This window comes from Macrosteles quadrilineatus, unplaced genomic scaffold (assembly GCF_028750875.1).
Source record: "Macrosteles quadrilineatus isolate MER2022 unplaced genomic scaffold, UCM_ALF_1.0 Scaffold_4__1_contigs__length_99947679, whole genome shotgun sequence".
NCBI lineage: Eukaryota > Metazoa > Arthropoda > Insecta > Hemiptera > Cicadellidae > Macrosteles > Macrosteles quadrilineatus.
This window is the reverse complement of record NW_026542597.1, coordinates 33901886-34145678: the sequence shown is the minus strand read 5'-3', so window position 1 is coordinate 34145678 and position 243793 is coordinate 33901886. Positions and strand designations below refer to the sequence as shown.

Genomic DNA, 243793 nt, shown 5'->3' with positions numbered 1-243793 from the left:
TGTATCAAAATCTTCACCTTGTTATAAGCCTTGTTCTCTTAATTTTCTGGGTACCGGTACTGTGTAACTTCCTTTAGTCTTTGGTTGAAATGCCAGAGTGACAAATAGTAGTTTAAATATTGTTTATCTATATTTATAAAAGAGGAAGTTTGTATGTATATATAGGGCGATTGATAAGTGTGCCAGCCGTTTTATTCGATAACTATAAGAGATATCAAACAAATTTAAAAGGAAAGTGCCTTGGATTTTTTTTGTTAAAAAAATTGTAGTCAAGTCGAAAAAATTATTTTAGCCGCCATTTTTCCAATATGGCCGCCAACTTTGATTTTTCTTATGGAACACCCTGTATTTTATGATGTATTCCGGTAGAAAATGTAATTTTAAGACGATTTTATTCTTGTAATTTTTTTCATAAACCTAACAGTTTCAAAGATAATAATGGTTTTAAGTTGTGAAATATCATATAGTTTTCGAATAAAACATCTGTCATGCTTGCTTAGACCTTTATCAAAACTCTTTCTCATACCGAAACTTCAAAACTTAAACCATTATTATCTTTGAAACGCTTAGGTTTATGAAAAAATCACTAGAATAAAATTGTCTTAAAATTACATTTTTTACCGGAATACATCATAAAATACAGGGTGTCCCGTAAGAAAATCAAAGTTGGTGGCCATATTGGAAAAATGGCGGCTAAAATATTTTTTTCGACTAGACTACAATTTTTTAAATAAAAAATCCAAGGCACTTTCCATTTAACTTTTTTTGACATCTCTTATAGTTTTAGAATAAAACGGCTGGCACACTTATATCAATGACAGTAATGAATCTTTCAGGCATTATTAAGCATTATTCAAGGATGGTTTCTGTGAAGTTTGGTGCAGATCCGTCATAAGGGCTCCGCCCTAGTGGCTCTGGAGTTTCCTATATTAACCATATGAGTACTTATATTTAAATGGAATTAAAGAATCTTAACAGCTGGTTCATCTAGACAATTTGATTCTGTGATGTTCAATAGCATTAAAAAGTTAATAGGTTTACCAACAGGTTGCAGCACTATTATTTTTAATTTATGACAACAGATAATTTGCAACCCAAAGGTGAGTGAGCGTAGCGAACGAACTTCATCCTGGAGGCGAGTTAGTGTAGCGAACGAGCTAAACCTGAAGGCAAGTGAGCGCAGCAAACGAGTCCCAGCCTATAGCAAACGAACTTCAACCAGGACGTGATTGAGCGATGCGTCGAGCTCATCTTGAAAATGAGCGAGCATTTGACATAAAACCACATTAGGACAGGACGACGTCTGTCGGGCCAGCTAGTAATGGTTAAAATAATATTATAGTTGGTGAAATAACTGTAAATTAGTATGTACATCAGAATGTACCCACTCGATCTATACCGGCAAAACACACCTTAAGTTTGTCTTCAGCCAGTGTGTGGTGAATCTATAAGGAGTACGTATAATCATTTGTCTACAAAGAATGAGTAGACAGGTTATGGTGAGTGCCTCTTAAACCCAGAGTGCATTGAAATATAATAATAATAATAATAATAATAATAAGTTATAAGTTATAATAAACTTGTGCACTCCAATGGATACATATAATGGAGTTAATATTGGTTCCTAATTAACTAACAACCCTCCCAAATACCTGCCCGAAGCCCGGTACAAATTTAAAATTAGAAATTCAAAAGAAAAACCATTACAAAACTACCCTAGACGAGAAATTTTGTTAAAATGCCCTCCTTGACCTGTTAGGACAAGTGATTATTCTCTAAAGGTTGACATAATGTTTTACCATCCACATAATGCCAATTAAGTCAACCTGACGCTAACTGGCCGGGGTCAAACGTTGAAACCCTAATTTGTGTACTACATAATATGTAAAAGGAAATTATTAAATAAAAACTGCGCACAGAAAATATGTATATATTTAATAAACCTATAAATAATTCCTTAGTGTATCTGACAAGTTTACAAAATCACACTATAAAAATACTGAGAAAAGAAGTTCCTTGGTCACATAGACGTGAAATTATGTAACTTAGTAAATTCATATAAACTAAGCAATATATTTATATAAATAAACAGTTATATATTTAAGGTATATAATCCTCATATACATTATGCTTTTGATAATTCTTCCATAACTATATTGTTTTCAGTAACATATAATTAACTTATCTGTACAAAACAAAAATTATAATACATATAAACAGCTTAATAAAATAAAACTATAAAGCCAGAAAACTGCAACAATAACAATGTCTAAAAGAAAAAAGTCTACTTGTAAAAATCAAACTAAGCTCATTTGAAAATATCTACAAGAAAAAACAATACACTACAATAAATTGACTCAAAAGAGAAAATTTACAAAGGTACATAAGAAAAATATACACTGTTAAGACGACTTAAGGGAAATACGTAGGCCTAGGCAATAAAAATATACTCTTTTTTAAAGGACCTAAAAATTACCTTAAAATGTTTTCAATTAAATTTAACATACAAATTTATCAGCCTTAATTCTTATTATTTGGCAAACATAAATTAACTACCTAACATACCATAACCTGGCACATAATAAAATAAAATATTAAATTCATGGAGTTTACAATTATCCTTAAAATTTATCCAAAAATATACCAACAAGAACTAGTGTTGTTGGCCTTTACTATAGATTAGTAGCCTTCTTTTTACGAAATAATGAGGATAAGACGTTCTGTCGCTTGTCTTTACGAGGGCCGGCTGACTGTTGTTCGTTTTCACTAGAACTCTCGCTCGGACGCCTCGAATCTGTGTTGGTAACGAACGTCGCAGGCGGAGGTGCAACGTAAGGTGGCAATGTGGACGATCTGTTTACGTTCATGTTGATGTTGGGCTAAAAAAAACCATCAGATTTCTGTTAGAATACATCATTTGACAAAAAAAAAATATAATATATTTTGGAATAATTTGCAAAGGGCAGACCAATGCAAATCTCCCTTTTTAGTTTGACTTGAGCTAAGAGTTAATCAGCACAGGTTTTTTGTTTTGAATAAACAACATTGTAAAAATATAATTTAATTAGGCCTACCTGGTTATTATTTGGTTGTCCAGCTCCAATATTTCCATAAACTGAAACAAATTCATAACCTTTATGAGGAAAAACAGATAAGAACAAAGAACTATAACAATTGGATATTTTATAATTTTATTACTAGCAATGTAAGTAACCCTATAAAACATTATCAAGCCTTTGAAATGGGACTTTTGTGGCGAGTAGTGATCAATACTTATTATCACAATGCGAATAATAACTCTAAATAGTTAAGTTTTAGTTGTTAAGTCTTCATAGCATATTCAGAACTTAGTTAAAAGTTAGCTGTTTGAACAAAATTGTTTGTAATAAAAATTATACATTAGTGCTCCGGGTGAGCGAAACGGGAATATTTTGTTTAATTAGAACAGGCAAAGAATGTTTTTCAACGGAAAAGTAATGTCTGGGACAAATAAAACCATAAGGTGTCGATGATTGGTAATAGCATTGACTATTGAGTGAAGCTGTGAAGTTGGTAATTACTGATGAGGTTAGCTGAATGAAAATGAGCTATTTTTGTATACAAAGCAATATTTTTCAGCCATGTTAATTTTTATTCTAAAACTGGCTACGACTTTTAACATAGGAATAAAATGTCTAGTTCTATCCATGGTCCAGAATTGTGCCAACGAAGATCTACACTCTACAATCAGTGGTCAAGTTGAGTTACTCACTGGTGCCGTGCCGATAGCTAGAGTCTGCAGGCCAGGGGTTCCTCTGGGGCTGGATAGGAACTCCTCGTAGAGGCGGCGCAGACGTTGGCAGTGGCGGCGGCATCTCTGCAAAACAAACTTTCAGTTAACAAAACTTGCTGCCATTCCATTGACAGCTCCGCAGTGTACTTCAATATACTGAAAGATGCCAACTAAACTCCAATCATGTACAGACAAGCCACTGTGAAAATCTTGAATTGTGCTTGTCTTTTCAGGTGTAAGAAATTATCGTGGAAAAGAGTAATTAATAATTTGTAGCTTGCATGATTAAATGCACCCACTCAGTATTTACCTTGTTGAGGGTGAGAGTTGTGATACCATTCAGAGTCTCCGTTGTGTTGATTGTGAGAATTACTGAGTCGAGAATTACTTTGAGGATGGTATGACTGCGGCCTCGGGGCGAGTTCTACATCTGTAACAGACGAGAACATAAATATATCATCAACTTAATACTACATAATACTTTTTATTTACAGTAAAGTCAATGCTACGGTCATCAACACGTATGTTAGAAGAAAATTACTGTAAAAACGAATCCAACAAAGATTCTAACGTTATTCGAATATTTCGGATTTATAAAAACTAACCTGGCCGTTGCCGCAGTGTGGGTAGTGGCTGAGAGGGCACAGACTCGGTGGAAGAAGTCCTGACAGGTATGGGTGGGGGAGCCGTGCGAGGCGGCACCACCGGTACTGGCACACGGGTGGCTGAGCTGCGCCGGCGCGCCACCTCTGGCGTCGACCCTCGGCTAGAGTCTGAGCTGACGTCCGCCGGCGCAGACAACGGCAACTGGTGGTCTTGGCCTGGCGAACCCTGCAACACAAATACAACTATGTATCAAGATGTCATTTCTAATATGTACAGCCATTTCTTAATATTGCTATGATGGATATAACTGCTCGAAATTGAGGCTCACAAAAAATGTATCATACATTTTACTTATGATTTGATCCTCTAAACCCTTTAACAATCCATTTCTCCAATCACTAAGTCACCACATGAATGTTAGATAGGGAATTGCATCCACTGAGACTATTTAGGTGCACATGGGAATCATTTATGTAACGTTTTTTTTTTTTTAATAGCGTCTTGGACTAGTAAACCAGACATCAATGGTCTGAGACCGTTTTGCCGTATGCACCTACTTAACATGTATAACGTAACAGTACTTATTTTTTTGAGGACACCCTGACCTTTACTATACCCCAGTAGTTAATGATGATAGGCAGTTAATGGTTTTAAAATAACAAAAAAAGTCAGAAAGAGGTGTATTAAATAGGTAAAAAAAGGTGTTATTACAGAATTACGAATCTGCATTTCTTTGGTATCCATTACACAATCAAATTAAATCACTAATTTAAATAATTAAATCGGTTCTTCCCCAAATCAACAGGCACCCCTACTACATTCTGTTGTACCTTGTGAGTCTCGTCGTAGCTGAGCAGCTGTAGGCTGGGAGGCAATTTGGCGTGGAAGCTGACTTTGTTGACCCAATCCTCCATCTCCGCCTCACTGGACGCAGCAAACAAGAACTCCGATCCGTCAGTGCAGCACAGTCTGGAACATAGTCAGGTAAGTTACTTTGTAAACAATTTTTATAAACATTCTCGAGTAAGCAGCTGTTGTACTTGAATACTTTAGCCATATTGGTGTTTTAAATTCTGTCTAGTAGGTTAGCTTAAATCTATGTTAGTTGATTTTTTCAACAACTTACAAAATACATTGTGCGTGTTACCACTATTATTTCCAACAAACACTTAATCAAAATAACTTCATTTACCATTAGCCAAAAGCGGCCATTAGGAATTAAATTAATCACACCTCTCATTTAATCGTCTGGTAAAGCTTTGGCTACCTCAATGAGGTGTATTGATATTCATTGAGATAAGTTACATATAATTAATTTTTATACCGATTACTTGAATAAGATTTAATACCTGAAGACATGTTTTCTCTTGACATAATCGTCAGCCTTTTCACACTTGGCTTTGAAGATGATGACAGGAGACGTGGCTGCCTTGCTGGATACAAAGTCATCCTTGTCCTTGAAGAAGCACAACAGCTGACCACAGAGTACTGTAATGCAAACACAGAGATTGATGAAACAGCTAATTTTATCAACTACCATAACAATCATTGAGATTGGGATGCCACCTAGGGGCATATTTCAACACAAATATGACTGAAGGATGAGTGTAGAATGGTGTGAGATGATCTGTGTAGCTTTGTTACTGACTAAGATCAGCTGTGTAAATTAGTCAGAATCATTTATTTAAAGCCCATCAATCAGGGACAGCTGGGTCCAGTTTCAAACCATTAAAAATATTATTTTCTGTTAGACGAGCACTATAAACACTCTGCTACTCAACCAGTCTATGTGGAGGCATCTTTACTAGCAATGGACTTGAAGTATGACAATGGAGAAATTTTCAACATACTTTCTCGTCACCCCGTATAATAGTTGGTCACTTTCGATGTAAGCTTAACATTTTATTTTACATAAGCTAAGCTTATGTAAAATAAAATGTTTGTTTTATAAGCTTTAATTTAGGGCCAGAGAACCAAAATGACAAGCAAATCTTAACAAACGTTTGTTTCCACTTCAACCCAATTTTTCCATAACTTGACAAAACTAATACATCACATGTAATTAGAGTAGCCAAACTTAGTGTTTGGTCCATGACATTGTCAATAACCAGTTACAAATTACAAAAACGGTCATTGTTCACTGATGAAAATATTCATTTTAAAACTGCAAATTGGAATACAAGTTATGAATTGGTTTATGCTTTGATGGAAACAGGATTTGCAATACAATAATACAATAATAATAGCAATACAATAATGTGTTGTAATGTTAAAGGACTAATTATTTCTAAAGCTGTACTTATTTTGACAAATCAGTGTCAGTTTAATCAATACTTTCCTTTTTAATTATTGTAGAAGGGCCTACTTTCAAACAAAAAATCACAGCTAGAAAATTTTTATCTAAATCAAGGATTAAAAAGAGTTTTAAACGATCATCAAGTCCTAAATTGCAAAATAGCACCCAAGAATCAGAAGAAATCCACAAAAGTGACTCACCGGTATAGAACGACTTCCATGATCGCACGGCCGCCTTCTTGCCTCCACTCTGCAGTTCGTGTTTGCGTTCCAGAACGCCCTGTATCTCCACCGGAGGCAAAGCTTCCATCTGCTCCAAGCCCCCCTTCTGCAGCTTGCGGAAACTCTGAGTCCGTCTTCTCGTCGTGAAGCTCGGAGTTCTCTTGGGCTTCTTCATATCCACCTTCATGCTTTCAGCTCGTTTAACATCTGCACGATGAAAATAACAAGATAATTGCAAAAAGTTCAAACTATTGCAAAAATCTAAAATGTTTTTATGTATTGTCTCAAGAACATGAATTGAGAACACATTTTTGTCAATGACCTTTTTTTGGAAATTCAAGTGCAAAGTCATGTTTATTAGTAAAATATGTTCATAACAAATGAAAATTGGCTTAAAATTAAAACGTATTGGTAATTTTAGTATTCAAAATATCTGTTATAGTTAAAAAAGGATTCTAGGAGTCACTAACAGACTTAAGACTTCTAAAAGTTACCACACAAGATGTTACAGGGATTGTTTAAAAATACTTACTCAATCAGGTTACAGACTACTCAGATAGTCTGTGTGATGTACAAAGAAAAGATTTATCTTGTTATATGTTTGAATGTATACATTATTTTGTTACATTAATGAATGGAAATTAATCTACAGCTAGTGAAATGTACAGTGAGTTTACTTAGATTTCAATAACAAAAAACAAAAACAAATATTCCAAATATTTCCTCGTTTGTAAGATACCAATTTTTCTAGAGGAGAAATATAGAAGTAAAACTTTACCAACAATTTATTTTAAGACTTTGCACAATTAATGTTACAGTTATTGTGTACAGTTACTGAACAAAGTTATTGCATACAAAATGACATTTACCTTTTCTGCCCAGACGATCACCCAACAAGGATGAGATGCTGCTTGACTTCTGCAGATTGGAGACAGTATCGTTATCCTGGGAGAACCTGAACACAATTGGGACGGATCAGTTTACGTTGGTATCAGGAATATAGTAGGGCATAAAAATATGGGACAAAATATAAAGGTCAAATACACTTCATAAGAAGTGTAAAGGTTTAAATTTTGTTCAAATTGCTTATACAGTGTGTTAAATAAATGTAAATGTAAGTAAACAGTCAAACTCCGGGAAATGGTTCTAGGGGTAAAAGCTAAGAGAAAATCAAAATGAAACCATTCCAAAACTCCCTTTGTTAACTAGATAACGGCAATTTTGTAATTTTACTTGAACAACTTATTTTTGGATTGTACCTACGGATCTCTCTGAAACCTGGTATGCATGTTAAGGGTGCGTTCTACCTCAGCTCGGGCTTCAGTAACTATGTTGCGCCATTGAACAGCGCCGTGAGAAGCGCTTGCAGACATTCACGGCAACTGCCTTTGTAAACTACCCATACATACTAGTAAAAAACCATGAGTGGGCTTTTACAGAACAAAGAACAATCTATGCGACCCTGGTTTTAGAATTTTACAGTAATAATTCTGCAATGAGTTAAAGCAGTTTAAAGTTGCTGTTATATGACTACATTCAAAGATTTTCAGGCTTGGTACGATATTAAACATATTGAAACCACAACGATCTAGATAGTTTAATCATCTTCAAAATGCCACCCTAACTTTGATCTACGTTAAGTATAGCCTTCAGAAACACTGTTGCTCCAGACCCTTGCGTTTACACAAAATGGCAAGGATAGAGCGCACCCTTAAGGTAGAATAGACCCGTTCTAGAAAAAAAGTTATCTTGGACCAATTTAAAACTTTAAAATGGAGACAGTTTTTTTTCATTTAAATTGCGAAAAATGGCTGATTTTATGAAAATAATGTCAGGAACACTTTTATTTAGCATTTAAAATTTTCCACCAAACGACACCAAGTTCAAAAAGATCCATCAAAAATTGCAGAAATATCCAAATATCACAATTGAATTTTTAGTTGTAAAATGAGATAGAACGAGGCTAAAATAGTCAGATAGCTCTTCATTTTGAGGAATATGATTGAATATGATGTTATGTGATTATTGGAAAATAAATAATAAATAAATAAATATTATATCATTATATTATAAAAAAAAAAAAAAAAAAAAAATAGCAGGTATTTTGAAATTTTGAATTGGACCAAGATAACTTTTTTCTAGGGTCTCTTCTACCTTAACATACATACCAAGTGACAATAGGAGGAGGATGGGGAAGGAATCTTTCGATCAAAATTGTTAAGCAAGACAAAAATTCAAACTACAAACTATGTATATGACACTATTGTAGGCATATTTCTTAAAGAAATGTCAATAAAGAAATTGATTGATTGAAGTTTCATACAAAAAGCATGAGGATAGCAGGCTTACCTGAATGGGAAAGAGTCCAAACTGGCACAAGAGACACAACACTTTAAATTATACAAACAAAATTATAACATTTCACTGTCACTTAACATTTTCAACTAAGGAAGAGATAGTTTTTTAACTAAGAAAGAAAGGCTTTCTTGTGCCAATTTGTAAGACTCTTCCACATTTAAGTAATAATGCTATCCTTACAAAAAATACTGAAAACCTAGGCTCTTGAGCTCTATTTAACAACCTCAATAAAAAGCGTGTTTTTTATGTGAAACAACTATATAATGATTCTAGACGTAGCAAAGCCTTGTATACCTGAGCGCCTCCATGTCGGCCACAGCTGATCGAGAGCGTGCCAGCCCGTAGGAGCCCTGCGGCAGCGGCCTGTCCAACGGCACTGGGGGCTCCAACCGTTGGGGCTCATAGCTATCATGCATCAAAACTACTTAGTCAACATGCACCATGCAACTAGACACTACTGAACCGTGCTTCAAGTACAATATTGGCCAATTCATGCAAGTAAAGCAATGCAATGCAAGTAAAGCTGGTGATCTGTATTTCTCATCATATGTAAGAGTTTTATTTGGCTCGTATTCAAAAGGATTCAATCTGCCCTGAATTTGCTTGAACCTTGGTTAGACAGGATCAAAGTGAGTGCAAAAAATGTTATATTATTACAGTTAGAGCTCAGGTAGACTTGAAACCGTTTGTAATAATAATTACAATAGATGAAATAAGGCTTTAAAACTTGATAAATTTAGAAAACAAAATAGTTATGATAAAAAAACTTTGTACAAAGCTGACCCACTGAATATTAGGTTACATTTATAGATCAATATCACACTGTTGAATTCAACATTTTGGGAAAACAAGAGATGTTCATTGTGCCTAAAATAACCTGTAAAACCACTTTATCGTTAACTGTCATCACATGTTCTCGCATTTGTGCAATGATACGTGTTTTGTTAGTTCATGTTGGTTTATGAATTTAATTCTGTGAAAACACAAATCATGCTTTAACATTCCACATTTGCCTACTGCTAATCAAGACTACTGCAACATAAACATTTGGTTGTTGTTACAATGAAAATTTAAATGTGCTAAACGGTCCTGATTTCATTGATGTGATGATTGACATTTAATTTACTCAAGGTAATTAAAAAAAAAAATTTAAAAATGCTATTACAATTTTAATTCATCATATAATATCCTTTAATGGAATAATTGGCACAATTAATTAATGTAGAAAAGATAAGAATTTTGACACAAATATTTAGCGATATACGATATACACTGATCACATTAAATTTTTTATAAAAGAATCAAGATTAATTCATCTTTTTATTCTAAAGAACTAAAAAGCTGAGAACAACCCAATGCATCCGCACAAGTGCAAACTATGCCTACTGTTGCCAGCCATTTATCTTAGTTCAGTGGAGGAACTAGCTTCTAAAAAAATATTGTCAAATAAATAAAAAAAGACCAAATGCAAAAGTGCAGTCTCGCTACTGCAGGGGACAAGTACACATAATTTGTACGGCTCCCGGATCTCTGCGGAAAAAATGATTGAATGAATAAAAAAAGGAAAAGTTAATAAATAGTAGAATAATTTATATGAAACAAAATTATACATATTTTTTGTTACTCCATTGTGCAAAAAGAATTAGTAGAGCTAGAAAAAACAAATTCTAATATTTCAGTAAATCTTATAAATATTTTACTACATAGAAAAAGTTATGCGTATCAACAATCTACCACAGGAATATATGATCATGCATAGTTTAAAAGCCATAAAGGATTTTAAAACTCAACCAATCTGAAAGACAGGTTAGAACGATAGACAGAATCAGCTGTCTTTTACATTACTTTAGGAAGCAGAACCAAGCAGGTTACTACGCCAGAGCAAAGACTGATTACAAAGGTGTTACAAAATTAAGTTACCTTGAGTCAGCCAGTTCGGAGCCTCCGTTGTGTTCTGGGACTGGCCTAACTTGCGTTCCTGTCCTGCGTTCACCTTCCTTCCTCCGCTCCTGTACAAATAATTATATTTTACGCCACACTACAACTTCCCACTCAAGGATTTAGTCCAGAAATCAGCTGTTTCCACCACCTTAATCAGATGGGGTTTCATTACGTACTACTGCACTGTAATGAGCTTTTACCAGACACCAGCCAATTATATTTGACAATGAGTGAAAAAAAGAAAAAAAAATCACAAACCTTAGAGATTATGAGTAAGGTAGTCTTGATAGCATTATTTAGCATTAATGAGAGTGTTTGATTTAGAAATGGTTTGGTTTTGTTACTAGCATTAGATACAGTAAATTGCTCCTTTAATTAGGGCCGTTTACTAAAATAAACCAAGTTGGAGTTAAAAGGAAGATGTCTTCAGATCCAACAGTGCTTGGAAAATTTATAGTTGGGATTAATTTGAATCGTTTTTACTGCCTATGCTTTTTTCCAATGAAGAGTTTTCCAAATAAGATTACAGTTTTCTTCATTTTGCCTTGTTTAGAACTTAGAGTTTCTCAGCCTTATCAAAGTGATGATTTAATTTCTCAAAGAAAAAACGGACTTTTCAAAATAAATTTAAACCAGCTCATGCTTATTACTTATATGCATTGTTTACACCAGATCCTTGAGACAAGTTAATGCATGTCATTTTCACAACTTACATCAGTTATCCTTTGGACCTCCTTCCTCTTCCGAGCCTCCAGTCTCTCCCTCTCGAGTCTCTCTCTCTCCGCTTGTCTCTCAGCCATCTCAGCCTCCCGCTGCTTTTGAAACGCCTTCTCCAGCTGCCAGGACAGAATCACAGTTTACAAAACCACAGTTGATAGTAGCAAAACAATTATTGAGGACATACTTGCAAAGCGAAAGTTTTGGGAAAAAATGTAGTCGAAAAAGAAAAGCTAAGGTTTAACCACAACATAAATAATATATTTGTTTTGGGACAAGTTTAAATTGTGAAGAATTTCTCACACTTCTTGTAGAATCTCTCTTTGTAGTGCAATTGCCAAAATTAACACAATTTGCGTTAATTATTTGTACAACTTTGATAAGTCTCAAAATTATTTTGTTACAATATCATTATTAGCTGAAGGAATAGTAATTTTAAGAGCTACTAAGTAAAACCAGGTGGGATTAAGCACAGAAAACATACTACTATAACCCAGAATGCCAACCGCATGGTAAAAAGCATTAAGTGTTTTGAGAGAGCTTTGCCTGTCAATCGTAGGCAGCGCCACCAGCGTTGCCATGCACTCAGCATAGCAATGCTGGTGGCGCTGCCTACGATTGACAGGCAAAGCTCTCTCAAAACACTTAATGCTTTTTACCATGCGGTTGGCATTCTGGGTTATAGTAGTACGTTTTCTGTGGATTAAGTTAGCAACAAAGAAAATGAAAGAGAGGTAGAAGACAGCTAAAGAGAAGTAGAAATGAAATCAACATCAAGATGGTTTGAACATGTAAGAAGAGAGCGAAAAAATTAAATTCCAAGGAAAATGAAGTTCATAGAGATAGAGAACAAAAATAACCAACAAGAAGTTGGAGAGACATAGTGAAGGTACGGTGGGATATGGCTAAGTTAATGACAGGAGAAGATGGAGAGGCTTACTTGATCCAGACCCGGGAATACGCAGAACAGAAGAGAACCTCATTATAAGACAAAAACCCACAACAGCAAAGTTCCAAGAAAGGTGAGGTTTCTTGCATATTTCAGTAACTTTCAATCTATCTGCTCCAAGTCTATTGACTTACCAGTGTAATCCTCCTAAGTGCCTGGAACTTATCTTCTTGAGCCTGGATGGTCTTCTCAAAGTCCTCGTGTTTCCTCAGTAGATCCTCGACCTGAGGGATGGATTCTCCCAGTTTGCCGTCGTGAAGGATCGGCTCCCGAGACACGATCCAGTTCTCCAAAAGGTCTGCTTCTCGTTTGAACATCTACAAGAAACGTGTTTTAATTAATCTTGTAAGGTGACATATTCCTAGATGTAATTTAATATATGTGATGTTGATGTAATAACTATCCAAAATTTACTGCAAATGAACATTTAAAAATGGGAGCAAATCTGTAGACTTTTAACAAAATTACTTTTTTACCTGAGTGTCCAAGTTCTGTTCGTAGATGACTTTCCGTTTTTCCCACGTGTCATCTAATACATTTTTCCTCTGCTCCAAAACTCTTATTTTCTCCCGAATCTCATTGCTGAGGAAGTGATCCTGGAAAAGAAAATATTTTTTTAGATGAGATTATTTTTACACACACAACACAAGAGGGTAAGAATGGTTACGGTCAGTTAACATAATTTATAAAAGTAGTTTTATTTGCTAACTGTACAAAGTATATGATTTTACAATGTATAAATGCTGTCAATGCGTTTAAACTGTAACAAAACATCAGAATTCGTAACAAACAATTACAGTACTAAAACACAGTAATGATTTAACCTGACTTACCAGGGTTTTATTTGTTGACTTTAGTTCGATCACAATTATTACAATTATTATCGACTTACAATTATTAAAAGTACAAGTTGTAGTATCATAAACCATCTATTGGCAGTGTTCTCATCTTCTGATAAGAAGATGAGAACACTGCCAATATTATAAACACACCTCAAACCCGTAGAAATCAAGAATTTACCACCAATATTTTTACTTATTTATGCTAAAAATCATAATGCTGGATTTAAATATCAGTAAAAAGAGTTTAGAGTTGAGAGACTTAATTACACATAAAAAGGCCTTTTCCACTAATAATTTACATTAAGATACAGTCACAACATAAAGCCTTACCTCATCAACATCCTGTATCTATTCATGTTCAGACATGCAAAGCAAAATAAATGCGAAATCGGTATTTTAGTTTAAATGTTACAAAGACAAAATTTGTTTATTGAATTAACTATATTAAAATTGTAGCCTGTTCAAAAATTTGTAAGTTCAGCATCATGTAGCTTACAAACGAGTAGGTTTGGAGAGGGAACACAAAGAATAAATAGGTCTTGAAATGTTATGTACTTTCTAAAAACCATTAGCATAAATCCAGAATAACTTTTTAACTACTGAACTGAATGACATATTCTATTTAGTTCCTGATTCAGGATTAAATAATGAGTCATTCTGTGTATAATCGTTATGGTAACTAAAAAAAACAAGATTTTTAGGACACTTTTTATTCAAAATATAAAAAAGCTAAAAAAAAATTAAAAAATTAAGCGTAAACATAAATATTTTTAGTAAATGTAATGCTATAGGGGTTTTTATACACACAATCCCTTATTACTTTATAAAGAAGGTCTGGTGAAAATTTGAATACTATAAGTATAGTACTAATGGAGTTATTCTAACTTTTGTACAATAATAACCTAAAAAACACGGTATTGGGATAATCGCAGGTGATGTAACAGGTGATTGGCAGAACTAAAATCCCCATGACAACACTAGTTTATTATTTTATATTTAGGGATGGACGAGATTGGATTTTTAGTTCGAGACGAGACGAGACGAGATTTTTTATTTCTCATAAAATTTCGAGACGAGATCGAGACGGGATTTCTCTTCTCATACACAACGGGAAATGCACGTTCAAAATGTTTACCTGATTTTGTAACATTGTTAGATGACTGTTTAAATACAAAAATAATGATAATAGGCAAGAATATTTACAATCTTTTATTAAAAAAACATCAGCATAAAATTTTTTTATTAATCACGCCTAACTTATTAAAAATGCCTACGATTAGGAAACATAGTGATATCAGTTAGGATAGAGTTCAACTTATCCTAAAATAAAATAAATCATAAAATAAAAGCAATATTAATTTTTATAAAATAGTTACTTGTTTTGACTTTTTATAGTAATAAAACATTCTTCACACTGCTTACACTTTACAAAACTTCTCAAATGTTATTAAAGTAATATTATTAAAATAATTAAAGTAATATTTACATTTAAAGAATTAATTAAATAAGAACGCCTTCAGAAAGGAAACGCAACTACAACACGCTCCTGTATTGCGGGTATTGCATTGACTTTCTGCAGGCGTTTTAAATTTTTTTATTTTTTATTCCCGTCTTGGTAAAAATCTCGGCCAAAAAGAAATCTCGTTTCGTGTAACGAGATTTAAAATTTCCCGAAATTTCGAGACTTGACCATCCCTATTTATATTATATATAAAAATACCAAAGTACTTATTTTGTTTTAAATAAATGTACCCTACTTTAAACCTTCATAATACATAATTATGATACAAAATAAAAAATGTAAATATCAGGAACAAAAAAAATAAATAGTCCAAAATTTTGTCAAATTACTGGTTGCGGCGTTTTATATTTTATTTATTTTATACTAGGAGTTGTCAGATTGGAAACATTTTTTAGGTAAATGTTCACAACTAAATAACCTATCTAAAATGCAACTTTTGGAAAATGTAAAATAAATAAAAAATATGGCCCAGAGATAGTGGCGTATCCCCTTAAGAAAAACTTAAATCATGATAACTTTGATTAGGTTAACAATAAGGAGTGAGCCTAGCACAGGAGACCTACCTGGTTGATGAGTTGTCGCCCAGTTGCGTAGAACGCGGTGAAGGCGTCACTGCGACTGTCGATCTCGGCGCGCGACTCCTGGTGTCTAGAGATCAGTGCCTCTGCACCGGCCACATCTTGTGCGAGATCCGGCGCAGTCACCTTGGCGATCATCTCGTTTATCCACGCTCTGTAAGGTCAGCAAATTCATTGTAACTATAAATTAACTCAAGTTATCTTATAAATTAAAGCAATATTAAGTCATTGTTACGAGTGTCCCCCATACCGTTTAGTATGGCAGTTTTCCTTGTTTGTGTGTATTTTGTATGTTCTTAAACTGATTCTACCAGATTTTACAGCAGACATAAGTATTGTTAAATTAATGCTAGACTCTGAAGTTTATGTGATTTATTTTGTTTTTAACTGGTCACACTACTTGATAGTGAGCCCAGTTTTAAATTTGTAGATGAACTATAATTTTTGTCTTCTATCAACCTGACAAGTGAATTCAATAGGGTCGAAAAGGACCTATAGGTAGCCTATTCTTTTACAGTAAACAGTAACCTAATCACATAACGTGATTCATACTTGGCAGAAGTGCCGTTTTTCCCTCACAGCGGTCTCGGTTACTGTGACAAGTCTAATTACCACATAGGATATGGGAAGCAGTAGAATACGTCTGAAGTGTAAAGTTTGAACTAGTCTCTTTGTGATAACTGGAGCTTATTGAAGACCTTAATTTACCGACAACCCTTGTATTTTCTTTCCAATGATTGAAGGGACTCTTTCATTTCCTAACAAAACAGAACCTGTAGCAACTACATCTTGTCTCATCATTCATTTAAACTTTCACAGCTTTACACTCACATGAGTTCTCTGTACTGGTCAAAGTACGTCTGCAGCTGCTCGGCCTGGCGCAGTTTGTCTCGTCGCTGCTCCGCCTTCTCCAACAGCTGTGTCCAAGCATCCAATGTCTCCTCGTGCTTCACCTCGATGTGATCCCTTGCATCAGGGAACAGTCCGGCCAACCGTCCCGCCTCTTCCACTACAGACTCCACCTGTATAGGCGTGAAGAGTAAGAATTTCAGTTGGAACTTTTACTTGACGAAAGAAGAAAACTATTGGCTTATTTCAAAAATTACATTTTAGTGACTTTGAAAAAGAAATTTTGAATACTGTCAGCTGTTGTATACAGTTTCACATAGTCATTAAGATATCATTCAACTGGTACTTAAGCTGGGTCTCAGAGTAGTTGATATGCTCACCTGACTATCCAAAGGTTGCATGTTTGTTTCTTAGAGTCGGTTTATAGAAGTTGTTTTACAACACACCAAAGAACAAAATGCAGTTTTTATCAATTAATTTGTCCATGAAATGCATTAATCCTATCCATTTCTATTCATTACCGTTCAACAATTTTCCATTATTATGCTGTTATAGTCAGTTTTAAATGTTCCTAAAAAAGTTTAAACTAAAATAAAATCATGGCTGAAGAATACAAATGTTCATCAGTGAATAACCTACATAACACATCTCAGCCATATTTATTTTTTAATTTAATTGGTTTAAAATTAAGTTAAATATACTTAGGATCTATCAATAAATAATTCAACTAGGTACATTGCTTGCTACCAGGTGATATATCAGCTATATCAGATATGATCATTTTTCCACACATTTTTGGTACCTATCCTGCGTGAAAGAATTGTCACATCTCACCTGTTCCTTAACAGCCGCCAAGTCAGTCTGGAAGCCGTCGTGTTTGCGCACCAACGCCTGGATAGTCTCCAGGTCCTGGCCGTAGCCCTCGGCAGATATTGAAGCATCCTTCTCCTGTATCCATGTGATGGTCTCGTCAGCTGTTCTGTCAAACACATGCACCTGCTTGGCGCCTGCTAGAGCCTGGAAAACAACATTTTTAACTTAGTATCTAGTAGCCCCATATTTCCATACATATGTTTACATATTTGACATAATAAGATCTTATCTTATCTGATCTTATCTTTACCTAGGGTTCAAATTTATCATCAACAAAATACTAACCAGTTTAATTGCAAGTGCAACATTGTCAAAGCTTGCAACACGTCATAACATGAAAACAAATAAATACATAAAACATACACAAAACATGAAACTAACAATGATAGCACTATCATGACTATCTTGTTAGTTTCTAGGTACATTCGTATGTTTTAGTATTTCTTATTTTTTTTAATTCAATCTGTGCTTGTTTTACAACATATTCTTATTCCGTGTTTTATCAATAGATGACAAAGCAAAGATTTAAGTTTTTACACTTAGAATTGAGCCGTAAGTTGATTTTCCGAGCTTAAAGGTATAAAACCAAGAGTTTACCTCCTGTCGAGCGTTGGCCAGCTCCTTGAGGTCCTCCCACAGCTGTTTGGTCTCGGCCAGCTTCAGTTGTATCAGCTGGGATTGTGGACTGCCCTCAGACACTAGAGTATGGCCAGACTGTATACAAGACAACACTCGTCCCTCGTTACCACTCAGACTACTCAGGAATGTGTCAAAGGCCTGCAAAATAGTTCATTGCTTAGATTGTTTACATCATTATTACAGTTTTGACTACAGTAGACCCTAAAGCAACCCTAGATCAACTGCTGCTCCGATTAATTCACTAGGTGTGGCGTAATCAAAAATAGAGATCAGTTTCTAGGAGTTCAGGGACTTCCATTTCCTTCCTTACTGCATAAATAACATAGAATTGTCTCCATGCTGGTCTAGTTTTGTAACGAATCACATTGGAAAATTACACAAGAAAATGAAAAGCAGGAAAATCACTGAGTATATCAAGTCAATTTTTGAGTGATGCAAATTATTAATCATGGAAATAATTGGGTTTCAGATAAATATGAGTGTGGTGTATGTCTCTCTATAGAGCAAATGTCTCTATATTTACCCATTAAGCCACAGCTTAGACTTGTCAACTGATCTCAATTTACTCAGTCATACAAGTCTCAGAGTGTTGACACTTGCCCAATAGAGATGTTTCATACCTGTATAAGAAGTTCCACATGTTCTACATCTCGGCCGTAGTCCTCGCTAGCCGCGACAGCCGTCTGGTCTCCAATCCACTCCGCCACCTCCTCAGCCTCTCGTACGAAGCGGAACACTTTGAGTGACTCCTTCAGTCGAGTCTCTCGCACCTTGGCTAGTGACTGCAGTGAATTCAGCTCTGTTTCTATCTGCGTCTGAAAACATACATTCATTTAATGTTTGACAAAAGAACTTACATATTTGGTCCTAATCAGTTCTAAATTCATGCAGAGCCCTAAACATTGAACCCTATGTTCAGAGGTGCCCATCCCCCCCAAACCCAGAGGCGCAATCCCCCCCCCCCAATTTATGCTGTCGTCTATTTAAACCTACCCTCCCCCACCAATTTATCTGACAATTTCCCCATTACCTCATAGAACGAGCATTTCAAGTATTTAGTAAACTTGGAGGTACAAAAAACAAACTTGCTGATAAGCAAAATTAAATGTTTAATAGGAAACGTCATTTAACAATACATCATTATATCTAACTTATGGTTGAATTAGCTTTTCAGAATTTGTATTGTCAGCCAACGTCTGACAACGTTTGTTGTAAACAACGTCTTCAAAACATTCAACAATATACTCGGTGAGTTACTCTACTCCAACACAGTGTACTGTAACTGTACAATATATTAGGTGGCGTTAATTTTTACAGGGCTTAAGAATTCAATTCAATCCGCATTTGAGTGCATTAATAATATTTTGGAAAAAGTATCTTGTTTCAAAATTATAGACAGAGTCTTGAAATAAAACTGACTTGTTGCTCGCCACTCCCAGGCTGCCTTCTACAAAAATCGCCGGGCAAAATACCCACAATACCAATACCTTATAATAATTGCCACCAGTACAAAAGGTTTTTGTGACGAAGTAATCTTATAATACATGTTGATAGCCCCAGGATTGTCTTTTATGAATAATAATGGTAGAAACGCATCTTGTCAGACAATCCGTTTGTACACAAAACACAAAGCGATCAGATAGGCCTATCAATTCACACGTGTATATTGCCGCGGGCAGGACTGGAAGTAAACTGAATCTGGTTATGACAGAAAGATTTGGTCACTGGATTGTCGTCTGTGTTATCAAAAGCTGATATTGGACTAATTGTAGTGACGGAGGAGAGTGTTGAAAATATAATGGGATTCGTAATTGAGTTTTCCATTCAAAATTATTGAAAATAATAACCAATTTATTTGATGGATATAAAGTGATGGTCTCAAAATTCTACAGTACTGCACGAAAGGAAATTTATTAAATACTTTGAGGAGTTTGAAATACATACATACATAAAACTGGAGACAGCACAAAATTTTTGAGCGAAAACACTCAATTAATTATGAATCTTACTAATATTATAAATGTGAAAGTTTGTGTGTTTGTTTGTTTGTTTGAAGTTCAATCACACATTAACTACTGGACGGATTGGGCTGAAATTTGGCATGATGATAGTTCACATTCCCGATTAACATGTAGGCATATTGTTATCTCAAAAATCCTTTCGGGCTCCGCCCCAGTGGCTCTGTAGTTCCCCATGTTAACCTTATGAGTATTCATATTTAAAGGGAATTAAAGAATTTAGTCAGCTGTTGCACTAAAAAAGTTGGTTCTATGATATGCAAAAGCATTAAAAAGTTATAAGATTTACCAATAGGGTGCAACACTATATTTTTTTGCATTTATGAAAACAGCTAATTTGAACTAAGCAGCAACAAAACATTGTGATACGCAATGAGAACTAACTGTCGAAGTAGGATTGTTTACAGTTATGTTTTTGTTTTTAATTGCATGAGTAATTTGTGATATTTTGAGAATTTTTAGTAATTTATTTTTCTCTATTGTTTAGGTGAAGTGGTAGAACTATGACTATGGTAGATGTGTAATACCTTTGACTATTGTAATACTATAGAATACTGTAAATTTAAAGAAATAAATGTTATCAAACTATGTCCTCCCTCATTGCAAACGCAAAGCTTGAGTATAACTGCAATAAGCATTTTATACTTATATGCCTACCCCGTACGAAGGACGGGTACTCTGCTAGTCCATTATATTTTCAACACTCTTCTCAGTCACTACAATAGTCCAATATCAGCTGTTGAAAACGCAGACGACAATCCAGAGACCACGTCGGTCCGTCATAACATGAACCTGAGATTCAGTTTACTTCCAGTCCTGCCGACGGCAATGTACACGCGTGAATTGATAGGCCTATCTGTAATAGTTTCGTGTGTTGTGTTAAATGTTTGTAACGTATTCTGACGACACCTCCAGAAGGGGATCTTTTGTAAATCCTGACGATGTTGGAGTTAAAGAACCACCAAAACATATGTAGCAAGTAAAATTTGACACTGGCATGTTAAGGATTGTATGACGAAGTGCGTATTTACCATTTTTAGAAGCAATCTTAATTACGAACGGCAAAATGTTGTTGGTGTTGATAGTGAGCTACTTAGACACATTTTTTCGGGCTGCTTATACAAAATTATACATTCATTATGACAGCTAGCAAAAAAACTCCCCCCCCCCCAAAATCCCCTCAAAAATAGTCCCCCCCAAAAATTCCTGTGGCGCAAACGCGCCACAGTACCCCCCCTCTGGGCACCCCTGCCTATGTTTATGAAGGAATTGTAGAATTTCTTCAGTTTATAACACAGTTTTAGCACAATATCTTATACAGGGTGTTTTTTTTTAAACTTGCATCTTTATTTTTGTAAAAACCGCAATAGATAGAAATATTCAGTTTGCGGGAATCTATTGACGTAGGGGGCACAATTCTTTTGAATTCAATGTTACATTCACATTCCCCCCCCCCTTTCCCCAACTTATTTTTTTTAAATAGCAAGGTACCCCTTGTGACATATCAAATGAAAGAGCATGAAAAAAGAAAATGTTTGATGAAAAAAAATTGAAAATCGGTTCATAAACATGTGAGAAATTCCCCCCCTCCCCACCCGGAACTTAATTTTTTTTTTTTATAGCAAGGTACCCCTTGTGACATATCAAATGAAAGAGCATGAAAAAAGAAAATGTTTGGTGAAAGAAAATTGAAAATCGGCTCATGAATTTGTGAGATAATCCCCCCCCCTTTTCCCCTACCCATAACTTTTTTTTAAATAGCAAGGTACCTCCCTTGTGACATATCAAATAAAAAATAAATTTCACCAAAAATTTTCTTTTTTCAAGCTCTTTCATTTGATATGTCACAAGGGGTACATATAAAGGGGTTTTGCGATAAAAAAAAATTATGTTCCGGGGAGGGGGGAGGGATATATGTCGCAAATTTATGAACCGATTTTCATTTTTTTTCATCAAACATTTTCTTTTTTCATGGTCTTTTATTTAATATGTCAGAAGGGGTACCTTGCTGTTTAAAAAAAATAAGTTGGGGGAAGGGGGAGAAACGGGGGGGAATGTGAATGTAACGTTGAATTAAAAAAAAATGGGCCCCCTACGTCAATAGTTGATTCCCGCAAACTGCATATTTCTATCTATTGCGGTTTTTACACAAATAAAGATGCAAGTTTTTAAAAAAACACCCTGTATACTAAAAAACTTTTGTAAAACTACTTTAGCTAGCCTGACCATACTACTGGACCGAATTACACACGGTTGGTACCAAATGATAGATATTTTCCTGTAGATGTGCAGAATCCCTTTATAAATTAAAATAGACTAAAAAAAGAACAAAAAGTGAATTTTAAATTTTTTTTAATTAACATGGATGCCATGTTGGTGACGAAATAACAACAAAATATAAACAGAAAATCAAAACAAATTAAAGAAATTCCAATCACATGTTTTATTTACAGCGTGGGTTTAGAATAGAGAATTTTGCACAATACATACTTTTTAGTTTTCGACCACAGGGCAAGCTCTTGTATTTATCTAATATAAAAAATAAGCCCTTGAACATATTTCATTCATAATACTTGCCTTCTGGATTGGAAATCAAACTGACATAGAATAAATATAAATTAGGAGAGATAATAAATAGAGGGATAGGATTATCCTTTTACTTTTTTGGTTACTTATGTGGGTATTTTATTTCTTATCAGGTAACATCCAAACAAGAAGGATCATAATTCTTATAAGGTATTCTCACATCTGATTTGTGGGAATAAATTTGTGAGAATTTTTGTTCTTGATTTTAGTCATCAATCAAGAACAAAAAGAACTGCAACTACAGGTTTGCATTAACAAGTACCTCAAACTAATGAAAAGAGTCAAACTAAATATTAATTATTAATTAAATTAAATATACCTGTTTCTCTCCGATTTTTTGACTGTCAAAGTGACCTCTATCCACCAGACCATGACTTAGCTTCGCCAGACGTCCGACGTTGGTCTGGAATGTGCTCAGCTCTCGCTCTATCCCCTCCAACTTCTTCAGTAGTGACTGGACCGAGTCTTCATCTTTACCAAAGTCCGAGGACGTCAACAACGGCCTCTTCTCCCTCAGCCACGTCTCTGCTTCACTCGCTTCAGCGTAAAACTGTAAAGTGTCAGCCAATTAAAATACAGTTCCAGTAATTTTTCTAACCAGTAATACTATGTGTACTTTACTTGTGGTTGGCCTGGATACAAGAAATAATTTGATATATACAATATATTTAATTGAGGGAGAAATATGTAAGATTTCTATTTTTATATCCAATTTAAGTTGGCCAAACAGTGGAGTATTGTAAAGTCAAGCATGTAGGGCTCTCAGATAACCTAACCTTCAAGAAAAAAGGACTTTTAATTTGAATTTCAACTGATGACTTACCTAGACACTGATAACAAATTCTTTTTTTTTCAACGCCAGTGGCATTTCACGTGAGAGTTACGAGATAAATGTTTAGTGGATGTGCCGGGGATTGAACCCGTCCCTCCCGCACCGAAGTCCGAGACGCTAACCACTAGGCTAGCAACACAACCAATTCTTTCTATCGTATACAATTTTGTGGAGAGAGTACACTGCTTTAGAAAACTGCACATTGGAAAAACTTATATTGAATACATAAATGATCAGTACATATATTATTTCATATCGTCAGTAATTATACTAATTATTTCCCACAATCAGTTTACAGGTCTTATGCCTACATTTTGAAGTACTGGGGATCAGACAGTATTTCTAGTTCAACTTATTCTCAACCAACCTTCTGTGACAGTCCTACACTAGAACAAAACGTCTACATTATAGACTTTTAATTTCTCTGGCAAGCTTACTTAACTTGTGACCCTAACTAAAGACAAGACTGTGTTTACCATCTGGGATTCCACGGCATCCAACAGTCGTAGCCGCCTCACACTCGCCAGATCTCGAATGTGCACCAGTCGCTCTTGCAGTTCGTTGATGCTAGCCTCGATGCGAGGAGAGGCAAAATGTCCACTGCGCACCATTTGCTGGGCTCTGCTGGCCAACGCTGCTACGACAGGCTCTCTTGAGGCTATTTCTGCTTCCAACACCTGAGCAGAAGGGTTAAGATGAGTTGACAAAAGTTGTGTTACCAATAATAGATTGGAGATCCTTTATTCAATAGGAAAAATAACGTTGACAATAAAAATCTATAAGGCTCAGGGGAGATTGTTCTTAAGGAATACAAAGATTTTTAAAGGTTGCATATTTATATACATATCTGATGCTTATCATATGTAAGTAAGTATAGGTTTGAAATTAACTTCAGCTGTAAGGAAAGGTCAAAACCATTTTGCTAGTCCAATTAAATGTGTAAAATGGTTCTGGAAATCGAAAAAAGCCACCAACTTGATGTTTCTTCTGCAGACTCTGTACAGCGTTGAGACTGTTGCCGAGGTCCGTGGAGGCAGCCAGAGGCTCCTTCTCAGCCAGCCATGCCAGCTCGTCGTCTGCATCTCGTAGGAACTGATGCAGCAACAGAGCATCCTCCAGGTTGTCTCTGCGAATCTGCATTGGTTCCTGCAGCGACTGGTACCTGTAATAGATACAGAGTTGTCAAACTAGTCCTTCCAATGTGACACACAAAGGGTTTAGGTTTTCAGTATTGTTGTGTTAGCATGGGAAGCGAATGTGAAATAGTTCATCCTGGCACAAGAATCCAAAAGATTTAAAACTGTGCAAAATGATTAGAATATTTCACTGAGCTAAGAACATGTTTAAACAAGGAAGTTTTGAGTTAGAAAGGAATATGTCTTCTATTTTTATGTATGATGACATGTTTCTTCTTTTTGCCTGGTTAAAATATTTAGGTTGTATTTTTCCACCACGGGTTAAGTGTAAGAAAGAGACCTAGGGCCTAACTTGAACTGTATAAACATAATATAATGCTTAATTTGATTCATTTAATTATTAAAATTTAAATTTTCCGAATTTGTTAACGTGTGATGATGACATATCAAAAGACATTGCTAACTCTCGTCACCGGAAGGAGTAGTATGTCCTGTGGAATTAGTAATTGAGGCAGTTTTAGACAAAGTTAGGGAAGGGTTCAAAATGCTTCCTCGCTCTTGAGGTATCAACCATAAACTATCAACGCTCAACTAAGGGTGTGCGATGCAGCATATTCTTTTCGATTCGATGCATCGATGCGATTCAAAGAATTTCGATTCGAATCGATGCGATTCGATTCGATGCAGCACGGCATAATTTTCTTCAAAAATTAAATACAACATGTGTTTCTGTAATGGATCCTTTACCTTAAAAAAGTTAAAGTAAAAAATGTACTAAATAAAATTATGAACAAGAGGATAGTTGCTGACCTAACCTCATTAATGGACACTGCTAATTTTATGGTTTGCCTAAGGAAATTCACCCTTCACTAACAATTAGAATAAGCCTATATCAATAAAGCAATCGTTAAGTTTATTATTATTGACCTGTATTAAATAAAATAGAGTTTATTTTATGATGTACAGGTAGTATTGTTACTTAGTTTTCACATTTATATTTGTTGGCTTTCAATACTTTTGGTTCATTCTTAAATCAGCATGAACCAAAAAAGTTGATAATCAGTAATTACTACTACAATCGGATCTTAGGCTGGATCCGGTTTTAATGGATCCGATTTTATTTATACTAGGGATGGTCGAGATTGGATTTTTAGTTCGAGACGAGACGAGACGAGATTTTTTATTTCTCATAAAATTTCGAGACGGGATTTCCCTTCTCATACACAACGGGAAATACACGTTCAAAAATTTTACCTGATTTTGTAACATTGTTAGATGACTGTTTAAATAAAAAAATAATGATAATAGGCAAGAATATTTACAATCTTTTATTAAAAAACATCAGAATAACATTTTTTTATTAATCACGCCTAAGTTATTAAAAATGCCTACGATTAGGAAACATAGTGATATCAGTTAGGATAGAGTTAAACTTATCCTAAAATAAAATAATTCATAAAATAAAAGCAATATTAATTTTTATAAAATAGTTGGTACTTGTTTTGACTTTTTATAGTAATAAAACATTCCTCACGCTGCTTACACAACAAAACTTCTCAAATGTTATTAAAGTAATATTATTAAAATAATTAAAGCAATATTTACATTTAAAGAATTAATTCAATAAGAACGCCTTCGCAAAGGAAACGCAACTACAACACGCTCCTGTATTGCGGGTATTGCATTGACTTTCTGCAGGCGTTTTTAATTTTTTTTATTCTCGTCTTGATAAAAATCTCGGCCAAAAAGAAATCTCATCTCGTGTAACGAGATTTAAAATTTCCCGAAATTTCGAGACTTGACCATCCCTAATTTATACAATTAACACTAAATGGGCGAGTATTCGAGATTTTGAGTTCGAGTAGAGTACGGCCTTGAAACTCAATTGTAAGATCAATATTTGTTGAAATGTAACTTGTGTTAGAATAAAATGATGGATAATTTGTATTACTGTAGATTCTACAGTCATACAAACAAATATAGAAATAAGCAAGAGGTAGTTGTCTTGTCCTAACCTATTGTTATAGCTGTCACGACAGAATAGGTCAACTCAAAGCAGTCGCCGGCGACTGACTGGCAATGGTATACTGACTTGACACAGAATAGAATGACATGATCGGTAGTGATTTTGTTTTAGAGTAGGCCTAGTGTTTCACAATAGAAAATTTCACTACTGAACTGTTACCTAAGCAATAAATTTATGTTTATAAAAGTCAGAATAGAAACACTATAAAGGCAAAACAATAGAAGGGAGGCAGGCGTTGTGCAATGACCTCGAAATGAGCTGAATAGTAACATTGAGTAGGGGGTTGGAAGGGGGGGAAGGGAAGGGTGAGACCTTTGAGCTATATTTAGACTAGACTTTCACCACTTCCCAAATGGCTGGGTATGGGGATTACAATACAGTAGCAGGTTTTTTCCTTGCCTGGTTTGACTTTTGTCTTTTTGTGTAGGAGATTTGAATAATCAAAAATATAATTTGAATTGACCACAATTATTTAGCATTGATAATACAATTTGCAAGGGACCAGGAGGAAATAGAACAAAACACTAAAATTAATAGAATAACACACAAAGTAAACAAGAAATTAAATACAGAACATCCAAAACCAGTTTCCTCCCCCTCTTCTCTCTCAGTCTCACCACCACCCCTCCCCCCCTGAGCCGGGAGGCCCAGCACTTTGTCCTTGAAACACCCTAGCCTCTGAAACAATAAACCCTTACACCTGCGTTGCTGTTTTGACAACAGGGTTATGAATGTGTTCACTATTTTTCATTTTCCAGAATTAACTATCAATTATTATTATTTGCAAGTTACAAATAGGAAACTACATGACATTATGGTATTCAATTACCCATGTATTATCAAAAATGTATAATTCATTACTTATTTTGATAATAAAAAGCATTCATTACAGCACGCAGCACTTATTGATATATATATATATATATAATCATCAAAGTATCTGTTACTTTATACAAAATAAAATAGGTACAAAATTGTGTGGCCAGTCAAACTTTATAAACAAACATTTTATTCTATAAAATACAGATGGTATATAGGGGTTGGTTTAAAGGAAATAAAATACAAAACAGATTAATTATTTTGATAAACGATAGAAAGGTTATGGGATTGATTGAACTAAAATAACCACAGGGAATCTTAATTAGAAAAGTCGTCAACCACAATCTGTTCAGTACATCGCTAGAGAGAGAGGGGGAGAGAGAGAGATAGCAGATAAGGGCGTTTGATAGGGAATATGAAAAAGTAAACAAACAAGGAACAACGACGCGACAATACTCGTTTATAGCCTTATTGTCTCGACCACTACATTTGCACACGTGACCACTTTTTGTTTCTTCCTTATCTTTCATCCGTCCCAAAATGGAATTCCTGAAATAGTTTGTTGGTATAATCTTCCTTCACACACAAGGCGCAGAGCTCAGTGCGTACTGTAGGTTGCCACGGCAACCGTGTGTCGTCATTAGCGACTTAGCCAATCACGCACGCGCACTGCGTTGTAGATTACGATACGAATAACCCTCTGACTTCGATGTTGTAATTGAATCGAATTTTTCTAATGATGCGTAATGCAGGGATGAAACTGAACATCTAGACAAGTTTAGGTTATTGATTTTGTTCTAAAAATAAAAATAATACATTTAAAGGTCTGACTTATTGATACAGACATTTTTTAGTATAATTTCGTGTTGAGGACACTCGCACGCCGGTTGTCTGAGACTGAATTCTGACCGTCTGACATCTTGAAATGTAGATTGTATTGTGTTGTGCAATATCATCTGCCTGCAGAGAGAACAGCTGAAAATAACCTTTAGCTGTTTTGAACTAAATAGTGTACTAAGTTGGTTACTAAAGTTGTTAGCGTGATTACTAAACCAATAGATATCAAATAAATAAATGTTAAATAAAATATCTATCCATCCCTGTCGGCTGTCGGTATCGGCGAAATCGGGCGAAATCGATGTTTGGCAATCGATTCTTGATACCGATATTCCTAGTATCGGCAATGTCCGAGTATCGGTGGTAGCGATAATTGACACTTCCCTATCTAAAACTCATTTTAGAGTCCTAAATTAGTTTTAAATATGCATCGGGACGTAATCGTTGCATCGGGAGTTAACCGCTGCATCGGTCTTTTTCGATGCATCGAGGCCAAATCGATGCATCGTGATTTCGATGCATGCTGAATTGAATCGCGATTCGATGCATCGAATCGAATCGAAATTTCGATTCATTTTCGATGCATCGCACACCCCTACGCTCAACCAATAAACTCTATGGATAAATAGAGAAAACTTCTACAAGTGACAGACCTCTTGACAACAGCGTGGGCGCGGTCCTGTATCTCCTCCTTCATAAAGTGGTTGGACCGCTGGAACGCTGCCGCAGTGTCTTGCAGCTGCGTGCACTGCTCGCCATGGCTAGTCACGTCATGTTCCAGCAGCGAGTGTCGCTTCAGCAGGTTCATGGTGCTCGCCAGGTCCTTGCCATGGTCCTCCGACTGCAGCTGACTCTCCACCTCATCTGTCCAACTCTCCAATTCCTCCAGTGTCCGTGTGAACAGCAGCGCCTTCGGACAACACACAAATGAACTACAGATCTCGGTGATGCAACGTTTGTACAAATTTTAGAATATCTTTTTCAATTTGAATATTATTGGGGGAATGACTTGCACAGTTGTATGTAAAAAAACATTGGCTTAGGAGGCCCAAGTTCAAATTTCACAAATCATTCTTGGCAGATTGCTGAGTGAATCGGTGATTTGAAGCCGATTTTGCTGTAGGTCCACCGATGTAAAAAATATGAGTAAGAATTGTCTCTGTATTGGAGTTATTCGTATAATAACAACAGTATGGATGGAAAAGCAGGGTTGTAAAAGACTCCCTGGACGGCCAAAAAGAAATGGAATGATTAAAAATCCAAAAATATGAACATTTGGAGAGCTGATAACATAAAAAAACGTAGGCTTGGAAAAAGTATAGGAAGTTAGTTTATTAGGTCAAATATTCTCTTGGGTATGTTTGGGCATGGGGGTATGAGTAAGTCAGTTAATTCGTGTCAATTAGAACTACCATCAGACTACCATCTTCAGGACTGTATATTGTGGGCATTGTGGCTAAATAAGCAATTGAATAAATATTACTTAAGCGGCTTTTACGTTTGAATAACCACATAAGAAACAAGTAGAACACTCCTAATCAGGGATTCGATTTAAAAGTACCATGAACCTTAAACAGAAAATATTTTGAAGGTTCAAACAGTTAAAAAACCTCGCTGTCATCATTCTGATTTCTTATACTACTTATTTACTAATTTCTTTTGTAAAAGGTTGTGTACTATAGCAAGCTGATTAACGTAAATGGACCTAGAGTTCACCCCTTCCCGTCAAGCAATGTTACCTGTGGCAGGATTACAGGGATGGTGGAATATGAAAGAAACAAAAGTTTCTGTTCCCGCTAGTTCCATCCCTTACATTCTTCATCACCAGCATTTCTACCAACTTCACTAAATCTACACAGAGACATACCTGGTAGGCGTCATTCAGCCTCTCCCTCTTGAGCAAGCTAGCCTCCTGCAGGGCTCTCCACTCCGCCTCCAGGTCGTCTAGCCTCGCTTGTATCTCCAGCCCTGCAAAGTGTCCAGCACCAATCAGAGCCTCTCCTTCGCTGGTCACCGCCCCCACCCGTCCTCTGTTGGCGGCCAACTCTGACTCGAACGCGGCGTGCTTCTGCATCTTACTCTGCAGATTTGTTGGATCTCTGTAGTTCTCGTCGTTAGCTATCTGCTGTTTTTGAAGCAACCACGCCTCGACCTGGAAATAAAATACATGTTTCAAAATCCTTATTCACATTTGTACACGTTGCCACAAATAGTGTGAGTTAAAACATAAAATATCAATCTATTAAAAAAAAAAAAAAAACGGAAAAAATGGAGTTGTATATTAAGCACCAGTTACAGAAAACACAATATGATAATCTTTTGAAAAAAAAAGAAAAAACACATTCAGCAATGCCGAACTCCAAAAGTTTAAAGTCAGGGCTTTACAGTACCAAATTACTTACTGCTACTTACTAGTTAAAGTTTTAATGGTACCAAATTATAAGGCAGTAAACCTTAAAAACATACAATCCAAGATAAAAATTAGGTGTTTTATGAGGACGACTGTAGCAGCCCAGCGGATTTGTGTGTAAGAAACGTTTCCGACAGCCACAAGAAACTGACCTCATACATGTTGCGCAGGAACTGATGCAGTTGGCGAGACTGGTGTAGTTTGTTGCGACGAGCGGCTGCAGATTCCTTCAGTCTGTCTCGGCGTGCAGTCACAGCCTAAACAAGACAAACATTTAGACCGGTTGAAAACTACCAGTAAATTCCCCCCTAGTCCAGTCTCGGTTTGTTCGGCATCTGGATAGTTTGGCTAGCCTCAAAAATATGTCATAATCCTGTTTTTTTTTTTTTTTTATCAAGCACTAGTTCCCAAAAGAAATACAATATTGCTGCCTTTACTTTGATAATATATAGTTTAATAAACTCTTAGATTTACAGACATATTTTCAAAAGATATTTTTTAGGTAGAAGAATTAATTAACAAACATAATTTTTTTTCTATAATACCTGCAGAAAGTGCATTGCTGTAAAATGTAATTTTAATTTATAAAGTAGTTGAATAGCAGCAATCCGCACAGAGTACGGTTGCGTAGTCATGCAAGGATCTTGTCCCAAGCCAGACTAGAGGGGATCTACTTTAACTCAAACTGGGACTACTATTTTCGTTTGTCCATTTTTTTATTAATTTTTTTTTATTGATGACATTTTATTAGTTATCAACATGGTTGGTTGTCCAGTATTTACCTGTAGCCTTTGGGTGATGGCAGCACTGTCATAGTGGTGAGCCGCTAGCAACTCCGTCCCAAACTTCTCCAACTCTTCTATCTTGCCCATCTGCGCCAGGACCGTCTTCTCAAAGGCTTCGTGCTTTCTAAGCAGGACCTCCACTCCGGACAACGACTCCTGGAAATTTGTAATGTGTTTTGAACATTCTAGTTGGGTTTATAAATATGCATTTGATAATTGGGTTACATTTCACTAGTGAAATTAGACAAAATGGGTTTGACTTCACAAAACGCCTAGTTAGAATTTTTTGTTATAATTATTGCAAATATGCCTACACTCTAACCAAATAATTCTTAACCTAACACATAGTATGGATTTTAGACTTTCCTGAATGGTCAGAGATATATCCTGATCATTCACTTTAAGCCCAGAAACGATTTGTCATTGAGCTACAAGTTAATTATGCCATCTATCAAAAGATTGATGTTAGATGGTAACAGGAAGAGGGTTTGGACTGTTCCTTGCAAAACATAAAAAAATATTACATTTTTGTACAAGACACATATTAAAAATAATATATAAAATAAACCTTAACTATTTAGGTCAGGAAATTCTTAATTCAACCACTACCCAAAACTAAACTATCTTTAGTTTTTCAATATTTTTTCACATCATTACCACTCTGCGTAGTGGTCACATTGTTGACACAAAAAGCATGGAAACATTTAAGCATGAGGCACCAAACAGGGGGGGTACAAAAACCCATATGACGAGCAAAAATAGCCCAAGGTAATCACTTAATCAGCCAATCAATGTTACAGCATCAGATAGCTCTGTGTACCAGTCTCACAATTATTTCAGTTGCAAAGTCACTATTTAGGTATTAACACACACCAGACATCAGTGAAGGTTTTTTACATTAATAATGTATATTTTGTCCAGAGTGTCTGGTCTTCCAAGCACTCCTCTCATTTTAGGTTGCTACGTTTAAATAGTCATCCAGCAGCAGAAGCATCTGATGTAAAATTTATCCGAGTGCTGTGCAAGATACCGCTGCCACATACAAACCAGCAGATTAAGACAACCTAAATACAGGCATCGAAGTAGGCCTATTAAGACACTCACCCCAAGGTCGTCATTGTTGAGGAATGCCTCCTTGGCTGCGAGCCAGCTGTCCGCCTGGTCAGCCTGCTCTCGGAACTGCTGTAGTTGTAGAGCTTGAGTCAGCCGACTGCGCCTCTCGTCCCAAGCACCAGCCAGGCGACGCCGCAGCTCCTCCAGGCGCCCCAGCTCTTCCTCAGGTGCAGGTGTCAGGCGAAGACCAGCCTCCTTCAGCGCCTTGAATGTCTCTTGTCGTCCGTCAATCTCCGCCTGGTCAAACATCAAATTGAGGATTACAAGTTTGTTTGCTATGCATATCCCAATTGAAGATAAATATTGGATAAACAGAAAATCTTTAGTAAATTTGAGAGGAAGAATGTAGTTTTTGAAAGAGTAAAGTAGAAGCTTTACTTAAGGAGAGCAACTCTGTGTCAACCTGCTACTGTATCTGTAGATCACCGGACTTCGGTCGCCAAGGTCCTAGGTTCAAAATAAGCTAGTCATAAGCTAGCATTATAACTAATACTCTGTGTAGTAGCTGCAATATTTTAATTTTTTTTTTTACCAGGCTTTAGTCAGGGATTGTTTTTTTAATTCCTCCTGGCTAGACCGAGATGTCGCAACATTATAACAGTTTAGAACAGATCCATATTGGAAGAGTTTTAACCCAGGACCTTGAGGACCGAAGTCCGGTGCTCTACCATTAGACCATCTCGCTCCCCAAGAAGGAACTTAAGAAAAAAAGTATTTTTTTAGTTCACAATTGACGTTCATATATTTGAGGAATATGCATACAATTATTTTGATATCAGAGATAATCACACAAACATTCTTACTATTTTATAAAACCAAACAAATATTTGTGTTTTATAAACCTACTGATATATTACTAAGAAAATTATGAAAGTAATTCACACACAATTTGGCATATAGCAGGTACAGAAATATTTAACAGGTATTCATTTTAATGGAGTAATAGTAATATATTGCTTATTTGTTCTGCACCAAACGTATCTACTAATTACAGTCCATCCTAAACGTAGAATCATGTCACCAGTAAAAATGTCAATACTGCTGAACATACACTTATCTGCAACTGCTCGCAACAAACCAACCTTGCGCTCATTATGCAGCTCAAGCAGAGCCTCAGCTTCGGCCACGTTGTTGGGTAACTCAGACGAGGTCATCTTCTTGATGGTGTCAGCCACCCACAGATCAAGCTCCTTCAGGTCGGCCAAGAACTTGTGTCGAGTGAAGGCCGAGGTCAGCTGATCGCGTCGTCTGCTGCACAGTGTCTGCAGCTGCCTCCAGCTGTCCTGCAGCTCTGACAGCTTGCTGCGGATTGGTGTTGACATGTCCGGATACTTCTGCACCAACCGGCGACACTCCACCTCGTGTTCCTGGGTAATATCATTAAATTAATTTGAGTGTTTCTTTACTAACGTTATTTTGTTATTTTCATTTCCCACTGTAATTTTGGTAAAGCTATTTAGTGTTGTGTCAATTACAACTGTTTACTATTGCTGCAAAGAAAATGAGTAGCCACAGCTTGAGTAGGGCTAACAATTGAAGTACAAACTTAATAGAAGAAGCAAATGTGGATGTAGCAAAAAATAGGCAACAGTAGAGGCAAATTAGTCAGGCTCAAAGTTCCTTAGGTGTTAAAATTATTACAATTGTATCTTTTCTCTCCTTAGTGAAATTATCCAATTTCAGAACGTTTCAAATGCAGGATATATCTAATAGGACAAAAACTAATATTCTTTATTATAAATTACCTTAACAAAGAATGTCCTTGGGTAGGATCAACTGCATTGAGGGAATCAAAGAAAAAAAACTATCTGAGTCAAAATAACAGACATCATAAAATTATTTTTCGGTATCTCCACTTCAACTGCAGCCAATAGCTTGAGATATTTGACATGTTTACCTTGATCTTGCCTTCGATGGCAGTCATGTCGCGTTCGATGCCATCCTGTTTGCGCAGCAGGTGTTGGCAGGCCTGTAGGTCGCGGCCGGTGTCCTCCGTCGCCATGGCCACCGCCTTCTCTCCCACTCGCTGACTTGTGTCGTCGACGTCACGATTGAAGGCGTGGATCTCCAGTGCACCTGCAAGGTGTTCCCTGTACTCACCCAATGCTCCTTGCAACCCTCGCCACCTTGGGAAAACAAATTAAACTGGTTAACATTGCCTTTTTAAATGTGGATATTCAATTCTATTTCTATTGTATTTATTTTTTTACTTCACAGTCTTATCTTTATCACTCTTTTTACAAGTATATTACCCAAATGACTTAGGACTTGTTCAAATTCACAAACAGTAACAAGGTACGTAATGAGTATAAAACGATTGTGCCATACTTGTTGTTGAAGTGCTCTCTCCGTTGTTGCACAGACGCTGTGTCGCTGCGGCCCTGTCTGATCAGCTTGTCCGCCAGACTGTTGATGGCTCTTATCCTCGAGTCGTCCACTCGCATGTCGCTGTCCACGTCGTCCAGTTTACGCTGCAGTGCCAAACAATGCTCGTAGTCTCTGCCCATGTCTCCCGCTTGTACCATCATCTCCTGCAAAGTTAAGTTGGTTAGTTTCTTTTTAGGTTGAAACATTTTAGGTTTAAGTATGGAAAATATTAAGGAAATCAAATGGGGGACATTTTAGGACATAAGATTAAGATTAACATTTAACAAACTTTTCAACTAATATTATGTTATACTATAGGTACACAGCATTAATCTACAAGCAAATTTTCTATTTTTTCCAATATTTAACATTCATTTTAAATATTCAATAGGACCTTTACAAATTATTTACAAAACAAAATTGTAGAGAATGTACATCAATTAGGCAAGGTTGAAACAAGTTTCTTATGGAAGCAGACCAAACGGTTAACCCTTGTCGACAATTTGTTTGTTCAACAACTGACCTTGTCCCTGATCCAAGCCTCTATCTTGTCCACCTGGTTGTTGAACTCCAGTATATCTTGAGCCTCCTCCAGTCCCCGGCCTCTGTTGTTGCTCTCCTGTAGCAGAGAGCGCCAAGAACTCAACAGTTGCTCCAGCTGCTGTCGGATCTCACGCGACGCCTTGTGTTTTTTGCTCAGTAACATCTCACCTGCAAACATTACACCGTCACAAACAAAGGCCACAAAAACAGTGAATCATAAGAACTTGTGCAAATAAGTCATTAATGGAGGAAAAAATACCTAGAGGGATGCCTTGTGGCATCACATAAATACAATTTATTGGCAATTAGCGGGATTTTTTACCCAGGACCTCAGGCTCTGAAGCCCTGACGACTACTCACCGTTGTCTTTGATTGCAGTGATCCGCGGCTGGTTAGCTGCCAGCTCTGCTTGGAACGCTTGATGTTTCTGCAGTTTCTTTATCTTGTCTTCAAGACTGCTCACTTCACCTTTGTTGACCTCAACCTCAAGTTTCTTCTGTTTCTCACCAATCCACGATTCAGCCTAAAACAGGGGATGTTTACACATACACTATGCACACAAAGTATTTTATACACTAGTAACAGACGAACGAGTGCCGCTAAAGCGTGAATGCAACACTAGAACTCACAGGTAAGATTGAACGCATTACTTGACTAAGTCACCTAAGTACTTTAACACTCAGCACCAATGACCTATACAAAACATGTCTACCCAATGGGTTAAAGTCGATTATTTAAAATAACCCTGCAAAAAACCTATTTCAAATCAATCAATAAATAAATTACCTCGCCAACATCCCTGACAAACTGCGCGTACAAAAGCGCATCATCCAGCCGTTGTCTGCGTAGCGCGCAGAGGTCTTTGACCCGGTGGCGCCGGGCCACCACTTCCGCCATGCGCCGGGAGATGAGGTCGCTCTCAAAGTGCTGCTGAGCCAGGAGCTTGTCTCCGTGCTCCTGCAACGCCACCACCTTCTCCTCTTGAGTGGCCAGGAGCTTCTCAAATGCATCGTGCTTCTTGACGTAAGCCGACACCTCATCCACCGTCTCTCCTGCAAGTGATTTTATTAAGTAATATTTGTCAACCGGTGTCACAAGGATGATTCCATTTAAATAACTAATTTGGCTAACATTTATTAATTTGTAAATATTTTCTTTACAAAGGTTCTTTTTACATGCAGACCAGAAACTGTTTTTAGTATACATTTAAGATTAACTTAATACCTGGTTGACCAAGAATCCAGTCTATACAAAGGAGGAATTAATAAGGAAACTCATAAAGACTATTTCTACTGAGAAACTTAAATCAGAAATCAAAATTGTAAATTATGTGAACTTTGAGAACACTAATATTGTCAGTTAATTAGAGATGGTCAAGTCTCGAAATTTCGACAAATTTTTGGGAAATTTTAAATATCGTTATACGAGACAAGATTGGATTTTTAGTTCGAGACGAGACGAGATTTTTTATTTGTCATAAAATTTCCAGACGAGATCGAGACGGGATTTCCCTTCTCATACACAACGGGAAATGCACGTTCGACATTATTACCTGATTCTGTAACATTGTTAGATGACTGTTTAAAAACAAAAATAATAATAACAGAAAGAATAATTAAAATCCTTTATCATCAGCATAAAAAAATGTATATTTACTACACCTATCTTATTACGATTAAGAAACATGGTGATATCAGTTGGGGTAGAGTTAAACTTATCCTAAAATAAAATAAATCATAATATAAAAGCAATATTAGTTTATAAAATAGTTACTTGTTTTGGCTTTGTTTATGGTAGTAAAACATGCCTCACACTGCTTACACAACAAAACTTCTCAAATGATAAAATAATTAAAGTAATATTTACATATAAAGAATTAATTAAATAAGAACGCCTTTGAAAAGGAAAGGCAACTACAACGCGCTCTTGTATTACGGGTATTGCATTGACTTTCTGCTGGCGTTTTTTATTTTCTTTTTTTTGTTTTTTTTATTCTTGTTTTGAAAAAATCTCGATCAAAAAGAAATCTCGTCTCGTATCACAATATTTAAAATTTCCCAAAAATTTGTCGAAATTTCGAGACTTGACCATCTCTAATTAACTGACAATATTAGTGTTCTCAAAGTTCACATAATTTTAATTTACAATTTTGATTTCTGATTTAAGTTTCTCAGTAGAACAAGTTTATACAACCCACTACTTTCAAAAAATTTTATCTATACGTAAAAATCCAAACTTTCCAATCCATGTAGTATAATATCAATCAATTCCACTAAAAATTTTAAAAATCTAAGCTTTCAAGAAACACTAAGATTATTTTACAGTTCTAATCAGACTAATACCGTTTACTGTTTTTGTATAAAATATCACAAAAGTGCTTTCAAAAAACAATCAAATCAACATCTTTGTCTATACACCATCCTCTCAAAACTACAAGTACAATATCAAGATTGTCAAAGTCCCTTAAATAGGTTTACATGTTGTATAGAACATTTAGAAACTACCCTGCCTATACTAACCAAAGTCTATGCCAGACAAGGCCGCCTCCTGAGTGCCGCACAGGGTGTCGATTTGCTTGGCGTCTCTCAGGAAGAAGTGCAGATCAATCAGCTGATCAAGATGTACCTTCTTGTGCTGCCAGGCGCTGTGTAGACGCTGCCGCTCCTCCAACAGCTGACTGAACTTCTCTTGGATCTCCTACAAAATGTTACTGGTTAAACATTTCACACCAGTAGCAAACAGATTGTGGCCCGTCTGACCATTCATGACTTCGCAGCTAAGAATGATGTAAGGGAAAGCATTCAAACTGCAGTAAGGGGCAGGAAGATTTCTAAGTCGTTGCCCGAAGACAGCGAATCTACAGTATGTGACTATGCGAATCTATCCATGCAGTTTACAACACATTAAGCTTGACATTTCACCTCTAATAGTGAAATAAGAATGAAATCATCTTTCAGAATAAATTGAAAGTAGCAAAACTTGACACAAGCGGCTATATCTGACCTGTGAGGCATAGTGGTCGGCCTGAACCATGGTCTCTCCCAGCTCCATAACCTGTCGGAAACTCTCCTCCCTCGCCTCTATCTCCGCCTTGACTGCCTCGTGTTCTGCCTTGAGAGTCTGGGCGGAGGCTGCGTCTCGCACCTTCTCCTCTGTCAACATAGCTGCACGCAGACCACTCGCCCAGTTCATCAGGTCCCTCACCTAAACAGATAAGACAATATAGTCTTCAAACACATAAATAGAATGAAGCCGGTTTGATCCTGTCTGAGAAAAGTAAGATGCTTCTTGCCGGTTTAAATCTAGACCCAAACTATTTCATGTTATATTTCCCAGGATTGAAAATCAACACAATTTACTTTACAATAAGACTCGTCAATTGTAAAATCTGAAGCCTCTTTATTAGGATTTCATATTCATGCTGACTACGGTAGGTAACTTATGTTTTTTCTCTTATTTTAAGAATGCTTTACTTTAAGCACCATAGGATACCATAGGAAAGCAGTGGTGTATAAATATGTTGTTTTTATAATTAATAAATGTTTCTTAATCCCTTTTATTGCAATCAAAGTGTTTGAAATATCAATAGTTGTCAGTCTGGTGTATACTAAAAACAATTGCTCGTTTGTAAGCTGTTTGTTAATCAAAACGGCACACGGAAGATTTCTCAGGTGCCGTTTGACGTCACTAACTGCTGACGTCACATTGAGGGAACACCATTACCGCAACGATACGGATTTGAGCCATCGGCCTCGGTGGTGTAGTGGTTAGCGTGTCGGGCTGATAATCCGAATATACCGGGTTCGAATCCCGCTAGTAGCACTAAATTTTTCAGCGAGTTTGGTTGGTTTGGTTAGGTCATGACAGTTTAATTTTATAATTAAAAAATTATAAAATTGAATTTTAGGCATTTATAATTTTATTTTATAAACAAAACTATTTTTTAGATTAGTAAACCTTCATTAGATTTTTTCATTATCAGCACGTTTGGTTAGTTTGGTTAGGTTATGACAGTTTAATTGTTTTTTCAGACGCAGCAGTTAGTGACGTCAAACGGCACCTGAGAAATCTTCCGTGTGCCCCACCGGTTTGTTAATGATGTCAAAACTGAAAACAAAACCTGAAAGGAATATTTAGGGTGTGAAAATTAGATAAAGAATGAGAATTTTTTTATTAATTAGCTTACATAATGTTGCAGTGTGACAAAAAAATATAGTTCATCACATGAGTAAAAATAGTCTTTCCATTCCACTAATTGTCCAACAGAAACAAAGCCGATGTCATTGAGCTAGAGCTCATGCTGAAAAGAGTCACTTCACCCTAGTAATAAAATATAGGCTACTACAATTTTTAATAAAGAGTTTTTATCTACCTGAGCAAGGAAGCGATGAAGGTCACAGCTGGCTTGCAGCATCTCCCGGCGCGCTGCCGATCTCTCCTGTAGCGCCGACCAGCTGGATACGACTACCGCCTGCTGCTGGGCAATGTGGCTGGCGTTGGTGCCTGGGTACTGCGCCTGTAGTCTCACAGCATCCTCTACAAGCACCTGCGACCACCAACATATCACTTGATTATACAAATCCATTGATTTAAAATTGTGGTTGTAAGGATATTGGGCAAAACTGGATGAGTAATACCTTTTACTAATGGGTAAAATTACGGACGTAGACTTGAACACTTGCTGATGTAAATTCCTGATTTCTGACACACTTAAAAACCTTTTTATCAGACCAAACTAAAAGGATAACTTATTGTAAACTATAGCAAATCACATCAGAGGATCACAGAAACAAAAACAAGAAAATCTAACTTTGTCAGTAGCGCTTGTGTGAATGGATTATTCAAATATATTCTATTTGAATGAAACAATTTGCTAGGCTTGCCTCCATAGGTGAAATGTCTACTTCAGCATCCAAAGTCCAAAGTTATATCAATTAATTTATTCATTATACATCTGTTGTTTTAAATTTTAAAGATTGTTGGAATCGGAGCCCATCCTGAAGAGGAAGGAATCTGTTCTGGTACAACGACACAAGCCTTCACAATAAATATTTTACTATCATAAACAGTTTTGAACCCTAAAAAAGTATGACTTTTCTCAGGATCGAACCGGTGACCTCGAGTACTATAACCACTGAGCTGTATAATGGTGTTAAAATAAATCCTAATACTGTGCACTCTCTACCCCAACGGTTTATTGCTTTCCCCTCCGCTGTTTCCTCACCACCCTTAACGTTGATAATGGGACAGTTGCCACTAGTTCTCCACTCTCTTCATGCCAACGCCTACCCTTATTTTGTATAGTAGGGTGAGTGCACCAGTGAATGACCACCCCCCAGTGAATGACCGTTTTGTATAAAAAACCTCATATCAGGCTTTCTGTATTTCCTAGTCCATTACAAACGTGTTTAAAAGTAACTTTTGGGCCTTATTAAAATTCACTCTGTGACTGATTCAAAAAGAAAGTGTCAATCATCCTTTTGTAACATAAACAAAATTAGATGTTTCAAGCAGTTCGTTTCTAAGCTTTCCACTATGGCGTCTCGCACAAACATGGTTGGTTGAAATTTGTCACGGCTCCTTAATTATTGATTGGAACTGTAATTTATTACATGTAATTCACAGTTAACATGTTAAGGTACAATTCTGTACTCATTTTAAGATAAAAATCCAAACCAATTGTATATTTAAACTGCCGGTCAATTACTGGTTCACAAATTAGGGTATAACCAGTGAATGACCGTTTCGGTTAATTGACCAATTTGGGTTTATTTTCTTTATTGATATTGATGACAATGTTTTCTGATCGAGTAAGCCATCGCTAAGAAACAAAAATTTTTGTTAGAAATTATGTGGATACGCTATAACCAAAGTTTGAATGCGAGTTAAATCTTACGATCATTTCCTAGATAAAAAGTGATCTTTCACTAGAACCTATATTTTAATGACCCTGATATCGTTATTTTTCACTACAGGGTTTTCAGCTTCCATGCGAAAATCTCGAACGGGGGTTATTCGGTGAAAAGGAGGAGGTTTAATACAATTTTAAAATTGTTATGTAATATGCGGTCATTCACTGGTGCGATGATTTATGTGCAAAAAATTGTATTTTAGATACTTTTTTTAACATAATACATTAAGTAGTATCATCGGGAAGTACAGGGAAATATGGGAAATATATTTAAACGATTTTGTACAATGTAGCTTAGTAGTATATTTTCCCATGTCGTTTACAAGTAGAAAGTCAACCTTAAACGGTCATTCACTGGTGCACTCACCCTACAAGTTGTCAGTTGACTACTCTCAATGGAACTCAATACATTCTGATTTGTTTCTATAAGTTAGGATATTGTTTTCGCTCGTAAAATCAAGCAACAATATGGCCACCAAAACCAATCTGAAATAAAACTTTAATTCTTGGTTAAAAAATAACAGAGGTATGACCACTCTCTAAATTTACTGAATAGATGTGTTTACAGTACAGTTAAGTACGGTAATCAAAAACTTTTCCATTATTTAGACTTTAATTTTTAAGCTTACCAAATTGAAAATGTGTACAGGTCTCTTGAACTTAGAATCAATCAAGTTCACTGTATTAGTTTGTGGTATATTTTATATTTGGGTTTGGTTAATTCAAATTGTTCTTCATCCTGATTCCATAAAATCAATACTCGGTCCTTGATACAAATCAAACGATGTATCGTGATTAGGTTGGTGGAAACTACCATTTAGAGATAACAAACGATCTATCCCTTCTACGATACAGTGATGCACATTATTTTCTTGAAATTAGGTATACTTAAAAAAAACACAATTAAAGTTGAATTTTAATCACACTAATTGTTATTGCTGCATTTTATTACACAGACATAATATTTTAATAATATTATGTATACAATAATCATCCACAATTACATCCTTTAATTGAAAACATCAGGTTCATAACAACTCAATTTTAAAACTGCAATAAGTAAGGGGAAAGAAATCTCTAGATTCATAAAAAAGGTTTGTTGAACCAAACAGTTTAAAATTTAGAGTGGATAAACTGACCTCTATTTTTGCCTAAGCAGAGGGAGTTAGCCTGAGTAGTGGTGGATTCAGAGTGGGTTAAGGGTCTACTGTACATTGAAAACAACTTTATACACACAAGAGATAGAACCTGATTTCAATAATAATTGTACAAATTCTACACATTGTCTTTACTCCCTAGTATTTGAAGTACTTTGTTCAGACCCTGCTGTTGCTCTTGAAGTAATATTTTCAGGTTCCTCACCTCTTCTACCAGCTGATCTCTATTGATGTCTTCGGCACAGTTGTGGCAGTTTTTACGGTTCTTGCACAGGGCAATTTTGTACGCAGCCATCATGATTCGCTTCGGTAACCTTTCATCCAAAGGGTTAAAGGGGTCAAAGGAAATTTCATTTTCTGATTCAGGATAGTATGAACTACGAAACCATTCCTTCAATAAATCAATTTTCAAAATCGTCAAAACATATCTTTTAGATGACGATTTGACAAACCAGTACATCTCCTTAGCATGAATCAACTCTGTTATTCTAATTAGTTTCGAGATCCTAGCGGTTTTTCTGAGTTCCTGTATATCGCTGACTGCAATACCCAATAGCAAGTTCATAAGCACTATAGTCACTAAGAGAGCGAACATCGCGAAAATCAAGTGAGAACTTATATCGAGGAGACTATCTTTTCCGTCGTTGGAGACCATATCCAAAGCTGGTCCGGTGTTCCCTGTCATCATTGCAAGAACATTTATAAAACTTGTCCAAGGGTTGTTGAATTTCGGAGACTCGGGGAATATCGCACTGAAACTGAAAGTGAACCCAATAAGGAGGAAGATAAAGACACGACAACACACAATGACCTTACTCAATACATAGGAGAACATCTCTATGTAAAGTCCATGGTGAGGTTCTTGTTTGACTAATAACATCAAATTTATCCAAGCACATAACACACCAAAAGCACCCACATGCCTTTGCCATGGGTATTCAAAAGTATATCTAAAAGAGATTACAAATGCACTGAATACTCCAAACACTTCTGGTACTTGTGACCAATTAAAAAAATACTGTTTGATAGACTGATGTCTGTTGTTGACAATTACTGATAGAAGTTCAATTATAGTCAACACTTTGAGAAAATTTACTCCTAAGGAGAACTGAGCATCTTGCTCAGTTATCTCATCCATTATAATCAAGTTATTGAAGCAACCTTTTAGATCAAATTTGCTTATGTTTTGAGAAACACTGTAACAGTCATTAACTACATCATAAAGATAAAATGTAAATGAAATGGCAAAAATAAAACTAAAAGTGGATCTCGTGCTATAAATATGTTCCAATTTTTTCAATTTTAACAACAAAAATGCATTACATAGAGGATGTTCGAGCAAGTGTTGTTGTTCTTCGTCAATTAATGTTTTCAAGAGTCTGCACTCACCCTTAGATGAATTTTGAAGAAAGTAATCAAAGTTTAAACACACTTTGACTTCCCAGTTCGAATCTTCTTCCTGCATGGAAATGCAACTGTCCAATTTTGTTTTAATAGTCGCCAAACAAGCTGGGGTTCGCCTGCTTATGATCGCGAGAGCTGTTGGTCCATCATTGGCTCGACTACTTAGATCAGCACCTTCCATGATCAAGAGATCGACACATTGAGACAACTTGTTCATCGCGGCTACATGAAGAACTGAAAACCCATGGTCATCTCTCGCATTAACATCAGCTCCTGACGCAAGTAATGTTTCTAAGGATTTGAGTGCCAACAAATCATCTTCACACACAGCTGCATGCAGAGGTGTTTTACTGTCAGAATCTTTAGCGTTCACATCCGCTCCGGCTCTCAATAATGTTTTGATACATTCAACACGGTGATATTTGGCTGCAAGATGCAGTGATGTTTGTCCCTTTAAGTTACGTTTAGCGACATCAGCTCCTTTATTGATCATTGATGAAACACAAGCAATGTGTCCTTCTTCACTAGCTAAGTGCAATGCAGAGTTTCTCTCCTTAGTACCCAGGTTAACATCGATCCTGCATTCCAATAAAACATTAAGGCATTGCTCCTGTCCACGTTGAGCTGCGATATGCAAAGGTGACATGCCTGCGACATCCAAGCTGTTGACATTCACATTCTGACGAACTAGAAGCAACAGACATTCAACAGCATTCCTCTTGACAGCTAAATGAAGCAGATTGTCCTCAACCTTTGCACCATTCTCCATCAGAAGTTCAATTATTTCAAAGGAATTTCCAATCACAGCACAATGTAAAGGGGTCAAGAACTTATATTTAAAGTTAACGTTGCAGTTCTTCATTATCAACCATCTAGTGCATTCCACAGCACCGTTAAAAGCGCTTAAATGGAGACTGGAAACTCCCGTCCCAGGTAGGGTGCAAGTCACATCCACACCTTGTTTTTCGAGAATCTCCATCAAATCTAATCTTTTCAGAAATGCACACCATAAGAAAATTATACTTCTCTCGTGTTTCACTTTTTTTAATGCAAATGACTGCACTCCTCTATCATCCAAATGTCCGTTTTCAATGTCCAAGAGAATCCTTGAGTCTCCTGACACCTTCTCCATACTATCCAAGATGTTTTGTCGGAAATTCCAATCTACTTGTGTACCTTCGTGATGAGTTTGTTCCTCCTGCAAGAGCTCCATCTCCTTATGTTCTCTGGTAGCAGGAGTTGACAGGGATTGCTCTATAGTTGATTCTTTCAGAGCTTCTGTCTTGATATCTTGTGACTCTTGTGAGGATTCAATGTCACTGACCACTGACATTGCATGTGGCTGATTGCTGACAGTGTGGTCTTCACAGTCTCACAGCACTGATTATCAAGTGTTTCTCGTGATGGTACTCAGTTGTACGTCACACTCACACTGATGCCAAACTTTGTGCTATCCCAAATTCCAGCATTCACTGACTAAACTTTCTACTACCTCCAACTGTCTTAGCATCAAAGTGTATTGAACAATGTATATTGTGCTTGTAAGATGTGAAGACTCATAGCAATAATAAAGAAATAAATAGGTAATAGTTATTTCATACTTCAACTAATTGCATTACTTAGCAAAATATTTATAATTTTTAATGATCTTTGGATTAGATAATCATTAGCTTAATTACTTCACTCTAATCTAACTAAAAATTAATTATTCAGAGTCGTAAAGCTTTTCAATCATTTTAAAATATATAATTCATGGTTTCAAATTGCTTACACAACTTACTCAACAATGCATATGAAGCATTAAATAATAAAACATAAGGTAATGAAGCATTAAATAAAATAAATATTGATAACTACTTTGTATTGAATCTTTTTAGTTTGACGAGTTGAATAGTTAAATACATTTGAGGGTTAAGCCAAGTTTCATGCAACCTAAGTGATTTTTTATGCCTAATTGTTTGAATTCAAACAGGTTCATAATGGTCATATCTCATATCAGTTTGACTTGGTTGACAATTTTGAGTATTCAACATAAACAATTGGCTCAGCACACTCTGTTGATGGCTCAACTCAACAACGTCAATATTTATTTCAAAAACTGGTGAAAACTTTAACAGTGGGATTGAATGTATAGTTATATAATAGTCACAGCAGTAATGTATAGGGACGGTTACCGAAAAGCTCAAAATACTATTTGACATTTGTAGTAACAAGACCAGGGTTTGGACCGTTCCCTTTTAAAGTGTAAAAAATGTGATTGGCATAGAAAACACACATAATACACAAAATTTTTTAAAAAACATAAAAAATAGTAAAATAAAGTAGATATAATAAAAAGTTTAAACAGTAAAAAACTTAAACATACCTGAAGTTGGGCCTCCAACGCAACCAGATCATTCTCAAAGCCTTCATGTTTGCGTATGAGCGCTAGGACGGAGTTGAGGTCGCGTCCAAGGTCGTCGGAGATGGCTGCGTCTTTGTCATGTATGCGGCTCAGTGCCTCGGCAACGTCTCGGTGGAACCTGTGTATCTCGCCAGCAGCCGCCAGACGCTGCTCTCTGTTGTCTAGCACTAGCAGTAGTTGCTGCCACGACTCCCTGTATCCGTCAGTATGGATTAATGTTTGGTAAGTAAAAGGTTTTTTTCGCCACTCTACACTGTTTCTACTTACTTTCCTATCATAGAATTAGTCTTGAAAAACACGGTGTTTGCTGCCAGCTTGGTTAAATTACATTTCATTGTAGTACTGGTTATGGATTTTACCAACTGATAATAAATATTTTTTAACTATTGAACAACTCATATATATTTCATAAACATAAAACAACGTAACCAAAATTACCCTTCTTCTCTCTAGGGAGATCCGCTAAAATCACAAAATAAGTTTGATATTAAATAGTCTAATGTTCTAATGTCAGTATTGAGTTACAAAAAAAAAAAAAAAAAAAAAAAAAAAAAAGAACACAACCTCTCACAGAAGTGATTGTCAAGTTCTTAAGATGGCGGGGACATTTAACAGATTTTGTCAATTAAAAAAAATATTGTTAGGTTAGAGTAGTATGGAAAAAATAGCTCATGTCTCGTTTCTTCCGTTCTTGTACGGTAATCCTGAAACTTATGGGAACAACCACACTTATTCGGGAAAAACATATTTCCCGGATTAGTAAAGTAATATACTGTTTTTTACTGTTTTTTAAGACCAATGCAGTGTGAAAATGAAAAACCAAACTCTCTGTGACTCCTGAGGTTCACCCATAGTATGGAAAAGTAGTTTAGGAATTAAACACAAGACTTTTACAAAACAACATTAAAGTCCATCCGTAGTACTTCAACAGACTTTTCATAAGCGTTTTTTTCTTTAGTTTACAGAGCTATAGGAACTGCTTTAGTTTTCAAAAGCATCTTTTATGTCAAATCAACTGCTGAGTTGTCCTTTCAGTTTTAATAAATAAGAAATTTTGCATACTTGGACGGAAACAGAAATTGACATCAGTAAACTTTGCCAGTAGCTCAACCCAACTATGTAAATTCCTGTTCCAAAAGTAGCTACAGTTTTAAAACGAGTGATCTCTACCTCTAAAATTAGTCAAAAGTGATGCATCGAGATACACCATTACAGGGGATGGTCCTTAATGCAAACACACACCAGGTGTCCGTCCATAAGCAGATTAAAATATTGCTACCCTGCTTATTATGGGTTAACAAACACTGTGTCTGTCGACTTAGACACGTCCATCTGTCTGCAAACAGACGCTACAAAATCGCTTGGTGAGGGATTCATTGCAGACGTCAGTGTCTAGACTTTCTCCCTCTCCTACCGGTAGTGCACACTCCTCAAGCCCTGTAGCCCCGAAACCCGTCGAAACACACAATGCTGCAGTAACGTAAGCCCTCATTTGTAACAGTGGGACTCACCTGCTGACGAACAGACGCCCGGTGTGTGTTGGCTTATAGTCAATAATTGTACTATGTAAGCGTGTTTTATAAGTCTCACCTGACAGTTTGGTGCCTTATCTGCACCTCCGTAACCGCGTCAAAGTCAGCTGTCTCGCTACCACACCACAACCATAAGCAACTGGCTACACACTCCTCAACTCATGCAACATTTTTGCTACAATTGTTAGCAACATGTTTGCAACATTTGATTGCAATTGAATATTTGTTGTTCTGTTGCAAACTTCAACAATTAATGGTTAAACAGAGTAACTATCAAAAATAGCAATTATTTTCCTTGTTTACAGTTCATTTTTGGTCATGTATTTGTATTGTTTAAAGGATTGTTGCTGACACTTCCCATAACTTTTTTTAGGACACTAGGCCCTATTTTATTCACATTACCTATTTCAGATTAGACCTAGGGGTAGCGGTATTATCACTTGGATATAAACCCATTGGTGATTTGACAGGATTTGAACCCAGGATCTGAGAAACACAAGTCCTGAGCTCTCCCACTAGACCAGCTCACTCCCCACCCAACCACTATTAGAACTTTGAACTCCTGAAACATTTTAAGATTTTTTCCCTTTTTTATTTTTTTTTTTCTATTTAATTCGACTTCTTTAAAGATTTATTATTTCCAGTACAGTACTACAGTGGAACCTCAAATTAATTGTCAATCTGCGTTATTTGTCCCCTTAAAAATGTGTTTTCCGCTATTTTTACTGTATAAGTTTAGAATAATGGCATACATAATTTTTTAAGGAGCGTTAATTATACACAATGATACCTACACCTACAATATTATCCATTCGCCAAAATAATGTGTCATAAAGAGAAGACTTTTCTACCTAACCTAACCTAACCTTGTTTATGAAGGCTATGTTTAATGACCTTTTTCAATCGAATTTGTCCCTTATTAAGTTTATCAAGTATGAATAAAACAATAACTGATTGTTGCCTTGCACTATCAACAGCCCAACTTTGACTAGATTGGATGAGAATCAAATTGCAAGAACCAACAGACATTATCGTGATGATGTATAAATAGGTACTCTGTTGAACCAATCTTAGTCACCAAATAAATATGTATAAAACAGATAGTTTAGGTTGCATAGATCTAAACATGCCGGTAAAAAAAATTTAAAGAAATTCCATTAATTTTGTCTGATGAGAAATAAATTTCAAAATTTAAAGTTCAGACTGTAATTACAGTTCAAATAGTTAAGTAAAATTATATGTATATTTTTCGATTGTAATAAGTTGGTGATTTAAAAAATAAAAGATAAAAACTTATTATTGTCTGAAAAGTTGAGGAATGTGAAGCCATTATCAGCATGCCAAACTCTGTCAAAAGCATGCAAACATATGAGGTTCAATCCTTTAAACACTTGGTAAAATAAGCTAAATTTAGTTATTTCAGAATTAGCGAAAACAAAACAACATTATTATGTAACACAGTTGAACGAAACATAAGCAAACAAAAAGCTTTAGCATTTGGATTTTCATGGATTTGATTGGAAATGAATCAAGACTCAAAACCCTGATTGGCTAAAAAAAAGTGTCAATAGTTTTGGTTGGAAGGGTAGCTGGTCAAAACTATGAAAATTAATCACAATGAGCAAAATAGATTAAACTAATTAATCTGAATTGCGATTGGACTAAAATTTGTAGCAGCGTTTTACATTTAACCAATTAAAATCTGTTCAATTAGGACAAAAAGTTCCTAAACTTATCAATTCAAATTCAACATAAACAAACATATCGAGAATAATATTTATAAGTGGAAATGATAATTTGCATTATTACTTTATTATTTATTACTTGGTATTTTTATGTTCAATAATGTTGCCTTTCTAGACTAAATTATATAGTACATGCACTATATACAAATGAAATACTAAATAATGTAGCTAACAGGTCATGCCAAACTAAAAAACCTCAACCGTCAAGTTTTAAAATGCATATAAACAAATGTACTGTAGACTCCCTCTTATCCGGACAACAACCGGACATCGGTTTAACCGGACTAGATCGGCAGGAAGTGGGCGGTACTGAAACCACTGTTCTCGTGGAAAAGATTTGAGACCAGTAATCACATGTCTAAATACAATGCTCTACTAAATTTAAGTCAAATACTGTATAAACCGTTTTAACGAGTTTTTGGAGACGTCGGTTTAACCAGAAACCCCGTTTTCCGGACTGGCCTCGGTCCCGAGGAGTCCGGATAAGAGGGAGCCTACTGTACATTTGGAATAATTTACATAATGAAATACATGTTTGCACTTTAAACTTTTTCTGATATTCCAACAGTTTTATACGGTTGATTAAATGTTGAGAGCGTTGTAAAATGTAAAAATGTACAGAAAATGAGGGAGTGAAAAGTATTTTACTTTTTAAACTAGGAGGTTTATGACTTTCATCATTGATGAGACTGGGAGGTTATTTTTAGTTCCTGCTAAAATTTTATATATTTTGGGTAAAATTGAGTTTTTTCTTGTTAAACTTTTGACCTTATTCTCTTTGCAAGGTTCCCTTGCATAATTAATACAATCTGGGGGAAAATAATAACGATAATGATTTCCCAAAAATTCCATACCAAAGTGTTTGGATATTGTAATTTTGTGTTCTGCGCTTTTAATAAATTTAGCATAATTCTCAAGCAAAAGAGCACAAAGCATTTACAAACAAGTCTTTAAACAACTCCATCGCACAAGTGAATCAAAAGGAACAACAAAATAAGGACCTTTGATATAACAACACATCAATATTCTTTTTTGACTTAGCATCTCTACATTTTTCAACTTTTTACCTTGAAATCTGTTATAATTTAAACTTGCTCGATGTTAGATAACTGTTTAATGAGTAAAAAAAAAAATGTTTAACAAACTTAAAAAAAATTGATATACTGCAGCAATGACATTTTAAGCACATTTATACGTGTGTCTATTATAGGCCTCCAACCTCAAAAAAATTTAATTCCAAAACAAATTTAAAAAACACTATTTTGTCAGACAGTAATCAACCAAAGATTTTACAAAACATAGTCGGGCCTACCTCAGTTGGTCCTGGCGTTTCTCAATGTCCGCTGTGTACGGACTGTCGTTTGAGATGAGTTTCTTGGCCAAGTCTTCACATTGGTTGAATCTTTCGGCTCCGGCTTCCACTCTGTGTTTCAAGTCGTCAAACTTGTTTTGCAATATCTGGAAACAATTTTTGAAAAAGCATTACGGTCAGAAGACTCTTTGCTAGCTTGTAATTGCATAACTTACACCTGATTACATAAATTATATAGGCAATGAATATGTTTTTAAAGTGAGGTAAATTTGATAAAAGTTGTGAGGATAGCAGGCTTATCTGAATGGGAACGAGTCCAAACTGGTACAGGATACAAAAAATTTTGTGAATCCTGTACCAGTTTGGACTCGTTCCCATTCAGGTAAGCCTGCTTCCTCACAACAAATCCTTAAAACCTAGGCGCTTAATTGTGCTCTATGTTACATCATTGAAGAAAAAAAACTGTTATTGTTATAACTTTTTTTACAATGTGCTGTACCAATTACAAATTTATTTCGCAAACATCAATTTTTCAAATTGAACCTAACAGAAAAGAAATTTTACTACAAACAATAGCATCTTTTATCACATCAATCAACAAAGTTAAAGTATTAGAAACTTAGAGAGAAAATCAAATTGTGACAGCACATTCAGTTAGTGGCTCATTCATTTATGTTGATTTGCTACAGCTAGATGCTACAGCTGATCCGTACAGATGGGATGTCTACTTCAGTATAAAAGCCAATGTTATTAGCTCCCAAACTTTTATCTGGTAAACTAACTGAATTCTATCCCATTAAAAAATCCTAATTGTCCACTTAGTTTTCTGTACATCAGTAATTTATCACTAAACTCACCAGCAAATGCTCAAAGTCCTGGCCATAGTCCTCGCTAGCCGCTGCAGTCATCTGTTCTCGTATCCAGGTCTCCAGCTCGGCGCTCTCACTGAGGTACTCGTGTCGACACATACTCTCCACCAGATGTTGCTGTCTAGCGCTCGCCAACTTCTGCAGTGTCCGCATCTGCTGTGCGATGGCCGTCTGTTTGCTAGCGATAGCCTTGGCGTCCGGGTGTTTGGCGTTGATCATCACGTTGGCCGCTGTACCCATCTCCGTCACAATACCGGAATAGGTGTCCAACTCCAGCTCAAGCGCCTATAGATAGTGGTTTTATGGGTTACGATTTGTAAAAGTTGAAATCAACACTGATAGCTTGGATAGTTGATTTTAAATTATTCTGTTTTAAGTTTCATTATTTTTTTAATTAGTTTGACATAAAAGATTTTACTTAAGATTTTTTCCTTAAACTAGTAAAATACTTGACAGCAATATTGTTGAAGCACATTGCAGCATGGATAACAAAGAAAATTTAGACTAAACATTATACAGTAAATCTTTGACTGATTATTAACATATGTGGTGGAAAAGTAACTTATGTGTGTTTACTTAAACATCTACAATCACCAGATCAAATAATTCTTTGCACTCAATTTTGGACCAGTAGCCAATTGTTGTTAGGCAATAAAATTAATAGGGTAGTCCACTAACTGTTTTTATCATTTTACTACATGGTCTTGATAAAAATCTATGATTAAGAAGCGTGACTTAAACTAGAAATCAGTGACTTTTCATTGACTTCTATCGGCCCCTAAGTGACTTTTCAGTGACCTCTATATAGCCGGGTTTTCCTAGGCGCGGAAGCGGAGAGCGGAGAGAGGAACGCGGAGAGCAGACTCCACTTGTCTTAGGTAATTTAAATTTAATGTTACTGTTTTCCTAGAGCGGAGCGGAATGCCATGTTAATTTCTTTTCCGCTCTCCGCGTTCCCCTCTCCGCTCTCCGCTTCTGCGCCTAGGAAAACCCAGCTTAACCGGTAGACTCCTCATTAATCAACACTTTTAAATATCAAGCTCAACACTATTGCTTTAATACTTTCCAAATATACAAAACAAGAATGGAGAACAAACAAAAATACAAATATTGATAACAATCCCACTACCAGTTCTAACCTTGTGTTTGGTGAGCAGTTTGGACGCAGCGTCGCGGTCCCTGCCATAGTCTGTTGAGGACAAAACATCGTTGCGCTCTGACAGCCAACTCTCCACTTCACTGGCCTCGAAGAAGAACTGCTGAGCCTTCAGTGACAGCTCTAGCTTCTTGCTTCTCTCGTACGCCTTCTGCTTGAGGTCCTGCCAGGCATCCTGCAGACCAACACATAGCGACTCCACCTGAAAATGGGCATTCGGCTTGGTTACAAATACAACAGGTAACATTCTTACTTTATTAAGTTTGAATCCATAGTTATTAAAGAAAGGCAAAAGCTATGATCACGACAACATCCAAAACCTCTTGTGGTTATGTAAACATCAAATGTTTTGCGATGGTGGCAAAATCTTGCACATCTTCTGCGGTCTTGAAGACATCATTATTGTCTTTAGAAGTCATGGAAACGCCACAATAGTCTTCCATGATCGCGGCATAATGTAAAGTATATCACACGTTCGTGTAGATAGCCGTTTTCTGTGATAGCCACCAAATTTTGAATATCTTCCGCGGTCGTACGGACATGACTATCGTATATTGCAGTCATAGAAATTATGTGTCAAATATTACTCCTCAGGAGATAACGAGTCATTGAAACTGTAGCTTTAGTAATATTGTAGCTTGACCCAAGATGAATTGTAGAAACACATCCAAAGATGACTTTCAGGCTAAAGGAAATAAAGAAAAGGATGTCCTACAACTGTGTGATTTCATAAGAGCTTATGGTTGATGGACTAATTTGAGGGGTGCTATAAAAGCACAAGATAGCCAAACAGCAAAAAAAAAAAAACACCTTATGACAATTAACGCACCTGTTTAGTCTCCGGATGGCTCTGATGTACAAGCGCCTCTCCAGAGGCGAGTGTTCTGTCAATCATCGGCTGATGACCCTGTATCTCCGCCTCCAATTTCTTGTGTTTCTTGTACAGTGACTGCGCCTGGTACAGGTTCTGACCCAGAGTCTCGGACGATGCCAGCGGCAGGTGTTCCCTGATCCAACTGAGCTCCGCCTCCAGCTCAAACCCAAACTTGTGGAACCGCAGTGACTCTTCCAAAGCCTCTCTTCGCTTGCGGGCCGGACCTTGCAGGGAGCCGAACCTGAGAGGAAATATTTTGAATGTTGTAAGTTCATTTAACAACTAATCATCTACAATAAAGATATCTTGAAAACACCCATTACAATGATTTTACCAGAAATTTTTAACTACAGTTAACATAAAAAAAACATCTTACCATCCGGTTTGAAAACCCTAAGAAACTAAAATTGTTTCATTATTTGGCATCAATTCTTTAAAAAGTTCAATTTCAATTCACCACCATGAACCATGATACAACTATGGTAACCCCTCATTAAACCAGATTAAATGGGGAACAAAGACATTCGGTCAATGGTCCTTGCGGAAGTTACCAAGTTTCTTTGTTCATCGCAACTGATAAGGTGTTAACCTTATTTGTTTCTGTGTCCACCAATAAACCACCAAAGACCACAAAATTACGGTTTTGTGTCGATATGATGAGAGAAATTCGTAATGAATAAGGAATTATTAAATCCGTAAAAATCCTCTGGGGCACAAAAGTTTAACAATTTATGATTTTAAATTTCTACATTTTCATGAACTTTATTGGGACTTATTGCTTACCTTTCCTGGCACTCCTTGCTGGCCTTCAAGATATTGTCTGCGTCAAAGTGGCCCTCATGGACCATCTCCTGGCCCAGGGCTACCAAGTCTCCAATTCTCTCTTCCCACTGGATTATTTCTGTTTCGATCACCTAAGTATTGGGAGGTCAGTTAGTATTGTTACGAGAGAAAAGTATTATGTGTTTACTATTGAAAAAATACAAAAGATAATCAATGAAGAGCGGAATTTAAGTAAACATGTTGTAAGATGGTGATTCCATAATATCACCATGTGGAATCAACAGTAGGCTACCTGGTGTTCCTTAAGAAGCTTCTTGACATTGCGCAAGTCCGAGCCCACCTGACGGGACTCCAGATTAGAGCCGAGCTCCTCAAGCTTGGTCCGAGCGTCGTCCATAGTGCGGTTGTAGCTGTCAACAGAGAATGTCATGTTTCAATGTCAATCATATTACAAAGGCAAGAAGTTGATTTCAGGGTTGAAACTACTTGCGGATAAATCACAATTTACAACATTTTTGACTACCGCAGCCTAATTTACATCTAGTTTGTTTATCTGATTCCTAAAAATTCAGATGATAATACATCACAACCTTACACACCCTAGACATAGTTCTTCTCTCTTCTGCCATTGAAATTCTTCTTAATACTCTGGGGTAAAATTATACAACAGCCAGCCTAACACCATGAAATGCTTAATAGGTTTTTAGATCCAGAGCTACAATCAAATAAATATTCAGCTGGCTTTTAAATTAGTGCTGTAAAAATGTTCAAACACATATTCTTTTGTTATTGTTGTTGACGTATAATTCATGTACGCCTATTGCGTGTACGATACTAATAAGGTTTTTTCATGGATTGATTTATTTCTGCGTACCTGTGCTGAGCTGCAGCCTGACGCAGACGTCGTCCCTTGTCTAGAGAGAGTGACACCAGCGTCTCCCAGCGTCGGTTCAACTGAGTCAGCATAGTCGACACTTCTGGTGCTCGGTAGTTCTTGTCTGACACTAGAGCCTGGCCCGTCTAAACAGTACAGAGGGAGGTTAATATGATAGAGCGATAGAAGATGCAGTTTAACTTATGTTTAATGATTTAATACCTAATGACCAATTGTTACCCAAGAAATAAACTAATTTACATTATAAGGACAGTTTCCAAACTGTGCGGTTAAATTAAACAGCTTATAATATTTGGAGATTTTGTAGGACATTCAAAACAAGAAAGAACCATCTTAAAACATAACCATGCAATAAAAGTAATTTTAAGAAATTGAATATTATAATTACAATTCTTAACCACATTTCCAACTCTTACCCCAATGAAAATTATATGTTTGGCAAATACAAATTTAAAACAGACAAAATAGTCACTTTAGGTATATTACCTTGTTGACAGCCCTTAACTGCCCCTCGTTAGCCCGAAGTTCTCTCTCGAAGGCCTCGTGTTTTTGCAGTTTCCGCTCAATGTTTGTCAGATCTCGGTAACTCTCGTCTCCGGCTGTCTTCATCTTGTCGTTGAGCCAAGTGTCGAGGTCGTCCACATCAGCAGCAAACTCTTGGAAGGTTTTGGCAGCAAGCAGCGCAGCGCGACGTTCTGCCGCCAATGCCTTCAAAGCCTGTCTGCGAGATAGTACTTGGTGTCTACGTTCGTCAATGCTGAAAACATAATGATTTTTTAGGAAAATTGTGGAAACTATGTGGCTCTTTTGTTTACAATCTGTTATATCGTTCAATATGATTTGCATTGAATAAGGAATTACAATAAAATATTATTATTAATAAATATTATCATTATTATTACAATATTTTTATTGGGGTATTATTTAATACCTTAGAAAAAATACCTACAATCCGAAGATTAAACGATGGAACGTCCTCCTATAGTTGCCCTTTTAAATGTGTGTTAGCTTAACAGAAAGTGTTACATAAAGAAAGAAATGATTTACCTTTTTAGAAAACGAGCAAAGGTTTGCAGCCCCCACAATTATCTTCATGATTGAGTTCACACACAAAAAGTGAAAAAAAACACACTACAAAGCCTCAATTTCACAACAAAAGAACCAGTTTTAGTTTAGGATTAATGGGAACTTTTTTTGTTTGTAAAAATCGATTTACCTATTTCATTAAAATCATGTATAGGCCTACTATGCCATGGATGTGCACTCAAATAGAATTAGGAATTAATTGTAATTTACAACCAAATCAAGATCGAAGTAGACAAAAATTTGGTTTTGGTTATTTTGGTTTAAAATATTATTTATTTTACTTATGATTTCAAGAAGATATACATTTTTTGGAGATTACTGTTTTGAGTTATCAAACTCTACTAATAACCCTGTTTAAATATTCTAAATTGTCATACTTACTACTTTTTGTCGTAGTGATCAGCAGCTATCAACTTGTTAGCCATCTCATTGAACGCCTTTATCCGGTCGTCCTGAACGCTCAGAGTGTTCTCAAAGTCTTCATGTCGCTTTAGCAATGCTTCCACGTCATCCAAGGTTCCCTAATGAATAAAAGAGGTCAAATATTAAACATATTTACATGGTTAACTCTACATTTCTTCTCAAATCATTTGCTGTGGTAAGAGTTCATAGTTAATTAATCATGGCTAATGACAATAACAGTTCTGCCCTTGTATTCCAATGCTAAAAAAAAATATTATTTTTTTCATCACAAATGTTGTTGGAATCTCACCTGACATTATTAGATTAGATCAACAGTTTTATCAATTAATTTTCATCTAACAACACAGAAACATTCTTTTGAAATTATTATCATTAAATTTTTTTCATTACTTTAACTGAACTAAAATTACAAATTTAGTACAAGTTTCAATTAAAACTGAACAAGCATGTTAACAACATTTTTTAATTCTGAGTTTTCATAAAGGGTGTCCAGTGTCCCATCTAAATAAAATCCGAGGATAATTCCAGGTTTTCCAAGTTTTTAAGTTCAAAATTAGGCAAACCTGGCCGCTTAAACTCAACATTAACTTACTTATTTATACCAACTAGAAAATTATATGTCGTGTTTAGCCGAACATTAACATCTGTCTTCATTAATTTTAAAGTTAAGTGAGAAAACATTAGGATGCATGCAGTGATGAATTTCATTACAAAACCGAGAGTGGAAATCACGCTATTTTATAGAATAAAACCATCATTAAAATGTTGATTGGTGCTATAAAAATTGCTATAATTTTTGTACAACAGGCTTGTCCGAAAGGAAAAGTGTTCATCTAAGCACAGATATGCTTCTTAAGCCAGCTGGCCCACATAGGTAGGCCTGCTATCCTAACAAGTCCTTAATAGTTTACAAAAAGTAGACCTTTCTGCTTGGCTTAATTATGTAAAGGTTGGTATCGGCCTATGACATATATCAGTAAACTTTTTTCATAGTTTATAAATTGTTAAAATATTTTTATCACTGTTACTTTTTTCATTGTTTATTAATAATTGTTAAAATCTGACTAGGTACTTTAAATACTATGCTTGCTTTGTTATTTGTTTTGACATTCTATATTTCATGCTATAGTTTAAGATTGGTTGAATAAAAAAACCTGTGAAACAACAAAAATTACAATAGTTGTTGCACACAAGCCTTAAGACTTTTGTAGCTAAATTGTATAAGTAAAATAAATAAATAAATAAAATAAAACAAAAATTGACAGTTGAAACATTTATCTCTAAGGTTGTTGAACACATGCTGACAGTAAATATATGTTTCCATAGAAACTATTTATTTAATTCATTCACTTACACAGAAAATGATTGCAAGATAAATTTTTTCCTCCTGTCAAAATTATTTTGAGGAAGAATACCGATACAAGAAAGGTAATTATATTTGCTCCGTTCCAGAGGATAAAAAGTAGAGAGAGAGCAGTTCTGGAAGTTGTAACATCAGTGAAAACTTGGTAGAATTCTTCCGTTCTTCTGAAGAACTTAGTAGCAACAAAGTATCAACTCCTGGGGAAAATGTGAGTAGAAGTACACGTAGACCTGGTGTTGTATTGCTTTAGTGAAACAAAAAGGATCCACATAGTTGAAAGGATTGTTAAGACTAAGCGCCAAAGTTAGGATTTGCCATGAAAAAATGTTCAACAAACATGATAAAATGTAGGAGATTAATTAATTCAACCATGGACGAGGAGATTGAATTCTGAGAAACTTCAAGTGGAAGAAACTGAAGAGTTCTGTAACATCAATGTACGCCGATGAAGACAAGTGGGAACAGAATTCAAGGACAATTCCTGAAGAAGAGGAAACAACAAACAATATAAATTAGTAAATTAGAACTAACTTATTAGTATTAAGTATCTTTTGTACCTAGTTTTAGTATTTTATGTATCTTGTATGTATTGTAATAAAGTATCCGTGCGCTTTCCTACTTCAGCGTATACGGAGCGTCCCCTGGGTGGCGGATAGGGGGAAGGTCGGTGGATCTGCTTGTCAGTCCTCCCGGCTAGGTCCGATGGACCCGCTGACCAGAAGTAGGGTCCTCCATTCATATTGGGGGTTGAGGCGATGGGCTAACCACCCTCCCTTGTAAAACAAACCTGGTTACGTTTCGCCTACGGAATAGGACTAGATGGATCACATTGGACAACGATCTAAGCTGTGTCATAAGGACTTGAGATTTGGAAAATTTTTTAGCTGGAATGTTCGCTCTCTGGCGGTACCAGGTGCTAAGGGCATCCTTAGCAGGGAACTGGAAAAGTACAAAATGGATGTTGTAGCCCTGCAGGAAATTAGGTGGCCATTTAATGGAATCATTAACGCTGGAAATTTCATGTTATACTATAGTGGTAGAGATTATGACATACATCAAGCAGGAGTGGGATTTGTTACCAATAAAAAGATTGTAGATACTCTATATTGAATTGAATTGAATTGAATATAGTAAAATTTGAGACTGTGGTTGAAAGACTGTGTTGCTGAAGATTAAAATGAAAATTTTAAAAAACTATCTGTGATAAAAATTTATGCTCCAAAGAAGGTTAAGAGTTATGACGAGAAAGATGATTTTTATGATCACAGTTAGTGAGTTAAACTCATAACTATGATTTAAAGATTATGCCAACGGATAGAATATTGAAGGACTATTGTGGAAAAGAGATTGTGCATGGTAACAGTAATGATAATGGAACTAGGCCCCATTGCCTGGCATGTGCCACAAATTTTACAGTTGCAAGCTCCTCATTCCCCATGAAAAACATACATGAAGAAACATTGGTATTACGAGACGGTAAGACTAGAAATAAAATTGATCACATTTTGATTTATAAAAGACTCGGAAGCAGTATTGCATACGTTAAATACTTAAGTGGAGGTGAAGTATATTGAAGTACAGAAAAATGTGCAGCCAAATATTCATGAACCAACACTACAATAAAACTACAAGATTCGATTAAACTATACCATACAAATGAAAAATAACAATCAAAACACATGCATCTTTTAATTGGATACTAGCGCTAAGAAATAACCAAAAATTTCAGAACACACCAACTTTCAGGATCTTCTAAACATTCAAAATCCAGTGATTTCCTGGACATTTAAAATTCTAGGATTTCTAGGACGCTGTCCAGACTCACCCCGAGGTCTGTGAACTCCAAGAATGCTTCGTGACTGGAGGTGGTTGTGTCTATGTGGTCAGCCTCCTTGTTGAACTGTTGCAAGTCGAGACACTGTCTCAGCCAGTCGCCCTTCTGGTCGTAGCCTCGCCGCGTGGCTGCGTACTCAGTGTCCAACCAGCCTAGCCTCTCCTTTACCTCGGTCAACGCAGGATTACGCGTCAACAGCTGCTGACCCAACGAGCTCACCTCTACCAACCTGATCAGGAAAAGCAAAACTGTTACTGTTAATGTTGCAAATATTAACTTTTGGAAGTTGGTAACTGTTAAGTTTGCATGTCCTATTTCGTTCAATCCACCAGATCAAGTATATTAAGGGTTGATAATCATAGCATATACTAAAAACATTGGGAATGGTGTGATTAACAACTATGAGGTAGAGTAGACTCCGCTAGTCCAGCTTGGTTCTCTAAAATTGCGGTAATAGATTATATTTACGTGCAACAAGTTTCCCATAACAAGAATCAACTTATTCTATTATTTTATAGTTAAAATGCACTTACTCATCGTGGTGCGCTCGTATGTCGTCTCCTAGATCTTGATGGTTCTTCAGTAAGAGTTCCGCTGTTGCCACGTCTCTGGCATTTTCTTCAGCATTGAGGGCTTCCTTTACTGTCGAGATCCAGTTTAACTGTTGAAAATAATGAAAGATAATATACAGTACTAGATAATAGATACCAGATAATATACTGTACAGGCATGCTAATGAATCTGTTGGTAAACTACATCACAAATTTGTAATATTTACAAAAGTCTGCCTATCAGTTGTGCCAACAAAATACTGTACAAAGAAATGCTACTCACCAAATTCTTGGAACTGTTCATGAAGATTTGCTGTCCAACAGCATTCTCCAACCGTGATCTCCTCTCCACAGCTTTGTCCTAAACAAAAAATAATTTCATTGTTAACAGGTTCTCAATAAACAATTTTAAGAAAGTATTTTTGTCACCAAGAAATATTCTTAGATTTTTGTAGGTACTAAATCTGAAAAAATACTCTAAGATTGTTGTAGAAGTGAAATGAAATTACCTTGACTTGCTCCCACATTTCCTGTACCTCCTTTTGTCGGACCTTCACGTTTGGTTTTTCATTCGGATACGATGACATTACTCTGAAAATATTGAATGATTATGTCAGTAAAGTTAGCAATTTGAGTTATTACAAAAACGTATCTTATTGAAATAACTGTAATGTTTTTGATCTTATCCATAATATTTATAAAAAACATTATTTTAATTAGGGGCCAGTAACACACTAGAATCAACATAACACAAATCATCATCCAAACTAACGGAGTGTGATTAGACATGACTCACAGTCTACGAGCACCAAGTGTTTGCATATTAGTATTAGCTGACCGAAAACGTTTGTAAATTTATTTATTTTCCAATAATCACATAACATCATATTCAGACAGGTGATTTGTCATTACAATATTTTATAGTCTCTATTATACTTAAATTGTTACTAAAATACATTTCATATGCTGAGCCTTAACATCTACACAGCTTCCATATATTCCTCCAATGAGAAGAAAATGATTTGTGTCCATATCTTTGTGTATGTATTTTTTATAACTTTTCACAACACCAATTATGAAGAGGATTATTAAGGCCTGCCATTCAATTTAAGAACGGACCTTAGGGTTTCTCAAATATTCAATTTACAAAATAAAACAATCAAAAATCATTTACTACAGAACTTACGAGTTGGCTAGTAGGTTGACCCGGTTGACCTTCTCCTGTACCGGGGCCAGCTCTCTCTCTAGTTGTTGATGTCTGCGTTGCAATGCCTGCACAGTCTTGAGGTCGGGACCCACCTCGGCCGAGTCTAGCTGTGTCATCTTCTCCAACATCCAGTCTCTCGCCTCGTCACACGTGCGGTGGAACAGCTCCACACTAAACAAACAATTGCATTTAAGAAACCATGTTAAAGTTTGTGTGTTTGTGGAAACTGAATTCAACCTGCAACTTCTTTTTTGACACAGAAAAAATGTAATTGTTACTAATTTAGCGTAGGAGGGACTATTTAGTTTGTTTCTTTATACCACTTGGATTGGGGCAATTTTTTTTTATTTTGGTGAAATTTAATTTCCCTTGCCCAAAAAATAGAAAATGGTAAGAGATTGCAGAAAGTGAGCATACACTGTTTGGCAATTATACAATTGACTATTGGATACTGAAGTAGACATCCCATCTAATTAAAGTATTAAGTATTAAAGTATTGGACCAAGTGTAGTCTATTTTTATTCATAACAATTTTTAATGAACCACTCACAAGGTTTTTCAGCCTCTAAAATTCTATTACGTATTTCATCCCTAAGTTTGTCTTACTGTGATACTTGATGTGACATTACAGGTGCTATAAATTACATTAAGCTGTCATTTCAGTTAGCTCTATTGGTAGCTAAATTCAATTAATTTAATTTTTAAAACTGGGTACAACATTAACGAGGGGACGGAAAGTCTAGTTCTATCCATGGATAGGGCTACTCCCCAAGTGGCAGCTTCAATTCCACTAAATTAATAGCGGTGTATGATATAACTCAATTTGAGTCAATGCCTGGCAAGTTACTAAACTATTATCTTGGTTAAAACAATCACTATTACGGCATACATCAAAGCTCTTCTAGACTGACCTTGAAGCACCCTCCAGACTCTTCTCCTTCTGCGCCTTGAGCCAGTTCAGATGGTTCCACATCTGATGTATCTGCTTCTGTCTGGCCTTGACCTTGTCTAGCTGACTGTGACCTTGTCTGACAAACTCCTCCACGGCTGCGTCCAAAGCCTCAACACGCTTCCCGCTGGCCGACAGGTCAGTCAGGAATTTCTGTAAAACGGAAAATTATTAGCTCTGGGTAAAAAGGAAGCATTGGAAATTTGGTGGAAATGAATTTGCTTAGGAGGTGTTGCAGGAAGAAAAAGTTGGGCCATGGATAAAATAAAGATACAAGTGGGGAGGTAGATGAATAAAAGGGAACCTTGATGCAATTGGTGCTTAGGGATAGAGTGGAGGGTACGGATATTAATGGCCTGCAAAAACTAGGGGTCAGAGAGCGACAAAATCTGCAAAAAGTAAATCAAGTAAAAGCGGTATGGTGTAAAGTAGCACATCTTATACCTAAAGGAATTGGGATATTGACTTAATGTAATATTGTATACTCAAATCATCAAAGTTAAGAACTGACTTTTGGCGTGAATCCCTTCTCTGAATATGTTTTTCATTGTGATGTACCAATAAAAGGAACAGCAAGTTTATTTTATGTCTGTTTTCAAACTTCCGCACTTATTACAATATTTTACACAAAAATTCTTAGTTAGACCTGTCTCACCTCGTATTTCCTCTTAGCTGTTTCCACGCTATCAGCTCTGTCTTCTGTGCGAAGCATTTTTTCCTTGTCTTTGATCCATTTTTCAAAGTCGTCACACTCCCGGTAGAAACCAAAGAGTCGAATAGAGTCCTCAAGAAGTGCTCTTCGTTTCTGCAAAGTGAAAAAGGATTAAAAGAAGCCACTGCATTAAAAATTTGGTATCTAAAAATTGTTTTTCCTACTAGATGAGTGGGACAAATCTCAGGTTTGAGGTAAAAAGTAAATGTAAACGAGTGTTCATGTGACTAACTCACCTCTGCAAGATCCAGAAGATTACTATAAGTGTTGTTTATTTTCTTCAGACGTTTCTCGACGTTCTGGTTATCATCATCAACAGACTTGTTTTTGGCGGGTTTCCCTGAAATTAGAATAGCTGTAAAATAACTATTTTTCAAAGCATAACAAAAATCACTTAGTCACTTTCATTTAGTGCACAGGCTTCATTGATATTTTAAGCTGAAAATGAATAATGAATAAATAAACTGGAGTGGAATCAACTATATACGTATATCAAGTACAGTAGAACTTCAATCAACTTTCACACTTTAACCATCACTCTCTGTAACTCGTCACTCCGCTACAGTACTTAATGTGTCACAATTGACGCCGTTATGAACATTGAACAAGTAAAACATATAAAATAACAGTTCTGTATTGCTCTTCTGTGTAAGTAATTTAAATATAAATATGTATTATTCACTTGTACAGGGTTTAATTTTCTTCAAAACCTTTTAAATCTACTTACTGTACAGGTTTATAATGGGATTTGATTTATGTTATCTGTCTATTCGCTTAACTGTCATGCTCCTGGTCCTGAGGGTGACGTCACAGAAAACATACTACTAAAACCCAGAATGCCAACTGCATGGTAAAAAGTGTTAAGTACTTTGAGAGAGCTTTGCCTGTCGGTTCGTAGGCAGCACCACCAGCGTTGCTATGCACTCAGCATAGCAACGCTGTTGGCGCTGCCTACGAATTGGCATTCTGGGTTATAGTTAGGGATGGACGGGTCCCGAAATTTCGGGAATTTTTCGGGAAAAAAATATTCCCGATTATCGGGACGGGATTACATTTGACTCGGGAATTTTTCGGAACGGGATTTGGTCCGATCCTCGGCGATTTTTCCGCTTCGCGAGTGCCGATAACGCCGTTATTGTGAGCGATAGGTCCGCGAACGCAGGAGACGAAGTCATACCGACGATCGCGCCGTGACCGCGGAGTCCTACCGACGATCGCGCCGTGACCGCGAGTCATACCGACGATCGCGCCGTGACCGCGAGTCATGACGACGATCGCGCCGTGACCGCGGAGTCATACCGACGATCGCGCCGTGACCGCGAGTCATACCGACGATCGCGCCGTGACCGCGAGTCATGACGACGATCGCGCCGTGACCGCGGAGTCATGCTAACGATCGAGCCGTGATCGCGAGTCATACCGACGATCGCGCCGTGACCACCAGTCATACCGACGATAACCCCGTGACCGCAGAGTCATGCTGACGATCAAGCCGTGATCGCGAGTCATACCGACGATAACCCCGTGACCGCGGAGTCATACCGACGATTGCGCCGTGACCGCGAGTCATACCGACGATCGCGCCGTGACCGCGAGTTATGACGACGATCGCGCCGTGACCGTGAGTCATACCGACGATAACCCCGTGACCGCGGAGTCATACCGACGATTGCGCCGTGACCGCGAGTCATACCGGCGATCGCGCCGTGACCGCGAGTCATACCGACGATCGCGCCGTGACCGCGAGTTATGACGACGATCGCGCCGTGACCGAGGAGTCATGCTGACCATCGAGCCGTGTTCGCGAGTCATACCGATTATCATGCCGTGACCGCGGAGTCATACCGACGATAACCCCGTGACCACGGAGTCATACTGACTATAACCCCGTTACCGAGGAGTCATACCGACGATAACCCCGTGACCGCAGAGTCATACCGACGATCGCGCCGTGACCGCAAGTCATGACGACGATCGCGCCGTGACCGTGAGTCATGACGATGATCGCGCCGTGACCTTGAGTCATACAGACGATCACCCCGTGACCCGCGAGTCACAAGTTACTATAGGTACCTGTAAATTGTTACCAATTTTTTGGCTTTTATAGATCAGTGCCACAAATGGTAAAAATTGATTTCGTACGTCTTTTTTGGTAACTGCAATACAGTACTTTCTTTTTATGCACAGAAAAAAATCCCGTCCCGTCCCGTCCCGAAAATTGGGAAGGAAATAAAAATCCCGTCCCGTCCCGTCCCGAACTAAAAATTCAATCCCGTCCATCCCTAGTTATAGTAGTATGTTTTCTGTGGTGACGGTTAATAGAGGTTCTACTGTAATAAGATAAGGGGTTTCTTTAGCAAGAACCATTAAATTTTATTAAAAAATCAAGGACAGCTTACCCTCTATCTATCAATTTCATTCTGCAAACATCCATTAGTAACTGTCATAAAACAACTTACTCTAGCTGTTCGTCTATTACCTGTTGTCTTTGTCTGGATGGTCTTCTTCACAGGCACCATCTGTTTGACCATCTTCGTCTTCTGCACCCTCTGCACTCCTCGCACTTTCTCTGCCTTTCTCACGGGGATCTGCATCACCTTGGGCTCTACCTCCCTCACGTAGTTGGCTGGCACGAACCCGTCCTGACCATTGCTCTTGCGCACACTCCACCAATCAGGGTTGGTCTTGCTCAGCAGGAACATCACCTGTAAGCACAGTTGTAATTTTAGTCGTCAGGAAGCTGAAATGGTAGAGCACATGCTTCAGGTCCAGGGTTCAAATATAGCCAATAACCAATGGCTTTAAGCTATGTGACAATACCCCATCCTTTAAGGTTTTGTGGTAGGGCCTACCGTATGTGAAGTTGGGATGTAAAGAAAATTTAGAAATCACCGTTTGGTGAGTGAATAGTTACGCCATTTGTTAACCTAAAAGAACTTGTTTTGTGAACAAGTGACGGTGTGACAAGAGATTTACACAGGAAAAAATCATAGTCTATGACTATTAAGAACACTGGGTTTGAAAATTACGATAAAATAAATTGTCTAAATGTAATGTACAAGTTAATGGATTCAACATATAGATTTTCAACCTGATGGATTGGAAACTATACTCTGTTAAAAAAAATTAGGCGGTTTTAGGGCAAGAAATCTATCCCCTCCACTTGATACCACCTTTAAACGATAGCTCAAAAGCTGAGATGTGCCAAAACATCAGCTGTACATTAAGCAAAAATATGTGATGGGGAAACTTACTCTCAAACCGCCTACATTTTGGGAACAGAGTATAGTTAAATTGATTAGTTAAAAGATTTGATTAGTATTAAGCCAAACTTGAAAGACAACCTATAGCATATTTTATGTCCCATCAACTATCCCCATAACAAAAACTCAGTGTGATTTACCACAGTGAGTTGCTTATTTAAATATTTATTAAACTGTAAATTATGACCCTAAACCCCGAGATTCCTCTGTCCTTACCTCTCCTTTGGCCATCACCATCCCCTGGCCACTGAAGGGGTACAGACTCTTAACCTGGGGAATGGCCTTCTCCTCCATGACCGTCCGATACTCCACCCTCTCCACTGGCTCCTCCTCCCACACCTCCTGAGGCACCAGTCTCGCCTCCTTCACCCACTCTTCTCTCGTCTCAAACTCTTCCACCGTCTCCGGCTCTTGTTGCAGCTGCAAGTAGCGGGTAATTAAGTTTTCAGTGTTTGAAATACAATACAAAATGCTCAAACAATATACAACCGTACATCAGTACTATTGTAGCAAGACTGTGGTAAAAATAACTAAAGACTTCAAATTTTGTACTCTTTAAGGAGGTTCTAGTTCACTAACAAGTTATGGAGGTTCAAATATTGCTTGTGAAGGAACTCTCAAGAAATTATTTAATCTGAACAAAAAAAATTGAGATGTTGTTGTTTGATTTGTTTTAAGATATGATCTATGCAAATTTCAGTAAAATTTATAATTTATAGCTTGCCTTTTCTGGAGGGAGAGATCACCAATACATATACAGTTCCCATCCCTTACGAGATCTATCTTTTATTCAACTTGGATTTTTTAAGATGGTTACACGCTAGATTGGGAAAGAGTCCAAACTGGACACAGAACTTTACACTATAAACCCAACATTATATTTCACTGTTACTGACAGAATTTCCAACTAAGGAGAAAAAGAGTTTTTAAATCTTCCTAAAAATCAGGCCCTTGTGCTCTATTACATCCTTTTAGTCTACTTGATTTTGATTAGTTGACATCTCAGAATGAACTTTGTAACCACTCGCCATCAAAACAAGTTTTATTTTAATGATTGAAGCTTTGCCTGGAAAAGGTCGAAAAGACACACTGTGATGAGCTATATTTCTTATACTGCACCAAATTCTGAAATATACCCTGTAACACGATGGGTGACGACTGACGAACACAAAAAGGTGTGTGACAAAATTATAATATTGGTTAATCAGGACTTTTCTCTTCAGCAAAATTTGCGAACTAATTGTAAAGTAGAATGTACAGCTGATGTCTTTGACTCCAGTTACCTTGAGTGTGGATATCCCCGCAGTGACCAGCTGTTCGGCCTGTGTGTTGAGGCTCTGAATGTCTCCACTGTAGGCCTTCAGTTCGCCTTGCAGGTCTCTGTGCCGCTGCAGTAGTGACTGGGCGCTCGGCTCATCCTCACCACAGTCGCCCGAAGTCACCAGCGCCAGCCGCTCGTTCAGCCACGACTCCGCCTCGTTAGCGTCAGCGTAGAACTGGATAACAAAATAGTAAAGTTTTTAGGTTTGATATTTTTGACTATCAAAAATAGATTGATTACCATTTAAAACCAAGAGTAATTTTAAGTTTAGATGTTATTGGCCTTGGTAAGGTAGGATTTTGCTCCCCACTACTTGCCTGAGTTGAAAAAAAGGATTTGTGACACTACCTAGTTAGAAGGGATTGTGGCAGGCTTTTAACTTCTCAGATTTTCCTCCCATTGTAGGTAATGCTATGTCGTGAAAAGTCCAGCTCACATAAGGTTCTTGGGTTGCCAGAATGATCAATTCAGTAGCTTGCTGTTTCTTAATTATTGTCTTAGTGAGTAATTGCAATTTCTTCTTTACTAATATGTGATATTACGTAAGTTTTTAAGCTGTGGTAAATTATTTAAATAAATGATCCCTTGTAGAACACCTTGAGTATTGCTTCATAAACCCAACTTTTAGCAAACATCATCGACAGTTATAAAGTTTTACGCACCTGAAAGGCTTCAGCGGCCTCGTCCAGCTGTTTCTTGCGAGTGGCAGCAAGCTCGCTGAGGGTCCGCCAGTGCTCCTGCAGGCTGTGTATCCGAGCCTGGATGTCGTCTGACTTGGGATGTTTCTCAGCCACGAGACTGTCGCCCGACTCGCACAACTTGTCACACTTTGGTTTACGCATCTTCATTTCGTCCATCAAAACCTATATGGATACAACAACTTGTAGACAATCATGATAAAATTAATTGTAAATATACTTACATTTCATTATTACCATCGCTTATTACACATTCAACATTCAAAACTAAGGTATGATAATAATTATCTTATGTATGAGGTTCTACAGATCAGTTCTTTCTCTTTAGCTGAAAGAACTATTCTTTTCCTAGAAAGGTGAGCTTAGAGTTTGAAGTGGACTAAAGCTATGTGAAATTGAATTTGGCTAAGTTTCAACCCGGTCCGATACTACAATAGCCAAGGCTAGAAACCTGCTCCACTAAGCCAGCTTGAAGTAGATAGTGTGAAAAAACTTGTATGGATACTATTTCTCTAAAAGAAAAGAAGTAGTTAATTCTATGACTAGGAGTGGTTTAACTGTACTGTATATTTGCTTGGTGAAGTTTTTTTTTAGTATAATAATGTTTATTGTCTTTAAACTCAAATCTCTCAAACCAACAATTTTACTTGACAATTACACAAGAAATATAGCATTTGGTACCTCAAAAGAAGAACCGACATTACATATAAATTGTCCATTTCCAATCTGCATATTTAAAAATGTTACTATAGATTTTAACCCTGTCAATCCTTGTGTCAATAACCTAGTAATTACCTCTATCATTGGTAAATAACCAGTGAATATGATGGAGAATCATCAAATAAGCAAAATGTCTCTTGAGGACAATTGGAATGCTGGAGGAATGAATCAGACCTCAGCTGTTGAGAAGACCTATTATAACTAACCTTATGTTTCTGCTGTAGGCTGACTACGGCACGCAGATCCTTGGCAGACACACCCGCCTTGCAGATCCTCTGCTTCTCCACCAGCCACCCCTCCTCATCCTCATGGTCCTGGACAAACTGGAAACACTTCCTGGCGTCCTCCAGCCTTGTGCGTCTCTCTTTGCTGCTCTCCACCAGACTACAACAACCACTTCTGTTACTACTGAACAGTGGACAACAAGTTGAGGGTTTGTCGTTACATTTTCATAATGAGTTTACCAGTATTCTCCATTATCAAAGAACAGAAGTAGCCACTATTAGACTTATTAATTAAGATCCGAAAATACATTCACAGGACCTAAACTTAATGATTTTGCATGGACCTTACACGTTTAGTGAAGACAGACATTGGCAGTTCCATAGAGTGGCTATATGGGTTAAAGCCCCACCCCCCATTGGACTCTGAAAATAAAGATTTAAACATACATTTCATCATAAAAACGTAATGGAGGTCTTTCAACACAGGTCTTCTAGACATTGAAAATGGCTTTAAAAAGGTTACCAACTTTAAAAGGTCAACTGCTTTAAAAATAGCAAATTTTCTGAGAAAACCCCCGTAAGCCCCTTTGTTGACAAGGTCCTAGAACCGCCACTGAAAACAAAATATATTCAGAAAAAAATAACAATTAGGCCTTCGGCCTTCTAACTCTGTAAAAGCAAAGTTAATTGACCAGGATTGGTAGAAGCCATTTAGGTTTAGTCTTTGTGATAGGCAACTAATAGAAGCACAGCTATCTAGCCTTCCTTTTGGATCAGTCTGTACAGCTACTTTGCTTTTTAGATTTTAACACCATGATGGAAAACCACAGGAATTATTTCAAGCAATAACATACTTGGAGTACGCAGTGTTGAGCTGGTCCAGTCGGCCCTGCAGTAGAGGTGCCTCTCTGTGACCAGCCGTCACGTACTGCTGCCCTTGTCTGCCCAGACGACGCACAGTCTCTCCCATCGCCACTGTCACCTGCATCTCTACAAGACTGTGCTTCTGCAGCAACTCCTCCACACCCATCAGGTGACCTCCAACGTCTCCGGACTGGAAGTTGACCTGCAACAGAGTACATGTGAGGGTTGAAATGACTCATGTTTCTTGGATGAAATGGTATTGGAAACAAGAAATTAGAATAGTGAAGTGTCTCATCAAATAGTTGAAAATGGAGGGAATGAGTTATAGTAGAGACATATGAACAACTATTTCTTCTGATTTTTTGCATGGTGAAAAATGTTATTCATTGTATGTTTCATTGCTTGTCTTGGTAGACAAATTGTGAGTTCAAATATGTAGGTTGATAGTTTGAAAGGAAACAACTCCTTTAAATTTATTCATGAAACAGATCATGAGTATAAGGTCCAACTCTGGTTGCGATTAAAAAAATATATAATTAAAATAAAATTTATAGTATGAGTTGACGTTGACAGTTCCGTAGTTTTGATCAACTTGTCTAGTAAAAATGCACACTTACTAGCCTTGATAGTGTTAATTAAAATATACTGTATTAGTTATGATTCACAGCACGACTCGCTCAGTTTGAACGACTTGATTACGTACCTCCAGATCCTTTATGGTGGTCATGACAGTGTCTATCTCCCTCAGCATGGACATCAGAGTACACAACATGTTGAGGTTCAGTCTGTGTTTGTCCAACAGCTTCAGCAAATCCTGCCACCTCTGCATCACCTCCTTCTCCTTAGCCTGCACTCGCTCACACCCGTGATACCTCTCTCTGACCAGCTCCTCACACATGTTGGTCAGGTCGTGGAATCGTTCTTCCTGTAAAACATCAACACGGACATAGGCTTAGATGGAATGATAAACCCTTAGAATTACTAAACAAATCTTATTAAGGAATAATGGCTGAGACACAACTAAGTATGTATTTAAATTAAAATATATTGTATTTAGAACTCTGCCGATCAACTTTACAGAATGTTGTCAGGATAAGTAACACACTTCTTGTCTATTTCCTACATGCATTTACATTGCCACAGACAGAACTGATAGCAGACCTACTACGGACCAATGTACTTATTTTAAATTGAAAACCACAAAACTTGTAAAACGTATAAACATAGTAAGATGTTTGGAGATGTGAGAAGTAGATGAGAAGATATAATTCCTAGGAAAGATGAAGTTGATGGTCATAGCCAGAACAAGACAGATAAGAAGACCTATAATGGGTGTGGGGTTCGATTCCCGGCACATCCAAAACACATGGGCTTAGACCGTTTTCCTTAAAAGCTCTATTTCAGTACACACATTGTCTCTTGTCTGAAAAAAATGAGGAAGATAGATTAGGAACAGAAGGATGTGGAAAAGAGGAAAATACCTATGGATAGAATAGAATGGAAAAGCCTAGACAATGCCTGACCCAGGAATAACCGGAACATGAGAGAATGTGTATGTGATAAAACATAATTTAAAAAAGACGTATATCTCACCCTGGCGATGATATCCGCACTGATAGCCTCGTGTTTCTTCACTGTTGCGTCCACCTGAGCCAAACTGCTGCCATACCTCGGGTCCGACAAAACCTGTATCATCTCCTTCAGGTAGCCTTCTCGTAACACACTCTGTTAAACAACAAAAGATTAAACACAGTTCAAATTGTATACCTGAAACATGACATAAATTTATAGTGGGCAACCTTTAGAAATATATTTTTTCATACAAAAAAATTTTTTTAGGATTTACAAACTTTTAAGTAGCATATATAAAAATTCTCATATATTTTTTAAAAAACATCCAGTTTTAACCTGAGAAAAGTCAGAAGCTTCTCAGAACGAGTCTTATCCAAACATAAATATTAATATCAGACTAAGAAAATCAGGTGTGTACGCTGAAAGAAACTAATTCAAGTAGCCATATGAAAGCAATTAATAAAAATAAAGATACAAGTAATCAACTTTCTCAATCATAGTCTAATTCAAACAGACCTTTCTTTCAAACTTGTAGTTGAGTTGCTCAAGGCGTTCCTGTCGTAGCAGTTCTTGACGTAGAGCCACCTCGCGTCTGTGTTCCGCTCGCTCCAGCTCCTGCCACACCCTCTCCAGGTCATGGATCAGCTGACCGTCCTGAGGTATGAACGCTGGCTGGTTCAGCGACTTGAGCTGTGTGTTGATGTGAAAGTACAACGCTTCTATCTCACTGCGCTCTTTGTATCTGAGAAACATAGATGTGGTTAGGTACAAGAGATGATGAGAAGGAGTAATAAAAAATAAAAAAAGAATCGCAAGGAGTCAGGTTCAGAGTTTGTGGCAGCAATAGATGTGTGAATTCCAAAAGACTTTTTTTCGCTATATGACAACCAAAAGCTGTTGTTTTTCTTTGGCCAGCAAACAGATTTACTTATGACCACATAAATTGACCTAAAAACGTAATTGACTTTTATATATATCAGCAGCATAGTTTTAATTTTTGGGATACAAGCATGAACCATTCTGTAATAACTAAACTAAGGGATTTATTAGTTTGACATATTTATTCCTGACTATGGTATTCAAAATATTTTTAATCAGATCAATGTTGATGAATAAATAGCCAGTTTTAGTAGGCCTACTGTTTTAAATATTTCCAACCAATAGCAGGTTTCAAATTTTGTTAGGTTTAATAACAACCAAATGTATAAATACACAAAAATATGAACAAATAATACTAAGATTATACTCACTTGGGCGGTTTTTCTATGGTACGGTATTCTTTAAATTTTAGGAGCTCTTTTTGGATCCCTTCCAAAGAGTTAGGAAAGTTTCTGTTCTCCAGCTCCAGTATCTTAGCTCGTATCCAGTCCAACAGTCGCGTTGTTAGTCTGTCGTAATGAACTTTCATCTTGTCTGCATCCATCATCTGTCCAACAATCTGAAAACAAATTAACCAGCTTAATGAAACGGTTGTTTAGAAAAAATCTAAATTCCATTTTTGACTAAACCTATCAAAATATTTGATTTGCTGATTACTGATTAAATGGTCTATTGATCAAACGTGAATGCAGCTTACGCATATTTTGAGCCGAGTGAGATTGAAACAGCATTGACGGGTTGGCGAGTTTCATTGCATGATTTTGACCTTGTCTTTGAACCCTCAAGGGGGCTTGTAGCTAAACGCGTAAAGATTTTGTAAAAAAAACCTACTAAATTTGTGTCACCAATGGTGATGCGAATTAGTGAGTCTGGTTAAGTTGCGTAGGTTTTCTCCACTTGCACTCTATCTAGATTAAATTTTTTTTCTTACAAACTCATTTACATATATTGCATTCGAATAGCAATTTTTTCATTGTAGAAGGTAAAGGATCATTGACCCTTAAAACTTAAAGGACGGTACGTTGGCCATTGTTAAAAAACCACAAAACCTTGACTTACGTATGTAGGCTCAACACAAGAAGAACTAAAGTGTACTTTATGTATGTAAGCTTAGAACTACTACGCTAGGCTGTTTTATGGATACTGTAGTATACAGTCAGGTCTGATAAATTATAGATTCTTTTGAAGCATTGTTTCCAAACAGGAACAATCACAACAACAATGCATCGCACACCGCTACTCAAACTCAACCCTACTGTGGTTACAACAAAAACTGACTTAGTGATAAGTTTTTAATGTAATAATTTTATATAATAAACAGCCACCTCCACAAGATTAACAGGTGGATCATTGTGTTTTACATCAAACCATTTCAAGACTCACATTGGCTATCCTCCGACCACTCTTCATCTCATTCTTCATCCGGGCGAAGGTGTGATAATACGAGGCGACGTACGTGATGATGGACTTCTCGTCAGGTCTACTAGTGTCGACATCTGTTGGTGTGAACAACAAATTAATACTTCTTATATGAAATTAGGACCTCATGGTCCTTTCCTACATTTGACTTCCAAAGAAAAAGAGCAATAGTTCTAGAACAAAAAAATTACCAAACATGTATATGGTAACTGTGGCGGTTCCAAGAGGGTGCTACAGAGGCTTAAGCCTGCCCCCCCCCCCCCCATTGGACTATGAAAAATGTAAAATGTACTATAAAAATGTAACAAAGGTTTTTGGATACAGTTCTAGAAATTGAAAACTACTATACTGTAATGAGTTTTACCGGACACCAATCAACTGATTATACTGTATTTGACTAGTGATTTTTAGTCCTATAGTTGGTGGTAATATATAAGGATTTGTACAGATTTAGTAGTATGGTGTAAATTATCGTACGTCACTCGTCCAAAATGTGTTTACCGGGACTCGTATGGTAATCCCGTACCCGACTTCGACTCGCACGGGAACGACCACACTCGTCCGGCAAACACTTATTTTCAGGACTAGTAACGTAATATACTATTGTTACTTGATAGGTAAGAGATTAGGTTTGGCATCTACTGGGTATATACTGCTGAAAGCTATCGGTAAATAAACAGATTTTAACCTGTAGGCCTCTACGACACAAGTCCTGCGCTCAACTTCTTCAATAGAGACATTTTATCAGCACTATTGATCATTCATAATGTAAAATTTGTATTATTGTTGTATTCCACAAAAATATTTCAAATATCTGACAAAAACTCTGTTTACTGTGTTAAAAAAATTGGATGTACAGTATATGGTATCGGAAATAAGGGTAAATTGTATTGGACAAAACTAAGTTAAAATGGTTTACATAATTTTTCTTACACTATTATATATCTTTTTTTCAAAACATTTTTTCTGGCCAAATATTTGATGATACACACTAAATGAACAAATTGTACACAAATAATTTATTTTTGTAAAAAAATTCAACCGACTTCAAACGCTCTAAAAAGAATGAAATAATTTCAATAAAGTAAACATTTGTATTAGGCAAGCTCACGTATTTTAAGTCGGCGCGGCTCTATGATGATTTTTGATACAAAATTGAAAGAGGGTGTCCATATTGCAGGTGACTATCTATAACTATAGGTGTTAATCTGCATGTCTTTTTCATAGTTATGCGTTAAGTGTTATTTAATCACCGTAATCAGAGATATCTTTTAAAAGATTATAACGCATTTAAATGTTTGTAACTTGGAAAAGTAACGTTTTAATACTAAACTAGCTTCTTTTCCCTATCATAATATCAAACTAAATTATTTTCCTATTCATATAGAACATTTGTGTGTGTTATTTTCATAATGCATTTATTCTGACGTAAACATAAAATACAAGAAAATATGTTCTTTAATATATAAACAAAACAGTTCAGTATGTTTTTTTATATATTTATGTTTAATAATAATACGAAAATATATAATATAATACAAAAATTAATAGGCTACAATTTATTGATTTTCAAAATACACACACAATATTTCATTTCAATCATATTTGCAGTTTGAGCCGCACCGACTTGAAATACGTGAGCTTGCCTAATACAAATGTTTACTTTATTGAAATTATTTCATTCTTTTTAGAGCGTTTGAAGTCGGTTGAATTTTTTTACAAAAATAAATTATTTCAGAATTTTTAGTGACTGTATAATTTTTTATATATTAATTACTTGAGGATTTGTCATAGACTCAGTCCTTGCTCTGCACACTGAAGCCACTAACCGAAAGAGATGACGCGGTTAAACTTCTAGGTTTCCTGGTTGGATCCCAAACTAAGCTGGAGCTCACATATTGATAGGGTATGCGCACGGCTATCTAGGGTTATTTGCCTCCTAAGGAAACTTCGGAACATCATCCCGAAGCAATTCTTGATAACTGTGTACCATGCTCTGTTTCATGGCCATCTTATGTACAGCTTGGTACTTTGGGGTCATTCACCATTAGCACAGGACATATTATTGCTCCAGAAAAAAGCTGTAAGAATCATAATGTCAGCCGACTACAACGAACATTGTAGGCCCCTTTTTAAAGATCTGGGCATTCTTACAGTCTTCAGGCAATATGTATTGAACATCCTAATACTCCTGAAAGAGAATGTCCATCTGTTTGACCGAAGAGAAGTTCACCACCGCTATGACACCCGGCAAGCACTACACCTTGACATGCCGCGTTGTCGTCTCACCCGCACCCTTAAGAGCTATCCCCGCTATGCCATACGGTTTTTTAATACCTTGCCGGTTAAGGTGCGGGATATGGAAATCACCTCTTTCAAAGCTGCCATCAGAAATAGCTTAGTAGATAGGCCACTGTACTTGCTGGAGGAGCTGAGTAAAGAACCCCTAAAAGTTATATAAAAGCCCTTCATTAAAAATGGGGAACACGTTTTATTTACCGCCACAGCCTGTTTAAGTTTTATTGTTTATATGTATGTAAATAGTAGTGTTTATTCTTAAATGTATATAATAACGCAGTCTATCTGACATTGTCGGTCAACGACGCAGCACACAAGTATCAAGTAAGTATCAAGTAAGTATCATAAGCAAAACTGTTTGACACAATCAAAAGTTCCACAGAACGATCATTATTTTAAAACTGCTTGAGTCACCTGTTCAGGTTACATAATCAATGGGTAAGAAAATAAACATTTTTAGATATTCCTTAAGAAAGAAAGAGTTGTCCATTACATTAGGCCTAATGAAAAACTAATTGTCTTTTCTAGATACATTGAAATGTCAGACATCATCGTTTCCTGCAATCGGTGTACTTCTTCATTATAAAAAGAAATACAGTAACGTCTCAAGCCTTTTGGAACAATATGAAAGTTATTCCTCAGCTACCAGCACTAAAAAATCTTTCAAAAGTGGAAAGTTGGTCGTTAACACGTATAGTACCTTTGGAAAATATTATATGAAAGATTGGTTAAGCTAAAAGTGGTGTAAGTCATGTAGGGGGTTTTGTTTGCTCAAGATATAGCCTAGTCGAAATTGCAAATCATCTTCCTCTAGGACTTTCCGAAGCAGGCATAATAGTATTGATATGTTATAGTAACTGGGTAGAGAATATTAATAAACATTCCACATCTGCAAATGAAATATGTATATGAAAGATTGGTTCAGCTAAAAGTGGTGCAAGCCATGTAGGCGGTTTTGTTTGATCAAGATATAGCCTAGTCGAAATTGTAAATCATCTTCCTCTAGGACTTTCCGAAGCAGGCATAATAGTATTGATATGATATAGTAACTGGGTAGAGAATATCAATAAACATTCCACATCTGCAAATGTATGTTTAGTAATTAAAATATTTAACACTTTTAAGACAATTGACGATTATGCACTGTCACACTTATTAGGTCGTGTAAGGAATAATTGCATTTAATTTATATATTTAGACCTGTTTTACGAATGCTTTGGGTTTTACAATACACCTTTACCTATTTGCCAATATCATACAGCTATTCACTGAAACATATATGTTTTTGTAAGTCAGAATATTCAATACTAAAAACAGAATTACTGTATACACAAATCAGGTCAAACGTTAAAATACATTTTTTATAGTAACCAAAACAAAATGCATTTTTCTCAATGTAATTCATTTAGGCTCCATGACAATAAATAGTTTATTGATCAATATGAAGCAACTGTTTCATGAAGAATTGTCTGTAGCTTCATTTAAATGGTTTAACTAACAGCTGTAGGAATGTTATTATTATTTATTGCCTTCTCTGCACAAATGTAAACAATCTGCACAAATGTAAACAAAATAAATGTTGAATATTTAAGGTTTTCAGAATTTTTCACCGAAACAAATATTATACTTAAACATAATATATAAGGTACCAAATAGAAACTCTCCTGGTTATTTTGGTGGTGGAACCACAGTGATCGGTAAAAGAATCACAGAGAAATTGGTGAACATACATAGAAAAAAAAAAACATCGCCACAAACAAATTGAGAACCTCCTCCTTTTGTTGGTAGTGGGGAAGTCGGTTAAAAATGAAACCCAAAGCGATATATTTCTCAAAATATTTCTTTTACAGGATTAGTTGTCCTGGGGAACTATGAAACCAAAGGAAAAATTCAGTGTGAGTCATTTTCTTATCACATTGATAACAAGTTTAAAACTCATTAAACTCAACGTTTGTCTCTCTAGGTATAGCCCATTGGGTAAAATATAGAAAAATAGAACTATTTTGTATTTAAATATGCACTGTATAGTATTTAGTTAAATTTTACATTTTATTTTCAATTTTTTCTGATTAATATGTATTAAAAATGGTTTAACATGTAATAGAATGCATATGCATAGGCTATAAGTGTATTTTTTTGTGTAATAAGTTTATAGTATTTCAAATTTCTAGTTTTAATTTAAAAGTAAAAAAATATAGAATTGCAACCGATATACATTGACCTTTATATGATTGTTTACTTTCACTATGAAATAAGTAGTGCTGTAACTTCAGTTCACAACTGTAGAAAGAAAATGGTTCTCGTGTTAATGACTCTTTTACAAATGTTTTTCATAATCTTTCTTGCATATTTTTTTTTAATAAACAGGGACAAAAGATACAGAACAAACTTTTTCAATTCTTTTTTCTAACCCAATGCAAAACTTGGGTGTAAAATATGACAAAGGAATCTTACCTTCGGCATCCAACAGCCGAGGGATGCCCAGTTCGTCGTTGGCGATGTCGAAGGCGTTGTTGAGATTGTCGATATGTCGGGTCGGCTGCAGCTCTTTGAAGTCGATCAGGTCTGGTCTGTGAGCGTGAATGAGAGCGTTGAATCCCAACCCGCTTCTCCAAGACGCTGCAAGTAATAGAAGGGCCTTTTAGAAAATGTATAAAATGATAAAATACTACAAAAACAGTATTTACATTTCTAAAAAAACTTAACTCAGCTAAAAACAAAACAAGCGCAAAAAATCCTAGGACGCAAAAACCAAGGCTAGGCTATATGATTAACGAATTTTTTTCTCAATTACTTTTAAAATATTGTTAAATTAGATCTAGTTTTGAGCGTGCCAACCAGGCAGACAACTGAGAGGTCATTGCCGTAGCGTTAGTGCGTAGGCATGTGTCCTGTATTCACGATATAGTGTATTCCCAATTTGAAAATAAAGTGCTTTATGATGTCATATATTATATATAAAAAGGAAAGATATAACTTACAAGTGAAGTCTTGAATAGCCACATTAGGATATCCAGTGGTCTTCCTTTGACACCAAAGCAGCAAAGCATCTTTGGCTGATTTCTTTTCACTGCTCTCATCTTCTTCATCCTAAAAAGAATATTAAACCAGTTATTTATATTTAATAATTTTAAGTTTATTACTTCTGAATAGCAGAATAATATGCATTTATTCTGCATCCAGAGAATTCTTTGAATACTTTATAGATAATGAAAAGCTTGCATTTCATGATATAATTTTCAAGTGACTGATGCTTTGCTAGAGGACATTAAACAACTTCATTAAAAATTGACAATTTACAATTTTTTCAATTATATTCCTCCCGATAATAATTAATAACTATATAATGCTTTCCTAAACAAATTCGTCCAACTATCAATATAACAAATACAAAATAAAGCCATAAACATATAATCAGAAAGACAGAAATTATTCTATGGACCGCTTCAATATTTTTAGTTTGTACAGAACCCAGGTTTATTACAGGAACCATTCAGGAGTATTTAGCTACATTCAAATTTTTGTTGCATTCATATGCTATCAAAAAACACATTATTTGTTTCAGCTAGTTAAGAAATTGGATTAATCAACTAAATATAACTAAAAAATTAATATTGATGTCACTAACTACACAGGGTGAGGTTCATAAGGTCCAAATTTCACAAAGTCCAATGGTTAAAATATTAATAAACAGAGCGTTTCACAAGGTCCAACGGTTAAAATATTAATAAACAGAGCGTTTCACAAGGTCCAAATTTCACAAAGTCCAACGTTAAAATATCAAATGAACAGAGCGTTTCACAAGGTCCAAATTTCATAAGGTCCAAAACTATGACATTCAAATAATCACCGTTTCACAATGTCCAAATTTCACATAGTCCAATGTTAAAATATCAAATAAACATAGCGTTTCACAAGGTCCAAATTTCACAAGGTCCAAATTTCACAAGGTCCAACGGTACAGTCTCGGCCAGAAGTCGCTGCAGAGGTTGCCGTGGTTCGGTATGTAGGCACTACACTACCTAGTGTTGTTGCCACGCGTCACAAAACATCATTGTGGGTCCGTAGATACGTTGTAAAGTAGTGGTATTCACCCCTTCTGCAGCAAACCTGCAGACTAATCGATTTTCCATTTCTCTTATTTGATTTACACAAGAATATCTCCTTAAAATGATCACATTTATTCCCTATTTAAATAGCATTAGTTTAACAAGTACCGTACATAGGTTTGCTGCAACAGGGAGTAATCAGTAATCAGTAATCAGTAGTTGAGCGCCGGCGGACGGTGCCTGCTATCTGACCGGTGCCTGCTATCTGACCGTGGCAACCACTGTAGAGACTTCTGGTCCAGACTGTACCGTTGGACCTTGTGAAATTTGGACCTTGTGAAACGCTCTGTTTATTTGATATTTTAACGTTGGACTTTGTGAAATTTGGACACTGTGAAATAGTGATTATTTGAATGTTATAGTTTTGGACTTTATGAAATTTGGACCTTGTGAAACGCTCTGTTTATTTGATTTTTAGCATTGGACTTTGTGAAATTTGGACATTGTGAAACGGTGATTATTTGAATGTTATAGTTTTGGACTTTATGAAATTTGGACCTTGTGAAACGCTCTGTTTATTTAATATTTTAACCGTTGGACTTTGTGAAATTTGGACTTTTTAAGAAACGCTCCCACTACACAGCCCTACTACACATACTAACTAATGAACAAAAATATACATACGTACTACACATACACAAACATACTATTGCGCTGAATACATACCACATCTATCTCAATCTCTTGAATCTGGAACCTCAAGATGATGGTCCAGATCAAACCCAATATGAGACGAGGGTTGCCATCTACGATGTCCTGGGCACCGATACTCTCCAACCTCACCTGCGCGAAACAAACCATTAAACAACTGTTTTACATACACAACACAGAATAGCAAACAGCCGTTTAAAAAAACACACACAACACAATAGAAAAGCACATCAAACAGCTGTTTAACATACACAACACAGAATGTCAAACAGCTGTTCAAACAGCTGTTTTAAACAGCACATACTCAACACAATATAAAAGGACAATAAATGGCTGATTAACATACACAACAGAGATTGTCAAACAGCTGTTTCAAAGAACACATACACAACACAATAGACTATTAGACAGATGGACATAAAAATTTGATTTTGTGTTGTTCGTCCCGAACATGATGGCATGAATTTAAAAAAAGTTAAAATACTTGATACTGCAGGATGAATAGTGGAGTAGAAGATCACAATGCAGTACCAGGTATTTCAATCTTTTTACAATTCAGGAAATAATAGTACTTAAGGTCAAACAAGCAATTAGAAAATTAAGGTCAGCGGACAAAGACAGAAATTAGCGAGTTTCTGGAAGAAAAAATTTAATTGATGTCCGAATAATTGACGAAGTGTTGGGCTGAGAAGAGATGAACAGATGACGGAGCTAACTTGCCTAGAGGGCTAACAAAATTATGACTGTAATAAAACAATAATTATATGCTTCCCATAGTAAAATCTGAACCTTGTTTATTTGATGAGTGATTCATGTTGATGAAGTTGAGCCCTAGTTTACACATTTTTCTCTTCTTTTACAATTAATTTGATGATTTTTGCTTCACTGTTTGGTTATAAAACCAGAGGAAACGCTTTTATTTACAACTCAATCGTTTTCTTTGGAAAACTGGTTTTGATATAACAAGAAACAAAAAGAAAACTTGCTGCCCAATGTAAACCAGACAATAGAGAACATCTCCTTCTTGGTTGTGTTTCTAAATTCTATCCATCAAATCATCTTCCTTTGTTCCCATTCTAAATATGATGAACTTTCTGTGACCTTTGAGAAGATGATTTGATTGACCAAAGAGTTACACAGGGTTATATCTGATAAAAACAAGTGTTACAGAGTTCCAGCTGATCAAAAAGTGTTAAGAGTTTTGGTAGATCAGCTGATCGAGCAGATGGTAAACTAATAAACATGTGAAGCCTGAGAGAAAGGATGGGGAAAGCATTGAGGTGGGAATGGAATACAAAAGCAGGGAAACCTGGAGGCTTTCTCAAGCTCATTCGCTTTCATTGCCTTCCTGAGTTCACATTCTCAGAATAGCAAACTGTTGCGACAGTCGACAGTAGGTAACAGTAAATGTGGAAAATGCCTTCAGCAACCACTCTTGCTTTCTCATCTAAAACTGAAGTGGTTAGGAAGATACATTGACTTTGGATAGTGCAAGTAGACTTTGTAAAATCTTTAACCTTTTTTGAGGTGTGGTGCACGTACAGTAACATTTTAGGGGGATTATGCCTAGTGGCATTTTTTAAGTTTTTTGTAAGGAATGGTCCAAACACTGGTCTTGTAAAATTTAAGTAAATTTCAGATACTGGAGTGTGTTGATCTAGACTAAATGTTTTTAGATGCTGTTTCACACATTACTTCAAGCAAGTCATAGAGTGTTGCAGTATTATTACATAAATAAAATCCATTGGTGATTAGCAAGATTTGAACCCAAGACCTTGGGCACCGAAGCCCTGCTATCTACCACTACACCAGCTTGCTTCCCTGAGTTGTTATGCTATAGGAGAGCGTTAGTTGATAAGTACAGTAGATTGTTTACTTAATGTAGTGGTTATCATATAAAATTCATATACAATTTTTGACAACTAAAAATAGGGGTAGTCCAATACAATATCAATTTTGAAACATCAACTCTCAATTGTTTAGGTGAACATTTTTAAATTTTTAAGTAGGGTAACAATTTCTGAATTACAAGTAGAAATGTATTAATTTGTAATACAAATAAATTGTCCAGGGATTTCATAGAAATCATTACCAAAACTTGAATGAGACAGGATTAAGGTTAAAACAGCACCCCTGAAAAAATATCAGAGATGATGTTATGCTAAGGACTTTTTAACTCTTTTGGGCTTATCTTCCCCAATAATAGGCCACACCTTTTCCAGAGTGTATTCAAAAAATATCATAACAACTGCAAGTGACATGGCCAAAGTGTCCTTCAGATTTCAGTGACAGATAAAACAGTCACTACCTGTGGCCTTCTATTGTGTGCACGGTGTACACCATTATGAAACTTCCCAGGGAAAATTAAGTGCATAAAAACAAGGCAACAGCGACAGACTTTAATGCACCAGGAACATTATTTGTGGAGTTGAAAAGGATGGAAACCAAAAACAAAATGGGTAATTTCGTGTTATACCGACCACACCTGAATTATAACCCCCTTAGGTTAGGATAAACTAATTAAAATCATATTTGGAAGTCGATTTATCGATTTGGTCGTTATAATACGTAAGTACCCCAAAATGAAACCTATATATAAACTTGAGTAGGCCTAAATAAAATACCCCACAGATATAAAACAATCAACACAATTTTATCCCTGGAACGGGAAAATATCCCGAATACGGGATATGATTGCTTGATTGCTACAGCTAGCACTGGTGTAACAGTACCGCTCAGGTCAACGAACCAAACACCTTCATTCAATTTATTCCACACACTTTCTACTCGGCGCGCCACTGCACTGACCCTCAAACGCGAACGTGTTCCCGCGAAAATCGCCGCCCGGCGCGCCGTGGCGGGAGAAACCCACTAGGGCAAACCTCGCTCCCCGAAGCTCAGTCAGTGATTTCTGCTTGAAGGATTTTAGTGCTACATGAATCGGACTTACTTTAGTCGTGGACTATAAACCTGGGCTATAAAGCTGGGTGGTATTTGTCGGTGTAGATCAATGTATAGATTTATTTTATAAGGTTTCATCACTTCAATCACACGAAATCCTAAAATTGCAGGGATTATCAATTTACTTCAATAATGTCCACTAAATCACTTTACTAAAACAGCGACGTATTTTGAGTACGTATTTTAAAGCCGTGTGATTTAGATTATACATGTAACTTTGCTACTAATCGATAAAGATCTGCCGATTCTTTAAACTAGGACGATTCGTTGAATATTTATGGTACACAAACTGTGTATGTAATGTCTAGGTTAAGTGCGTCAAGAAGGAATGTTTAGTTTCTTAACTTCTATGTAAAAGCATCGACAATAATGTTTGTCTATGGTAAAAGCTAAAATACGTGACACCGAGACCTCCGTGGGAATCAGGACTCCCAGAGGAACTTCAGTGACTGAAGTAGGAAAAGTTGTTGTACGTAGTCATTTTAAATTGGAAAGTGCCTTTTATTAGGATTATAGGTTAAACCAGGCCGTAATGCTCGCCAAGCATGACGTCACGATAGAAGACGGCTATGACGTATGAGTACTTATTTATTTATTTTGCAATGAAAAATTAAAACAAGCAGCTGATCACAAACGGTATAATTACGTCATTGCCGTCTTCTATCGTGACGTCATGCTGAACAAGCATTACGGCCTGTTTTTTAGTGTGGCCATAAACTCGGGTTGGACCTACAACACTCAAAACGTAAAAACGTAATAGTGTAACAGCTGATTTAGAACTATTTACAGTATTGCCAACTTGACTGGGACGGGTGGCGTCGTCCTGTAATCCAGCTACTAGGAGGTCACGAATTGTGGATATTTATAGGCATGCACTGTAGGTGCGGTACTCCCTGGTGTGGATTAACGTCCGCACGAGTGAGTACTACGACCATCCGCAGTACTATCCTGATCATTAGACCAATTCGTATATACAAAGGAAAGATTCCACTATAAACTGTAGGTCCCTTAGTTGCCATTACCTGTATGGGCTATTAATTAACAGCTGTGTCTAAGGAATGTCGGCCTTAGTCACTAACAAGACTACAAGATCGCGCCACTCATCCTACACTCATCTCCATTCATACTTGGCTTAAAATACCTACTATGTAGGATGGTCGCCATTTCATTGAACAGTATTAACTTATTTTCACTTTACACCGCATCTAGGGAATTTCACTATTTTAGAAAATCTTCAATGCGTATAAAAACAAGCACGACAAAATGGAAAAGTGTACCACCAATTTGCGTGTTATTGGTAAAATATTGGCATTTTTTTTAAGGGAACTTGAGGAAAAATTGTTTTCAACTGGTTTAGGCTTGCCTCATTATCACTGCGTGACATTAGCAGCCGCTTATAACACGCTGATAACACATTTCGTCACACACAACTCAAGGACAACAGTGATAACAGTGTGCATGGCTTGGTAAACGAAATGTACTTCTCGGCTTACCTATGGGTAGAAAAGTAAACGCAAGTAAAATCAAGCTTTGGATACTGAGAGCACGAAACTTGATGGCTTGGATACTCCATCTTAACCTTATTTTATTTTTCACCACTGACTTTAAAGCTATACGACAATACGCGTCTGAAACTTTGAGAGGTTACTCTTTTAAGCGTAACAATATTACAATTTTGAAACAAGAATTAAACGCCACAACAATGTTTTTTTAAACTTCGAAATCACCTAACTAACGGGCAATATATTGTCAACCCAGTGTGAGGGGCCGAAAATCCAAATAAAATGGTCATCGAGAGAAATAACACCAAGCAGTCACTCACAACTAGTTTGACCATAACTAAATATTTATCTTGAGAGAAAACATAATAAAACCAATGAATGGGGGCTTCAAGTTAGTAATGGGAAAAACGAATAGGGACCTAAGCTAAGCATGGACAAGCAATTTTAGTAAATCACGTCATCTTGACAAACTGGCACGGCACAGTGACGGAAGTTCCGTTTCCTTTTCGGGTTCGATCCTGGACGTGGGATGTGGGTCAGGCCGTATAGTTACGCCTCTTTCACACGACGCGGCGCGCGCCGTGCGGCGCCCGCCGGATCCGGCGTAGGGCTATGGGAGCATATGAGTCCTTTCACACTATGTCCGGCGCGCGCCGCGCGGCGAATTCGCCGCACGGCGCGCGAGTTACCGCCGGATGCACCTTGAGCCGGACGACAGCGCCGCGCGGCGTCCACGCCGGACAACTCGGTGAAGGTGCATTGGTTCTTATGGGAGCTTTCACACGGTGCGGCGCGCGCCGCACGGCCCAACCCCTACGCTGCCTCATTTTAGGCAAACTACCTGACCAAGAGGGTGCAACAGTTAATTAAGAAATTATATATCGTTGTATCGGAAAATTATATATTTAAAGTTATTACAAAACATACATTTTTATGTTAATCCCATGCAAATCGACCAACTTAAAGTATTAAAACAAAAATTTTCTTTTAATAACTAGAGGAGAATATTTAGTATTAAATTAATAATTTAGTAATTTATACGTAATGAAACATTTTTTTAACTTCTAGAATACAATATTTTCAGATATGACGAATACTTATATATAATACGTGAAGGTGATTTCTACGAAATACTACTCCTCCGTTAATAATGAACCGATTTTTACAAACGATGTGTCAAAATTAAGTATTTGTTGTGTACACGCCCCCTTTCACCAATTCCTGTAGTAAAAGTCCTCGGGCTTTGCCCCTCAGGCTATCAAAATCCCAATGTATATTTTATGAAGACAAGATTTTGTTTAGTTAAACGGACGAATAATTTGTATTAATTACAGCTGTTCATAGTACACACATGATACACACAAGAGTTTTCGTTTTCAGTTTCGATAGATGGAGTGGAGTGAGCGTTCGTTTTCAGAGTGAGTTCGTTTCCAGTTTCGATAACTGGAGTGGAGTGATTGGTTACATTATCTTTGAGTTGACTCTCACACGTCAACGGAAATAGTGACAGTTATTCGTAAAAAAACTCCTTTAATATTTTGCAATTGCTCAAATTCGAGCAACAGGTGCACTAGTTTATTATATTTAAAATTATCCTATTCATTTAATTTGAACTTTTAAGTGGAGTATTAATTTAAAAGCCATAACTGAACAGAAAATAATAAATATTTAGGAGTGCCGTACGGCGCGCGCCGCACGAAACCGTACTAGTGTGAAGACACACGCTTGTCCGGCGCAGCGCCGCGCGGCGGACGCCGTACGGCGCGCGCCGCTTCGTGTGAAAGAGGCGTGGTAATGAAGCAGCAGTGGGCCACGACGAGCTTCACCACGACTCTACTACAGGTACCGTGGGCGTGGCGCTTCAATGGTCAACGGCAATGCTACAGGTCGCTGAAGCAAGACTCCGAAAAGCATTATTTTCGGAGGCACTGCACCGAAAGAAAGGTCATATACCTAGAAACGCATTTCTGGAATGTAGGTACTACTCCGAAAGAAAGATGCACGATTTGGCATAACCTAGAAATGTCTCTGAGGGAGTATTGCACTGCAATATATGCAAAGCACTACTCGAAAATGTGTTCCAATGCGGTATGATTTTCTGAGAAATTCCTGGAACTTTGTTTGGAAAAAAGTCTTAAAAAGACTGAATGGAAGAGGCGAACTAAGGGCCCATCCACGTCAACCATATCTTTTGAGAATGAAAAATCGTTAGACTCATGAGGACCAATATGATGACATTTCTAGAAAGTAAAATGAAATTTAAATTCCTACAATACAGCATAATCAATCAATACGAAACAAATTTACTACGAATAAAACCACGTACCGGTAACGATGATTCGCTAAAAATATAAAGAGCAGAAAATTTAACGCCTAGACGAGAATATAAAATGTCTGAAAAGTAAATTCAATAAGAGGTTTACGATTTCAAAAAGTGTAAAGATATAAAGGTTAAAATTAGGAAAACAACATTCAAAAGCAGAAAAGAATAAAATCCTAACACGCTCACTTCAATTTTCAACTGAAATTCACTAAAAATAGTACCTGAATCCACTCAGGAAAACGTCGTTTACGGCCAAACACTAACCTGAACATGCAAAGCAGGAGTGTTGCGGGTGGGAAAGGAATGCGACTTACCTTGGTGTGCAGGAAGGCCAAACTCTTATTGACGTTCTCCACCTTATGAACCCGCATCTTGCCGTTGTTGGGCTTGCCAAGCTTCTCGCCACTGATGATCTCCAACAGCTTGAGGAGCTTTCGCCCATCGGCCAGGTCCGTGAACAAGTCCTCCACCTCCATCCTTGGCTACAACAACACAAACATGAGTATATCTTGTAGCATCATTTGGAGATCTTTAGAAGCTTGAGTAGCTTTCGTCCAGTGGCCAGGTCCGTGAACAAGTCCTCCACCTCCATCCTGAGCTGCAATAACACACTCATGAGTATATCTTGTAGAGCTTCAATCATTTGGCGATCTTTAGAAGATTGAGCAGCTTTCGTCCATCGGCCAGGTCCGTGAACAAGTCCTCCACCTCCATCCTGGGCTGCAATAACACACTCATGAGTATATCTTGTAGAGCTTCAATCATTTGGCGATCTTTAGAAGCTTGAGTAGCTTTCGTCCAGTGGCCAGGTCCGTGAACAAGTCCTCCACCTCCATCCTGGGCTGCAATAACACACTCATGAGTATATCTTGTAGAGCTTCAATCATTTGGCGATCTTAAGAATAAGAATAAGAATAAGAATATCTTTATTGTCATTAAATACAAACAAAAGTACAATAGACAACGTCAAAATAAATACAAACTTTCTATGGATTAGGTCAATTGTGTTGAAAGAAAATAAGTTACAGCAGGAATTGAAAAGGGAAAAAACAATGAACTATATATTAGGTATTTGGTATTCTAAAAATTCTTTTACTGAAAAAAAACTTCTGTCAAGAAGCCAAACAGCCAATTTATTTTTAAATTTATTAAAGCTAAGCTCTTGAAACGATACAGGTAGCTTATTAAAGAGCTGTATTTGGAGGAATTTGTGGCTATTAGTTGATTTTGATAATCTTACTATCGGAATATCTAGGTGGTTACTTGTTCTAGTATTATAACTGTGAAATTCATTACGTTTTGGGAATGATGAAAGATTTTCTTTAACAAATAGCAAATTTTGAAAAATAAATATACACGGTAGAGTCATTATTCTGTGTTTGCTAAAAAAAGGTTTGCTGGTCGTTCTGCGTGGTATTTCAAAAATTATTCTCAGTGCTTTTTTCTGCCATGAGAAAACCTTTCTGGCTCCAGCGCTATTACCCCACAGAATGTTTCCATACAGAAGATGAGAGTGGAAGAAACTATAATAAGCAGTAATGAGCATACTATCCGAGACGCAACTCTTAAGTCTTCTCAACAAAAAGCAGACTCGGGAGATCTTAGACACAACATGCGTAGTGTGGCGTTGCCATGTAAGCTTTGCATCCAAATGTATGCCTAAAAGTTTCACTGTTGACGGGATATTTAAACCTTCAAAGTGTTTTAGCGAAAAGCAAATCCGCTCAGTTTTATCATGATTTAAGGTAAGAGAGTTTGCATTGAACCAATTAGACGATAAAGTAATTGCGTTGTTGACTGTGGCTTCAGACTCAGTAAAACTACAACTTGAGGAAAATAAAGTGGTATCATCGGCATATAAGAGTGATTGGCAAGATAAGTTACTAGGTAAGTCGTTAATCATTAAGAGAAACAGAATAGGCCCCAACACTGACCCTTGAGGGACTCCCGCTAGAATTTCCTCAAACTCAGATGAGTCCTGCCCAACAACCACTTGTTGGAATCTGCCACATAGATAAGTATTGAAGAAATTTAGCTCATTTTTTTGGACTCCATAAAATTTTAATTTATGCAAAATAATTTGGTGTGACGTACTATCGAAAGCTTTACTGAGATCCATTAAAGCTACGTTAAGATATTTGTTGTCTTCAAAAGATTTTAATACCTCAGAAATTAATTTGTCAACTGCCTGTATTGTTGAAAAACCAGGTCTGAAACCGAATTGAGCTGGGCTCAGAATTTCGTGCTTATCCAGATGACTGTAGAGTTGAGATTTCACATGATGTTCAATTATCTTTGAAAAGATTGGAATTATAGAAATTGGTCTAAAATTATCAATAACTGTTCTGTCTCCCTTTTTATGAATTGGGTGTGTTTTGGAAAATTTTAGGCTATGGGGAAATGTACCTGAAAAAATAGACAAGTTTATGAGATAGACTAATGGTTCTAAAATGAAAGGGATGATTTCCTTTACGACATTATTTGAAAAACCAAATATATCTTCGGATCGGGAGGTTTTTAATAATCTTACAATTGATAGCAATGACCGGTTATCTATTGGCTGAAGGTGGAACTCTTTGGTCACCGGCTTTACTTTTTGAAGAAAGTTGACAAAGTCACTATTGCAATTGGATGAATTAACTTTTTCGGCCACCCTTCTACCGATCTTAATGAAGTGATCATTAAACTCTTGAGCTGAAATTGGGGACTCAATCTTCTGTGCTTTGTTAATGTTGGATTCAAATTTTATGAGCCGCCAAGCGGCAGCGCATTTATTTGGCGCATTACTGACAAAACTGTCGTTGTATTTGATTTTAGCCTTAATGATAGCTGACCTGTATTGTTTCTTAAAATTAAGATAAAGTGCTTTCAACTTATCGTTTCTATACTTGGGTATTTTTAACAAGTCATTTAATAAAATTACAGTGTTTCTCTGTTCTTTCAGACTGCTATCAAACCACGGCTTTGAGACTCTTTGACTTCCCGGTACACATTTTTTTGTTATTCTAGGGCAATAAAAGTTATACAATAAAAGGAGTTTATCCAGAAATAATTTAAACGCTAGGTTGGCATCAGGAGTACAAAACAATTCATCCCATTCAGTATTGGCCAAAGAGCTAGCAAACAAATTGATCTGTTTTAGATTTCTATAGGAAATTACATCTAACTTGCATTTAAGGGGATTTTGTAATATTAATTCAAACCAAATAATTGAGTGATCGGAAATAGTATGGGGCCAAATTCCTTGTTTAAATTGAGATTTATGACAATTAGTGGCTATGTTATCCAGACAACTCAAGTTTCTGGTAGGCTCCCTATTTATACAGTACAAATTGAATGACTTAAGGATATTGAGAAACATATTACTGGTAACATTCTCTTTAAGTATATCAATGTTGAAGTCACCCCCCAAAATCAATCGATAATTAGTTTTTTTCTTACACACATAATCAAGTAAGGCATCTAGTAAACTTAAGAAGCTATTAACATCGGAACTCGGATTTCTGTACAATGATATAACTACCACCTTATAATCTATAAGCTCAATACAAACTGCTTCCATTAATCCTACTTGTGTTAGGTGAGATACATCGATTTTGTTACATTTGAGATGTTTGAGAATAAAAATCAATCAATCACTTGAAATAACCAATCAAATGTAAGGAGTAAAATCAATCAATCAATCATCATTTAGAAGATTGAGCAGCTTTCGTCCATCGGCCAGGTCCGTAAACAAGTCCTCCACCTCCATCCTGGGCTGCAACAACACAAACCTGAGTATATCTTCCTGTACAGGTTCATCATTTGGTGATCTTTAGAAGATTGAGCAGCTTTCGTCCATCGGCCAGGTCCGTAAACAAGTCCTCCACCTCCATCCTGGGCTGCAATAATACACTCATGAGTATATCTTGTAGAGCTTCAATCATTTGGCGATCTTTAGAAGATTGAGCAGCTTTCGTCCATCGGCCAGGTCCGTGAACAAGTCCTCCGCCTCCATCCTGGGCTGCAACAACACACTCATGAGTATATCTTGTAGAGCTTCAATCATTTGGTGATCTTTAGAAGCTTTTGAGCAGCTATCGTCCAACAGACTTGGATCTTTGCTTAGAACTATTCATAGGCCCGATGGTCAAAGACAGTTGGATCCTGTTTCCAGCAATCAAATAGCTTCTGACCATTCACAGGATCTTATCCGCCTTACAAGTACAAGTACATACCCGTCAACCTCTATTTTTGACTACGAAATCTTGACGACAACTATGGGCTCTTCTTATAAGTTAGAGCTTATCTTAACTGAAGAAATTTATATAAAATTAAAACGATTTCCTGAGTCATCGAATTCAAATTCCTTTTAGTTTTTGGACTAAAGTCCGTGAATGCTCATCATGTCCGCCCATGAGACCAAGCGTTTGATATTCAGTTCCAGGATACAGAATCAGCTTAACAAAATTCCCGAAGAAAGCACTTTTACTCTAACCAACAATAATTAACAAATCCTCTGACAAATCCTTCCCAAACACCTGCCTGAACACCTTTCCCATTGAAGAAAGACTTGGCAAGAATGTACTAACCACACGACCAGTATTGCACGACACATAATCGTATTAGATGGCACAGATGTGTCGGTCTGATAACAAAGTAAACACGTCACGGCCGAGTGCCTCCGCATGTTAATGAGTTGCGGATGGCAAATGGCGGATGGCGGATGCAACGCTGTGACCTAATTATCACGAGTCTGTGTTGGTGTGCACTGACCGCTGGAACTCTTCCGGTCTGATTCATACGCACAACGTCCACTGATTACCAGTCCTTTACCTCTGTGCGAATATTACACATGGCTGGCCGCGTGCCATCGCGTGCTCTTGGAGTATTGGATCATCATATGTTTCCAAATATGGATTCCGGGTCTTTTGCAGAAGACTTTAAGCACTTACACTTTCAGCATCTTTTGGATAGTCCAAAATGGGGCATAATTATTGAAATAGAACCTGGTCGAATAAGCTCACAGAACGCAGTTCATGAGATCAAAAAGATTCTATAGTTTTGTCCTAACGATTTCACTACTTTTAATTGACACTAGTGTACTCTGATGGCTAAACTAAACAATATTAATTTTGTAATACTGACTACAGCTTTTACAAGGAATGGATTGTCCCACAGATCAAATCCCACAGAACAATGAATGAAGTTAAATACTTGGGCATGACCCTTGATAGAAGTCTTACTTGGAAAACCCATATTTGGAACAAGAGACTTTCGTGAAATTTAAAATTTAGAAATCTTTCTTGGCTATTAAAATGGAAAAAATTTGGCTATTGGAAATTCAAAATTAACAACAGAAAATAAATTACTGTTATACAAAACTTTTCTCAAACCAGTGCGGACGTACGGCATTCATCTGTGGGGAACATCAAGCATTTCAAACATAAATATAATCCAAAGATTTCAAGCAAAAGTTTTAAGATTCATCCTGCAAGCCCCTTGGTATGTCAATAATAAAATTCTTCTTATGGACAGTAGAATCCCAATGATTGAAGAAGAAGTAACAAAATTGAGTGTGAAATAAAAAAAATTGAAAATCATCCTAATCGCATGGCTTTAAACCTATTGTACAATTAATGGTGCCGCTACATACAGGCTGAAGAGAACTTATATTTTAGACCTCAGCTCACGATTTGTTTAAATAATTTCATATTTTTTTCCTTCGATATTTTAAAGTTAGGTCTGTCGATGGATAGAGACTAACTAGTGTTTTTAATTAATTGTTCTCACATTTGATAAATGTTCAAAAAGCTGAAAAGATTGTAAATACAATTTTGATAAAAAATCTGTATGTGAAATCTCAGCTACATTTTGGCCCTGCGGTTTTTGCCTGATGGAATGACAGACGCCTCATCCTAAAAAAACGACGCATTTCTTGTCATGGCCAGCTGGTTAAGGACATTTCACACATGATAAACCTATGATATACTCTTCACAGCTTCGCCAAGCGCATCATTAACTTGTAGAACGTGAGAAAATGGGCACTAACCAACAATTATTGGGTGTACAATCATTGATCTAGGATCACAAAACCATCTTAGTACTGTAATTAAAATGAAAAAATAGATTTGCAACTTTCTTAAAAATAAAAAATAAACAATATCCTCTTGCATTTATTTCTGAAAATAAGATACATGCTCAATGTTGGTACAACCAAAGAGAAAGAAAGCCACAAGAGCTGAGGATGCCGGCTCGGAGTCAATGCCCTTTTTGAGCATTCTTGCCCCAGATCGAGTATAATCCGAAATATGCTCATCCGAACAGGTTTTATTCAAATTCGGTGACTAATAAGACCGCATGCCAAGACCCTCTCAGCCAAAACCATTTTGAATCTCGCTTCGTCCACGTACTAAAGCTTAGTCAAATACATCTCTTTACGTCTTAAAATCGTCTGCTTTCTGAGCACAAATAGACATAGCTGGTGAAAGGGATTTACAATCCAGTTACCACATTGGACCTAAACCTCTGGACTAGCTGGAGCCACAGATAAGTAATACTTATTGTGCTAGGGTTTGACAGTTGAACAACAGGTGCTAACAAGTGCTAGAAAACCCCTGAACCGTGTAATCACGCAAGTGGCATAGAGACATAAAAAAGTAACCATCAAGATCTTAAAAAGCATCATCATTCTCAAGCAATATTGCAGAAAACTTAAACTTGGTGTGAAACCATGAACATCTACAGGATCCAGAGCGATATGACATTTTTTACTTCTTCGCCTTAAAAGCGTTTGCGATTCATACAAAAATTACCCTTAGCATACACATTAGAAAAAGATTTCAAAACGAAAGGTAACATTTTGGTGATTTCACATAAGTTACATATATTTCAAATAAGCTAAAACAACCAACAAACACTCACAAAAGTTCAAATATATTTCCAAACTATACAAAATCAATTTTTTTTGTATCAAACTGTAGCATAACTAGAAGCTTTGACAATGAATACAATCCAGTATCCATTAGTCATGCTAGAAGTAAGCGAACAAATTATGTAATTTAATTTTACCGAAACTAGGAGTTTCGCACAAAAATTAAGTATGGGTGTAGAAACTACTAAACACCGAACCTTTGACTATCTAAGGGAATATGTTTTATCTATGCTATTAGTCAATGACCAAACGGAAACATTTGATATCGTTGAAGCTGCTACATGTCATTGTAGTATGCTGCAACATAGTGTTCAACAGCTGAGTTCACCAAACAATCAAAAGGCCGCCGCTACAAAATTGAGAAAACTCAATAGCTTTTAAAAGGTTCAAAACTGGACTAAACTATCCTTGGCAATTCAAACGGTTCTGACTAAAGAAACGGTTGGTCAGTATCATCCTCCTACACTTCTGAATTAACACCCAGCTTGACATAGGCTGCGGCTACGAGCACAAAATACGTCGCTGTCTTGTGAGGAGAATGGTGAACATTTCATTCAACGAGTGCATTTGCCTAAAATCTTCGACGAGGGTCATTTTACAGCCTGAGAATGGCGGTGCGAGTGCCAGCCAGATATCAGTGACCGGGGTGGTCAGGATGAGCCAAACTTGTTTGAGGAATGAAATAAAACTGTTATAACCTAACCTAACCAAACGTGCTGATAATGAACAAATCTCTGAAGGTTTACTAATCGAATTGATATTAGGGTAGCCCAGTTAAGAAACTGTACCCGGTTCCCGTTACACCATGCCCACTACACCCCCTTCTACTAGTACTCCCCTGAATCCCTCTTACGATCTGGGGAGTCAACTGGCACTTGGGCCTATCTGACGGTTTTGACAGTTTATCACCCCCACGGAAAAAAATAGGCTGGCACTATCGATGGCTGGCACTCGCTCCGTCTAATTCTCTCATTGCACAGTCGTGTTCTATACATCGAATATTATACTTCGATGGTTCTATATCCCCATCAGCATATGCAGCACATACTGCGGAGGGTGTGGCAAGGCGAGGAGAGGAAGGATGGTTGCCGGAAGGAGTTTCTCTAGAGGATAATTAATCTCCACGAGCCACTGCGCATGTCCTGACGTGCCATTGTCTCCTCAGGATCCAGGACGTGTTACCCGAGTCAACGTCCTTGGTGCAAATCATCCAGACATGAATCTGCACAACTTATACTTTCTCCTAAGTTCTAGAAAATTATCAACGGCTCAAGAAGATTGAAAACTAGAGAAGATAGAAAAGGTACCAGGTAGCATAAGTTTATGAAATACAACGCTAAACACCATTCTACAAATTAACACAGAAAATCGTCAGTTGCAAAGACTCACAAGGAAATACTCAGAAAGAATTGATGTTTCATATTTTGCTTTATACAGTGTAAGACATGTCAGTATTAGAAATGATTCTGTACTCACAACCAGTAATTTATGAAGTTTAGCTCGCTGGTTTATGTTCACCAACCATAAGGACAATACAATTACAAAAAATTGTTCCTTAAACATTTGCAACCAATTAACACCTGCGTGATATTTCAACGTGCGAAAGTAGAATTCCTCAGTTTTTATTCCATAAGAACGCGTGTAAGTGCGAGGGTCATTAATGTATGAACTAAAGAGCAGCTGATTCACATCGCCTTTCTCCTCATCGGATGCAGAACTAATTGGCAGAGATGGCGGGTATTGGCTTAGAACCATGCAGCCATGAAGTGCAGCGAAGGAACCGTTAATCATATTGTCTTAGCATTGATTATTTGTGGTCAATGTAGTTATTATTAGCTTTGCTGGTGATTCAAAACAGGGTACGACCACAGAAAATAAAGTAAGTTCTTCAAAGTTACGGTAGAAATATATTTATCAGACATTTATTTTTACAGAGCACATCAGCACAACGTAGTTTCTATAAATTAATAGCCTCCACAATAAATTAACACACTTAGTTTTTTTTTTTTTCTTCAGTTGTATGACGGAGAAAACGTTTATCATCTAGCTAACTAAATAAGGGGTAGGCCTAAATAAAAAAACGTATTGTGGTATTCTTGTTGTGGATACTAGCATAGCTAAAACACACTCCCTACTAGTCAATATTTACCTCTCAAAGGTCCATTTTAGAACTTTCAAGGCTTGTAGTAAAACTCATGAGTCAAAATAGCAAAACTATATTATTGCCTAGGCGAAATGTCACTATATCGATAAATCTTAATTTGATAGAGCAGTTTGAATTGAGCAGTGGTGAACCAAACAAACAGACCCTGGATTTGTATGGAGCATTTGGTATAGCGGAGAATGATCGCCGAAATGCTTTTAATGAAGGGAGCTCTCTCAAACTTAGAACATACTCCACCAGAGAGACCTAACCTTATACCTTTTCTGGATATGTGTGACTGCAGCGTAAGGTAATCTTAGACCGCCGTTCCACGGCATGGTTTGTTGATTGGCGGGTTTTGAACCCAGGGCCTCCAGAACCAAAGACTCTAACTACAGTACAATGTATTGTAGAGAAGACTGAAGATAGAACCACAGAGATGTCCTAAGGTGCGGCGTGGAGGCGAAGATGATGTCATCACTTCACAACTCACCTACTCAACTCGAGTGTTTTGGCTGATTGCTATAAATGTCGTGTTTTATGTGGCGTTTCAGTAGAAATATTAGTTTCATCCATTTCTCAAGCACTTATATGTGTTAATTGTGTGACTAGTGTTTCATCTTCATGTGAATTTTGAACTGAGTTATTTCGATTAATGTAATAGAATAATCAGAATTTTTCAGCCCATGTTAGTGTAATTATTTACTCTAATAGAGTTAAGAAGACAGTACAGCAGTGCTTAAAAATCGCCTTGCAGGCTACTGGAGCTGCATAAGTGTATAAACCTTAAAACAAACTAAAAGATTCATTGCCTGTACAAAATCTGTAACTTTTCATATGAATTCTTCACACCTTTACTTATAAGTTTTGTTTGTTAACCTTGTGTGAATGTATTTGCAACTAAATGCCCAAATAAGGAATTTTCTGAGAAAGGCTGTCGTAAAACAAACAACACATTGACATTCAAACGATTGAATTTCAGATATTTGTGTACAGTACGTGACAGTACTTAGAACATAGATAAAAAGTTTCATTTTTTTCATTGTACAATGACCTTTTGGAAAATAATCTTGGGAGATCTCTCCAAGCCAAGAAGGATTTTGTACGAAATTCCTCTCCAAGCGAGAGCCCTTCTTGTCTGGTATGAAGATTCCCTACCGCGAGCAGACCACTGTCAGCCCATCAGGGTAATGATAGGGTAGGCCTACAAGCGTCCTGAATATGATTTATTTCTTGTTCGGCCTCCTTCTGGGAAACTATACATACATCTAACCAACGTTGAAACGCAGTCTGGATAATAAGCTGGCTGCCCAAAGAACATTACAAATTACGGGATCAAAATGAATGTTCAACCTATACCAAAAGACGAGACAGCAAAGATTTCTTTTGCGAAAGTTGTAACGTCATCATTGTTTGATGAAAGTATTGTGGTTTTCGGTCGAGGAAAAGATAGGTTTGAAAAGATTTCTCGAGATTTTGGAAACATGTAGGAGTAATAGGTACATTTTATATGTTTAAACAAGCTTTGACTAAAAACACTATCGTAAAGTTTAAATTTCATTCCCATGTTAAATTTGGGTCCTGCTTTATAATGGTTAGAACTACATTAAATTAAGTGACACAGATTTTGCTGCTACTGTTACTGTTTCTCTCTTGCACAGAGAAGTTCCAAAACACCAACGTATTAAGCTCAAAACCGAAGGATCAATAAATGTAATCTATAGTGTATTTTATTTCACATACCATAGATTGAAAGCTAAAAGTGAAAATAGAACTTCAAAAGTGCAGCACTCTTAAAGAAATTGTTGTTCAACTGCGTTCAATGTGAGAAAAAAATTGGTTACAGCGGGTCCAAATAATAGAGTCAGTTTTCAAAATAAATGGTGCTAGATATTTAAATGGCACATACATTTATACGCCCCACAAGGTATTATCTTTGACTATGCATTCAGTGACTGGCTCACACAACAAATGTTCTTTTTTAAATTTAAAAAATGCCTACAGCTGGTCCATATAAATGGGATGTCTACTTCAGTATCCAATGATATAATCCAATGTTTATCTGTTGTTAGACAACAACACTATTTAAATAACTGTCCAATGATATTAGTTCCATTTATGGTTCATCAACCAAGAAGGTGGCATTTTGAAAAAGAACTTCAATCGCTTTGCAGTCTATGAGAGAGTTAATTCAAATACTTCTTGAGTATGAATATGGCTACAGTTGGTCCATGTAGATGTGCTACTTCAGTTTCCATTAGTGGTTGAGTTGGTTATAGTGCTCGCCTAGTAAACCGAAGTTCACCGGTTCGATCCTGAGAAGTGTCGTAGCTGGTCCTAAATGGCCCTAACGAAGGACACGACAGATCTTAGTCAATAAAAAAACAAAGAATGCATCTAACTCACTCCCAATTCATTTTCGGATTTAAATAGAACTTGAATGCGCACGCTAAACTCAATCAGCTTAACTCAGTAACAGCTGACTACCTCAGCAAATTCATACAGGTCGTTTCCTTCAATATCCAAAGTCAATTCAGGTAAAACACAATAAATCCACTCCACGTAGCGAATGTTGTGATGCATTTGTTGGGATTGTGCAACGTTCTAGTAGACCGCTTACACAGCTGTTGTTGGAATTGAAGTGTCAGCTGTGAATGATTAGATAGCTGTGTTGGCAGATGATAGATAACCTATCTCTCAACGGCAACCGGTAAACTCAGTTTTACTTGGTGAAAACTGTGTCACTAATCAATATTTGGCATCATTATTGGCTAAAAACACCATAAAATTCTTCTTCTAAAGATTCTTCAGGTACTACTTGATGGATTGCGATGGAATTTGAAGCATATGAATTCCTGAATCTCTTTAATACTATTATAACAACCGCTGATTTTGAATGCAGCGTTTATAGAATAAACTTATAATACCTGTTTTAGCTTCTTACCGAGTAAGATCAGTTGTTTCCGTAGCCAACAATTTGTTGTACAGATTTTACCAAGCTTAAGTCATGTTCCATATTTGTTGAATCGTTTAGTTCTCAGATCCGTTATTTTCTTTATAAGGCGAACGTTTAGCCCTAACTGTTGACATGCCGGTTACTTTCACAAGACAAACAAACTGCCGCAGCACATTCTTGCAAGCTTTGTGCAAAACCCGATGGCTAAGAGTTTTCCAACTTGTATGCACTTTACACTACTTGAGACTGTATGAAACAATTCCGAGACATTGACCTTAACATTTGGACATCTTCAACTGGATGTTTCCGGAATTAGTGCAGAGCCAATGACTCACCCAATTACCAGAGTTCTCACTCTTTGCTACTGAAATTTTCATCTCAGTATAAATATAACTGCTACAGCTTTTCAGAAACTTGGTAAAAAGCATTTTATTATGTTGTCGTACACTTCTAGATACTAAAAACAAACAAATATTAGATTTACGTAAATTACACAGCTTTTTACAGAATAAAATAAATGTAAAAGGCAGCAGCATTAACAGGACTGAAAGATTTATAACAGAAAAATAAATTGTGAAAGGGCTAATTATAGCTTAAATAGGTAAAAAATACACAGCTTCATTTATATCAAAGCAGAAAACCTGAGATATAAAGGCAATTTTGAACACATTGTAGACGCCAATGACACAAATTGTTGGTGTCAATTCATCAACTCAACATACTAAAAGAAATTGTAAAGGAACACTGTGAAAATATTAATTACATTGTTCATGTTAAATGATACAGTAAATAAAATTAAAACATTGAAGCCCAAAACCTGAACCTACGTATTGTAGACACACAGGATAGCAGTACCAAATGTTGGCGTCAATTCCATACAACTTCCTTTGTGAAATTACAAACAAAATATTGAGAAAACACTCATTATAGATTTTGTTTATAGCTCATCTCAACGATCAGGACACAACAATAAAAATATCACAGAACAAAAAAAGTGTAGGTGTCAATTTAGTTCAACCTGCTAGAAACCCAAGAACAAATCATTGCTAAACACTATAGCTAAACAAATTATTTGTTCATTCATCACATCACAAAATCTAAGGGCAACAGATGGCAAATCCAATTAAAACCAACTTCAAATCCACACAGCTTTTTACCTTTTGTAAAAACGAGTTCATCCATTTGGTAAAAGTCTTCTTCTGTATGTGAAGACGCTCTTCTTGGAGCGCCTTGATACGGCCCTGCTCAAACTTGAGGACATCTTCTCGCTGTGTCATGTCGTCGCTACTGGGTCCCGAGCCGCGCAGCTCATACTGTGTCTCTGTAACAAAATTTCATAAATTAGGTATCTAAAATGTTTCTTGGGTAAAATATGTTCCATTTAAGTTGCAACTTAAAGATCATAGTGACTAAGACCAAACGTACTCCATAACAGATGTTCGCACATTGTACAGTAATCAGCTGTTCTTGTCTCTTTGTTGGCAGAAGATTGTTTACAGAAAACGGTCGCTAAAGTCAGCTGGAGTGTGGTAAATTTACCAAACACTTTACAAGGCACTTTCTCCTCCTATACATAGTACATGGAGTAAGTATTGTTTTGATTGTTGTTGATGGTTTTCCCATAAAACCCCCAAAATAACGGGAAATCGGATTTTTACAAGAATGGTTTAAACGATTTTCATTAAACTTAAGTTTTTTATGGTCTTTTGAACTCCAAACCAAGATGGTAAATCCCCCAATGCTTAAAAACTGCAATTTAAAAGCTATTGCAATTTTGTTATTTTAGCCATGATAAATCATAGTTGCTCACCGATTCATAATAAGGGGTTTTGACAATGGGAGAAAGTATGTGTCAGATTGCTGATGCCGTTTATTTTCATAAGGCTTGAAATGAGGTTGATTACTGATTAGTCTGATTACTCTTATGAAGCTGCTACACAATAATATTACACAGGGCTCGAAAGGCACTGAACTATCACAACATTGGATCATGACTTTGGATATAGTTTTTTTGGAGCAGTGTAATTGAAAGTCAATTGCATGGGGTAAGCAATTTTAGTTTTTTATTAACTTCAAAGATTTGCTTCTTTAAATTGTGAAGAGTAACAAATTGTTTGCAAATTTTTCATTCACCTATAGACATAAGAATCCGAAGATCAACTACAATTAAAATCAACTGCACACGACACTATAAATAGCTTATGACCTCATCAGGGAGTGGCAGTAAAATAATAAGTCTTCAGCAACAACAGCATACAGTTAGCGATAACAGCCTGATACAACGTAGGTTATCAGTTATCACATAATGCGGGGTTCGTATCACAGGTCATATTAGTCATATACAAATTATATGAAATCTCATATTTAGAGGTACAACTTAAGGGGCAAACGATGACCTATCACGGTTATTAGAAAGTATGGGTAAACATTTTACTTTGAAACTTGCCGGCTATATGAAAGTCAAGATGGCAGAATAGTTTTTGTCCAGCACTGAATCCTAAAAAAATGTAAAATAGCTGTAAACCAGAACTGGACTTAGGTTTAGTTACAGATTCCCAGCTTTTTATTCTTCCCTAACCACTTTTATAGGTCTTTTCTTAATGATTTTGATTTCCAAGTTACAACACAGTTTAATAAAGTAGAGTGAGCTGTACGTTGAACTTTTACAGAAACGTTTGGGACTTTGTGGTTTCTTAGAAACCTCTAAAAATGGAAGACCAGATTTAGCAACCTTTATCTTGAGGTATATTGCCCGTAAGATTCCTTAGCGTTTAACCGGTAAGGCACTCAGACAAATTGGAACTATTTCAGTTGAAAAAAAATTCCGTATCTAGGTAAGTACCTAATAAATCGATGTATGCATGGGAAATATTTAAAACTCTCGCTGTAAAAGTTTACCCCTTATTTGAAACACCTGAACTCCACAGTCGTTGCCATGAATAATTTCGTTCTAAAATTCCACTTTCGTTTGGTGTTTTATTTAATTTTATTTGTGTATCAACGCTTTTAGTCTTTAAAAGTTTTAAAAGGGAACGGTCCAGTTAACGTAGAGATTTTTATTAGATCATTTGCTGATTAAGACTTTCATAGTAAATATTTAAGTGTGTGCTGCGATATTGGGTTGTTATGAAATTATTAATTGACACCAAATAACAAAAAATAGGATTTGGGTCCAATGATGACCTTGTTTTCTGTCATTGTTATATTTTGAATTCAATTTTCTCTGTACGCTTTGTTTAGGCTCCATACAGCATGAAATGAAAATTGCTTCATTCTAAGCTAGAAAACTACCGACCTGCAAGAGATGAACAAGTTCTCCATCCATGACAATTAAATAGTACGTTATTGGTGCGTATCCAATAACAATCTCTGATGTTGTATGAGCACAAAACAGCTAGTTGTATAGCTCATTGAGTTAATTGTGAAAGCCACATACATACAGACAATTAGCCAGATCAATTACAGTATAACTGACACCATTTTATGCTTGATCCTCATGAATTAAGTATGTTGTATTCTGCATAACCATAGATTCAGTTTAAGTAGGCCTACTCTGTAAAAAAGAAAACATTTGCAAACTACAAAATACATTATTTTAAAGAACCTCAGTTTATTTAACCGTGAATAAAAATAAAAAAATGGATTCGAAACCCTTGGGTGCCGATTTTAGCTTTAAAACACAAGAGCGTATATAAAATATGTGGGTAAAATATGTGTGTGTGTGTGTGTGTGTATATTATTAGATTTTTATAAAACTACAATAGTTATTTGTGATGTTCAATATCTCGCAATTGTTTCACAATACTTTATTTCGACATCTCCGTATCATTTGACAATTGTTAATTGTGTCAAGTACTATGGTACTCGAGGAATGGTAAATATATAATGTAGGTCAGATCACAATGACAGACATGTTTACTTATCAACGGGATGATCGCATTCAAAATAATACCTTTGTATTGTGTTTGTTCACCATAAGAACACGAGACACGGTTTAACTTAGTTGACGGGACTAAGTTCCTCATAAACAGTTTTTTTTGTGTGTTAATTAAATGACAGCAGGAAAGAAAAAAATAATTGCGGGGCTTTTCGATTTGCTTTGTAAAGAGTCCCAAATCAGGGAATATTTTATTCAGCTGTGAAACAAATTTTATTTAATCCTACTTTATGGAACACGGTTTGAGATATAAGGTATGGGACACGGTTTGAGGTATAAGGTATGGGACACGGTTTGAGGTTGTATAAGGTATGGGACACGGTTTGAGGTACAGGGTATGGGACACGGTTTAAGGTATAAGGTATGGGACACGGTTTGAGGTATAAGGTATGGGACACGGTTTGAGGTATAAGGTATGGGACACGGTTTGAGGTACAAGGTATCGGACACGGTTTGTGGTATAAGGTATGGGACACGGTTTGAGGTTTAAGGTATGGGACACGGTTTTAGGTATAAGGTATGGGACACGGTTTTATATTTAAGGTATGGGACACGGTTTTATATTTAAGGTATGGGACACGGTTTAATGTATAAGTTTACATTATACCATATTGTAATAATTTTTTGATATGTGTTTGACGTAGCTGTAATAATTGGATTTATTATGATAAGCGTAACTATTTACAGGCGTATGGTAGTTGAGGATCTGACCGTCGTGGTTAAATTAATTGTCTAAATTTGTAGTCAACGAGAACTATCACAGTCAGGATTATCAGAATAAAATAATGAACGGGATTTTATTTTTAAAGTCATGATTGTGAAGTTTTGATTGTTGGAGTAATGATTGTTATGTTGTGTGATATGTACGCGTGCAGCACGGGCCTGCCACGCGTGTTAATCATGAATTCATCCAGCTCATCGCTCTTCCTTTCCTTTTCAACACATCTGGTGTCTATTCTTTACTCGTTAAGCCATTTTTTACTAGATTGTGATGACACGGGCTGGGATTGATTTATTAAACCTTGTTGTAACTTCTGTTTACTTGTGCTCATACACTGGTTGGCGACATCCTTATTTGTTCAATTGCAAACTAAAAGTACACCGGTTCGATTCTGAAAAGTCAGTAGCCTTTTTATGGTTCGAAACTGGATACAGCTGTCCCTGATAATTATGCTTTAAATAAATGGTCCTGAATTATGAAACAGCTGATCTTAGTAAGTAACAAAGCTACACAGATCATCACACAAAATTCCACACTCATATATGGGCAACGCACTAGGTGGCGTCCCCATAATTTGTTGGAAACAATAAATGATGCTATTGCTTTTTCAACATCTTCGATCAGCTAAAGACAATTTTGTAAAGTATATTTCCGTCCAGTAGGGGGGCAATTTATGGTTAAACGTCGACTTCTTGTGCATTCACCAAACTACTATAGCTTATACAACGATCTACTTCTAAACTACACTTTCCTTCAGGTATTACAACCAAATAGTGAATCATCACAAATTTAAAATCTACCCTGAAAAAGAGATAAACATTATACTCTGCGCCAAAGCTGGTGGCGGCTGAGGGATTAGGACGGCCAGGTCGGTGAGCAGCTCCCAAGATGCATGGAGTAAAAGTCTTCATAAAAAAAGTCTGGAGCCTTTTACTTCATACATCTTGAGCAGCTCCGACCTATGTAGTCCTACCTGGCGGTCCTAATCCCTCAGCCGCCACCAGCTTTGGCGCGGAGTATAGTGTTATCGACATTTGCGCATTCAAACGTAAACAACATTAACCACAACAGACTACAGACTTCAGATGTCTATATACAACGAGAAACCTAGTCAACGATTAAACGCATAGTCATATTTCAACCGTCTTGATTTGATATTTCAAGCTGATTTGAAAAAGTTAACTCGCCCAACATTGATTCACAGTCATATCGTACTAAATTAAGTACACGGGCCAGAGCACCAACTGGTTCACACATTATAAGGAGAGTTAAAACCCCCTTGTTTACACACTTCACACAATATACGGTCTCAAGTGGTCGACAATCTTATGTTGACATCACAGTAGAGCGTTGTTTAGACTAACTCAACCAGCTGACATGGACACTCTAACAGCTGATCCGTCTACCAAACACAACCATTCCGATACGGCCATTTGGCATACAAGGCCAAAACACAATAGCGACTAACAATACATTCACATAACAAACGGCCAAATGGTTTCTACAAATGGTGTTTATGTGAAATGGTTACGCTGTTTCTTTCGTTGTAAACATTTTGGTTTGGTAAGTTGAGGATTTTGACTTCGTTGCTAGATTGGAAATCGTGTGAAAATGTTGGACAGCTGAAGAATGGTCAAATCGATTATATTTTTGCGTTTGAGTTACTATGGTCAGACCTATATGTAGTGTTTTGCTCGTCTTTGTGGAAATAACTAATGTGAATTAGTACGGTAGGCATTGTTCAATGCAATAATGACAAAAAAAGCTTATATAGAAATCAATCGAATCGTCTTGCCTATCATAGGCCTATGATATTGTAGTGTAAATTTTAATTGAATACTGTTCGTTTCAGCCACAACAACTAGCTATTTCAAACCGTGTACGTACTCCGTATGGACTTCTAATTGCTGTTAAAATTGATTCGTGCCAACTGGCAGGGATTGTACATTTCAACAGATGACGCAATTTTAAATTATCAGAGCCGATTTTTTTAAATAGAAATAAATGCAAATGCGTTACTTCTTGCCAACAAAGAGAACACACTTGACGAAATAACTGTCTCCTCATCCTGCCACAACTTGTGCCACACCCGACACGGTGTCCTACCATCTGTTGGAGGAGGAAGTCGGGGCGAGGGTGGTAAAAAATAATAGAGGAACTAACCGTAACTGTATCCTTGGGGTGGAGGAGTCCAAGTGCCCACCGCGTAGAACACATTGTTGACATACATCACAGACACTACCGGCGAACACAAAACGTGTATCTGAACACTAACCGGTGTAAAAAACGTGTATCTGAACACTAACCGGCGTACAAAACGTGTATCTGAACACTAACCGGAATACAACACGTGTATCTGACCACTAACCGGTGTACAAAACGTGTATCTGAACACCAACCGATGTACAAAACGTGTATCTGAACATTAACCGGCGAATACCAACGTTTATCTGAAGTATAACCAGTGTATAAATCGTGTATCTGAACACTAAACCGGCGAATACCAACGTGTATCTGAACACTAACCGGTGTACAAAACCTGTACCAAAATACTAACCGGCGAACACAATCGCGTATCTGAACACTAGCCGACGAACTATAACATGTGTCTGAGACCGCGAAGCTCACAAGACTGGTACAGAACTGACGAAATTAACCACCCCACGTGTGAGGTAAAAATAACCTCTGTCAAACCGAGACTACCTCACGCTATCTGTCTTTGTCTGGCACGCGAGTCATCTGCAAGAGGGAGTCTGTGATTCATTCACAAACCACGTGAAATGATAAGAGTTGTTCAGTTTGTGAGCAACATCATACGAAATGATAAGAGTCGTTCAGTTTGTAAGCAACATCATACGAAATTATAAGAGTCGTTCCGTTTGTGAGCAACATCATGTGAAATGATAATAGTTGTTCAGTTTGTGAGCATCATGATGTGAACTGATAGAGTTGTTCAGTTTGGGAGCAACATAATACGAAATGATAAAGAGTTGTTCAAACTTTAGTGAAAATCTAGTTAAGTCAGAGAAAATTCGGTTTTCTTCAACATTGAATTTACATACTAACATAGACTTCCCCCAGGTGGCTTAATTTATATTTAACTATAACATGGCTAAATGAGCCCTTATCTCATACAGTGTACATACCACAGTAGTTTACGCATCTACATACTGTAACCATTGATAAAGATATATCGTACACAATACTCACGTTTTACACCTTAGTCCACAGTGACGTGTTGTGTGTGACTGTTGAGTGTTATCAGTGGAGTTATCACAAGCAGAATTACAGTGAGAGAGCAGTAAACAACATAGCGAGATTGTGGCCTTGTGTTTGATTGGGCTTATGTGAGTGTTGTAGGAAGAAGTATCACGTCTTGATGCTACATAGTAGACCTACTGTCCTCAGAGGTCCTCGATTCGCGTTCTTGTGCTTTAACTCAGCCGACTTCAAAGTGTTTTGTTTTTTAAGTCACGTAAAAATGTAAACATAATCCTTTAATTTAGAATTAACTGTATTTTACAGGGACGCTCTCTGCTTTTGGCTCAACTATTGTAAGTGTGCTAGATTTAGTAGTTGAGTACGATCAGCTGATTCCTAAGTCAGGAGCATTTTCCAAAAGCCTATTAATCAAGAAACGATCTCTGTCTCAATCCAATTTCAAACCATCAAAAAGGGACTGATATTTTCAGAATTTTTCAGGCGAGCGTTAAACCACTATCCAATAGTATGAGAAGCAAACTTGCATTAACCGTGGTTACACGTCCACACACTTGGTCTTATGTGATCGTTGACACACTCGAAGCTGCGAAAGTACAACTATTAACAGAGCCACTGTTGTTGGCCAACAACAAAGCAACAATCAAAACAATAAACAGCTGACCCAATGCGTTATTAAAACATGGATTCACAATACGCTAAATGTGTGTTTTGATGACGCCATTGAGCTTGAAATAAACAAGAATTTTGCAAACTATAAAATTATTATCCAAGAATTTTAAAACCTTTACAACTATAAAATGTAGCACGCACAAAAAGCGCACACCGGTTTGTAGCATTGCTGCAATCTTTGCACTATTCAAATGGCAGACAATTTAAATGCAAAAAGTGACAGAAGAATGAGAAGTTAGCCACGCCTGTAACGGTTCTTAGTTGTTTGTATTGATGTTGACGGGATGTTGACCTTTACACAATAGAATGCACCTTGTAAACAATCGAGTTGTAAAGGGATATCTGTGAATCGAGGAGATGAAAACCCACTGTTTTGTCAAAGGTCTCTCTAAGAAGAGATTCCTAACCCATAGAGAAGTAATATAGATCTTAATTACATTAATTCTCTATGCCTAACCTAACTTTCCTTGCATGTGAAAGAATACTTAAATAAACGGTATCAGCATTCTGACACATACTTTCTCCCATAAGTTTGTCAAAAACCTTTATCATATGTAAGTGGTGAGAGTAAATATACGCAAATGGGATTTGTACAATTTTGTTCACAATTTAAAGGACTATAACATGCTAAATTTTTATCAAAATAGTTCGGGCCATTTTTGGGAAAATCCGATTTTTCTGTTATTTTATGGGGGTTTTATGGGGAAATGACATAATTTACAATAACTTTTGAACCGTAATTTTTACAGAAATGGGATTTGTACCATTTTGTTCAGAATATAAAGGACTATAACATACTAATTTTTTTTATCAAAATCGTTCGGGCCATTTTTGGGAAAATCATATTTTTCCGTTATTTTATGGGGTTTTATGGGAAAATCCCCATTAAAAATAAAAATTTCTAAAAAATTAAAAAAAAACTATCAAAACTGTAAAGACTATAACATACTATGTTAAATCAAAACCGGATTTTTTTCAAAAATCCTATTTTTCGTATTTTTATGGGGTTTTTTATGGGAAAATAACATATTTGACCATAACTTTTGAACCGTAATTTTTACAGATATGGGATTTGTACCATTTTATTCAGAATTTAAAGGGCTACAACATACTAAATTTTTACCAAAATCGTTCAGGCCATTTTCGAGAAAATCCGATTTTTCCGGTTTTTTATGGGTTTTTATGGGAAAATCCCCATTAAAAATCAAAATTTCAAAAAAATGAAAAAAACACCTGGAGATACCATGGATTAGAACCTACATACCAAATTTCATCGAAATCGGACCACAGGTGTGGTCTCTAGCTCTGTACACATCCAGACACACAGACACACACACACACACACACACACACACACACACACACACACACAGACATCACTTCGAAAACCACTTTTTTGGGTCCAGGGGGACCCAAAACGAATATATCCACTCAAAACTCAAACTCGAAAATTTTGACGAAAACAATACTTTCTCCATATACTATGGTATAGGGGGAGAAAGTAAAAAATGGAGGTCCCTGAAGAGCATGTAGTTATTCAGAAAGAATTTACATTAATTAATTAATTTGTCATTACTCCCTTTTCGAAGAAGGAGCACTCTCAATTACTTTTCCGTAAAGGTTTTTCTTGGTGCCGATTCCGAGATCAAAGTAACACGTCGATATTTTGTAACAGCTACGTATTTATAGAATATGAAATATACTATTATCTATAAAAATAGTACCTAAAAAAAACCAAATCCAACAAAGTATGGACGGATTTTAAAAGTACATTTTCAACGGATGATCTTTTACGTGAACAGTTTTCCTTATTCTTACAATGCACGTTCAGCATAATAAAAACTAAAGCGTTTAGGCACATAATGAGGTAGACAGCGTTAAGAACAACAATGTATTGTTGAGCATTTACCAATCAAATAGCGCATATCACATCTACTGCAAATAGCAGGTTGGTTGCAATACTATCCGTGGGATAACAGCTAATTTCCAAATGTTTGTTTACATGGATTTTAATATTAATATTTGCTTACACATATTTTAATACTATATATTTTTTATACTATTGCCTCTTCACAACATAATTCTGCCGAATTAGCTGACTCTTTTGTGTTATTGTCATGTATGACTTTTGACAAAAACTACCTGTCACACCCATATGAATCATGTACCGATACTTGAAATATTTGTCTTGACGAGAAATCTTGAGGCGAAATTATTATTATTTTTTATAAATTGACCTTATGATCGTATTTATTTTTCATTTTAAAATTGCCCATGTCCCTAATATAAAAAACAGCTGTGCTGATCTGTATGTTATTCTTTCAATTGGTTATTTCCATTTAGATCGCCTGTACTTATTTGTAATTGTATGCCATTATTTCAATGTGTGTCTTCATTTAAATCAGCTGAGCAAATTTGTATGTTATTCTTTAAATGCATTTCTCCATTTAAATCAGATGTATGTAATTGTATAAATTTATTTCTCAAATCAGATGTACTTATTTGTTTGTGATCTACTAAGTTTATTTCAGCTGAATTTAACCTTAATACTTTGAACACTAAAAGTTAGGAGTGACTTTGTGTTATTTTTTGTGAGATAACTGCCGCTACTACAAAGTTTTAAACACAATATGAGTTGGTTTAAAACGATCTTTCGAAAATATATGTTATGATTTTATAACGCAAAAATTTTGTTTTCGAAGGCCAAAGATAGGTGCTCAAACTGAATACATATATCAATTTATTACCTTGTAACTAAACTATATAACCGTTTCAGGCTTAAATTTGTCATTGAATTAATAGGTTTTCATAGCAAACGTGTAAATTGTTGAGCAATGACTCATCGATGGCGACAAGCAACAAGTGCAAAACAGCTGACATAACAGTAGGTAGGCTACACAGTTACCACTAAACAAGACACAGAATACGTGAAACGTGTAAAATCAGCAGATTCCAGTTCTTCTTGGAAGTCTTTCTCATCAGTTAGCGTTATTTTTCCATGCATTCGTTGACTTTTGGATTTTACCATTCGAATTCTCGTCCTGTTATAAACACGTAGCCACACATTTTTTATTTTGAAATTTCAGTAAAGCATAGCACTTTTAATCATTATTAGGCCAACTATGGGATTTTGAAGTGTGAACTAACTGGCATAGGTTCCAAAATTCTAGAAAGCTCATTAATAGTGTACGCGATTGTGAAAATATGAGTACAAGAGAAAATGAGTACAAGAATAACGGTGAATTTCATAAATTTTAAAAAGTTTATTCTACTTAACGCTTTAGCAGTTTCAAACCTTTAAGAGTGTCCCTATTTTAAATCATGAGGAGAGAGCTAATGACGTTAATGAGTTGTTGACTAATTATAGTATCTTTAATTAGCTTTATCCTATTGTTTGCAACAGCAAACTTATTTTGCTGTGTTTGTATCCCAAAATAGATAAAGTGGGAATTTGATAAGTCTGCATGGACTCGAATCTTATAAATTAGGTTGTAACATGTAGCATAAAATAACATATACCATAACTACTCTGAGGTTTAAGTATCAAAAATGTTTAGTTAACGATAACGTTCTTTTCCAAATATTTTACCACTTAAAAGTGTACATTTGAAGACAAAACACATACATTGTCATACACTCTAGTATCCAATCACGGGAATATTGTTTGTGAACATAATTATTTTTTTAAGATGTCTATGAGCACACAATACTTAAAACAATATTTTCAATCTTTCGGTCAAGAGTCTAAAATATCAGAATGTTAGGTTCATCATTCTAATCACCTGAAGACAACAATTTTACTGTTTTTGGAAAACGTAAAATCTTGTTTAATAGAGATTTCCAAAGAGATGCTACCTGAACATTTGAGATAGGCCTATATTCACACTTAATTCACATAAAAAGCGACAACAGCTCAGAGCACTAACATCTGAATGTCGAGAGTCAAATGATTGATTGGCAGGTTCTTTCCGTTCTGCAGATAACGATTATCTGGAAAACCTGCAATTTTATACAATAGGGTATTTTAAAGAAGCAATAAGGAAATACACAATTTGTAGTCTTGATACTATAAACAAACCTAAGAAAGCACAAACCATCATCATTTTTATCTGTGAGTCGAGTGTCAAACATCGATGTATAGATGGTGTCAAAAGTTAATGACTTTCAGGTTCTTTGCGTTCTAATTACTCGAAGACAATTATCTTGGAAATTCAATTTTACCCAACGAGGAACAAGACCAGAGTTTACAAGATTTGCAAGCACTCTCATAAGCAATACGAAGCACAAACTAACAATAATCTCTCTACAATCTGTCGAGTGTCAAAATGTCTGAATGATTGTCAGCTTCTTTATCATTCTAATAGCCTGAAGGACACTTGGAAAAAAATACGTTACGCAACTGACTAGAATGCGCTCATTCATTCGCTGGTAAATATAGTTCTTACCTCATTCAGGAAAACTTCCCGTGGTCCAACAATTATTTTATTTCCCATGAAAACACACGTATTGTTGTGTTATGCAAAGATAATATTCAAGAATATGGTCCCAGTGTTTATTATTTATAGAATCAGACCTAATTTCATTTAAAATGTGGCTTGTTTTAGGACGATGGACATAGTTGAATTAAGCTGCCAACAGTGTCCTGATGTCATTCGGTGAGGTCTAACAAATAATGTACAAACTTTTTATTCAAACCAAAATTACAACATATGTTACCATGTCGACTTGTAAACTATAACATTTTGATGTTACCAACTCTTCAGACAGCGTATCAAAGAAAAAATGTAATATATTGACAGTAGAACAGTGAGTGAGAATATTTTTACTGCATTCTAAGTGAATATAGAATTAGCTACAGCAGATCCAAAGAGGCTACTTGAGTATCAAAAGTGAATGTGAAACAGTGTTCGTAAAAAAAAGCTATTTTGCAGAATCATCGGTCCTATTGGTAATATATACCGATCCAAAGAGGTGAATAAGAAAGGACCATGTAGTCCTAATAATGTTTGCCTTAGTAAAACTGTATTTTCATTCATTCTTCACTCATTTATCCAAATTAGCAACATCTAGGTTGGGAAGCCTAGAGGAGCCTAGAGTCATGCTATAGTAACACACGCAAAGTGCAATCATTCACTACATGTCTTTAAATGATCGTAGCATGTACGCATGCATGATCGTCAACTACTCCATTAAAACAATCATGCATTTCATCCATGATTCTACATGATCCACTATCGCATACGCTTGCTAAGGATGAGGTTTACATTGGTCTTGTTAATTGCAACATGTTTCTTGCACAATGACTGATTAAGGCGGAATGTTGTGCCGTAAAGCTAGATAATGGAAGGAATTCTAGGTATGATTATGGGTTGGTTAGCACTGATATACCCAATATAAATAGCTAGCGTGCATTACTACAGCATGCATTGATACGTCATTTGTACAACACGCCAATATGATCACTCTTACGATAAGAAGCTCAACATTCTCCAGCACAAAGTTACGGCAAACCAAATATCTGATGAAGTGTATAATAAGACAGAACAATAAGTAATGTTTTAATTTTGGGAATGTTTAGTTGGTAATACGCAAAATCCTATCGTCAGAAAGAGTGCAAATTGGAACCCGGTGCAAAATACATTTCGAGTGAATAAATGTGACGGAATTAAAAGCACAAGACACCAATTTTTGTTGTTGGTCACCATATAAAACTGTGAAGGAAAACACTTATCTTCATGGTGGGAAATATAAGTTGATTTTATCATTGACCTGACTATTCTAAAACCAACCAACACGAACAAGATTTTCAAGTGTAATTTTCGACAACATTGGACATAGAACAAGCTAAATTGAGAAGCATTAAAAAATTACATACAATTTATGTATTTTTTCCTCATTGGAGAGTAAGCTAATATGAATTCTTGTGGACTTGAAAACTCCACCCCACAAGAATTCATTCATATGCCCATGAGCTAACCATCCCAGAACCCTGTCAGAAGTTTCTCGATGAATAGATTAGCCGATGGTTAGTGTTTTGTTGATTTGTCCACTTTTCCAGTTTTATCTAGGCTATATTTAAAAAATTAATGATTTAGGCTGGTACTCCAAGGTAGGGCCTACTTCAATTTTTTTTACAAATCCGTAAGCAGCTTCCAACCCCGTCACATGATGGAATTGGGTCACACCCCTAACCTGGCATAAATTGCATACCTGACCGATTATTTCTCACTGAGGTGAACAGATGTAAAAAATCACAGAACTGTTTTAACTCACCGAGGTTGTGGAAGCCATGCTCGTCGATGGCACTGTACCGGCGATAGTCTATGATGACAGGACGTCTGTACATCGCGGGGCCCGTCACTGCACTGCACTGCGCTATCAGCCGGTATCACAGGGGCCCGCGGGGGCCCAAGGCCGCGCACCTTGCATCACCTCCGCGCATGTCGGCAACCACCACACTCATGTGTCGTCTGCCTACCTGTGGGTACTGTGACGTGCCCTTCATGTTTCAACAGCTGTTTTTTTAAGACTTTATCGCTTTAAGACGCTTTACCGGTTTAATCAAATAGCTAGAGGTTGACTTCACTGTGGGTCTTATACGAGAACGGACTGCGCGTTTCGATGTCACATCATCTTCAGGTCGCCCAAAGCTTTTAAGGTTTGTTCGAATAACGAAGGCGGTCATGGATTGGTCTATGTGCAACCAATGAGGTCTGTACAGTAATTATTGGTCGCAGAACGCTTTAATTTATACTTTGAAATGGCGACCATACGGTACGAAAGTAAGTACCTATTTTCCTGACGCACTAGGGCACCAAATCTAAGCTGAAAATAAGTAATTGATGAGTGATAAATTTTGGCGCTTGAAGTCTTGACTGTACGTCCATACGGTCGTGACGCATCATACCCCATAAAGTTTTTATTGGTTGTTTACTCGTTTGAATGTGCCGTTACCATTTTAATGTTCGTGCTAGCGTGTCTATGTATTATATGTGAATCGACGACCTTATTATGAAGTGGTTGTCACCCTTTGACGACTGAAGATGACCTCTTGAAACTCGAAACTGGTTGCGCTAGGCCTATTACCAGCAATTTAGATTAAATCGAAACAGGTATTTACACCAAATTTTAAATCCAACGTAATCCGGGGGTGGCAACAACACTAGTGTGTTGTTATTGCAGACAAAACCCAACAATTGTCTAGAGAACATTCAACAACAACTGAGTCAAGCAATCAAGTGTTGACACCGCGGGTAACAACAAAACAAGTAGATGGGACTGTTAGTCATGATCGTGAAAGACAAGACGATAGTGTTATTATGTAAGTTGCTCCCCCGCGCCGGAGCTGGAGTATCGCTTCAAACTGGTTCCTACGAAATATGACGCAAAACAACTGAGAGCCCGAATGATGGAGAACACTGAACACTGAACAGGGTCGCACCATTGACCTCAGCATCGCCTTGTGGTCGAGTGGGGGTTTCTCGCTCAAGAAAAATAACTCGCTAAAATGATGTAGAACCGTCGGAGGTTGCATACTATACTTTTTTCATTTGATTGACAAGTTTAACTTTAACCTCATCCCGGGGACAAAGTTTAGGTGGATTTTTACCATGGAAGAAAAATGATATACTGTACATGTATTGTCTAGCTTTATTACTGACTGAGACAGCAGTTTCTTACCCATTACCATTTATTAAACCCTCAAAGGGCAGCTGGGTCTTCTTTCAAACCATCTAAATGACACCGTCAATCTCAGCTACTGTGTGCTTACCTTACAATCAAAAGGTCGCCGGTTCGATCCTGAGAAAAGACAGGAGCTTTTTATGGTTCGAAACTGGGTCCAGCTGTCTCTGATGATTGGGCTTTAAATAAACTAGCCTTTTATTTAAATAAATCCCCTAGTTTGACTTAATAAGTAGTACAGTATTAATAAAACTATTGATTGGTTAAGTTAAGCTGAAATAAACAAAACAGAATACAGTATTACAAACAAATAATCACACCTGATTTTAATACGGTAATAAATTGAAAGGATAGTAAACAAATAAGTACAGCTGAGGTATTTTTAACATTAGTCATCATATGGAAAGTCCCTAATAGAAATGGATTACGACCTTAAAGGGCAATTTGTGAAGTAATGGATTTTTTGCGTTTCTCGTCATGACGAACATTTTAAGTGTATATGTTTTATGTAGCTTTTAGTTTTCTAAAAAGTTCATGGGTACATTGGGATTTATATATGGATGATCCTGACCGTTGAAACAGTCAGTGTCTCAGTAACAAAGCTCAGATCATCTCACTCCATTCTAGCCACAACCTTCACTCATATTTTTGGTAAAAATACGCACCTAGGTGGCGTCTCAATCTCAACTGATAACGATAGGATTGAACCGGCGACCTAACAACATCTGACTATCAGGAGGTGAGCAGTATTCACATCGATATCGTGATAGACAAACACTCCACTTCTGTGCTATCAGGAAGATGAAAAGGTTCAGCCACTTAGATTAAACATCATAAATTCATAAACACAGTCTTGTATATTCACCATCTTTAAGGATCTGTTCAAGGCATTCTGAAGTAACCTATGTTCCTGAAAAGCTATCCCAGATTATTAAAGACCGATGGTCAATGAGAGCATACATTTTCGAACCATTCCAAGATAAACCACAAAACAAAGAGGAAATTGATTACGTATTTAAACACGGCACGGAAACAATATGGCTCCTTTCAGCAAGCTAGGGTTGGCAAATCTAGAATGGAAGTGTGATGGTACATAGGTCTCCGATCTGTTTGTTGATCACGTGGTATCATGTGTAGACAGATGAGCCTTCTCATAGATCAAAGATGTGTGAACTGTGTGTAAACAATCTCTCGTTTCCGTGTTGACCAATTCAACTAATTCCAACAATGAAATTCAGAAAAAAAGTACGTAAATTCAGTAATCAGCAAATTTGCATCTAGCCCTGATTTCTCATAACGACCAACTTTACACTTTTATAACCACCTTACGAACTTTTCGTGTTAAAGTTTAAGTTCCATTACTTCTCTTTGACACGATTTAAATAGAACGACTTTGTTCCCAAACGGTTCCACGGAATCCACATTAGAAGGGAAACTGTTGTTTTAATTGACGTTGTAAAAATAGATTGAACAAGGGGTGTTGAACGTGGTGTAAACATGCAGCAAAGCCGGGACGTTCCACCGGGGTTGAGTATTTGTAAAAGATTTACATTCAATGATATATTTGACAACTTTATGTTTTTACATGTTCTGTGTTTTTTTTTTATTCATTTGAAAGAAATTGAGTAAACGTGGATGGTAAATTTGTTGGATTTTCTCCATAACCATTAAGCATACAACGACGCTTCGATAAAAAAATATTTTTAAGCTTTACAAAAAATAGGTATAAAAGTAATTTTGGGTTTTGAGATTTAATAACTGTGAAATCCGAGTTTTACCCCACAAAACCCAGTTACGATCACACTGGTTCGCGAGCCTAATTTAATCCAAATCGGAAAATTGTAAGTTATTGAACAAAGAGCCACATACACCTAAACAAAATCTCAATCTCGATTAAAATCAGCTAAAGGCTAAAGCAAAAATTATACTAAAAAACTAAAGATTAAATAGCAAATCAGGGATTGTGTAGGATCAACCAACGACCTAAAACTTATACTGTATATACAGTTTTTTATAAGTTTTGTCATAGACTAACCAACACAAGTAGACTTCTCGTCCCTAGTAAATTTTGAAGCTCGTTTTTCGAGTTTTATTTATAGTTCATGTCCGGCGACACTGTTCGCTAGTGTTGACAAACTTTTGTTTCTATTATTGTAGGGTTAATGTCATGATTTGTGATTTACTGTTTGGTTGTATAGGGTTAGATCGCTTCAGCTGATCCATTGATCCATAAGGATGAGAAATATACCAAGCGAGTATGTTTAGTCTATGGTTTTTTCCTATGGTGGTATGTAGGTATTTACACAAACCGTAAGCGTAAAATGACTCCCCAGGGCCTATTTTTTTTTTATCCTCTGTACCTTTACTATCCTCTGTTCACACTAACGTTCTTCGCCCCACTGGCAATCCTGGGCGTGGTTCGACCTCATGGACGACGGCCAAGACAGGAGTCGCGAAGGAATTCCCAACCAAGCCATGTCCAATCTGGGGTTCGACAACCGACGCTATTGTCAATACCGCGATACATGGAGGTACCGTTTGTTCTCATGGCAGTCTGTCGCGCCTGCCTAGTGCTGAACTTGGTAATGCTACAGGTAATGTACAATGTACCAGCTGTGTTGCGTGTACAGTCCCTTGCAGACAGGACATGGCAGAGCACAAAAGGTTACAACCTTGTTTAGAAGCTGAAGAACCGACAAACTTGGTAATTTGTTGACATAATATTTGGATAGAATCGTTGGACTATGTCATTTAGAAGCTGAGGACCTGAATTTTCAATTATTGGTGGCTGCATTGAAGAGCTAACCTGAAAGTCAAATGTATACGTTTTGTAAAGTATTGCTCAAAGTTTCATTGTGTAATTTTAATTTATATAGTAAGCTACATATAAAGAGGCTTGACTAAAGTTGAAGAATACATTATGGTAAAACATGTCATTCGTGCATTCGTGAAGCATCAATATGAAGCAATTCATGTTATTGCTACACTAAGGTATGTTGTCATATTCTTTCATCTATTAACATAAAAAGTAGGGGTTGAAAGTAAGTAAGTTTACACTTTTAAATAAGTTTATACTTTTAAACTAAATCATAGAGCTCGTATTTTAAAACACATATCAGAATTACTTTAATAGCTCTCTAGGTCACATTTTCTTCCTGTTGCAAAGCACGGGTATAGCAGCTTGTTTATCATTAATTCATTTAAGGGTTAAAGCTCGCCCAGTTGCACATATTTCTTATCTTGCAAAAATTACAACTGTAGTGATTTTCAGACAGAATATTTTGGGAATATCGTTGGTTATGTTCGTCATTAGGTTCAAGAAAAAATCTTACATTATAAATGAATTTGGTGATTTTCAGACAGAATATTTTACAAGTATCTATCGTTGGACTTTGTCATTTTCAAGCTAAATATGCATTGGCAATGAACAAGAGTATAATACTAGACAACTGGCCATTTATCAGAACATAATAGACAATATGGGCGAGTAACAATCAGTTATCAGCTGATGAAGAGGTCAGAAGTCACAGCACAGTTGACCTCATGTCCGGCTATGAACTGGTCAACTTTGACAATGGCAATCCTTTATAAGGAATTCCTAAAACTGACCACACAAGACGATAGGCATACTAAAGAAACAGTTCACGACTTTGAACAAAAAATGAAATCACAAGTGTATTAAGAAAATTTCTAAAACATTTTTCCCATACTATGAAAATATTCTCTGCTTTTTTCCGTCTATTGAGCATTCTCAAACAACAAATTGATGGCGTGTTTCACTGGCGGAGTGCGTGAGCCCGGTCACGTGACTGTGTTTTGTTTTCAATCGTGAGATGAGGCAGAGGTAAGGGCAAGGTTCTGAACCTCGGCCAAGTTTCCCGCCTACAACACACTTCTCGCCAAGGTCAGACCCGCGGACCATTCAGATTAGACAATGGGGTCGTACTTTACATAACCTTATAAATAACCATTGACAAATAGACTTGAGCCCAGCTGTGCCTGAGAGTGTCCCAGGATGAAAATTGGCAAAGGTATCGCTCAAAAGAGTCGCTGGATGCGATCGTTATTATTTTCTGACTAAGGTCCCTAATTTCAAGCTACAACTAGTACAGCTCAATCTCAAAGGTGTTTATTCTTGTTTCCCATTCAAGCACAGCGATGCAACAAAAATGATAACGAATTCACTATTTGGCATCAATTAATTCTAGTTTTGAATCGAACCAGCGCTTATGTGAGCACTCAAGAGCCCTTTAGGCGAAACAATAACATGCAAAGATTGCTCTTCACAGATTATGCCAAATACTTAAGGACCCTTCGTGTGCATTTACTGTGTTAAAATTGAGAGCCATGATTCGAAGTTTTGAGTTACCTATTGACTATATGGAGTCCAGCAGTTTAAATTCTAAAACTCACCAGGACAGCCATTTTCGTAGTTTTTGTAATCTCACTTTAGCCCCAAAAAGTTAAAACTCTGTTATAGCTCCCAAAACTTTCGGACTCACATACAATACATCCAAGCATATGACGATGGATTCAGTGATACGGACTATCAAAGTGATGGGAGGCGCGTCCATGATCCAACCAAACCAAACACAGCGCTGACCTTTAGGCCCCGGCCACACGAGGCGAATTTAAGCCGCGCGGCTTATCTTCGCGCGAAGTTAAGCCGCGCGAAGTACCTTGCCACACGGGGCGGATGAACCGCTTCCTGTTGGGTTTTCCCAGTATCAGTACTCTATTAAAACATAGTTCACTCTTTTTAGTCATGGGTGAAACACTTATGTTAGTTTGTGCATTAAAAGCGTGTGGTGATCTGGAACGTTAACATAAATCATTGGGTCCATCCCTTCATAACGGAAAAACTATTTTTTGTGTTCCAAACCTTTTACGAGCACATGCGAAACCACAGTTCGGAGTTCATATGTATCAAACATTGTTTGAACACCACATAACCGGTAAAATTACACAAAACAAACTCAAAAACCACTGGAAACGTCCGAAGAATATCTCCAATAAGCGCGGCTGCCGCGCGGTCGAACCGTATCGTGTGGCCACTCTCATAAGACTACGTGTGTCATCCCCTCCAACGCGGCTTAACTTCGCGCGGTCGGGGGACGACATGTTGCGGCTCAACCGCACATGCGGCTAAACTTCGCCTCGTGTGGCCACTCTCATTTGATTCAATGTGTTGTCGAAGCCCTTAACTTCGCGCGGCTTAACTTCGCGCGGTTGAACCGCCTCGTGTGGCCGGGGCCTAGAGGCACATAGTACTGTGTACAGTAGTGGGCGAATAAAGGTGCAGGCTATTTATCATAGAACAATCGATTATCATTGCCTCGATGAGATTAATAAAATGGTAGAGAGAAGAATGCATACTGAACCACTATTAATGGAGTTGCATGCATGCTAAGTTTTATAAATGATGACAAAGGTGGTGATCTTGAATGGATAATATAACCTCTTAATTTCTGGAACAGAAGTTCCAGAAACTTCCATATTTACTCGACTACACCTCCAAATTAGTTATCGCATGATTTAGTGTAAATCTAAAAAAATTTCTAAAATGAAAGGGGTTGAAAAACAGCTTTTTTACATCGATTATCCTACACTCGTATTAAAAATAGTTATTTGTGTAACTGATGTGCACAACTTCGACGTCAAAGTAGAGTTTCTGCTTCAAAGCTTCCACTTCTTTACAAACTTTTCTTTGACATTCACTTAGTAATCCAAATTGAACTCACGATCGTCGAATGCGAAGGACGCCTTGTGCTTATAAGCTGTAAACAGTGCAACTTGACACCACGAATCATCATCAAAGTAGAGTTTCTACTTCAAAACTTCTCCTCTTCACAGACTTTTAGTTTCTTGACGTTTACTTAGTAATATCCAAACTGAGCTCACAATCGCTGAATTCGGACAGAACGCCCTTGGCGTAAGCACTCCGTGTTCGCGAAACTCACCGGATTCTTAACAAACGTTGAAGTTTCTTTGATGTTCACACAGTAATATGTGGTACCGGTACCAAATATCCAAACTGAGCTCACGAAATCGCCGAATTTGGACTTCAGGATGCCTTTGGCGTAAACAGTGTCCGCGTTCGCCAGAACAGGTAGAGGGAAGAGTTTTCTCCGTATGTAAATGCCGAACGTGAGTGCTCGGAGCCTGTGCCAAGGCCAGCGACGGAATGTCGGGTGACCTGCGGTAATTGGACCATCAGATGGAGTAGAAGGTGGAGTAGCAGTAGAGCGTCCTCCCGCGGTCTGTCTGGCAATCTACTCCATTCACCACAGCCACCGTGATCGCCGATCTGTAGCAATTGTACTGGCGTATCGAGCAAAAACTACTAATGCCTGTGGTATAACATATTCATGGGTACAGTAACTTTATAATTCAGCCTAGCACATAATGTTTAGGCAATCAAAGTTCCTCTTCTGTGATGAACCCCATATTTATTGTCTGTAATTAAACGATTGATGAGATAATTTTAATTTGTTTGACTGTTATTTCTGAATGAACGAGGTAGACTCATCAAAATGGCAAATGAAACAAATTAGACGACTTAAGATTACAAAATGACAACTTCGTAATCAAGTGATAACAATTAATTTGATTTAGCTGAGATATAATAAACATGACTTATGGATAGATTTGACTTATCACACCTTGGTAACAATAGCTATTTACCTTACAAGTGTAGTAATAGCGTTTTTACATCACGCAGGTGAATGTTGTGCAACTCGCGTAATTCACCTAAGTGAAGTCTTGCGTAACGTGTAACCATAGATAAAAGGAGTAGACAGGTGTTTATAACTTCACCTGAGTAGGGGTTGTCTATACTCCTTTTATCCATGGTGTGGTGTAACGTACAAGATTTTACCTGACCCGACAATATGCAAGGGGTTACTTACAATATTTTTCATTATCCATTTCACTCATCTTCTAACAGTAACGTTCTTCTACAAACAAAAGCTAGGTTAGGAAAATACTTTAAAGCATAACAATAACATTCAAGCGCACAGCTGATTTCTAGCGTTGAATGTCGTTGGCTCCATAGAGGTATATTTTTTTATCCTAAGCACTAAATGTTATTTAAATGGGTTTCATTACCTCACCGAGTGAGTTTTTTAACTTTACATCACTCGTGAAGTAAAGAAGTTGTATACATCACGCTTGGGATAGGGAAGTTTAACATGGCGGGTTAGGTAAAAACTCCTACTCGAACAGTTGCAAACTGAGATACGAATGACAAATCGATACAGAATGTTGTTATGCGCCAGTGTGAGTGTTGTAAGCTGTGATAATCTTGTTGGGGCCCGGCCTCTGTTGGGCTTCCCTAGTCCGGTACACTGTGCTGGAGACCGGGTTATGTCAATTCGGAGTTAATTTGTAAACAGAAACATCTTTCGATTGTTGTTAAAGTATAATGTGACTGGATAAGTTTGACAGAATCTTCGTGATTTGCAAAGGTTAATGTTAAACTATCTAATAAAATAAGCTAAACATGTTTGTTGGTTTTCATGGAGAAGGGATAACAAATTTTAAACGATTAGCACCTAATTTGTCATCGAACCTTAAAAACGGGTTTTGCTTCGCTTATTGAAAAATGCAATCATTGGGAATCTACAAAAGTAGAAAGTACGTTTATATCTACAAACTTCTTGCAGTATTCGCTGTGTACGAGGGTACCTTCCCCGAGTGTCCTCTTCAGTGACAGGCAATCAATAACATGGTCATGATTCATGAAATTAAGAAATTTGATACTACAATGTAGCCTTTAGTGAAGGTTAGATACAAACAAATCTTTCGCGTCTAATTTGGTATCAACTGTACCACTGTACCACAATAAACATAAGGGTGAAACTTGGGGCATTTCATTGTAAAATATTTATGACCCAAAATCCCTAGGATCAAATTCCACCATAACCTCAAAATCGACCTATTCTTCTGCACCAAAAACTAAACATTGCGGAGTTTATACCGCGCTGCCTGTGGCAGGAGCGGTCCAGGAATGCAGCCGAGCCCTGTGTTTTGTGGGGGGAGGTGAGGGGGGACGACCTTGTGCTCTCGCTGTAGTCAACGTTGAAACCAAGAGCTGTGGCCCGCCGCCTCACGCCACTACATACTATTGGCAACTATGTAGTTGTACCCGTTGTGTTGACTTTTCTATATAAAGGTAAACCCATAACTTCAGAGGACATGGTCCTAGAACAGCCCCGTCCAGTGGGGTTTCGGTTCCCTGGACTGACACATCACAACTCACAAAAATACAAAATCAACCTCCCATCAAAACAAACTTTGTCCACTTGTGTTTTAAATTCAAATTTAAGTGAGTATTAAGCTGCTAATTATTGTTTTACTTCAGTTTTGCTACTACGGTGTGTTATGTGAGATTGGAAAGGATGCTATCTAGCCTACGATAATTTGGCCATAGTTTCTATAGAACTTAACGTCTACGAAATAATCGGTAAATGGCATCAGCGCCTTCATGCAAAGGACCCCAGTCGCGTTTGCGCTCCTCGCATTCCTTTGACATTCTCTTAAGTTTGGAAACCTTTTTGTTGAATAGCTATGTTAGTGATAATAAACAGTGAATACTCTATTGTAAGATAAATAACCAATAACACCAAACAAACCCAACCCAAGGTACCGTAACTAATACAGTTGAGATTACGATTTTACTTACCCAATGAATAAAACAACTTAGGGCCTACAAAACCCCTACCCCACCCCCCCTTCTTGATGAGCAGAGTATATCTAGTGAATTACCAGTAGGCTAGCTTTTATTGTTCTAAAAAGTGAAGTGGTTATATTATCAATAGATAGCTTACATTGTTAACATTTGAATATTTAAAACAAGATTTTTCACGATTACAACGCATTGAACGTTTTAAGAAGTGTGTAGGGTACCGATTTTCTACAAAACACCCATCGACCTTAACAACAAATAATTCCGACATTGCCTTAATGTAGGAATAAGAGTAAGCCTATTGCATTTTGGGAATTTGATCAACTATTTACCTAACTAAAACTAACGCGGAAATGTATGAGAAATGTTTTAAAACCGAAAAACAATACGCTAAGTAGTCAAAGCAAATTACATGTCAATATCAGTATTTTCCCTTAATGAAAAGGATATATTGGAGAATATACACACAACGGTAATCCGATGAAGGAAGATTAGGTTTACTGATAACATAGAGGGAGGTGCAACAGTTCATCTTAATTAAAGAAACTGCATTTGTGATAAACAGCACGAGTTATTTTAATAATTTTAACATAACTTACATCTGCATTCACTTTTCAAAATGTAGTTTTTGTACACCAACACTTAAATGAAAATATTAAATTATCAACAGAGCATTTTTTTGTCGATCCCCGAATCTTTCTTCACATTCCACGTAGATCATCCCGCATATCAACATGTTTGCGTCAGCTGGTTTCTACACAAAACGGAAGTGTTGATAAACATGATTGTAAGGCGTGTCAAACGTTTCCGGAATCTACACGACTATCACAAGTCAATAACATGTCAAAGTGATTGACGAGAGTTGGACGGACGAGTTTGATGTTCTAGCCCCAATGGTTCTGGGGTTGATGACCCAAAGAAACTAGTTTCAAGAACTGTAAATCCAACCAGTTAACAATTTTGGGACGGATATGTTACCAGTAACAGTAACGTCTATAGTCACTAATAGTGTATGGTACCTATAACTTACTGTATTGTACAGTAAACATCTTAGGAATATACAAAATCTCTAGATCTATGTCATTCTGGTAAATCAGGTGAAGCAAATCTTTCCATAGAGCTGGACAAGAGAGCAGTTAATTATAGGTTCTTGTCTTGTTAGCAGAAAGCTTAATAATTATGAGCTGCTGTGGTATTTCATACAAATTATGCTAGGTATAAGGTCTAGTAAGGAAATTCAAATATTTATTCGCCATGCCTTATTAAATAGGTCTTATACAATAAAAATAATAATCATTGAATGTAGCATTACAGTGGAATTCCAAAGTAAAAATGTTTTTAATAAGGTTATGAAGTTATCCTAGGCTCACGTTTGTTAAGTAATATTCCATTACCTTAACATTAGTTTTCTCAAGTTTTTTCTATAAATTTAGAGGCTTTGTTTATCGTTGGATATATTCATAATTTTACTAGGAAAACAAGAAATTTTAAAATAACTTGAAAAAGTACCTAAACCCTAATTTTTAGCCAAGGTTAGTCTTGTCCTTTGGGTGTAAATAAATTAAAGATTTTACCATTTAAACATTTTTAGCATAGCTTTGATTTAAATAAGTCACTGTTATTGAATTTAGAACACACGCCGTTCTTTCATAGTTAAGATGGGAAGGCGAAAGACCGGGTTTAACTACATTTTAACACCCAAGCTAGGTAGTTCAAATACCGCTGTAGGCCTACTTCTCTCATATTGTTTAAGCCATCCAAACTTAATCCTGGCTTAAAACTTACAACCTGTAACTTAACACTATGATTAGCTTCAGCGGTAGGCCTAAGAATTTGAAACTTACCTTTACCAATTGAAATTATCCTTTGCCGCGCGTTGACAAGTATCCACTTTCACACAAACACTATCACGAAACAACACAAATTGCGACGCAGAGATTAATAAGGCGAAATAATCACGAAGTATACTACTAAATTCGCGAGAACTTCACCGATCAACATCAACAAGTAGTTGCGCTTCAACTTTGCTGTCGTGTCGTGTCCTACCTGGTGAATGTACATAACTGTACTGCCGCCATTTTGCTAACAGGATCTTGTTGCGCGGCAGAGCGATCTAGAAGAGGTAGCTGGAACTACTTCGAAATCATGGCGGCACAACACAAACCGGTTTCTTGGTTTTGAATTTGGAAACCAAAAACCATGTTTGGGAAATTAAATAATTAACTTTGAACCATCAATTACCAAAGAATAATATTTCCAAACAGATCAATTAGTATTCATAATACAACTATTATTATTCCTTTTATTTAAGAGAAAACATTTTTTATGGAAGTAGGCCTAGTATACTACACGTTATTTTTATGATTTGAAACCTTATATTTTTAGTGGAAAAATTTTGAAACTATTGTTTTATTTACAAATGTACGCATATCTACCAATCCATCCATACACTCTCACCTTGCATCAAATGCGATTTTTTTATGTTTACAAAAAGTATACTCGTTCTAAGTTAATAAAGTGGTTTAAATGGTTTAAAACTATGACTCATATATATCTTCGTCTTCATGAATCGAAATGAGAGAACCAAAAAGCTAAAAGGATAAAACTATTTGTATACATTGTGATATCTCGTTCAGTAAAAACATAATCGGAGATAAAACCCATATATAGTTTACATGTTATGTGTCTGCGAAATTGACTTTGAATAATGAATAAAAATGTAGGTATGTTATTTGAATAGAATAGATTATATGTGTGCGTCCTCTAAAATCTGATAAAAATGTCATTGCTCAAAATGATTGTTCATTAAAACTTACAATTGTACAATTAATTGTAAATTATTAGCTGTTTGCCGAAGTAATAATCGTAAATAATATATAATATGAATTCGAACGGATGGTGTTCTTTGGTTCTAGGGACCTCGAAACGAAAAATTAAATCGGTCCCGGGTCGAGGTCTTACCATGAGTACTACGGCAATAGCTTATTCCCTATATGGGAAATTCGCTAAAAACAAATCTCTACTTCATTACATAGAACGAATAAAATTTGAACTGTCCGTAAATAAATTATACAGTCCGTTATTCTCATCAGGCAGAAAAAACCCCAATTTAAGTAGGAACACTAAAATAAACCAAAACATGAAACGAACCATTCAGGCGCAGTGTTGGGGAAGCTACTTTTTAAATGTAGCTAGCTACAACTACTGCTACATTTCCAAAAAAGTAGCTTAGCTACAGCTACAGCTACAGTTCCGAAAAAGTAGTTAGCTACAACTACAGCTACAATGAAATGTAGCTACAGCTACAATTTTAGCTACTTTCCCAAAGACGTTACTTTTTATTCCACGCACATTAGGTAAATGTAAAATTAATTGCAACAACATTGTTATTGAACAAACATTTAAACAAGAAATGTCAGGATTGTATCCAACATTACTTGGAAAACAAATTATTCCTAGATTTTATTTAATTTGTTGGCATTATAAACCTAACATTACAACAACAGCATCAAATAGTTGGGTGTCCCATCATATTTAGTACTTATTTTTAAATATTGCATTATTTTTAAGCATCTTACATGTAAATTTCATTAAGTTTAAAGGACATAGGCTACAACCAAACTATATTTTAAAAGCTCATTTTATTTCTTTAATATAGATGTCTTATATCAACAATTAAGACCACTTAAACTGTAAAACGATTATTTAAAAATACTTTTTTGTGTTACAGAGCCTAGCCTATTGAAATTGGAGTTTATTGCCTTTCTTTACTTTTTATGTTTAAAACGACATTGCTATAACTTTTAACCATATTGATAAGTTACTTGTTCTATGAATAACACTTTTCAATGTCAAGAAATCGTCCTTTATTGTCATTATGCACAGGGCAAATTGAGCTTCAACCTAGTTGGTACAGAAAACAGTATTCAGCAACTTATCCTGAAATCGGCTTTTAATTTAAACATGTTGAAATTTGTAAAGTAAAAATAACATGTAGGCCTATTTGGCTATGTAACAAGCTGGCTATAGTAGCTTTGTTCTTGTAAGGACTAAACAGATATATTCCTAATAATTGAACTTGGTATTCGTCTTAAACCATAGCATAGCCTAGGAATAGTCCTATACAAGAGCTGTTAGCAGGAGCAAACTATGCTATTTTTTTATGTAAGTTTCATGTTACATGGAGATTTTTTCGTTACAATTATCATGTAGTCTAGGCATATCTTAAATCTCATCAGGTAATTTCCTCTTTCTTAATTTATTTAGTAAACCTTTGAAAAATCTTTGTAATCTAACCAAGGAAGGGTTTGTGACGATGAACCACAATCAACAGCTGAAGCAAAGGTTGATAGACCAGCTTTCTCATTATTTTAAGGTTTAGAGTTGGTTTCCATTAAAACCCTAGTTAAAACACTATAAATATAACAAAGAAACTACATTGATTACTAATTTTCCCTGTCAATCACTTGCAAGCATTCAATAGCTTGTCTTGTCATTGGTACCGGTAACGTTTAAACGTCGTCTGCATCTAGCGATTTTATTTTATCTGACAGTAATCATAGAGTAGTAAATTAAGGAAATGAGAGCTAAAAATGTGGATAACACTCATTTAATGGCCTCCATGTCCACACAACGTTGTAATAGGGAATGAAACGGCTGCAACCAGCTGTATAAAGCCAATAAAGTAGGCCTAATTGTTTTGAAAATCTCAGTTTGAAAGATGTTGTTTCACGTAAGGTTGATGTTATGGCAAAAATCACTATCTCAAACAATGTTAATGTAGCGAGAAAAGTAGCTAAAATTCCGCTACAACTACTTTAAAAATGTAGCTAGCTACAGCTAAAGCTACAAAATCTTAAAAGTAGCGACGCTACAGCTAACGCTACAAAAAAAGTAGCGCGCTACTGTAGCGTCGCTACTTGTAGCGCGCTACTTCCCAACACTGTTCAGGCGTACAATAAACTTGACCTGCAAATGTTAAATGTTATAGAGAAACAATTACGACCTCTTTGTTTTACAAGTACTGTAAAGCCTAAATAAACCAAGAGCGTTCAAAAAGATAAAAAGATAATATTGAGAAAAACCAATGGTTTTATATAAGTGGTCGTCCATATATCACGTAACGCTTAAAAGGAAAGGAGGGGTTCGGTTAGCGTTACACAGCCAGTTGAGGGGAGGGGGTTTTCAAAGTCGTAGAATATTTTGGCAGGTGTAACGGGAACGCATTAAAAATCTACGAGTAATGTCCAGTGGTCGAAACTCGACCAAAAATATGTAATGTACTCACTTATGTTAATGTTTCACCCCACACTGTAAATAAAACATGTGATTGGAGTTTCTTCCATTTGTTTTGATTTTCTGTTTATATTTCGTTGTTATTTCGTCACCAGCATGGCAACGCATAAGATCCATGTAAATTTTTTCAAATTTTTAAACTCATTTTTTGCGCTTATCTTTGAGCCTATTTAAATTTATAAAGGGATTCTGCACACCTACAGGAAAATAGCTTTCTAACGGTATGCGTAGATTTTCCCTACGATGCACACGAGCTGAGAAAAAAGGTTTTAAAGAAACATGCTTGCCTATTAATATATAGATAGATTTTTTTCCAATGTACCAGATGATAAATTTATTTATTTAAAAAACAGTCTTTTTGGAAAAATATTGTAATACATTGTAAATATTGTGTACATTAATTGTTTATTTTTGTACACCGGGGCCGGGGCTTAACGCTCCTAATTAATGGAAAAGAATTGCAAGATATGGCCACCATTACTGAAATCTTTAAATGAAACATGAATCCAACTTTTAGATGCTATGAAACTTGAACTTAAAATTTTGAACAAGACATTCTAATTTAAAGTTTCTAACTAGCATCATGCTAGCATTTTGAAAAAGCCCGGGAAAATTGTACTGAAATGGTGTGGCTACATGGACAGTTAAACCAAGCCAGCTTTACTAAAGCAAACTAGAATAGAAGAAGAAGAATATTGTGTTTCTGTGTGTGTTGTGTGCAGTGCAGTGTCTGTCAGTGACAACTAAGAGGCTAGGAAAGGAAAACATCAACATTTAATTATATAAAGTTACTAGCAGGCTAAACTCAATATCGTGAAGGATTTTCAAACAGTTAACTTATATTTAATTTTAGGTCAAAATGATGATGATGAATCCAAATCCGTTACCTGCTGTTCCAGCAGGCATTCAGAGTACGGCGGGAGCAGTTCCAGTTAAAAATGAAAAAGGTTTGCACACAAGTTAAAATTTACTTTTTGTCTGTTTTAAATTACTTTATGAGAGGGGCTTATTTAAACTTATGGCTTAGCAATAATAATAATATTCCTGAGTAATGATATTGACTATTTAACTTAGGCCTTCCTCTTAGTGAGGTTAGACTTTTAGTTGAAGAAGACCTAGGTAGCCCAATAGCTCTTTATTTCAGCTTAGGCCCGGTTCACACGAACGACATACCTAGCAGACTAGGCTTGGACTAGGTAAGCACGACTGGGTAGCGGACCTCAGGATCACACCGGTTCACACGAGCGACATGTCCACGGACTAGGTAAAAATATCGAGATTAAAACCACTCGGTTCCATCATTGGTGCACAATGAGAACAAAGGTAAGAATGCGAGCTGCAGCTCGACTACCCGATCGCTCGTGTGAACGCTCCCATAAGGCTACATGTACTGCTACGCAGTTCGACTGGGCGACTGGGTAGTTGCCACGACGGACTGGGAAGCGGGGCCCGACTAGGTTTTGGGACATCAAGCTTGAACACGACTAGCTAGTCGGCATCCTAGGCTCGTGTGAACGGCTCCATTTGATCCTGTGGTCCGCTACCCAGTCGTGCTTACCTAGTGCTTACCTAGTCCAAGCCTAGTCTGCTAGGTTTGTCGTTCGTGTGAACCGGGCCTTAGTCTTTTAAAGAAATAGAAGCCCATACCTTGGCGTACAACCATTACAGTACTATGATCTAGAGCACCATTAGCCTAGCGGACTGCACTTTACTTAGGTCCTACACAAACAACCGAATGAAAATATCGATTATTAGATTGTTTCATTCGATATATCGATCATTCGAATGAGTGTAGGACCTAAAGTAAAGTGCAGCCTCCTAGCGTACTGTGGCAGATGTGTTAGTTTGGATCCTATTGTTGTAATAACACTTTGCCTAGGAACTTCGGCTTAAAATTCCTATTATTTTTTCACCTAAAGGGGTTTCAAATAATGCTTTCAAGTTATCTGTCAAAGTTTTGTATTTACTACACGAGATTCAAGAGAGCCAAGGCCTATCTCAAGTTGTAATTTTTCACGACGTTCCCTAAGAATGAGTTGAGGTTAAGATACTGTACTAAAATGGCGTTAATTGGATACCTAACCTTGGGAGAGGGAGTTAAGTAGTACCGTAGACAAATTTTATCTAAGCTACATGGGGCATTAATAGGAAAACTTACAATTTAAAGTTTTCAGCTGTCCATGGATCAATAGAGTAAGAAAAGTGAGTGAAATTTTGTTAGGGTTTGGGTATTGTTTAAAAAAACACATTCAACAAAAATGTATCAAAATAATCTTTAGTGAAAGAAGTTAAAAGGCCATTGAGCTATTTTATACAGTAGGCCTAGCCTATGGATTGCATAACTAAACAGCAGCAGGTGCTCACCAACTGATTACCAGTCCTTCTTGTGATTCGAAGGTCTAACTTTGTACTTAAACACTTTTAGGTGAGCTGTCTATGCAAAAAGTCAAAGTCCACCGGTATGTATCGGGAAAGAGGCCAGAGTATGCTCCGGTTTCCAGCAGTGAAGAAGAGTCGGAAGAAGAAGATTTTGTTGAGAAGAAAGCAATTGCTGCATCCTCAGGAGCCCCTGTTGCAAGGGAAGGGAGAGTGAGACCACCTAGTGATGATGAAGACCTGATTGATGATCCGAGGCTTCGGCGCCTGAAGGGTAGAAGAGCCGAAGACAGCAGAGCTGATAGTGATGATGAATCCAAAATTGAAAGACACAGGTACGTACTTTACATTACTCGGTTGTCTGTTTTATCACGAACATTATTTAAAAGAATCACAGGTTGAAGACTGTAAGAAGAAATTGTATCTTAGAGACTAACTTGTTTCCATTTTTAAGTCATCGATCAAAATGAGCCATATTTTGTGATATAGATTGAAGAACTTTGTTTTGCCTTAGTTATTGAAAAATTACTGGCCTAGTAGCCTATAATTTTTTTGCTTTTGTGAGTAAATGAAGATCGATAAAAATATCACCAAGTTACCGGTAAGTCAAAGTTTCAAAAAGGATTCTAAATTAGGCCTAATACAGGCTACATGTATACTTTTAAGTAAAGGTTAATGAATCATCTATCCGTTTCTTGACTTTCCCAGACACATTCACGAGCCAGAAGTTCTTGACGATGACGATGATTCTGATGATGAAAGAGCTAGAAGAAGAAGAGGAATAGAAAGCAGTGAAGAGGAGGAGGAAGAGGATGACCTGAGTGATGAGGAAATAGAGAGAAGACGACAAATGTTAAGACAAAAAGTTTTAGAGAGAAAAGAAGAACAAGTGAGTTTGCTTTTTTCTTTTAGCTAATTTATTAATTGAATTTAACATTATTTGCAACCAAGTTTTACTTCCTTACTCATGAACTTTTGCAGTTAATCACTTAAAAAAACGAGGTTGAAAACTTATTTTTATGTCATGGTGCTTAGTGGCCCAGGATCACTTGTGGATAAATATGGTTTAATGGCGACCAGTTTTGACATTAAAATATCTTCATCAGGCTTCTTCAAATGTCGTATCCCTCACGTTAAGGTTGTTGGCAAACACAAACATAAAAACCTCTTTTAAATCCATCATTATCACAGCGATTAGAACAATAATAACACTACCGTTCCATTGATAACGCCAGAGAGGGACCCTCAGTCATGACCTATGTATGTTGTAGTGCCCTACATTAGCTTGTAGACTATATATTCTTACCGTAATGCTGGGTCGCCGGAAGACTGCCCCCCGGAAAACTACCCTCCCAAGCAGGTTCCTACGTCATATTGACGTCAGAGACCGGGGGGGGGGGCAGTTTTCCAGTCACGGACACTCAAATTTAGTTGTCAAACAGTTTTAATCTAACCTAACCCAACCAACCAAACTTGCTGTAACATTTCGAAAATCTGTTTTATATTCACCACATGCCTTTTCTATTATCCAACGGAATTACTTGAATTAAAATTAAAATTACATACCATGATTTGTCTAGGGGGGGGGGGTAGTATTCCAGTCGTGGACACGGCTTCCATATTGGTTAGTTAGCAGATTTTGTGTCGTCACGTTTCACCTGAGGGGGTAGTTTTCCGGGGGATAGAATTCCGCATCCCCGTAATGCTCTTCCGTGTTAATCACGATACCACATAAAACTATGTTTTGTTGGTTTAACTTTAACTATTCCATCACTACCGTTACAAAAAAATCACACAGGTCCTCACAGTAAAATGACCCAGTAATCCTTTTGACTATATTTCGGCCTTTGGGGGATTTTTTTTCACAACATCAATTTTAAACTCTGTAACATGGAAATTTGAACAACATTGCAAGTCCCGAATGTGCTGGAGTAATGAAAATGAAAATCTATTGTAACAGTGTTAGGATCATTAGTTTATAACTTAATATTTTTTCCAGGAAATGGAAATTTTGGACAAAGAAGAAGAAGGTCACTCAGCAGAAGAGAGTGCTGAAGAGTCGTCAGAATACGAAGAATACTCAGGTCAGCATCTCTATGGTGGAATCTTCTAAGACTAGTATTTAGTAGAAATAATTTTTTTTCTTAATTTCTTTTTTAATTTGAATAGTAGCCTAATTATTTAACATTGTCACATTGATAACTTGCATATTCTACATTCAACTTGGTCCTGGTTGATGTAACATGTGTATAATACATTCCATAACTGGTATGACTCCATGATATAGAAATGTCAGAACTAAAATAAACGTAAAGGGTACCGTAATGGATTTATTTTATTGTATATGTCAATTGATTTTCATGGTAGTGAACAGAGTTTTTATTTAAAATACGGTACTTTGGTATTATACCGACCACAATATTATTTATTTTGGAATAGGGATGGACGAGATTGGATTTTTAGTTCGAGACGAGACGAGACGAGATTTTTTATTTCTCATAAAATTTCGAGACGAGATCGAGACGGGATTTCCCTTCTCATACACAACGGGAAATGCACGTTCAAAATTTTTACCTGATTTTGTAACATTGTTAGATGACTGTTTAAATACAAAAATAATGATAATAGGCAAGAATATTTACAATGTTTTATTAAAAAACATCAGCATAACATTTTTTTATTAATCACGCCTAACTTATTAAAAATGCCTACGATTAGGAAACATAGTGATATCAGTTAGGATAGAGTTCAACTTATCCTAAAATAAAATAAATCATAAAATAAAAGCAATATTAATTTTTATAAAATAGTTACTTGTTTTGACTTTTTATAGTATTAAAACATTTCTCACACTGCTTACACTTTACAAAACTTCTCAAATGTTATTAAAGTAATATTTACATTTAAAGAATTAATTAAATAAGAACGCCTTCACAAAGGAAACGCAACTACAACACGCTCCTGTATTGCGGGTATTGCATTAACTTTCTGAAGGCGTTTTTAATTTTTTTTTTATTTTTTTTTTATTCCCGTCTCAGTAAAAATCTCGGCCAAAAAGAAATCTCGTCTCGAGTAACGAGATTTAAAATTTCCCGAAAATTTCCCGAAATTTCGAGACTTGACTATCCCTATTTTGGAATAGCCATAACAATTGTATTAACTTTACAGACTCTGAAGAAGAGACAGGTCCAAGGCTTAAACCTGTGTTTGTACGAAAAAGAGACAGAGTTACAGTAATTGAAAAAGAGAAAGAGAAAGAAAAACAGAGACTAGCAGAAGCTGAAGCAAAGAAAATGGCTGAAGAAAGGAGACGATATACTCTGAAGGTTTGTTTGGATGCAAGACTAGGTAGAACATTATCAAGTAGATACCTAAACTATTAGCCTACTTCAAATCATTCTATTTAAAAATCTTAACCGTTTCTTTAGACACACCGTACAGTAGTCTTCAGGACGAATGATCCATTTTATAAAGTTTTAGATTAAATAATCCTACCACATAGTTGTGTAAAATATATTTAATTTCTTTGGATCAGCTGTCTGAAATTGTGAGATGAGCGTTTAGCAGTTTCTTCTTGTTTACATTGAAATGTCAAAGCAAAGATAAACATAATGAATTTTCTCACTCTTCCATGGAGACCAATCAACATCTACTTTTGAAAACCTCATCTCAAAACTTTAAACTTCCATGGGGCGAAGCCCGAGTGGAACTCAAGGAAGTGAATAGGCCTATGACGTTCCTAGATATATGGTCTTTGTGGTTAATTTTGGCTATACAGGGTTAGTAAAAAGTGTGGAGACCCCCTGTTATTTTTTTAACGGCCCATACTAGAAAAACTAAACTCGGCACACCTTTATGGCATGTTATGAAGTACTTTTTGGGCATAACCGTCACTTGGTGTACATCCCCAAAATGGGGGATTTTGGGGGAAACTCAAAAATTTCAAATACAAAGACCTACCGAGTGACCCCTCATTTTGAAGGTCCTGGTAAAAGAAAACCAAAAACGCAAACTAGAGGTATTTATCTCAATCCAGTAAAAAATGGCAGCCAATTGAAATTCTCAGAAATTGAATTTAACTTGCAGCTTTCCAAGTCTGGAGACCCCCTGTAAATTTTGTAGCGGCTCACACTAGGAAAACTCAACTCTACACACCTTTTTGGCATGTTATGAAGTACTTTTTAAGCATAATAGCCACTTGCTTACCAAACCCAAAATGGGGGATTTTGGGGGAAACTCAAAAGTTTTAAATGATAAGCCCCATCAAGTGATCCCTCATTTTGAAGGTCCTGGTAAAAGAAAACAAAAAACGCAAACTAGAGGTTTCTATCTCAATCCAGTAAAAAATGGAAGCTGATTGAAATCTTTAGAAATTGGAAATAACTTGCAATTTTTTATTCAATTGGCTGCCATATTTTACTGTGTTAAGATAGAGACCTATAGTTAGCGTTGTTAGTTTTCTTTTATTATGGCCTTCAAAATGAGGGGTCACTCGATGGGGCTTATCATTAAAAATTTTTGAGTTTCCCCCAAAATCCCCCATTTTGGGTTTGGGAACTTATGAGAATTTCAATTGGCTGCCATTTTGTACTGAGCTGAGATAGAGACCTCTAGTTTGCGTTGTTGGTTTTCTTTTACCAGGACCTTCAAAATGAGGGGTCACTCGATGGGTCTTTGTATTTGAAATTTTTTAGTTTACCCCAAAATTTCCCAGTTTGGGGATGAACACCAAGTGGCGGTTGTGCCCAAAAAGTACTTAATAACATGCCATAATGGTGTGCCGAGTTTAGTTTTTCTAGTATGGGCCGTTAAAAAAATAACAGGGGGTCTCCACACTTTTTACTAACCCTGTATTTGTTTAGTATTTTAGTTGTGACAGCCGCCCAGACAGACAGACACCACCTCAATCTCAATTTTATAATAGTTTAGATTATCTTCCTGATGTTTTTGTTATAGATGGTTGAAGAAGAAATCCGCAAAGACACAGCCAAAACCAAAGGAATGAATGATGAACCAGCCCTGAATGATGTCAACACAGATGATGAAAATGATGAAGTTCAGTACGACGCTTGGAAAGTTAGAGAACTGAAGAGAATAAAGAGAGATCGAGAAGAAAGAGAAGCGTGAGTATTTCAATCAATATTTACAAACTTAGTTTATATTTTGGGCTCCTAAGGCCCATACAACACCGATCAAGTGTTGCATAACTGAAACTGTTGCTTAATCATCTAGGAGAGCAAAACTCAGAAATATGGCAGAGTACTCCGCCTGACATGTCTGCAACATAAGGTCAAGCTATTACTGATGTTTAGGTCAGGTTTGTTAGTAATCCATAGTCAAGTAGTCTAAGGTAGCGGCACCGTGGATCAAGGGTGCGAATCCAGTCTCGGTCTTGATATGCAACTATGTGAAGTGTAGGAAAGGCCCATTTAAAGCAGTGAACGGCTTAGGTGGAAGTTAACGGGATGTGTGGATTATTAATGAGTTGAAAGACTAGTCTATATACTCCGTTTACAAAATTTTGGGGGGTTTTAGGGAAAGAAATCTATTCCATTCACTTGATCCTACCTCTAAAACAATAGCTGAGGTTTACCAAAACGTCAATCAGCTGCTACACATAAGCAAATACAAGTAGGTAGTGAGGGGAAACTTCCCCTGAAACGGTCTAAATTTTTTGATCAAACTAGACTATAATGGTAAAAATTGGTAAAATAGGCCACATTGTACAGAAGATGTGTTTCCAGTTTCCAATGTTGTTTAAGTAGGCTGGAAAGTAACTTGGTGTGCTAACGGACAGAGGGTTTTGTTGCTTGTATGTAAATTTAATACAAACAAGTTCAGGGTGGGGTCTTTGGTAGTCAGGAGGCTTGAGTAAACAGGTTACACACACAGGTTATGCACTCAGCATAGCAACGCTGGTGGCGCTGCCTACGAATTGACAGGCAAAGCTCTCTCAAAGTACTTAACGCCTTTTACTATGCGGTTGGCATTCTGGGTAATAGTAGTATGTTTTCTGTGAGGCACTTGTATCTTTTTGTAATTTTAAGGCAAAGCATAATGTTTACTCAATAGTATTTTGAATTTAGTTTTAAGCTTTTGTTTTGTTTGTGCAGCATCGAACAGGAGCGGGTTGAGATTGAGCGGTTGCGCAACATGACCGAGGAGGACAGACGACAAGAGTTGCGCAACAATCCCAAGGTTGTCACTAACAAAGCTACCAAGGGCAAGTACAAGTTCATGCAGAAGTACTACCACCGTGGAGCCTTCTACATGGTGAGTTAGCTTTCACACCACCAAGGAGAAGAAATAGAAATAATTTTTTTTTAGAATTTATAATCGTTATTATTGACAACCTAATGCAGCTATGAGTAAGGCTATTTGTAGAAAACGCTAAAAACCAAGATCAGCTTTTGAAAAATTATAAGATATTTACAAGAAATGTTGATTATATCGATCTGTTATGTACATCTTGAGTATTTCCTTAATTTTTGAGCCGAATCTTTTAAAGTCATCAGAAATTATGACTGTAATTTGTTTTAAAATAACGCCTGTAATACTTAGCAATTGCTCAAATTCAAGTAACAGGGACACTAGTGTATAAATAAATACATACAACTATAATAGTGACAATAATGATTTTTTCAGGACGCAGACTCAGATTTATACAAAAGAGATTTCTCCTCTGCAACATTGGAAGATCATTTTGACAAAACAATTCTACCTAAAGTTATGCAGGTATGTGTCAGTGAATGCTGGTTAGTTTTTGAGTACCTTTTTACTTTAAGATGGTTACCTAAAAGCTGTTGGTTGAAAAAAAACCAGGCTGTTTTTTGGATTTCATGATCAATTTTCTTTACAGTTACCAAACAGTTGGTGGTTAAATTTTTTTATCACAATGTCTTTTCAAGTCACTCACATTCCTGACTGTTAGATATTTTCTACATAATTGCATGAATTACTGGCAAATGTATAATGATCTTTTTATTAATGCAACAGTTACAACATAAAAGTTGTTTAACACGTTCGCTGCTACGGACGTTCCGGAACGTCAGCCGGGCCACGGCGCCAGGAGCTAAGAACGTTCCAGAACGTCACCGTTCATTGTTGTTTAACGTTGCTATGGATAAGCCAGCACGTCACAAGCGTTCTATATTTCTTTGCAGCTCGTGGGGACGTACTTTTCTGACAATAAAAAATATAGTTTCCCAAATCACCACCAGGGTTGTTTGGAACAGGGCTTTGTTTTACCTCTTTCCTGCTAGATAGCGACACTACTTTACCGACTGTAACCTGGGTAGTGCTGCTATCTATCAGAATCACTTAGTACTATATCCAATGCCAGTATTATTGCAGAACATTGCCATCCAGTATAACTACTGTTGTTTTTACTGTAATTCAGTGTATCGGTGGCAATGTCACGCAGCGGCCGTGCGTTAGTTCAGCAACTGGCGCCGTCCCGGCATCTAGCGCTCAGCAGCGAACGTGTTAAGGGAAAGTTTGATTTCATAATAACTAATCTTGTTCCAAAACGCTTCTGCTAAGGAGATTTTCAACTGTAGCTAACAGTGTCCAAGACGAAACTCAGTTCACTTAATCACTTAATTCTGTTAATAGGTTAAGAACTTTGGTCGCAGTGGCCGTACAAAATACACACATCTTGTGGACCAAGACACGACACAGTTTGACTCGCCGTGGGTGTCCGAGACAGCTCAGAACCTCAAGTTTCACAATAACCAGGCAGCAGGAATGAAACAAGTGTTTGACAAACCAAGTCTGAGCAAACGGAAAATGAACGCGTAATTTTGCATTGTGTATCTATATTTTGTACAAAGTAGAAATAGTCAAATTGAAAATACATTGTTGTAAATTGACAGAAACTATGTGTTATTTAAGGGCCAATGGTATTCAAATTTTGAAGTTACAATCATAAACATTGATTTGGATTAATTAAAGCTAAATCACTCGAGACTTTAAGCCTAAGCTCGGATACCTTGAGTATGTTTTGTCTTGAAGGGGCAGGGGTGCATTGATTATTCAAGGCCATAAACTATTTATAAGACAACAAATTTATTTCAAAATTTATTATCAAAATTCAGTCTTAACTTATTACATCACTTTGCTGGTTAATAAACTTTAAAACTACATAACAGTTATATAATACCAGCCGTGCTTCACGAAAGCTTTGAGTGCAAAGAATAACTTAAAAAGTGAAATAGTAAAAATATAATCAGTGGACACACCAGTCCAAAGGTGATGAAAGGTGATGATGAGGTATAAAGGTCACCTCAAAATTCCCATCAACATTAAATGCACAAACTTTTTACCGAAAATTATTGTATTGAAATAAATTAATAAAAGAATATTAATTACTAGTTATGTAAATAGTTATGTTTCACAATAAAATTCAATAAGTAAAATATTAAGTGGTCAAGAGCTAAACAAATAAAACGACCACTTGTTCAAAATTCCCATAACATTAAATGCACAAAACTTTTTATCAAAAAATAATTTATTGAAATAAATTAATAAAAGAATCTTTATTACTAGCTATGTAAATAGTTAGGGTTCACAATAAAATTCACTAACAAAAAATATTAAGTGGTCATGAGCTAAACAAATAAAATAACCACTTGGAATGTGCAGTTCTGACTTTGCTAAGGGTACAACTGGGTGTTAAAAAAACATTTGTCTGAGAGGATTTTTATAGTATTACACCCTTGTAATCTGACATCCTGTACGTACTATCAATATTGGTCTTTGCACCTAATATTTTAGGTAATAAAGCTTTACCTATAGTGAAATTTGCGTTAAGTTTTATAAACTTAAAACTAAAAATAAAATAAAAAATACTCAAAAAGTCAAACAAAGAAGCCTATCTTAAACCCTCACTTTTTAAAGCACTTATGTATACAAATCTTTAAATATGACTAATAAACAAAAGAGAAGTGTTGGACGAGTCACAGTCTTACTGCGGAAGAGAGCTTCTGATCACCCGCAGAGCTTGCTTAGCAGCGGCTCGCTTGGCTTGGTACTTGTTGTCACCAAAGCCGTTGCAGACTATTGTTTTTCCTTGGTGCAAGACTTCAACTTTCACAAGCACAACACCATCTGATTCTACGTGGGAACTGCAAGACAAAATTAAATTCAGGAATATTGTATACCATCACGGTACAAAACATCTACTGTAAAAATATCTGTAGTTGTAGCTACTTCAGTGACACATGTTAAGCGTTAGGGGAAAAGGAAATTCTCAGAAGAAAAGGTATGGATAAAATTAAAATATGAAAAAGGTCTCCCAACGCTACTTGATATATTTTCAGTGTGATAATTTACTAGAAGGTGGGCATCTAAAATTTTGTACTGGCTAGGATGGATTTTGACATGGATTAAACATACTCATTAGCGACTTATCCTGATGGATCAGCTGAATACAATTTTAAGATTCGTTCCGTCCATTTTATGCGGGAGGTGTTGTGTTGTTTAGCCTACTATTAATTTTTGTTATGTAAACAAATAAAAATAATTCTAATTTGTTAAATAATTCTTTGAAGGAAATTGTTAGTGTCTTTACGGAAAGAAGTTATTTATAGTGTTTTTAACCGGAGTAGAAAAAAAACTTTAAAATTTTCATATTCATTCATTTTTCTTTTATATTCATAATCTAGTTGTAGTTTTTATGTTTTTGACTTGTCACACCTATTTAAACAGCTGCGCTGGAAGAAAAAGCTAAGAGGTATGATGAATTAAGTTTTGATTTTTTAATAACAAAAAAGAAAGAATAACTAGAACTATCAAACATAACAATGTTCTCACCTGAATTCCGGCTGGCATTTCGACTCATAAAGCATCCTAACGTGATTCTTTGGAACGTCTTTCTTAAAGGTCTCTGAAAAAAATTAAAGAATTTAATTTAAATCCTATATTGCAATAGTTTAAACAGACGCCCGATCTGATACCACATATAAAAATCAGTTTACACATAAATATATACCAACCAACTATATTGTGGCAACTCGATCATGGAAGGATAGTTAAGAATAGAGCTGGACCATGTATTTTAGACCAAAGACAATTAAGGCCCGATTTCACCAAATTCTCGCTAACGATGGTTTAATTAAACTTCGGTTAAAACTAACTGACGATTTAAACCACAGTTAAGGAAATCTGGTTTCACCAACGAAAACGCGTCAAAACTAACGCTAGTTTTATAAACGAGAGTTTAGAGTAAAATCCAAGTGGCAGTGGCAGTGAACTGTCATAATATCGGGCTGTTACGGGAGCAAGTAAACATAACCTAGAAAATAAATCAGTGTTTATGAGGTAGTGAAAACAAAACTGGAGACAGCAAGATTACAGGAATACAATAGATTCTGAGCAAAATAACAACAGAAAGCAAGAATAAATACCAAAACAATTAACATAAGTAAATAAAGGCAAAGCAATGTTGATCAAACATATTATTCGAGGAACAAATTGGTTGAGTTTTGCGGTCGTGTCAAGACTCATCAATCCAACTTTTTACAGGGATGTTCAATATTCTGTTTGTTCACTGACCAGTTTGGTACATTTGAAGTAGTGAAAAAAAACTGGAGTCAAAAGAATTACAAGAACGAGACACAATGTAGATAACACCAAAATAATTATTTTCTATAAAATACTAGCACAATAATGACAATTTAGGTTTAGATTTTGGTTTACTTACGTCTGACCGAACGCAAAACAATTGTTTGAACGTTGGGTTAGGGTTACCCAAAGCCGGGAGAAGGAAAGGGAGCCTATTTTTTCGAACAATGAAATAATAAATTTGATAATGTTGGTAGAAGAGCCGGGACACTCTTTTTAGCCGGGATAAAAGAGTAGCCTACGGCTCTTGATCGCCAATCAGTTCAATGCGGTCGCTGATCACAGATATACGCCTTAACAAAAAACCTTGTGGGATAACCTAAAGCAATGCACTATGTGGGATAGCCTAAAGAAAAAGGCTAAACGTTTTGATAGTTCATATCTAATAATAAAATCAATTTCATCTTTGTTATTAAAATCACCCTTTCTCTTATCCACCTAGTTCGGTGAACAACATAGGCTACCCTTCATTGCCATCACTTACTTTCAAAAGCTAATTCGTACCGTATTCTCTTCTACCATTTCGCCATTCCATATAAACTTTAAACTTAAAGCCAGCTGATATTTACTTAACGAAAGATTAAAGAAGTTAACCGGTCAAAATTGGGCAGTTAATTATCTAACGACGGTTTAGTCTAAACTAGCGCTAACGGCGAGTGGTGAAATCCGATTTCGTCAGTTAAGAGCTAACTGCAGTTAGAGCAAGGCTTAACGGCAGTTTAAAAGTTTGGTGAAATCGGGCCTAATTTATGTTAATCATCTCAGGAGAATACCTGCTTCTAATTCTATAGGGATGGATAAGTTCCAAAATTTTACAAAATTTTTGGGAAAAAATTTTTCCCGATTTTCGGGACGGGATTACATTTGATTCGGGAATTTTTTGGGACGGGATTACATTTGATTCGGGAATTTTTCGGTACGGGATTTGATCCGATCGTCGGCGATTTTGCCGCTTTGCGAGTGACGATGACGCCGCTATCGCGAGAGATGTTCACGATAGTTCTGCGAGATGTTCACGATAGTTCTGCGAACGCAGGAGGCGAAGTCATTTCGACGATCGCGCCGTGACTGTGGAATCATACCGACGATCACACTGTCACCGCGGAGTCGTACCGATGATCACGCCGTGACCGCAGAGTCATACCGATGATCACGCCGTGACCGCGAGTCATTTCGACCAAGTTTCTATACCTGTAAATGTTTACCCAATTTTTGGTTTTTATAGATCAGTGCCACAAATGGTAAAAATTGATTTTGTTTGTATATTTTGGTAATTACAATACTGAAGACTTTCTTTTCATCCCGTCCCGTCCCGAAAATTGGGATTTTTTTGAGGTGAAAATTCAATCCCGTCCATCCCTAATTCTAATTCAACAATATAAACTGAAAATGGATTTGTATGAAGACCTAACCCAGCCAGACCCTTGTATGGGACTTGCTGCCTGAGATTGGACATTGCTGTGCAAAAATAGGTTTTTGGCCTACAAAAAGCATATCAGAAACCGCACCTCACAACTTGTGGGATTTTAAAATTAAATATAGTAACAACGGGCGGCGCAACAGCATTTCCACTGTGATGGCTGAACAGTTACTGAGGAGACAAACAAATCTGTACTTAAAAGTGTGATCTCTGCGCCTTGTGCAGCGTCAGGAAAAACGTTCCTTGGTTTTAAATAACCCTTTGTATCTCTATGTCATACAATTATGGCAACAGCGCGGTCATCTTTCCTTACAGTGACAAATTTTGTATCATCTCCTAATCATCTCACAATTTTGGGGTCATTGTGCATTTTTAATTTTTTTGTATTTTTTTATGTTGGAAATAAGAATTCTGGTCTCTGCAAACTTGGGTGTTTTCCAGTTTCAAAGCCTAGCCGAGGTTTCAATAGTCGGGTTCAAATCGGCTCCTTATTATCTCTGTATGTCACAATTCTAAGCTATATAAAAAGAAACCATCCTATGCCGGTTCTGTATTTTAAAAACATATTCCAAATATTGAACATAGAAAATCAAAATAAGTTTAAAAGTGAACTCAAAAGTTTTTTGATCAGAAATGCACTTTACTCTCTTGAAGAGTTGTACGATTTAACTTATGTGAATTCTGATGCTACATAACTGTCAATTTCATAACTGAACAATTCAATGCAATGTACTGTATTACTGTACATGAAACAAATAAAAAAGTTTTAAATTGAATTGAAATGTCTTACGCTTAAAAAAGATCAATTAATTTCCTGATTGGTATCGGCATCAGTATTGACTAACGTCAAATTGACAGCACATCAGGGCGGGTTTAAATCTGTGGTGTAAAATGCCAATCTGATTCCCTTCCAAATAACAGTCGGACAATTCTTAGATAGCAGAGTGGAATCTCTAAGTCTAAATTAGTCTATTCTATGTACATAGCTTAAACCTTATATCTATCCATCTTCCATTAAAGCTATAAATAAGAACAATAGAGTGAACCAAAGGTCATATTTACCGATTTCTTCACGCATCAAACAGTATAAAACTCGCCAAGTCACATCAATGTTTTTCCCAGAATCAAGGTAAACAGCTCCAATGAGGGCTTCAAACAAATCCCCAAGAGCTTTAGGCACTTCTATGGACTCAGCCATCTTCACTTCCCTCTCTTCACACAGGAATAATATCTGTAAAGAAACTGTATCAGTGAACAATTCATATTTACAACTTTACATCATATACTTACATTACATTTGAAGATGTTTGTTGTGATAAAAAGTGCCAAAGGGTAAGTTGAGGTCTTGACATTTTACATTAATAGGACAGATTTTTTACAAGGGGATGTCAGCCTCTTTTAATTTGCCCTTACGCATTGCTTTATTGCAATGACTTCAAGACTGTGCGTGGAATGTATCCAGCAAAGCAAGGGAAGTACAGTACAAGAGTTGAATTGCACTGGTAAAAATGTATACGGGTGCGGGAATGTTCATGATTTTGCGCGATTGATGTGTCTACTCGACAGCGGTATCAAGAATCAATAAATTTTGGTGTCGAAACAATACTCAACATTGAATTATTATAATTTGTCATATAGAACAGATGAAGCATTACCTGCACTGAACTTTTCCCGGTCTAAGGAAATTACCCATATTTGGCGGGGAACTTGACTAAATGAAACCACTTAATTGCTCACGTCGTTGTCAATCTTGTGCCCCCGCTCCTCCTGATGTTTGACGAAGCGAGCCATGATGTCGTACAGAGGCTTGGAACGGTGCAGCAAGAAGGTCTGCAAGCCGAACCTCACTGCTATGCAGCCGAGCGTGATGTTGTTCACCAGAGCCGACCGCAGATCTGTCAAATCCCCGGGGTGTAGCTCCTTGCAAACCTCATATATGTGGATTGTGATCAGGAAATCTGCGGAAAACAGTTGAGACTAGGTTGATTTACTTACATATTCCTGATAAACACAAGACGACATACATTAAACTATTGAGTTTGATTCTTAGTGGGTAATCACCAAGGATAAACGATGATATTGGGTTGTTAACTGCTTTGGACTTGGTTACCTAGCCTCCAACAGGGGTACACACTATAGAAAAGTATGCAGTTTATGGTTTTATAAAAATGTTTGCCAATTTCGACTATAAAAAATAGAACATAAAATTGAGAATTCTTTTGCCTTAACATTTATCAGCCCTGAAGGGAAAACTTGTAAACTGTGGCATAGTCACATCAACGATGAAAACATACTCAATCTTACTCCAATGGCCATTTATTACCAAAAGAAGGTATTCGGCCTACCTACTTGTTTCCTTTTTTTGCGAATCTTCTTCACTAGTCTTAATCTAAAGAAAGAGTTGCTTCATCCTACCTCTACTAGATACCAAGGTTTCTTGCTAATTTGTCTAGAGCAAAAAAATAAGGGAACAGAATTTTGATAGTATATTTGCTCACACCTAGAGAGTTTACAGTTACAGTCCTGAGATGTCTACCTTATTAATCAAGGTCAATAGTACAACAAAAGAAAGCTTGACACCAGTGAGTATAAAATATACCATTTAATGCAGGGATGGGCGAGTAGTGTTTTTTTGAGTCGAGTCGAGTAATTAGCCCTAATACTCGAGTATCGAGTAGAGTCGAGTCGAGTAGTTCACGAGAAAATCAACAATTTTATTTTACATATACTCCATCTTCATTTTTACGAACAAAGCATTTCTCAATTCACCAAAAATAGACCTGGTTAAAAACTTTATACCATATAAAAAACACAATATGTATGTGTATCAAACTTATATTTTGGTGTTAAAGGTTTATTATTAATTGCAAAAAAAATTGCAAAAATATGGAACTAAGTGTTTATTTTAAAATAGGCCTACTGTAAATGTTTGAATTTGACTAAAGCATGAGATCTAATAAAGTTTCCTCTAATTTATAAATAGGCTTATAAGTATTTATCTAAGTCATTTCTCAGTTTTTGTATTTATTTGAAATTCCATGAAATTGTCTTAGTTAACTCATTAGTTTATAATTTTTTTTTTTACGTACCTAGCCTACATCTTGGTCTACAAATACTCTTTGTAAGGTAAGTTTTTTCCTCCAAGTGAGTAAAAACTAACTTCCTATATAATGACATTTTCTCACTAATTAGCCTATATATCTTCAAAATTTGTTTAACTATGAAAAATTCACCAAGTCTAGCTGAAAACATAATCATAAATGAGGATATTTTTGAAATACAGAATAAATAATCAAACAAAATTTTTAACACTTTTATTTCTCAACTTTTTTCCCTTGAAAATGTCAACAGTTTTTCACTTATTTTTAATAAAGATTATCACTTATAATTGTTTTAAAGAAGTCCAGATGTGTGAACTTGAAGAGCAGACTAGAGACATACGTCACTGCCACAAAAACTCTTCTCTAAGTGAGAATGAATGATCTGTTTATTGTGTGAAGCCCCACCCACCGCCTAACGGGACATGGGGGAGGAAAAGAGAAAGTTTGGCAGAATTTGCCCTTGTTCTAAAGCCTGGTTCACATGCCCTCCCTCACCCTCGGCCTCAGTGGCTTGCAGATTTACATTACACAAGAGTGTTAAATTATTTTGGAATACTGTAAATGTTTGAATTTGACTATGATGAGATCTAATAAAGTTTCCTCTAATTTTTAAATAGGCTTAACTTTTTAAGTATTAATCTAAGTCATTTGTCAGTTTTTGTATTTCTTTTTAAAAGCAATTGCAGTTATACATTAAAAAAATTACAAACATCTTGGCCTACAAATACATTTTGTAAGGAGAGTCTTTTCTCTAAGAGTAAAAACGATCGTGGTCAAGGAATGAACTGTGCTAAAACAGCACATTGTCAATGTTTACAAAAGTATTTTGACTAAAACCCTGGTATTTTTTAAAGACATTGCATAATAGCCTATGTCGACGTCTGTGGAGAAAAGTATGGCAATAGATAGGTTTTACTTTTAGCCTACAATAAAGATTATGTTTTGGGACTAAAATCTCCAAAAGACCAAAAGAGTGCTTTTAACAAACATTTCATAGTTTTATTTAGTAACAAAAGTGTTTGACTATGTTCCCGATTATACCAAGAACAAGGTTCGGCAGAGTGGATTCACTGTGAACCGGCCTGCCTGGCCCTTATGCACGACGTCACTACACTATAACCTCCGTGTAGGGGTGTCAACAATGGATCGGGACAATCAAAGTTTTGAACCTGTCTGTAACCTAGTTTTTTTATACTTTAATACTCATTATGCATAAACGAACACGTACTACATATCGGATCTCGAATCACGATATTTATCGATACCCTTTCCACCCACAATAAAACATTAAACGATGTCAAAGCAATCGTCATTTGCTCCATTGAAACACGAAAGTCGATTGGCTGACATGGTAGTGCACTGACGCCTCCTGACCAATGAGAGCTGTTGTTACATACTTTTATTGTCAACATTCACCAATCGTTTTAACATTACAAAATCGACACGGACTAAGGCTTATAATATTTTTCAATAAATACATTATGCTATAGTAGCACTTAAAACTTCACTAAACTCTTTAATCAGGTAGATAGTACAGATCAAAATATGGATCTACTTTTTGGCGCAATATAAAGCAAGCCTAACCATACGACGATGTTAAAGTTTGATGGTTGAATATAATTTTTCTAATGATGCGTATAATGCAGGGGTTATTAAACTGAAAATTTCGACGTGTTTAGGTTATTTATTTTGTACTAAAAATAAAAATAATACATCTAAATGTCTGACTTATTGATACAGACATTGTTTAGTACTGTATAGTTAATTTCGTGTTGACAGGACATTCGCGCGCCGGTTGTCTCTTGAGTTGAGTCTGACATCTTGAAATGTAGATTCGTTGATTGTGTTGTGCAATGCTGAAGCTAAACAATGTCACCGGCACCGTCGCTGTTTTGAACTAGATAGTTTCTAAGTTGGCTATGAAAATTGTTAACCGTGATGACAAAACTAATACTGTAGCTATACAGTAAATAAATGTTAAAATAAAATATTTATCCCTGTCGGATGTCGGTGTCATCGGAATCGACTTTTGACAATCGAGTCTTGGTACCGATACCAATGTCCAAGTATCGGTGGTATCGATGACGATAATCGAATCATCCCTTTTAGCGAATTTCCCTATAGGGAAGTAGCTATTACCGTAGGTCTCATGGTAAGACTTAGGCCCGGGACCGATTTACTTTTTCATTTTAATGTCCCCAGAGGCCAAAAAAACCATTCGTTCAAATTTTTATATATGTATATATATATATATAGATATATATATATATATATATATAGATTTATATATATATATATGTGTCCGTGAACACGATAACTTGAGTAATTTTTATCCGATTTTGATGAAATTTGGTTTGAAGGTGTAAGGCGGGATAAACTTGAATGAGTTCGCGATCCAGCATGATCGGACCATCGGAACAGGGTTTTACGGGGGGTTTTATGGGGTAAAAATTGGTTTTTCTCACTTTTTACCCTCAAAACACAAAATTTCCCAATTTTTCTCTAAACCTTCTTAAAGAGCTTAAAAAAACAAACAATTCAGTATATCAAAGTGTTTTTGTACGGTTATTGGTTACGGAGAAAACTAAAAAAATAGTTAATTTAAAATTCCCATGTTATTCTTATGGAGAATATTGTAAAATGTTGTAGTTTGCTTGTTTATGGATATATTTTGATCAAACTTGGCAAATTTATTTATTTTATAGTAAGCTATCAATATTTTACTAAAAACACACTACTTTATTAGTTTCCTTGTAGCAGCAAACCTAGGTACTCGTCAAACCTAATGTTATTTAAATAGATCAATTGAAAATCAATTCGGCCAAATGGAAATTCGCTTAGACGGCAGGTTTGCTGCGGCGGGGGTATTTACTAGTAGAGCTGTATCGTGACGTAATCGATGCATCGGGATTTTGATGCATGCTGGATCGAATCGGGATTCGATGCATCGCACTCGCACACCTACACCACTGCCTATCACCCAGTGTCAAGTGTCAGCTCAGCTGTCGGCGCTGTCGCTGTCAGTTAAAATGATGACGTAAGCGATGTCTAGGTTGCCGATTATTAGTAGGCCTAGTATGTCAATATTTAAAGGGGTTAAGGGATTAAATAAAACTCAAACATTTTCCTTTCTTACTATTTATTTGTCAAATATCAATGAAAATAACGAAATCGGCTTGTCTACTACTCGACTTGAGTCACGAGTATCTTTAACTACTCGACTCGACTGTCGAGTATTGCCAACTACTCGAGTAATTACTCGACAGTCGAGTACTCGCCCACCCCTAATTTAATGATACTCAAAATCGTTCAGTGATCATCAATAATATGATATTAACTGGTAGCAATCGAGTGCCTTACCTATGATGGCATCACCGAGGAACTCGAGTCTCTGGTAACTCTGTGTAATGTGGTTCAGATGAAACGACGGGTGCGTGAGTGCTTGTAGCATATAAGCTCTGTCTTGGAACTTGTAGTGGATCATCTCCTCCAGGTGCTCGGGTCTCACTAGATGTTCAGAGGGAAGACTGCGTATACTGCGGGTCGGAGAAGCCATCTTGTCTGTGAAGACCTTCTCTGAAGCCAACTCTGGGTCTATCACCCCGAACCAGTTCATCACTCTCAAAGCTCCGAAAATGCCACTGTTCTGTACATGTGGAGAGTAATTAGTGTTGTAGTTGACTACTAAAATAAAAATCCTACTCATTGAGTTTAAAAAATCTGTTTCATCCCTAACAAATATAAAATCACGTCATAAGCAAACTTTTTTTCAGTGTATCATGATCCCTTTAATCCTTGCACTATTTTAAAATAAACATTTGCTAACAGGCGGTTTTTTATTTTATTTATCTTAATGTGAGAGGCCTATAGTATAATTCAATAGACATTAAAAGATTTTCATAATTCTTCTGTGGAAAGAAAGATAAATTTGAGAGGAAGGTAATTACCGAGCAATAACTTTTATTTTGGGTTTCTGTTTAATTAGAAATTGAATTTACATTTTTTTAAAGTTCAGCAGTCGACTCTGGACTTGGGAGTCGACTATTAACTCCAAGCAGTAGTGCCGAGCCATCATGGTGGCAGTGGCAATATGATGCATTGAGCTCAACGACATCCTTACAACTAGTTCTACCGTGTTTGATATCAATGTTGTAACAATGTTAATGTGTAATGTTTAAAAATCGTTTACTTAACCAACATTCATTCAACTTACCTTCAAAATCAAAGTGCTTTATTAAAGCCAGATTTTTTAAAATTAATTTTAAGTTTTTTGTATTGGTTGTGCCTCTCCTGAGAGCTATGGGTTAAGTATTATGTGTGGCCAGACTCACCTCCAAGTAAACTCCAATTATGGCTTCTACGGCGTCTGATATATTTTTGTCCGTGAGTCCCAGCTGGTTAGTAAACACACAAGTCTGGATATGTTCGAGGTCTTTGGCATTTACTATTATGTCTGTAAAAAGTTAATTAGCACTCATAATCAATTAATTAGTACCAATTACATGTACAGAACAGTTGTTTTATCATAGTAATAAACAAATAAAAAGTTATTTAAAATAACAATACGAGACTAACTCTTGTTGATTTCCTTTTCACATCCTAGGACGCTAGGTTCTAGCCCAAAACTGTTTTACACATTACTTCAAGCTGGTCCTAGATGGTTGTAGCATTATCACATGGATCAAATCCATTGGTGATTGGCGGTATTTGAATATATTTTGAATATATATATATATCTTCATTGACTGGGCTATAAAGAATGAGATATTACCTACCTGTAAGTTCTGCTCTGACTGGTTGAGATATTACCCCTGAAATAACGTCTTCTTCAGGAATGTTCATCAAGTACAAGCAGCCTGCAAAATCCAACATTTGAGATAGGCATTTAAGTTTATTATTTTACTCATAACTCAATATTTTTTATTTAATTTGATACCAACCTGAATAAGAATTCGGACCACTAAATTTCCTTAAATTGAATTTTGATTTTGCCTTTTAATACAGTTAGATACAGCAGTGCCATATATATTGTGTGCAAATAAATAGGTTTACCAGTCTTTTATGTTCATTAAAAAAATTGGTCAGATAATTTAAGGAGATGTTTGTGTAGCTTTCAATAGTCTTCAAATTAAGTTTGGGTAAACTAATCTTTTTAAGTTACTAAAAGCCATACACAACATTTTTTCTAATTTGTCACTTGAGTCCCATTAGTCTAAACACAGACTAATGGATTGATGGAGTTGGGATAATCCCAACGTCCGCTTAATCCGAACAAATTCCAGAAATTTTTGTAAACAATTTGTACTGAAGATGAGTGTTGTTATTATCATAAAGTATTATTTTTGAGTTATTTTTATGAGTCATTTAATGTTTTTTAACATTTACAATATGATTTGTTTTCAATCATGGGAATATCAATGTTTTCACATGCCTCCGTTCTGATACAGTACGTTCCGATAGCCTATGATTAGCAGAAGCTTACAAGAGATGTTTTGTTCATTAAGAAATTTATTGCTGTTTGGTGTTTGGCTAATTTTTTGTTAAGTTTGAGTAATCATTTCAAACATTGCAGTTTATATATCTGAACCACGGTCAATGACATAAAGTATCATGATTACACAATATCTATGATTGTGCAATATTGTCATTTTTTTATGTAACAATTCAAATAATGACATTAATGTCTATTTACACAGTATTATGTTGGTTTTTTATGTGTTTGTTATATATTTTATTTCCTGTTGATGGTTGAAATACAATCGTTTTCGCTTTATGTAGTCTGCCTCCTCCAATCGCCCCGGATAATCAGGGTTCTACTGTATTTAAATTATTTCGGCTAGTATGAACAATCAGCTGATCTAAACAGTGTTCAGTCCCAATTAGTTTAGATTAACCGGACTCAAGTGGTACATCTATACGTCTTGTATGAACATAAGTCTATAGATAACAACTATCGTACAGTTCTCCAATTTTGATGAAATTTTGATTGAATATAAATACGACATAACGATGGAAAGGAGGGTTTGGTACCCCTTAAATTGGGTTTTGATCTTTTTTACTCTATGTTAACAAATTTCTCAAAGAAAAATATATCTCCGCCAGTTCATAACCAAGCCACTGGACATATTTGTACTATGTAGGTTTGTTGTAATGATAGGGATTTTTTTATAGTGTAGTACACACTTACCGGGGTCTAAAAGAGCATCTATGAGCACAAGTTTTATTGTCTCTTCAAGACAGAACTGCGGAGGAACCCACTCTGTTCCCGGGGAAAAATCTTTGACCTGTGAAAAAATCAATTAATTTCCATTAAATCACTTTTATAGTAACAAAAGCAGTCTAAAACTTTACATTTGACACTTTATTGACTAAGAAAAATCAAACAATTCATTATTTACAAATGTCGATTGCTTGTTAATGGCTGATGATAAAATCCAAATAAACAAAATATTAAATCTAATTTAATCATGCCAAAAGAAAGAAGTTTAAAGCTAGCATTATTTAAAACCGTACAAAAAAAAAACATAATACAACAAAAATAATGTACATTATTTGACTTTTTCTACCTATAGAATTCACTAATTTCAGAAACAGAATATACTTAGCCATAACATAATCATCTATTATACTGTTCCCATTATTCTGTGTTAGCAAAAACACGTTAGGTACCTGCTGTCATTGGCCCAAAATAAGCACCAAACTTTTGTTTTTGCAGTTTAAACAATATATTTAATGGTTTTTAAAATAATTCGCTGTAATCAATTAAAAAAACAGTCTACACTTAAGTACAATGTGCCCAAGTCAAATGCAAACATTTCTTCTAACGATTATACAAAACATAAACTATTGTGTAGTTATGTAAAAAGACGGCCCTCTCTTATCCTCGATAAAAGCTTGTGAGCCATAGAAGCTTCAAATTGTGTTGAAAAGATGTGAGGGATCGAACATGAAGGGAACTTTTATATAATCAATTTATAATCTAGATTCTAGATGATCAATTTATGAACATTGAGATATTTTATTAATTTTATATCAACAGATAAAACCTACCTCTAAGATATTTCCCAGCTGTTTGTTTCTTCCACAAAAATAAAGGTTTCTGTTACCAACGGCTTGTCCTTTCACGTTGGTCAGACATCCTTCGCTCAAGTCTTGCTGCGTCTCAAAAAGAGTGAGAGAGATGGAGAACTTGAGGAACGAGTCTCCAAGAGTCTCCAGTCGCTCGCAGTTGATCAGATCATTGGCCACAGCTGCTGTTATGGCCTACACAATAAACAGAGTAAGAGATGGAGAACTTGAGGAACGAGTCTCTGAGAGGTCTGAAGTCGCTTGCAGTTGATCAGATCATTGGCTACAGCTGCTGTTATGGCCTACACAATAAACAAAGTAAGAGAGATGGAGAACTTGAGGAACGAGTCTCCAAGAGTCTCCAGTCGCTCGCAGTTGATCAGATCTTTGGCCACAGCTGCTGTTATGGCCTACACAATAAACAGAGTAAGAGATGGAGAACTTGAGGAACGAGTCTCTGAGAGGTCTCAAGTCGCTTGCAGTTGATCAGATCTTTGGCCACAGCTGCTGTTATGGCCTACACAATAAACAGAGTAAGAGATGGAGAACTTGAGGAACGAGTCTCCAAGAGTCTCCAGTCGCTCGCAGTTGATCAGATCTTTGGCCACAGCTGCTGTTATGGCCTACACAATAAACAGAGTAAGAGATGGAGAACTTGAGGAACGAGTCTCCAAGAGTCTCCAGTCGCTCGCAGTTGATCAGATCTTTGGCCACAGCTGCTGTTATGGCCTACACAATAAACAGAGTAAGAGATGGAGAACTTGAGGAACGAGTCTCCAAGAGTCTCCAGTCGCTCGCAGTTGATCAGATCTTTGGCCACAGCTGCTGTTATGGCCTACACAATAAACAGAGTAAGAGATGGAGAACTTGAGGAACGAGTCTCCAAGAGTCTCCAGTCGCTCGCAGTTGATCAGATCTTTGGCCACAGCTGCTGTTATGGCCTACACAATAAACAGAGTAAGAGATGGAGAACTTGAGGAACGAGTCTCTGAGAGGTCTCAAGTCGCTTGCAGTTGACCAGATCACTGGCCAAAGCTGCTTTAATAGCCAATACAAAAAAAAATTACTAACTGCATTGACATTTTTATCTTAGTTTACACCTCATTGCATAAAAAACCTTCCGCGTTTGCTGTAGGACCAAAGATGCTAAAAACTAGAGCAGTAAACCAAACTCTAATGACAATTTTCTAACCTGTAGAATTTGAACTTGTTCTGGGCCGGGATCTCGAACACTCTTCTGCAGCATCTTTAAAGGTGGGGGCTGGATCAACTTGGGTGCCTTGCTATCTGACACTTTCATCTGCTTCTGTAAAGGGACATTAATAACCTTTAATATAGCAACACTTTCATGTACAGGTTTGTCAGAGTTAACGACTCAATTAAACATTTTTATTTTGTTTAGCTCTTCAATAATAATGGTGGGCGGGGAAGGGCTATGTTGTAAAAAGGAAGTGTACAAATGGATAATAAACACTTGCTACTATTACTTAAAACTCATTTTAAGTAATAGTAAAACTAGGTGGCAAGTAAATGGCTTTCATAACTTCAGTAGTTCTTCAGCAAGTTGAGTAAGTTCAGTAAGTAGTTTGGATGTGTTGCTAGCCTAGTGGTTATCGTTACTGACTTTGGTGCGGGAGGAACAGATTCAATTCCGGGAAAACCACAAAACTTAAATGGGTTCGGACTGCTTTCCCTCAAAAGCGTTTGAACTTACACTGACTTAAATTAAAATGCCACTAGCGTAAATATGACTTTCATCCATTATTATTCTGAACTTCCTTCTTTCTTCCCACACATATTTGTGATGATTTCTTCAAAACCAAATCACACGATGGCTAAAACTCATTTTCAATCTTGGCAAGTAAATTCTTAGTTGTAACAATCCATCTACATCCACAATACTATGCTATTGAAGGACTGATAGTTGTCGTAATGGTTCTAGGTGGTATTGGAACCTGGCCTGTATTTTTTGAGGCTGATTTTCATCCGACGTTGCTATTTACTGGCAGTTGTCCACCCTCTGCCCTACCAGTTACGACTGACTCAAGAGAGTAGTTGCTGACCTTTCTTGCACGGATCTCAGGGAAATCAGCCTTTCTTTTCTGATTAGGCTCAAGGCGATCCAAAACCTCTGAAGAGGTTGAAGCTATTACAGGGGCAGACTGTGGGTCCACTTCCATTGAAGCACCCGTTTCGACAGTTGTGTCTTCAGTGTTTTCTTCATCATCACCTTTGTTCTGAAGTGTAAAAATTACATACATTTAGCTGTAATAGGAATACTTTAATACTTTATACTTTTTAATACTTTAATCTGAAATGGCGACTAAGACTATACTAATGTAGGTTTTTTAAGCCAAGTATGAATGAAGATGAGTGTAGGATGAGTGGTGCGATCTTTGTAGTCTTGTTAGTGACTAAGGCCGACATTTTCCCTTATACACAGCTGTTATTTAAAAGCTCATACAGCCAATGGCAACTAAGGGACCTACAGTTTATAGTGGAATCTGAACCACATATTTTTCTTGTAACTAACAAATTGGTCAAATTATCAGAACTGCGGATAGTCGTATTGCTCACTAGTGCGGACGTTAATCCACACCAGAGAGCATCGCATCCACAGTGCATGGCTATAAATATTTACAATTCGTGACCTCCTAGTAGTTGGATTACAGGACGACGCCACCGTCCCAGTCTAGAATAGGGTGAAACCTTTAAACATTGTAGACTAAAATGACTAAAAAAATTGGTCCCACCTGGAAAGTATGCTTCATCATTTTGAAGTTATGATGTCATAACTTCTTTTGGAATCAATCAAATGCTCTTAGACTTGGGACAGCTCTACCTATTGTTCAATATATTGTGAAATAAAGAAGCTTTTAATATTATAAAATAACATCTCTCTCCACAGTACTAAAATCTAAGGTGATGAGAGATTAGTCCTGCCTCCCTTGCCGATCTTCCAGAAGACTGTAAACATTTACTAAGCCCTCCATATCCACCAGACCAATCAGGAATTCCCATTTGAGCTTCCAAAAGTGACACACATGTCTCCTTGTGCCAAAACTGCCTACAAGGATGGTTCGTTCCACCTACCTTTGAAATTTAATTGCATAAAGTTACTCCTCCGACCTTGAAAAGAATCCCATTATAATATCCACTTATCTTTGGAGAAAAAGCTAGTTGGTGTTCACTAGTCTGAAAGGTATCAGCTGTGAGGTAAACAAAGCACCTGAGATGGTTGTGGATCAGATGCGCTGAGATGAATGAAATCTTACTGTGCTCGCTAAGTATGAGCCTCTTTGTATCTAATTCAAGGTAAAACACAGGGGTGTCCAGAGGAAGGGATTTTAGGGAGGATTTTATTTTACATATTGTCATTAATGATTTAATACGTTTTTTATGAGTTGGCTGAGCCCTAGTTTGTTTTTTTTAATTCATACTTTATTAACACTTGCAATAAGGTATTGCAATATAATATAATCGCAATAACAGAATGCAGTGATGATATCTTCGCTACCACGGAGATATGTCAAAAATACAGAGATCCCGAGAGATGATGGTGATGTCTACGTGACTGCGGAGTTATGTAAATATATTGCCAACGTTCTCGGGGGAATGTGAAGATATTGCCGCTGTCACAGGAGGCGATGATGATGATGATGATTGTGTCTTTGCGATAGCATTGGACTGACAATTAGTTGCTGGGATCAGTGAATGATGTTGTTTTCACAACCACGGAGGGATGTCAAGATCACGGGAGGGAGTTGACAATGTCTTTGCAAACAGTGATGTGTCAGAATATTGCAGAGATTACGAGATACGATGGCGAATTCATCGCGTCCACGGATGAATGTCAAGAATATTGCCAGGATGAGGTCTTTGCGACAACTTGAGAATGTCAATATAGTGCTGAGATCACGGGAGTGGATAATGATGTCTTTGAAACCGCGGGAGAATGACAGCGGTCATGGAATATTGTCATGATGATATTATGATACAGATAGAAAAAACACCGCATTCTCAGAAAGGTTAGAAGGAGACAAATAAATTTTCTTCATTCCTTTGGCGGCTACCTGGTCATGCGTTTGTCCGTTTGTAGCTATAGTAAAACCTCACTTACTCAACAATCTAGCCTAGTTACACAGTCCAAAGCTTACAGGGTACATGAAAAAAAAAATGTTCAGAACATTTAGTTTTAACTGCTGAATATTTGACACAACTGGGTGTATCGAAACCTAATTATGAATTAAATATAGATGTAGAATAAAGTGAGGTGCCTTGAGTAGCTTTGTTTCTGACTAAGACTAGCTGTTTCTTTGGCCGAGACCATTTGTTACCGGTAACCTTTTAATTGTTAGGCGAGGAAACCAATCAGTCAAACAAATTAAAACACTTGAATTTAGTGATTTTTTAAAAGTCAGTAATTACTTACAAACTCGCTGTAGACCGATTCATTGATGAACTCTTGATGGGTCACAATGTCGAACAGTGTGACATCGTCCATGTTGTGATAAATGTTCGGTGGGTCTCTGGTGGTCTGTACGGACGCCGAGCCTCGATTCTGCAGATTCAACGTCAATGGAGTCAGCTGCTGCGTTTTCACTTCAGATGGCACATGTTTCACCAGACTTGCATCTGCTTCCAGTTTTTTCAGTGATTTGCCTGGAGAAATTAAAGATTTATCGGTTTATAAATTTTCTTAGTGAAAATTGCATTACCCTTGGTGTTCAAATCATCCTAGTTCACCATTATGTGAAGTATTAAAAAATATTTAATTCAGGTTTTAATAAAATTAGTGTGAACGAGAAAGTAGATTCAGTAATGATATTTGCAGTGAGTTAATGAGATGTAATAACAAACAGATCAATAAATATTTGATTGTTTGATTTTGACTATCTACTTGCCTGGAGGGGTAGTGTCATTGCCGATTTTGATGTCCCTAACCAGCTTCTGACGCAGCTCCTCGGCTGCGCACAGCTGTGAAACCCGATACAGCACTGACGGAAGCAGACGAGCTTTTACCCAGTAGCGGCCTGGCACTGGGTACTTGTGGCAGAACTCCGGCAACAACGAAATATCAAGATCTTCATTGTCAGTTTTGTTTAGGAACTTTAATGCTTTTGTCAAGGTCCTGAAACGAGAGTGCAAACGACTAATATAGTTGACTTTGGACACTTATATTCCTGTAAAACCTGAGCCTATAATGTGCGTGTCATCGATTCGTAACAAATCTGCAATATCGAATCTAACATCAGGCTATCAATCAAGGTATCAAAAGCAGGGTTTGGAAAATTCCTTTCCACAAAACGTAAAGAACGCTATTAGCGTTGAAACTAACAAAAACACAGCAATAACATCTGTATCTGAACAGATAGCAACGAGTTTACAAAGAATGTGTCTAAGTCTTATTAACCTAGTAGCCGTCTTTACCATCCAAAGGTAAAACCAAAAAGATCTGAACAATAAGTCCAATTCATTTACTCCATCTAGTTTAACTGACTTATAGCCCCGGCAAACAACATTACAAATGAATATTTTCAGAAAACACAAAAATGTTCTGACCACGCCAAAGTCAACGCAGCTTGTCTTCTGCACATTTAAAATCCCTTGCAAGTGCTGCCAACCTATGAAGTTTTAAATACAAAATATCCCACACAATAGAGCATTTCATTTGCATTGAGATATTCTATTTTTCCATTATTTACACAGTCAGTAGAAGAAAAATATTTTACAATTCTAAAAAAATAGAAGGTGAAAATGATGCTCACATCGGTTTCAAGTTGTTCATCCTGCTTGACAGCGCTCTCACTTCCAACAGAGGTTGATGAATCAGGGGAGTGATCGTGTACTTATCAGCAAAGTAGTCCTTGTATGTTCTATACACATCAGAGGGAAACTCTGAATCTTCACTCATGTCGTGGCAAACCTTGGTTACCAAGTAGTTCTGAAATCAAATGATAAAAACAATTTACAAAAGAAACTACTTTTGAGCACCTAAATGTTGAAAGAATTTATTGATCTGTAAAGAAAAAATTGCATGTTGGTTCCGAAATGTTGATATTCATAATGAATAATCAATGTGGATCAATTTTGAAATTTCGATGGCGAAAATCAGAAATAGAATTCCATTTCAAAACCCAATGGGAAACTTTTCTAGTTGCCTGGTCAAGGATACAAAAAATTAAAAGTAATAAATAATCAAATGTTTACTATGCTTAAACCAAAAAACATAATATTTATAACCACAAACACCATACACATTTGTAAATTAACTCCTAAAGGAACATAAACATGGATATTAGATCAATCAAAACATTTTGTGGTCAATATTTATTTTTGTTAGTTAAGTAAATATCCGTTTGAAATTGTATTGCATAGTGTTCTAGTATGGATATTTATTATACCTAATGGTGTTCAGAATACTGTATAAATTACTTGTTTCATCAGTGTTAGTGATTGCTCCTATGCTGCAAGCTTGAGTGCAAACAGTTTGATATAAAAAAAATGTCAGGTTTTAACAGTTTCAAAACATAGCTTGCTACAATTTCGAATCACCAACTTTCAAATTATCAAATAATAAAACTTTTGAATCTCAAAACTCGTTGATTGAATATCAAAACCGATACTGTCTAATTTTATTTATTTATTTTTGGCTGACAATAGGCATATTCACCAGAGCAAATACGTTTTTTTCTTTCTGTTTTATAGTTGTTCTAGTTCACTAATGTGGATATTAATATTTAAATAAGTAACCAACTTATAAGTTTCCAAATATATTACAGAACTTTTCAAAGAATTACTTGAGCGACAGTGGTGATGACTGATTTAGTAAACCTAGTACAAACAAGATCAATTAAGCAGTACTAAGCAGTATTTACCGTGGCAGGGACAGGCCTGTACCAAGGAGTTATAATCATGCCAAGGTAGTTTTCTTCCGTCACTTCTAGGCTCCTTCTAGTTTCCTCAGAAGGTATTGTTTCTGGACTCGTAAATGGTTCGTTTCCTTGCTTTATCACCTCCCAGTCGACTTTCAACTTTCCACCTCCTGTTAAATGATTTACAGACACTAACTGTACAAACGTTCTAAAAACACTCACACCATAGTAAAGTCCCGTAAACTTGATACCCCATAAGCCAGCAATTCAAGTTCACCCCCTTTCACCAAACCCTACATTAGTAATGATTAGGGGTGTGCTATGCAGCATATTTTTTTCGATTCGATGCATCGATGCGATTCAAAGAATTTCGATTCGAATCGATGCGATTCGATTCGATGCAGCACGGCATGATTTTCTTCAAAAATTAAATACAACATGTGTTTCTGTAATGGATCTTTTACCTTAAAAAAAGTTAAAGTAAAAAATTTACTAAATAAAATTATGAACAAGAGGATAGTTGCTGACCTAACCTCATTAATGGACACTGCTAATTTTATGGTTGGCCTAAGGAAATTCACCCTTCACTAACAATTAGAATAAGCCTATATATCAATAAAGCAATCGTTAAGTTTATTATTATTGACCTGTATTAAATAAAATAAGAGTTTATTTTATGACGTAGGTAGTATTGTTACTTAGTTTTCACATTTATATTTGTTGGCTTTCAATACTTCTGGTTCATTCTTAAATCAGCACGAACAAAAAAAGTTGATAATCGTTTACTGTCTATTTTAGTGATGGTCGGATCCGGATATCGGACTACCGGATCCCCGCCGGATCTGAGCTAGAACCGACGCCCGATCGTATCCACAAAAAATCTGATCTTGGGCTGGATCCGGTTTTAATGGATCCAATTTTATTTATACTATTAACACAAAATGGGCGAGTATTCGAGATTTTGAGTTCGAGTAAAGTACGGCCTCGAAACTCGAGCTTATCTTTGAACTCGCTAGTTTGGTATAAAATTGTAAAAGATCAATATTTGTTGAAATGTAACTTGTGTTTACATAAAATGATGGATAATTTGTATTACTGTAGATTCTACAGTCATACAAATATAGAAATAAGCAAGAGGTAGTTGTCCTAACCTATTTTTATAGCTATCACGACAGAATAGGTCAACTCAAAGCAGTCGCCGGCGACTGACTGGCAATGGCAATGGTATACTGACTTGACACAGAATAGAATGACATGACCGGTAGTGATTTTGTTTTAAAGTAGGCCTACTGTTTCACAATAGAAAATTTCACTACTGAACTGTTACGTAAGCAATAAATTTATGTTTATAAAAGTCAGAATAGAAACACTATAAAGGCAAAACAATAGAAGGGAGGCAGGCATTGTGCAATGGCCTCGAAATGAGCGGAATAGTAACATTGAGTAGGGGGGTGGAAGGGGGGAGAAGGGAAGGGTGAGACCTTTGAGCTATATTTAGACTAGACTTTCACCACTTCCCAAATGGCTGGGTACGGGGATTACAATAGCAGGTTTTTTCCTTGCCTGGTTTGACTTTTGTCTTTTTGTGTAGGAGATTTGAATAATCAAAAATATAATTTGAATTGACCACAATTATTTAGCATTGATAATACAATTTGCAAGGGACCAGGAGGAAATAGAACAAAACACTAAAATTAATAGAATAACACACAAAGTAAACAACAAATTAAATACAGAACACGGTGATTTAACACTGTCACTGTCACTCAATTTTGTTGTCTAGAAGGGTCGGTGAACTAATCAATAAATAGCCAAAACCAGTTTCCTCCCCCTCTAACCACCACCCCTCCCCCCCCTTAGATGGGAGGCCCAACACTTTGTCCTTGAAACACCCTGACCCTAGCCTCTGAAACAATAAACCCTTACACCTGCTTTGCTGTTTTGACAACAGGTTTATAAATGCGTTCACTATTTTTCATTTTCCAGAATTAACTATCAATTATTATTATTTGCAAGTTACAAATAGGAAACTACATGACATTATGGTATTCAATGACCCATGTATTATCAAAAATTTATAATTGATTACTTATTTTGATAATAAAAAGCATTCATTACAGCACGCAGCACTTATTGATATATATATATATATATATATATATATATATATACTGTGTATATAATCATCAAAGTATCTGTTACTTTATACAAAATAAAATAGGTACAAAATTGTGTGGCCAGTCAAACTTTATAAACAAACATTTTATTCTATAAAATACAGATGGTAAATAGGGGTTGGTTTAAAGTAAATAAAATACAAAACAGATTAATTAATTATTTTGATAAACGATAGAAAGGTTATGGGATTGATAGAACTAAAATAACCACAGGGAATCTTAAGTAGAAAAGTCGTCAACCACAATCTGTTTAATCAGTACATCACATCGTTAGAGAGAGAGGGGGGGGGGGGAGAGAGAGAGATAGCAGATAGGGGCGTTTGATAGGGAATCTTAAAAAGTAAACAAACAAGGAACAAAGACGCCACAATACTCGTTTATAACCTTATTGTCAAATCTAGGTCTTTGTAAGACAAAAGAAAATCACACCGTTTTAAACTTTAACCTAATTTTATACTCTTTACAAACAAACACGTCCTACATAACGGTTCTTGATATTTATCAATGTATCTTAGCAATCGTCACTTGCTCCATTGAAACACGAACGTCGATTGGCTGACATGACAGTGCAGCGTGGCCTCTCGACCAATGAGAACTCTTGTTACATACTAGGGATGGACGGGTCCCGAAATTTCGGGAATTTTTCGGGAAAAAAATATTCCCGATTATCGGGACGGGATTACATTTGACTCGGGAATTTTTCGGGACGGGATTTGGTCCGATCGTCGGCGATTTTTCCGCTTCGCGAGTGCCGATAACGCCGTTATTGCGAGCGATAGGTCCGCGAACGCAGGAGACGAAGTCATTTCGACGATTACGCCGTGACCGCGGAGTCCTACCGACGACCGCGCCGTGACCGCGAGTCATACCGACGATCGCGCCGTGACCGCGAGTCATACCGACGATCGCGCCGTGACCGCGAGTCATACCGACGATCGCGCCGTGACCGCGGAGTCCTACCGACGATCGCGCCGTGACCGCGAGTCATACCGACGATCACGCCGTGACCACGGAGTCCTACCGACGATCGCGCCGTGACCGCGGAGTCCTACCGACGATGGCGCCGTGACCGCGAGTCATACCGACGATAGCGTCGTGACCGCGAGTCATGACGACGATCGCGCCGTGACCGTGGAGTCATACCGACGATAACCCCGTGACAGCGAGTCATGCTGACGATCGCGCCGTGACCGTGGAGTCATACCGACGATAACCCCGTGACCGTGGAGGCATACTGACGATAACCCCGTGACCGCGAAGTCATACCGACGATCGCGCCGTGACCGCGAGTCATGACGACGATCGCGCCATGACCGTGAGTCATACAGACAATCACCTCGTGACCCGCGAGTCACAAGTTTCTATAGGTACCTGTAAATTGTTACCCATTTTTTGGTTTTTATAGATCAGTGCCACAAATGGTAAAAATTGATTTCGTATGTCTTTTTTGGTAACTGCAATACAGTACTTTCTTTTTATGCACAGAAAAAAATCCCGTCCCGAAAATCGGGAAGGAAATAAAAATCCCGTCCCGTCCCGTCCCGAACTAAAAATTCAATCCCGTCCATCCCTATTACATACTTTGATTTATCTTAGATGGTCAACATTTACCATTCATTATAATATTACAAAATCAACATGGACTATGCGTATGGTGTTTTTCAATCAAAACTTATGTTATAGTAGCACTTAAAACTTCACTTAAACTCTTAAACTAGGTTGGGTAGATAGTACAGATATAATATGGATCTACTTTTTGGTGCAATAGGCAAGTGCAAGCCTAACCCTCTGACTTCGATGTTGTAATTGAATAGAATTTTTCTAATGATGCGTAATGCAGGGATGAAACTGAACATTTAGACAAGTTTAGGTTATTTATTTTGTTCTAAAAATAAAAATAATACATTTAAAGGTCTGACTTATTGATACAGACATTTTTTAGTATAATTTCGTGTTGAGGACACTCGCGCGCCGGTTGTCTGAGACTGAATTCTGACATCTTGAAATGTAGATTGTATTGTGTTGTGCAATATCATCTGCCTGCAGAGAGAACAGCTGAAAATAAACTTTAGCTGTTTTGAACTAAATAGTGTGCTAAGTTGGTTAATAAAGTTGTTAGCGTGATTACAAAACTAATAGATATCAAATAAATAAATGTTAAAATAAAATATCTATCCATCCCTGTCGGCTGTCGGTATCGGCGGAATCGGGCGAAATCGATGTTTGGCAATCGATTCTTGATACCGATATTCCTTGTATCGGAAAATATCCGAGTATCGGTGGTAGCGATAATTGACACTTCCCTATCTAAAACTCATTTTGGAGTCCTAAATTAGTTTTTAATATACATCGGGACGTAATCGTTGCATCGGGAGTTAACCGATGCATCGGTCTTTTTCGATGCATCGAGGCCAAATCGATGCATCGTGATTTCGATGCATGCTGAATCGAATCGAAATTTCGATGCATTTCCGATGCATCGCACACCCCTAGTAATGATTACGACCCTGCATGTGGCCCTGATGGTGAACAAACTTTGTCGCTTTAAATATTTACACAGTACCCTTTCATTTGAACTTGGTGCTAATGTGCTTGCAGACATATCAATTGAGATGGAAACACCACCTCGGTGCATATTTTAATCCAAGCATGACATTGAGACCTTGACACATAGTTATGCATACCTGACGACAAAAGTGCTAGTCAGTTGCTTATCCAGTCAATATTTATCTTATTTTTGTCGTAAGACGACGTCCTAGGTACGAGCCTGGTTTTTTCACACTTCAGGCTAGACCAAAGAGTTGCGGTATTATCACTTAGATAAAATCCATTGGTGATTTGGTGGGATTTGAACCTGGGACCTCATGGACCGAAGCCCGTGCTCTAACCACTAGACCATGTCGCTCCCCGAAGTATGTACAATATACTTTTTTATAATAAAAAGAGGAAGCCATACATTTTACTAACACGATAAAATCATCTATTTTAATATCATGGGGTGTGAATGTAGACACAACCAATATGTGAGAAATAAAACATGTACTACATTAAAGTTTTCGTTTTAGAAATTCCAAAACTCTTATTGGAAGAAGCAAACAATTCTGTTTGTTAAAACATTTTTCAAAACTCATTTTAGCTTTTCGGAAATTTAATATTTTTCTATAATAGTACAGATAATGAAGTTTGAAATGGAGGAATTCTACACTCCTCCATCCTGAGCTATACAAATTAATCAGTAAGATATTGGTTTAGACCTCTCCTTCTTTTATTGTCTCACAGTTTCTCAGTGAAAAAACAAATTGTTAATTTAAACAAAATGATTGATATTATAACTCTGTTAGAAAATAAGATTGTTTGGCTTGAATGAGCAGGCTTTATTATACACAATTCACAAAGTCTAACAAATGAAAGAATTATTACAACAGTCAACATAAACAATTAACAATGTCCAACATCAGCTGGGAATATTTCGTACCACAAACTTGTAGCGTTTAACTTAACAGGTGAACAATAATCGCAAACAAACGTTAAGGAGGCTAGCGGCCATCATGGATGGTTTCAAACAGCTGCTGAAGAGTTATTTATCATCCAAAAATATTTTTTCAAACATCAAAGTGATTATAATTTAAATATATAGTAAACTGTGGGATATAAATGTTCTTCGTAGTTTAGAATTGTTTTTCAAGGGAGTCCATGGAAGCTAACGGCCATCTTGGATTTGCCCGCCATAAGAGAGATCTTAATTCCGTTAGTTTCTAACAGCCGCTGAAGAGTAATTTACCATCTCAAAATATTGTTTCAAACACCAGAGTGATTGTAGTTTAAATATGTAGTAAACTGTGAGATAAGAAATTGGCTTTGCAGTTTTTTTAATTGTTTTACAAGTTAGAAAATCTAGGCTCCAAAAACTCTCAATTTAAATTTTTCTTTCAAATGGATGACTTCTTACTTATTAATTAGTTACTTATTATTAGTGAAACTCTTCTGACCACATATTACGATTACTTACCAACTATCACTGGAGCAATCAGGTACGAATTTTCTTTGTTGCTGTAGTCTCTGATCAAGAAAGGATTGACTGTGCGACAAATTTTATCAAACACGATGCCATGAAATATGGAGATCTTGGCCAGCTCGGAATCTGTGAAGCTGTGGATCTCTCCTTCCAGAATGTTGATTTCTAACTCTCCAGTGCTGGTGTAGAGAGGGAATGGTGCCAACTGTCAATGCAAAACTGTACATATATAAAAAAAAACCAAAAAAAAAAAACCAGTATAGCCTATTATTCCACATTATCTCAATTTTCTTCCTTTTTAGCAAATTTCCCATATAGGGAATAAGCTATTACCGTAGTACTCATGGTAAGACCTGGACCCGGGACCGATTTTTTTTCGTTTTGAGGTCCCTAGAGGCCAAAAACACCATCCGTTCAAATTCATATATATATATATATTTATATATGAGTCCGTTAGCGCGATAACTCGAGCAAAAACGATCCGATTTTGATGAAATTTGGTACAAATGTGTAAACCTACGTTTATTCTAACGAGTTTGCGAACCAGCATGATCGGACCATGGGAACGGGGGTTTATGGGGGGTTTTATGGGGTAAAAATGGGTTTTTCCCACTTTTGACTCAAAAAACATAAAATTTTGCAATTTCTTTCCAAACTATTTTGTAGAGCTTAAAAAAACAAATAATTTAGTATATTGAAGCGTTATAATGCACCTAATGGTTACGGAGAAAATTCCAAAAAATTGTAAATTTAAAATTCCCATGTTATTCTTATGGAGAATAAGTAAACTGTTGTAGTTTGCTTGTTTATTAACATTTTTTGCCCAAATTTGGAAAATGTTTTTATTTCTTACTAACTATTAACATTTTACATAAAAAACACTTTTACCCTCCCTGTTGCAGCAAACCTAAGTATGTGTTAAACTGATTCTATTTAAATAGGGAATAAATGTTGATATTTTTAAGGAGACATTTTAGTGTAAATCCAATCAGGCAAATGGAAATTCGCTTAGTCTGCAGGTTTGCTGCGGCGGGGGTATATTTTACCTTTAGGTCATATCAACATTTCATTAGGCCTAGTTAAATTGACACTCTGTTAACTAACGCAATCCTCGCCTTAAACCATTCCCTGAATGTCCATCAACTGACCCAACCAAAATAGTCACAAATTATTAGTTCAGCTAACTTTCCTTGATCTACCTTGTAACGTCTAATTTCCACTTCAGTTTGGCTTAATTAAGACTGATCATCTTAATCAATTAATTATTTCGGGAGGAAGCGCGCGCCTGCCTGGCCGATAATATGGAAACACAGATGTAACACGGATTGCCTAGCTTGCATTGAAGGTGCCCAGAAATGTCTAAAAAGGACCCTAGTTAGCTGTTGAACCAAGTCAGTTGAAGCACTAGGCTGCCGTGCCTGCTCATTCAGGCCTAGAGTACAAGGGTCAAAATCTGAGCTGACTCACTCACAGAGACCAGGACAACGTTAGAAGGAAGTGTTTGGACATCTTGGCTGCTGAAGACCCTCTGCTCTATTTTGAGGATTATTTGCATTTTGCGAAGAGGTAAGGCAGATGAAATAATTAAAAGTTTTACTAGCACCATTTTGTCTTTGGGGAAAATCGAATTTAATTAGCTAAATAAATACATTTGAATATTTTAGTGTTAACAAAATGTTAACTTTGTGAATATTCCTGCTTGGTCCCAGATAACATTTGTATTAATTAAGTATTTTTGTCTTTATATTAATAATGGTTTACAAATTTTGAAAGCCTAGTTTCACACAGCTGTTTTAATATGTAAAGTGATGATTATTTAACCTGTAAATTTGTCTTAAATGTTCTTTGTTTCATACGTTATTTCCTGTATTCATGTAGATATTCAGTTTTATTCTTGCAAGGAAAACATGTGCTCAACAATTTTCAATATGTATTTTGGATTAATTTTCCCTGATGATAATTGACATTTTGTGTAAAATTGTGTTTTCTGTAAAATCATTTTAATTGTGTAAATTTGTTGGTAATTAGATTCTTTAACAGCTGTAGTGAATAAAATAACTTCTTGTTTTTATAAAATAATTTTATGTTTGCTAAAATGTTTTAATTTGACTCTCAAATGATTTTTCCACGGTTTAACAGTGTATATTTGACCTTAAACAAACAGTATAGTATACCTAAATGCATTTCTTTTATCAGTCAAATATACTGGATATTTATCTACACTGTAAAATGCATAAATAGCTCAAGACTGTTTATTAATTAATTAATCTTAATGTTGTCCCTATCTTGAGTATTTTGTTTAATCTGTTTTATTAATATTATACCCAGGTAATTGCTTTATTTTATACATGCCATTATCAACTGCAAATTAATTTGAACTGGAATTAGTGTAAAAGTTAAGGGGCTATGTATGAGTGTATTATGTTCAAGATAATTAACTGTCTACTGTCTTAGGTCTTGTTATCAATCATGATTATTTCTGTATAGCAATTCTTTTAATAATGAACTAGTCACAACTGTGTCTTCCTGGAATAGTTGGATAATTTTCAATCATTTAAATATTAACTAGTTTTCTCAACTGAAATTAGTAATTAACTGACTGTTAGTAGATTATAAATTAATTTTGAATATTTGCGGATTGTTTAACTGTTGTGGTAGGCTATATTGTGTTATCCACAGACCAAGTAGAAACTTTTGCTTAGAGGCCATACTATTTATGATGGAATTTTGTAGGGTTTTATCCCTGGGCCTTCCAGACACTACTTATCACCTGACCTCACTGCATATCTGGGTCCACTACCATACTACCTGGCTACTACTTCACCCTGGTGTCGTGATCTCAGCCAACCTGTACTTAAGGACTGCGGACCTACCGACAAGCCTTCAACCGATAAGTCCCTAGATTGTACATTATCTCACTTTTGGGAATTATAGACTTGTATATATTCTTTGCTATTCAGTGTGGCTCTACAGGACTTGGATTAACTCTGAGAACATTAGTGTGTGATTGAGTCAGTGCTACTGAACCATCGACTCCATCGTCATAATATTATTTTCATGCTTAGTATTCATGTCTGTATATTGTATGTGTGTATATATTTCAGGGTAAATCTGTATTATTATCGTTCTAAGTTCTTTTGGTGGCCGCCAGTTACTGATTTCTGATATTTGGTATTGATATTCATATATATATATTTGTTTAGAATAAAAGAACTATATCACCATAGATTGTAATTGTTTGCGTTACCCACATCAATTTTGAGACAAAGGAATTTAATTGCTATATTTTGCTCAGCTTATCATTAAATTTATCAGATCAGTAAGAGTAATACTATTAATTTGCACTTTATGAATTTCTGATCTTTACATTATAATAAAGTAAACTCATTACCTCATCAATTGCTCAGATTTCTTGATTTATAGTGCACAGTAGCTTAACTTATAAATATTTTCTCCTAGTGATCTTTTGTCTGACTGTTATTTCAATATAAATTTGTTGTTGTTGTGTCATATTTATACAAGGTATTGATGATTGTTGATCTGTACTTGGGTTCAGGCAGGAATTGAGAAATTAAAAAAATAATTAAGTTTTCAAATACCATCTGCCTTACAAGTGAGGTACCACGGATTGGGAGGAACAGGTTCCTTGTTGCTGTTTTTCATAAATGAGTTCCTGAAAACAAGGTGGCGCCCTGAAGTCGGACATTTAAGCCAACCTCCAGTGAAGGTAGATTGGAATTAAGAAATTTTGAATTTTAGCTAGACCATAGTTAAGACCCACCCCCTTCTCCACTGAAATTAGCCAGGAAATTTAAGTAACAGAATTTGGAACGTTACAAAATGGCGCTCTGAACGTGGGGCTTGATTTCTGTGAGGAATCTAGGAAGGTTTAAGAATATTTAGAAGATTGAGGTTTTGATACAAGAAACCTGCTGTTTGTTGTATTCTGTTCCAGAATTTTGTACATAATTGGTCCACGTTTTAGTAGTCTAAGGATTTGTTGTTGTTTAATATTTATTTGTACATTTGTTTCTGGCTCATACCCTTGATTTGTTTTGTGAGGCAACTGATCAACTTCAACTCCTAAGTATGTCTGCTAATCATCTAAGAAAGGATGAGGTGGCCTATGAGCTTCGGATTAGAGGGGTTGATTTTGCTGGTACAGCTGATGAACTCAGAAAACGTCTCAATCAGTCTACCAATACCTTAGTTAAGGAAACTGTTGTCAATCAACTTGATGTAGATGAGGAACTTGAGAAGTGTAAGGAGAAGTATGAGGATATTGTCTCATTAGTGGACGAGTATGATGGTAAGGGTAAGGACTCTGAATACCAACGCATATCTGCGAGGTTGTATCATCTCTACAGGAGAATTGAGAGGATCCCAATTGGAACATCATCAGATCAGGAAGTGATTTCAAGGAAAACGGAATTGCTTGAAAATACAAAGAAGGTTAGAGGGAATTTTAAAGATATCAAGGGTTCTTCAGATGATCAGACTACAAGCCAAGGAGATGGACAGACCAAGCAGGTTGCTACTGTAGAGGAAACTACTCCGAGTGATAAAACTGATGTTTGTGACATGGAAAATTCCCGAAGCGATTCTGTTGTGAAAGAAACTGTTCCTTTGACCAAGCCTCAGCAAAACAAGAAAACTTTTACACAAAATCTGATGGCCAGGAAGTCAGTGCCCGTATATAAATGGGGAGTCAAGTTCAACAATGAACACAAGCAGAGTATTGGGTCATTTCTTGAAAGAGTAGAGGAGTTGAGAAGAGCTCGAGGAGTTAGTGAGGAAGAACTATTCGAGTCAGCTGTCGACTTGTTTGAGGGACCAGCTCTGATTTGGTATCGGTCTACTACAGATAGGATCACCTCGTGGAAAGCTTTATGTAAAGAGTTAAAGACAGTCTTTCAAGCACCAGATTATGAGTTTAGGCTTCAGCAAGAGATATTTAGTCGGATGCAAGGCGATCAGGAACCGATTGATGTGTTCATTGCTGCCATGGAAGGGCTATACTCAAGACTATCTGAAAACATTCCAGAAGTAGTAAGACTAAAACAAATTTACAACAATCTCCATCCTCAGCTTCAAGACAGACTGGCTATGTTCGATATTAAAAGTATAGAAGAACTTAGATTCATGGGAAGGAAAGCGGAAGCAGGGCGCTTGAGGTCGTCATTACCTAGAACATTTCCAGGAGTATCGTCCCCTCTGGAGCCGGATTTAGCTTGTGCTACCTCTTTCAGGAGAAGAAATTTTCCCCCTCCAAAAGTGGCAGCAGTCCAGCCTGGTAGATTTCCTTCGCACATGAAATGCTGGAACTGCGGAGAACTTGGACATTGTTATTTTGCATGCAAAGAAGATCGGAAAAAATTCTGCTATGGATGTGGTCAGCCTGATGTTGTGAAAGCTAAGTGTGGAAAATGCGTTCCAAAAAACTTGTGAGGCCGGGGGTTGGCAAACAGTTGCAGGCTAACTCCCATGGGAAAACAAAAACAAACCAATTCAAAATTGATTATCTATTAAAATTCAAAGAAAATGATAAGCGACCACACTTGGATGTCAGGGTTTTTGGGAAGAAAGTTCGAGCCCTATTAGATTCCGGAGCATCCCACACAGTGATTGGTGGAGATGGACTCTACCTAATTGATAAAGTTCCTGCTAGGCTGCAGAAGATGGGAAATAGTTATATGGAGACAGCTGATGCAAAGAAACATTTGATTTCAGGCCAAATGATTGTACCAATAACTTTAGAGGGACGGACTAGAGAAGTCACAGTGATTGTTGTACCTTCCTTAAAAAATAGTTTGATTTTGGGGATTGACTTCTGGAACTCTATGCAACTGGTGATGGACATGTCAAACACTACCTGGGAATTTTCTAAATCAAAAGCCAGGATAGCTACCCTTGATCTGCCAAATGGAATTAAATCGGAAGAACGCCTTACCCCAGAAGAGAAACTCGAGCTCGAAGAATTTATAACACGGCATTTTGAAAGTGAAGGGATGACTTTAGGAAGGACAACTCAAGTTCAACATGTAATAGACACAGGGGATGCTGTACCTATTAAACAAAGACATTATCCCATGTCACCTGCCCGTCTCAAACTGGCAAATGAGGAGTTGGACAGAATGCTAGAGCTTGGGGTTGTGCAGCCTTCAAAGAGTGCTTGGTCATCGCCCATAGTACTGATTGATAAGCCAGATGGTAGTATACGTTTCTGTGTTAACTATAGAAAACTGAATTCTGTAACGAAACGGGATGCTTATCCCCTTCCATTTGTCACAACCATTCTTGACCGGTTAAGGGATGCGCAATATCTTTCCTCCCTCGACATTAAATCTGCCTACTGGCAAATACCTTTGTCTCCAGAGAGCCGAGAGAAAACAGCCTTCACTGTTCCGGGTAGGGGACTGTTTGAGTTTGTGACCATGCCATTCGGTCTACACAATGCGCCAGCCACCTGGCAAAGATTTATCGACTCAGTTGTTGGAGTTGACCTGGAGCCGAACGTTTTTGTTTATCTTGATGATATTGTTGTTGTAACTTCTACATTTAAGCATCATTTAGAAGTATTAGAGAAAATTGCGAAACGCCTCAGATCAGCTAGTTTAACTGTAAATAAAAGCAAATGTCACTTCTGCCGTCCCGAACTTCATTACTTAGGCTACATTGTGGATCGTGATGGACTTCATGTTGACCCTGGAAAGGTTGAGGCAATTGTAAATATACCCGTTCCAAACAACCAAAAGGCTGTCAGGCAATTTTGTGGCACTGCCTCATGGTATAGGAGGTTTATCCCAGATTTCGCCTCAAGAATGTACCCGCTCACTAGACTTCTTAAAAAGAAACAACGGTTTGAATGGGGAGAAGAAGCCCAGAAAGCTTTTGAGGATATTCGGAGCTGTTTAGTAAAGGCCCCAATCTTAACCTGCCCGGACTTTGCAAAACCGTTCACTGTGTCATGTGACGCTTCTGGTGTGGGCTTGGGTGCGGTGTTGAGCCAGCAGAGTGAAGTCAAAGACCCTGCAACCGGAGTACCAGTTGGGGAAAATGTAATTGCATATGCAAGTCGGACCCTATCCCGAACTGAGCAGAAATATTCAGCGACGGAGAGGGAATGTCTGGCTGTAATATGGGCGGTGGAAAGATTTAGGCCATACATAGAGGGTACCCACTTCACTGTAGTTACCGACCACTATAGCCTCCTGTGGTTACACAACCTTAAGGACCCCCAAGGGAGACTTGCTAGGTGGGCACTTCGCCTACAGCCGTACAGCTTTGACCTGGTGCACAGAAAAGGAAAGGAGCATGTCGTGCCCGATCTACTTTCAAGAGTCACTTTATTTGGAGGGAAAGAAGAGACACAAATCCATGCCTTGCAACATCACCGAGAAGATACCAACGCAGAAGAGGACCGAACTCCAGGGCCAGAAGAAAGTCAAGAGGATCAGTTAACCGGAAGAAAGGAAGAAGATACCAGAGACAAGTGGTATGCGAAGATGTGCCGAGAAGTGGAACAGAAACCTACCAACTATCCCTGCTGGAAACTGATGAATGGTCTCCTTTGGAAATTTATAGCCTCCAAGAAACCCACTGATGGAGATGATGAAGGATGGAGGAAAGTGTTGGACAAACATTCTCGTACCCAGATACTTCAACAATATCACGATGAGCCCACAGCAGGACACCTGGGCATAACCAAAACTTTGGCTAGGATTCAAAGCAACTATTATTGGCCGAAGATGAAACAAGATATCGCCCGATATGTGAACAGATGCAAGGTCTGTCAACGAGTCAAGTATGACCAGCAAAAACCATCAGGTTTCATGGGTTCCTATCGTGGGGTTTCAAAACCTTTCCAGATGATTAGTGCTGATATACTTGGACCGTTACCTAGATCATCTTCTGGACATAAATACTTATTAGTGGTGTTGGATACATTCACCAAGTTTCCTTTGTTATTCCCGCTTAGAGAAAATACAGCTAGTGCTGTGGCCAAGAAACTTGAGGATGATGTCTTTATGATGTTTGGCGTTCCTTCCTATTTGATTGTTGACAATGGATCTGAGTTCAAAGGAAAACAAGTTCAGGAATTGGCAAGGAACTATAAGATTAAAATATTGTTCAATGCAAGAAGACACGCACAAGCCAATCCTACTGAACGTGTCAACAAGACTTTGGGTCCCATGCTCAGGGCATATGTTGGAGACAATCATCGACACTGGGATCGCAATATCGCAAAGTATGGATTTGCCCTTAGGTCAGCCAAGCATGAAGCAACGGGGTTCAGCCCAGCTTATCTCAACTTTGGAAGAGAATTAGTCGCATTTAATGAAGAAGCGGATCAAGACTCCTCCGAAGATATACCAACGGTTGAAAATAACTCAAAGTATGGAGAAGGCTGGAAGGAGCTTCGAAAGATTTACAAGGATGTCAGCGATAAACTTCAACGGGCCCATGAGAAGAACGCTGAGAGGTACAACCTACGAAGGAAGGATGTAGTCTTCAAAGAAGGTGATTTGGTCTGGAAAAGAAACTTCCCTCTATCGAATGCTGCTGAATTCTACTCGGCTAAGTTGGCACCTAGATACACAGGTCCTTACGTTGTCTCAAAGAAGATCTCCTCTGTTGTCTATGAGCTTCAAGATATGGATGGAAACTGCATTGGGTCCTGGCACACCTCAGACCTTAAGCCGTACTACTAGACAAGAGAAAATTGGGGCAATTTTCTTCAGGCGGGGGAGTGTGTGTAACGTCTAATTTCCACTTCAGTTTGGCTTAATTAAGACTGATCATCTTAATCAATTAATTATTTCGGGAGGAAGCGCGCGCCTGCCTGGCCGATAATATGGAAACACAGATGTAACACGGATTGCCTAGCTTGCATTGAAGGTGCCCAGAAATGTCTAAAAAGGACCCTAGTTAGCTGTTGAACCAAGTCAGTTGAAGCACTAGGCTGCCGTGCCTGCTCATTCAGGCCTAGAGTACAAGGGTCAAAATCTGAGCTGACTCACTCACAGAGACCAGGACAACGTTAGAAGGAAGTGTTTGGACATCTTGGCTGCTGAAGACCCTCTGCTCTATTTTGAGGATTATTTGCATTTTGCGAAGAGGTAAGGCAGATGAAATAATTAAAAGTTTTACTAGCACCATTTTGTCTTTGGGGAAAATCGAATTTAATTAGCTAAATAAATACATTTGAATATTTTAGTGTTAACAAAATGTTAACTTTGTGAATATTCCTGCTTGGTCCCAGATAACATTTGTATTAATTAAGTATTTTTGTCTTTATATTAATAATGGTTTACAAATTTTGAAAGCCTAGTTTCACACAGCTGTTTTAATATGTAAAGTGATGATTATTTAACCTGTAAATTTGTCTTAAATGTTCTTTGTTTCATACGTTATTTCCTGTATTCATGTAGATATTCAGTTTTATTCTTGCAAGGAAAACATGTGCTCAACAATTTTCAATATGTATTTTGGATTAATTTTCCCTGATGATAATTGACATTTTGTGTAAAATTGTGTTTTCTGTAAAATCATTTTAATTGTGTAAATTTGTTGGTAATTAGATTCTTTAACAGCTGTAGTGAATAAAATAACTTCTTGTTTTTATAAAATAATTTTATGTTTGCTAAAATGTTTTAATTTGACTCTCAAATGATTTTTCCACGGTTTAACAGTGTATATTTGACCTTAAACAAACAGTATAGTATACCTAAATGCATTTCTTTTATCAGTCAAATATACTGGATATTTATCTACACTGTAAAATGCATAAATAGCTCAAGACTGTTTATTAATTAATTAATCTTAATGTTGTCCCTATCTTGAGTATTTTGTTTAATCTGTTTTATTAATATTATACCCAGGTAATTGCTTTATTTTATACATGCCATTATCAACTGCAAATTAATTTGAACTGGAATTAGTGTAAAAGTTAAGGGGCTATGTATGAGTGTATTATGTTCAAGATAATTAACTGTCTACTGTCTTAGGTCTTGTTATCAATCATGATTATTTCTGTATAGCAATTCTTTTAATAATGAACTAGTCACAACTGTGTCTTCCTGGAATAGTTGGATAATTTTCAATCATTTAAATATTAACTAGTTTTCTCAACTGAAATTAGTAATTAACTGACTGTTAGTAGATTATAAATTAATTTTGAATATTTGCGGATTGTTTAACTGTTGTGGTAGGCTATATTGTGTTATCCACAGACCAAGTAGAAACTTTTGCTTAGAGGCCATACTATTTATGATGGAATTTTGTAGGGTTTTATCCCTGGGCCTTCCAGACACTACTTATCACCTGACCTCACTGCATATCTGGGTCCACTACCATACTACCTGGCTACTACTTCACCCTGGTGTCGTGATCTCAGCCAACCTGTACTTAAGGACTGCGGACCTACCGACAAGCCTTCAACCGATAAGTCCCTAGATTGTACATTATCTCACTTTTGGGAATTATAGACTTGTATATATTCTTTGCTATTCAGTGTGGCTCTACAGGACTTGGATTAACTCTGAGAACATTAGTGTGTGATTGAGTCAGTGCTACTGAACCATCGACTCCATCGTCATAATATTATTTTCATGCTTAGTATTCATGTCTGTATATTGTATGTGTGTATATATTTCAGGGTAAATCTGTATTATTATCGTTCTAAGTTCTTTTGGTGGCCGCCAGTTACTGATTTCTGATATTTGGTATTGATATTCATATATATATATTTGTTTAGAATAAAAGAACTATATCACCATAGATTGTAATTGTTTGCGTTACCCACATCAATTTTGAGACAAAGGAATTTAATTGCTATATTTTGCTCAGCTTATCATTAAATTTATCAGATCAGTAAGAGTAATACTATTAATTTGCACTTTATGAATTTCTGATCTTTACATTATAATAAAGTAAACTCATTACCTCATCAATTGCTCAGATTTCTTGATTTATAGTGCACAGTAGCTTAACTTATAAATATTTTCTCCTAGTGATCTTTTGTCTGACTGTTATTTCAATATAAATTTGTTGTTGTTGTGTCATATTTATACAAGGTATTGATGATTGTTGATCTGTACTTGGGTTCAGGCAGGAATTGAGAAATTAAAAAAATAATTAAGTTTTCAAATACCATCTGCCTTACAAGTGAGGTACCACGGATTGGGAGGAACAGGTTCCTTGTTGCTGTTTTTCATAAATGAGTTCCTGAAAACAAGGTGGCGCCCTGAAGTCGGACATTTAAGCCAACCTCCAGTGAAGGTAGATTGGAATTAAGAAATTTTGAATTTTAGCTAGACCATAGTTAAGACCCACCCCCTTCTCCACTGAAATTAGCCAGGAAATTTAAGTAACAGAATTTGGAACGTTACAACCTTTGCCAATTACTCCAGATAATCTAGGTTAAACTATGGTATCCACAATAGCTGCTCCCCATTGAATTTTTATAACTATGGTGAATAATTTTAATGATAACCTCCCTTCACTAACATACAATTTTCATAGAGGCAGTTCTTTCTAAAAAATAAAATGTTAAGACTTACGTGTGGCAATCTTTTCGATGACACTATGGCAAAAGACACAGGAGCAGCCAGAGTCTGGTGGTAGGCTACTAGTCTACTGTTGTCTGTAGGCGGGCTGTACATGAGAGTATGCTGTATCAGGTGAAGGTACACTTGAGAATGGGGTTCAGGTATGCAGCCAGTCAGACAGTCAGGCCACTGAAACATGAAGTATTGCAATGTACAATGGAGAAAAATTGATTAAAACTTTGAAATGCACATTAGTCCAACAATCCTTACTTTTGAACATACCACATTCAGGTGCTAAACGATTTTGTTGAATTTTACCGAAATTCAAGATGTTTAAATTATGGAAACCACTTCATATTTGGTACACAATTTTCAAGTGAACTAAGATAGGACATTTTTACGATTGTATTGCACATACTGCAAGTGTTCTATAGATGTTAAGTGAGATAGCGCCTCAAGGTGAAACCAAGTCGAGCCTTAGCTAAAATCTCAGCGAACGAGCACCAAGTAAAAAAAAAGCTTGAGCCAAACTATTACTACAGCGATAATATCACAAGCGCAGAACACGTCTGCAATTTTGTGATCAAAAATTCACGGTTCTGCCGCAATTGCGGAGGCTGACACTAACCATTTTGGTCCATGCTCGTTTGCTCTTCTTGGTGCCGATTTTAAACTTCTCTTCTTCATCCCAGTTTGGCAGCATGCTCACACAGTTCACTGTCCTCGCATCCTCAGTAAGTGGTAGAAGATTCTCCTGGTCAAGTTCCATTTCGTTGAATAGCTTCTTACATGCCTCCAGGGCGACGGATCGTTTGGCATTTTCTTTGCTGCATTGAAACGTCCCCTACAAAATAATAGGTAGTTCAAACATTTTAAGCATAATCTGAATTAGGTTAGGGTAGGTAAAAAACATGAATTTGTTTCATTATTCGTTTTGTAATTGCGTAATTGCACTTCTGTTGTAATTGCGGTGTTAAAAATATAGGCATTTAATAAATGCATATGTATATTTCTTTGCTATAGGCCTACTGAAGAAGAAAAAATCTGTTTTCAATGGATGCTACTGTGAATGTTATGTAAATTATGGGCCAAAGTAGTCTAGTTCTTTAAATTACTAAGGTAAAAAAGAAGCAGCTAGGGTCAAGGACATCAGTTAGGAATACAAATTCATCCTCTTAATATTTTATAAAAAAAGTTCTATAAAATAATAATTTTTATAATATTTGTTGCTACTACGAATATCCTCATGAATATTTAAAATAATTGGAATCCAAACATATTTCTTCAATTTAAATTTGAATTCCATATTGAATTGGCGGAGTATTACCTGTAGTATCATATTTAAACATCCAAACAGTGGAAAGCTACGATTGTTAATAGCAAAATAACATGGTTAAGAGCTAATGTATAAGACGGTATAGCAAAATTATTTTCATGACATATTCTAAAGAATGATGCAGGACTCACACTCACTTTTCAACCTCAATCTTGCCTTAGTCTTTAAACTTGAGCTACAATCACCACCACATCACAATCAACCTGACTGACATACTATCAATGTAATTTACCTCTATGCAACCTTTCACTTTGCTCTCCATAGGTAAGTGGAGATAGCATTTGTATTGAGTGCCATTACGGCCTGATTCCATTTTCATAAACCAGTACGGTGTTATTTGTGTGAACTTGTCCGTCCTCAGATTCGCAAAGTATCTGGAAATTGAAATTATAATGTGTTAATAACGAGCAAACTAACAAGATCAATCTCAAGAATTGCAGTTTGGGTAACGATGAAGCATAACTGAAAAGCAAAACCTAACTTCAAATCAATATAAAATGGTTTATTTTACCTCTTTGCGTCGAACGATCCGTGTGTAGTTAGTACAACTACAGCTGTTTCATACCACTAGGGTACATCTTCAGGTTGTTGGTAGAACGTTAGATAAAACAGCATTCATTCATAGATGAACTTGTCAAAATAAATATGTCTATATACACAAAATACACAAAAAACATTTAAATAACACGAATTTACGAGCTTGGCCAAGTACGGAACACACGAGACAGGCGCCGATGGATGTTGCGTCATGACTGCAATTTACGATCCAGAGGCTAACCGGCTAACCCATCATGAAATTACAAATCAATATCAAATTAAACTACAATGAAACCGCACTAACTCGACAATTTGTCGACCAAAAAGTTATATAGTTATACAGAACATTGACATTTTTAATAGGTTTTAATAAATAAATACATAAGAGAGTGTGGGTAGGCCATAGAACAAGTAGAAAAACACTGTGCACACAATATATCGTCCCCTAAGGGACTTTGTCAAGTGTAGAGAAAGAGTTTATAAATTACAAAATGGTGGTCAACTATGCAGGGTTGCCACATCTCATTAGTCTATTTACAACTATGTACACAACTTTAAGTAAGCTAGTAGCTTACTTAAAAGTAAGCGTTAAGTAGCTAAACTTTAAGGTAAGCTAGCTGCTATCCTCCTTTTTACTACAATTTAAAATCCTGGCCTAGAGGCTTTCCTTAAACATATACATAAGAGACTAATTTTTACAAATAGATTTACTACAAACATAAGTATTTTTACATATTGAGAAAACAATCTTTGAAGAAATATCAAACATTCAACAATTCAAACTTGAAAAGACAAACACAATAAGACAAAGCCAGTTAAACGTGCACACTGTCAGCTGTTGACTGTCGACTGTCGAGTTACAAGGACTGCGAGTTAATGATGTTTTACTGTAGGCTTGTTGTAAATTGGTACATCATATAATTGATTATCACAATTAAACTTCTAAGCTCTAAAACAAGGCTAAGCTACATCTCCAAACCACCAAATTCTAATAAATGACTAGAAATCGCGATTTGATCTGCTGTATTCAGGAATCGAGTCTGAAGTATCCATTTTAGTTAAACCTGCTGTTCTCCTGCACCTGTGCAAGGCATTTAACATAATGGGAATATAGTATTTATGATTTTATAATTTAAGGGTTATTTTAGAAGGAGTATGCCCAGGGCCCAATATAGGGATTTTTCAGAGTCAAGCGAACACCCGAATAAGCGCCACCTAGGATTCCCCCCCACCCCACCGCCAAGAACATAACTTAACCCTATTTGTGAATTTTTTTCCCAAAAATTTTGGGAAGAACTTTTTTTATGAGTTTAGGTTAGAAGAATGCTTGCAATAAAAGACTTTTATCAACTAGGTACTGTTAATTATTTACAGAAATTTAACATTTTTACACTTTTTTTAACTCATCATATTTATACACTTTAGCAAATCCCAAAATTAACAATTTATTTCTAAATGTAAAATCAAATTTTACTGGATAACTTGGATACGATATAAGTATTTTTTATAAAGCCTATTACAGAAAAACAGGTGTAGGTATAGATGACAAGAGAGGAATTTTTAATTGAATACATTAATCATGTAGAAAACATGAATAACCAAAATGTATTATTACCTTGCCAAAAATAATACAGAATGTTCAATTTGAACAGTTCAAAAGTTCCTACCAGTTAAAAATTTACTCTCCTAGCTTTAATCTTGGCAAATTCTTTAATTGCTGAGTTGGTATCAGCTTAAAACACTCGTAATCATTCACTTATCAACAATCATCAAAACAATACCAATACGATACAGTATACAGCTAAGAGTGCAATACAACGTAACGTACTGCTCTGCTCTAGGAGGGGAGAGTGGTCAGGGGAAGAAGGGAGGGGGATGTTTCTAGTTGTGACAAGTGGCACTGCGCGCTTATCTCGAGCATGAGTCATGAAATGGAACCATAGAGATAGAACCATAAACTCAGGCGCCGCGCTGTACGCTGCTGAGTCTCAGCTCACTACAAATCGAAACTGCAATTCAATGCCTTGAGTCTTTGAGTTGAAGTGCTGTATATTGTACAAGTATACGCATTTTCAAGTGCTGTTGGTACAAACTGAATAAATGCCTTTGGTGTGGTGTTTTGGATACTTGAACTCTGAGCAAAAAAAAATTTAGTTGTTCACTTGTCAGTAAAGTTGTTTCCAATTTAGTCTTCTGAAAAAAAATGTGTCCCGTTGGCGCCACTTTTTTGTGGCACCATATGCGACCGCGTAATTCGCGTATGGGTTAAACCGGCCCTGAGTATGCCTCGCAAAATTATTGCCATTGCAGGAAATTATCACAGTGTCGCTGAAGTTGCAAGATTTGCACACAAAATGGTGTTGTGGTAGCTGGAGATGAGCTTAACTTTGCTGCAATACTGGTTGATGCAAGTTTTTATAACCAAATTAAGTTTTAGAATTGATAAAAATAAAGTAAGCATTGATTGTATAGTATATACTAGTCAATGATACAATTGAGAATTGATTTTCACAGAAGTTTCTATATTGTGTTTCATATAAATCTTGCACTCCTATTTCGGAATTGAGATTGGAAATATTTGGATTTGGTTAGACACGCCCAAAAAAAATGTACATAAACAATTATCACTAATTACATGCCAATTTGAATGTTTTGAGTCAGTAAAAATTTGTTTCATCTTATCTTACTAACGTTATAAATGTGAAATAATATTATAAATGTGAAAGTTTGTGTGTTTGTTTGAAGTTCAATCACACATTAACTACTGGACGGATTGGGCTGAAATTTGGCACGATGATAGTTCACATTTCCAATTAACAAACATAGGCATATTCTTATCGCCTATATTGGTTCTATGTAGTGATGGGCGGATCCAAGAAAATGTCGGTACCGGATCCGGATCCGGATCTTGAAAAATTCGGATCCGGATCTTCGGATCTTCGGATCCGGATCCAGATACACACTGTCATAAGAGCAGTTAAAAAAAAACGTAATTAACAGAATGCAAATTTAAATCATACTTTTATTATTTTTTATCACGTAGCTTCGGGTGAGATTAAAATACTAATGGGATATTTTTGAGACAAAATTATAGGCCGTTAGCTTATCATCCAGGTACAAAACTAAAAACTAGAGGTGTGAAGATATCCGAAAAATCGGGTCGGATTCAGTTCGGAAAGATACATGCCATTGCCATATATGTTATTTATTTGTATCAAGAGACAAACACTGAAACATGGCCTTGCCATATACGTTATTTGCACCAAGAGACAAACACTAAGACATGACCTTGCCATATAAGTTATTTGAATTAAGAGACAAACACTGAGACATGGCCTTGCCATATAAGTTATTTGCATCAAAAGACAAACACTGAGTCATAACCTTGCCATACAAGTTATTTGCATCAAGAGACAAATACTGAGTCATGGCCTTGCCATATAAGTTATTTGCATCAAAAGACAAACACTGAGTCATGGCCCTGCCATATAAGTTATTTGCATCAAAAGACAAACACTGAGACATGGCCTTGCCATATAAGTTATTTGCATCAAGTGACAAACTTTGAGACATGGCCTTGCCATATAAGTTATTTGCATCAAGAGGCAAACACTGAGACATGGCCTTGCCATACAAGTTATTTACATCTAGATACAAACATCGAGACATGGCCTTGCCATATAAGTTATTTGCATCAAAAGACAAACACTGAGTCATGGCCCTGCCATATAAGTTATTTGCATCAAAAGACAAACACTGAGACATGGCCTTGCCATATAAGTTATTTGCATCAAGAGACAAACGCTGAGACATGGCCTTGCCATATAAGTTATTTGCATCAAGAGGCAAACACTGAGACATGGCCTTGCCATACAAGTTATTTGCATCTAGATACAAACATCGAGACATGGCCTTGCCATATAAGTTATTTGCATCAAGAGACAAACACTCGGGGAAAAAACGGTCTTGTACATGGATACAGACAGCTTTGTGTTAGTAAAAAAATCTGGAAAAATCGGGGTTGTATAGTGATACAGACAGATTTGTGTTGGTAAAAAATCGAGGTTGTAGAGTGATACATACAGCTGTATGTTTAGTAATAAAATCGGTGTTGTACAGTGATACAGACAGCTTTGTGTTTAGTAAACAAATCGGGGTTGTACAGTGACAGACAGCTTTGTGCTAGTAAAAATATTCGGGGTTGTAGAGTGATACAGACAGCTTTGTGTTAGTAAAAAAATCGGTGTTGTACAGTGATACAGACAGCTTTTTGTGTTAGTAAAAAATCGGGGTTGTAGAGTGATACAGACAGCTTTGTGCTAGTAAACAAATCGGGGTTGTACAGTGATACAGACAGCTTTGTGTTTAGTAAACAAATCGGGGTTGTACAGTGATACAGACAGCTTTGTGCTAGTAAAAACATTCAGGGTTGTACAGTGATACAGACAGCTTTGTGTTAGTAAACAAATCGGGGTTGTACAGTGATACAGACAGCTTTGTGCTAGTAAAAACATTCAGGGTTGTAGAGTGATACAGACAGCTTTTTGTGTTAGTAAAAAATCGGGGTTGTACAGTGATACAGACAGCTTTGTGTTAGTAAAACAAATCGCGGTTGTACAGTGATACAGACAGCTTTATGTTAGTAAACAAATCGGGGTTGTACAGTGATACAGACAGCTTTGTGTTAGTAATCAAATCGGTGTTGTACAGTGATACAGACAGCTTTGTGTTGGTAAAAAAATCGATGTTGTACACTGATACAGACAGCTTTGTGTTGGTAAAAAATCGGGGTTGTACAGTGATACAGCCAGCTTTTTATGTTAGTAAAAATCGGGGTTGTACAGTGATACAGACAGCTTTGTGTTAATAAAAATCGGTGTTGTACAGTGATACAGACGGCTTTGTGTTTATTAATCAAATCGGTGTTGTACAGTGATACAGACAGCTTTGTGTTGGTAAAAAAATCGGTGTTGTACACTGATACAGACAGCTTTTTGTCTTAGTAAAAAATCGGTGTTGTACACTGATACAGACAGCTTTGTGTTGGAAAAAATCGGGGTTGTACAGTGATACAGACAGCTTGTTGTGTTAGTAAAAAATCGGGGTTGTACAGTGATACAGACAGCTTTATGCTAGTAAAAAAATCGGTGTTGTACACTGATACAGACAGCTTTTTGTCTTAGTAAAAAATCGGTGTTGTAAGATTTACCAACAGGGTGCAGCACTATTATTTTTTTTTTCATTTATGAAAACAGCTAATTTGAACTAAGCAGCAACAAAAAGATGTGATACACAATGAGAACTGTCAAAGTAGGATTGTTTACAGTTGTTTAGGTTTTTAATTTAATGAATAATTTGTGATATTTTGCGAATTATACCGTAAATTTAAAGAAGCAAATTTTATCAATCTGTGTCCTCCCCCATTGAAAACGCAAAGCTTGAGTATAACTGCAATAAGCATTTTATTCCTATATGCCAACCAATATAAAATAGGTGTAGGCTAAGGTTGAGTCCAAGTGTATGCTCATGGTATGTTTTTCCCCCCAATTAAAATTTACCTCAGATGTATAATTTAAAATTAATAAGACAATAAGAATCTTGTTACGGCAAAAAGCTTGTTTAACACAAGACCTACATAAAGTGACTTTTAATTCTTTTTTTTTTAATGTTGTTAATAGCTTAAACTTGCCAAATCCTATTGTAAAGGGTGTCCATCCAAATATGAAAATATCTGTGGATATAAAGGGGTGTTCACTGTACAACTTTGAACCAACCAACAAAAATGAAATTTTAAAAATAATATTTTCTTTGAAAAATAAGACATCGGTGGGTTGGGATGAAGTTCCCATTTCACTCATCAAAGCAGTAGCAAATAAAATTGCTGAACCCCTCTCAGATATAATTAATAAATGTTTTGAATGTGGTATTTTCCCGGAAAAATTGAAATACTCTCATATTACTCCGATATACAAAAAAGGGGCTAGAACCGATATAAATAACTACCGCCCAATATCTGTTTTAAGTAATTTTTCAAAGATATTTGAAAAAGTTATCAATTTCCGGCTAGTAAACTATTTTAACAGCAATGATTTGTTTTATGAAAAACAGTTTGGGTTTAGAAAGACATTCAGCACCAACAGTGCACTGATTGAATTTATCAATGATGTTACAGGGGCTTTGGACAGGTCTGAAACTACTGCTGGTGTTTTCTGTGACCTGTCTAAGGCCTTTGACTGTGTGGATCATTCAATTTTGCTTTCTAAATTAAAAGACTACGGTATAAAGGGTAAAAGTTTTTCTTTATTAGACTCTTATTTACAGAACAGAAAGTATAGAACAATAGTGACCAAAAACGGTGTGAAACATATGTCAAACTGGAATTTATCTAATTATGGTGTACCTCAAGGGTCAATATTGGGCCCTCTGTTTTTCCTGATCTTTATTAATGACCTTCCATAAGCTATTGGCAGAGATTTAATCTTATTTGCTGATGATACAACAGCAATCATAAGAGAGGATTCAGTAAATAACTTAATTGTATCAATAGAAAACACTTTGGATTGTATGAAAAATTGGTTTACAGATAATGGTTTAAAGCTGAATATTGACAAAACTCATATAATTAAATTTTCTTTAAAAAACAATGTAATTCTTGATAAAATTCCAAATTTAGTAGAATCTCATAGATTTTTGGGTGTATTGCTTGATACTCATATTAATTGGAAGATTCACATAGATAAGATGAAAGGCAAACTAAGATCTATTTCTTTTGCTTTCTTTCACCTGATAAACTGTGTACCTCAGGATACATGTATCACAGTTTACTATGGATACGTTGAATCCATCTTGAGGTATGGAATCATACTGTGGGGAGTGTCAACAGAAGTCAAATCCCTACTAATTTTACAGAAAAAAATTATTAGAATCTTAACCAAATCAAGAAGGAGAAAATCATGTAAAAACCTGTTTAAAAATCTTAGAATTCACACCATTTTTGGATTATACATAAATGAAATTCTAAATTGGATACATAACACTTAGGAAAATTTGTCAGATGCAGTCAAATTTACACATAATTATAATACAAGGAATAAATATAATTTCAGATTACCACATCACAAATTGACGACTTTTAGGAACAGCCCTCAATATATGGGACTTAGATTGTACAATGAATTACCCCTGTATCTTAAAAATTTAAATGCTACTCATTTCAAAGATAAAATAAAAGATAAAATAATTGAGAAAGCCTACTATTCACTTGACGAATTTTTGGAGAACCCTATAATGTAGATAAAAATTCTCTGATATCCTACATGAGTTTATTTTAATTATTTTAACTATTAATTTTACTATATAATACATCACTATGACGAAACACCTGTTCTTATGTATGAAATGTACTTTATAAAGAACGTATTGTGTAAATAAAATATGTCTTATGTCTTAAAGCGGTCCAAATCTTACCGGTTCACATGTGAAATGGCCGACAGAGCTGTGATGGTCGGGCCATTTGGTCCGAGTGGCGCAAAGGTTTCAAGACCTTTTATATTGCTGAACAGAGTCGCATCAATTTCGTCTTTGTCAGGCTCATCCCTCAACAAATACTGTCCCCCACAGAGCAACTGGAAATATAATGAGGTAAATTAACCCAACATCATTCAAGTAATATATAATTTAACCAACTTAAAACTTTCTGAGAGGGTGAGCGCATGAATTAATGCTGCCCAGCATACTGCCTCTGCTTAAACTATTGCAAAATATCTTAAGCTCAAAAAGCGCTCAACAAAGATTAACAAAATACTTTCTACTAAGATCGTAAATTCCACAACAACTGTAACAATAACTACAACATTAAGTATTTGGTACTCTTGGCAAAGAGCTGTATGCCAGAATAAGTTTGATTTGGTTTTTAGGGTTGCAGAATTACTTGTACAGAGGGCGAGTCTTCTAAATCAGTAACACATAAAAATGTGAATATTTCATGGTCACTGAACACTTTGTCAATCAGAAAAAAAGGGAAGATTAAAATCAATGTACTGTATATAGGTAAGCCTGTTCTTACCCAAAACAAAAACTAACCTTTGTCAGGTATTAGTTATATATAATCTTACTCACTCTGCGTAACTCTGCTTCGACCTTTTGAAATGTTGAATGTTTCTCATCAAACTTTGGGTCGTTAGTCATGATGATGTATCGGCTGGTAGAATGTCGTGCTCGTCCCTTGCTCTGCACATACGACCGGAAGTCCATCGGGGGATCAAACATTATCACGGTGTTGCAGCTGGAGACATCCATACCCTCTTCTACCACGTTGCTGCCGACTATGACATTCAAAAGTCCTGAGTTGAACCTGAAAAGATGATTTTCCAATATCATATAAACCGGTAATTTTACATTGTCAGACGGCTTGGAGCAAGGAGATACTACCCACTTAGGGCTAAAAATAAACCTGGGTATTTCAACGAATCTATTACGTTGTCGCTTATCAAAATGGACATAATACATTTTAAAACCAGGCAGATTCAATTTAGATTGAGCTAGAAAAAGTTTAAGGGTTCCCTGTTCAGGAATAGGGATGGGAGTAAATAAATTATCACAATTGAGCTCTCAAACTATTTTTCACTAACCAAAAAATTGTTAAATAGCACCCAAATTGTATGAGTGTATTATTGCATACTTAGCTGTCATATACATTGGGCAATTTTATAATTTTATAACAATACTGGAAAGCTCCTTTTATTGAAGGCCAAATGACAAACAAAATTTGTAATCCATATCCTGGTCTTGTTACTATCTAACGTAACAATACTGGAAAGCTCCATTTATTGAAGGCCAAATGACAAATAAAATTTGTAATTCGTATCCTGGTCTTGTTACTATCTAACGTAACAATACTGGAAAGCTCCATTTCTTATCCTGGTCTTGTTACTATCTAACGTAACAATACTGGAAAGCTCCATTTATTGAAGGCCAAATGACAAATAACATTTGTAATTCTTATTCTGGTCTTGTTACTATCCAATGTAACAATACTGGAAAGCTTCATTTATTGAAGGTCAAATGACAAATACATTTTAGAAATGAAATATAATAAGGTCTAGTACAAAAAACAAAAGCCAAAATAATCTTTAAATAAAAACATAATACCTGTTTTCTGACTTACTTGTCAAGAACTCTGTCGTTGTAGGTCTTTTGTACTAGATTTTCTTTTGTGTCTTTGAAAGGATTTGAAACAGCATACCCGACGACAAAGTCAGATTGTATGTGGCTTAGTTTTGGGTTTGCTTTAGCGGCATTCTGAAAAAAAATTATTAAATTAAATTAAATAGAAGAAATTGAAATGAGTAATACTCTTAAATATATTAATATTTAATGATGTTAAACATTTTCAACATTTATCATAATGACATGAATTTAGAATTAAGTTATTTTTGAATTTATTTACACTACTTTCGTTTCTAATACTGCTGGGGAGGGAATGCATGAATTTGATTCCAATATAATTAGGACTTTCCTTAAATTTGTCTTTTTTATGTTTTTTAGTTATGAAGTTTAGTTTGTTTCTAGTGTTATAATTATGTACGTCTTTCTGTCTTTGAAGTTCTGATTCATGATTTTTAACATACATTATCGTCTTATAAATATAGAGACTGAAAACAGTAAAGAACTCTAATTCTTTAAAATGATTTTTACAGGATTCGTTTATATCGAGATTAAGGATACACCTAATGGCTTCTTTTTGTAAATGTAAAATTTTGTTTGAATTGAATTTACTTGTTCCTCCATAAATTTCTATACCGTAAGAAATATGTGAGTGAATAGTAGCAAAGTAAACGTTTCTTAAGATATATAATCTGACTGTTGCATAATGGATATAAGCGTCTAATAGCAAAAATACTTGAGCTGATTTTATTACATAAGTTGTCAACATGTGAGGTCCAATTAAGTGTGCTATTTAAGGTGAGGCCTAAAAATTTAGTTTCATAAACAAAATTATTAAACAGCTCTTTTCTAGATTTTTTAGATTCAAACTCAATGAACGTTGTTTTATTTTCATTTAGTAAAAGATTTTTTTCATTCAAGTAATCTTTAATTATTGTGAGTGAATCATGAGTTTTATTTTTAAGAAGCTCCATATTCTTATCATAAATCGACATACTTATGTCATCTGCATACAAGCACAGAGTATTATTTTCTACATGTTCCAATAAATGTTTTGGCATCCCTCCCAAGTAGCACAAGAACAAGAATGGGCCCAACACTGATCCTTGTGGCACTGAGTATTTTACTGTCCTAACCTCAGATTTAATATGGTACATTTTATTCCTACTTAAATGAACAATGTTAACAAACTGTTGGCGTCCCTCCAGATAAGATTCAATCCAGCTTAACTCTTTGCCACCAATTCCATACATTTTAAGTTTATTTAGTAACTTTAAATGGTGCACGCTGTCAAATGCCTTGGACACATCCAAAAAGGCACCAATTACTTTGTTGTCATCATCCAACTTTTCTAACACATTTTCAATATAAGATATAAGTGCTGTAGTGGTGGATTTGTTTTTTCTATAACCATGCTGCTCTTTATCTAATAAGTTATTAATTTCAAAACAATCCACTAGCTGAAAAAGAAAGCATTTTTCAAATAATTTTGAAAGAGCTGGTTGAATTGCCAGTGGTCGATAGTTATTTGGATCTTTTTTGTCTCCTTTTTTGTATACCGGGATAATTATTGAAATTGTCAGCTTATCAGGATAAACACCTGTTATAAGTGAAGTATTAATGACGTGTAAAAGTGGCTTTAATAAAACAGATTTAGATTCTTTTATTATTCTAATCGGAATTTCATCATAACCTGATGACCATTTAGGTTTTATTTGGTCTATTATGGATATTAAAATTGGTTCATCAATTGTTTTGCACTTAAACTTAGTGTTTGAAGCAAAATTTTTAGAACTAGTTTGCGTTTTATTCAGGAACTACTTTACGGAACTACTTTCTCAATGTGCGGAGCATAAAGAAGGGCGGAGTGATACGGACCGGTGACTACTTTCTTGGGAACCTATGAACCTATTTGTGTTGCCAGCTGATTAGAAACAGCCAATGTTAGAAATCAGGATTTAATAAGCGATATATCGAACCGCATCGAAATCGATATTTAATCCGATAATACCTCACAGGTTAGGCCTATATTATGTTGAATTACATCGACGGTACAGTAAGTTATTACACTTATTAATAAAACGCAGATTGAACACTGATCTAATTTAGGCATGTGGAGAAGGTAGGTGGGGGTTTATGAATATTCGTGACTACATTAAGTGATTTGAAGTAAGGTTAGATTAGGAAGGTAGGTTATAAATGTAGGTTATAGGTAGGTGATCGGGTTGTTTATTTGTGTTGCACCATATCATTTTTATCTTTTGGAATAGTTGGTTAAACGGGGAAACGATTTCAAAAATGCTTGCATATGGTCTTAACAAACCATCTACAGTATCCTAGCATTGACTTTATATAAAGTCAATGGTTCTAGCAAATTACTACATAAAAACCAAAAGAAAAGAACATTTGGATTTGGACCTTTGACGATGACAAAACTAACATATAATTTATGAAATGTGAAAAGTTGTACATCATTAAATACTACTAGAGGTCGTCCAGTGGTCGAAACTCGACCAAAAATATTTAATGTACAGACTTCTTTCTTTTCATTCCACACTTTGAATAGAACATGTGATTGGAGTTTCTTCCATTTGTTTTGATTTTCTGTTTATATTTCGTTGTTATTTCGTCACCAGCATGGCAACTCATAATATCCATGTCAAATTTTTCAAAATTTTAACTTCATTTTTTGTGCTTATTTTTGAGCCTATTTTAATTTATAAAGGGATTCTGCACACCTACAGGAAAATAGCTTTCTAACAGTATGCGTAGATTTTCCCTACGATGCACACGAGCTGAGAAAAAAGGTTTTAAAGAAACATGCTTGCCTATTAATATATAGATAGATTCTGTAATATTAATAATTGTTCGGCAAATCCTCATTTTAATGGCTCGGCTGAAATGGAATCTGCATTTTGAGAAACAGTAATTTGGTAACAATTCAGTAATTTCAAATGTTGATAACAGTAGCCTATCCTATATAAATACTGTTATTTGATTGCCAAGCCTTGGACTATACATACGTCCAGTTACAACCGTAATAATAAGTAAATAATTAATTACCTGGGCTTATAGAAGTACACTTTTAATCACGGTATGGATAATTGTCTAGGCCTGTCCAGAAGTAGACTACTAATTTCTAATTATATTATCTACATTGTATATTTAAGACATGTCTTCCCTTCTTATTATTATTCTGTTTTCACTTAAATCAGCTGAATGCGATGTTTACTTATTACTTATGTTTAGGCCCAAATTTCAGCCATCTTATTTTATTGTTCAATAAGCCATAGTCTTTTTGCAGTTTTTACACATTGAAATTCATGATTGATAATTCAGTTAATTTTAGTCTTTTAAAGGTGTTTTACATTTGAGTCTTACACCCCCATGTTAAATTTGTAGCCAGCTTTTTCATCAAAATCTTCTGTATCCAATGGCCAATGGTTTTATTAAGGCCAGTATTAAAATGCCGTCTCTAAATCGTCCTAATAATGGTAGAAGACCTACATTCCAGTTACATTACAATCATATCCTCCATCAAGAATACTTGGTGTTTGATACTCTTTGCCATATTATCATATTGCTTGTTTCCTCTATTACATTTGTATTTGGAATGATTTAATTATCATCTGTTATATTCATTGTTTTTTTCAAAAATATACACAACTAGCTGAGTACCTTCGTACGGGGTTGGTATACAATGCTTATTGTAGTTAAATACTTTGCATTTGCAATGAGAGAGGACACGTTTTGAGAAAATTCGGTTTACTATAATCTACGGTATACTTATACTATAGTATATAAAACATCTACCATAGCCATATGTTCTAACACTTCACCTAAACATTAGAAAGAAGTAAAGTTCTCACACTCAGGTTTTTGTTGCTGCTTGGTTCAAATTAGCTGTTGTCATAAATGTATAAAGAACTAATGGTGCTGCACCCTGTTGGTAAACCTATTGAATATCATAGAAACAACTTGTGTAGTTGAAACAGCTGGCAAAAATATTTAATTCCTTTTTAATATGAATACTCATAAGGTTAACATGGGAAAATCTAGAGCCGCTGGGGCGGAGCCCGAAAGGATTTTTGAGGTAAGAATATGTCTATATGTTAATCGGGAATGTGAGCTATCATCATACCAAATTTCAACACAATCCGACCAGTAGTTAATGTGTGATTGAACTTCAAACAAACAAACAAATAAACAAACACACAAACTTTCACATTTATAATATTAGTATGATTACAGTCCACTTAAAGCTCTTTAGTTATTTTATATTATAAGTTTATTTTCAACGCAACACAGTTACCCAACACTTGGTATTAACAATCATAAATTATTTCTAGCAAAGAAAGCTGAGTTTAACCGATTGCAAGGGTTGAAATGAAGACCAATGTTTATGTTGCACAGTTTAATTTAAATGTCAAATTCCCCCCCCCCCCCTGTTGTTATACTTTAATACTCGTTTTTTTAATAGTTACTGTTTTTTGATACTTTAATACTTTAACCGATTGTAAGGGTCAAAAATTAAGTCAAATGTATTTGTTGTAGGCTACAGTTGAATTTGAATGTTAAACTTCCTTTCTCTTTTAAATTCCCTTTTTGGATGTTAATATCAGATTCCAAATACTGTAATATTTTCCTGGTCAAAACTACCATATTGGAAGAGGTATCTGAATAACAAGATGTAGTAAAAACAAATTTCAAATTTGAATTGTTATAATTTTAATCAATAAAACAAGTATTAGTACATCTATCGACTTTTTTACATTTAGTTACTTATACAAATATCAAATCACGTTTGTTCCGCTCAACTGGCTTTCACCTCTCTGAAAGCAACCCTAGTTTTATTACATATTCCAGTTGAATTTGAATACCCCTAAATAAATTTGGAATAAGAAGATGAAATATAAAACTTGAACTTACACTGAGCAGTTTGTGCAATATTTTTGCCGTGAATCGTCTTTTGACAAATATGATTACTGAGTCATCCTTTTTCAATTTCTCTAAAATTTGGAACAAATTTAGGACTTTTGGGGAAGAATACCGATTTATAAGTTCCAATTCACTCCTTTTACCCATCTCATTCTCAAGTATCTTCCTGCAAACAAACGAACATTTGTGACATTAGTTGAATGAACAAATAAAATTAAAAATAGTATAACATAAGTAACATTAGTACTGAAAGTAAAAAAAAAAAAAATGTTTTATAAAAAGTTCCCTATGAGTATAGTAAAGATTAGACATGTTAAAATTGTGAGAACAATTGAAATCCTGTTCTAACAACAAAGAAAGTCTAATCATACATTCAAACAAGTAATAAATTAAGACAATAGTAAAAAACTATTAAGACAAATTCAAGATTAAAATGTCAAACTAAACTACACAGATCAGCTGTTTCCCAGTTAATGATATAATTTTTAGTACAATATTACACATACTGTAGAACTAAAGAATAGAACAAGTCAGTCCTTTCAAGCTACCACAATAAATATCAGTTACTATCACGATTGACAAAAGAATACTGTATAAGTAATCAAAGGCATCGCCAGAGAAGTAGACACACTTTTACATGTTTTCAAGATATTTTTGAGTTTAAATTTATCAACTGCCTAGAAGACTCCCAAAGACACCACACAAGCTGGCAAAATGTACATAGAACCAGTCGACAAAAAAAGGTAATTAATATAATTCAAGTTGAAACTGGGATGATAAAAACAAATGTAAATTTATTTTGTATTTGGGCAACAGAACAAATAAAAGCATTGAACTTTTTTAAGCATCGACAATAAATATTTTTACAAGAATATAAATAGCCTAGTTAATGGTCATAAAACTAGGTCTACATAAAATATAAGCTAAAAAACTAAAACACAATTTTCCTCTCCTCTAAAAATCCAAGAGGGAATAAAAGCAATTTTTTAAAGCCAATTATAGAATTGTTTTAAAAACATCGAGTGAGTTGGATATAATTGAAAAATTTTACTGAGTCTGTTGTAAAACTTTCTGTGACATTAATATGTGGATTTTTAGACTCAAATTTAATTATACAGCTATATTTTTGAAAAGAAGCATCATGAATGAAAAATATAGCTTATCAGCCAACAAAACCACTATTTTTGCTATGCCAGATTTTTTCATAACAAAATAAACATACAAAACAAGTTTGGATATACTTAAGGTCAAAATCTGGGAATGTTACAAAATTTTTGGGAAATTAATCAGGTGTTAAGTTAAGACAGCTGATACAGCCCAGGAGGTCATACAAGAAATCTCACCCTTATTTCATGAGACACTGGTTATAGTTTGTCCAATGTTAAATTTAAATTTCTAAACAATAAGTTAATCAGCATGTAAGAGAAAAATATGTAAAGAACCTACTGGAAAAAAATCAGGTTAGTGAAGATAGCGTTGAACACAGTCCTCAACACTTCCGATTCGCAGTCGTGAATGATCTTTTGCATCTGGATAAGACGAGCGAGTACAGCAACGTAGCCTCCATACGTTCCCAATTGATCCATGTTGACCTGTTATAAAAAAAGTTTATCCGTGGGTTTTTAAGCCAGTGACTGCAGTGAGAATCTAATAATGTTCGGTTGCCATACCTGCAGTATCAAAGAGAAAACAGTTGACTCTAACCCGAAAAGAGAGTCGGATTAACAAAGTCAAACGTACTAAATTTAACCTACAAAGCTTAGAAAATTAACTTATCAAGTATTATTAAGCCCTCCTCGATTGGGGTGTTCAAATTCAGTTTAGGAATTATTTAACAAACAAAGCAATTAAATAAAAATACCAATTTGATTTTACATATTAACTGACACATGTAGCTTAAATCTTGTAGGCCAAAATATTGTTAAATAGTTAGTTTGAAATTAAATCAGGCCTAACTGCAAAGGGTAGGCTGCTGAAAAATTCAGATTTGAAACCTTTGAGTTAAATTTTTGGATAGTAAATCGAAACGCAGTAATGTACTTGTTCTGCTAGGTAGGCTTAATCACAACTGTTTACTGTAAGGATTGCAGAATCGGACTGGAAAGATGCGAGTTTCCTGTCACACATGAATCAAATTGCAGTATTGTACACATAGTGGCCGAGTCATACATACTTAGACTACAGAGTGTGTAGGACGATCAACTATCGGATCATCAAGTCAACTATAACACGTACGTAAAAAGTAGATTAAAAGACCTCAAGTTGTTTTACTGACAAAATAAGGCAATCTGGACAGTGAAAATGTGTCTATATTCTAGTTAGATGGGGGGAAACAATTTATTCACTAATTTTATCTACCACTCTAATATAAGGTCAAAGCGAGACCAAGGTGGAAAAGCCACACCCTGTCAAAACAGACATTACACAATTCATAGCGGAGCTTGCACACACACCAACACCGTGACCTTGTATTCTGAGACTATGCTAATATAGTATACAAACTTATTGTTAAAAATATTAACCCTCCGAGTGTCCCTTGTTTTGGCCTTAATGTCTGCCTATTTTTAGCTCATTTGCAAGGTTTTATTAAAACGGATCTGAGAAGCTTAAAAACAATGTTAATTATACTGTTTTATATACCATTTTGTTTGGAAAATCATGGGCTTCAATATTATATATAAAACATAAGGAACATTTGTTTAAAAAAAAATTTTTAGGTAAAAAAAAATATTTTGGAAAATTAAAAAAAAAAAAAAAGTTTGCGCTCAATGAAATTGTATAAATTATAGGCCTATAAATATTTGAAAATAGCCACTTTGTTCTAAACTTTATGAGGATTACAAATATATAATCATATAGTGAGGTAAGTTATCAAATAAATAAGTTATGAGTGAAAAACAGATTTCAGTACATTGCGTTTAGCTAAGAATGCATAGCATAACCATAGCTAGGAATCTGGCTGATAATTTACATCAATATCACTACCTACTTCTTCAGGATCATCAACCAGCCCTTCAAAATCACTTAAATCTTCTTATAATGCACCACGTATTTCACTACTTTTGATTTTTAACACTAAAACAATGATAAACGTAATAAAACACATCAGTCATCGGTCCGAGGATAACCAAGCTGTTTACGAATACGCACGTCAGCTGTCTGCTACAATTACGATCGGCTCGGAGAACATACAGCGCTGAGACAGACCTCTGGAGAAAGCTTATAATTTAACGAAAAGAACGATACCTAACTCGATCCAGTTCAATCCGATTCAGTCAGTCATAGAGCCTTTTTGTAAACAGTGTTCGTGAGTCGCTGCAGCGACGCATGGCACTCGGAGGGTTAAAGACAGACAAGACAAAAATAAATAGGACTTGACAAAAGATGTGTATTTATTTGGACACTGTTTACAAAAATCATAATAATAAAATAAAACATATGTTAATTCAAAGAAGGTAGTTTTAACATAAGAAAGAAGGCAGGCATAGATTATTACACTTATTTTAAGTACTGTGCATGCAATTACAGAGGAAATATTAAATATCAAATAGATTTTCAATTTTAATTTTTTTTATCCCGAATAAACCTATATTTAAAGAAGCAAACATATTATAAACTTGGATCTAGAATGTGGTAAAACTAAATCTTATAAATAGCTCAACAATCAGAACCACAAAAAATTTAAATTGCACAATTTGTCAATTTGCATGTAAATAAATATAAAATCGTATCAGATTAAAAACTTACTACAATATCCAGCAGCACATTTCTCAGCTCTTTGTTCGTCTTCTTTGCCTTGTCAAACACCTGGATAGTGCCTATCGGCTGAACGACTTTGTTCGCTGTATCGACATCACTCAATTTACACGAGTTAATAAAATGTGTCCATTTTTCAAATAGATTATTTCTTTTAATATACACTCTTCCTCGAGTGTCGTTATCTAAGTAAGTACTCTTGTACTCCCGAGGACTCGTCGAGAACCTGCAATGGCGACAAATTTAAATAACAATAAATACTATAGTTCTGTGGAAGTGGCAATTTAAGATTTGGGCGGATTAGGGTTGTTGAATACTAACAAAACATAATTTGAATTTGGTTCAGATAATATTCAGGTTGAACTTAAATTAAGAGTAGGCTATTACAGTTTTGATTATTGTTTTTGGATTACTTGTCCTTTTGAACAAACTACAAGTGGTCTGACGACACTCCAATCTTTTGTACCTTATGCATTATTAGATGTGATGAGTAAATAAAGAATTTGAATTTGAACTATATTTACTTTAAAAAGGCAAAAGAACTGGATTGTTGTAACAATCTAAAACTTTGACCTGTTTTATCTTTTCAAAATAAAATTAGGATTACAGTTTCATATTGAATTATGATTTTTACAGTTATACAAAACTAGAAAATAATTTTGTTTCATATCCTTCAGATCATCACCCAATGATACATTGGAAAGCCATGTATTTGGTTGTGTTGGTAATGGTAAAATAAAGGAATTTTGAATCTTTGATCTTAACAAGTCAAGTCTTGAATCTGTGATTTAAACTTTTAACAAATACAATATATAGAACCTACAGTGGCATTAAATAATATTTATTTATTTTAGTTTAAATTAATTACAAAACTAATTATTTCCACAACTATTTACGTCAAGGCAACATGGTTATCATGTCCTGCGATAAGGATTTGCTTGCTTGACGATTACATGAAGGGAAACCATCAGAGCACCAAGTTGAATTTGATCCTTGTGCTTTCAATAAGTAGTGCTGGCTAGAGTAATGTAACAACTGATCTTAGTTGCTAAAAACAGTAAAAACACCAAAGAGATCCTTTACCTTTTACCTTCCGTAGTGAACTTTTACCAGAGAAAACTGGATTGTTCATGTCGATAAAAATTAAAACATCACTTCATACATAAAATTGAATATGAAAACATTATTTAAGTACTATCTAAGTTCATCTAAGTTGTTCACGAGAACTAAATTTATTGATAGCTCACATTTTAACCAGCTCTTCATTGTCAGCTGTAGCTATTTGGCTTAAGAAGGTCGTCTCCAGAGTTTTGATTTCTTGTTTCACCAAGTTTACACTCAGGTTCTTGTTTATCAAAGTGGCTGTAAGCCCCAGCACACGGGGCTGATCGTTGACAGGCACGTCTTTAAACCGTTGCATGATCTGAAATAATGGTATAAATTTATCAACTAACCTTACTGAATTTTTCCCATAGCCCTGATGCACAATTTAATCTCATAGCTCCAAAAGTCTACTATGTTCTATAGTTCCAAATACGTTCAGACATTTTGGCAGACTAATAAATTCTTTCGGACTACAGATAATTTTTTTTAAATTTATTCGCTTGGGAATTTAAACGTTTAAAACTCTATAGTTAATGTGATTTGTCCTAGAGCTCCAATGAATGACTGCTGCTTCTCAAGCGTCACCTATAAATGGCTGGACCACGACACTAAAACCTACGGGGACAGTGTAGGAGTCAAAACATCCACTGTCGCCTGCATAGATATGTGCCAAACAGTAACATAGTGGAACAGTTGCAGCCAATTCCATGGATGCCGCAGAACCCGTTCCAAACACAGTTTCATGTGCTGCTATTATTCTGGTGAGCAGAGTTAACAATTGTAGCAGAGTTGTAATTGGAAAAATCACTGTAGGGCATGGCGGTGTTTGTGCCACAACACACAATTTACAGGGTTTGATGGAGACGAGTTGTCAGACATATCTAATCATAATCACCAATACTACGTACTCACCTGTCTCATCGGGTGATCTACTACAGCGTGATGGCATTCGTCAAACACCAAGACAGCAACGTCTTTCAACGTTATTAAACTCCCCAGCAACAGATTCAGAAAAATTTGAGCTGTCATGACGAGAATCTAAAAAAAAAACCTAAAATTACAAACACTACTGTAAACATAATTTCTCACTTTAATTTTTAAATACATTGGATTTGTTACGATGCAAATAAAATTGACTTAAATGGCCTATATATTTATCATTTATTGAATTAAAACTTGGTATAAAACAGCTATTTATAGAATCTAAAATTGTTTTGAGACACATGCTTTGGGCCCCAAAGCTGAACTACAGACAGGCAACAGTGCAAAATTGTCAAAAAGACGGTGAGGGCTGCAGAGAGTCCAGACTGCTCGACTGGTTGTTTTTAATAACTTTTTTTTATTATTTGTTTTTACAGAAAAAGTAAGTGCCAAATGACACTTTCTCAAACTTAACCTGAACAAGTTTCTGCAGAAAACTACATAACAAGGTGGTAAAATTGTTTTTTGCAGAAAATATTTCTGTAGAAAGTCAAACACTTTATTTTCTAATGAAAAATTCTCCATTCCGAAAACAGTAATGCTACAAAACATTATGCATTACAATTAAACAAAATATGCGACATCAACATTTGGAACATCGATCGTTTAATGTTTTACTTACCAAAGCGATTCAATGTAGGCTAATAACAGTAGGTAGGCGTATTCGAACCGATACAAGCATTTAAAAACTTTTTTATTTCAAAAAATTCATTCAAACTATCACACACACACAGTTCATTTACACGCAGCTTGGCCCAAGTAAGCCCACTAAAAATTTTTCCAAGTCCGTTGCAGAAAGTACAAAAACGTTCTGCTATGGGTTCTTGAGTTTATTTGACATTGAAATTCGTATTTTGGCCCCTGGACTATTTTGTTAAGACAAAAATAGGTTTTAATTACCTCTACATTAATACATTGGTTTGAATTGGTTTTGTGAACAGAGATGCCTCTGTCATATGTAAAACCTAATTTTGCCTTTAGGACTTCTAAATAAGAGAAAAAAGTAACCTTAGCCAAAATCTTAGACCTACTCAAGAATATAATTTCGTTGATTTTTATTAGAACTGTAGCCGAATAAATTTAAAGTTGGGTTATTAGTTAGTATTTTGTTTACTTCACAATGATACATGGATCATACTAGGGAATTAATTCGATCGGCCACCGGATGAATATATCTATAATTTATACATATTTTGGTAATAACTAGAGCTAAGCTATGTGCCGATTTTAAATGCAAGGATTTAAAATGCGCGCCAGGCAATGGACAAGTCAGTCCAACATGACGCAACGCGGATGAATACGATCAGGGAACGACTCCACTTTGTGCCGTCTTCTCGTCACTCGGAGTTGCGCCATTGATGAAAGAGGTCGCCATGTCACCGGTGTGGGGTAATTTTATTAATATCTTAATTCGTGGCTAGGAAATTCGCGTTCGGGCGAAAATTGTACATGCATCAAATGATCGCAATTGTCAAAATTTCACCCAATTGCAATTGGGGGTGTGTTTTATTAGTATTAAGTGAGACAGTTGAGATGCCGGATTGATTGTTCGCGTTCGTGATGAAAATTAGTACATGTCAGTTTCTAACGAATCGTAGATCATCGTGACGGTATTTTCAATTGTATCAATAAACGCCAGCTCGAAAAACAAGAATTAATAAGCTTTACACCGGAAAAAAACGTGTCGTGAAATTTCACTCGGTCAGACAAACAGCTACGAGTCAGTTTTTAAATGTTCCGTCCGTGTGAATCTTCGTCAGTGTGAATGTAAATGTGTCGACATGTGTACGTAAGTAAATGTTCTGTGTTATTTGTGTTTTAGAATTCATATAGTTATGCCAATCTGCCATTTTTTCACATGTGTATTCAATTTTTACCAGTTAGAAATCATGTCTCAGTTGGTCCGAATATTTCATGTTTCATTTGGCATGTCGACGCACATGGTCACAAATTCAGTAAAAAAAATGTTTCATTAGATTTTGTCATGTTATACAAAGAATTTAGGTTTCAATAGTAATTCTAGTCAATGGAAAATTATTTATTAAATTGAATTGAAATAGCCTGTTAATTTTAAGAGGAATGATTATCTGTGATATATTATTATTTTGTGTTCTACGTAAAGGTCAAATTCTATCATCGTCAGTATTACTATTTATAACATTTTGTATTTCATATATTGTAACAATTTTGAACTGAGTATCACATTTTTAAATCAGAGAGCATTTGATTGTGTAACAAATTCAGTCATCAAATCACGACATTGTCTCGGTTGAAGGGTAGTGTTGCAGTAAAGGCTATGAGGATAGGCTTCCATTAACGCCATAAACATCATTTTATTATTAACATTAACATAAATTAAATAATCGACTCAGTAGTCAATTAGGCCCAGTTTGCCATTGAGCAATAAGGTGCGAGTCATTCACAGATCCACTAATAATCCCTCTTGCATCGATAAATCAGCTGGCCAGTTCTTGATAAAATATTATTTGGGAAGCCTGGTAGCCAAAAAATAAATTAAATAAAGTAACCTAGGTTCCCGAGATTCTGCATCAAAATCATCGAAAGCAAAAAATCACAATCAATTCTCTCCCTTGTTGGTTTTGGAAGTATTAATAAGAATAAATATCCATTTCTGTATTGCTGTGTAACTGAGTATTAATATTTTGAATCTGTTCAATATGTGAAGGTTATTTTTCAATGATTCTATTAATTTTCCTGTGTTCGTCACATATCAAGGTAATCGGCTTAGCCAAAGATTGCAATAGAATACAAAGCATCAATAATCATTACATGAACTAATGCATCTTGATTTAAATCAGTGTATGAAATATTGGTATTTACAGCTATCATACTGCAGAATCAATACAATAAATAACAGAATTTCAACAAAGACAGCATTTTGCATTCAGAGTATTGGTTTACATTATATTATACTAGCAGAGTACCCGTCCTTCGTACAGGGTTGGAATATAAGTATAAAATGCTTATTGCAGTTATACTCAAGCTTTGCGTTTGCAATAAGGGAGGACACAGTTTGATAAAAATTGCTTTTTTAAATTTACAGTATTCTATAGTATTACACATCTACCATAGGGTATTTACTCAGGGGAGGTATAGAAGAGGCTACGATGACAGCTGTGGGCTTCTTATTAGCTGAGGGAACGCCATGACCGTAACAAAACGGTCGGTAGCCATCGGCCTCGGTGGTCTAATGGTTAGCGTGCCGGGCTGATATACTGTAGGTCCCGGGTTCGAATCCTGCTGGTAGCATTAACTTTTTGTCCAAGATTTTTTTATTATCAGCAAGTTTGGTTGGTTTGGTTAGGTTATTACAGTTTAATTTTATTATTAAGCCATTATAAAATTTTAATTGAGCAAATTCTAGTTTTATTTAATAAACAGAATTATTTTTCCGATTACTAAACTTTTGTTATATTATTTCTTTATCAGCAAGTTTGGTTAGTTCGGTTAGGTTATGATAGTTTAATTTTATAATTAAAAAATAATAAAATTGAATTTGAGATATTTATAATTTTATTTTATGAACAGAACTATTTTCGCGATTAGTAAACCTTCATTGCCAAAGTGCTCTCTACTACAGCGCTGTTCACGGAGGAATTTTGAACTAAATGCCTCATTCGTACCTCCCCTAAGTCAGACCCCTACCATAGCCATGTTCAACCACTTCACCTAAACAATAGAAAAAAATAAATTATCAACAATTCGCAAAATATCACAAATTATTCATGAAATGAAAAACAAACATAACTGTAAACAATCCTACTTTGACAGTTCTCATTGCGAATCACAGTTTTTTGTTGCTGCTTAGTTTAAATTAGCTGTTTTCGTTTTCATAAATGCAAAAAAAATATAGTGATGCACCCTGTTGGTAAATCTTATAACTTTTTAATGCTTTTCCATATCATAGGACCAACTTTTTTAGTTGAAACAGCTGACTAAATTCTTTAATTGCCCTTTAAATATGAATACTCATAAGGTTATCATGGGGAATTACAGAGCCACTGGGGCGGAGCCCGAAAGGATTTTTGAGATAAGAATATGCCTATATGTTAATCGGGAATGTAAGCTATCATCATGCCAAATTTCAGCCCACACCCCACCAGGGGGCAACTTTTTGGTTTACTCACACCTCTATGGAATAGCGAAATTATCTATAAGTATAAAAGAGGATGTTTGTATATATATTTGGCAGTGATAAACTCAGACACCGCTGAACCGATTGCCACGAAACTTGGTACATACGTGTAGAATTTTATGGAATAGGTTTATACATCATCAATTTCGTGATCCGTCCAATCGGCTCTGCCCCAGTGGCTCTGGAGTTTCCCATGTTAACCTTAAGAGAAATGGAATTAATGAATCTTAACAGCTGTTTTAATTAAACAAGTTGGTTCTGTTCTATGATGTTCAATAGCATTAAAGTTACAAGGATTACCAACAGGGTGCAGCACCATTATTTCTTTTACATTTATGACAACAGCTAATTTGCAACCAAAAGGTGAGTGAGCATAGCGAACAAACTTCAACCTGGAGGCGAGTTAGCGTAGTGAACGAGCTAACCTGAAGGCAAGTAAGCGCAGCGAACGAGCTCCAACCCAAAGGTGAGTGAGCGTAGCGAACGAGCTCCAACCTAAAAGTGAGTGAGCGTAGCGAACAAACTTCAACCAGGACGTGATTGAGCCATGCGAATGAGATAATCTTGAAAATCAAGAAGTTAAACGGGGCAAAGCCCGCGAGTTACAGCTAGTATTACATACAGGTGTGAGTTATTGTTTGAAGAAATGAAGTGGTGATATTAAAGTAAAGAATCTTTTATTTTTATTTACAAAAGAATATAGCAAATATTCTTTTTATTTTTCCTTACAGCTATTAGCCTTGATATAAGTTTCCAGAAATAATTGGTATTAATGTTTAACTTCCTAATTTGGTTGATATATTATCTCTGGGTGTACAAAATATCCTAACATTAAAACCAATTCTCAAATAAAAAAAAAAAAATAAATAAATAAAAAAAACACTTGAGAAAACAATACTAACTAAAAATACAAAACTCAAAATAAATCACTGATAAAAATAACCCAGAGTAAAAAGTTTTTGAATAAAATTAGCTAATTAATAAACATTTTAATTTTACTTACTCCGTGTTGTTCAAGCTCAGAGTCCCATTTTTCTTTATCCCAAAAGTCAACACCCATATATCCACAGTAGCCCTTGGCTGCGAACGGGGTTTTATTTTCAATCTGTTGCTGTTGCTGTTGAACTAACGCAACAGTGTTTACTAAAAAGAAGGCTCTCTTGCCACCTTCGCCAACTTTCCTATTTTGAAAAACAACAAATTAGAAAAATAAAGTAAATTTAGGCTAATATAAACTTTGTAAATTTAAAATATTTTGAACAAACTTTACAGGATCTCAATTCTTGTAGGCTACCATTGTTTTGAGTAGCTTCGGATGGACTTAACCCTTTGAGTGCTAGGCCAATAATTTGTATTTAGTAAGGGTTTTTTGTTTGCTTTTTAATTCCATTACCTGTTGTTGAATTGTAACTGTATTGTTCTCACTATTTATTAATCAGACTAATTTGGAATAGGCTAATAGGAAGTCAAAAACAAATAAACAAAGAAAGTCTTTGTATTTGCGGTAAACAATCAATAAAACTGTGTTTTCATTGTAAATTTCCAAGTTTTCTTATAAATATAATGTTCTGATAGCATTATTTAAAACCCAAATCTCATAAAATCAAAAGACATCTTCTTTACAACGTAATATTGAATTAAAACTTGATTTAATTTGATAAAGTTATTATAATATAGGCTACTTTTTAGAAAAAAAACCTGTTTGTCAGTAAAGCCTCAGTAACACCATTTATTCTTAAATCAGTGACCATTTAGTTTTACTGTTGTGGTTCAGCTGAAAAAAAATGTGATCGAAACAGTCTGTGACTAACTTGTGCTGCTACCTAGTAACACATTGAACAATTAGGTTGTAGTGCCGTCGGTAATGCCATCTGTTAGCAATTGTTAACGTCAGCTAAATGACAGCTTTTATAGCCTATTCTCCAAGCACAGAATAAGGCTAGGGTGTATGTCGCTTGGCCAGTGGAATTAGGCAGTTTGTTCAGGTTAGATTCCCGTCCTGTGAGGCAAATAATTGGTGGCCTGTGTGTTTGAAGCAATATACGACAACCACTGGGACATAGTTAGGTGTTCATAATCCTTGGTTTAAACATTCAACTCGAATCATCGGATGTTAAGTGTATCCTATAAACATGCAGGTCACCATTGGCTGATTTGTTACTTTTTGTTAAAATAACCTTCCTCTCTTTATCCCTTAGAGATTTTAGTGAACAATAACTTAGAGATTTTAGTGATATAACTTATAGTTGTATAGCACTCAAAGGGTTTTAACGGTTAGTTTAATATGCAAAGCCATTGAAGGTAGCAAAAAATTACCATACATGTAGAAATTATTAAGTTGATTAAGTAAAAACTGTTGTGCCTTCAATAAATTTCCTTCCAAATTAAAAACAATTATTCTTACAGATTTTATCAATCCTCTTGTGATGTTCTTCAAGTATATTAGGCCTACCGGTACTGATAAAGACTTATCTGTTGCTTACACCTATTGAGATCTTTATAATACAACCTCTTCTTTTAGAAAAATACAGTTAGTTAAATTAGACTACTTACTTGGAACCACAATCGTTCTGCTTTAAAAAATGCAACATGACCATAATTGAGATGAATGTTTTGCCGCTTCCAGTAGGAAGAAATATGATTTTATTCCTTTCAATGACCATATCGGCAAGCTGCACTTGATAGTCTCGCGCTGCGAATTCATCTTTTTTGTCTTCGGTTTCTTCTGTGTCTGCCATTTTCAATATTTAGCTATTACTATTTTGCTATTTCCTGGAAAATAATACGGTACCTTAAATTTTGTTTTGTAGAATAACAAATAACAAGTTAATGGGGAACTGATGATCACAAACTAATGGAACAGTAAGTAGATAAAGTAGCGTCTATCAAATGACATGATCACGAGAAATGATGATGATGTTTCTCTGACTGCGGGAGACAATGATCATATCTATACAGCAGTGGGGTGTACAAGAATAATGTATTCAACATTTTGCCACAATTGTGGAAAACAATGTTTCCACGACCGAGAGAGAGACGATGATCATGTCTACACTTCAATGGGGACGATGATCATGTCTACACCATCGATATATAACAAACATGGATCGCGCGCTGCATGTGTTGCTTGAGCTGAAACGCGGTCCGGCGCTGTCAGACACCCCCCACCACTTTACGGGCAGCCTATGCACTGCCATTACTGTCAGTATAGCTGTACAGCGGAAGTGCGTGGCTTTATTTTTCCGTAGTAGTATTTCTTCAATGTGATGTACTTTGATCATGACAGAATCGTATTCTGCATTCAATTGTACAAGCAGACATAAGACATAAGACATAAGAAATATTTTATTTACACAATACGTTCTTTATAAAGTACATTTCATACATAAGAACAGGTGTTTCGTCATAGTGATGTATTTTATAGTAAAATTAATAGTTAAAATAATTAAAATAAACTCATGTAGGATATCAGAGAATTTTTATCTACATTATAGGGTTCTCCAAAAATTCGTCAAGTGAATAGTAGGCTTTCTCAATTATTTTATCTTTTATTTTATCTTTGAATTGAGTAGCATTTAAATTTTTAAGATACAGGGGTAATTCATTGTACAATCTAAGTCCCATATATTGAGGGCTGTTCCTAAAAGTCGTCAATTTGTGATGTGGTAATCTGAAATTATATTTATTCCTTGTATTATAATTATGTGTAAATTTGACTACATCTGACAAATTTTCCTTAGTGTTATGTATCCAATTTAGAATTTCATTTAAGTATAATCCAAAAATGGTGTGAATTCTAAGATTTTTAAACAGGTTTTTAAATGATTTTCTCCTTCTTGATTTGGTTAAGATTCTAATAATTTTTTTCTGTAAAATTAGTAGGGATTTGACTTCTGTTGACACTCCCCACAGTATGATTCCATACCTCAAGATGGATTCAACGTATCCATAGTAAACTGTGATACATGTATCCTGAGGTACACAGTTTATCAGGTGAAAGAAAGCAAAAGAAATAGATCTTAGTTTGCCTTTCATCTTATCTATGTGAATCTTCCAATTAATATTAGTATCAAGCAATACACCCAAAAATCTATGAGATTCTACTAAATTTGGAATTTTATCAAGAATTACATTGTTTTTAAAAGAAAATTTAATTATATGAGTTTTGTCAATATTCAGCTTTAAACCATTATCTGTAAACCAAATTTTCATACAATCCAAAGTGTTTTCTATTGATACAATTAAGTTATTTACTGAATCCTCTCTTATGATTGCTGTTGTATCATCAGCAAATAAGATTAAATCTCTGCCAATAGCTTTTGGAAGGTCATTAATAAAGATCAGGAAAAAAAGAGGGCCCAATATTGACCCTTGAGGTACACCATAATTAGATAAATTCCAGTTTGACATATGTTTCACACCGTTTTTGGTCACTATTGTTCTATACTTTCTGTTCTGTAAATAAGAGTCTAATAAAGAAAAACTTTTACCCTTTATACCGTAGTCTTTTAATTTAGAAAGCAAAATTGAATGATCCACACAATCAAAGGCTTTAGACAGGTCACAGAAAACACCAGCAGTAGTTTCAGACCTGTCCAAAGCCTTTGTAACATCATTGATAAATTCAATCAGTGCACTGTTTGTGCTGAATGTCTTTCTAAACCCAAACTGGTTTTCATAAAACAAATCATTGCTGTTAAAATAGTTTACTAGCCGGAAATTGATAACTTTTTCAAATATCTTTGAAAAATTACTTAAAACAGATATTGGGCGGTAGTTATTTATATCGGTTCTAGCCCCTTTTTTGTATATCGGAGTAATATGAGAGTATTTCAATTTTTCCGGGAAAATACCACATTCAAAACATTTATTAATTATATCTGAGAGGGGTTCAGCAATTTTATTTGCTACTGCTTTGATGAGTGAAATGGGAACTTCATCCCAACCCACCGATGTCTTATTTTTCAAAGAAAATATTATTTTTAAAATTTCATTTTTGTTGGTTGGTTCAAAGTTGTACAGTGAACACCCCTTTATATCCACAGATATTTTCATATTTGGATGGACACCCTTTACAATAGGATTTGGCAAGTTTAAGCTATTAACAACATTCAAAAAAAAAGAATTAAAAGTTTTGGCAACAACATTTTGGTCTTCAATTAATTCATTATTAGAGACTTTTAATGAAATATGATTGCCACAACTATCCTCTTTTCTAATGCCTAATTCGTTATTTACAACTTTCCACATAGCTTTTGGTTTATTTAATGCATTATTTATATATTTGCTGTTAGAAATTTTTTTAGAACTGTTTACAACTTTACGAAATATCTTTTTATAAGACTTTACATAGTTAAGAAAAATTGGGTCTGTACTGGTTTTGGCTTGCCAATGCAACTCACGCTTTCTTTTGCTAGAAACCTTGATACCTGTTGTTACCCAATCCAATATAACAGTTTTTATCTTAGATTTCTTTTTTACAGCCTTTAGTGGGAAATAATGATTCAACTGCCCTATAAAATAACTCAAAAAATGGTTATAACTATCATTAACATTACAATTATCCAAACATAATTGACTTTTGTCAATTTCAAAAGTTTTTACATATTCGTTCATAGCATTTTCACTAAAAGTTCTTTTATACATAACCTTTTTGTTGTTGTCTTTTATCAGTTTGTTAGGTAGATTTATAAACAGTGCATTATGGTCAGATACACAAAGACCAATATTATATTTACAGATAACCTTGAGTTTTGTTTGAGTCGCAATGTTATCAATGCAAGTGCGAGAGTTACCTGATATTCTTGTTGGTTCATTGAAGTTAAGATTAAATCCATTACATTCAATAATATCATAGAATTTTGAAATTAAGTTGTTACTTTTGAGAATATCTATATTGAAATCAGAGGCCAGTATGATAGATTTAGTTTTGTTTTCATTTTTTAATTGATTCATTAAAAGTTCTAGTTTAGTGAGGAAAAGCTTTCTTATGTTATATTCTGGAACTGTATAAATTGATACCACTAGTAAATTCATTTCCACAATTTCAACAAATGAACCTTCAAAAATGAAATCCTCATTTAATACTTCCAGGTCTGCTCTTGTTTTAAAGTTAAATTCTTTATGCACTAATATACAAGAACCTCCTCTTTTTTTATTATTTTTTCTTATAAACACATTTCCCAAATTAAAATTATCAAAGGTGTTAAAAATATTAAATGAGTCCTCATTGATCCAATGCTCATTTAGTGCAAAAATCTTAATTTTACGTCCAAACTGTGATAGAAACATATTTAAATCAGCCACTTTACCTGGATTTAAGCCTTGAATGTTCATATGCATAAACACATCATGAACTGATCTCCGAAGTTTCAATAAAGAATTCTCATTGTTAAAAGTACTTTCTACCCTACTACAAAAAATATTATTTACAATAGATGTCTGAAAATAGTGAGTTGTATTACTATTTACATTGGATCCAATAATTGGCTGATTTTTGAGTTTAAAGATGAGGGCACCTCATTCTGATTTTGACCAACATCAGCACTCACAACAGAAGCCATAGCACAGACACTTGCATCTGGGTAAGGTAAACCATTGCACTGCTCTGCTACATTCATCACTTTCACTGATGAGCTTGATCTTGATTCCTCACAGCTGGACTCTAGATGATCTGGAGCAACTCCATGGTTAAGGAGATTCTGTTGTAGGGCTGGGCTGGAACAATTCTTTCCTTCTTGTAGATTTTTCTTCAGGGTTGAGAGGTGTACATCCGTAGTCTCCTGGGAAAGCGAACATGAGGGTTGAGTGGCATCACTGTACTCTGCAGCAATAGATGATTGCAGCTTCTCGAAGAAGTCAGAGTGGGAAAGCCCCCTCCACAGTCTTCTCCTTGCAGCTGGCTGTTCATGCGATATGATGTAGACTGTTGCCTTTGTTGAAAATGTACAATATTCTTCACAAAGTGTTCTATTTCTATACAGTCACGAACACATCCCATTGCCGAACAGATGAGGGTCTTCAGATTTTTGTTTTTAAAATCTTCCTTTAGTTGTTCAAAGGCCTCATCATATTCTTGACTTGATGGTTTCCCATTATAATCTTTTTTGGTAACTAGACTGTAGATATTGGCGCCGCTCTCCACAACTTGCAAGGTTAATCTTGTATTAATGTAGTCTGTTTTTTAGGTCTCCCAAACTTATTTTTGAAAGCTACAGCTACACCAGCCGACATATTTCTGTTGCAGTGAAGATCGCCTGAAATGGTGTGGGCAAATGCCACCGTTGAGTCATTTTCAAATTTACTGAACATATTCCCCATGCTGGTTTTCATGACATTGATGTTGAGTGGCCTTATGTGTAACAGTTGGTGGTTTCTCACTGGGTGTTGGATTAAGTACATCTCTAATCATGCAAGCTATCCTTTTTTTCCCAGACCTATTAAAATGAAGGCCATGCCTAGTATAATGATCACGGGATAACTCATTTATTGGCAAGAAGGCTGCATGATTGAATTTGTCTACTAAATTTTTAATGTCCATGTTGAGGTAGCTTATTCGATTATTTACAGCAGGATTATGGTGTCTGTAAGGTAGATCTGCAACAATTATTTTTGTGTGTGAAGTTTGATTAAGAACTTTCTCAATCATAGCTTGATGATTTTTTTCAGCCTGACTTATCTCATCATTAGATCCACCAAGCATAATCAAAGTATCAGACTTGGTAAAGTGCTTCGTTAGTCCTTTGATATCCCTGACAACTTCTGAAAGGATGGCATTTGGTTTAAAAATGCAGCTGATATTTAAATCACTTTTGGGCCAGACACTGTTAAGTTCAGAAACTACATGCCTTCCATGGCTGTCTGCTACAATTAGAACTTTATTTCTAGTGTCCGGGGGACTAGTCAAAGGTGTAATTGGGGATTTTAAAGACGAGGGAACAAACACTTTTACACCGGCTTCTTTCTTTCTGTGTGAAGATGTCAATTGTGTCTTCAAATTAATGTTTTCCTGTTCTAGATCCTGCATCTGTTTATTAAGAGATGCGATGTTTCCTTTAACTTTGATCTCCCTCATCATTGACAGCAAGGTATTCTTTTCCGTTGTCAATTGATTATTCAGGACGTATGCAATATATGATCGTACTGTTTTTTTTAGCAGAAGAAGTAAGAACAGTTCAATTTCGTACGAAAGAAAATCTCATACATACGAGTGCATAGAGTGCATAGTGCATTATTGAAAAATGTACTTACAGACTTTGAAAACTTGTTTTTTAAGATACTTTGTTTTAGCAAAGCAAAATAAGCAACCTTAGCAGCTGAAAAATGCAAAGGTAGGCATTAGGCAAAAGTTAACAAAACTTGTTTAGTTTAGCAACGTTTGATGTTTTGTACATGAGTGATTTTTAGTTTTGGTGTATATACAGGGTGTCCCGTAAGTAAACAGCCAAACTCCGGGAAATATTTCTATGGGTCAAAATAAAGAGAAAATCAAGAATAACATTTTTTCCAAAATCGCTTCCTTAACCAGGTCCCATTTTACAACTAAATATCTTAATATTTCAGTTATTTCTTATTCGATCTTTTTAAACTTTGTATTGTTTGATAGGGAATTAAAAATGCTAAATAAAAGTGTCTTGACATTTCTTTTTAACATTAGCCGTTTTTGAGCAATTTAGGCTAATTAAAATGGCTGCCATTTTGAAATTTTAAGTTTAATCAACATGAATTTTTTTTCAAACATTGGCTTTTGCTACCATAACCTACATACCAAGTTTTATAAAAATGGGTAAAAAATTTAAAAAATAAAAATGTATATATGTAAAATACAAAATGGCGGATATCTGGTTAACAAAGTGATTTTGGGAAAAATGTTATTCTTGATTTTCTCTTTATTTTGACCCATATATATATGGCCCATATTTATATTTCCCGGAGTTTGGCTGTTTACTTACAGAACACCCTGTAGGCCTATATGAAATCGTTTTGTTAAGCAAGATATTTTCCTGAATTTATGTGCAAATTAAATTTGTTCTAGCAAAGCAAACAAATAAACCTTAGCATAGGCCTACATGTAAATTCAAAGGTTGGCATTATAGGAAGAAATTAACAAAACATGCTTTCTGTTTAGCATCGTATGATGTTGTTTTGAACGTGTGTCCTTATGTCGTTGTGTTGTTTCTTTATGATATTGTTTTATTAAGAAATGTATTTTCATGAATTGAGTGTACAAATTAAATTATAAATACATAGGCCTACTCTTTAATCGTTTAATCGTCTTTAATTGTTCCTATTTCCCCTGTTCTTATAATTTAGTCAGCAAAACTGTTCCAAAAACTGTTTTACATTATTGGAGTTTTTATCAAAATATATTTATTATTTTTCAACAAACAAAATCAATTTAACTTACACAATTAACGGTTAATACTGTAAAATATAGATAACGAATGTTAAACGATGCAATCACATGTGCTGTTAGGTGTTATTCAAGTGTAAAATAACATTGCATTAAATGACGGCGCTGCAGGTATGCCCGTAAAGTGGTGGGGGGAGCTGTCTGTAGCCAGACCGCACAGCTGCTACTCAGCGCGCGATCCATTGTGTTTATATATCGATGGTCTACACTTCAATGGGGGCTATATTTAACATTTTGAAGCGATGCTGGGAAACGAGAATGGTTACTGTGAATTGTGGAAGACGATTATGATATCTATAAGACCGCAAAAGATGTGCAAAATTTTCCCATGAAAGTGAAAATAGATAAGGACCATGGGGGAGGTTTTGGATTTAGCCACGATCATGGCTTCTGCCTTCTTTAATAAAGATTCTTATTATCTGTAGTTTTAAGTTTTGAAATTCTTTCAAACTGTTTTCTGTAAATTCTCTGTTGTTTCATCGAAACCAGATAGATTTTTACTCTAGTTATCGTACTAATGGACACACACGTACTATATATACCTATATATAATAATATAGGGTACACGTACACATGGTGTTTTTGGCCTATGGGAACCTAAAAACATAAAACTAAATCAGTCCCAGAACAAGGTCCTACCATGAGACCTGACAGTAACTTAACGGCGAATGGCTATATGAGAAATTCGCTAAATACAATTTCAACCAGGATCACTTGACAGATACAGGTAATTTAAACTTTTTATTGCAAATTATTACAATGAAACACAGATGTGAGAGTTAAACTATTTAGGTATGACAATAAGATTTTTTACCAAGAGGTTGGCAGCTTCTTTAAACCACATGGGCCTTATGCCTGCGTTATAAGTGTGAAACAAAGGGTTGAACCGGTACCTATAGTATAGCATCTCGGTTTCCCCTGTCAGGAACTGATGAGAACCTCTTTAGAGAAGGAGTGGGGGGCATGGCGTGACGTCACTCTACTCATTAGGGATCACCATTACCGTAACGAGACGATATGATTCGATCGGTGATTGTGGTAGTTGATAGCGTCTCAGACTCACAATCTAGAGGACCCCAGTTCGGATCCCGCCCGCGATACTAACTTTTTGTCCAAGGCTTTGCTTGGATTGCGAATCTTTAGTTAGAATTTGAGGCATTTAGGCCTATAATTCTATTTATGAACAGAACTATTTTTTTAAATTAGTAAACCTTCATTAGATTTTTACTTTAACTTACTTATTTTTTATATTATGGCAAGTTTAGTTGGTTCGGTTAGGTTATGGCAGTTTAATTTTATAATAACAAATTTTTATAATTAAAAATTAATTATAAAGTAATGGCTGAATATTCAATTTTTATTTTATATTTTTTTATATTATCAGCAAGTTTGGTTGGTTAAGTTAGGTTATGACAGTTTAATTTTATAATTAAAAATTTTTAAATTAATTTTTTTAGGTAGTTAAAAAGTTAATTTTCTAACTAACTTAAAATAAATTTAAAGATTTTCTTAAATCGACGTGAGGGGCTCTCCCACAATCCCCCACGCTTTTGCAGAAAAGGTTCTCATCAGTTTCTTGAACAAGCGGAAAATGAGACACTAGTGTACCTATAGGGCCTAGAAGAATGAACAATACTGATCTATTTGTCAAATGGCCGCACTAGGATGCTTTGCAATGACACCACACTTATTATTTGAGACAAAATCCAGTGTGTCCGGTATTTGGTATGTTAACCTTAAGTGGTTATTTTACTAAGTTTAAATTAATCGAATTTGTTGACCCGGGTCAACAAAATAGGGCTGCACTTTACTTTAAATCCTACACTCATTTGAATGAAAATATCGATCGATATATTGATTAATCGATTGTTTCATTAGATATATCGTTTGGTTAGTTAGGTAAGGTTAACCTAACCCAACTAACCAAACGATATATCGAATGAAACAATCGATATTTTCATTCGAATGAGTGTAGGACCTAAAGTAAAGTGCAGCCGCTACAGTTCCTTAACTGGGCTATGCTAATATTGATTGAAACTATCGAATTGAAAATATAGTTTAATAATCGATATTTGTAAATATAGCCTATCTACTATAAAATTAAACTATCATAACCTAACCTAACCAACCAAACTTACTGATGGTGAAAAAATCACATGAAGGTTTACCAATAAAATTTGATAGTTTCAATCAATATTAGCATAGGCCTAGCCCAGTTAAGAAACTTTACCCAAGTCAAACATGTCCAAACCCTGGAATGGAAGGGTTTATTATGTTTAAGCCTAGGCCTAAGTTAAATAGCCTCTTGCAAAACAATCGTAGGGTCTAGGCCTATGCTGGGTAAAACCACTTCTACCTTAAACATGAATATTTTAATATGCTAAATTTACCTAACCATCTGTGTGATGTTTAGTTTGAAGGCAAAAGGTGGGCCTAATGATCACATTGTCATTGCACAACTTATTAGATAGGCCTAAGCTAGTCGTCATGGTATAATGCCTACTAAGCCATTTCAATATGAACAGGAATTTTAATAGGCCTACTATGACCAAATTTAAAGAGAAACATGGGTGTGAACGATTGGAATTAGTTTTTATAAGTAAATAAATAAACTTCACTTTACGCACCTCAACACAGTAAACGCCGGTCTTCCTCTGTTCTGTCACTGTGATTCACTCACACTTCACAGACAGAAAAGACAGCTGGAGTCTGGACTGGACGTGGTCAGGACCAGAAGTCAGGTCAGGACCAGAGGGAGTGAGGTTTGGTTTGGTTTTAATTTTAGGTGTGAGGTGTGCTGAGTCAAAAGTGAAGTGACTCTCAGCATAGATTAAACATACTCCCTATGCTCTCAGCCAGAGAAAGAGAAAACTCTCTGGCCTGAGTCAGGCCAGTGAGTGAGTCAGGTGGACTGGTGGACTGGACTAGAATGGAGGGAGCGACGGAGGGACTGACCTAGACCTAGGCCTAAGTGTCAAGTGTCAATTTCGTTTTCGTAGTCTCGTTTAGGTTCTTAGGTTATGAAGTTTTTCAAATCTTTCAATCTTTGTGTTACCGGTAGCAATATTTACCAGTGTCGACAAAATACTGTAACTGTAAGTTAAAAACGTTGTTTACAAAAAATCATTTGCATTGACAAATTTAGAATATTTACTTTGTTGGGCCTAGGCTAGGTGCTGAATATGTAGTCTATGAGTGCCATAGACTAGAAAAATAAACAGCAAATAATTTTTTAATCATAGTTTTAAACCATTCCCAATGAATAGTAACACATAGCCTAGTACCTTATGTGTGGATTTTCTTAATTTTACTCTTAAAGATGTGATGTTTAACTTCCAACCGATCTGTCAGAACAGAATGTGAACCCTTTCATCAAGCTCAGGAAAGATGAGTGACAAAAGAAAAAGAAAACAGACAGTATTTTATTAACAGATTTACACATTTTATAAACAGAGCAGCCTAGTTATTTTGCTGCACTTTACTTTAGGTCCTACACTCATTAGAATGAAAATATCGATCGATATATCGTTTGGTTAGTTAGGTAAGGTTAACCTAACCTAACTAACCAAACGATATATCGAATGAAACAATCGAATAATCGATATTTTCATTCGGTTGTTTGTGTAGGACCTAAAGTAAAGTGGAGCCAGTTATTTGATAAGCCAATCCTTTGATGTAGCTATCGTATTGTCAGAAAACTTGAGTTTTTTGTTGTCATATGCCCAACCTGTATTCAATATAAGTTAGCATAAGTTTAGACGTTTTAAGCTTTTAAGTTACTCTAAGTTAGTGATTTTGGTCACCCTAAGTCATAAGTAATTTATTAGGCCAGATCAACATATACCTACATGCTTTAGCCAAGTCAAATTAATCATAATTAATAAAACACATTGTTTTTCTTACATTAAAAACAACTAAAGTATATACAAGTAACTATACATGTTATTTAAACTATAGTGTTTACAAGTTAGTCTACCAGTTTTCACGGAAGCTGTAGGCTATACTGCCTTATCCAGCAGGATGGACTTTAACTCCCTTCTAAATTTACCCACATCCTGTTCAGCCTGTAACGAGAAAGGAAGGTTATTGAAGAGTTCCACAGCATTGTAGTGAAAGTGCTTCTGGAAAAATGAAGTTGAATGACAGGGAATGGCAAGGTTTGAAGTGTTCCGGAAAGAATATCTGTGGTTGACTGGAGTGGTGAAAGAAGAAATGTTTTTCTCAGCGAATGACAACGTTTCCAGAATAGGAGAAGGATTCTGAATGATCTGAATATTTCGTTGCAGGGGTCATGACAAAACGTTTCCCCGTGCCGCGTTGTGTGTGGAACTAGTTCCCGAATTTTATGTTAAATCGTATTCGTCCGTCAATGTCTTGTGTTTTATTTATTTAAATGTCGGTGTTTTGTGTGTTTGTAAAACTCGACGACCTCGCAAGAGTGACAAGAGCCTGATGATGAGGTTATAACCTCGAAACCGGTAGCTCATTACTACAAATTTAGGATCATAGATGGAAACAGGTAATCTTATACCATTTTAATAAATGATTCTCTTCGCACCATTGAAGAAGACAGTTTGATCCGACAAAAGCGATTTGTTCTAACAACTCTATTCTGGAATTGGAGATAGTGAGGGAGGTGTTGTCGGCAAATAGGCCTAAGCATATATTTGCCTTCTTCACACTAAGTTAGATGGTAGGCTATTTATGAAAATGAGGAAGAGGATTGATACTTGATACTTGAAGATTTCCCACTGGAAGCGTCACTGCGCCGTGGTCGTCAAAAAAAATATTGGCCTTTTCATTTATCTTCAAAGTACTCTGTCAGTGAGTAGTATGGCCTCTTCAATAAATAATTCTTGAGTAACGTCTTGAATTTTTCTATTTCTTTAATATTTTTGATTTCAGTTGGGATCTTGTTATAGATTTTGGAGCACATAAATTTAGGGCCATTTGCTACTAAAGTGGAGTTTACCTGGGTTAGGTGGACATTTTTACATTACCTCGTGTTGTAGTTGTGGAATGCTGCATTTATTAGAAACAGTTGTGGGTTCTTCTTTACGCTCAGTGCTGACTCCAGGATAAAAAGTGCTGTCATAGTAAGGACCTTGGCTTCTTCAAACAGTGGCTTACAGTGTGCGAGAAATGGTTCCAAGAAAATAGATCTTATTTATTTATGTATTTATTTTGTATATGGCATACAGCATTTTACATTTCACATTGCAATTATATACTGTACAGATGGCCAAAAAAGATGACATAATAATACATGCGACCATTACAACTATCTGCTATACCTACACTCAATTAACAAAACAAAGTTGAGAAAATAAATATATTATAAATATCACAGCAAGAGGCAGACTAGTTAACATGCAGGAACAATAATTCAATTAATATTAACGAAGTAGACTAAATATAAGCAAACCCAAAATTATGAAACACTACAAAATAAATACATAGTATGGCGGCAAAAATAGCAAATTTACAGAAGCGAACAATGTACAAAAGGTACGATAAACTCTGAAGAAAAAAAAAACTTAACAATAAAGGTAACAACAAGATAGACCATAAATATTAATAAATATTAAAAAGTAATGCACAGAACTGAGGGGAGTCGACGGCCCCAACACTACCACACACTCTTGAACCACACACAGAAACATGCACTCACTGGCTCGGAAGTGAGGGGAGTCGACGGCCCCAACACTAAGTCATCGCCACACTCCTAACAAAAAGCTAATTAAAAAAAATCAAACATACACATGCTCCTCTGACGAGTAGAAGTTGGTTAGCTCTTTCCTAAGACGATTCTCGGAGAACTGAATCAGGTTGATGTAACTGGGCAGGCTGTTTCCCAGACGATGAAGGCAGAGCACTGTGGTAAGAGTACAGTGTCGAACAATGAGCTCTCTCAAAGAGTCCTCTGGATCGAACCACCCGAGCACAACGAAAATCAACCCTGCTCAGCAAATCTGGTGAATCGACCGAGGCTGTGATGATCTTCCTTAAGAGCATCAGATCAAAGATTTTGTGTCTCGAACTCAGAGGAAGAAGTCCAAACCGACGTTCCATCTCATCCAGTGGTACTTCAAGGTAGCAAAAGCCCAGACTCACTCCAAGTACTCGGAGAAATTTTCTCTGTACACCCTCGAGAAGATCAACATGGCATATCAGGTATGGTGACCAAACTGGCGAGCAGTACTCCAACAAAGGGCGGACCAGCTATTATTCTTTTTTGTAGGAGAAGTACTCGTTGGGCAGCTGGGCTGTTTCCCCATAGTAGGATCCCATATTTCATGATGCTGTGAAAACAGCCATGGTATATCTTCATTAGTACTTCTTTTTCCAGGAGTGGTTTTGGTCCCAGGATGGATCCCTGGGGCACCCCCCTGCTAACTAAAGCTTCTGAGGAATAAATATTTTTCAAGCACCTCTTTGCATCTACTGCAGGGATCATGACTGACTGCCTTCTCCCCTCCAAGTATGAGGAGAACCAGTGAGAAGCTGTGCCCCTAATCCCAATTTCATTCATTTTACTTAAAAGGAGCCCATGGTCAACCATGTCAAAAGCCTTCGTGAGGTCGAAAAAAATGCCCACCGCAAACTAATTTGAATCCATGTCTTTTACAACTCTCTTTATTAGGCTTCATATGGCACTAGTGGTGGATCTGTTCCTGACAAACCCATGCTGGCCCTCAAACACAATTTCATAGGTTTCAAGGAAACTCCACAATCTTTCCAGAACTGCCTTTTCAAACACTTTGGAGAAAGTCAAAATGAGCCTTATAGGCCTGTAATTTTTGCAGCACAATTTATCACCAGATTTCAGGATGGGCTTTACAATGTTCTGCTTAAGATTGGACGGAGAGTGGCCCTCAACAAAGGAACTATTAAGTGTGTGACATAATGGTACTACAATCTCATCAGATATTGATTTGAGCAGTTTAGGAGAGATTTTGTCAACTCTCCAGCAAATTTTTTGTTCTTCAGTCAACTTATTATGCTTTTTATTTCCTCATTTGTGACAGGGCTCATGAAAAACGAAGATATTATTTGTCTGCTTGGGCGACTATGAACATTATTTGTTTGTCTTTGGCAGTTGGAATTGCCTACTTCAACAAAGTATCTGTTGAAACTCTCACAGATCTTTTCAGGATTGGAAAGTATGTCACCCTTACAGTTCTTGAGGCAAATGAAACACTAAACTCTTATTTGGGGATTCGTCCTGTTATAAGTCGTCATGTCTGCTCATTAACCCTTTGAGTGCCATGTGACGTTATATCGTTGTGTGTCTTTTTCCTGAAAAGTGCTATTGAAACAATATGTCGAAGTTCGCGTTTCGTCTGAGTATTTAGTGCTAAGCAGCAATACATCGTACCAGTGCAACTTTCGATGGTGTTAGTTTAAATGAGCATATAGGTTGTTTATACATAGGCCTAATTTGCCTCCAGGGTTGATTAATTGACATAAAATGAGGTTACTAATCTGTTGTCAATCGATCCTATTTTTGTCGTAATGACTAGTCTATAGTTTCGGCGTTAAGATCCCATTTTCAAATCGTCAAACATATCTTCCTGCACTTGCCGTTGTCAATAATACATTAGTACACATTTAAGCACACACGGTAACATTTAGATTTAAAAAAATTATGTACGATTGCGCTAAGTTAGGCCGGCCAAGAACCATTGGTTATATATAAATAGGCTATCTAATTTTATAATTTTTTTTCTAGATCGAGTGAGATAAGAACTCATCCATCATGCCTGGCGGTCGAAGAAACTTGAGTCGGTCTGGCTCGGGACGACCCCCTCAACCAATATTTTCTACAACAGACGACCTTTCCAAATCAAAGTAATTTTGTACTTTTACTAGATTAAAATTTAGCAATGTTCAGTAGGCTACTTATTTATTTTAATTAACTGGGAAACATATTGAAAGCTCTAAAATATCTGGTGAAAGTTAGAGTGTAAATGCAAATTGAAAATAAGTTCATACTTATTTCAATACTAGTGGATTTCAAGTAGCCTAGTTCGTATCATTAACTAAATAATAAATTGTTATTAATTATTTAAAGTTAAACTCGCCACCATAAATGTTGGATTTTTTCTTAACAGGTCCAGTCGTTTATAGATACATTATACCATATTGTATTATGTTCTGAATTGATCCTATTACTTTAACTTATGTAATTTTGTGATTGACAGATTAGGATTGCAGTGTGAAGGAGTCTCGTCTAAAGTTGTTTCTCCGAAGCATATCCCACTCCCAGTGTTGCCCCAGGACAGTGGCCTAATGTTCGAGGTTATCATGTGCTCGTACACCGCGATGGCAACATTTCTACAATTCCTCCATCTGTACCGCTCGGTATGGTGGTTGCCACAGTCCTACACCAGATATTCTATGGTGAGATCGTCTTTGATAGCAGTCCTATTTTTGCAATTTTGGAAAAAAAATACTGTAGTCTCCTGTTTCTTTAGAGACTTTGAGACCCTTGTCAAGACTAAAAAATATAGAAGAGCAGTAGGCCTGGACACATAAATTAATGGATACATTCCAAATATACATACTATGTAAAACAATAAGATTGATCTTTCTAGTTAAAAAAGTATGAAATTAATTTATTTTTGACCTGATCAATAACTTGATACGGTACAATCATGTTTACATCAAAACATCGTAATGACAAAAACTGACACTGGTATTGTTTACATTCTGCAGACAGCTCGTTTAGCTTTCCGATGGTTGGCGGCTAACCTAGTACATAGGCCTACTATGAGATTTTCATATTGTAAGTTATTGCGGATAATTCTTTTGTGAAAATAATACTAGTATTTATTTCAACAAAACACCAATTACTTGTTATTTTAAATTTTCTTAATACAGAAAAATACATTTGAAATAATTTTTTTTACTAAAAATAAAAAAAAATTCTTATTTCAATGTTTAGGCCTAAAACAACCTTGGTTACGGTAACTCAAGAGCTCGGATTACCATAGTTGGATCATCAGGAGTGAACAGTAATCTGGAAGCTAAACATCTATTTGAAAACAAAATAAAACCAACATCCTATTCTGTGGTATTGTAGCCAAACAGTCAACCAGAACTTGTCTAAACTGCTTTAAAAAAAAAGAGAAATATTCATTGAACATAAACACCCTCTAAATTCTAAATGTTACCGAATAATACACATTCAAACAAATTACTTCAGATGATTCAACGGAATGTGCATTGTACATGCAATATTCAAAGTCAATAATATTTTATATTATATTCTCACAAATAGTACTACTTTCTTGGGTTCACACGAGCCAATGTTGCGTCACGTGACAACTAAATCCACGATTACGCTTAAACTATTAACCCTAAACATTTTCAAAGTCATTAACCAGTGAGTATATACCGGCAGTGCTAACTTAATAGCTAAATTGTATAAACACGGTGCTAGTTTACTTGTTGATAGTTAATTAGCGCTAGTATCGTCTGTTTGAGGCTTAGGTGTTGAATTAGAGCCACCTGTATTTTAATTTTATGAGCTAAAGGATCATACATAATCCATGTTGTAGAACTTCTACTTGATAGACCCTTACCTGGTGGGGTTCATCGGAACTATACTCAGTAGGCGGCTTCTCTACAGCCTGGTCAGTAGAGCAGTCATGCTGTGGGCTCCCCCCTCCATCTGGACAGTACTGCAACAGCTGATCAGGTGAACTATTCTATTGATGAATAGGCCTAATTAATGTGTCAAAGCTGAATTAGGAGTCCACTAAGGTACTTTGGTATTATACCGACTATTATAGCCTAAGTAAGGACAATGAATTGTGTTGGAATATAGTATAGATCGTTATGTCAGAAGAGACATTTTGTTTTGTGGTGTTGTCACGCCGGAGGAGGCGCATAAACAATTGGACTTAAACGATTGGCTATTCAAAGGGCCAAGGTTAGTCGACTACGAGGTCTAGGTAAATATGGCTGCCATGGCATTCTGCCGTTTATCTTCTTAGCTATTTTCTGTAGTTATGCGAACTTATTTCACTGACCATTCCTAATAACTATAACCTAACCTAACCGTGGTTAGGTTAGGTACATTTTGTTATTCAAACAAACTAAAATCGTATTTGGAAGTCGGATTTATCGGTGTGGCCAGTATAGAAATTATTTAAATTTGAGATCTGGTTGGTTGGATTTGTGAATCATATTTTATAATTTAATCAGTTATATTCAGCATTTGGCCGTGCGGTCATAAGTAATCTGTGCAGTGATTTATCCTTGGCAGTAAATTTAATGAACTCTAAATATGGTAGCTCAAGCATAAAAAATTCCTCAAGAAATATTTATTTATAAACCAACTAGGCTACATATATATATATATTTTTTTTTTAAGAGGTTGGCGGCCTCTTTCAACCTTGCATTTGCCCGTCCACATAGACTAAGCGCCCGTGCGTGGAGCGTTTACAGCAAAGCAAGGAGTGAGCCGGTACAGTACAAAGGTGAACTGTACTGATAAATTTTAGTCGTAGTGACCAGGATCCGAACCCACGACATCGCTGCCTTGGGCCCAAAATCCGCGATGCTACCGACTGAGCCACTGACTCACTATGTCATATATATCATAAATCTCCAGTTTAAAAGTTATTAATGGGATTTTATCAGTTTTTTCGGTGTAATACCTAAATACGTATTTGTTGTTGCAGACTGTTTCTCTTAAGCTTGTTAATGGCATCTCTGGTGTGGTGTACATACAACATCATGCAGAATCATCCCATTGTCAACATCTTCTACCTCTGCTATCCGTAAGTCAACATCTTCTTAAACTTGTGAAACTGTTTAGTTTTAACCTCAAAAACTGCCAAAAGAGAGATATTTAAGTCTCAAACAGAGTGAATATATGTTTACTTACTTACTCTAGGGCGTCACAAATCTCAGTTGATATTTAGCCTCGTAGATTAGTCTCATCCACTCTTCTCTATCCTCTGCCATCCAGATTTCTCATCCTTTTTGACTTAGTCATCCCATCTTAAGTAAGTCTAAGGCATGTTTTCCTCTAGGTACCTCCTCACAAACCTCCTTCAGTCCTGTGCCCTCCTCTCTACGAAGTGCATGACCTAACCACTAATTTGTTTGGCTTTTTTATGAAAGTACATGCTTATGATAATACATATTAGTCCAGGCATTTTAGACTAAACTTGTGTCAGATCTCAAAAAATCAGCTGATCATTATGTTTACATGTATCATGTGTTGTCGTGTGTGAGATTGACAATATACTTTCTGGTGTTTAAAATCACAGTATTCAGCAGAAGATAACAAATGTGTATGTAGAGCCTGAGGATGGTACATTAAAATCTATTAAAATAACTTATCCTTCCTTTACGTATAAATTAATATATTTAATTATTAACTATGACCACATTTTTAATTTTTAGAATTTCCGTCTACTTTATTCTCTTTGGTCTGAGCGTTAGTCCGTTCTTCGATGTGACGTCACTTCCTTCTATCTCAAATGACGATGCAAAAGCCACAGCTCAAATTTTAGGTGAGTAAATGATAATTGTTCAAAAAAACTGCAACTGTTGTTTACTTAGCAGATTAAACGTCTTTCTGCTAAAGGGTGATATAGTTCTAAGCAACACATTGAGCAAACAACATCTCTTGAAGTAACAGAGTTCTCACTCAACCAACATGAATCAGCTGTGAATTTTACCAACTGAGGAGAAAACTGAAATTAGCCACAAATTTCACCATCAAATCTTACAACTTGGGATGGGTCTATTCTTGTCGATTATAATTATAAAAAAGCTTTTGTTACCTATGGTATGAAGGAAACGTCAATTCTTCATACTCTGTTATTTTGGTTTCACGGTGAAATTGTTATCACACTTGCTAGAATAAAAAAAAACAAAAAAAACTTAGTTTTGTTTCAATTTAAATATAGTGTAGGAAATAAACTTGGATGCTATTAAAATTGTGTTTTCCCTACTATTACTATAAACTACAAGAAATAAATATTTTACTGATACAATACTGCAATTCTTTTAATAATCTTAATAAAAACTGTTTACAAAATTCTCACAATGTACCAAAGCAACTGATCCAGAACAAATATAGCAAATTTTAAAAGATCAGCTGTCTGTAAAAAGACAAAAGGTAAAATAGATCAGCTACTGATTCCAACATATAGTATCCTAATTTTCCCAAACAGGTGCTCGGATTAGCAGGACTAATGTGTGCGGAGTTTTTAAAATTCCTAAAACGTTGGTTCTGAAATGTCTAAACACTGATGTGTGCTATTGAATATTGTGTGTAATTATGATATAGTTACAGATAAACACATTGTATTAGCAATCATAAAATGTGTGCACCATCAAAATGGCTTCATGACCATAATGGTAAGGACACCACTATCCTCTCACACAATCATAGTAAAATTTTGAACTCCTATGGTTGCGGTAACATGATCATCACATTTTGCAATCGCAGCAAAAATCGTACACATCTCCCACGGAAGCGGAGATATCATCATCACTTTCTGGGATTGCAGCAAAATCGTCACTCCTTTATTCGTGAGGACATCATTGTACTCTGCAATCGTGGTAACATTGGGAATTTTCAATCGTCCAATCTTTGAACAATCTTACGGTTTTTGTGAGCTGAGATGCTTTTACTGAAATAAAACTTGGCTCAGCTCGATTTCCTGACTTGGTGTTCAATCATCCGAGGTTTTAGTGGCTAGTATTTTTACAATTTAGTCAAGAATCAGAATGACATCCGATCTAGCTGGAGTCTGGGGCAACATCGTGAACCGAAATAAAATTTGTAGCCTGTCTTGATGAGTGTTTTACATTCTGAGGCTGATCTAAGGGTCTTCCAGATTACACTTAGAACACTTATGGCTTTTAGGACATTTAGTGGTAACGGAAAAAAATGTTGTAGGCAAACCACTGCACAGCTGCTCCATGTCTCCGCAGACCATTAGAGAAGAAGTGGATTATCTCAAGGCAGACTTCAACATCAGGATGAAGCAAGTTTTATTCAGCTCTGTCCTCAATGCTTACTACGCTGGTTTTGTGCCATGCTGTTTCGCCCAGGTTAGTTTGGAGGGTCATTGCTTTAAGTAGGCCTATGTTTTGCTCTAATCTAACAATACAGTATTTTGTTAGTTTCCACTGCACAAAAAATATAAACTTCTTAGGGCCGGACTACACGAGCGTATGAAACGCCACCGACCGTCTGCTTTTTTTGCAGAGCCAATAGCTTTATATGACGTGGACTACACGGGCGTTTTGTCTGCCTGGTGAGGACGCGTAATTCAGGCGTTTGGCAGATCTAACGCATCTGGATGCGTAAAATACGCGGGCAGATCGTCGGCGCGCCGGACTACTCGTAGCGGCAACTAGCATTTCTCCTGCTCGTTGGTTGATACATCCCTCCCATCACTTTGGCAAGTCCAATTCTGCACTACTTGTAATTGGAGTAGTTTTTTGTTTGTTTTTTGTAACTTCTTGATCAGCATTGTACGTGTTATTAAATTTACGGAAAGTAGCCTAAATAAAAGAAACGTCTTAAAATGGTTTTTTGTGTCTCAATATTTGTATTTGTTTTGCTGAAAAAAAATTTCTGAGTACATTCTATGGAAACATTACTTGAAACTGCCATGTTACTAAACAACTTGATAATGTTGGGTGTGACTACCAACGCCTCTTTGCACGACGTTTCTTCTTAACAGCCTGCAACAATATATCATACCAGCTACACATCCGACTTGTACAGTATCGTTTCCATATTGGAACGGTCCAAATGCAATGAATACACAAACTATAGTTACCAAACTACATAGTTACAAACTATAGTTACAAACTATATAGTTTGTGTGTATTCATTGCCAAATGTCAGTCACATTGGGCGAGGACAGTCGGCGGCGTTCTATACGCTCGTGTAGTCAATGTTCTTGCGTTCAATACGCTGCTGATTGTCGGCTTCGTGTAGTCCTAGACATTTTTGCGCGTACTATCGGCGGCGTTTCATACGCTCGTGTAGTCCGGCCCTTAACTGTAAGAAAATGTTTGAATAAATGTTAGTGTTTTAATTCTTTTTCTCCAATACATAAGAGTACGAGCAATAGTTTAAAAGTTGATCAATCTATATTGTCTTGATGATTTTAAAGTTATGATGTAAGACTCAATTTTGTTACCTAACATAAGAATTGTCTCTTTAACTGATTTACTTGGATGACAAATCTCTAAGGAATTATGTTCATACTATGATATATCAAACAATAGGTAGTATATTTCATCACTGGGGCACAAAATAACTCTTTTTGACCAGAGCTCAAGTTTCACAACTAAGGTGAATACGAGGTCGGAAAATGAGCGGGAGTTGAAAAGACATTTTTTGACCCGTGTGATGAACTATGTATTCTTTTCATATTACACCATAATTTAAGCAAACAATATCATGCAAAGAACTCTCAAAACGACTTCCAACTAATTTTTAATTAAGCTGTTAGTAATTTAATCATTTTGTCTACTACGTTTGTGTTAGTATTAATTATACCATCTATATATCATTGATACAACAGCTGATTTTTACTCCCTAGAGAGAAAAAGAGCTTCTTTAGACCCACAAAGCATGTATTAACCCTTCCCGGATGGTTGACGGATATATCCGCCTAAGTCTTTGGCGATATAGGACGGGTGGCGGATATGGACTTTATGAAAATGTAAAATGCACAAATAAACTAAATACAACTGGTGGAAAGAAATTATACACTGGTGTGTTTTATACAGTATTATGCTGTTCGATAGTATGGAATTAGATATAATGAAACATACGTTTACTTCTTATGGTTTTTGATGTTCCGTACGGGAAGCGGATGTATCCGCCTTCTCTTCAGACAGACTGGCAGGTGCTTGAGCAGTAACCAGATGTTTCGCGGTACCAAGGCACCACTTTCCTGCTCCCTCCATGGCTGCGCTCTCTCCCGCACTCCCCCCTCTCTCCCCCGCCGACCCTTCTCCCGCGCACCACCCACCTCTCCTACGCTCCCTCCTTGACGTTTCGTGTTCAACACTATGTTGTCTTTATTTATTGTTTACATATTGTTCTTTATTTATTGCCTTACGTTGTCATGGTCATATCTTCAAAGACAGGCGGATATATCCGCTGCTTTTCTATTCATCCGTGGACGGGTAGCGGATATATCCGCATATTTAAAAACAAGTAAAAAATTATGTTGAAAGTATAAAGTGTTGCATTGTGTTTATTTTATGTATACTTGTAAACTAAAACACAAATAAAGAAAATTCATTTTTATTTTTTCCTATAATTTTTTCTTGTTCTATGTCACGATTTCGCCCGTCTGGGAAGGGTTAAAATCAGCTACTTTTGCTTCAGTGTGACAAAAATTTTGTTTTACAATTATATTGTGGTAACAAGGTAAACAATTCAGAAACCCCAGAAACTGGCCGTAAAATAAAACTGAATTCCTTAATAGGGCATTGAGTCTTGATTATTTTCATTGATCCGAATATTGGATTAGCTTTAGCTATGTTTTGAAAAAAAATATCAGTACTGAGTACATATTCTTGAAGTTTTTCTTTATGTTTTAAACTGATGTACCGGTAATTGATTTGTTTCTCTAACATTTAAAATAAAATATAATAATAATAAATTATCTTATATTTCACATTCAGTAACAAACATAACCAGCTTATATCTAATCGTTTGGTAATAAATATAAAAAAAACAATTGAATGCTTCTTTGAAAGTTGTAAAAGCCTATATATTTATCTACCTGTTTGTAATGTTTGTATGTGTATTTATTTAATGATTGATGTTTACGATTTTTAGAATTTTCTCTACTACGACATCTATTGGGCTACACAGCATTTGACATTCGTGTGGCTTGGTTGCTTTACAATGTACCTGGTACATTGCTTCCCGGTCAAGTAAGTTGAAAAATATTGAATTGCATAATCTAATTTCTCGTATTGATCTGTATATATTTAGTTTTAGTAATTCATTAACGTAATTTGTGAACCAGTTTTGTACTGAGAACCACTCAATAATAAAGGCATTTTGATTGATTGAATGCTAATACACTTTTCTTGTAGAACTTCATTTGTACTATTCAAATCTATACGACCTAAAAGCAATTTCAATTTCTACAAGAAAGAATTTAGCTGCTACATTTTCAGGTAGGTCTCTCATTAATTAATAACCTATAAAGGTTTCATTTTGTAAGTTTATTTCTAGTCATAATGTTTCACCTTGTTTGTAATAAAAAAAATATTTAAGTTTTCTAATTCTGATAAATTTGCTTATGAACAATGTTTTATAGTATAAAAACCGTATGCTGTAGGCCTACACGTTTTAGTTCCTTTGCAGTTTTTTTTACTGTTTTCATTTACACTACTTAATTCTAACAGCATATTTTTGTACTTGTAGTGCAATACATTTGTTGTGTGTTAAGTTTGGTTCTATAGCCTATGCTATATGAATCCCATAATGTAGTTGTAGATAAATAAAAAGACAAGATTGAATACATGCTTCTGTCAGTTTGGGTTCTACCTTGTTTGCCTTTTCTCACCGAAGATTGTGGATTTTCAGGTACTGTGACACCCTTCACCGGGCAGCTCTCCACCTCGGACGTTGGGCGAGAGTGGAAGGCCGAACAATGCATCTTCCTTCTCACATGTGAGTAATTCATCTCAACAAGTTGATTCATGAACAAGAGGTGAACACATCAATTTCTGTTGACATTTTGAAAGTACGTTTTAACTGTAGACAGAAAGTATTCTACAGAGTGGTTGTTGTCTTGGCTGTTGCCCCATATGCAGTGTTGCCATCTTTCTCTGGTTTACTTACTCTATATGCAAAGCATGTATTTACATACACAAATAAATTTATAGTAGGCCCTATGCGTATATACAGGGTGTCCGTAAAAGATAAGCATAGTTTCATACTCAAGCCACATCGATTCTTTCAAACAAATGATGTTCTACCAGTGTCAGTTGTATCGGCTACATGCTTAAGTTTAGTTTTACTTACAATTGTTGCCAAGTTTCTTTATCCAAACAGAAAACATATTATGTTAAAAAGTAACAGTGCGGCTTGAGACAAAATTTTACTATTCTTTGTGGACATCCTATATTTGTTGAACGCTAACCACCTACACACCTTACCTTACACGAAGTTTAATTATAATTATAGAATAAGGATTAGGCCTACAGCTAGCTTACCTTAAACAAGTACAGGTAGGCTATAGAACATACAGAAGAGGCATTGAACACACATTAGGCCTATTAACGCATTATTTCGCCTCCTTTTCAAACAAACTCTCTCCACACTTGACAAATCCCCTCAGGGGATGAAATATTGTGTGTTGTGTTCAGTGACTCTAATGTATGTTCTATAGCCTATCTGTACTTGTTCAAGGTAAGCTAGCTGCTACCCTCCTTAGTCTACAATTGGAAATCCTGGCATAGAGCCTTTTCTTGAACAAAACTAACTTTTCATGAAGTAAAGTTTGTATGAGGAGCAAGTTTGATTAGTGACACTGGAGTCTGTTTCAGCTGGTCGGACACCACACTGTGGCACCAAGGAGCGCTGGTCAAGCATTGCAAGGAGTTGTACAAGGCCGAGGGTATCTCCAATGCAGCGGAGCCTGGCAACCCCTCACACACTCGCTTCTATGTGAGCAATCGTTTATTGTAACTTATAGTTAAGTTTAGAGATACAGTCCTACCTGAACCTGCATCTCCTGCTCCGACAGCTTTTCCAACCCTACACCTACTGCCCAGAGTCTCAAAATCCCCCACCACACTAATCCAACAAAAACAAATATCTCTATTCTGAGCTGATGGTAAACATTTCTGTTTCAGTCATGCTTCAACAACCCAGCCCTGCCGCTGTGTGTGATTGTGGGGCTGCAATTAGCCCTGGTCACTCTGCAGGTACTGATTTTTTTTACTTTTAGTTACTCTAATAACAAAGACTTACAATCAACTAACAATCACAAAACAATTTAAAACATAGTAAATTTGCTAATACTAAGCAGGGTAACATTTAGTGGTATTTTGTATGAGACACTTTTTGGTATATTTCAGGTTGTTATCTTGATCAGAGTGTCCGAGTGGTACCAAGTAGTGTCTCTGGCGTTGCTTCTCTTCGCCAACTACTACACTCTGTTCAAGCTCTCCCGAGATTACCTCGTCTGCTGGAAGGTTTACAAGGCGGAGGCTATGATCCAGGATAAAATAACTGGAGGATAAATGTCCTTCAGAATTGATTCGACATTTCTTTCGTTTCTCCACAATGTTTCGGAAGTCTATGTTTGTCGTCAGCGTTGTGTCACATGATGTGATTCCCCGAGATCTCATGACGGAAGGCGTACATTACTCCTTCTGTTTTTAATTATAAGGAACTTTTTTATTTAATTGTGAGTTTTGTTTGTGTAAGTCTCCTGAACCAGTTTTACAAGAATAGTAGTAAAATTTTGGATTAAACTTTTATATCTGACTACATTGGATTATCAAACAATCTATAATTCAATGGAGGCGTATTCTTCTAATAGGTGTCAATATACAAACCATTATTTCAGTATTAAAATATTCAAAAATTGTACACTCAGTGAAAATAGCGTAGTGCTAAAATATTTACTTTGTCACAAGGCAGTTTTTGCCAAAGTTGGTTGTTAAAAGAGAGAAACCAAGTTGAGGCATCAGTAGAAGACACACTTACGAATATTATCATAGTTTCTGTATCACATTGACGGATCCAAAACCAAAAAGAATAAAGCTCAGCCAAACTAAGGTTGATGGTCGTGACTGGTTGGACAAATTTAGAAAGATGGCAGCTGTTTGCTTGCTTACTACAAAACAAAACAGACACTACATTAATACAAAAATGTTACGATATTGTTAATCTAATGCAATGATTACTTTGCAAATTCTCTGACCAAGCTCAAATCTGAAACCATGTTTTTCACTTAATCAATTATCGTCTACTATTCTGGCCAGTTTCCATGCTAATACTACAATTAGTCTCTTCTAATAGTAGAAAACGATGCAAAGGAAATTTTACACTTGTTGGGAAATTCACTTTTTTCTCGTTTTCAACTACTAAGATGGAAACTGTTGAACAGTGGTGGAAAACAGCTAGAATATTTCAGCATGAAAATGGTGATGATTTCATATTTGAGCTTTGGTTGCAACGGAGGCTCGGAGATCATAATTAACGGACAAGCCTTGTACCATTGACTATACACAGACTATTCTGTGTATAGTCAATGCTTGTACTTATGATTAAGATTTTAAAAACTTTGGAATAAACAAACAATAAAAACATTTTAAATCAAATTTTATATTTCACAATATCAAATAGCTCAATAAGAAGTACAATTATATTCCAGGAAATATTGGAGGTAACTTAAAGCAACCAAAAATTTAAATGTTACAAAATTATTCAGTTATTACCATACAATCACACTACACAATACTTAAAACAAAACAAATCACTTTTCCTTATTATCTTTATGTGAGTTATTCTAACAAAAAATACTACTTAAAATAATCTCGGAGGAACAAGTTTTTGGATTCTTAACACTATTTTTATTTTTACAATCAAAGAAAAAAACACAATCTACCGCACAAAACATAATATTTTAACTTTAAAAATATAAATCACTTTGAATTAAATACTTGTTTTATTAACAAATAAAAACGAGTTCTAACGCTGACATGTACGAAAAGAACTTTAACATCCAAAAATAAATTGGTTCCTCTGAATGGTGGAGGGGGTAAAAAAAGAGCGAGGGGAAGTTGGGTACAGAAAACTCATTTGTGGTCATTCCCAACCAATATTAAAATGAACCATATCATAACTAATCTCAAATATTTTCTTATACAGTTTGTATCAGACGACACATTGTCTTTGGCCAATTCCAAGGTAGTACTTAATTTCTTAACCCAAAACTAAAATTCACAGCAGCACAAAATAATTTAGTCAAACTATCAACAATCCCTGATCTGCCTAATTGTGTAAACCTAAGACAATACAATGTGAAAATTGTCAATCCTGTTAACAATAAAATATAAATGCTTGTTGCAAAAGAAACTAAAACATTCTCAATCAACAGAAAAACTCTGTTATTAACTAATTTCCAAACAAATCACATTGGTGTGCGTATTAAATTACAGAAAGTATGGTAGCCTATGTAAAGGAAGTAAAATATACAACTAAGGTAGGCCTACTCTAATTTTAATAACCTACTGCACACAGTTTGAGCATCCTCTTATTGATTTTAATTCTTAAATCTCTTGTTGGCTTTTGGATGGTATAATAATAAGTTATATATTATCCAAACAATAGTTATTTGTGCAACTAGTGAGCAAAGGGAGCAATTGACTCACTCAAGAGAATTACTTACTCACGAGCCGTATGCGAGTGAGGATTGGTTTCTCGATTGAGGCAATTGCACTTTGCACTCGAGTTGCACATTATATTTTTCCTACAGTTACCATAAAACAAATAAATTGGTAAAGAAACGTGACATATTTTTACACAGAAGTGAACTTTTAATATTACATTTAATGATTCAACAGTACAACAGCTGACCAGCTGATTTACAGCCAGTGCTGCCAACGTATTTCGTGCGCATACGACCTAGTCTGCATGTTACGCGCTCACTATTTCGTGCCTTCACGTTGCAAATCTGGAGTGAGTGAGACAAAGTAATTAGAGTGGGACAATGTTAACATTGTCTCACCGATGGGCAAATTGGCCACTTTGCTTTCTCAAATCAGTGAGAGAACATGTAAATTGTTAGGCAACTGTAGGAAAAATTATAAAAGAGCACTTACAAATCAAGTTTGCTCCTGCAAACACCAACTCTATGTGTTTTTTGGAGCAACATATTTAGATACATTTTACAGTCAAAATAAATAAAAGAACGAAGCCTATTTTGGATGTACAGTACCTCAAGAAAAAGATAAAAATAGTTAGAGAGTAAAAACTATGCAACAATAAATATATGAAAAACAGATAGCTTGTGATGAAATAAGTATCACAAAAAACATTAAGAATTAGTTAAAAATCCATCAATATACAATTCAAGCTACAATTACTGTACATATTGCAAAAAATAGTATGACTTATGATAATACTGAAAACAAACTATACAATACAGTATGATACTAGTGCTATTAAGTACTAGCATTGACTATTGGATAATAGTTTGGTGGTAGTTGTGCAAATTTTTTATGAAAAGATAAAAAAAAAAACACGCTCGAGTGGTAAGTATACAACAATGGAACTGAACATAATTACATCAGTCTTGTGGCTTGAATGTTTATTATATCGAGCTGATGTAAAAAATGCAAAAATCATTTCTGAGGTGATTAAAAAAAACTTAATGCAGCACCTTTTATGAAGTTGTGATGAGTTAATCCTTCGGATACAGTTGCTGTAGCCACCGTAGGGGTATGTATTGGGATCCGTCGTAAGCAATGAAGTAATGCTTCAAAAATCGGTTTTTAATCTGAAACAAATAGAAAACGAGCTAAAAAACCTATACAATGAAAACAAGAAACAATGAATATGACACTATTATAACTTAAGTTAAACATAATATGTCATTTATTGTAAAAAATAGATAAAAAAACTACCTAGGTAGGGTACTTGTTCAGTCAATGGAAATTGTTCATGAAATTAGTTTTTTAGTATTGGATAGGATTGTTATTTATAATGAAACTTTTAACAGCGGTTTATTTTCTAAGTGCAAGAGAATGAACACATTTCAAAGAGGAAATTGACTGAAAACCTCAAGTTTTTTTTAGATATGCAAGCGATCACAATCCTCCCTCTTGTTCCTAAGTCGAAGACTGAACGACGTTCTGAGCAATGTGGTTGTCTTTTATGAATTCACCAAATTAATTTAAGTTTATGGTTGGTAGGCCTGGTTAAAATGCTTGGCTACCCATCATCTCAAATTAATACTAAGAGAAAGAAGATCAGGTTTGCTTGCACTCAGTGGTGTAACATAAGGGCCCGCAATGCAGGGGGGGGCCCGGGAGCTGAGGGGGCCCGCGAACCGGTGAGCAGAGAGGCCCATGAGACAAGTGAGGCCAAAAAATTGGAGTTCATTCTTATTTAAATGTATTATCAATCATTCAATAATTGTATTGAACAAGTAATAACATTGATGTTATTAATAATATGTTATCAGTTATCGTTTAATTTCGTTAGGCCTCTTCAGTGATGCCCAACCTTTTAGTTTTGAAAGGGACTAAGGCTGACATATTCCTTAGACACAGATGTTAATTAATAGCCAATACAGCAAAAAGGCAACTAAGGGGGTTAATCAAACTACTTGTTGTCAAACTACTTAAATCAAACTAAGGTAAGTCAAGCATGCCTAATGGTGCAGCTACTTTTGAATGGAAAAATGTATCGGTCCAAGACATTATTAATGCTGTCTTGGGCTTTAAACTCTCTAACAGTAAAGATTTGTGTGGCAGGACACCTAATAGGGGAATTTGAACCACATTTTTGCCTTGTAATTAACAAATTGAGAAACAACTGAGAAAAAACAAAAAACCTGAACAAAAAAGGTATGGAGGAACTGGAACTTGTCACCTTTCTGGAATCAAACTCCCTTCTTCAGTGGTGTGAAGAAAATGACCTAATCTTGAACGCTCAAAAAACCCAAATAGTCCAATTTTCCATTTCTAACCGGTCAAAACGGTCCCACTATGACTTGAACATTCTCCTCGACGATAACACTATCTCCCCTTCTTCAGAAGTAAAATTCCTCGGTCTTGTCCTTGATGAAAACCTCAAATTCCACAGCCACATCAAGCACGTCAGCAAGAAAGTATCGGTGGGTATATTTATGCTGAGAGTTCTAAGCCAATCAGCCACCACTGATGTCCTATTATCAGCCTATTATGGGCTTGTCTACCCTGTCCCCTCATCTGACTTATGCGGTTCCTGTTTGGGGGTGCGAAAGTGAGAGGACTAGGTTCTTGTTTAGGCTTCAGAGAAGGGCAATTCGAATTGTGTTTTCTATTTCCAAACAACAATCATGCAGAGATTATTTCAGAGAATTTAAAATTTTAACTTTCCCAACTATTTACATCCTCGAAACTCTATCTTTCCATAGCAAAAATACTTCCTTTTTCTCATCTGCAAAAAATTCCAGGTATCCATTGCGCAATACTTTAAATCTACCAATTCCCCGGCATTCCACTTCTTTCTTTCAAAGAAACTTCCATTACAATTCTGTAAAACTATTTAATAGACTTCCACCTCAATTGAAGGCCGAACAAGATCCAAAAAAGTTTAGAACAGGTCTAAAGTCCATGTTGTTAGATAGATCATTTTACAGCGTCCGTGAATTTCTACTTTAGTGGTCATTCACAAAATCATGTGCGCATGTTTAGTTATTTAGTTACAGAATTTTTTACAGTAAGGAATTTTTTGTTATTAAGATGTAATGAATTTATTTTTCTTGTACTGACTTGGCTAATGTAAGTATTGTCAATTTGGCCCAATAAATGACTTATTGACTTATTAAAGAAGAAAGAAAAATAACAGTTTTTGAAAATAAAGTATTGAGGAATATTTTTGGCCCAACGCTAGAAAATGGAGAGTGGAGGAAGAGGCACAACCAGGAAGTAAGAGAAATGTACAAAAATGCAGACATCATCGGAGAAATAAGAAGTAGGAGACTAAAATGGGCAGGACACATACTAAGAAGAGAAGAAGAGTCAAACCTGAAGAACATTCTGAGGGGAACACTAGAGGGACGAAGACCCAGGGGACGACCAAAGACTAAATGGTGGAACCAGGTGCAACAAGACATGAGGCGGCTGGGAATTGGAGAGGAGGATGCTGAAGAAAGAGACGGATGGGGGCGCTGTGTTGCTGAGGCCAAGTACCGACTGGGGTACAAATGGCCAGAGCAGTAAGTAAGTAAGTAATTAACAAATTAGTCTGATTATCAGGGTAATTCAAGACAAGACAAGACATAAAATAAGTTTGCAGGGGGGTCCGTACAAATTTCTTATGCCACTGCTTGCACTAGAGAATAGTAAAATTACCATTGTGTTTTTGAGCAAATAGAGTTGATCCTGTTTGACATCGATAACTCCCGCAACTTCATTTCCCTCCACGGAGGATTCATCCAGAAGAATTCTGTAGACAGGCACCTGTGTTTCCTATAACACATTTTTAGTATAAAAAGATAGCCATTCAGTCACATCCAAAGGCTACTTTCAATGCTGCCAAGAAAATTGTAACTTAATAAGGTTTATTCGGTTGATTACATTGGTGTTGCTAGTAACTTCGCTGAGTTAGGCCACAACACACAAACACACATAGACATTCAATCAAAATTTAACATATAGAGAAGCATACATTATAGGCCTATATTTTGTTTTGGTCTAATGAGTGAAAAGTAGAGGTGCTTGAATATTTTTTTTGTGATTGAGTCTAGTACGTACTTGTCATATTTTTAAAAGTGATGGTCAGACTAATGTAACGTAGGCCTACTTTAACTTGTACTTCCAAACATGCCTACCCAAAACTAGTAGCCTAACCTAATAACTTATACCAGTATTAGGTTAGGCTTCTAGTTTTAACTTATAGCTAGTAACTTATACCGGTAGGCTATCATAAAATTGATTCATATGGAAAATTTCCATTATAACGTCAAAAATTCTAGGTATATGTATATACTCAATTATTCTAGTCAATGCATCTAACATAGGCCAATACTTTACCTCTGCATCATCGTAGTTCCACTCCACAATGACACCTCTATATCTTGCGTTGAGGTGTTCCACAACTTGTCCCACTCTGAACCATAAACCTGGGGGTCTCTTGTTTCGGACTGCAATTGATTTCACTTTTAAACCATGTTTCTTTCTAAACTCTAGAACTTCAACAGCAGGCGACTCATCAACAACGTCCTTTTGAACTCCTAATACATCTGAAAAAAATGCAAAATTAATTTTTCCCATAAGCCATAGACTACTTAGGCTATTTTTGAAAATATGAAGCACCAAAATATTGTTGACACGAAACAAGGTTCTTTCCCTAATTACTGTCAATTTGTGTAGGTTATAAGTTACTAACTTATGGACTATGGTACTTAATGGGTTTAGGCCTACAGTTTACAATTTAAACATAAGCTAGCTGCATTAACGTAAGGTTTGGTTAGCTTTTAACTATGACGTCACAGGTAGCCTAATTCTTCTGTCGATCGATAAATTGATTAAGTTACCAGCATTTTATTCGATAGGCCTATATCAAGTTTGGTTAGTTAGTTTATCCTAACCTAACTAACCGAATGAAATAATCAATATATCGAATAATCTATAGGCCTAAGTTATATCGGTATTTTTTTATTTGAATGAGTAGGCCTATGTTATTGACAGATAAGTTACTAAAGTGCAGCATTATAAACATTTAACTCTACGGCAGATCTATTTACCATTTACCATCGAAGTTTTCGCCGCAGTCCTTGGAGACCGGGGAATTGTCAAATCTTTTACGTCTTTCTTCTTGCTTGCTTCTTGTGTGTAGTGTTGTAGGGTAGTGTGGGTGAATGTATGATTTGTATTATAAGTGTTATTTTGTAGGAAATTTATGTTCTTCTAGATATTCTGTAAATTGTGTAATAAGGTCGATTTATGAGGTAGGCCTATTGTTTCAGCTGTTTTTTAAAGATAGAGAGCAAGTTTATGTTTTTAAATCTAGGGTAACTTAGCCTATTGTTTATGCTTACCTATATCAAAGATGAGCTATAAAATGGCATGATACTCACTAGTAACAAACCAAGATAGAATATTCGTCCAAGTATTTTCCCAATTTTTCAAGGAAAACCATGTCTGTTTAAAATGTCTCACTTCATTTATAAAATCCAGTACTTCTTGATTGGTGTTTTCAGAAGTAGTAGTTTTCTGGCTAGATAAATAAAATTGTAAAGGCACACAACATACTAAAAGACCAAGTTGAATGTAATCCCTATAATTCCACGGCATTTTAAAATGGTTGGATACATCACTTTTCACTAAATAAACATGATAGATATTTAAAGACTTTCAAACGATGTTTTAAGCTTGATTCGTCCAATCATTTTAAACCACATCTTGTTTTGTTTTCGTTTTCCAATACAAAAGACAACACGACACAGACAAAACAAAATATAGGTTAACCGCTGATGATGATGATAGTATAGTAGTAGATAACGTAAAGATAAGCGGGAGCGGGACCGGTGGGGCACACGGGAGGGACTAAGGCTAACATATCTTGTAGTGTCAGCGTTCGCCGCTAGAACTGCTAAGTTGAAAATATTTAAATTATTTTTTTTTAATTTTTAGTTTAGTTATAAAATTAATTTTTTATTATAAAATATTGTTATAAAATTATAAAATTAATTTTTAATTTTTAAAATTGTTAACTGTCATAACATAACCTAACCAACCAGACTTGCTGATAATATAAAAACTATATAAGATAAAAATCATAATTAATAATTACTTATAATTTGTAATTTATTATAAAATTAAACTGTCATGACCTAACCTAACCAACCAAACTTGCTGATATGAAAAATTTGTTGACAAAAAGTTAGTGCTGCCAGCGGGATTCGAACCCGTGACCTCCTTAACATCAATCCGATACGCTACCAACTATGCCACGAACGCCGCTGAAATCATAACGTTTCGTTACGGTAATCGTGTTGCCTCAAGAGAAGACATTAGCCACTAAAGATATGACGTCACTACACCTTTAGCCTTAGTCCCTTCCGTGTGCCCATTCCGGAGCCCGGTCTAGTGTTTGGTATTTACTCAGGGGAGGTACGGAAGAGGCTACGATGACAGCTGTGGGATTCTTATTAGCTGAGGGAACGCTATTACCGTAACAATACGGATTGTGGACAACGGCTTCGGTGGTCTAGTGGTTAGCGTGCCGAGCTGGCGTTCAAAAGGTCCTGGGTTCGAATCTCGCTGGATGCATTAACTTTTTGTCTCAGATTTTTTCATTATCAGCAAGTTTGGTTGGTTTGGTTCGGTTATGACAGTTTAATTTTATTATTAAGTCATTATAAAATTTTAATTGAGCAATTTCTAGTTTTATTTAATAAACATAATTATTTTTTCTATTACTAATCTTTTTTATATTAGTATTTAATTATCAGCAAGTTTGGTTAGTTTATGATAGTTTAATTTTATAATTGAAAAATTATAAAATTGAATTTGAGGCATTTATAATTTTATTTTATGAACAGAACTATTTTTGCGAATAGTAAACCTTCATTGACAAAGTGCTCTCTACTACAGCGAATTTTGAACTAAATGCCTCATTCGTACCTCCCCTAAGTCAGACCCCTAGTGTTTTTCTGTGCATAGAGTAAGTTTACCCTTGTAAAATTAACACAAATAACTCTATGGAATGTCAAAATGGGATGGGAACAGCCACGGCCACCTTTAACAACAGGCCGCGGCCTGGTAGAATTGGCAACGCCGCAAGCCGCAAGTGGTGTTGTTTAGTGACAGACGTCCCATAAGATAACATGGTGGACAGGTGACATCAGCTCATTAATTCGCACTTTATTGATTTAAATTTAAATTTATGAACATAAATTTATCAAAATATTGAAAATAAAACATACAGAATTGAAAAAAAAAAAAAAACATCCTGTAAACTAAACAACACCACTTGCGACGTTACCAATTCTACCAGGCCGTAAAGGTGGCCGTGGTTACAGGCGGCCGTGGAACAGCTGGCAAATGACACGGGAATCACGGAAAAGAAAGCTTGAAAACTGTCAACAGAATTGTTTGGAAATGAAAATAAAACCATGGAATTGGAATTGTCAAATTGTCGATTTGACTGTTTCTGATCTTTCTGCTTTGTGTACAGAAGAATTTGGTCTATTATACAGTTAATGTAAACTTTATACCTCTCGTCATATACTGTTATTATAAAATATTTCTGACCAAGCATTTTGTTAGGAGGATTTAAAATGAGTTCTAACAATGTCATCAGTATATCACTCGTCCGACCGAAAACAAGTGTTTTAGACAGATCGCTCAGTAAAGGTAGAGGAGAGGTTAACTTGAGTTGTTTCGCCCTATTATTCTCAGAAGTCGTCCAGTACTGCCAAAACAGAGTATATACAGTTCCAGAACTTCAAAACAAGTAAGTTAGGCATTAGGATTTAAATAAATAAGTTTGCAAATTAAATAAGATACTTATAATTTTGCGACGTAATTTGTTAACTTATCAGTTCTTAAATTAGGTTAACATGCATGGTTATGGACACTTAAAAACCATGGGCTGAGTTAAGTGTTATACATTTCTTGCTAAA

The 243793-nt window shown here is 36.1% G+C and overlaps 6 protein-coding genes across 11 annotated transcripts in view; 3 read left to right on the top strand and 3 right to left on the bottom strand.

The window, feature by feature from the left end:
- Positions 1–1914: 1914 nt before the first annotated feature.
- LOC128992220 (spectrin alpha chain, non-erythrocytic 1) lies at positions 1915–127568 on the bottom strand. 4 transcript variants are annotated; one of them, XM_054415690.1, is made up of 72 exons: positions 127381–127568; positions 101776–101939; positions 88921–89088; positions 81836–81952; positions 80042–80150; positions 79515–79679; positions 74727–74839; positions 73715–73902; positions 72981–73206; positions 72486–72617; positions 71596–71817; positions 70883–71094; positions 70011–70188; positions 69049–69249; positions 68349–68561; positions 67282–67485; positions 66282–66507; positions 64039–64142; positions 63746–63895; positions 63053–63243; positions 62121–62312; positions 61444–61525; positions 61218–61295; positions 60917–61044; positions 60375–60612; positions 57145–57284; positions 56164–56434; positions 55657–55802; positions 55075–55192; positions 54783–54913; positions 53955–54240; positions 53109–53327; positions 51958–52254; positions 51101–51246; positions 48102–48158; positions 46473–46704; positions 40008–40181; positions 38639–38839; positions 38155–38332; positions 36422–36687; positions 35996–36158; positions 35616–35803; positions 35054–35256; positions 34623–34851; positions 33808–34092; positions 32717–32962; positions 31610–31768; positions 30980–31084; positions 30285–30569; positions 29071–29327; positions 24575–24761; positions 24076–24276; positions 23087–23317; positions 18784–18978; positions 18122–18301; positions 17486–17668; positions 16634–16824; positions 15788–15956; positions 13337–13456; positions 12995–13177; positions 11908–12030; positions 11174–11262; positions 9548–9658; positions 7765–7850; positions 6875–7102; positions 5728–5866; positions 5209–5347; positions 4378–4603; positions 4083–4202; positions 3752–3856; positions 3075–3115; positions 1915–2879 (listed from the first exon to the last, which is right to left on the bottom strand). In XM_054415690.1, the coding sequence occupies exons 2-72, from the start codon at positions 101893–101895 to the stop codon at positions 2673–2675; spliced, it is 12393 nt and encodes a 4130-aa protein (XP_054271665.1). In that variant the 5' UTR covers positions 101896–101939; positions 127381–127568; the 3' UTR covers positions 1915–2672. The 4 variants fall into 4 exon arrangements, with proteins under 4 accessions (XP_054271665.1, XP_054271662.1, XP_054271664.1 ...); XM_054415687.1 differs by lacking the exon at positions 127381–127568 and adding an exon at positions 115441–115560; XM_054415689.1 differs by lacking the exons at positions 9548–9658; positions 127381–127568 and adding an exon at positions 115441–115560.
- Positions 127569–131584: 4016 nt separating this feature from the next.
- Positions 131585–141084, top strand: LOC128991875 (microfibrillar-associated protein 1). The gene is made up of 9 exons (XM_054415125.1): positions 131585–131778; positions 133257–133542; positions 133916–134096; positions 135207–135291; positions 136376–136533; positions 138164–138330; positions 139321–139480; positions 139853–139942; positions 140822–141084. The coding sequence occupies exons 1-9, from the start codon at positions 131691–131693 to the stop codon at positions 141005–141007; spliced, it is 1401 nt and encodes a 466-aa protein (XP_054271100.1). The 5' UTR covers positions 131585–131690; the 3' UTR covers positions 141008–141084.
- Positions 141085–141242: 158 nt separating this feature from the next.
- LOC128991755 (endoribonuclease Dicer) lies at positions 141243–218080 on the bottom strand. 3 transcript variants are annotated; one of them, XM_054414928.1, is made up of 30 exons: positions 218048–218080; positions 208562–208780; positions 207012–207189; positions 201784–201909; positions 201015–201190; positions 199759–199993; positions 197458–197603; positions 196003–196177; positions 191075–191208; positions 190027–190261; positions 189376–189533; positions 181604–181745; positions 180664–180879; positions 180048–180224; positions 168481–168691; positions 162298–162464; positions 161188–161363; positions 160324–160550; positions 159852–160081; positions 157483–157656; positions 156612–156725; positions 155402–155614; positions 154539–154635; positions 153127–153207; positions 152683–152804; positions 151712–151997; positions 146988–147208; positions 146313–146481; positions 143021–143093; positions 141243–142332 (listed from the first exon to the last, which is right to left on the bottom strand). In XM_054414928.1, the coding sequence occupies exons 2-30, from the start codon at positions 208744–208746 to the stop codon at positions 142173–142175; spliced, it is 5004 nt and encodes a 1667-aa protein (XP_054270903.1). In that variant the 5' UTR covers positions 208747–208780; positions 218048–218080; the 3' UTR covers positions 141243–142172. The 3 variants fall into 3 exon arrangements, with proteins under 3 accessions (XP_054270903.1, XP_054270902.1, XP_054270904.1); XM_054414927.1 differs by lacking the exon at positions 218048–218080 and adding an exon at positions 217811–217828; XM_054414929.1 differs by lacking the exons at positions 157483–157656; positions 218048–218080 and adding an exon at positions 217811–217828 and having other exon boundaries at positions 141244–142332.
- A 320-nt stretch (positions 218081–218400) lies between these two features.
- LOC128991756 (transmembrane protein 39A) lies at positions 218401–233852 on the top strand. The gene is made up of 12 exons (XM_054414930.1): positions 218401–218515; positions 223153–223271; positions 223625–223823; positions 224984–225123; positions 226112–226210; positions 226842–226951; positions 228349–228503; positions 231265–231362; positions 232024–232110; positions 232989–233109; positions 233298–233369; positions 233523–233852. Exons 2-12 carry the CDS (start codon positions 223180–223182, stop codon positions 233685–233687), a joined length of 1338 nt encoding a protein of 445 aa, XP_054270905.1. The 5' UTR covers positions 218401–218515; positions 223153–223179; the 3' UTR covers positions 233688–233852.
- Positions 233853–234757: 905 nt separating this feature from the next.
- Positions 234758–241640, bottom strand: LOC128991758 (uncharacterized). The gene is made up of 4 exons (XM_054414931.1): positions 241244–241640; positions 240198–240406; positions 239517–239633; positions 234758–236953 (listed from the first exon to the last, which is right to left on the bottom strand). The coding sequence occupies exons 1-4, from the start codon at positions 241458–241460 to the stop codon at positions 236858–236860; spliced, it is 639 nt and encodes a 212-aa protein (XP_054270906.1). The 5' UTR covers positions 241461–241640; the 3' UTR covers positions 234758–236857.
- A 1671-nt stretch (positions 241641–243311) lies between these two features.
- The window catches only part of LOC128991759 (trafficking protein particle complex subunit 5), a 6550-nt gene continuing 6068 nt past the window's right edge, over positions 243312–243793 (top strand). Inside the window, exon 1 of the mRNA XM_054414932.1 lies at positions 243312–243624. Coding sequence (XP_054270907.1) covers positions 243449–243624 — 176 coding nt within the window. The 5' untranslated portion in view covers positions 243312–243448. The remainder of the gene's footprint in view (positions 243625–243793) is intronic.

Bases quoted from the DNA above. Each gene is read 5' to 3' on its own strand.
- LOC128992220 (XM_054415687.1), bottom strand. From the start codon at position 115,513: ATGTACAGACGTCCTGTCATCATAGACTATCGCCGGTACAGTGCCATC. The intron at 35,804-35,995 runs GTGAGTAGTCGT...TAATGTTTGCAG, and splicing joins CACTGCAATCAAAGACAACG to GTGAGATGTTACTGAGCAAA. The intron at 9,659-11,173 runs GTAACTTAATTT...GATGCATGATAG, and splicing joins TCCGAACTGGCTGACTCAAG to CTATGAGCCCCAACGGTTGG.
- LOC128991875 (XM_054415125.1), top strand. From the start codon at position 131,691: ATGATGATGATGAATCCAAATCCGTTACCTGCTGTTCCAGCAGGCATT. The intron at 133,543-133,915 runs GTACGTACTTTA...TGACTTTCCCAG, and splicing joins TCCAAAATTGAAAGACACAG to ACACATTCACGAGCCAGAAG. The intron at 134,097-135,206 runs GTGAGTTTGCTT...TATTTTTTCCAG, and splicing joins TAGAGAGAAAAGAAGAACAA to GAAATGGAAATTTTGGACAA.
- LOC128991755 (XM_054414928.1), bottom strand. From the start codon at position 208,746: ATGGCAGACACAGAAGAAACCGAAGACAAAAAAGATGAATTCGCAGCG. The intron at 191,209-196,002 runs GTAAGTTCAAGT...ATTTTTTTTCAG, and splicing joins TATTGCACAAACTGCTCAGT to AATGCCGCTAAAGCAAACCC. The intron at 190,262-191,074 runs GTAAGTCAGAAA...TCATCTTTTCAG, and splicing joins AACGACAGAGTTCTTGACAA to GTTCAACTCAGGACTTTTGA.
- LOC128991756 (XM_054414930.1), top strand. From the start codon at position 223,180: ATGCCTGGCGGTCGAAGAAACTTGAGTCGGTCTGGCTCGGGACGACCC. The intron at 223,272-223,624 runs GTAATTTTGTAC...TGTGATTGACAG, and splicing joins GACGACCTTTCCAAATCAAA to ATTAGGATTGCAGTGTGAAG. The intron at 226,211-226,841 runs GTAAGTCAACAT...TTTAATTTTTAG, and splicing joins ATCTTCTACCTCTGCTATCC to AATTTCCGTCTACTTTATTC.
- LOC128991758 (XM_054414931.1), bottom strand. From the start codon at position 241,460: ATGCCGTGGAATTATAGGGATTACATTCAACTTGGTCTTTTAGTATGT. The intron at 240,407-241,243 runs GTGAGTATCATG...CATTTTTTTCAG, and splicing joins TCTATCTTGGTTTGTTACTA to ATGTATTAGGAGTTCAAAAG. The intron at 239,634-240,197 runs GTAAAGTATTGG...AATGTGTTATAG, and splicing joins GGAACTACGATGATGCAGAG to GAAACACAGGTGCCTGTCTA.